At 43.3% G+C, this 261,305-nt stretch overlaps 64 protein-coding genes across 64 annotated transcripts; 29 read left to right on the top strand and 35 right to left on the bottom strand.

Annotated features, from left to right (window-relative positions):
* Window positions 1–22,742: 22,742 nt before the first annotated feature.
* On the bottom strand, window positions 22,743–24,933 carry DSM5745_05041 (uncharacterized protein; the record flags this gene model as incomplete). The annotated part of the gene is made up of 2 exons (XM_026747057.1): window positions 22,743–22,939; window positions 23,004–24,933. The coding sequence occupies 2 exons, from the start codon at window positions 24,931–24,933 to the stop codon at window positions 22,743–22,745; spliced, it is 2,127 nt and encodes a 708-aa protein (XP_026604537.1).
* Window positions 24,934–26,795: 1,862 nt separating this feature from the next.
* On the top strand, window positions 26,796–27,869 carry DSM5745_05040 (arabinan endo-1,5-alpha-L-arabinosidase; the record flags this gene model as incomplete). Its single annotated transcript, XM_026747056.1, has 2 exons — window positions 26,796–27,587; window positions 27,648–27,869. 2 exons carry the CDS (start codon window positions 26,796–26,798, stop codon window positions 27,867–27,869), a joined length of 1,014 nt encoding a protein of 337 aa, XP_026604536.1.
* A 222-nt stretch (window positions 27,870–28,091) lies between these two features.
* Window positions 28,092–29,039, top strand: DSM5745_05039 (2EXR domain-containing protein; the record flags this gene model as incomplete). Its single annotated transcript, XM_026747055.1, has 1 exon — window positions 28,092–29,039. One exon carries the CDS (start codon window positions 28,092–28,094, stop codon window positions 29,037–29,039), a length of 948 nt encoding a protein of 315 aa, XP_026604535.1.
* Window positions 29,040–29,503: 464 nt separating this feature from the next.
* Window positions 29,504–31,450, bottom strand: DSM5745_05038 (uncharacterized protein; the record flags this gene model as incomplete). The annotated part of the gene is made up of 1 exon (XM_026747054.1): window positions 29,504–31,450. One exon carries the CDS (start codon window positions 31,448–31,450, stop codon window positions 29,504–29,506), a length of 1,947 nt encoding a protein of 648 aa, XP_026604534.1.
* A 1,870-nt stretch (window positions 31,451–33,320) lies between these two features.
* Window positions 33,321–33,864, bottom strand: DSM5745_05037 (uncharacterized protein; the record flags this gene model as incomplete). Its single annotated transcript, XM_026747053.1, has 4 exons — window positions 33,321–33,432; window positions 33,486–33,548; window positions 33,611–33,729; window positions 33,796–33,864. 4 exons carry the CDS (start codon window positions 33,862–33,864, stop codon window positions 33,321–33,323), a joined length of 363 nt encoding a protein of 120 aa, XP_026604533.1.
* Window positions 33,865–35,516: 1,652 nt separating this feature from the next.
* Window positions 35,517–37,294, bottom strand: DSM5745_05036 (uncharacterized protein; the record flags this gene model as incomplete). The annotated part of the gene is made up of 2 exons (XM_026747052.1): window positions 35,517–35,741; window positions 35,795–37,294. 2 exons carry the CDS (start codon window positions 37,292–37,294, stop codon window positions 35,517–35,519), a joined length of 1,725 nt encoding a protein of 574 aa, XP_026604532.1.
* A 714-nt stretch (window positions 37,295–38,008) lies between these two features.
* Window positions 38,009–40,900, top strand: DSM5745_05035 (uncharacterized protein; the record flags this gene model as incomplete). Its single annotated transcript, XM_026747051.1, has 2 exons — window positions 38,009–39,904; window positions 39,968–40,900. 2 exons carry the CDS (start codon window positions 38,009–38,011, stop codon window positions 40,898–40,900), a joined length of 2,829 nt encoding a protein of 942 aa, XP_026604531.1.
* Window positions 40,901–42,904: 2,004 nt separating this feature from the next.
* Window positions 42,905–45,875, bottom strand: DSM5745_05034 (beta-mannosidase mndA; the record flags this gene model as incomplete). Its single annotated transcript, XM_026747050.1, has 4 exons — window positions 42,905–45,413; window positions 45,459–45,539; window positions 45,594–45,600; window positions 45,647–45,875. 4 exons carry the CDS (start codon window positions 45,873–45,875, stop codon window positions 42,905–42,907), a joined length of 2,826 nt encoding a protein of 941 aa, XP_026604530.1.
* Window positions 45,876–46,393: 518 nt separating this feature from the next.
* Window positions 46,394–47,404, top strand: DSM5745_05033 (class I SAM-dependent methyltransferase; the record flags this gene model as incomplete). The annotated part of the gene is made up of 2 exons (XM_026747049.1): window positions 46,394–46,577; window positions 46,644–47,404. The coding sequence occupies 2 exons, from the start codon at window positions 46,394–46,396 to the stop codon at window positions 47,402–47,404; spliced, it is 945 nt and encodes a 314-aa protein (XP_026604529.1).
* Window positions 47,405–47,978: 574 nt separating this feature from the next.
* Window positions 47,979–49,400, top strand: DSM5745_05032 (uncharacterized protein; the record flags this gene model as incomplete). Its single annotated transcript, XM_026747048.1, has 2 exons — window positions 47,979–48,374; window positions 48,432–49,400. 2 exons carry the CDS (start codon window positions 47,979–47,981, stop codon window positions 49,398–49,400), a joined length of 1,365 nt encoding a protein of 454 aa, XP_026604528.1.
* Window positions 49,401–50,532: 1,132 nt separating this feature from the next.
* Window positions 50,533–51,502, bottom strand: DSM5745_05031 (nicotinamide/nicotinic acid mononucleotide adenylyltransferase; the record flags this gene model as incomplete). The annotated part of the gene is made up of 3 exons (XM_026747047.1): window positions 50,533–50,811; window positions 50,865–51,138; window positions 51,198–51,502. 3 exons carry the CDS (start codon window positions 51,500–51,502, stop codon window positions 50,533–50,535), a joined length of 858 nt encoding a protein of 285 aa, XP_026604527.1.
* A 2,069-nt stretch (window positions 51,503–53,571) lies between these two features.
* On the top strand, window positions 53,572–59,402 carry DSM5745_05030 (HECT-type E3 ubiquitin transferase UFD4; the record flags this gene model as incomplete). Its single annotated transcript, XM_026747046.1, has 7 exons — window positions 53,572–53,861; window positions 53,921–54,015; window positions 54,096–54,748; window positions 54,807–56,454; window positions 56,510–58,954; window positions 59,004–59,153; window positions 59,206–59,402. The coding sequence occupies 7 exons, from the start codon at window positions 53,572–53,574 to the stop codon at window positions 59,400–59,402; spliced, it is 5,478 nt and encodes a 1,825-aa protein (XP_026604526.1).
* A 466-nt stretch (window positions 59,403–59,868) lies between these two features.
* Window positions 59,869–60,773, bottom strand: DSM5745_05029 (uncharacterized protein; the record flags this gene model as incomplete). The annotated part of the gene is made up of 2 exons (XM_026747045.1): window positions 59,869–59,895; window positions 59,949–60,773. The coding sequence occupies 2 exons, from the start codon at window positions 60,771–60,773 to the stop codon at window positions 59,869–59,871; spliced, it is 852 nt and encodes a 283-aa protein (XP_026604525.1).
* Window positions 60,774–61,797: 1,024 nt separating this feature from the next.
* DSM5745_05028 (uncharacterized protein) lies at window positions 61,798–63,088 on the top strand (the record flags this gene model as incomplete). The annotated part of the gene is made up of 4 exons (XM_026747044.1): window positions 61,798–61,876; window positions 61,948–62,522; window positions 62,640–62,924; window positions 62,984–63,088. 4 exons carry the CDS (start codon window positions 61,798–61,800, stop codon window positions 63,086–63,088), a joined length of 1,044 nt encoding a protein of 347 aa, XP_026604524.1.
* A 428-nt stretch (window positions 63,089–63,516) lies between these two features.
* DSM5745_05027 (cytochrome P450) lies at window positions 63,517–65,558 on the top strand (the record flags this gene model as incomplete). Its single annotated transcript, XM_026747043.1, has 4 exons — window positions 63,517–63,928; window positions 64,055–64,089; window positions 64,146–64,967; window positions 65,016–65,558. The coding sequence occupies 4 exons, from the start codon at window positions 63,517–63,519 to the stop codon at window positions 65,556–65,558; spliced, it is 1,812 nt and encodes a 603-aa protein (XP_026604523.1).
* A 61-nt stretch (window positions 65,559–65,619) lies between these two features.
* Window positions 65,620–67,158, bottom strand: DSM5745_05026 (uncharacterized protein; the record flags this gene model as incomplete). The annotated part of the gene is made up of 1 exon (XM_026747042.1): window positions 65,620–67,158. One exon carries the CDS (start codon window positions 67,156–67,158, stop codon window positions 65,620–65,622), a length of 1,539 nt encoding a protein of 512 aa, XP_026604522.1.
* Window positions 67,159–68,451: 1,293 nt separating this feature from the next.
* mak5 (ATP-dependent RNA helicase MAK5) lies at window positions 68,452–70,896 on the bottom strand (the record flags this gene model as incomplete). Its single annotated transcript, XM_026747041.1, has 3 exons — window positions 68,452–69,306; window positions 69,354–70,595; window positions 70,645–70,896. The coding sequence occupies 3 exons, from the start codon at window positions 70,894–70,896 to the stop codon at window positions 68,452–68,454; spliced, it is 2,349 nt and encodes a 782-aa protein (XP_026604521.1).
* A 230-nt stretch (window positions 70,897–71,126) lies between these two features.
* On the top strand, window positions 71,127–72,392 carry DSM5745_05024 (tRNA methyltransferase TRM7; the record flags this gene model as incomplete). The annotated part of the gene is made up of 1 exon (XM_026747040.1): window positions 71,127–72,392. The coding sequence occupies one exon, from the start codon at window positions 71,127–71,129 to the stop codon at window positions 72,390–72,392; it is 1,266 nt and encodes a 421-aa protein (XP_026604520.1).
* Window positions 72,393–72,804: 412 nt separating this feature from the next.
* On the bottom strand, window positions 72,805–75,939 carry DSM5745_05023 (sulfite reductase subunit alpha; the record flags this gene model as incomplete). Its single annotated transcript, XM_026747039.1, has 1 exon — window positions 72,805–75,939. The coding sequence occupies one exon, from the start codon at window positions 75,937–75,939 to the stop codon at window positions 72,805–72,807; it is 3,135 nt and encodes a 1,044-aa protein (XP_026604519.1).
* Window positions 75,940–76,500: 561 nt separating this feature from the next.
* Window positions 76,501–77,307, top strand: DSM5745_05022 (uncharacterized protein; the record flags this gene model as incomplete). Its single annotated transcript, XM_026747038.1, has 2 exons — window positions 76,501–76,539; window positions 76,645–77,307. The coding sequence occupies 2 exons, from the start codon at window positions 76,501–76,503 to the stop codon at window positions 77,305–77,307; spliced, it is 702 nt and encodes a 233-aa protein (XP_026604518.1).
* A 211-nt stretch (window positions 77,308–77,518) lies between these two features.
* DSM5745_05021 (uncharacterized protein) lies at window positions 77,519–77,995 on the bottom strand (the record flags this gene model as incomplete). The annotated part of the gene is made up of 1 exon (XM_026747037.1): window positions 77,519–77,995. The coding sequence occupies one exon, from the start codon at window positions 77,993–77,995 to the stop codon at window positions 77,519–77,521; it is 477 nt and encodes a 158-aa protein (XP_026604517.1).
* Window positions 77,996–83,481: 5,486 nt separating this feature from the next.
* Window positions 83,482–84,426, bottom strand: pre9 (proteasome core particle subunit alpha 3; the record flags this gene model as incomplete). Its single annotated transcript, XM_026747036.1, has 4 exons — window positions 83,482–83,621; window positions 83,684–84,102; window positions 84,157–84,341; window positions 84,403–84,426. The coding sequence occupies 4 exons, from the start codon at window positions 84,424–84,426 to the stop codon at window positions 83,482–83,484; spliced, it is 768 nt and encodes a 255-aa protein (XP_026604516.1).
* A 301-nt stretch (window positions 84,427–84,727) lies between these two features.
* Window positions 84,728–86,472, top strand: DSM5745_05019 (FF domain protein; the record flags this gene model as incomplete). The annotated part of the gene is made up of 2 exons (XM_026747035.1): window positions 84,728–84,797; window positions 84,848–86,472. 2 exons carry the CDS (start codon window positions 84,728–84,730, stop codon window positions 86,470–86,472), a joined length of 1,695 nt encoding a protein of 564 aa, XP_026604515.1.
* Window positions 86,473–86,878: 406 nt separating this feature from the next.
* DSM5745_05018 (uncharacterized protein) lies at window positions 86,879–87,718 on the bottom strand (the record flags this gene model as incomplete). The annotated part of the gene is made up of 1 exon (XM_026747034.1): window positions 86,879–87,718. The coding sequence occupies one exon, from the start codon at window positions 87,716–87,718 to the stop codon at window positions 86,879–86,881; it is 840 nt and encodes a 279-aa protein (XP_026604514.1).
* A 797-nt stretch (window positions 87,719–88,515) lies between these two features.
* On the bottom strand, window positions 88,516–89,249 carry DSM5745_05017 (ubiquitin-like protein ATG12; the record flags this gene model as incomplete). Its single annotated transcript, XM_026747033.1, has 3 exons — window positions 88,516–88,575; window positions 88,636–88,835; window positions 89,009–89,249. 3 exons carry the CDS (start codon window positions 89,247–89,249, stop codon window positions 88,516–88,518), a joined length of 501 nt encoding a protein of 166 aa, XP_026604513.1.
* Window positions 89,250–92,343: 3,094 nt separating this feature from the next.
* Window positions 92,344–93,024, bottom strand: DSM5745_05016 (LAMTOR1/MEH1 family protein; the record flags this gene model as incomplete). The annotated part of the gene is made up of 3 exons (XM_026747032.1): window positions 92,344–92,629; window positions 92,692–92,843; window positions 92,974–93,024. 3 exons carry the CDS (start codon window positions 93,022–93,024, stop codon window positions 92,344–92,346), a joined length of 489 nt encoding a protein of 162 aa, XP_026604512.1.
* Window positions 93,025–94,777: 1,753 nt separating this feature from the next.
* DSM5745_05015 (uncharacterized protein) lies at window positions 94,778–97,100 on the top strand (the record flags this gene model as incomplete). Its single annotated transcript, XM_026747031.1, has 5 exons — window positions 94,778–95,367; window positions 95,425–95,584; window positions 95,724–96,049; window positions 96,109–96,649; window positions 96,732–97,100. The coding sequence occupies 5 exons, from the start codon at window positions 94,778–94,780 to the stop codon at window positions 97,098–97,100; spliced, it is 1,986 nt and encodes a 661-aa protein (XP_026604511.1).
* A 400-nt stretch (window positions 97,101–97,500) lies between these two features.
* DSM5745_05014 (uncharacterized protein) lies at window positions 97,501–98,281 on the bottom strand (the record flags this gene model as incomplete). The annotated part of the gene is made up of 4 exons (XM_026747030.1): window positions 97,501–97,520; window positions 97,595–97,942; window positions 98,000–98,194; window positions 98,269–98,281. The coding sequence occupies 4 exons, from the start codon at window positions 98,279–98,281 to the stop codon at window positions 97,501–97,503; spliced, it is 576 nt and encodes a 191-aa protein (XP_026604510.1).
* A 7,219-nt stretch (window positions 98,282–105,500) lies between these two features.
* DSM5745_05013 (MFS multidrug efflux transporter) lies at window positions 105,501–107,185 on the top strand (the record flags this gene model as incomplete). Its single annotated transcript, XM_026747029.1, has 2 exons — window positions 105,501–105,681; window positions 105,741–107,185. The coding sequence occupies 2 exons, from the start codon at window positions 105,501–105,503 to the stop codon at window positions 107,183–107,185; spliced, it is 1,626 nt and encodes a 541-aa protein (XP_026604509.1).
* Window positions 107,186–108,342: 1,157 nt separating this feature from the next.
* On the top strand, window positions 108,343–110,244 carry DSM5745_05012 (uncharacterized protein; the record flags this gene model as incomplete). Its single annotated transcript, XM_026747028.1, has 1 exon — window positions 108,343–110,244. One exon carries the CDS (start codon window positions 108,343–108,345, stop codon window positions 110,242–110,244), a length of 1,902 nt encoding a protein of 633 aa, XP_026604508.1.
* A 411-nt stretch (window positions 110,245–110,655) lies between these two features.
* DSM5745_05011 (ubiquitin-like protein HUB1) lies at window positions 110,656–111,294 on the bottom strand (the record flags this gene model as incomplete). Its single annotated transcript, XM_026747027.1, has 1 exon — window positions 110,656–111,294. One exon carries the CDS (start codon window positions 111,292–111,294, stop codon window positions 110,656–110,658), a length of 639 nt encoding a protein of 212 aa, XP_026604507.1.
* Window positions 111,295–111,923: 629 nt separating this feature from the next.
* DSM5745_05010 (LSB5 family protein) lies at window positions 111,924–113,342 on the bottom strand (the record flags this gene model as incomplete). The annotated part of the gene is made up of 4 exons (XM_026747026.1): window positions 111,924–111,936; window positions 111,985–113,001; window positions 113,050–113,201; window positions 113,328–113,342. The coding sequence occupies 4 exons, from the start codon at window positions 113,340–113,342 to the stop codon at window positions 111,924–111,926; spliced, it is 1,197 nt and encodes a 398-aa protein (XP_026604506.1).
* An 821-nt stretch (window positions 113,343–114,163) lies between these two features.
* DSM5745_05009 (3'(2'),5'-bisphosphate nucleotidase) lies at window positions 114,164–115,222 on the top strand (the record flags this gene model as incomplete). The annotated part of the gene is made up of 1 exon (XM_026747025.1): window positions 114,164–115,222. One exon carries the CDS (start codon window positions 114,164–114,166, stop codon window positions 115,220–115,222), a length of 1,059 nt encoding a protein of 352 aa, XP_026604505.1.
* A 170-nt stretch (window positions 115,223–115,392) lies between these two features.
* Window positions 115,393–116,268, bottom strand: DSM5745_05008 (mitochondrial 54S ribosomal protein uL6m; the record flags this gene model as incomplete). The annotated part of the gene is made up of 3 exons (XM_026747024.1): window positions 115,393–115,766; window positions 115,828–115,941; window positions 116,001–116,268. The coding sequence occupies 3 exons, from the start codon at window positions 116,266–116,268 to the stop codon at window positions 115,393–115,395; spliced, it is 756 nt and encodes a 251-aa protein (XP_026604504.1).
* Window positions 116,269–116,747: 479 nt separating this feature from the next.
* On the top strand, window positions 116,748–118,425 carry DSM5745_05007 (putative nuclear membrane fusion protein Kar5; the record flags this gene model as incomplete). The annotated part of the gene is made up of 4 exons (XM_026747023.1): window positions 116,748–116,850; window positions 116,899–117,710; window positions 117,763–117,966; window positions 118,015–118,425. The coding sequence occupies 4 exons, from the start codon at window positions 116,748–116,750 to the stop codon at window positions 118,423–118,425; spliced, it is 1,530 nt and encodes a 509-aa protein (XP_026604503.1).
* A 1,198-nt stretch (window positions 118,426–119,623) lies between these two features.
* faeB-2 (putative feruloyl esterase) lies at window positions 119,624–121,254 on the top strand (the record flags this gene model as incomplete). The annotated part of the gene is made up of 2 exons (XM_026747022.1): window positions 119,624–119,966; window positions 120,014–121,254. The coding sequence occupies 2 exons, from the start codon at window positions 119,624–119,626 to the stop codon at window positions 121,252–121,254; spliced, it is 1,584 nt and encodes a 527-aa protein (XP_026604502.1).
* Window positions 121,255–121,646: 392 nt separating this feature from the next.
* On the top strand, window positions 121,647–122,919 carry DSM5745_05005 (uncharacterized protein; the record flags this gene model as incomplete). The annotated part of the gene is made up of 2 exons (XM_026747021.1): window positions 121,647–122,219; window positions 122,275–122,919. 2 exons carry the CDS (start codon window positions 121,647–121,649, stop codon window positions 122,917–122,919), a joined length of 1,218 nt encoding a protein of 405 aa, XP_026604501.1.
* A 1,357-nt stretch (window positions 122,920–124,276) lies between these two features.
* DSM5745_05004 (uncharacterized protein) lies at window positions 124,277–124,615 on the bottom strand (the record flags this gene model as incomplete). The annotated part of the gene is made up of 1 exon (XM_026747020.1): window positions 124,277–124,615. One exon carries the CDS (start codon window positions 124,613–124,615, stop codon window positions 124,277–124,279), a length of 339 nt encoding a protein of 112 aa, XP_026604500.1.
* A 1,509-nt stretch (window positions 124,616–126,124) lies between these two features.
* Window positions 126,125–126,685, bottom strand: DSM5745_05003 (uncharacterized protein; the record flags this gene model as incomplete). The annotated part of the gene is made up of 3 exons (XM_026747019.1): window positions 126,125–126,208; window positions 126,432–126,446; window positions 126,518–126,685. The coding sequence occupies 3 exons, from the start codon at window positions 126,683–126,685 to the stop codon at window positions 126,125–126,127; spliced, it is 267 nt and encodes an 88-aa protein (XP_026604499.1).
* A 1,164-nt stretch (window positions 126,686–127,849) lies between these two features.
* Window positions 127,850–128,193, top strand: DSM5745_05002 (uncharacterized protein; the record flags this gene model as incomplete). Its single annotated transcript, XM_026747018.1, has 2 exons — window positions 127,850–127,924; window positions 127,981–128,193. The coding sequence occupies 2 exons, from the start codon at window positions 127,850–127,852 to the stop codon at window positions 128,191–128,193; spliced, it is 288 nt and encodes a 95-aa protein (XP_026604498.1).
* Window positions 128,194–128,377: 184 nt separating this feature from the next.
* Window positions 128,378–130,247, bottom strand: gpi16 (GPI-anchor transamidase subunit GPI16; the record flags this gene model as incomplete). Its single annotated transcript, XM_026747017.1, has 3 exons — window positions 128,378–129,399; window positions 129,448–129,842; window positions 129,895–130,247. The coding sequence occupies 3 exons, from the start codon at window positions 130,245–130,247 to the stop codon at window positions 128,378–128,380; spliced, it is 1,770 nt and encodes a 589-aa protein (XP_026604497.1).
* A 535-nt stretch (window positions 130,248–130,782) lies between these two features.
* On the bottom strand, window positions 130,783–132,120 carry DSM5745_05000 (uncharacterized protein; the record flags this gene model as incomplete). The annotated part of the gene is made up of 1 exon (XM_026747016.1): window positions 130,783–132,120. The coding sequence occupies one exon, from the start codon at window positions 132,118–132,120 to the stop codon at window positions 130,783–130,785; it is 1,338 nt and encodes a 445-aa protein (XP_026604496.1).
* Window positions 132,121–132,310: 190 nt separating this feature from the next.
* Window positions 132,311–133,288, top strand: DSM5745_04999 (LUC7 domain-containing protein; the record flags this gene model as incomplete). Its single annotated transcript, XM_026747015.1, has 3 exons — window positions 132,311–132,353; window positions 132,421–132,755; window positions 132,827–133,288. 3 exons carry the CDS (start codon window positions 132,311–132,313, stop codon window positions 133,286–133,288), a joined length of 840 nt encoding a protein of 279 aa, XP_026604495.1.
* Window positions 133,289–133,972: 684 nt separating this feature from the next.
* Window positions 133,973–136,914, bottom strand: DSM5745_04998 (putative PHD finger domain protein; the record flags this gene model as incomplete). The annotated part of the gene is made up of 2 exons (XM_026747014.1): window positions 133,973–135,991; window positions 136,042–136,914. The coding sequence occupies 2 exons, from the start codon at window positions 136,912–136,914 to the stop codon at window positions 133,973–133,975; spliced, it is 2,892 nt and encodes a 963-aa protein (XP_026604494.1).
* A 712-nt stretch (window positions 136,915–137,626) lies between these two features.
* On the bottom strand, window positions 137,627–138,538 carry DSM5745_04997 (3-methyl-2-oxobutanoate hydroxymethyltransferase ECM31; the record flags this gene model as incomplete). Its single annotated transcript, XM_026747013.1, has 2 exons — window positions 137,627–138,250; window positions 138,311–138,538. 2 exons carry the CDS (start codon window positions 138,536–138,538, stop codon window positions 137,627–137,629), a joined length of 852 nt encoding a protein of 283 aa, XP_026604493.1.
* Window positions 138,539–139,195: 657 nt separating this feature from the next.
* On the bottom strand, window positions 139,196–140,386 carry DSM5745_04996 (putative aldo-keto reductase (AKR13); the record flags this gene model as incomplete). The annotated part of the gene is made up of 4 exons (XM_026747012.1): window positions 139,196–139,790; window positions 139,849–139,918; window positions 139,968–140,152; window positions 140,205–140,386. The coding sequence occupies 4 exons, from the start codon at window positions 140,384–140,386 to the stop codon at window positions 139,196–139,198; spliced, it is 1,032 nt and encodes a 343-aa protein (XP_026604492.1).
* Window positions 140,387–141,212: 826 nt separating this feature from the next.
* DSM5745_04995 (uncharacterized protein) lies at window positions 141,213–142,979 on the top strand (the record flags this gene model as incomplete). The annotated part of the gene is made up of 1 exon (XM_026747011.1): window positions 141,213–142,979. The coding sequence occupies one exon, from the start codon at window positions 141,213–141,215 to the stop codon at window positions 142,977–142,979; it is 1,767 nt and encodes a 588-aa protein (XP_026604491.1).
* Window positions 142,980–144,003: 1,024 nt separating this feature from the next.
* On the bottom strand, window positions 144,004–146,058 carry DSM5745_04994 (protein serine/threonine kinase activating protein nimO; the record flags this gene model as incomplete). Its single annotated transcript, XM_026747010.1, has 3 exons — window positions 144,004–144,126; window positions 144,178–145,476; window positions 145,594–146,058. The coding sequence occupies 3 exons, from the start codon at window positions 146,056–146,058 to the stop codon at window positions 144,004–144,006; spliced, it is 1,887 nt and encodes a 628-aa protein (XP_026604490.1).
* Window positions 146,059–146,752: 694 nt separating this feature from the next.
* Window positions 146,753–148,778, bottom strand: DSM5745_04993 (aminopeptidase P family protein; the record flags this gene model as incomplete). Its single annotated transcript, XM_026747009.1, has 11 exons — window positions 146,753–146,782; window positions 146,850–146,976; window positions 147,025–147,143; window positions 147,195–147,416; window positions 147,467–147,500; window positions 147,550–147,593; window positions 147,639–148,031; window positions 148,088–148,215; window positions 148,264–148,296; window positions 148,345–148,509; window positions 148,568–148,778. The coding sequence occupies 11 exons, from the start codon at window positions 148,776–148,778 to the stop codon at window positions 146,753–146,755; spliced, it is 1,506 nt and encodes a 501-aa protein (XP_026604489.1).
* An 11,312-nt stretch (window positions 148,779–160,090) lies between these two features.
* Window positions 160,091–160,924, top strand: DSM5745_04992 (pyridoxamine 5'-phosphate oxidase family protein; the record flags this gene model as incomplete). Its single annotated transcript, XM_026747008.1, has 2 exons — window positions 160,091–160,154; window positions 160,206–160,924. 2 exons carry the CDS (start codon window positions 160,091–160,093, stop codon window positions 160,922–160,924), a joined length of 783 nt encoding a protein of 260 aa, XP_026604488.1.
* Window positions 160,925–161,520: 596 nt separating this feature from the next.
* Window positions 161,521–162,564, top strand: DSM5745_04991 (SIR2 family NAD-dependent protein deacylase; the record flags this gene model as incomplete). The annotated part of the gene is made up of 1 exon (XM_026747007.1): window positions 161,521–162,564. One exon carries the CDS (start codon window positions 161,521–161,523, stop codon window positions 162,562–162,564), a length of 1,044 nt encoding a protein of 347 aa, XP_026604487.1.
* Window positions 162,565–163,188: 624 nt separating this feature from the next.
* DSM5745_04990 (putative short-chain dehydrogenase) lies at window positions 163,189–164,332 on the top strand (the record flags this gene model as incomplete). The annotated part of the gene is made up of 5 exons (XM_026747006.1): window positions 163,189–163,409; window positions 163,462–163,720; window positions 163,776–163,965; window positions 164,025–164,138; window positions 164,190–164,332. 5 exons carry the CDS (start codon window positions 163,189–163,191, stop codon window positions 164,330–164,332), a joined length of 927 nt encoding a protein of 308 aa, XP_026604486.1.
* A 16,836-nt stretch (window positions 164,333–181,168) lies between these two features.
* Window positions 181,169–181,801, bottom strand: DSM5745_04989 (uncharacterized protein; the record flags this gene model as incomplete). The annotated part of the gene is made up of 1 exon (XM_026747005.1): window positions 181,169–181,801. The coding sequence occupies one exon, from the start codon at window positions 181,799–181,801 to the stop codon at window positions 181,169–181,171; it is 633 nt and encodes a 210-aa protein (XP_026604485.1).
* Window positions 181,802–182,889: 1,088 nt separating this feature from the next.
* On the top strand, window positions 182,890–183,327 carry DSM5745_04988 (uncharacterized protein; the record flags this gene model as incomplete). The annotated part of the gene is made up of 1 exon (XM_026747004.1): window positions 182,890–183,327. One exon carries the CDS (start codon window positions 182,890–182,892, stop codon window positions 183,325–183,327), a length of 438 nt encoding a protein of 145 aa, XP_026604484.1.
* Window positions 183,328–183,496: 169 nt separating this feature from the next.
* Window positions 183,497–183,904, top strand: DSM5745_04987 (uncharacterized protein; the record flags this gene model as incomplete). The annotated part of the gene is made up of 1 exon (XM_026747003.1): window positions 183,497–183,904. One exon carries the CDS (start codon window positions 183,497–183,499, stop codon window positions 183,902–183,904), a length of 408 nt encoding a protein of 135 aa, XP_026604483.1.
* A 1,044-nt stretch (window positions 183,905–184,948) lies between these two features.
* On the bottom strand, window positions 184,949–185,308 carry DSM5745_04986 (uncharacterized protein; the record flags this gene model as incomplete). Its single annotated transcript, XM_026747002.1, has 2 exons — window positions 184,949–185,203; window positions 185,270–185,308. The coding sequence occupies 2 exons, from the start codon at window positions 185,306–185,308 to the stop codon at window positions 184,949–184,951; spliced, it is 294 nt and encodes a 97-aa protein (XP_026604482.1).
* Window positions 185,309–186,135: 827 nt separating this feature from the next.
* Window positions 186,136–187,527, bottom strand: DSM5745_04985 (HNH endonuclease signature motif containing protein; the record flags this gene model as incomplete). Its single annotated transcript, XM_026747001.1, has 3 exons — window positions 186,136–186,810; window positions 186,859–187,121; window positions 187,176–187,527. The coding sequence occupies 3 exons, from the start codon at window positions 187,525–187,527 to the stop codon at window positions 186,136–186,138; spliced, it is 1,290 nt and encodes a 429-aa protein (XP_026604481.1).
* A 2,438-nt stretch (window positions 187,528–189,965) lies between these two features.
* DSM5745_04984 (uncharacterized protein) lies at window positions 189,966–190,328 on the top strand (the record flags this gene model as incomplete). Its single annotated transcript, XM_026747000.1, has 2 exons — window positions 189,966–190,004; window positions 190,077–190,328. 2 exons carry the CDS (start codon window positions 189,966–189,968, stop codon window positions 190,326–190,328), a joined length of 291 nt encoding a protein of 96 aa, XP_026604480.1.
* A 1,551-nt stretch (window positions 190,329–191,879) lies between these two features.
* DSM5745_04983 (uncharacterized protein) lies at window positions 191,880–193,976 on the top strand (the record flags this gene model as incomplete). The annotated part of the gene is made up of 6 exons (XM_026746999.1): window positions 191,880–192,204; window positions 192,258–192,684; window positions 192,750–192,905; window positions 192,960–193,133; window positions 193,192–193,314; window positions 193,400–193,976. The coding sequence occupies 6 exons, from the start codon at window positions 191,880–191,882 to the stop codon at window positions 193,974–193,976; spliced, it is 1,782 nt and encodes a 593-aa protein (XP_026604479.1).
* A 4,462-nt stretch (window positions 193,977–198,438) lies between these two features.
* Window positions 198,439–199,583, top strand: DSM5745_04982 (uncharacterized protein; the record flags this gene model as incomplete). Its single annotated transcript, XM_026746998.1, has 4 exons — window positions 198,439–198,446; window positions 198,502–198,790; window positions 198,871–199,290; window positions 199,347–199,583. The coding sequence occupies 4 exons, from the start codon at window positions 198,439–198,441 to the stop codon at window positions 199,581–199,583; spliced, it is 954 nt and encodes a 317-aa protein (XP_026604478.1).
* Window positions 199,584–199,820: 237 nt separating this feature from the next.
* DSM5745_04981 (uncharacterized protein) lies at window positions 199,821–200,132 on the bottom strand (the record flags this gene model as incomplete). Its single annotated transcript, XM_026746997.1, has 1 exon — window positions 199,821–200,132. The coding sequence occupies one exon, from the start codon at window positions 200,130–200,132 to the stop codon at window positions 199,821–199,823; it is 312 nt and encodes a 103-aa protein (XP_026604477.1).
* Window positions 200,133–212,472: 12,340 nt separating this feature from the next.
* DSM5745_04980 (uncharacterized protein) lies at window positions 212,473–213,836 on the bottom strand (the record flags this gene model as incomplete). Its single annotated transcript, XM_026746996.1, has 2 exons — window positions 212,473–212,524; window positions 212,734–213,836. The coding sequence occupies 2 exons, from the start codon at window positions 213,834–213,836 to the stop codon at window positions 212,473–212,475; spliced, it is 1,155 nt and encodes a 384-aa protein (XP_026604476.1).
* Window positions 213,837–227,668: 13,832 nt separating this feature from the next.
* Window positions 227,669–228,223, bottom strand: DSM5745_04979 (uncharacterized protein; the record flags this gene model as incomplete). The annotated part of the gene is made up of 3 exons (XM_026746995.1): window positions 227,669–227,696; window positions 227,744–228,114; window positions 228,203–228,223. The coding sequence occupies 3 exons, from the start codon at window positions 228,221–228,223 to the stop codon at window positions 227,669–227,671; spliced, it is 420 nt and encodes a 139-aa protein (XP_026604475.1).
* Window positions 228,224–235,802: 7,579 nt separating this feature from the next.
* Window positions 235,803–236,319, bottom strand: DSM5745_04978 (uncharacterized protein; the record flags this gene model as incomplete). Its single annotated transcript, XM_026746994.1, has 2 exons — window positions 235,803–235,992; window positions 236,042–236,319. The coding sequence occupies 2 exons, from the start codon at window positions 236,317–236,319 to the stop codon at window positions 235,803–235,805; spliced, it is 468 nt and encodes a 155-aa protein (XP_026604474.1).
* Between the last annotated feature and the right edge of the window lie 24,986 nt (window positions 236,320–261,305).

The raw sequence follows: 261,305 nt of genomic DNA, 5'->3' as shown, positions 1-261,305 counted from the left end.
AGCTTTTTAAAGCAAGGGTAATAATTAAAAGTATTAAGTAAAAATAATACTTATACTATAAAAACCGCTAAAAAAAATAAAAAAAAAATATTAATTATTTTAACTAAGTTTTTTATTTAATTCTTAATTTATTAAGACTTTTTTTTAGTATTTTATTTAACTTTAATTAATTAATTACTATAAAATACCTTATAAACCTAATTAACTTTATTAACCCTGTAGTTATCACGTAATATAACTTATAATATATAAAGGTTAAATTTTTTTAAAAATAAACTAGCTAAAATAAAAGAACCCAAGGGCTATTTATTTAATTTACTATTTTAAATAACTTATTTTATAAGTATTAGAAAAACGCCCAAGGCCAACTATTTAATAAAAAATTAATTACCTAAAAAATCTTTAATTTTAAAAGTATTACTAAGTATAAAGGCTGTATTAATATAAACATAGCCAAGATATAAATTTAAAATATAAACTATTATTTTTATAATAAGTATATTTTTTATAACTAAGATTTTAGTAAGTATAAAAAAGTTTTAATTATTATTAACTTTTTTACTAGCCAGGCTAAAAAGTGCTAAAATACTTACTAGTTTTAAAAAAATTAAAAAACTACACCTAAATAAATCTTTATTTTTAAGTAACTTAAAAATTAGGTTTATTAAAATTTTAAAAAGTATTTTAGTGCTTAAAAATACTATTTTTAATATTAAAATATAGCCTAAAATAGTACTAAAATATAAAGTTATAATAATTACTTTTAAGTTATTATTAACCTACTTAAACACCCTATATTTATAAAGGTTTAAATTATAAACTTTATTAACAGGGCTAAGTTTAAACTTTAAGTTAAATAAACTTATAACTATAATTATTTTATTACTTTTAAAGTAGTAATTAAATACTTTACCTTATATAAGTAAAGCCTTTATATAAAAAAATTTGCTTAAAAAGGCTTTAGTAATTATTTTTTTTATATAATTTTAATTTTAATAAAGAATCTAGCTGCCGCGACCTAAATACTATAAACTTAAGTATTATTAAAATTACTTTAGTTAAGGCCTTAATTAAAAATCTTGTACTAAAAGGTTATAATTAAGACTATTAATTTATTAATTAAAATAATTAAAAAAAAAGTATAAAACCTTTAGTTTACCCCTGTATTTAATACTAACTTAAACCCTAATAATATTAGCTAAAAAAATAGTGTACTTATAATTACCTTTATTTTAATTATAATAATAGTAAGTACCTTTACCCTAATTATTTTAAGCCGCCCTATTTAGGAAATAAAACTAGCTACTAAATTTAAAAGTATTAATAATTAAAATAATAAAGGCTTTTAAATATATTTTTCCTGCTATTATTAACCTTTTTAAAATTTTTTTTAAAAACCTAAAATAAAAGAACCCCAAGCCTTATATAATATTATTTACTTTTTAAGTTATTAAAATTAAGCTATATATTATTAATAAAAATATTTTATAATACTAGGCAAGTATTAACATTAACCTTGCTAGCACTAAGTATTTTTAAGTTTTTATTAATATAAGTATAAAATAATTTTTTATTAATAAAAAGTATTTATATTTATTATAATTATATAAGGTAAAGGGCTTGCTTAATAAACTTAAAGTTATTATAGCTAATAAATAATAAGTAAAAGTATATAAAAGCTTTTAAGTACCACTCGCGCTTAGTAATTAAAAATATATTTATTATTTATAAAAAATAAATATTTTAAAATATAATATTATTTTTAAAAAAACTAGCTTTATAAATACCTTTTAAGGGTAAACTTTAGTATTAATAAAATATATTTTTTTATTACTAATAAAAAACACTTTTTTATTATTAAGCCTATTTAAACTTAACCTAATATTAGTAGTATTTAAACTTTTTTAAAAATTATATTAATAAAGCAAGCTAAGTGCCTATTATAAAAGTAAACCTAGCAGGCCTTTTTTATAATTATTTACCTTAATTTTAATTAAGATAAAGGTATAAAAAAGGGATTTAAGGTATTTAAATTAGCTAAAAAAATTATTTAAAAGTTTATAAATTAATTTAAAAAAAAACTTTTACTAACTCTCCCTTTAAAATAAAATATAATTTATAATATTAATATAGGTAATTTTTTTTTATTAACTAACCCTTTTATTTGCTTTCCTAGAAAAAACTTAAAAAATTAAAAAAGTAACTTACTAAGCTCTTAAAAAAGGGTATTATTTATATTTTTACTAGCCCTTAAAAATTTTTAGTTATTTTTATTTTAAAGCCTGGTGGTAAATAACATATATATATTAATTATTAATTATTAAATTAAAAAACTATTAAAAATAACTATTTATTTCCTTGTATTAAAAACCTTATTAACCTTATAAAACCTACTTAATATTTTTTTAAAATTAACCTTTTTTTAAAATATTAGTAGGTGCGGATAGGCAAAGTATTAGTTTAAAAAATAGCCTTTAATATTATTTTTGAAAAATATAAATTTTTAATAATATTATTTAGGCTAAGCAACGCCCTAGCTATCTTTTAAATATTAATAAACTAAGTTTTTACCTCTTATATAAAAAAAACTTATATTATATACCTTAATAATATTTTTATTTTTTTTAATTTTGTTAAAAAGCACGAGGAACACCTTTGCTAAATTATAATAATTTTTAAAAATAATAAGCTATTTACTAAAGGCTTTAAGTATACTTTTATTATAAAAAAATTAAAGTTTTATAGCTATATTATTAGGCATAAATATACTTAATTTATACTAGTAAAGTTAAATATTATTTAAAATTAGTTAAAACCTTAAAATATTTATAAAGTCTAGTAATTTTTAGGCCTTGCTATATATTACTAAAAATATATTAAAAATTTTACTAAAATTACTATACCACTATATAAACTCCTTAAAAAAAAATATTACTAAGTAAAAAAAAAAGTATTATATAGTATAATAAAATATTTAATATAAACTTATATTTATTATTTTAAAAAAGGTGTTAACTAACACTTTAGTACTTAAAATTATAAAGTTATATAAACCTTTTAAAATTAAGATAAATATCTTAAAGTAGGTAATTAGCATGGTCCTTAGCTAGTAAAATAATTAAAAATATTAATATTTTATTACTTATAATAACCATAAACTTAATAATACTAAAAAAAATTACTTAATATAAAAAAAAAGCTTCTCGCGATTAAAAAGGCATTATATTAATAAAATTACTATCTTAAAAATAATATTATAATTAAAGTTATTATTAATTATAAAAGTTTTAAGTACCTTACTACCACAAGAACTTACTTTAAGTAACTAATATAATAAATAAAAAAGTTTTAAATATATAACCTAAATATTTACTATTACCCAGGTGTAAAAGCTATTATTTTTAATATTTTTAATTAAAAACCTAACTTTATTAAAAATAGCCCTGCTAATGCTTAAAATAACTAAAATAAAAAAATAATAAATACTTAGGTTAAGTATATAATATTAATACTAATAGTTATATTAGCTAAAAATAAAAAAAAATATTAAAAAAACGCGATAATAACCTACCTTAAAAATAATTAATTACTTAATAATAAATTTCTTATAAATTAGGTATAATAAAAAAGTAAGAATTTTTATTAAGGCCCTTAACTAGGCGTAAAACTTAATATTATAAGAAATATTTTTTTATATATTAAATTAAATAGTTAAAAGGCACCATATTTATAAATACCTTTTTAAAAAAACTTTATATATAAAATATATAAGTTTTATAGCCACCTAGGACATCTAGGCCTTTTAAATATAATTAATAATTATATTTAATAGCCTGTAATAAAAAAAATATTTAGTATATAATTTATACTTACCTTACTTACTAGGTTATATAAAGGTCGCGACTAGGGCTAGAATATAAAATATAATTTTATATATTTAAAAAAAATATATAACTTTTTAAGTAATAAAAAATTAATTTTATTAAGGTACTACTAGTAATACTTAATAATAATAAATAAATTATTATAATTATTAATTATATAATAAGCTGGCTAGTTACCAAAGCTATTTTTAATATTAAAAATAAAATAATAATAAGATTTTTATATAAAAAAATTTTTATTTACTATAGGGCTATAATAAAATTAATATTAAATAATAGTTTAAACCTGCTATTTAAGGTTATTACTTATTTTATATAATTATTAAAAATAAAGTATTATATTACTACATTATATTACCCTAAAATAAATAAATATATTAAGTAATTAAATAAAATCCTTAGCTTAATGCTCACAAGAATACTACTTAAAAAGCTAATAAAATTATAAAATTAATACTTAAATTAAGTATTATTTATTATATATATTAAATTATATAGTATTACTAGTATAAGTTTTTTTAAACTTTTATATAATATTTAACCGCGCCTTTTTATAAATAATATATTTATAAAAATTATTATTATAAAAAATTATATTTTTAAGTTATAACATGCTTAAACTATTACTAATAAGTACTTATTAGCTTATACTATTAAGTAATAACATATTTATAATTATAAAGTAAAGTATTACTTATTTTAAAAAAATAATTAGGTCCTAGTTAAAAATAAAAACCTGTAAAAATTTAATACTAAGTGGTTTAAATTTTATAAGGTGCTAAAATTATACCTACTAGGTATATATACTATTATTAAACTAAATAAATATATTATTTATAATTTTATTAATAAATAATACCTTATTTATATAAAAGTTAATAATTTAAAAAAGCTTTAGGCAAGTATATAATTATAAAAAGCCCTTAAAAAGTAAGGCTAAAAAATTATAAAACTAATTAAGATATAGTAAATTATTAATATTATTAAGTCTTTAACCCCCTTTTATTTTAACTTATTAATATAAATAAGGGCGGAATAAAATAAGCATAAAAATAAGGGATTATTTTTAAACTAAGTAGGAAAGGGTGCCGCTATTAATAAGCTTATTATTAAAAATAAAAAGTATGCTAAAAAGGCAAGAGCTTTTAAGGCTAGTAATACTTTAGTAATAAAAATATTATAAATAAAAACTTATAACCCTATTTAGTATATATTTTTAAAATTAAAACTAAATAAAAAATAAACTTTAGGAAAAGACTTACTAATCCTAACTAATAGTTTAGTAAAAAAAACTATTAATAAATATTAAAAATACTAACCTTTATAAAATACTAAAAAAACTAGTATTAAACATAACTTTACTATTATTATTTTAAATTATTATATTTAAAAAAAAAGTATTTTATAAAAAAAAAAGTATAAGAAAAAACCTAGTAAATAACTTGCTAATATTTTATTTATTTTATTTAAAAAAATTAAAAATTAAAATTAACTTATACTTTATTATTATTATAAACTATTTTATTACTAGCCTTAATAATATTTAAATTTTTTAACTTGCTTAGGGTAAACACTACCTGCTATTTTATATTTAAATCTACCTTATTAAACTTAGCTAGCTTTTTATTTATAACCACCTTATTATTAGTATTTATATTTATATTTTTATTTTTATTAAAATTTAAATCTTTATTTATAACCTTATAAAAGTAACTAATTTTTTTTTTAAATTTTAAAAATAAGATTCCCCTTTTTAATTATTTTATTAAATATTACTTGCGGGCCTAAAATACCTAATACTAATAATTAAAAATATTATTAACTAACTTAAAAAAAAAACTTACCTTTAAAAAAAATATTAAAAAAAAACCAAAACTAAAAAAAAAATTTAAATAAATTAAGTTAGTATATATTTTAATATTAATAGCACTAATTTTTATATTAAAAAAAATTTTAAAAAAAATAGCTAAAGGTAAAAGGGCGCTTACTTATATTTATTAAGTTTAAAACTTAAAATTATGCTAAGGGAGACCAAGCTACTTAAACCTTTAATTTAAGGTAAGGTTTAATTAAATTAAGAATTTTATTAATATTTTTAAAATATATTAATAAGCCTAAGGGGCCGGCAGCAGGATAAAAAAAATAAAAAGTTAAAAAAAAGTAGTAATAAAAAAAAGCCCTAATATAAAAGCTTAATTATATTAATAGGTTAAATCTTAACCTAAATTACTAAAATTAACTTTAAAATAAAGTAAGTAAAAGTATATTACTAATTAAAAAGCCCTTAAATTATTAAGGCCTATTATAAATACTTCCAGGTTTTTTTATATAATAATTAAAAAGGGCTATAATAAAAGTTTTTTATTTAAAAAATTATAAGGTAGGATAGCAAACTCCTGCATAAAATTTAGAATTTTATTAAAAAGCTAAAAAAAAAAAGTAAAAAGTAGGTGTTAGCTTAGGAATAGCGTAATATTTTTAAGAAAATTTAAGGCTTATTATAAAATTTTTAATATTATTAATTATATTACTAGAATTTATAGACTTTATTTTTTTATTATTACTAAAATTAGTTTTTAAAATAATAAATTATATAGGCTTCTTGCCCTTGCTTTTAGCTAATAATTAATAATTATACTTAAATATTTTATTAAGGTTTGCCTGCCTTTTTAAAGCCTGCTTTAATAATAATATTACTTGCTTTTTTATTATATAAATTTTATTTATTTTTATTATATAAATTACTATATTAAAGGTTTTATACTTTTTAATAATATTATAAAATATTAGTAATTAAGCGCTATAAAAAAAAAAACTTATATTATTAACTTATTATTTTACTTATTAAATTAAAAAAATATTATAATTTATAAAAAGTACTAGGCTTATTAATATATAAAAATATAATAAGTATATATTTTTTAAAAAAGTGCCTAACCCCTAAGCTTGGGGGCTTAAATATAAATAATAAAAATTATTTTAAAAAATATTTTATAATTATTATAAACTATTTTTTAATTTATAACTATATTTTACTACTATAGGGCTATAATAAATTATTAATATTAATTTTTAATAATATAAACTTTGCGCGCGTTAAGCCTGGTAAATACTTAATTTAAGTTTTTATATATAAAAAAAAAAGCTTTAAATAGCTTTAAAAGCTTATAAGGTTTTATAAATATAATAATATATTAGCCTTTACTATTATTAACTAAGCTAAAAAAAAGCATTTATTAAAAAAGGTTTAAAAAAAATTATTTACTATTTTACTACTAGTATAGCTAGTTTTTATTTTTTTTTAAAAAAAAGAAGTTACTATGGTATCTTGCTTATACTTAAAAAATAATATATTAAATTTTTTAAAAGCTATAATAAGGGATTTTAATAAAAAAAAAGTAAAAAAAAAAGCTAAAATATTTAAAAAATTTATAAAAAGTTTTAAAAAAATAAAAAAAAAATAAGTAAAAAGGTGTTATTTATTAATAAAAAAAATAATATTATAATAAGGGTATTACTAGTAGTAAGTAAGTTATTAATAAAAACTTTTATAATTACTATAATAATAAAACCTTACTTTAAAACATTTTAAATATTTTATTAAAAAGCTTTTTTTTTTAAATAAATAATAAATAGTTATTATTATAAAATCTAAAATAAAAAATACCTAATACTACTAGCTATAAAAGCTAAAATTATTATTTATAAAAAATATATTAAAAGCAAGCGCCCTAAGCAAGAAAAAAAAATATTATTATATATTATAATTTAATATAATAAGGTAAAAACTAAAAAAAAAAAAAGGCTATAGGGTAATTATAAAAAAAAAATATAAAAAAAAATAAAAAAGTTAAAAAAAAAAAGCTTTATATAAGCGTGGGGTTAACCTTACTTTAAAGTTAAATTTTTATTAAAATTTATAATAAACTTTTATTATTAGTTTTTTAAAAGGGCTAGCCTTTTTAAAAAGTTAATAATTTATARTTTTAACCTTTTTTTTAAACTTTTTTTACTTTTTACTTTACCTTATTTTAAAAAAATAAAAAGCAAGCCAGGGCAAGTTATACCTAATAAAGTTTTTAAAAATAAAATATAAATAAGGGCTATTATAGTTAATAATATTAAGTTAAAAATATATTAAGTAATTTTTATTAATAGCAAGTTAAAATTTTTTAGTTTTATACTTAAAAAAATTATTTTATAATTTATAAATTTTTTTTTTATAAAAAATAATAATATTTTTTACACGCTATAGTATATTTTTTTTTATTTATAATATATTAAAAGCTTTAATAAAGGTTTTTAGTTTTTTATATTTTTATTAAAATATATTTAAAAATAGGGGTTAATATTAAAAACATTATTTTATTTAAATAAAAAAAAATATAATTTTATTAATAATATTAATATTTTAGGTTATTTTATTAGCTATAATAATACTAAGGCCTAGGAATATTAATAGCCTTAAAAAATAATACTTAAGCCTTACTATCTTAAATAAAAGCTATATAAAGTGCTTAAAGGCCTTAATAAAAAACCTTTAAAAAATTTTATATTTAATTTCTTTTTTATATATTCTCTTTTAATTGCCCGGCCTTACTGGCCGGGTGATCTCCAGCGCTAGCATTATCACATTATTATTTTTTATATGCCCGCGGAGATTAAAACCAAGATTTTATTTTTAATTAATAAGCTAAATAACTATATTATTAAAGTTTTAAATATACTTTACTAGGTAGTTTTAAAAATATAACTACGTGGATTACCCTTTAGTATATAATTATAAGTTAATATAAAAAATAACTTTTAAAAACAAGTAATAATATATAATAAGGATTTTCTTAATAATTAAATATAATACATGTAGCAGGATATAAAGGGTACGTAAATAATATAAAAATATTAAGTTAATCTAGCTAGTCTTATACACTAAGTATTTTAAATACTAGTATATTTTTTAATATAAAGCTTATAGGGGCATAATTTTTAAAAATTATATAAAATTATTTTTTAAACCTAAATCCTAGTTTTTAAAATAGTAATACCGCCCGCGTGCTAATAAAAATATAACTTATAAAAATATAATTTTTAAAAATTATATAAAATTATTTTTTAAACCTAAATCTTAGTTCTTAAAATAGTAATACCACCCGTGTATTAATAAAAATATAGCTTATAAAAATATAATCCTTAAAAACTATATAAAATTATTTTTTAAATTTAAATCCTAGTTCCTGGAACAGCCTAGTAGTATATAATAATACTTATTAATTATTTATATTAAATTTTACTATACTAAGAGTACCGCAAGATATATAATTTCCTAAATATTATATTTTACCTTTATTATAACTTAAGTATATTAAAATTTATATTTTATACCTACTTAAGTTTTTTAAAATGCTTATACTAATTATTTAAAAAAATAGGCAAAAAATTAATAAAACATATTTTAAAAAGCTTTTTAATAAGACCTTAAAGTTATTATTTAAGACGGACTTTAATAAGGGTGCTAGTAATAATAATAATATATTAGTTTAAAATATTAGCTATATAATTAAAATATTATATTATATTTATTACCTAAATAGGTTAAGTAATTTAATTAAAAAAAGCTTATAAAAAAGCATAAAATATAAAAATAGTAACTACTTAAATTTAATTTATTATATTTATTATAAAAATTCTGGACCGGCGTGGTTTATTTATTTTAAAGTAAAAAAACTTATTATTACCGCCTAAATAAGTTAAGTAGTTTAAATAAAAAAAGCTTATAAAAAAACATAAAATATAAAGGTAGTAGCTACTTAAATTTAATTTATTATATTTATTATAAAGGTCCTGGACCAGCGCGGTCTATTTATTTTATAAATAAAAAAAACTTATAAAAAAGCATAGAATATAAAGGTAGTAACTACTTAAATTTAATCCTAATTTTAAAAAAAATATTAACTAGCGTGGTTTATTTATTTTAAAGTAAAAAAGCTTATTAATTTAATCTTAATTTTAAAAAAAAATATTAACCCTTCTAGGTAAAAAAAATAAAATAGGTAAAAGAAGCCTGGCCCCGGCCCCGGCCTATATTTACTAAAAAAAACTAAAATAATACTTATGGGTTAATATTATAAAGCCTAAGCTAATAATTAAAAGCTTATTAATTTAATCCTAATTTTTAAAAAAAATATTAACCCTTTTAAGTAAAAAAAAATAAAATAAGTAAAAAAAGCCTGGCCCTGGCCCCGGCCTATATTTACTAAAAAAAACTAAAGCAACGCCCGTGGGTTAATATTATAAAGCCTAAGTTAATAATTAAAAATATTATAAAAGAACTAAAGTAATACCTATAAATTAATATTATAAAGCTTATATTAATTATTAAAAATATTATAAAAAAACCTAATAACACCTGTAAGTTAATATTATAAAGCCTAAGCTAATAATTAAAAATATTATAAAAAAATTAAAATAATACTTGTGGGTTAATATTATAAAGCCCATACTAGTTATTAAAAATATTATAAAAAAACCTAGTAATACCTGTGGGTTAATATTATAAAGCCTAAGTTAATAATTAAAAATATTATAAAAAAACTAAAGTAATACCCGTGGGTTAATATTATAAAGCTTATATTAATTATTAAAAATATTATAAAAAAACCTAGCAAGCTAAAAAATAAGCCCTTAAATTATTTTATAAAATAAAAAAAAATTTAAAGTTAAAGGCACTATAATACTATATTTATAAATATATTAAGCTAAAGTAAAAACTTATAAAATTATACTTTTACTTTAAACCTAGTTTATATTTACCTAACTATTTTTTATTAAACCTTTTTAAATTAAACTTTATACTAGGCTATTTTTTTATTACCTTATTTTTATAATATAGTAATCTTATTATAAGTACTTAGCCTAAAAAATTTATTTGTCAAAGGTAGACAATTTAAAAAGGGTTTATAATATCATTGATGATTCTCCGAAGGCTAACTATGTTCTTAATAAAGGAAAAGGGGTTAGGGCGGTGCCCGACGGCAGTATTGGATGCTGTTGGGGTGGCTAACCTTAACAAGTCCCCCTTATAAAAAGGCGGATGCCCTTGTCTGCTAATAAAAGAGAAACAGCTCGGTGGCTTAAGCAAACGCTGTAAAAATAAAAAAAACGCGAGAGCTTTTTAAGTTTAGTTAACCTAGTAATATTAAAGTAATTAAAAAATAAAAAGAGCTCCAAGAGCCATGAAAGTAAAAACAAAAAAAATGTTTTAATTAGGAGGTGGCAATTCACTTGGTAAAAAAGGTAATAAACAAGAAGTAGAGGCTTGGCATTAAGTTTAATCCTGTTTTAACCTTTTTAATATTAAATATAGTGTATTTATAGAAACCTCCAGGACCTAATTCTTTATTTAATAAGCTGTATTAATAGTAGTACGCCTTTAGGCCTTTAGTAAAGCTTGCATTTATGCTTTTAAAAAAACTTGCACGGCCTTATAAATAACAGGGTATTTTTTTTTTAATGCGTTTAATACTACATTATGGCTAATTAATAATAAATTAAGGTTGCTAGCTGGAGTACGGGCCGAGGATAATGGGGTTCCAAGCGATGTTTGCTGGAGCAAGGATAATGGGGTTCCAAGCAATGTTTGCTGGAGCGAGAATAATAAAGTCAGATGGATGGTAAAGGTTCCATCGCCGACGAGATGTTTGTTGGGAGTAGAACTAGTATTTACACTTTCTTGGAGGTGTTGAGTAGGAGCATTTGCCTTTGCTAATATTACAGGGCCAGCAGGGTTTTTAGTTGGCTTTGGTGGCCTACCGGTAGTGGGGTCTAGATTTATAGCAGGAGCGGCCGTAGTTCCTAAGGTTCCAAGGGATACCTAAGGAACTGCCAGTTTATTAGCTGGTTTTTTGCTTGCAGTGGGAGTTAGCTTATTAAATTTAGTAAAAACAGGATTTAGCGCTTTGTTAAGCCTTTACTTTCTTTTTTAAGTTATTAATACTGTTATTATTAGGACAGCAGGAGGGATTAGTGTGTTTTTTTATTATTTTATAAGCTAATTTTACATGGATAATTACAGTCTGCCAAAAATTATAAAGCCTAATTTTAGCTATTATAAATAAAAACTTTAGCTTTGCTACAAGCCTAAACTAAGCATACTAGCTGGCTTGTACGGAGGGCCAATAGCTTTATTTTAAGGGGCAAAAAAATTTAACATGGGCGCTTAAGGGCCAATAACTTTATTTTACGGGGTAAAAAAATTTAACATAGGCACTTGCAGGGCAAAAGGATTTAATAATTTTTAACTACTAGTGAACAACACGTTGGTGGTCTTTTTTTACTTGTTAGTAGACGGAGGGGCGACAGGGTTGTCTTAAGGGGCGACAGGGTTTAATAATTTTTAATTATTAGTAAATAACCAAGGGTTAACAAGCTTGTTTTTATTACTGCCTGCGGCGGCTTTAACTTAGTTACTAGTTAAAAAAGCTTTGGCCTGCACTTTTTTTACAGCAAGGGGAATAGGTTTGCCTAGCACCTTTCCCTTTAAATTAGCTGCCCTGCGCAGCTTTATTTAAGCTATTAATAACCTTTTTTTTTTTTAAAAATGGTTTAAACGGCCTAGCGCTTTTACCTTTTAAGTAGCCTTAGGTAGACTATTAGTGCGCGAGCCACTAGTCTTTAATTAAGCTACTTTATTAGCATTTTTAAAGTTATTTTTATTGGTATCTAGGTTAAAAAAAATATTATTAAATTTATTAAAGTTCTTGTTAAAGTCCTTCTTTTTATTAAAGTTATTTAAATCCTTTATATTAGCATTATTCTTTAACTTTGTTATAGTTAGCTTGGACTAGTTAATTAATTCTAACTTTAAATCCTTATTTATATATAATATTAGGGCGCCTTTAGTAGTTAGTCCTAATTTTTAATACTTTTTTATTTTTTTAGTTTTTATTACCGGGAGGTCCTAGTTTACTATAACTTAAAGTTAATAGGCCCTTATTCTTACTATATTAAGGCCCTTAAGTACTAGTAAAAGGTATGTTTTTAATTATAAATTTATTAAATCTTAGTTTACTATCTAATAAAAGCTATAAGTGGTGGAATTATTAAAAAATAATAAATATAAATAGCTCCCTCCCGCCGCCTAAGTAAACTTATTTTAATTTATTTTTTTTATTACCTATGTTGCTAGGCCTCTCCCTGGGGAAATAATATAAATAAAAATATTTAAAATATAGTAACTTATAGTAATAATTAAGAATAATAATTAAGTTTTATTTATTTTAGTAATCTTAATAAGGTGTAGTCTTGGCCCGGTAACAAAGTTAAATATAAAATTTAAGTTTAATATATTTAGTAAAACTATGTTTTTTAATTTTTATGCTTTAGTAAATACTAGGTTTTTACTATATAAAACTATTTATTTATAATATATAAGGAACTAGTACTCCCTGTATGCGTAAATTTATATAATTAGGCTAATTAGCACTTTTTTTGCTTTAAAATTTTTATTAAAATTAAAATTATATAGGTATTTCTTGTGCCTGAATAATTTATTTATTATATAAATAATAAAAAATACTTTAAGGTTTAAAACACGCGTCCCTTTTAAAAAAAAGCCATAAATTTTAAAATCTTTAACTAGCCTGTTTAGTGTAATTAAAAGCTTTTTCCCTACCTTTAGGTTATTTAAATTTATTTTATTATTTACTGCCCGCGTTCACGGGCGGTCGCGGTTATTGCTATTATTATTATATGTTTAATATGTTGGGAAGTAATTATAATAATTATATTACTTTTAGTAGTATTTTACGCAGCCTTTTCTATTCCTTTCCTATTTCTTATTCTCTTTATTAATAATATTAGCGTAATCCTGTTTCCGGATTACTCTAAGTTCTTTTATCTTTAGTAAGAGTAAGAAGAGAGCTTGCTTAACAAAGGGGACAAGTTATGTTGCTTACTAAAGTAAGGATTAGGAGGCTTTGTTCAGGAGAGACCTAACCTAATAAGAAGAAAAGGGAGCTTAAACGGATGCAAGGATTAATTGGAGGAAAGTAGTTTTAATAGCTAAAATAAGGGGAGTAAAAAGATCTTGCTAGGCCTTGCTTAAATGCCTGGCTTTAAAAATTACTTAAGAAATAGAGATTTACTTGCTAAAACAAGGAGAAAAGTTACTTGCTAGGATAAAAAAATAAGGATAGATTAAATAATAAAATAAAAAAACTTTAATAAGAGGGTTGATTAAAGGAAAACAGTTTTAATAGCTAAAATAAGGGGAGTAAAAAAGATCTTGCTAGATTTTGGTTATACGCCTTGCTTTAAAAAATTTACTTGTTAAAGTAAGGAAAAAAGTTACTTGCTGGAATAAAAAAAAAAAAATAAAAAAAAAAAACTTTGCCTGTTAAAAAAAATAAAAAACTGCAACGTGGGGGTTTAAAAGAAGCTGGTATTTAATATAAAGTAAGGTAAAGGAATAACATAAAAAATTAAGTAAATTAATAATAAAGATAGTTATATGGCACTAAAATAAACATAATAAATTACTTTAAATAAGTTTTATTATATTTTTTTACTAAGTTTTTCGCGCCTTTAAGCTTAAATTTTAATAACTACTAGTTATTTTTTGCTTTATAGCTTATTTAGTAAACTAGGTACTTTATTACTAGTATTTATTTACACCCGGTATATACTATCTTTTTATTAATAATTTTTTTAATTTTATACTAGTTCTTATTAATTAAAAAGCCTTTATTAATTATTGCGCCTGGCTTTGTTAGCTATTAACTAAAGGAGTTTTTTTAAAAAGGTTTAAGCATTTACACTAAGATAATAAGGTGGATTTGCTATTTTTTAGGGAAATCTAACTTATAAGCTAATTAGCCTACTTAGTATATAATATAAAAAGGACCAGCAAACTGCTAGCTAAGTTTTTTTAATATTTACTTATTTACAGGGATATTATATCCCTTGTAAAAATATAGTAGTACCTTATTATTTATGGTAAAGAATATTAGCTAATATTTATAGTTATAATATTTTTTTATTTAAACCGCCGCAAATAATAAAGCTTTATAAATGTCTTATTATATTATAAAAAAGCGGTTGCCAAGTTATTTTAATAGGTTCTATTTTTAATAAAGTGGGCGGCTGTATAGTAATTTATGGGGGCTATAACTAGTAAAGAATTTTTTTAAACTATTTAACACGGCCTGCGTTGGGGGTAGTAAGGATTTTTATGTGGTTTATAACTTAAGATGCAATACTAACTAATAATAAAATATAGTTTTTACCATTTAGATTACCCTTTTAAACTAGCTATTAGTCTGTGAATAATATGCCGTGCTATATAACTATTAAATACTAAGTGCTTTAAAAATTACACGCTAAAGGTTTAAAATAAACTTTAAATCCTAATTTAAAATAATTTTTTTATAAAATACCCTAGTCTCCTAATTATATAAATTAAATAAAAGCTATACCTTAATCTTTAGCTTTTCACTAAGAGCAACCCGGGATTAGGCTAATTTATTTTAAAAACTTATTAACTAGGACTAGAATTTAATTATATTTTTTATTAATTATTAGCAAACTAATTATAAAGTTTATAATTAATATTTTATAAAAAGCATTAGATATAGCAATAGGATTTAGAAATTTATAAGGCTTATAATAAAAAATAAATAATAGCTTACAGGGGCACGCAGTAATATATTTTTATAATTTTATTATCCCTTTATATATAGCTAAACCGCGTAGTTTAAACAGGCAAGTATTTAGACTAGCGTGTTCTTGCTGGTTGTGAATAGTTATAAAAATATTTTTAAGTAATTTTTATAAAATTATTAACTAGAGCTCTTTATTATCCTTCCGCAGGTAAAAAAGCTTCTTAATAATTTTATAAGAAATAAAATAAATAGTATTATTTTTTTTTTTTACCCTAGCTAAAATATTAATAATAGCTACACAGCGCAAGTTATTCTTGTACTCTTGGCGGATTTTGCATATAAAGTCAGGATTAACATGGACCTTTAAGTAACTAAGTTAAATTAAAGCAATATTTAAAAATAAATATTTTATTAGCATGTTTAAGTTAAGATTTTTTATTATTGCCTTCACACCGTCCCTTAGTAGTTTAAAAAGGGCGTTAATAATAAGGTTTATTTTTTTAGGTTAATAATATATAAGTAAATTAAATTACTATAAATACTATAAGGCGTGAACTAGGTAAAGGTTTAAACCTTTAATAGCTTGTAATTAAAAAAATATTTTCCTAGATAGCTTAGCTATTGCAAAGTAATTTAAGTAAATAATTACTAGTAAAAAACGCGGAGTAGCCTTAATTAAGTAACAGGTTTTTTTTGCTACCTAAACTAAGTAAAAGGTTTTAATTTTTATTAGCTAGTAATTACACTCCGCAGACATTAAACCCCTACTAAGAAATAAAATTAGCTTAATAGTTAATTTAGGCGGGGGCTTAAAGGGGTTTATATATTTAAAAAAGTTTTTTATATAATATATTATTACCCCATGTCTGTCCGCTGCGGTGTTTAAATTAATATAAAGTTACTTAAATAGGTTATAATATAAAAAAAATCTAGGACAGGTAAATTTAGCTTAAAGTTTTTAATAAGCCTTAATTTTAAAAAATATTAGTTTAAAAACTAATATTTTTACTACCTATTATTTCCAAGGGTGCCCTATTAACAAAAAACCTTTTAAAAGGCGCACCTTGTGTTTTTATAGGGGCGTAATTATAAAAATATATTAGGAAATATAGTAATATAGGTACCTAGTTATCCTAAAATATATTTTTAATTAGTAAAAAGTATTAAGGAATTACAAACACTATATAGCCGCGATTTTTTTTTTATTTATTATAAGTTTTAAAGCATCTACATACTGCCCGAGTAACTAAACACTTAAATAAGTAAGAAAACTTTTTTTTAGGTCTAAACTAAGGTTTAGGTCTTATAGTTACTAAAATACCTAGCGTAGGTAGCTTATATGCTTGTTTAGTGTTTTTAAAGTAATAATAATATTATTAATATAGTATTTATAAAATTCTCGGAACTCTGCTAGCAAGAGGTCTATTTATTATTAAATAAAAGTAACTAAGTTTATATAACCTATAATAGCTATATTAAAATATTCTTAACCTTGGTGGCTTACCACCGCCAGGTAATATTAATAATTTTAGCATACCAGCCATTAGTAAAAACACGCCTTAGTATTAATAACTAAAATAAATTATTTACCCTTAAGCATGTTTAAGATCTTGGTTTGTTCCGGGACTGGATAAAAATTAGGCTTAAAAATAATATTTAGGTATTTAATATCCACTATAACACGGCCTTTGCGCACTATTTCTCTATTTTTTATTATATTTTTTTAAATAATAAAAATAAGATAGGCGCTTAGGGTGTGTTCTCTTGCCCACTTTATCTTACTATTAGTATAAAGTTTATTAAACATTTTGTTTACTAAGTCTCTATTCTTTTATCCTAGTTAATAAACTTTAGGTTTTAGCATCCAGGACTTTTATTTATTAATTAATAATATACTTATTTACTAGTCTTTTAGAATGGCTGCTATGTTGCCGTTTGGGGAGTTTCCCTAAATATAATAATTTTTTATAAAATAGGAGATCTTTTTTATAATCTTTGGTTTTTTATAAATAAAAATGCCGTTTTATAAAACGGTAGTTTAAAGATTTTTGGATACCTTTAAGAAAGATAAATATAAAGGTGGTTTAGAAGGTAATAATTTAGACAGCAAGTGGTTCCCTAAGAAGTTATGTTGGTGCTAAGCCTGTTTTTAAAGGTTAATAAATCTTGCTGTAAAAAACCAGGTGGCCGGATTTAATCCCGCTAGGTAGGCTTTATTACTGCTAATTTATGCTGTTATTAAAAAGTCCGTGTTTAAAAGGTATTTAAGCCTTGTTTAGTAACTAATAATAATAGGCCAAGAGGAATGGTTTTTAATCTTAACCTATAAAAAAAAGGAGTTAGTTAGCTAAGCAAATAGCGTGTAGCCTAGCTAGTTACTTAGTTTAAAAAGGAAATTTTTATTAGTAAAAAGTGGCTTTTTTATTACCACTAGTAAATAACCTTTATAATAGGGTTATAAAGTTACACAACCAGCAAAGTATACAGGAACTAAATATACTTTATTAGGTTTTACTTAAATTTAAAAAGAAAACTCTAGATTTTAACAAGCATGTACTTGTCCCTTTTAAATTTAAAAATTAATTTTAAAGCCTTTTAGGCCCAGCGTGTTATTGCTAATAAGTAACTTTATTAATAAGTTTTTAATAATATAAGTAGTTATTAGGATTTTACCAAGCACTAACTAGCCGTTAACTTAGCCTGGTAAATAAGTGTTAAAAAATACTATTTTATCCGCCTGGTAAAGAAAACCAATACTAGATACTAATATATGTTTAGCTAATTTTAAAGTTAGGCCTAAATCCTGCACTATTTAATGGCTAATTAAGGTCCTAGCATACCTAGTGTTTAGGCAAACCTTATTTATTTTTAACTTTAAGTTAATATCTAAAAAAATAATTAAATATCTTTATAATTAGCATGGTCTATCCTTTGTACTAGTCTTAATTAATATTTTTAACTTTATTACCAGCAAAACTTTAGTATCCGCAAGTAAAGTAGTTAATTAAGTAGCTTGTCCCTTATAAGTTTTTAGGTAAATAAATAAAGAGTTTTTAGAGTTAAATTCTTTATTATATTTATAACATGTAATTATAATAATATTAGCCAGCATGGCCTAAGCTTCGTTAAAGTCCAAGGAGTCTTCTTTTAAACTGTTAGTTTTTATGTATTTACTAGGATAGTGATCTTTCTTGGTTGGCTTTTTAAAGTAAGCGGCTAATAATAAAGCTTTGGTTGGTTCTCCAAGGTAAGCGGCCAACAAAAAAGGTGTGGATGTTAGATTACTGTAATAAGCAAATAATAAAAATGCCGGCGGAGGCCTAGCATAAAACCCTGTTACAGGCTAAGGTATTCCCGTGTATAGCGCTGGAATATTTAATGTATAAAACACGCCGGTGTTTAAATTAATGTAGCCGGCACTTAGATTAATGTAATAGGTTCCTAATTATATGGGAGTAATTTAAGCAAGAAAAGTCTTATGCTGGTTCCAAGGCTGTTTACCAGGGCCGCGTTGTTAGTGTTGGTTGTTATTTTTCTAATCTTTATTTTTGTTATTTTTAGCGGGATACTTGGATTCCTAAGTGGCTTGGTTAGATACCAGCATACTCCACGGTTTTTACTGGTAAACTAGTGGTTAAGGTATTACCTGCGGTGGTAAAGGAAGTGGTTAAAGCGGTTGGAGCGGTTAGACCTAATAGTTTAGCCATGCCTGGTACGCTTGTATACGCGGTAAGGGTTGTGTTTTTTAGAAATATTAGTTAATTTAACGGGAATTATAACAGGGTCTCTTAGGTTTTAGTGGTTTATTTTTTTACTTATTATCACGGGCTTTAATAATATCTTTTTAAATACTAAATTTAAAGTTAAGGATATCTAGAAAATCTGCTACTATTATGCAACGCGTTAGCTTGTTAATTTTTTAATATAATATACTATTTAGTTTACTTTATGCTAGGGTTAATTAATTAAATATATTACTAATATTAGCCAACCTTGCATTTTTTAAAAATTTTTATGTAAATAAGTAAAAAGTTTTCCTAGCTTAAATATTTATAAAACCATAACTTATTTTTTAAAAACAAGTTATTGCCTTAACCAGCTAAAGTTTAAAATATTTAATAAGCTTAGTAACCTATCCCTACTTTAAAAAAAAATTTTATAGTTCTTACTTATCCGCATGGGATAACTTAGTGGTATACCACTTTAAGGCAGTGCCTTTTAAATAACTATAAATGTTAACTTTAACAACCGCTTCTCCCTTAAGGATTGCCATGTTAAGAATATAGTTTATAAAGATATATATATTTTTATAAAAGGTCTTTAAACCGCGCTTTTTTATTAATAAATTTTTGTTATTAACTTTATTAGGCTAGAAGTAACTAATATTCTTTATTTTTTAATAATATTTTCCTAGTGCAGCTTTAGCGGGTTAAGGCTCTTTCTTTTAAAAAACTAGTCTTAGTTTATTAGCTAGCGGAATAAATCCACCTCCGCCTCTTCCCTGTCCGCGTCCTCTTTCCACGTCTCTGTGGTTCTAGTAAAAAGAATTTAGCGGCTCTGGATCCTGTCTCCGCGGCTCCGGATCCTGTCTCCAATGCTCTTGTAAATATACTTCTAGTTTTTTAGGACAGGGTTCTGGCTATTAGGCCGGGCTAGGAACTTGGTACGCATCCTTAAGATTTTATTTATATGTATTCTTTAATTCTTACGTCCTGTTAGCTTGATTATTTCTCTGGAAATTTTTAAAGTCCTTTCTTAAAGATCTTTTAAAGGCGGCTTGCCTGTTATTAATAATTTTTAAATAGCTATTTAATTCCTATTATAAAATTAATTTAAAGTCCTTATTTGCCTGTCGGGGACCTGGATTAAAAAGTTAGTAATTTACTTATTAAAGGCTAGGATTAAAAGGTTATTAATTTACCTATTGTAAGCCGGGATTAAGAGTTGCCTGTTATAAGCCGGGATTAAAAGGTTATTAAGGTTATTAAAAATATTAAGGCTATTAAGGATCTAAATTTGCGCGGGAATTTATATTATAAATTTAAGAACTAGCGTTAGCATTAATATTAATATTAATTATACTATTTTTTTTTATAATTAGTAAGATAAGGGGGTATTTAAGTTTAGTAGTTAGCTTTAGCTTTATAGGACACCTAGGTTTAGTAATTAACTTTATAACCGCTTGCTTTAAGTAATACTATAAATATTAGCTAGTTAAATAAGTTTATTAGCTGGCTAGGCCGTGTGCTGCTAACATGTTTAGCTGTTGCCTAGTTAATTTAATAAAAAATGTAAATAAATTTATAGGGCCGGTAGCTAAAAGGGTAAATAAGCCAGGCTAAAAAGTAATAACTAAAAAAGTAAATAAACCTGTAAATAACCTAAAGAACAAAAAAATATTAGCAGCAGAGGTAAAAATTAGGTATATAAAATATTTACTAGCACTAAAGTTAGTTAACTAGCTAGTATTACTAGTAAGTAATTGCGTGACTATTAAATTATAATTTTTAATTATAAAGGTTTATTCCTGCCCTGTTAATTCCAGCCCGGAGGTTAGTTTTAAAGTAATAATATTATTAGTATATATTAGCAAGTTTACCCGCGTACAGCCTAAAGGTTGCTTTAGCTTTAATAAGGATGGATTTATAAGCGCGGGGTGTGTAATTTTCTAAGCTTTTTATTTACTAACCTATATATCTCCTATTTTTTAACCAAAAAATAGTAGATTTTTTGTAGCCTAGTAAAGAACCAACCAGTTAATATCCCATGCTAGGGGGTAGGCATATTAAGTAAAAAATAAAATAGCCGTGTGATATACCACAAAGTTAATAAAAAATACTATTTTTTAATTAAACTTTCTTGTAAACTGCTGTCTAACCTGCTAAAAAACCTTTAATTAATATACTAATATTATTAAGGTGTTGTTTTAGTTAGTCTAGGCCCCCTTTATATTATCCAGGATTATTAATTATTATTTAAGAAGTAGAGAAGACGAGTTTACAAGAACCAAAAAAATAAATTATAAAAAAAGAATTAAGAAAGCAAATTTATTAAATTTATTAGTTAATTAAAAAAAGAAAAAGTTTAAAAAAAAAGGAGAAACGCCGTTGGCTAACTACTAAATATAAATAACTTTTAGGAGTTTGGGAGCTCGTTTAACTTAATATAAGATAATTAAATAAATAAGTAAATAATAAAGTAAATTAAATAAGGAATAACAATAAAGAACAAAAAAAAGAAATTTATAAGCTTTTTAAATACTAAAAATTTTTTAATTAGCGTCTGCTAGCCCAACCTTAATTAACGTGCCTAATTAAGTTATTAAGTTTACTTAACTGGTCATGTCCTTGGACATGCTACCATTATTAAAGGTAGATAATTTAAAAAGGGTTTATAATATTATTAATGATTCTCCAAAGGCTAACTATATTCTTGATAAAGGAAAAGGGGTCAGGGCGGTGCCCGACGGCAGTATTGGATGCCGTCAGGGTGGCCGACCTTGACATTATTATTATTATTTACCTTTTATAAGCAGGTGCTTATTTTTAGTTATAATTTATAACTAAAGTTTTATACCTTATACCTGCACCTAGCTTTAGCTTAACTTTACTTATTTACTTTTAATAAATAATAAATATTAAAGCCTAATTATCCCAAGGTTCACTTTAATATTATTTTAGCTAATACTTTTTTATTATTTAATATAAGCCTTTATAATATTAATTATTACCCGGGCGCTTTACTACTTATTTTAAAATATATTATTATTTTAATACTATAAATATAATTTAATACCTATTTAATAAAAACTATTTTAATAGCAATATAAAACTAAAATTAAAATAAAAATATAATATTACTTTAATACTATAAACATAATCTAATACTAATTTAATAAAAAATATATTATTTATAATATAAAATTAATACTTAGGCTAAAATTAATAATATTTTAATATTATAAATATAATTTAACACTAATTTAATAAAAAATATATTATTTATAATATAAAATTAATATTAAACTAAAATAATACTAGGCTTAGTAATAATATTTACCTAAAAGTAATATTAATTTTCTTAATTAATATTCCCCTGCTAAATTAACAGCCTACTAGTAACTATATTACTTATAATAAATAATTACCCAACGCCTTAGCGTTGGATAACTATTACCTAACCGTTGTTTAATAAAATTTTATTATATAACAGTTAAATCGCCGTTGGCCGGGACCCCCCGGAACCGGCATGGAGCCTTGAGTGAAGGCGGAGACCACTGCGTCCAGCCATTGGCTTTAGCCCGCCTGAAGGCCTGCGTTGGGTCTGAAGTAGGGCCGGCGGGTGCGAGCTCCAGGACAGCAGCTGGGCCGAGGGTGAGAATAAAGTCAAGCCAGGCTCCTGGACGATGGGCATCCATTAGCATGTAAGTGGGCGCATGGCTGGGTAGAAAGGATTTACTCACGGAGCATGTGCACCTCCTCCCTCGAAGACTTTGGCTTTGTTTCAGCGGCATCAAACACCCCGTTCTGGCGCGCAAGGTTGGTCTGCTTCCGGAGGAAATCTAGCAAAGCACCCATCGCTATCCAGATATCGACCATGTCGAGCAGCTCTTGCCTCGAAAGGCCGGTGCTTGGGTTCCCCTGCGCAAATCCATCAGGCGGCGAGAAGAGCACCGTGTTGAAATCCGACGGATCTGGTGAAGTCCTGCAGACCTGCGGCAGTGCCACAGAGCCCGTTCGTTGCCCTCGAAGCCATCGGCTTTGGCCCTGAAGATCGCTTTCGCGGTCTTTCCTGTTCCCGAATAGGTGGCAGAACGTCCATACTCGCCAGATGGCTGCATCGACACGTCCAGCCCGAGTGTCGTAAGGGTCACGGAGGTCAATCACAATGTCTCGGCTTAGTAGGGGCTCGCAGAAATCATGGAGCAGAAATTTTATTCTCGCAAGCTGCATAAGATCCCAAGTATAGTGGCGGAGGTATAGATTGGCTGCTAAGGCTCGGCTTTCAGGGTTCCCGGCATCGCATTGGATCTCTTTGATCTGGCGGAGTTCCCATGCGGGAGGTGAATTTTTCTTCAGGGTATTTTTCATAAGCCCTAGTTCATCAGACTTAAATGCCAAGTAAGAAGCTTTGTTCACGAGTGCCAGGGAAAAAAGATCGGGCAGGTCATCAACCTCCTGCATAATGCGGTGGAAGATCGAGATTCTGGAGTGTGATGTCGGGTTAACGCTCCCAGGACACAAAGGTACGCCGTCCAGCTCGTGCAAGCTGCGGACAGGTTGACGTGAATGACAGTGGCCGCCCGACGAAATCCCATTGTGCTCGTGGGTTTGAACCCATGGTGATATGTGACTTGGGCCGTCGACCAGCTGGACCTGGGCGCCTTTGGCGAGGGAATTTGTTTGAGCCGAAGCCACGAGATTGTTGAGATATAAGGACATCCGTTCGTCCATAAGAACCGACAGAACACGCTTCATCCGGTTGACTGGAGTCGGAGGCGCGGTACCTGCCGGACGGGGCTGCCGATCTGGATGCGGGACAGGCCTCGTTGATAACATAGGAGGACTGAGTGTTGGTATTGCAGCACACGGTTGATCTGCCTTCGAGCCCTTACGTCGAAAGATTTTCGAGGGAATGAACCGCTGGAATGTACGGGCCAACAAGCCGACTTGGTCTTGTTCTGGCCTGGGGTTATGGCTTCTTTCCACCTGAGGAATTGGCGACCGCCAGGTCGAGACTGATGCTGCAGTCGTGGTATCTAGCATCAAAGATGTTGCGGCTTTGTTCTTGCTATCTTCCGCGGGGCCACGCAACTGGCCAGATGACCCTTTGACATCTAGCCGGAAGACACAGACGGCGGAACTATTAGATAAATGAGCCGGGCCCCGGCTCATGGGCAATAAGTGGTGTGGCCGCTCAAGCCCAGGCGTTGGAAGGTCCTTTTCCGACAATGGAGAAACTGGAGAAAGGTCCGAGGTCTGCTTTGGCATAGGTGTAGTCACCTTGGGCACTCTTGGCTTCCTCGAGAGGGGCGGCAGCTCGGGAAGGGGTTTATTGACGGGCTGCTTGTTCACGAGCTGAGTGTAGCTCGGGGGCTGGACATGTGGGCGCGTTGGTTCTACGCTCTTCGTCGGACGGAGGGGCCTCGGTGCAAGGTCTTCGTAGTGATAAGAAGGGTATACTTTGCCATATGCTGGGGGTGCCATGATGGATTCTTGCTCGAGCAGCGTCAGACTAGAGGCGATAGATGTTGCTTTGATGGACGGACTATCAATGTCGATGGCGGTGCTGACACTGCTTGGGATCCGAATATGGTTTTTTGTTTCGACCGGCGTTAGTGAGTCGTTTCGCTTGCCGTCCTGCTGGTAGAATCGTTCGTATGGACCAGCCATTATGCAGACATCAAAGTGGGTTGAAGAAGTGATTAAAAGGTCAAGAAAACGAAACAAAAGATGGTATCTAGGTGTAGAATGGAGGGTACGTGATATACACAAGATCTCGTCCTAGATTAATTTAAGCTGTCCGACCCCAACGAGGGTATCACACCCTTTTTTTTTTCTTTCGCCCGTGAACAATCACTTTCCTTGATTGACATTGTCCATATGCCGTTTTGGATATGGCACGGGTACATTCACCTGCATTGCGCCACTCCTGTCACCAGGGCGCATCGCCAACGATGGACCACATTGTCAGCCCCCATTAGCTGCCTAGTAATAGAATAAACAAGCATACAGTTAGTTTGTCTCCCACGCAACCGGGTATCTGCCCGGCTAAGCTTGAGCGTCTCTCAAGTCGACCCCAGGGGATGTTGGCTGAGCTTACCGTTCGCCCAGCACACTGCATTAAGTTCATGCACAATACTGCGCTAAGTAGGGTTACCACGTCGCGCCCTGCCACCCGATCATCGCGCCTGGTGAGACACGAAGCAGAAGTGTTAGTTTTGATTGGCTGGTGGGCTGTAAAAATAACCGTGGGGGCCGTGCGGTCCCCGGCCCGTACCTCTCAGCCCCAGTCTCCACTCTCATACCTCTTGACCCTCGTTGGTAAGAATGCGCGAGGGTTCACTCGGACTCATGTAGGTAAGCAGCTTGCATGAGATTGACTTCCGGACATGTCGGTTGCCCTGTCTCACCGACCACCAACATACCGAGGAGTATGACGCATTACCCCTTTCTGGATACACGAGCAATTTATCACGCAGATCGTCACTGTGTGCTAGAAAGGGGCGAGCTGACCCCGCCAAACGCCCTATGAACGGTCGGTTGGATGCAGGATGCGCAGAGAATAGCCTTCAGCTGTGTCAACTCCTGCCGCTGTAGCCTCAGTCTGTACGCAGCACCCGGCGAGTCATTCCTTGTCTGAATCCAGACGCTCTTCTGGACAATTACTCACGAGGCAATTTGCTTCACACGGGGCTACTCTACCAATACGCGTTCGCTTTCATGTTGGATTTGGAGAGTGGTACCTACAGTGCCATGGCCATCCGTTGGGTTTGAGCCTAGTGCCAATATTCATTCTTATATAACTCTCGCTTCGGTGTCTTGTTTTGGATATGATTGCGACCCAGCTGGGTGTCTTGGAAAGCTATGTTTTAGCAGCATTATGGTCCGCACAATGGCCTGGGTACCTAATGCAGCCTTCGCCATCTCATCCCGCTTATCAGCTCACAGTCGTGATCATCCCTTGACCATGGCGACACCCCTTGCCTTTCCGGTACGATTGAAAGTTGCTCACAGTATTCATAGTGTGGGCCGCTTGTAGGGAAGGCATCTGACACTACTACCTACTAGGCTCCAACCGTACCTACATACTTTCTGAAACACACCAAAGCTCATGAGACTTAGTCTATTTGACAATTGCCGAGCTGCATGCGGACCTGTGCCTGTTTCATGCCGTAGGTACCTGCATATTGAAGTGGAACCCCAAGCTAAACCCCAACACAAAACAGATATGGCGCATATTACTGGGCCAAGATGGAATGAAGGGGTAGGAAAACGGGAAAGCTCGTGCCCAACAATGGTCCTTGTCATTGCTCATGATTCTAACCAGTACAGGCAAGGTTTATCCCAAGGTTGCTGCCTGTTCCCTGCTCGATTCTATGCCTATCCCCATAACGAATATCAGACAGCCTACGCGTTAAGATGTCCAGCAATCCCTATCCTTTCCAGACTATCAGACATCTCACCATCCATCCTTTTCATATCACACCCACTGACCCATCGAATAATCCTTTCCCTCTCTCACCCTGTCCACCATGAAACTACCCTTCTCGTACATCCTCAACCTCCTGCTCACCCTCCTCACCACCAACCCCCACTTCCCGAATCCAAACCCCTGCACCGGCGACTGCTGGACGCACGAGCCGGGCCTCATCAGCCGCCCCAGCGACAACCAATACTTCCGCTTCGCCACGGGCTCGGGAATCCACATCCACAGCGCACCCTCCCTCTCGGGCCCCTGGAAGTCCGTCGGAGAAGCCCTCTCCAACGGCTCCGTAATCGACCATCAAGGACGAAGGAACCTCTGGGCTCCGGACGTGCACTATGACACCTCAACCAATATGTACCATATGTACTATACCGTCTCAACAATTGGGTCACGCGATAGCGTGATAGGCCTTGCCTCCTCGCCTGACATGGCGCCCGAGAGCTGGACGGACCACGGCGCGGTGTTTCGGTCCACGAATAACGATCGCTATAACGCTGTCGATTCGAACTGGGTCCGGATTCACGGCAAGCCATATCTCAATTTCGGGTCTTCTTGGGATGGGCTGTTCCAGGTGCCGTTATCGCTGTCATTGATGAAGGATCTTAAAGAGGGGACGGGAGGACTCGCTACGCACGCTGTTCAGGATGCACTGAGTCATCTGGCGTCCAATGCAACGGGCCACCACCGTATCGAAGCACCGTTTCTATTTCAGCATCGAAGGTGGTATTACCTTCTCCTCTCGTCGGGCCGGGCAGATGCCTCTGAGAAGAATCTGCCGGCACAGGGAGAGGAAAACAGGATTATGGTATGTCGGTCGAAGAATGGAAGGGGCGAGTTTGTAAGTTTCCCATCGTCTTGCTTTGCTCCTTACTGTTCTCTTAGTTGACAATCTCAACAGGTGGATAAAGACGGGAAATCCTGCCGTGAGAGTGGAGGTACGACTTTACTCGCGTCTCACGATGCTATCTTTGGCCCTGGAGGTCAGGGGGTTATTGAGGATAAAGAGTACGGCCTGGTACTCTATTATCATTATGCGGATAGGAGCCTTGGTCTGTCGACTGAGCAGTATCGGTTTGGGTGGAATGTCCTGCGGTGGGAGGACGATTGGCCAGTGGTGTGAAGGACGTCTGCGATCTGCGACCAGGGCATGTCCTGGATGTAACGGCTTTCTGTTTGCGGACGTTTTCGAGAAATCCGTTGTACCCATGTAGTCTTCTTTTCCAGATACCTTGGGGTGGGTACAGTTCCCCCATATCAGCCCGGGCCTATACTACTGGAACTTTAAAGAATAGAAAAGTCTCCAGACAAACTTCAAGCATCCCCCTGAGCGTAATCTTCCCCCATGGAATTTCATCTCTTCCCCAAGCTCCCCGCAGAACTTCGCCTCGAAATCTGGCGCCTCTGCCTACCACACCTGGTCCTCGAGCTTGACAACCCCTTTAGCATCGTGGTTTACATACGTCAACGCTACTTCCCCTGCATCCTCCAAAAGACAACTCAGATCAACGGCCACAAGCCCCTAATTGCCCTCGTCTGCCGCGAGGCCCGAGACGTAGCCTATAAAGCCGGCCACGAGTTCGATCCCACACCCGACAATCCCGTCGCCTGGGCGTCAGGCACCTCACTGTACCAGCGGCTGGATCCAGCGCGCGACACGGTCCATCTGAACTGGGAGCCCGCATACGGGGCGGACTACAACAGCAGCGGCGACCATCCCGTCGAATTCCTGGCGTGGGTTGCCTCCACCACCAAGCTTAATGGCGCCTCGTTCATGTTTGGCCAACTGTCCTCCGTCAACCACCCGCCGTCTCGGGTCCTCGCTCTACGGCCTTCCTGGAGGGTTGTGGTTTACGTGGTAGTCATACACGCGGGCCGCAAGGCAGGCGCGGAATCAGAGCTATTCGGGCTTCTGGGTGATGCGCACATGCAGATCATTGATGTTGCGAGTCGAGACAGGGTCGACGCGTACTTTCGACTTTTCGAGGCATGCAGGGGCAATGATCCATGCCCGCAGGATATTTCAAGGGAATTGGTTAAGGCGGTGCCCGCGCGACTACGGGAGAGGATAGCTAAGGTATTCTGGAAGGAGGGGGCACCTCCAACTCTGCTGGTACCGGCTATCATGTTTCGCTTTTATACGGGGCGGCGCTATCGTACTGGGGCGCGGGAGCTGGAGAGTTGGGATGCGCGAGAGGAGCGGAGGAAAACGAACCCTTCGCCTCCGTCGGACTTGAATCGGGGACGGGGAAGGGGACGGCGGCGGGTGGTTTGTCCGGGTCCTAGTGAATAATCTTCCAAAATCCCCGGAGAATGGCCACTTCCCGGAATTCCGGGGGCTTCACCGGGAATCGGCACTCGTTTGGAATACAAACAGGCATAGCCAGACATACCTATTCATAGACATGTTTGTCAAGTGGCAGGTGCCTTTTCTTAAAAATAAACTTCCGGCCGATCCCGCCCCGCCGACTCCCGCTCCGCCCCTCCGGCCCGACCCAATCATGTCCGACCTCGGAGAGGCTGCCAAGCTTACCTATGGACTAAAGTCAGCTGTTTACCTATACAAGAGCCTACTGGACTACATTTGGGCAGGAGTTGAGGTTGGCGATAAACAACTGAGTTCAAACTTAGCAAGATGTGCCTGCTAGGTACATGCAAAACAATTCGAGGTAGAAGATGACGGTAAACCCATCTACGTGCCTATGCATGCATTGCGCAAAGCGCCGAGGTAGACGTGCCGATGGAGCCCTGTGTCCATTACGAATCATTCCGATGTGGGAAATCAAGTGTCGCCCCATGCCCCACGCGCTCTTCTATCCAGCGCTTAACGTCCACCATCGAAGAACACATGCCTGAAATCTGGAAGTCGCTATGGCCGCACAAGCCCGCCGCTCCGCCGTAAAGGAGACCACAGATCCGTCCCTCCCTGTCAATGATGCCAGACCCCGAATCGCCGTCCAGGGAAAACACCCCTTGGATTCGCCCTCTCGGCCCGACGTTTTCTTTCGTGATTACCCATTCCTCGGTAATCCCGTCGGTTATGGACTCATGCCTGGCCCCGTCTTTGCTGAAGCGCTGCCGGCGTTCCTGGGGCCATTTACAGTACGTTGAGACCCCGTTGCAGATCCCCCCCGTTACCTCCGTTGTCCTTCCGAATTTGCAATACCACTTGTCTTTAAGGAGAGGGCCAATTTCGTCGACCGTGGCGCCTGCCTCACGGGTCACTTGCTGAGGCGCATCATTGTCAGGGGCATCGTAGGGGCGATTTTCGCTTGAAACTCGGGGGAACAGGTTGATGAAGTTGGCTGGGCTGCCAGCGAACACTTCAGGGTCGAGCTCGATGAGAGCCCAGTCGGCGACCTTATTCTCTGCGATTGTGAGCCCGGAAGAGACAAGAGTTCTTCCCAGTTTCATGGGCATTCGATCCACGATCGCCAGTTGCTGGTTCAACTCTGCTACCGCCGTTGTTCGGCCAGCCAGTCTCTCCCTGGCCCCGTCTGAGACTCTAGCGCCGGCCATCTGGCAAGTCGCGATGTTCTGTTCCTCTTTTTTGAGTTCGGTTAGCTGATCCTTCAAGTATCTCTTGAGTGTCCATTTCGTCTTTTCAACGTCTCGTGGGGCGAACCACGAAACGTCCAAGGCCGTCTGGTTGGCGTTGCCCGGTGAGCTTCCGAATCGGGCGGCTGCTTCGATAATATCTTTATCGGCAGTGGTTGGAGGCCGTACGACATGGAAGTTGGTAAGGGCCCCGCGGATCGTGTTGCCCTGGTGTTGGAGGGTCACGAATGGGCCAAGCGTGCCTCCCCCCCTTTCCGGGAGGACGGTTATAGATGTGCCAGGAGCAGGGGTGCCACTTGTGCCCATGGATTCTACCAGGGAAACTCCGTCCGGGATCGTGTCGGGGTTGGCCGTGAAGATATAGCCGGGAATGAATTCTACGTCAATTCCCATGGCGTGTGAGTCATTATGGGGAAGTCGGAGTTTGATTTGGAGAGCCAAATCGTACCAGTCTTGGACACAGAAGGGGCTCACGAATACCACAATTGTAGGGGTGCTCTTGTGCTTTACAAGACCGAGTCTGAACAGCGACAAGAGACACCACTCGTTGCGCACCTGGCGGTCGACCAGCTCGAGGATACGGCGCTTTGCGGTCTCGTATATTGCGACTGCCGGATGATTGCTCGGGATTGCGAATAGCGAAGGCTGGAAGCATTTATCCAGAAACACAATCTCTACCTCGACGTCTCGAATTTCATGTCCGCGAATGAGCTGGTATATGGCGTCCTTGGTCGGGCCCAGTTCTCCCGGTATATGCGGAGCGCCGCTGAAGACCAGACGGAGAACTGTAGTGGCGCGGCTCCCAAGGGGGTAATTAGGCTTGGTTACGTTCTCTACCTGAAAGTGAAAGCTGTGGTGGTCGATGGGAAATCCATCGTCCTGCATGATTTGCAGGATAGGGGCCTTTAGAGCTTCGACTTGCCGCACGGTGGACGGCTCCGCGGGCGTTATCGTCAGAGGATAAGGCCACGGTGGGCGCATCGTGGTCGTTCTGTACCGATCACTATTATTGAGGTAGTCCTCAATACTAAGTTGCCCCTGGACTTCATCGGATGAGCGCTGCTCTCTTCTCCGCTTGCGGGGAGAGTCGGGGGGCGTGGGGAGGGCGTGAGTGGACGGGTGGAGGATCGGGCTCATAGGATCCATGATGACGATGGAGGGTTTGGCGTTGGAGGTATTCGGAGAGGAGATGAAGAGATAGAAGGCTGAAATTGGCGACGGGTGAGTCGCGGAATAATAGTAGTATTCGTACCTAGTTAGATAGGAGCCGATTGTCTGAATGATTCGACTTGGTAGCGGTAGGGTAAGTTCTTGATCTCGGAAAAGACCACGAGGAGTAGGGAGCAGTATGAGTCAAAGGACTGAGAAGGAATCGAGTTGGTATTTAAGCCTGCCATTCGACGGAGGAGACTTCCGCAGGCAAGTGAAAAGCTCTCTCGCGGACTCGAAGTCCCAAAGTTTATCCACGATGACTGTAACACTCTGTTGACAATTGGGAAGGCCTCGAATTACCATTCACAGGCACTGCTCAAGTCACCTGGGCTGGACAGCATTCACCCCGGCCCCGGGGCCCTTGTTGGCTTGCAGCATGCTCCCGTTCGTGCTCATTCACCACGGACCTCTGACCCGGAGGGACACACGAGCTTAGGCAAGGTTAATGATGTACCGAGCTAGGCTTACGTTCCTTAGTTAAAAGCTACTTGAGGCTTTTTGATGAGTTTGGGCTCTTGTTTCGGATCGGGGGTGTTTGACAACTGGGACTGCTGGCAGAGAAGGATGTACTCTGTGACTGCAGGTGGGATTGGGGCGGCAGTTTGGACGACGGTTTTCCTGTGGCAGACCGGAATGACTGGAGGCTGTGAAGACGGCTGTGGAGGTACTCGAGAGGGTGGGAGGTGTTGGAGTATAGTGACAGGCTATATAGTCAATTGGCTTTGCTGGTCTGGTGGTATGCCGACAGATTTCATATCCGTAGCCATTTAACTTCGCATGCTGTGCCTGAAATTGCTATCTGTGAGTTTATTCCGGTGGAGCGTGTGAGATGCATATGTCCATTGGATAGTTAGATTCGATCTTCTTTCAAGCTACTATGGGTGTAAATGTACGCCTATATAGATGAGTCTACTTCGCAAAAGTAGTGGAAGGGGAGTCTGTTAATAAAGGCTAGGCAGGCTAAATTCAACTATATTCCATGCTTACCTATCCTCGGTACTATATTACCATAGTAATCTCCTTGAATTTCTGTCTCTACTGAGCTGTCGTAGGTTAATAACTTAACATCCAGACCCAGCACCCAGTCTCCATGCTTATCTGCAGCAGGCGGCGTAAAGAACTTCTTCCCCAGGGCATTCCCACGGTGATTAAGCTTAAATACAGTAGACTCGCTGTCTTTTCCTTGGATTTGAATCTTGTCAGGTACCATAATACACTTGGCAATATGCGGCCGGTTTCTTTTTAAACTAGGAAAAGTCACTCCTACAGCAAGCATTAATCCAGTTCCAGCAATGTCAAGGCCCGAGCTGGGGCTACCTGCCCCCGATCCTGTCGCGGCTTCCCGAGTTCATGGCCGGGGTCGTTTGTGGAGCCCTTGTACGGAGTATGACCACGCCGTCCACGGCTAGGTAGGAACCCGCTGAAAAGACCCCGGGAGGCTCAACCTCCACTCCCTCAAGATTGACAACGAGAACTACCCTCGGTGGTACATACCCACAAGCCTACGCAGCCAGATTCATAGCTCAGAAGTGCGTTGGGTAGTTCGGGTGCCCGACGTCTCACGCCATAGCACTACGACTTCCAAAAACTATATTTTCTACCCCTGGTACATGTTGACGTGTCCCGGACTTCCGCCATGAGAACCAATCGCCAGGGTGCATTGACCTTGTTAAAAATACCCTTTTCTGCTGTTCGGACATCCACAGCTTCAGATGATATCGACTGCTTCTGCCCAGCCATCCCTGTGCTTTTGCTAAAGCCGTTCTCCGGATTTCTACTGGGCTGCCATCGCTGCAATATACCCTTACTCAATCTCATAGCACCTCGCCGCAAACGCCGCGCCGCCGCCCGCTAGAATCGGGTTGACCTCGGGCTCGTCCTCCGTAACTGGTGTCAGCGCATTGTGGCATAGTTGACTGTTCCGGCCTCTGTTAGGACACCATCGCACCTAGACTCTTTGGTGACTTACGTATACAGATAGCAGTACGTCGGGACGGTAAGTGTCTCCATCAGGAGTTTCACGTATGAAGACCTGCGCAGGTGGTACTCAGCTATGCATATGTCCACCGAATAGGTGGAGAAAGGTATGCTCACCGGAAGGGAAGCGCATAGCAAGGCTGGTCCTTAGGAAGAAGAGACGTATCGACATATGGGATATCGACTATTTCGACGCGGGGCTCGCTGCCGTTCAGGAGCCGGGTTTCTGTGAGTTCCTGACAGTGTGCGATCAGCATTCTTTGTTCTCTGTAGGAATCAAGCAGTGCGCTTCATAAACTCACGAGTTGGACTGAAAAGGCTCCGGGAAGCGATCCAAGCAAAGCCAGCGGCAGAAAAGCGGTAGGTCTCATGGTTAAGCAGTGGGCAGGACGGATGGTCGAGGGAATAGATACAAGTCTCAAGAAGTATGGGTGTTCATGGCTTATATACCTCGTCCAGTGCATTGTCTCGTTGGCTGCGCAAGCGCAGCATACATATTCTTCCGGTTAGAGGGCACGGCGCAGGTGGATATTTGACCGGCATCAAGGTAGTGCTTATTCAACTGCATGTAGTCTCCAAATTTCCATTAATAGTATCGTGCCTGACTCGGTCTTATCAAGCTGATGGACTGTGAGCCAATCGATAATGATTAGGGCAGCCCAGCCAAGCAATGCCACTTCATCAGGCGGATACGATTGTACGTCGGTACCTTGAAATCTAAGCAACTTCCACTCTCGGAAGTCCTCCGGCGATTCCAAGTCAATGATCTCTTTCAGGTCGCAAAGTTTCAAGGATGTCGAACGTTTGATTAGCAACCCTAATTCGCTGGACCTCAACGCCGTGGATGGCGTAGTGGGGCCTTGCCGGGCCGGTCCCTGGCCCCACCCACACACGGCTCAAGGGCTCCACTACGATGACCACGCCTCTCAACCACAAATGAGGTTTGAGCAGCCCTCCCTTGCGCTTCTAAGGATATTCAAATGCGATATACCATTGATACTAACTGTCCTCGTTTCTAGAGCTGTAAAGCCACGATCTGAGAAGCAGTGCAACGCAAATCCGTGGGTCGCGCATAAGATCGGAAAGCCGCAAATAGCCGCAGCCGTCACCGTACATACTACCCACCGGGCAACTGCTACGCTGACGCTGGCTATTCGCTGCACTTGTCCTTGACTTATCGATTGATCGCACCCCTAGGGCGCCCCATCCTCATTCACCAATGGAGGCACCGTTGACTTCTGGAGCCCCGGATTCAACAGATTGCGATCACAGTGACGTAGTCCTTAGAGAGTTAACGACAGACCGGGTTATCCCAAGCACAATGCGGCTCACGAGCTGGCCCGGTATAAATTAGAATTACGTGCTGAGTTCTTCAAGGTGTGAGACCGAGATGTCGCGCAAGGCAAGGCGGATTCCAATCAACGCGCTGTGCGGCACACCACCTCTGCCCAGCGAGACCCTACTGGTCGTACTTTCCTCTATCAGCTTCCTTGTGTGACCCTCATACCTACCGTATATGATCTCCGCCTGTCCACAGCAATTAGAGCTAAATATTCGTCTCCCACATCTTCACATTCCGATCCCGCCGTCGCCAGTAGTCGCTGGAAGGCCATTTAGCACAAGGCTTATTGAAATAGGTTTGTCCGGACACGTCAGCTGTGGTTAATGACTGTTGTATCTGCTGTAGGAGCAAATCCATAGCTGCCGTCGGTAAACTCGGGCAAGTCATTAAGACAGGGGCCAATGAAAACCGGACGGTGCCTCTGACTTTACGCCGAGGTCAATGTTAAGGACGAACTTGCCTACTCCCAGAGTTGTAAGGACAGTCCATTGGTATAGAAGAGATCGGGGGCACGGTTCCGGTTGTCCCATGCACTACTCATTTCAATATATTGTACGTATTATATGGGGGAGGCTCGACGTTCTCTTCTTTCCGAGGGTAGCATTTGACGGGATGGGTGTTTCACCTCTCGAGGTTAAGGATTATGATGGACGTTGGAGATCTTCATCACCATGAAGACCATTAAAAACACTCTTCCACAGTGTCCTTGTTGCAGAATAGGCGGAGGTGCTCTTCAAGGAGGAATATAATCTTTTCTTCCACTTCATCGCGAAACTTATCTTCTCCAAGAGACGTGCAAGCGGCATCCAGGCCGAACACGCATCTCTGCACCGCGGTGACGTAGATTGCCCCCGCAATATCCATCGACTTGATGAGACGCTTTGCAGTCACTAAGTCTGAGATTTCCTGCAGGGTAAATCAGCATACCAGAGAATGATTCTAACGCGGTCAGCACGTACAGGGGGAGCCATGGACCTCTCGTCATTGGTCTTCAACTGCGCAAATGGCATCCAGTGCCATAGCTCAATGAGAACTATTCCTAGCGCGAAAAGACAGGGTGCGGCGGGAATAATGGAGGGTGCACATCTTCTTGGCTCGGTGCGACTCGGGTCATTTGCGCCAAAGATAAGTTGGATAAATGGGTCTGTGACTTTGACGGTTCCGTCGGGTTGCTGTAACAGGAGAATATCCTGCGCGTCCCAAGTATCTGAAAGCCAGTGGCTGGAGTGTAGCTGCATGACCGATGATGCTAGCTTCAATCCCAGCTTCGACCTGAGGCCGTGGCTTGGTGATTTGTGCGCGATAAATGCCCGTGAGAGGGATATTGTGGGTGGCCGTCCTTTGCCCATGTTGACGACATGCGGTTGTTGAATATCGCGCAGGCGATGTTTCCTTTTCGTGCCATTGCTGATAAAACCTAACCAGTCGTTGGACGTTGTTGGCGTGGTAACGAGTATACATAAATCCTGAATCTCTGCGCAACTCTGGCTCGGTTTATTGGTATTGAGAGTGTTCACTGCAAATACCACTTGTTTGGGCGAGCGTACGCTGTGCAGAAGAGAGGAAAATCTCGAACTGGTCTTCTGCTGCGGTATTTTCGGATGACCGGAAGCAGCTAGCACATTCTCAGTGTCATCCCAGTCCTCCAACTCTAACTCTCGCCAGAGACCCGATGGGTCATGCACAGATGCTGGTTGGGTCAAGGAGAAGACGGTATGGAAGGAACTCGACTTTCTGGCTTGTTTGGCGCCCCGAAACTCCAATCTGATGTTGACCTCATGGTTCAGCATGCAGTTGCACGTCGGAGGAGTCGGGAACTTTGATCGAAGGGTATGATAGAGGTCGATGGCATGGTCTCGAATCCGCTTGTAGTGTCTCGTCGATTTATAGCGTGATCGGCGGGTCGGGGCCGTCGGTTGGACTTGGTCGGTGAGCCGTGCGAGGAAAGTGTTGAGCCGACTTGCGGTCTTCAGGTGCTCTGTAATCCTGTCACGGTTAATCACAAAAACAAGCTTCTTCCACTGTCGGTGTCGGGTTTTGCGGTCCAGAAGCTCTGGCGTGGTATCCTGGTCGACTCCGACAGATTCGCTGATCTTGGCGAGGTCTTCGCGCATGTCCTCGACGGTCTCCAGAAAGCGTTGGACTGACTCCAGATCAAGGATGTCTGACCTCAACCAAGAGCCTTCCGTCCAGCGTGGATGTTGAGGGTCTCGCATCATGCGGTCCACCTCGTCGGTGGTGAGATCCGATCGGAGAGTGAGATCCTCCAGGAAGCGCTGGCAAGAGTTGCGGAATGTGACTTGCTCACGGCCTAGGTCGCGGACGATTCGCTTGAGGACATGTTGGTAGTGGAGAAAGTCCTTGGCCACCCCCTTCTCCTCGGCATAGAATTTGAGGGCCTCGACGAGGATGGGGAAGAGGGCAAGAGCGAGCCCAGCGACTTCGAAGCCGGTTGCCATGACGGCGCAGGTGCAGAGAAGAAGTGTGTGTGAAGGAAGGAGGGGCCATGAAGGAAGCAGGCAAGACTGGTGAGACGAGGCTGGGCCCTTGCACATACCCCGCGTCTTGTCTCCCTCCTCCAGCCTCGTCTGCCACAACTCGCTTTCTGCCATCCAGTTCACAGCACAACTTCAATCTACAATGTCCGATGACAAAATTGTCTCAGAACGTGCCAATCAACGTTTTCCACAATCCGGAACGTCAATAAATTCTCTACTCGTTGCATGCACTCGCGGCTTTGCTTCCGCTCTCAAGCCCCAGTTATACAACCATGCAGACTACGGAAACTCCTCCGTTGACCTCCAAGAAGAGCTGGGACGGCTTCAACTGTGGGCTGGAAATCTTGGTGCCCATCGCAGGCCGCGGGACAGACTATCGCTCGATCACCGCTTGAGAGAGGCCCCCGAGTTGCATAAGCTCGTTTGCGAACATCTGTCGGATATACGCGAATCCCTACAGGCCGGTATTCTACCATGGCAATCGAATACCAACTGATCGCTGATTTTGACTAGTGAATACAACTGTAAGCTCTGGAGGGGTCGCCTCTGCGTATCAGGAAACTCAGTCTCCTCTCCCAGACTCGGACGATTCAGATTGGGATGAACTCATATCAGCAATGAGAAGTGCAAGTGGCAGCGTCTCAGCCTTACATGACCATCTGGTTGACATAGACCATGCCGTCACAAGTCTGTATGTATCCTTGGGGTCAATTCGCGGCCACAAAGCTGACGCAAGGCAGTTACAAATTCTCTGTGACGCTCGCAAATCCGGCAAGAAGAGACGTATCAGCAAAGGCGGCCAGCATTACACTAGGCTTCGACGTAAACTACGATATTCGGCATGCGGCGCAGAAGTTTGGGTTATCGGAGGATTGCGATTTGGCACAGCGCTTGGGCAAGGCTAACATGAAACGTCGCCAGATGCTTGCTTACCACAGGCAACACGACAGCAAGATTTCGAAGCATGCGCATGCTTTTTTCGATGAGCACGTCGCCCAGGATACGAATAATATACTGGACGCTACTTTTTACCAACACTCCCCTGCTGTCAATATTGCTGTTAGTGTCCCTGGTGTGAAGAGCACCAAGTCCACTGAGTGGACACAGGACACCACTGTTTCCACAGTTCTTAACCACGACATTCTTGAAACTGCTTCAGATACAGAACGAACAGTCTTCTCGGACACCGGCTCAACCGCCGATCACACAGTTCCTCAGTCCAGAATCCCCTTGCCCCCTTTATCGGACACAGTTGTCGAACAAACTCCATTCATTTGCCCTATATGCTGCCAATGGATCGTGCTGAAGAACCTCACCAGAGACTGGGAACTTCATGTATACAGTGACTTACAACCGTATATATGCATGTTTGGAGATTGCGTCCAGAGCGATCAACTCTATGGCAGCTATAGGGAATGGAGCGAGCATGAGCGCCAATTCCACCGCCTTGAATGGCTGTGCGTGTTTTGTTCTAAGCCATACGATTCTAAAAACGGGTTATCGATGCACATTCAGCGCGAGCACGCGGACGTCATTCCAGAAAGTCAGTTACAGCTTCTTACAGACGTTTCGAAACGGCCATCAAGCAGAGCTCATCAATGTCCCTTGTGTACCAAGCCTCCCATATCTGACCCCGAAACATTCCAGTTTCATCTAGCCCGTCATCTGCAACAGTTGGCTTTGTTCATTTTGACTCCTTACGATACCGACGTCCTGTCCGGCTCTGACAATCAGTCGTTCCAAGACGCATCGGATAGAAGGGAAAGATCCGACAAGGTGGATGAGCAAGATTGGCTGGATGGACTGGATGACATGGATAAGTTGAAGAGGCTCGATGAGACGGATGATATGAGTGAGACGAATGAGACGTATGATATGGATGAGATGAGTGAGATGGATGATATGAATGAGACGAATGAGACGGAAGGGCCTGGTGAGCTGAGTGAATCGGATGACCCAAAGAGCACCGCCAGCACGGCACTCGCACGCTTCAAGGAGGGGCTCCACAAACACAGTGTACAATCATCGGCTGTTCATGCGAAGTTCATCCCTATAGCCCATGTTCACCATCTAGTGAGAAAGCACTTGCTAGCTATCCTTCGTGAGGAGTCGATAGTTCAGGCCGAGAGCACCTCTCGGTTCGGCAGGATAATCGAGAAGGAGGCACCAAAGGTCTTCACGATTTTAGCGCAGGTGAATCGTGAACGGTGGATAATTGAATTTTTGAATGAGGGGATACGGGACAGCAATTTACCCTTCATGCCGGCCTCAACCTCCAGCAGCATGCCTCTAGCCCTTGTCACCAGGCAAGGCGAACCGATCCGAGCATTGGAAACCTGGGACAACAAAACGATCAGAAAGTTGTGTAGGAAGCAGTATTGCGTGCTGAGTCCTGTCTTTAGCAGGGGAAAACACTACAACCTGAACAACTTACACATCCTTCCCTTCATGAAGAAGGAGACCGAGGAAGCTCGAGCGCATCAGGCACGGGCCGCAGGGGGGTATGGAGAAGTGTACCGAGAGTACATCCATCCGAACCATCATACCTTCGAAACCTCTTCGCCGAACAATGTAAGCATCGCCTGAAAGGTCTTTCGAATCTTTTACCAAAGCTAATAAGTGCGTCATCTCCAGGAACTGGTTGTTGCTGTCAAGCCCTTATCCAGGGATCAGGACTTTGAGCTCGAGAGCAAGGTTTATCGCGACTTGGATCCACCTGGCCATCCCAACTTGGTTCAACTCTTGTTCACTTTCCGCATGGAGGACAAGTACTCTTGCGTCTTTCCGTGGGCCGACGGAAGCTTGAGGGATTATTGGGAGCGATATCCAAGTCCAGAGCACAATTCTGACGTTATCATCTGGTCCCTGACACAGATGGCGGGAATTGCGAATGGGCTGGCCGTTTTACATAATGTCATGGATCCAGCGCCAGGGAAGTCTCGCTACGGTCATGGAGACATAAAGGCACAGAATATCCTCTGGTTCCGTGATCCAAAGGTGCTGAAGATATCCGGCTTAGGGCTAGTTAGTGTGCGCGGCAGAGACTCTCCCATCCACCTCAGCACAGTCGTTGAATCGCCCACATACTCACCCCCAGACAAGCAAAGAGGGCATATCGTCGGGGCCAAGTCGGATATTTGGATGCTTGGATGCTTGTACCTCGAGTTTGTCACCTACCTTGTTCTCGGAAACCCAGCTATTCAGTTCTTCTCTGAACAGCGACAAGAACCGGACTCCGAAATCCCCGAGTTATCAAGTGACAGGTTCTATTCGGCGGACTACGAGAGCGTCAAGCCGTCCGTTACCCTTTGGGTCAAGTACCTGAAGCAACAAGCGCGCTGCTCCAGCCTCATACACGACATCTTGGACCTCGTGATGAACGAGATGATTCTCATCCACCCTGGTTCCAGAAGCACGTCGGCGGAGATCTCCGCGACCTTGGACGGCTTACTTCAACGCGCCAAGGAGGACGACAAATACCTTCTGGAGAGGAAAGTTGGCGTTCAAAATGCACCGGTCGGTCTAGCTACTCGTCCAGCAAAGTCACTGCGGTCACGGCACCAATGACTGCCTACGTATAATCATCATCCATCCTCCTTACTTTAATTTACATCCTTGCATTTGTTTCGGAATACCATGAAGCCATTGATATTGTCCACTCAGGCTCCATCATCCAAGACCAACATGAAAAGCTGTGCTTTGTATATACCCTTGCTGAGGCTTAGTACCTAGTCCGCGGCTTGTGTCTTGTTTGCAATAAGGTCTATATAGATATACCCCATTGTCCTGGAACTCATCCACATATTACTCTAGACGATAACTTCCATTTGATATGCCGCCCGTTCACCTGGTCTATCTTTCTACAATCCATGGACCTTGTCCTTACCTACCTCATTCGGACATGCTCAGATCACCGGGATCGGACCCACCCAATCGCCCCACCCAGCGCACATTGGAGTTGGACCCACCCTGGAAGATATAGTGGCCCTCTTGGACAATTTCATCAAGTTTGCAATCTAACTAAGACCCCTTTTGACTGCTTTAGATGGCTAAGTGTATTATTCATATGCTTGACCTTTCTTCGGTATTCTCTACGGTCAAGGCGGCGAAACTGCTGCTGATGCAGGGTTGGAAGCTCCTGATACCATAGTGGGAAGCTATGACGCTACCTAGGAAGAATGCTAGATGGCTAGCTTGTACTGCCTACACAGAGAGAAGATATTATGCTGCTCAATTCAGTATACCTTCTGGCTTCCTGTTCGTCTGCCTCTGGGAATAGGGTTATGCTCATTCAAACTGGCCCACCTGCTTGCGTTCGTGTCTTGACTGGTCCAGACGATCCTTCTGTCGATATACCCCAGCGGAAGTTGAGCGCTCGACGCTATGCATAAGGCCACGCCCAAGACCTACCTGGACTTGCCGGGAATAACGAGGACGTCGATTTGATGCCTCTCTATCATTGTCCACATCCGCCCTACTCCACCACCTAGTATGGTAGTGAGCATATTCTTGCGTGGGGCTATCTGGCTTGTATATGTCTTGTAACGGGAAATGTGGGTGACCATTCGGCTGACGTTGTAGGTAGATAAGGAAACAAGGGTTTCGGCATCGCTTTTCATCTTTGCTGGTGGAGAAAGGTTAGCCTTGTTCTTGTCTTCTTTGCGGTCGTTGCCCGAGAAAGGTCGTCTCTGGACAGCCGTCCAGACGCCCATTAGGCTTTTATTGTTGCTTTACTAGTTGAACAGACTCGGCGGTTTGACTCTCCATGAGCAAAGGTCCCGATCCTAGGTAGGTTTATCTCTCAGCACAAACAAGTACGTAGGTATCGAGCGGTTGCTGGAGGCCGATCGTCGGAAATCCCCAATTCAAAGCCCACGGCGGCGGAGGCGCACGCACAAAGAGCAGGAAATACAACTGCCGGCAATGGGTCTATAGAGCCGAGGCTGCAGAGGAGATCTGTATTATCGAACCGAACGTCGGAGGAGGAGCAATCGGCGATTACGAGGAGGGAAGGCAGGGGCCGAGCTTTGGACCTACCATAGTCGGAGCAAGGATGAAGGACGCTTGGATGCCAATGAGGCCCTGGGTTGGTTTTCCTGCAGGATTGAACGTATTAGCCAGTTATTTGTGAGTGTAACCGGAAATCGAAGGTAAAGCAACAACACAACGGACAACCACAAGAAGACGGAGCCGGCACACTAGGTAAGCTAAAGGGGATGGGAAGAGAAGGGAGATAAAGAGGTTTTTATAGCTGGCTTATGGTCATGGGATAGGGTTATCTGTTCAAGCGGGACAGAAAAGGAAGTGAGACACCCCTGGGCCAGCTGGAGCTGTCCTCCTTTCAGGCGGCAGTGGTTTTCAGGTTTCAGGTGAGTTCTCGGCAGTGGCAACCTGGGTTACGACGTAAGTACAGTAGTATCTAGCATGAAGCCATGCGCCTAGGATGAGTACAGAAAGCATCTTTCATACTGCCTCGTTTTCAACCCTCCTACCGTATCCTACCTCCCTTCAGTTGCTGTAGTCACCAAGTACCTAAGCCCATCAACGACCTCCACCAGTCCGTCCTTCCTGCTACCTACCCTTCTGGTCCCATAAACTCCTCACCGTAACTTCATCCTGCCACGCCCAATCTTCCTCTTCAGGACTATCCTGGACCACAAACCGAACCTCCTTCTTCTGGCCAGGCACAAGCAGGAATGCGTTCTCCGTAAAGTATCCCACCAGTCCGGCGGGATAGTCGAGCCATGTGTACAGAGAAACGCCGGCCTTTGCTTCGACTGTGAAGGTCCCGCTTTGAGCATCGTAAGAGAGTTCGAGCTGCGGATCGACAAGGGCCAGGTCCTTTGGGGACGATGGGGTGAAGTAGTTCTCGTGGGTCAGTGAGGTGGTCTTGTCCGCGTTTGGGAGGTGGGCTTCGCTGGAAAGGGAGAAAGTGAGGATTGAGTTTCTTGGATCGGTCAGGTTGAGGTCGTTGATGTTTGTGCTGTAGATCTTTGTGGTGTTGATCGCGCCGACGGTAAACTCAAGAGTCGTAGGTGTCCCGGCATTGTCCACAATTTCCTTTCCAGAAAGTGTTGACCACGTCAAATCGACAATCCCCGATGCTGACTCCCAGAGATCTGAGGTTACATATATCTCCAGGTCACCGGTAGTATAATTCCAGAACGGAGACACAATGATCGGCTGGTAGATATCTCGCGCAACATAGTGCAGCACCTTCCAGCGTCCATCATACTCAATCCCAGCCCACGTGGGCGCCTGCCAGATATCCTCTAGCTGCCAGTAAAGCGAGCCCAACTGCCGCTCAGGCATTCCGCTCCCTCTCCGATAGAACTGTATTTGGGATTTATAAAAGTCCGCTTGGAATAGTTGCGTCGCGAAGCACCATGCGCTAAAGTTGGCAACAGGATCTGAATACTCCGGAATCGGATAGTAGCGTTCTACACCAAGAGTCATCTCAGCCATCCCTCGCGACGAATTGTGGCTTTGGCCGTAGCCTTCTGATGGATAATGCCGGTTGCGGAGGACAACCGTGGTACTGTTGAAGTGCAGGTCTTCATCCTCAACCACTTGCCGCCATGCTTGTAGGCTGGGCATGCTGTGGAAGCCAAATTCATTGGCGAAACGCCCAACGGGGTACTTGGAGAAGTCAAACGAGACGGCGGTGTTGTAATTGTAGTAGTCTGTATCGCCGTAGTAAGAGCCTTCTTCGGTCTTCTCGTACCGCTGGGTCATGGGGACAGGGGCAGAAAGGTTAACGTTCAGGTACCCTTCCGTAGTGCTGCTGGGCGAGTATGATATCGATCGGCTATTTTCGTAGACCAACGGTAGAATCAGACTGATATACAGCTTTTCGTACTCGGCGAGATACTTGGGGTAGTGGTCGGGGGCGGCATCTCGGGTCATTGGAAGCATCAAACTCTCGATCTCATTTCCTCCGGCCCACAAAGCCAGAGATGGATGGTGGTTCACTCGGCGCACGTTGTATACTACCTCCTCGGCGACGTTGTCCAGAAAGTCTTCATTCACCGGGTACATCGCGTCACTAAACTGAAACTCACTCCACAGCAAAATACCCCTTTCGTCCGCCAGGTCGTAGATGAAGTCAGGCAGATATGCGCCGGACGACCAGATCCGGAGCATGTTCTGATTCCCAGCGACAACGGCGTCGAATAGTCGAGTCACCTTCTCCTTGGTTACTCGGGGCCAGAATGTATCAGGCGGGATAAAATTGGAGCCTTTGGCATAGAACTCCTTTCCGTTGACCTCAAAATGCCAGTTTGCACCGGGGGCAATGCCCTGGGCTAACTGAGTGTCGGTGATATTCCGCTGATTGAGGAAGATGGTTCGGAACCCTGTCCTCTTTGTGACTTGAATAGTCTGTTCCGCTGGGCCATGGACAGTAATCGTAACATTGTATAAGTTTTGAGCCCCAAGGCCAGAGGGCCACCATAGATTTGGGGATATGTCTCTAAGCGTCGCTACGCCGGTTACAGTAGTCCCTGCGATGTTAAGAGTATCGGCATTTTGGCTCGCGAGTATCTCGCCAGATTCGAGGTCCGCGATCTCTATCGACATTTGGCTCTCGGAAGGGAGACTTCCTATAAAGTCTATGCTGGCGTTGACAACCCAGAGTTGGTCTTGGTCGGGCGGAAGATAGTTGATGCCTCCTTGTTTGTAGATATCCAGATCCGTGTTCAAGACATAAACATACTTTTCCAGCTGGACAACGTACGCCGGTTTCCACGGACCAGAAGGGGCAAAGGCAGGACCCCAGTCCCAGCCGAAGTCTGACTGCTGTTTGCGCATAAGCCAGCGATTGGGCAGTTGAGCAGTCAGTTGGACAGGCCATACTGGCGTGCTTTGATCGGCGGCGATTGCGTTTACAGTCTTCGGAGCACTTGCAAAATCTAATCGGATAACTGGGTCTTCGGTACACTCTCTCAGAGACGTGGAAACATCAAAGGAGTATTGGCGGAATTGGTTGTTCGTGGAGGCAATATGCTTTCCGCAGAATGTGACAGTAGCGAACGTGTCAAGCCCCTCAAACACAAGCCAGGTTGATTCGTATTCTTCCAATCTGATGAACGTTAGATCCATTGTTCAGTATGGCAAGGGCACATACAAGTCTGGAATTGGATCACTCGTATATGTCCAGTCTGCTTGGTGCACCCATTGAAGGTCGATCTCGTTCAATCCATAATAACTGGAGGCAATGAGCAACTACCTAGGTATTTCTTTGCTGATTCGGATAACCTACGGGTCGTCTGTTTCGTCAATAGAATTGTTCTTCAACGGATGGAAAGATCTTACCAATTACGCCTGCTTTGAACAGGTCCAGGTGGACATGCGAAGGAAGAGAGGCCGGCACTGTAATGTTGAGAGCAGGGCTAGAGAGAGTCCATTTCACGTCACTCAAATCAATGTGTCGCCCAGAGCCGGTAGCTATATTAGAAGCCAGGAGAGCTTGCGTTGCAACTTCACGGAATCGCGTCATGGGGATCTGCTCCGTAAGCAAGGAATAGATCTGAGACAGCCCCATGTTTGCTGGTCAAGATCATAGGATATATAATGGGCGACGCCGACGGTGTACTGAATGAGGGGATCGGAAGCAAGGCTGGATCAAAAGAGGGGAAACATTGAAGATCAACACTAAAAGGTCGTTCCTTGCGTCACTTATACTGCATCAAAAGAGGAGGTGGACTGGGCGCATTGCATCGAGCGTTGCATTCCCCAGACCCCGGAGCCCAATCATGGCATGTAACGAGTCAAGAGCCAGAATGAACCAGCTGCAATAGTCAATAATCAAGGCAGTACATCTTATCCTGAAATATTATACTTCTACCGAGTACGGAGTAAAGTCCAGGAATAAATAAGATGGTGACGGTGATAGCTGGCGGGAGTCGGGATTGTTGCCTGACAGAACGTTGGTGCCTTAAGGCCGCAAACAATTTCCGCGTCGCCAGCTGGGAACAAGGAACATCCTTGCGGAGACTCAATTTCCACTCCGTCCGACCTTTCTTCCTCCCAGCCATATCTATCCCTTCAAAACACACCATCATGTCATCCAGATCATTATGGCGGAGCTTAAGACTCGCTTCCAAGCGTCAATTCGCCGTCCCCGAGACTCAATACCGCTGCTTTTCCTGCTCCATGCGGACCCAGAACCAGCCCAAGTCCGACAAGGATCGAATGACACACTTTGGCTTTGAAAATGTACCAGAACACGAGAAGGAGTCAAGAGGTATGCCCTACGCGCGCAGCGCTCAAGGTTACTTCGATCTCCGCAACTAACCCGGCTTACTCCCAGTCGGCGCGGTCTTCAGCTCGGTCGCCTCATCGTACGATACCATGAACGATCTTATGTCAATGGGCATCCATCGCCTATGGAAAGACCATTTCGTCCGCTCCCTAAACCCCGGATCCGCTCTTCCTTCGCGCAACGTCGACTCAGCCGAGAAGGGCTGGAATATCCTCGATATTGCCGGCGGCACCGGCGATATCGCATTCCGCATGCTCGACCACGCCACGAACATCAACCACGACCATCACACCCGAGTAAAGATCGCCGATATCAACCCGGACATGCTTGCGGAAGGCAAGAAGCGCAGTATCGAGACACCGTACTATAACACGGATCGGCTATCGTTCATGGTCGGCAACGCGGAGCACATGCCCTCGATCCCGGATAACTCGGTCGACCTGTATACCGTGGTGTTTGGCATCCGAAACTTCACCGACAAGCAGGCGGCTCTTGTGGAAGCGTTCCGTGTGCTGAAACCGGGCGGTGTCTTTGCGTGCATGGAGTTCAGCAAGGTGGACAATGCTTTGTTCAACGCGGTATACAAGCAATGGAGCTTCAGCGCCATACCTTTGATTGGCCAGTTGGTCGCGGGAGACCGAGAGAGCTACCAATACCTGGTTGAGAGTATCGAACAGTTCCCTACTCAAGAGGAGTTCCGTGGGATGATCCAGAAGGCTGGCTTTATGATCCCCGGACGGGGCTTTGAGAATCTTACCGGAGGCATCGCCGCTATCCACAAGGGTATTAAGCCTTTGTCCCGGGTGTAATCGACCCCCGGGTGGGGTCTATACCTTTATGTATACTACTATATAGAAGTGTAATATATGGAGTTGGCTTTCACTGTGTGCATTATCTATCGGGTCAGCTCCTCCGAAGGGTCTAGTAGTACTGTTATCGCCGAGTGGGGGACGAGAAGGATCGACTTAGCATCAGAATCGCCTCCGATGAGGTGATTCCCCATGAATTCAGGCGCCCGCTTAAGTTTTTTCTTCGATGGAGGACACTGCTAACTATCTAGAATAATTATATGGTTGACATATCCTGTGGAGCGACATTTTCAATTATTGAGACCCCAATCGAGTTATCAATCAGCGGAATTTTTTCTTTATCTGGCCGCATCCGATCGCTCTCCACCCACTCGTCCCGGGGCCTTTTGGCATTTGCCCCTCCTCCACTTCTGCCTTCTCCGACGCGGCATTGACTCGAGCCCTTTTCTCAGGTCTCCTCCCCTGGGAGACCAGCCCACGGACCGTCCTTTGACCTTCTCACACCTTGTTCGAGAATGCCATCGTGACAATGGGGCTCCTCAAGCAGCAGTACCGCATCCCGCTCGCCTCCGCCATGCCCGCTTCAGGCGCATCCATTCGGAGTGCCTTCGCAGGGCTTCCCATGACCCCTCCGGAGCCTGCTGACGGCGTCCTGGCCCCTGCCAATCCGATTCCAAAGGACGCCGCGTCTGTGGCTTCCGCCATCCACGTTATCTCCACGGAGCGCGCGGCCCTCGCGCATCTGGAGCGTCTTTATCAGACGGATCAGCTGGCTCAGGAACACCTTTCTCGCGCGGTGGATCAGATCACAAGGACGGTTCGGGATGGAGGGAAGCTGGTTGTTTGCGGGGTGGGCAAGAGTGGGAAGATTGGTAAGAAGCTCGAGGCGACGATGAACAGTTTGGGTATATACAGCACTTTTTTGCATCCGACGGAGGCGTTGCATGGGGATTTGGGGATGATCAGGCCGGTAAGATACTACTCATCCAAACACTTCATTGACAATTGCTAATTGAGAACTGTGCAGAATGACACCCTCCTCCTAATCTCCTTCTCCGGCCGCACCCCAGAACTACTCCTCTTACTTCCTCATATACACCCGACAATCACCATCATCGCACTCACATCCCACCTTCACCCATCTACATGCCCGCTTCTATCCTTCCAGCCTCTGGACAAGGGCATTCTTCTTCCAGCGCCTATTCATGAAGACGAAGAAACCTCTATAGGCGTGTGCGCGCCGACGTCCTCCACAACCGTCGCCCTGGCCCTCGGCGACGCCCTAGCTATAGCTACAGCCCGCAAACTCCATACCGCACCAGGCCGCGGGCCAGCGGAGGTCTTTAAGAGCTATCACCCCGGCGGTGCAATCGGGGGTGCATCTACGGCCTCCACGCCGCTTAGCATGAGCTCGTCCGGCGTCTCATTCACATCGAATCCGTCCGACTTCCTCCCAGGACCAGTTCGCCAGCCCCAGCCTCAGCATCAACACAACAGGATATCTTCTCTCCCAGACACTGAAGTCCCAGATGCAGACCAATCGCAGTCAGAGTCCGACGCAGAGCCAGAAGAGTCAATCCCACCTCCAGACTCAATCGCAAACATGATCACCGTCCCGCTCTCCCAAATCCCAACCCTCTCCCCGTCACCCTCAACGGGTAAACCCCGCCTCCTCGACGTCCTCCTCACAGCAATCCAGCACCCGGACGCAAGGTCATGGGTGTTTGTCTCCCCCGACCTTCTCATGGCCCCACGCCAGCTCCGCTACCTCTCTTCAAACGGCTACGTCGACATGGACATCTCATCACTCAGCAGACCGTTCATCGCGCACCGTGAAGACTGGACGTATATCACAGACGAGCACACCATCGACGAAGCAAAGGAATACTTCCCGTCCGATGACCCGAGCCGCGGGAACGTCGTCGCCGTAGTCAGAGGCCAGGACTTTGATAATGTCCTTGGTGTATTCGAGATTGAGGACCTTTGGGATAGCTGATCTGCTGCCCGCCCGTACCGGTACATACTGCGCTTTCTTTCCCCCTGTTTAATTTCCTGTTGGGGACGGGAGCTCGCTTTGCTTTGTTTCCTGGTTCTTTCTTTCGATTGCTCCCATCTCTTGCATATTATGTTCCCTACATACATGGGCCCTGGCCCCTTTGTCACGATGTACATGACCTTTTTATTTATCTATGCCATGCGGGCCTGTCTATACTCCTTTGCCGCCCTTCGGCTTTCGCCGACCCGTTTTCGTTTTTCGCCACTGTCAATGGGACCTCATTTCTTCGAGCTTCATGTCATTTGCAGAATCCATAGCTGTTTATCTAGATTTCTTTATCTCTTCATCTGGATAAGATAAAATATCATGATAGAAAGACTTTCGTTTTTTTTTGGTATGTTTTCTCTATATCTTATTTAGAGGGGGGTGATTATTCGGTTGGCCTGGATTGATGCAAATAAATATTTTAGACATTTAGATGGGAGACGGGCTTCTGACACCTTTAGCCATCTAACGCCACTGAGACTTACGGAGGACTCCTTATTTGTTATTACACATTTTTCTCTTGGTTGAAAGCTTGTATTCAAAAAAAGAAAAAAAGACCTCTTGTATATACATTCGCTGGGCTGGTCCAGCTGTGGGTCTAACTCTACCGGACTCTATCTGATCGCGATATCGGTACATGAAACATGGGAAGGGTATAACTTCATCGACAAGGAAACGGAAATAGAAAACGCTTTGACATAACTGGGATCTGACTATCCGCTTGATGACTGCTGAGGTGACAGCGGTTGAGGCGGATCTGTTTGTTTGAGATTAAGCGGGGTGTGGGATTGAACATGAGAGGTCATCGGAGCTGAGTTACCAGATCAAGGCTCCTAAGCTTCGCTGTTGCGCATCGATTCGATTTTGCTTCGGCAATGGATGGAATTGAAACGCTTGAATCACACGGTGCAGGTGGTCTTGAGCGGAAAGTTGTGGTGCGACTCGCATGTCGTTATCGAAATCGGCGATTAGGTTCAGAAGAAGCGCATAAGGTGGGCCTCTTCGCCGCTATTTCGATGTCTTCGTAAACCCGCGAATGGTTGTCATTATATCGTCAAGTGGCATAGCTGAAGATAATGAGAGAACACTAATTCGATACTGCCGACTCCTCTTTTGCTTTCCCCTTGTCGGCCGTTGGTTGTGTTGTACCGTCATCCATGTAGAGATTGTTGTCATAGATGTATTCAATGACCGGGTCGGGAATCAGATAGCGTACGCTCATGTCTCGCCTGAGGAACAAGCGAATCTTCGTGCTGCTAACGTCATTTTGAATAAGCTGCTGGATGACGTGGATCTTCTTCTTCCAAGGCTGCAAAGCCGCGAGCGCCTCGTCAATGTCTGTTCCGCTTCGCTCAACGATGAAGGTCTGAGAAGTGAATTAGCCCATGCGTAAATCAAACTGGCTCAAAACACTCCTACCCCGTACTGTCCCAGAATGTGATCGAGATCCTTCTCACTCCAAACTCCAGGTGTAGACATAGTGTGCACCAAATCTGCTCCGGCCAACAGCACAACCTGCACCCGCTTGCGGGAGCCATTTCCAGTATCGATCCCGTTCCGGACAGTGTTAATCTCGTAGTCGAAATGGTCTAGCACAATGGCGGTCGGCTGGTATTCCTTGTGCATCGGCTCCCACGTGTCCACCATCATCCAGTCGGAGGTCTGGTCCACGGCTCTTTGGCACATCGCGACTCTGGAAACGATCCGGATTAGCGGGATATAACAGCAAGCTAGAGCAACTGATATACAAACCTGTGATCAGCACTGGCAAGACCGGCCTTGCGGTAGGCGTCCGACACCGGCGAAAGGTAACCTCCAATGATTTCGAAATCGGTGCTGAGCTTGACGTAATCGGCGGCCATCTCAAACATGCGCAGATGCAGGAATGTAATAGGAGAGAAAGAGCCACAAGCTATGAGCAGTAGCGGCGTCTTTTCCGGGTCGTCCATCACACGCTTCAGGCGATACTCTGGGAAAACGTAGTCCCCCGTTGGCGTCGCTGGGGCGGGAGGCGTTCGGCGGGCATCATTGCCCAGTTCTTGCGTGACATCAGCCATGGTCATGGAGTGGCCAGTGTATGATTGTGTAGTATGTGTAGATAGAGAGCAAGAGCTAGATAAGTCAGTTGAGAAAGAGGGGAGGCATGAAGTTGAGAAAGAGGGATGACAGAGAACAAAAGGCTGGATGCGGGCAGTTGAAAGGTTAGTCAGCCGCCGTGTGGGGGAAGAAAGAGGGGATTTTCACCGGATGACTATCGGCCCTGTTCCTCTTCTGGCCCTCGGAGAAGCATTTACGATCACCTCATTTTCCTGGGCTTAATTATCCGACTAGCAGACTTGAGAAAATTCAACAGATAACCGCTCTTCAGGAATAGGGCTCCAGCCACCTCAACCGAAGGGAATGCACGTGATACTATACTGTTCGCCTGGAGCACTGGCATCGGAGTATACTCCGAGGTTCTGTCCCCATCACGGAATTCCAGCGTTAAATAGCCGGTGAGAACTATACGACCCACCGTGATCTAGAAATTGAACTGTATAATCCGTCGCAAAGTGGTCTACGGAGTACATTGTTGGCTGGGGAGTCTGCTCTCACACTCTCTTCACCAGACATCAACCGCTAAAGAATTTCAAAATGTCCACTTTGGGATTCTGTATGCTACTGACCGACATGGGCTGTCTCACGATTCTCTGGGAAGCTGGACCATGGCCCATAAGGCAGATGCCCCTGATCAGACTCGGTGCCCTGTCTAGCATCAGATATCTCCCCAGGTATTCTGTTGGAAGCTGGGCCATGTCCCATAACACCGAAGGCCATCAATTTCGGAGACGCACTTTGGAGGCGTTCAGCATTGGACAGCGTAGTGTTTTTTCAACGCTTGATATAATCACTCCAGTTGCTTTGCTGTCCGTCGTTCATGGATCTCTGCGCCCATCAAACGCCTTGGTCACTTGGCGATATATAGACCCTGGTCAAAAGCAAGTTAATCAATGGCCTGTTTGAAGAACTGGTTGGCTTCGACGCGGAATGGATGGAAGCAAAATATGAGCCGCGCAAAACCTTGAAGACAGATGAACTTTAGTTGTTAGGAGCAGCGATTATGTGTAGTCTCCAAGCGCCATCTTCGAACAGTCTCTGTATCATATAGGGACCCTGGCCGGCAACAGTCCCTAATGAAGGCGGGTCCAAAAGCGCGCCGCTGGCCACAGTCAATCAATATAGATAAAAAATCAAGACGAAAAACAGAGAGAATGGGTTGAAGAGTGAAAGTGTGTAGTCGTGGCTGCGCGTTAGAGTGGTATAGTTCTCCGGACTTCGGGACCCGTGGACTGTCATCGTCACCACCGCCGGAGCCAACTACGGCATGGTAAGGACTCCCGACTGCTCATCGCTTCATCCATCTCTCCTTCACCTCTGCACTGCCAGAACTACTTGCCCGACGCCTGCATCTTGCACCCGTCTCGTCTACATCTATTGCTTGACTTTCTTTCAACTTTTTGTCTTATTTTTACAGCTCACTGCGAGTACTTCGTTTCCCGCCGACTCGCTCCCAAGGCAAATCAGTCACCCCTCCTGCCCCCTCAAGCGAACGACCGGCACACCCTCACGTTCAAGCGACTGCAGACCCATCACAGAGCAACGGATGGCGGGTTTGATGGGCGCTGAATGACGAGCGTGCCCTTCTGCCCTGCTCTCGGTAGCAATTAACATATGGCCAGGCAAAGGCCCAACATTCACCGCCAGGACCCTCTTGAGGAATCTCGCGCACTGCCTTCGCCTGCTGGTGCCTCCCCTACTGCCGCCAGGTACATACCATATCCTCTCTCATTCCTACCCCGCGTTGGCCTCTTCCCTCCGACGCCCCGTGTTCCGTTCAGTCCCTACACTGGCCCGGTTCCACAATTTCGGTATCCCGCCGACAAGGACCCGGCAGACAACTGTTGGGCGCTCTCGTGGGCGTTTTCAAATCATTGAGCTTTTGAGATACCTGCTCCCCGTGGACCCATTCCCTTCTCCATGCAAGTCGCCTTGACTTGTTTTGAGCATCATCTTCCCGCGATAACACCTTGCCCATTCACTTTTGATTCTCCATCTTCTATCGTGCTCCCCAAGTGCTCAGTTTCTCATGTCCTCCAGAATAACTCGCTCGGCCGCGCGATTAGCCGCAGATTCTCCCCCGTCCGCCGGCTCCGGTCCCTCTTCCCTATCACCCGCCGCTGGTTCGGCCCCATCTCGAAAGCGAAAGGCGCCCGCGCGCCGCGGTCGATCACCGGACTCTTCGGAGCGGCCAAACAACCCTCAGTCGCCTCATCGAAAGTCCAAGCGACAAAAGCGTGCGGCTTCACCGAAAGCGGGTAGCACCCCTACAGTTGCTCGTCGCAGTACACGGAACCCCCCAGCCATGTCGCACCCTGGGTAAGTTGGACTTTTCTGTGCGGAAGTTGCAATGTGTCTAATTTGTTCTCTCTCCACAGTCCATCGTCACATCCCGCGGAGGAGTCCTCGAAAAAGCCAGCCTCGCCACCGCAACAGAGAAGGAAATCTAGTCGGCACGGGAAAGTGTCTCAAGGTAAGACATCGCAGCAGCCGGCGCCTTCCACCTATTGTCGTATCCATAGGTACGTTTGTATACTAACTTACTCTACCTAGAACGTTCCTTAGCTGCTCAATCACCTCCCCCAACCCGACACAAGAAGAAGCGACCCTCCAGAACCCGCCCGGATGTCGTGATGAAGGAAGCGGAGGAGGAATTGGAAGAACACGAGAAGAGCGAGGAACATGAGCCTTCGCCACCAAGTGACAGTAATGACGGCACGAACCCATCGGGTCTCGATGATGAGGACGATGAAGAGGATGATGGGGATCTCTTTCACAACAGTCTGTTTGGCGCGCGAGGATCCCTCGGACTGCAAAACACTCTTCGCGCTCTCAGCGGTATGATGTCGGGCATGTCATCCCGTCTGCGAGATATTCTGCAGAATTTGAGAATGAAGGATGACCCGTCCGTCCAACTTATCGCCCTCCAAGAGCTCTCGGACCTGTTACTTGTATCGAACGAAGACAACCTATCCGGCCAGTTTTCTCCCGATCCTTACGTAAAGGAACTGGTGTCCCTCATGCAGCCCAATGACTTTGGCGAAGAAAACCCTGAAATTATGCTCCTTGCCTGCCGTTGTCTGGCCAATCTTATGGAGGCGTTGCGTGGCTCTGTGGCCAATGTCGTCTACGGCGGCGCTGTCCCAATTTTGTGTCAGAAGCTGCTGGACATCCAGTTTATCGATCTAGCCGAGCAGGCACTCAGTGTAAGTTTTTCTTGGCAACAACTTTCTGGACTATATCCCTGTGCTGACTTGATGGCAGACTTTGGCCAAGATCTCGGTCGATTTCCCGGCGTCTATTGTGCGTGAAGGAGGATTAACGGCATGCTTGACGTACCTCGACTTCTTTCCTACAAGCACCCAGCGTACTGCGGTGACAACGGCCGCCAATTGTTGCCGGAATCTGCCTCACGATTCTTTTCCGGTCGTTCGAGATGTCATGCCCATCCTCCTGAACGTTCTCTCTAGCAACGACCCCAAGGTTGTGGAGCAAGGCTGCCTGTGCGTTTCTCGGATAGTGGAAAGCTACAAACACAAGCCAGAGAAATTGGAGGAGTTGATCAGCCCAGACATGTTGAAGGCCGTACTGCGTCTGCTGCTGCCGGGTACAACAAACCTTATTGGGCCCCACATCCATACTCAATTCCTCCGAGTCTTAGCTATTACGTCGAAAGCCAGCCCACGGTTGTCAGTGGAGTTACTGAAGACGGATGTGGTGGATACGCTCTATCAGATCTTGACTGGCGTCTCACCCCCAGAAAATCTTGAAGACCAAGCCGTTAAGATGGATAGTGTTCTCGTGATGCAGGCTTTGATCCACCGGCCGAAGGAGCAAGTTACCGAAACTCTCAATGTAATTTGCGAGCTGCTACCAGGTGTTCCCGATCGTCTAGGTTCGCAAGGAGATGGTCATCCGGAACCCCCTACAACGTTGAGTTCCAAGACGTCGTCTAAGGGCTCCGCGGAGACACGACGATCTCTGCTGATGGGCTGCAAAACTGAGCTTAGACGGTTCGCCTTGGTCCTGCTGCCCACTCTCACTGATGCATTCTCTAGCACGGTCAATCTGGAAGTGCGTCAAAAGGTTCTCGTTGCGCAGCTCAAAATGTTGCAAAATTTGGATCCCGTCCTCATTGAGGAGGCTCTTCGGTCCGTGCACTATGCCTCATTCCTCGCAGCCATATTATCTCAAAAGGATCACCCATCTCTCGTTTCATCAGCACTTCGCTGCGCGGAACTTCTCTTCCAGCGGCTGGAACATGTCTATCAACATCAGTTCCATCGTGAAGGCGTCATCTCAGAAATCGTCAAGCTTGCGAAGGAGCCACTCTCCTCTGAAAAGAACGCCAAATCTACCCACGACTCCCTCGCTAGTTCGATTATGGATACATCGGAAGACACGCATCAAGAAACGAGCTCTACCTCGGATCCCGCTGGTCACACTGGAGCAGACCCGGATGACGAAGACAGCCAGGACGGCAATGACCGTGACAGCGAAGACGACGATGTTAATGAGTCGGAGGACGATGACGACCAGGATGAGGATAATGGCGATATTTCTGATTCCGAGAGCTCGTCTTCGTCAGGCCAGGGCATTTCTTCGAGCTTGGAGAATGTTATGAACGACTCCGTGGTTCGCGATGCACGAGCGTTTATGGAGCATTACGAAGCTAGTCAGGGAGGGGAAATGCGAGAGAAAGCCATGGAAACTCTTTCGCACTTGCAAGATCTTGCCGGGGAAATTGAAGCCTGCTACTCTGGCCCTGTTGATCCTAACGTGGACGGACTTGATCTTTTCCGCAAACTCGCGGCCTATTTTCAAGGGGATGCATTGGAGAGTATCACCAGTTCGGAGCTTCTGAACTCCGGTGTTATCAACACTCTGTTGACCATATTCGACGACGCTAAGTGTGAGTATAACCCTTTTCCTGGGACCAATCTATGGCGCTAATCTTCACATTATAGCCACCTCCATGCGCGAAGCACGTAGCGCTTTCCTGCAAGCATTTATGGGGTCGACCATATCCGAAAAAGCGCAAAGCCAGGGTACGGCCACAACGCCCTTTGGCGTCTTGATCGGTAAACTTCAGGATCTTCTCAGTCGGACAGAGCACTTTGAGGTGATGACTGTTGGCCACAACTCACTAGAGAACACGCGTAGCAACGCGGCCTACATGCTCGGGAAGCAGCTTCGGCTCAAGTTGGTTGCTGACGATGATTCTGATATCCCCCGTTCCTACCGGAACATCATGGTCTCTATTCATGCTATTGCGACTTTCAAAGCTCTAGATGACTTCCTTCATCCCAGGATCAGCCTATCAGATCGACCAAAGACGTCTCGCAGCCGAGACACAATCCTGTCGCAGATCGCAAATGCAGCGCGCCTGCGGGATCAACTCGCCGAAGGCCGCGGTTCCAATGGTAGCGACTTTGCACGTCCTTCCGGAAGCGATAGGCCCGCCCATCGATCCGCCAATGCAGAGTCGAGGACCACCGCTAAGGAGAATTCAGCTGGTGGGCCGGACGTAGGTTCAAAATCCAAGCGACCTAACGAGGAGCCCGATGACAACGAGCACGAGAATGAACCATTGGAGTGTGCCGATGAACGCCATTTGAGTGAAGACGAGAATGACGATGATGACGAAGGCGAGGACGAGGAGTTGAATGCCATTGTGGACGATCTTGAAGATGAAATGTCAGATGAGAACGTGCAGGACCCGTCAGCTGTGAACATGGAGGTAGCGTCATCGGGCAAGGTGACTGCGCGCAAAGAAGACGGCACTAGGGTGTCCACGCCGTCGCAATCGACCCCTGTGTCCAAGTCGACGTCCGGGCCTCGCCGGTCCTCATTAAACACACCGGGCGGTGGCTCGCTGGCTATGGCTGGCCGTCCATTCTCCTACGCGGCTGTCATGGCCTCTCCCCCGTCTGATTGGCATATCCAATTCAGCATCGATGGCGAACCAGTTTCGAGCGACACGACGATCTATCGCGCCGTTCATCACAATCGTCGGCACCTAGACCCTAATGGGAGGAATGTGTGGTCTGCGGTTCACACAGTCAGCTTTCGAAGGGTATCTGGGCCGCCACCGACAGAGCCCTCTACTCTCACGTCAAGTGCCTCCGGATCCAGCTCACAAGACGATGGCACCGGGATGCCGTCCTCTCTCAATCAAGATCATACAACGGCCTCGATCTTGCGTCTGCTCCGTCTCCTACACGGCATGAATACGACACTGGACGACATTCTTGCGGAAACCAAAGATCTCATTGCCCTGAAACCGGAATCTTTGGCCCAATTCATTAACACTAAGCTCACCGCGAAGCTCAACAGACAGCTAGAGGAGCCACTGATTGTTGCAAGCAGCTGTCTGCCCGACTGGAGCGAAGACCTTGCACGCTCCTTCGCCTTCCTGTTTCCATTTGAAACCCGCCATCTGTTCCTTCAGTCTACCGCCTTTGGCTATTCCCGAGCGATGATGCGGTGGAACAACTCTCAGACTGGGGATGACAGCCGTCATGACCACCGGAGGGACGATCGGCCAATGTTGGGCCGTCTGCAGCGACAAAAAGTGCGGATCTCAAGGAGTCGCATCCTCGAGTCAGCCATGAAGGTTATGGAACTCTACGGTTCGTCTCCCAGCGTGCTCGAGGTTGAATATTTCGAGGAAGTTGGAACGGGGTTGGGACCAACTCTGGAATTTTATTCGACAGTCTCCAAGGAGTTTTCCAAGAAAAAGCTGAAGATGTGGCGAGAAAATGATTGCGCGGATTCCGGAGAATACGCATTTGGCGCCCGTGGGTTGTTCCCTGCGCCAATGAGTGAGCAGCAAGTGTCGTCGGAATTTGGCAAGAAACAACTCCAGTTGTTCAAGACTCTTGGCAAATTCGTCGCCCGGTCCATGCTGGACTCGAGAATCATCGACATCTCATTCAACCCGGCTTTCTTCCGGATCGCCGACACCTCTTCTGCGGTAGCTCCATCGCTCGGCACCGTCAAAGCAGTCGATCACGACCTGGCCAAGTCGCTGCTACTGCTCAAGCGCTTTGCCAATGCCAAGAAGGCTGTCGAGGCGAAGAACCTCCCTAAGGCTAAGAAGACGCAGGCTCTGATGGCAATTGAAGTGGATGGCGTTCAGGTCGAGGACTTGGGGCTGGATTTTACGCTCCCAGGCTATCCTGCTATTGAGCTCATCACAGACGGTTCCAATATTCCGGTGACGGTCAACAATGTTGATCTGTATGTCGACAGAGTAGTGGACATGACCCTGGGCAGCGGCGTTCAAGCCCAGGTAGAAGCCTTCCGGACCGGGTTCTCGCAAGTCTTTCCCCATTCTTCCCTGCAAACATTCACACCGAGCGAGCTGGTGATGTTATTCGGCCGGGCCGAGGAAGATTGGTCAATCGAGAGTAAGTCTCTGCATTCGGTTGTTCAGCCGGTTACTAACGTCGCTATCAGCGTTGATGGACAGCATCAAAGCAGACCATGGCTTCAACATGGATAGCCGCAGTGTGCGAAACCTGCTTCAGACGATGAGTGAATTGGACCCTCAACAACGGCGAGACTTTCTTCAATTTGTTACCGGCAGCCCCAAACTGCCCATTGGCGGTAAGAATTCGTGGGTTTACCCATGGAAGACGATTTACTAACTGCCCCCTAGGCTTCAAGAGTCTCACGCCAATATTTACCGTTGTGTGCCGCCCCAGCGAACCCCCTTACCTCCCTGACGACTACCTTCCCAGTGTCATGACTTGTGTAAACTACCTGAAGCTGCCCGACTACAGCACCTTGGACGTTCTCCGGGAGCGACTGTCTGTTGCCATCAAGGAAGGACAGGGCGCGTTCCACCTTTCTTGATTGAGGTCTCAGTACCTCATTACGCTCGTTTCTCTACATCGGATGGTTACATCGTATCGTTCGACAGGTGGAAGTGTAGCCACGAGGCAGAAAAGCAAACCCGAATTTGAAGACAAATACAACAAGAGGAGGAAAATCCAGTACCCTGGGACGAACCGTGATGAATGTTATAACCAAATTTCTCTTAGCCCTCTGGACGGAGGGGATCATGATAGCATGTGAAATTGTTTACATTGGCGAGTTTCTTGCATTCGGGTGTCATTCCATTCATTCCTAACCGCCTCGCTGTCTGAGATTTGAGCTTGGGGGAGTCCAAAAGGGTTTCCAATAGTATCTAGATAGAAATACTAGTTCTTCAGCTTTACTGGTAAGTGCTATTAAGGTCTAAGGTCTATGTCTATCGATCTATGTCTATGTCTACATTCTATATGCAATCCAAGCATCATGGGTATCAAGCAAGGTAAGCCTAGTTCCGATAAACAGGCACCATCGACTAACATCATTAGCAACCAAGTCAAAAAAAAAAAAAGAAAAAAGCCAACATACCTCTGCAAACTTGGGCTCAATAAACAGCGCCCTCGCCTCCGCCACAAGAACGCCCTCCTCCTCGCCCCCCGTCCTCGCCGCCGGCATCATCCTCATCGTCCCCTCAACCCACGCCTTGCGCCCCTCAACCTTGACCGTCTCCGCCCGCAGCACATACACCCGTCCCGGCAGCGCCGGCTTCCGGAAATCCACGTTCAGATTCGCCGTCATCCCCGTCCCGCTCCGGAAAGACTGCGACACGCAGTGCGCAAAGACCTCGTCGAACATCACGGACAGGAACCCGCCGTGGATGTACCCCGGGTGTCCGCACATGTCCCGGCCTGCGTGGAAGACCGTGATTGCGCGGCTTTGGCGGGGTGCGGAGTCCGTCTCCTCTGAGCGCTGAGCTTGGGGAGGGGCTTGGTGGGAAGGGGTTTGGTGTGAGAGGAACATGTACGGGGCGGACGTGAGCTTTGTTTCGCCGGAGAGGGTTCCCGCTACGAAGTGCGCGGGGCGCAGGTGTGCGGGCATGGTGAGATGGGGGCGGGTTTCTTTGAGGGTTGGGTCGCGGCGGAGGGTTTGGATTAGGGGGTGGGTGGATAGGTCTGTTGTTGCTTGTGTTGGGGTTGCTGGCTTGGAGCTGGGTGTTTGCGGCGCATGCGCATTTTGGAAGGATGGTGGTGGGGGGGTCTTGAGCGCGGAGGGGGCGGCTTCGGTTTGCGCGGTGCGAATTGCGGTGATGATGGCGATGGGGGATGAGGGTCGGAGGGGTGATGCGACAGCTCGTGCTCGTGCTCGTGCTGGTGTTCGCAAGACGCGAGATACGGTTCGTGGGATGGCGGACATGTTGTTGGTTGCGTTGTTGAGGCCGAGGAGCCGTGTACTTGGATTCGAAGGATGGCCGTCCTCCGCTTGGAATTCTCAGTCACAACTTTCGCGATGGTGAAATAGGTGTCAGACTGTCAGTCTGTCACTCTGTCAGATCCTTGTAAAAGCCTGATAAGAAAAAATTCCGACAATCGGGCAGGCATCGGCACCAAGTGGAGCGGTGCCTTGCTCTCGGGTCCAGATCTTGACACGCATGACGACATCGGCGGTCGCGAGGCTAGCCCTAATCAATCATGCTTATTGATTGCTATGGGTCTCGGACCTACATAATTATAGTATTCTGAGTGTTGAAAGTGTTGCATGAAGTGCATGCTACTAACTGCGCTCCAAAGTCGGCTGTTCCGGTCTCTACCATCCCGACAACATCAACTGGGAACCGAAGAAGTGGAGGAACGCCGTTAATCTTGTGCCCAGAGCGATCTATAGCCTGTTCCCAATTCTAACCGGACTACGTACTTTTAATTCCAAGCCTAGGTACAGACCTAGCCGGCACAGGAGGGCTCACTCTCACTCTCCGAGGGCCTGATGATCTCGGCATGCCGAGTGGAGCTGGCCGAAGCCGCAACGAGATGCCGAGTGGCCCGAGTCGACCATTGCCCGTCTGGACTCTGGGGACATGAGATTAATATCCTCTTAGTGACTAGATCAGGGCGACCGTAGACTGAGATCGCCTGTGATAGATCTAACTGGCTAGTGCAGATTTGACTTCCGGACGGCCATTGATGAGATCTTCGATCATCCATGTATAGGACCGGCCATGTGCATCTGCTTTTGGTCCTAGAGCAGTGATGCGTTGCAAAGGAGTTCGACCAGCGCAGTTCTATCTGGAGTCGACCCCAGTCCAAACATGGGCTCATGTGACGCTGTTCATTTGAGTTCTCTGCTCCGCGGTGTTCCTGCCCGTAACACTCGTTCCTCCAGACACGTCATCCCTGCGTCTCGCAGACATCCTTGTCCTGGCCCTTCCTGCCTCTCTCTAGCCATGGCTGCGTTTGTCGCCCCGGAAACGTATCGGCCTCGGAACACCCATATCTTCTCTGGAAAGGGCGATTATCTCGGAGGTACGCTGCCCCTTTTCCTACTCTGGGCACTGGTCGAGATCTAATCTTAAGGCTTCGCTTCGCTTTCCCAGGAGCATACATCAACAGCCCTGCTCAAATCCGCAAGGATGACTTCCACTCGATGTGCGACAGCTTCCTCATGTTCCCTGGCAAGCCCCACGTTCGCTGGAGCCTACACCATCTCAAAGATGATAACGAGGTTGGGGATCTCGTAAGCCGCACCTCAGACGATATCACGCCTGACAGATACATCATCCTTGGCCCCCAGAGTGACGTTGTGGATGTCCAGCTGTCCACGCAGCCGGCAATCCGCCGAGCCCCATCCGCCCAAGTGGTCGAGGTCGACGACACTGGAAAAAGCATGCGGACCAACCAGGCCCATTTCCGCAATGGGGTTCTGAACAGAGATAACGAAACGTGCACGATCACTGGATGGAAGGGGGAGACCACAAACCAAGCTACGCATATCTTCCCCGTGTCGAAGGTGAAACTGTGGGACGACGAAGGATACGCTCGCTGGATCACGGACACAAATAGTCCCAGGACGATTGGGCCGAGTAAGCTCTTCTCGATGCAGAACGGCCTCTTGCTCTGTCTCAACGTCCACATCCTGTTCGACCTTTTTGTGCTGGCTATCAATCCGGACGTAGGTCATGCTATGCCTACCTAAGCTACTCTAGCAGATCCGGCTCTGGCTCTGGCTCTGGCTCTGGCTCTGGCTTCATGTTTTCACTGTGATGCTAACACGGAGGTAAACGTCTAGAGAGGCTATCGGATTGTCTACTTCGAACAAGACGAAAACGGAATTGGGGGTGGCACTCTCAACCCGTCGACTCGCGATTGCAGTGACCCGAACAACCGCGTTAGCGACGAGTGCCTAAGGTGGCACTTCCATCAGGCGGTGCTGACCAATATGCGCGGTGTAGGCGAGAGGCCCTGGGATCTTAATCCTGACGAAGAAGGGGACCTCGGGCTTATGATGGAGAAGGAAAACGCCAGTGAGATCTTGGAGGAGGTGTTTGCCGATCGCCTCGGGGCTTTTATTCAGGTTCGCTGAGCTTGTGTTGGTCTTGAATGGACACGAAGACTGACTGTACATTAATGCAGGCTGACGAGGACGAGGGCGAGGATCACAATCACGATCACGACCACGATGCCGATGACAATGCTGACTACGATGGCTATCACGATGATGATGACGATGCGCAATGATCCCACGAGAAAGCTCTACCCTGCATCCATGCACTACTCATGTCCCTTCCCCAGCTTGTCTCCGCGCCGCACCCCCATACGGTACCCCCGTGTGTCCTTAACCCGAGCCGTCCAATCCAAATGGTGAGCCTTTTTGTCTTTCGTCTCTTTAGTCTGAATCAGTTGTTTGATAAGAGCCTATCTGTATCAGCCGATGCTGCAGTTCTTCGTAGGTAAGTATACCTAGTCCGGAGGTATGATTGGCTCGCTCGTACCGGGTGGAGTATACGAGCGTCCAAATCACATCAACAGCCCTAACCCAGTCTTCAACAACGTGGATATAAATCAGTATCTTCCCTCCAGGTCAATCAGTGACTGCTTCTCTCTCTATGCTCTACTCTACCGATCCAAAATCCCACCCAACCACCCAAATTCCCAACAAAATAAATATGAACTCCCTCCTCAACCCCTCCACCCTCCCCGCAGCCCTAATCACCATCTACATCGCCCAAACAGTCCTCTCCTTCCTGCATAACCTCCATCTCATCCGCAAGACCTGCCCTTCTCTCCCGCGCATTGCCTTCCCCATCTCCGAAGCAAACCTGCTGTACCTCCTGCTCTTCGAGTCCCGCTGGTTCAACTATGTCCGACGCTACTGGTTGCCCACCGGTGTTGCGGACTATATTGCCGACGCGGCGTTCCGGGGACGATGGGATGTCAAGGATAGACTGGCGAGAAAACACGGAGGCGTTTATATCTCGGTTACTCCTGGCCTGGTGAGTTGTCATGTTGGGGATGCGGATGTTGTGAGTCAGGTTGTTAAAGATCGGAAGGGGTTTGTAAAACCCGTGGAGCATTTGAGTATGTTCTCCTCTCTCAGGTGCCTTTTTCTGTGGTTCTGCTTTGCTTGCGAAGGGGAGGGGTGGTCGATGAGTGGTTCATTTAGGTCGCTAGATTGACACTAATAATCTTGACATGATCGGACAGAGGCGTTTGATATGTACGGACCTAGCGTGTTTACCGTGAGTCTATCGCGTCTCCCAATCAATCAGAAGGTGCTTACTGACTGCGAGACCAGTCGGAAGGAAGTCAGTGGGCATACCACCACCGGTACACAGCCGCCGCATTCAACGACAAAAATAACAGCCTGGTTTGGAAGGAGAGTATCACTCAGGCGCGGGAGATGACAGCATGCTGGGAAGAGAAGTACAAGGGTAAAGCCAGATCCGGTCAACAATTTACCGTCACAGATACGCGAGAGGACATTCTCAAGCTCTCCCTGAATATTATATGCGGTGCCGGCTTTGGAGTAAGTCTGCCCTATAAGCCCGCACCGCAGGACGAAAGTGACAACACGAAGAGTTTGTTCAAAGACGCAACTACCCCAGCGGCAGGGTACAGTTATACCTTCCGCGGCGTGATGGAGTATATGAATCGCTCTATGACATCTGTCTTTGTGGCCAACGGGCTCCTGCCGAGGTGGATTCCTCGCTGTTTGGTGCCGTTCTTCAAAAACGATTTCGCTGCGCATGAGAACCTAAAGCAGTATCTGCATGCGTTGGTCGGTGACGCTGAGAAGTCGGATCATGAGATGCATAACTTGTTAGGAAGGCTTGTTGCAGCACGAAGAGAGGATCAGGCGGCAATGGCCAGGGATGGACGCGGCCCTGGCCTCTCTGACACAGAGATTCTTGGAAACACGTATATATTCTCGCTTGCAGGCCACGAGACTACCGCGACCACACTGCGTTTTGCCTTGGCTCTTCTTGCTATCCACCAGGATGTTCAGGATAAGTTGTATGCGGAATTGCGGGAGGTTCTGTGTGACCAACCCACCGGCCCGGCTGGGTGGGAATACTCTGCTGTATTTCCGAGGCTAGTCACTCCGCTGTGTATCATGGTGAGTACAACTCACTTCCAGGGCAAGAGTTTTTGCTGAATAATGCAGTTGGAAACCCTTCGTCTGTATCCCCCGGTTGGAAGTATCCCAAAGCTGACGGCCACGCACGGTGCGGATATCATGTACAAGGGAGAGCGACATCACCTACCCCCCAACGTGCGAGTCAACCTCAACGCGAATGCACTCCACTACTTGGAGGAATACTGGGGCCCACATGCGGGCAGTTTCAATCCTGAACGTTGGGACAAACGCAACACCCACAGTTTCCTCGCGAAAAATGAAGACACCGAAGGCCTTTCTGGGCCAGGATTGGAGTCAGCCGACATTCATAAGCCAGTTCGAGGCTCATTCATTCCCTTTAGCGACGGGCTGAGGGCATGCATCGGAAGGAAGTTCGCTCAGGTGGAGTTCATTGCTACACTCGCTGTCCTCTGCCATGAATATCGAGTGACGTCGGCTAGGATAGGAGGAGAATCCGAAGACGATGCAAGTAGACGGGTGGAGAACGCTTTGCGCGGAAGCTCGACAACGCTCACCCTTGCCCTAGGAGGCAAAATACCGCTAGCCTTCGCGAAGAGAGACAGTGTGTAACTTTGGAGACGATTCGTTGCTTATGTATGTAGTCCGTTGTATATTCGAATTGCCACTCCACTCAAAGATCATGCTGGAAGTCCTCTTGTTTTAGGAGCTCCCCAAATACGGCGCTTTTTAGCATCCGCGCAGTTTGAGGATCGGTCATTTCCGGCCATGCCCATCTCCGGCAAGAAAACAGGTTCAAAGGCGGCATACCGCTACTGACCGGCGATGAAAGATGAATGTAATGAGTAACACACTGCCATGGCGCGTTAGGGCCGCCCGGCCTTGTCCGAAAAGTAACAGCATGGCGAGAAAAATCTCTACTAGCCCCTAGCTGGGGGACACAGTCGAAATCATGAATCCGCGCATGTTCCGGGGGAACGAGGCCCTCTTCCAGTATATCGCCCTCGGGTCTTCCGATGGCTGCCTCTTCCAAGGCCATTATGTGCGAAAAGATGGTATGATACTGCCGAGAATCCAGTAACCATTCTCGCTTTGGGGCTCGGAGGAGTAATTCCAGTCCTTTTCGACGCAGCCGCGGATGGCGACACTTCCAGGCGACGGCATGCAGGGGGTAAATCAGGGGCAGGTCTAGGCTGAGAGACTTGGAGAGCTCGTCTGGGTAATGAGTGGAATCGGAAAGTAATATCTCAGCAATCTGGCAGATATCTTCGTAGTCTTCTACATGGTTGTCCCAATCACATTCGCTCGAGATGCCGTACGCGGCAAGCCCGAGCTCAGCCCCGAACCGCGAGATTTGAATGACAGCTGCTGCGTTGCGCTCCTCTTTGCTCCAAGTCGACTCGCGACGCGCAACTAGATCATCGAAGTTAGTTTTCCAATGGCTGAAGCCCTCACGAAGCCCCTCAGATGCAGCCATGGTGTCAATAAGTGGAACATTTCCAGAGTCAACACCAGCATCCAGGTGCTGGAAAAGCTCTGTAGACGCAGTAACCAAGTCAACAAAAGCAACTCTTGCTTCCTGTAACGTCTCGAATTGCCCTGCGAGGTACGGACCACGACTGTCAATTGCGCTTAGAATTATTCGGTTTCGGGGAAATGAGCCAAACTCCAGGGCATTGAGATTGAACAGGGTCAGAATCGGTGCTAGCTCCGTCTCGATGAAGTAGGCTTCATAGGATTGGTAGTTCCGGCCCCAAAGTTGGTTCCTGGATCGATCACTATCGCGCCACGCTCGTATAATATTGATTCCACTTCCAATATGCTTTGCGGCGGCAGCAGAGTCCCGATGGAGAAATTCGAAGCATGTAAACAGGATGCTAGCCATCACAATGACCGACGTAGCAAGGTTGTCGGTCGATGCCTTGTCGAGTGTGGAACGAAGTGCCCGCCCATACATTTGGACAGCGGTTTGTTTCGCTATCTGTGCTTCTTCTGGGGTAGCGATAGCTTCTGCTTCATGCATCGATCCCAAGGCAGCCAAGGCCAGTCGTATTGATGGTTCCGAGAGACTAAGCTGGAGAACACTTCGCTTCCAGAATGCAACATCGAGGAACCCAGCCAGGCACGACGAGGTAGTGCGGAAAAAGAACTCAAGGGCTCGCGTTTCCGTAGCTGAAACTGCTACGCTGGACAATGCCAGTTCTTGGGGCATTCCTTTAGCTGTTGTGCGCGGTTGTATAGCATACCCGTCGCATTTTCGTCCCGTAGTTAGGCAGCTGAGATGGTTAGCGGGTTCTTGATTTGCCATACGTTATTCATACCGATCGCATGCTGGTTTGCCTTCGTCGCATTTGACTCTTCGTATCCTTGAACAGTGTCAGGGTCGTTGTCTGTTGAATCAAGAGCGCAGCTTTGGCTCACTTGCAGGTGATGCATCCAGTTCGGACTTTTGGTCTACTCGCTCGAGATCTTCGAGTGGTTGCCTCCATCATGAAGCAACGAGTGGTTTAGAAAGAGGAATCCATAGGTAAGACGCAGGTCGACTTGGAGTCGGCTCCTTCTGTCACGTGCTACTAAGTAGGTATACCTACCGCTGCGCATTTTGATTGACCGTGGGTTGAGATTGGTAGATCTATAGACTATACCAACCTGAATCTGATTTTAACTGCCTGGGTGTGTGGAAGAAAGGTAACTTAGAGAGGCTTGATCTGTTCGAGCTCGGAGGGAAGGAGCTCATGGTTGTCCACATATACATACCTCTCGAGGTTTATTATTCAACCTTCATCCAACTCATCCACTTACTTCATTCGACCGGAATAGCAGCTTTCCTTCCGGGCTATTTTTTCACGTTGCGTCAAGAAAGAGAGATATGACTTCCTCCTGCCATCTTCTTCCTCATCAGCTCCGTCCTTACCTATTTCGTACGATATCCAAAAACCTCTTGACAGAATGACGTCCACTCAACGCATGGAAAACAGCCCCAAGACCCTCCAGATACCCGAACTCAACCAGTGCCCAGTCTGCAAGGTCCTTGGATACAGAAGCGAATACGGAAGGAGCAGTTTCCGCGGACGGGCAATGATAAGCGACGACAACGTTGCCCAATGGCTCGAGATGGTTGAGATGTACCAGCGGGAGGAGTGCGCGCAATGCGGGTTTGTGGTCGACTATCTGGGCTCGGGGTCGAGCTTTTGGATTAGAAATGAGCATGAGCATACACGGATTCCGGACGATGGGCAACTTCTCAATGGTCGGAATGACGGCGAGCGGCCACGCAAGAGGCGGAAGGGCGATGCGAAATCAAAATGATCGATACTCGCCTGGAAAATGCGTGGACGGAATTTGGTTGAGGGATTATTCAGATACCGGGTTTTTATCTATCAGAATGCCTGGGTTATGTACTACGCGAGAAGGATTGATTCATTGCTTACGGGTATTCGTTTGGAATAAAATACTGCATTGAGCTAAATGCCGAGTGGTATCATGAAACATGTAGTCGACAATCCTAGAATCCCAGCGCATCGACCTGGCCCAGGAAGGAATCTTTGTTCTCCCCACGCAGCAGCGCCTCAATGTCAACCCTTCCGGTGGTAAGGTAACGCTCGCTCACTCCGAGATTTACCCGCTGAGACAGGAGCTCGTTCAGCTCGGCACGAAGACCCACGAGTTCAGCCTTCGAGGTGCTTGCAACCTGCCTGTCACGCTCTTTTCGTCCACGCCCACGCCCGCGACCCCATCCCTGGCCTTCGTCGAATTCGTCACTGTCGTACTCAACCCCGAGGTCTTCGGCGGCGTTGCGGAGCCAATTATCCTCGGTAGTGACTTTCTCTTTAGCGATGTTTGCGTCTGTGATGCGGGCTGCGAGGGCAACCCGTGGCTTGACCCGCGAGACAACCCGGCGGTCTAATTCCAGGGACTCAAGAGGCAGCTTCTTGCGGTTGGCCATGTTGGCGTGGACCTTGGCGGCTAGGCGAACGACTCCAGTCATCTCCTCAGGAGAGCAGATAATAACACTCCTTCCCGAGGCGCCGGCACGAGCCGTACGACCGGATCGGTGGACATATGTGTCTGCAGTGCGTGGGGCGTGGTAGTGAAGGACGAAGTCGATGCCCTTGATATCAAGACCACGGGCTGCAACATCGGTTGCGACAAGGATTGTGCCTGGATCCGCGGTTGGAGATGAGAAACGCTCGACAGAGCGTAGACGCGCTTTTTGGGCCATTCCCGAGTGGAGGGCTAGGGCAGGAAGTTGGAGTATCTGAAGCAGTTGCGTGATGCGGCGGACGGCAGAAATGGAGTTAGTGAAGACTAGGGTGCGGAGTTTGGGGTGGTAAAGTAACAGTGTGTATAGGAAGAGGTCCTGAGCGACGTTAGCAAGCAGCACGAGATCGCGACTGCGGGACTAACCTTTTCCATAGCACCACACTCAACGATTCCCTCCTTGAGACCCTCAGCCATCTGCGAGACAGGGTTGGCATCAATAAACTTGGGCTTTTCCTCTCTGAAGTTCAACTTCTTCAGAAGATACTCCATCGATTCCTTCGTGTTCATTATATCACCACCGGTCCACTTGCCTTTCCCTGCGAGCTTCTGTTGCAAATCGCGGTGGAAAGTAGCCGAGAAGACAAGAGTCTGCCTCTGCGCGCTGGGGTCGGCATTCTCTTCGGTCGTGCCGTCTTCCTCATCGGGCGGATCTCCCTCTTCAACGCGGTCCAGAGACCCTAGAATATCCTCGACCTCCTTGAAGTGACCTTCGCTCAGAAGTCTATCGGCTTCATCAATAACAAGAAACTTGATGCCTTGCATCCTCCGAATCAAGCCCTGTCCTGTGCGGAGGACTTCCCAAACACGACCAGGAGTTCCAATAACGATGTCAGCTGTTTCCAGATACCTCTGCTGCTTCTGTACGGAGAGACCACCAGTCAGGAGTGCGGTCCGAGCATTGACTCCTGGAGCGTTTGAAATCAGGCCGTAGATATGCTTCTGAAGCTGATGCGCAAGCTCTCGAGTAGGTGACAGGATCAATGCAATCGGGACCTTTTCTCCCTTCTCCTCAGAATCGTTCTTCTTTCCCTTCTGTTGTTCGAGATAATGCTCCAGGATTGGTACTCCAAAGGCCAGCGTCTTTCCGGAACCGGTGGAAGCTTTGCCGACAACATCGTGGCCATCCAGGATCGGGGGTATGCATGACTTCTGGACCGTAGTTGGGGTGCTAAACTTCAACTTCGATAAACTCGTAAGTGTTTCTGGAGCGAGGCCAAGCGGCTCCCATGCAGAAATGTCGGCGCCATCATCATCCGCCTCGTCCTCTAAAGCAGCGAAGGAGAGGCCTGACTTAATGCTGCTGTCCTTTGCCTGCGCCCCATCCTTCTCTTTCTGCTCCTTCAACTTTTTTTTAGGCTCTTTTACCTTGTCCTCCTTCTTTTTAGACTCGTCAGCCTTAGTCTCCTTCTTCTTGTTCTCCTTTTTCTTGGCCTCTTTTCCTTCTTTACCGTTCACCGTCGCCGGTTTAGGCTCCTCTTCTGTTGTGGGGGCGCTGTCCTTGTCCTCGGTTTCCTCGTCGCTGAAGCCGCTCCATTCATCGTTGAACTCGATTTCTTCCGGTGTAGGCTTCTTCAAAATGGACTTTCCCGGCTTCCCTGCGGCGGACTGTTGCCGGTCAGCTAGGAATGCTTGAAAATGCGCCTTCAGACCATACCTTAAATTTGAGCTGTCCGTTACCCTGAGGTCGAACGATGTCCACCCCTTCAATCTCCTCTAGTCCGAAAAAGCCCTCAAAGTCGTCCATCCGGTCAGGCAGCGCTACCTCCTTCCAATCGAGATCGTCAACGCCGACAACCACCTCCGGCTCGGGCTCTTTCTCGGCCGCATTGCTAGGCTTTCCGGTCCTCTTTCGCTTTTTGAAGTGTGAGTCCGGGCCCTTCTGGTCGCGCTGGCGTTTCTGGCCCATGGCTAATGAGAAATCAGGGCGATATTGTAGAAGAAAATGATCAGTCGCAGGATGTTATTCCTCCGAAGAGATCGATTCGGGGAAGAAAAAAAGCGGCAGAATATTCTCACCGCCTTCTACTTTTGCGTTGATCTTATCGGCAGCCCCACGCACCAAAAGAAATCGCAAATCGTCCCCTCCGACTACTCCCCCACCATCACGCATTGACGATCTGAAGTACCACAATCGTCATGGGAAAATCCTCAAAAGACAAGCGCGACGCTTACTACCGCCTTGCCAAAGAGCAGAACTGGCGCGCGCGATCCGCCTTCAAACTCATCCAGATCGACGAGCAATTCGATCTATTCGAGCATGAGAATCCGGAGAAGGTGACCCGCGTCGTCGACCTTTGCGCGGCCCCCGGGAGCTGGAGTCAGGTGCTCAGTCGTGTCTTGATCAAGGGCGAGAGCTTCGGTCGCAGATCCTGGGTTGAGAAGAGGCGCAAGGAACAAGCGCCATTGGCGAAATTGAACGGAGATGCACCGGCGGAGAACGAGGACACCGACGACACAGACTCAACCGCATTGAAGCCACGGAAGAATGTCAAGATCGTCTCTATCGATCTGCAGCCTATGGCACCCCTTCAAGGCATCACAACCCTCCAAGCCGACATCACCCACCCCTCCACCATCCCTCTTCTCCTACGGGCACTAGACCCTGAAGCCTACGACTCCACAACCTCCTCCACGCCTCATGCTGTCCGCCAGCCGCATCCCGTTGACCTTGTCATCTCCGACGGTGCTCCGGACGTGACAGGTCTGCACGATCTTGACATCTACATCCAGTCCCAACTCCTCTACTCCGCACTCAACCTAGCCCTAGGCGTCCTCCGACCAGGCGGAAAGTTCGTCGCGAAGATCTTCCGCGACCGCGACGTGGACCTCCTTTACTCGCAGCTCCGAACAGTCTTCGAGCGAGTAAGCGTTGCAAAGCCCAGGAGTAGTCGTGCCAGTTCTCTCGAAGCCTTCATCGTCTGCGAGGGTTTCATTCCACCCGCTATCCACGATGCCCAGCTTGGTATGGACACTCTGAAGAACCCCCTCTTCGGTGGTGCAGCTGTACCGAAGCCTATATCAGCCGACGGGAACCTCGCCGCAGAGGTACCCGACGAGGAGTCAAGCACAGACAAGCCCGTCGCCACATCAGCAGGCCCTCAAAGCAACGATTTCCAAACTCGTCTCTTACACAAGGACTCAGGCGACTCAACCACACCTGAACCTCTGTTCAACAACCCTCAGAAGTTCGCGCCTGAGAACCGGTGGATACCCTCGTTCATTGCGTGCGGCGACCTCTCGGCTTGGGACTCCGATGCTTCATACACACTACCGCCTGATTATGTGAACTTGGATCCCGTACAACCACCCATGGCCCCACCGTACCGGCGAGCGCTTGAGCTGAGAAAGGAGAGGGGTGGTGCGTATGGCAAGACAAAGTTGGGAGCTATGGGGCGGGCGTGATCATATTCTAGCTGTTTTGGCAATTTATATTCTTATGTTATTTCCTTATTCATATCAACTTTGTTTCGAGGATCATAGAGCTTGCATTAGACGGAGGTGGTTGTGGTATACATGTATATAGAGATAGAGGATACCCGGGTGACTGGCTCAAAAATTGACTTCCAAGTGACACCCCGTGTTTCAATGATTGGATTCCACTATCGTCGTATTCTACAACGATCTTTACAGTATGTATGGAAAAGGCACAGCATCGTAACAATTGATCGTTCATAAACATAATCTAACGTAGCCAAAAAGCCGCAGAAAATGCACGGTATATACGTCTATCAGAGTGTCATGACAAAGATGCGCTGAAGAGGGAAAAGAAAAAGGTATCGACAAGTCATCACATGTACAAGCAATGCAAAACAGCTTAGTAAACCTCAAGAACATATCTCTCCTCATCCTTCAGCTTCTCGATCTCCTTGCGGGTCTCGATCTTCTTGCCGTTGTTCTTCGCATCAATGGCAATAGCCTCCTCAAGAACAGCAGTAACGTCAGGAACAGGCCAGGTAGGACCGCAGAGGTAGAAGGAACCTTCCTCACGCATGTAAGCCTGGACGATCTCGGGGATGGTCTCGCGCATGCGGTCCTGGATGTAGATCTTCTGAGGCTGGTCACGGGAGAAAGCGCAGCCGAGGAGAGTGATGACGCCAGCTTCCTGGTAGGCTTCCCACTCCTCGCCGTAGCAGTACTCCTCGCGCTGGTGGCGGGAGCCCATGTAGAGGAGGACAGCGCCGATCTCCTTGCCCTGGGCTTTCTCGAGGGCGCGGTGCTGGACGAACGCGCGGAAGGGGGCGAGACCTGTTCCCAGACCGGCCATGATGATGGGCTGGGTCGACTTGGGGGGCAGCTTCATGACGCTGGACTTGACGCTGACGGTGACTGGGGTGCCGGGTTGGAGGCGGCTGAGGTAGCGGGTGGAGATACCGAAGCGGTCGCGGCCGCGGGGGTCGGTCCAGTTGACGACGACGATCATCAGGGCGACGATGGAGGGGGTGACCTTCTGGCAGGAGGCGATGGAGTACTCGCGGCGCTTCATGGGGGAGACGATGCGGACGAGGTCGTGGAAGTCGGGGTGGGCGGACGGGTACTCGAGGAGGATGTCAGCGTAGGTGACGGTGTCGACTTCGGCGCGGCGCTTGAATTCGACGGCGCCGTCGGGCCCGCCGAGGGTGAGGAGGTCTGTCTTCTCCTTCTGGTCGGAGGCGAACTCGGCCAGGGCCTCGTAGAAGCGCTTGGGGGGACGACCGAAGATGTCCACGTTCTGCATGAGGGCCTGGTAGACGGTGCGGTTCTCGAGAACGGCGGGGTCCTCGCGGCTGGGGACTTCGACGACGTCGTCGGCGTTGAGGCCGTAGAACTTGATGAACTCAAGAACATCCTCGGGGTCGTTCTCGCAGTGTACACCGAGAGCCTCACCGATGTCGTAGGTGAGACCAGAGTCACCCAGGTCGAACTCGATGTGGAAGATGTTACGGTCGTAGGTGACGGGGGTCAAGCGGCGGTTCTCCTTGACGTGGACAGTGTAGGTCTTGGTAGTCTGGTCAGGGCGAAGGGCAGTCTTGGCACCGTAAGCCTCCTTGAAGGCAAGACCCTTGGCAACAGTCTGCCAGTCCTTGAGGAAAGTGGCAGGCTCGGTCTCGTCCTTGTCGAAGGGCACGAAGCTGTTGGGCTTCAGATCCTTGACAAGCTGAGGTACCTGAGCACCCTCCTCGGGGGTCTTCCAGGCCTCAGGAACCTCAGCCTGGCGGAGAACCTTCTCAAGGTCCTTGACCTTCTCAAAGGACTCGGCATTGCCGGAGAGGGAAGCGAGCTTCTTGACGCTGGACTCCTCAAGGGCGGGAAGAGCGAGGCGCAAGAAAGCAACCTGGAGGGCAAGAGGCTCGAGGGTGGAGTCTTCGAGGACGGATGTGTCGAGGAGGTGGAGAGAAATGCCGCGCTCTGCGACGGCCTGCTTAAAGGCAGCAGGGAGCTTCTTCTCCAGCTCATCCTCCTTGACGCTGGAGACGTTGAGAATAAGCTTAGCGTTGTACTTGACGGAAGCAAGGACGTCAATCTCGCCGAGGAGCTTAATGTCACCGACGTAGGCAGCGTCAGCCAGGTTGACCGCGTAAGGAGCATCCAGGGTCTTGGAGCTCTTGCGAATGTCCACACGAACGGCACCGCCCTGGATCAGGTTGTCGAAGGTCTTGCTGGTGGTGATGTTGCTGGCTGAATCAGCAGCCAACGCTTGTGAAAGAAGGGTAGCGGCGTCGTTAGAGGCGGAAGTGTCGACATCCCAGAAGGTAAATTCTTGCACAGTGGCGGGGTCCAAGAGTTGGAGGGGCTCGACAGTGCTGTCGGCCTGGACAATAGGCTTCTCGGAGACAAGCTGGAAAGAAGCAGCAATGCTGATCAGGTCCCAGCGCTGGGAGCGAGCGTACTTGATGTCGACAACAGAAGGCACCTGCTCGCGGTCTGTGGCGAAAGTGAGAGCCGCAAGGACGTCCTCGTATAGTGTGGAGCGGACACCCTGCTCTTGCACGGCCTGCTCGTTGGCAACCTGCCCGAGAACGCCAACGGTCTTGACGGACTTGGGCAGGACCTTCAGGAACTCCTCCTCGACGAACGGACGGTAAACACGAACGTTTACAACGCCGACGCGGACACCATCCTTGGCCAAAGATCGAGCGACCTGAGCAGTGAGGGAGGCCTCGATGGTACCGAAAGCAACCAAGACGGAGGTGGGCTCAGCATGGCCGTGGTACTCAAAAGCACCATAGTCGGTGCCAAGCTCTCCGTTCAATGCGCGGATGAGCTCAAGCATCTTGCCCTGGTTGTCGAGGTGGCGGCTGCGCTGGTCTTCCAATGTCTTGCGAACGGTCTCGTAGGCGCGGCCAAGACCAGCCTGGTCGAGGACGTCAATGACGCGAGTGTTGTCGCGGCCAACGCGGACACCGTCGTAGATGTGGATGGAGGGCAGAACGGAGGCAAGCAATGTGGTCAAGAGAGCCATGTGCTGCGACTCGTGAACAGAGGCGCTGGAGACTAGACCGAGCCCAAGCTCTTCGGCGAGAGAGAGCGCGGAAACGTAATCGGAAACCAGTCCATCCTCTCCAGAGTAGTCAACCGCGGCGACGTGAGCGGCAACGGGGCTGGCGACAGAGTAGAGCAGAGAAAGCTGCTCCAGGGCAGAGCGCATGTACGGGAGGGTCGCGGAAGAAGCAACAATGCCCTGGGGAACGTGGCGCTTCTTCAAGTCAAAGTCCTGGGAGAAGAGGTATCCGAGAGCGATGTTTCCGGCACCCTGGCGAGTCTCCATAGCCTGGACGGCCGGGGCGTCGCCATTGGCATTGACCTCCTGCTTAGAAGCCCATTCGCGGATAGCAGCGTCCAAATCGAAAGACTCCGGGGAGTAGGAGAAGATCTTGTCGCTGAGGGCGTAAGCAACCTGCTGAATTAGGGTCTGGGCGGTCACATATGTAGGACCGGCGAGGGTCGACAGGGCTGGTGAAGAGGAGCCCATTGTGAGAATTACCTGCTGAGACACCAGATTCGCGTATCTGCTATCTCAAGGAACAGGAACAATGGCAAAAAGAAATAAGAACAGCGGGGAGAAAGAAATAAAAAGGCCTGGAGGAGGCGGATTCAATCACTATACTCCAGGGCCGAGAAAAAAGTGCCAGGAACCATACCCGATCCGGCTAGTGGCAATCACGCAATTTCATTGCGAGATCAAGCGCCACAGATAATCAGGGTCGCCCGTTCAGATAGCCACCCAGCTCGTCCTTGGTCATCAGCTTGGCTAACTAGACATGTGGGTCTAACGGCACGCTAGGCGGCGAACTGAGGCAGAAAATCTCCGCTTTCGGCCGAGCAGTCTTCCCCGCATTACTAATTCATTTCTCCAACTTTTCGCCTCAGGACTCAGGCATTAAAACTCTTCGCAAGGCTTGGCGCCGAGGTCCATCCAGGACAAGTCAAAACGTCATTGACAATCCCCACTACTCCGTATCTAGCGTCGTCTCTTCAGCTTCAAGGACTTTTTTCCTAGGAAACATTCTGGAAGGCGTTCATCTTCACCAAAATGACGAACGTGGCCTTGATTGGATGCACTGGCATGGTGGTATGTCTTCACCTCCATATCTGCATTGCGCACAGCATATAAGGTGCTATCGCGCATCGCAAAGCTTCACCTTGACCATGGTTCATGGAGCTCATACATATGTAGGGGGCGCATATCCTCACCAGCCTAATCGCCAACCCCGCTGTTACGAGGGTTGACACAATCTCACGTCGCACTCCGGCTGCCGCATCTTCCGCGCCGCAGGCAAAGTTGACCACGATTGTGTCGACTGATACCTCAAAGTGGGCAAGCGAGCTTTCGTCCCTCTCGCCAACACCATCCATCTTCATCTCCGCCCTCGGAACCACAAGGGCTGCCGCAGGGAGTTTCGAGAACCAGTATAAGCTGGACCATGACCTGAATTTGGAGATGGCCAAGGCTGCCCGTGATGCCGGTACCAAGGTGTGCGTTCTGGTCTCGTCGAGCGGCGCGGACGTCAAGTCCACATTTGCGTATACCAGGATGAAGGGAGAGATTGAAGAGGGCTTTAAGGCGTTGGGATTCGAGAGGACGGTCATTTTGCGACCTGGTTTGATTGCTGGCTCGAGGGAGGAAAGCAGGCCTGCGGAGGCTGTCGCCCGGTTCTTTGCTGGAGCTCTTGGTAAATTGCACTCGAGCTTGAAAGATGGATGGGCTCAGGAGTCGGATGTTATTGGCAAGGCTGCTGTCAATGCAGGGCTCAAGGCGCTGGAAGGCCAGGTTCCTGCAGGCAGTGAGAAGGTCTGGTATTTGTACGGAAGTGACATTATTCAGCATGGGAAGGAATGAGTCTGTTTTACTGGGATGAGATGTGATTGAGGACTCGGTATTTTTAGCTGCGTTCTTTGTTGACTGCCCTCTTTTTAAGTTCAGCAGTATCTTAATACATAATTATATGTTCATGCAATGCACACCGCAAAGACAAAGAAACCGTGCTTGGCTGCATTCGACCTTTAAACCTTAAAACAATGCCTTTATCTACTCTAATTGAACAGCCCCCTCACTTCCTCTGCCTGTTCTTCCTGGGCGAACCACCCCCACTATGCACACCACCCTCCTTGTCCGCATTCTTGGCAGCACCTCCCTCCATGGGATCCCGCGCACCACCAACATCTTTATCCGCCGGACTAACAGTCAACGGATCGCGTGGATCTCCCCTCTGATTCGTCTCCTTCTGCGACTGGCCAAGCTCGCTTTCCGGGGCCGTGTTTGATGGGTCAAATGCAGCGTCCCGAGTCGCAACCTCGTCGGTCGTGGCTGACTGCGTATCCTCGGTGCGGTGGGGATCTAGCTTGTGGCGGTCATGGAAGTGATCTTCTTCGTCTTGGGGTTGCGCTCGACGCGCGGGCGTGGTGAGGAAAGTCCTGCGGGCCTGGAATTGGACCTGCGCTGGTGAGGTGGAGGAGAGAGTGCGCGGGGTCTGGCGGAGGGGAGTAGCCCGGCTCAATTGGGCAACTCTGGAGATTTCTTTCCACATCTTGGAAGGGTTCGTGATCTAGGATCGGATTTTGTTGGTATTAAAGACGACTGTGTTGTTCATGTACCAGATGTGGTGTTTCTGGACGGTAATTAGACTGGCATTCGGATGTTGGTACGAGTATAACTTACAGTGATGAGTATATACTATACTCTGTGGTTTGATGAGTTGAGTAGAGAGGAGAAAGCAAAATGAATGGACTTCGAGCTTGGGTTTCCAACGTCCTGGACTTTATCCTAGCGGTCATATTGACGTCATATAATTTCTCCATGATACCCCATATCTACACGTGACTGATAAGTTATGCGCGTCCGCCAAGCATGGATGGGCGGCTCCAGTTCGCGACATTATTGCTTGTGCGCTCCTCCGAACATCTGGAAATGGAACGTCACTGCTAACGAACATGGTCTACAAATTTTGACTGTCGGCAGGCGCGGCGAAGGAGAAAAAGCCTTGATCAACGCACTCAAGATAGACGTGTCTGGAAAAACACCACATCCTACTCAGGCAAGCGATCTGAGCCTTGACCAAGGAGTTATCCTCCGTCATGAGACACAGCATTGCAGGAGAAAACGATCAGAAAACAGACTCCATGAGCTCCGGGGCTTGAAATCCGACTTCCCCGTGCCACGTCAACGGGACTATACACAGTCACGGCTTCTGAAATGAATCATGAACGCCACGCTGTGACATCCTTGCAGCCTCTGACCATGCCAAAGCGTATGCCCAATGTGAAAAGGGTCGAGCTCAGACTGAATTTGCAACGCAGCAACAGGGACGAAGGAAAAGTGGCCAACAGACACTTCCAAAGGAGGTGTGGAGGCATCCATTGTACGGGACGATGATCTTGATTGCAACGGCACTTCGAGACCGCAGCAAGTCTAGCCCGGCATCACGCCTAGAAGATCAACTGCGGCAAGGTCCCACTGGAAATATCGACTTGGCCTCAATGACTCAAAGACGGTCAGTCAAGACGCGAATTCACGAACCTTAGCCTAGAAGCCGAAGGGCTATGCAGCTGTCAACATGCAATGCATGGATCCGCCCCCAAATTACTGTAGAACGGTAAGCGGGTCCCTTGTCGAGGGTCTGAGAGCCTACGAATGCGCTTGCAGGGGTGCTGTTATTAGCTGCATAAACCTAGTGGTGTGTCAGCGAATCGACTGGGCGTAGTTTGCTGATAATGTTTAGCATGCGTCTCCGCGAGAACCAATCCAGACGCGTAACAAGGATACACGGAAGAAAGACTCTCACTTTAAAACCGCAAGGACACAATCCGCCGGTTCCATTTGTTACCTGAAACAGGAGTGTATGCGGTATCCGCAGGAGGCACGCTTTGCTCGAAAATCACGGGATCAAAACAACCCGGCGTACTGGAGCACGTATGTGGGTCCGTTTGAGTCCAAATTCAACGTCATCAAAAGCGGATTTTGATAGCTAGGGCCCGGACAAGGAACGGGACAAAGTTCAACAAGACAATATTACTTTTTGCTCTCCATCGAATGCGAAAGGAATAACAAGAGCGATTGGCGTAGATTGTTTCCCATGCTGTTCCGGCAGATCCTTGTTCTTGAAAGTATAATTGCCACTGTCAGGGATAGACGAGACTGTGCCCGACGTAAGACAACTTGGGACGAGGACGAGGCTGTGGCGAAAGCAGACTAGATCGGCTCGTGAACGGACGCGGAGGCTGTCTCCAACATTGCTTCTTCGTTGTGATCGGATAGCACAGAGGAGCAGCCTCTGAGTTGGCAATTGACAAATTACCATGGCTCCGTGTTCCGACTGTTTGGGGAGATGGCCAGCCAAATTGGATGCCCGGAGATCCTTCGCCATCACACCAGGATGACAACAGATGATGGAAATCAGCGGAATCACCGACACTTCCAGAACGCCCGGCCAAGCGGGATGAGAGGTTCGCCAATAAAAGTGCGAGACGGAACGAAGTAGTCTCTTGAGCTCATTTCCATGCAACGTACGTTGACAGCCTGATTCCTCGAAAAAGCCCATCAGCAGAAGACGATATTCGAAGGCAATTGACCAGACGAAGGCCGCCACGTCAGAGTCTGAGAGCTCTAGTGCAGCTGCATGGGTTCGACGAAGGTCTACCGTACCACAGGCTGTATCAACTATGGCCGAAGCGCAAGAGGGCATCCTATCATCTTGGGCGAGCATCGAACTGAACCCTGCACCTGAGCGGGGGTGGATGCGGGATTACTTGTCTGCAGATGAAAGAGATCAGCTGAATGAATCGGCCCTCCATGGAATCTGTGCTCATCTTACCAATCCAAGGAATGGCGAACTCCAAGGCTGATAGCTAGGGATGCAATGGACACCAATCGCCGGATGCTAGTGACGCATAGTTTGCCACGAAGGGCAGAAACTTGTCGGGCAACCATGTCCTGACGGGAGTACGCGGAGATGAGACAACCATTGGCACGGCATGGATTGGATCAATACACATCACTTAGCTGACGAGAGACGGACGGAAATTGGAACCCAAAGCACGAAAAGAAAGTGTCGAGGACCGTGGGAAACAGTTTTCATTACCCACTCGAATCAGAGTAGGGCGTGATGCATGGACAGGCCAGGGCCATAGATTGTTTCCGGTCAAGGTGTCTGCATCAAGGCCTGCAACAAGGGCAACCCTATCCAGAACTAATTGGTTGTGGATGCAGATGCAGACAAACTAGCAGGGTATTGAGGTACCTGAAAGGTTGGGCCGGCATAGAAGGCTGATCACGGTCATGCCGAAAGCAATAAACAACTTGGGAGATGGGTTATTGTTTTTTGGGAATTGACATTGTTTTGGCGAAGTCCGCTTCCTCTTGATTGGATACCTGCATGTCGCTTTTGATATTCATTTTCTAGTCCCGTTCGGTTTGATTTCTGGTCTCCAATTGAATGCAAGGTTAACTTTGAACCGGGGGGCAAAGAATGCTCCAGTGTAAGACAGCTTGACAGCTGGCAGAAGATGTCAGCCTAATCATGCAGGAGCTTTGATCCAGCAAGTGTGAAGGATGTCTAATTCTCGAAAAGCGGTTTCATGCGGAACGGAGATGCATGGACGAAACGGGGATGATCGATGGAAACTCCATGGCCACTGTTCCAAACAATCGTCCCGGAACGAGAAAGATTGACTCGAGCTGAGGGATTTTCTGATGTCCAGGCTAGCTGAGAAGAAAACAGGCTGCCACGACAGCAGGGACCATGCATTCGTGAAGCATCCGCTGATTACGACCGACCCGGAAAGGAACGTTGTGGATATTCGTGTCTCCACTAAGCTGCCAGGAGAAACGTTCAGCGGACGTGATGAGAATGTGATGAGAGGACATGCCGTAGACGATAAGTCGTCGCATGCTGAGGGGCTTCGATCGACGGTGAGTGGTGGTAGAACGAAGAAGCAGTGAGTCGTGACATAGGAGCTTCTCACGAGACATAAATAGGGCCGTCCGTTCCCAGAGATTGATGAGATGGATCATTCAACGTTTCAGACAACACTTCCCCAGACGAAATAACAAGCCAGAATTGCCTGCTTCTTCATATAAGTTGTTTCAACTTTGAACCCTCCACAATCTTCAATAGTCATTGTGCAAGCCTAGCCTATCAAATTCCCTTGGGCGGTAGGCAAATCAACGTCAGCCAATCACAATCCAAAAAAAGCTGAAACAACAAACTATACCAATCAGTGAGTTCAGCTCGTAGGCTAGAAAGACCATGGCTGACAGAACGGGTAGAAATGTGTTTCTACAACCAGAAGAAATTCTCCTGCGGAGACTGGAACTGGACCAACTTCATCACCCAGTGCAATTACGAATACCGCACTGGTGAGACATGCGGAATGAAGCTCGTGTACGAAGCCCAGCATGAGATGGTCAACTGCCGCATTTGCGAGAAGATCATTACCAAGACCCGTCGACGAGACGCTGAGATAGACCGGTTGAAGCGGTGGGAAAGGGAGGGGGGCACTCTCGTGGCGTCAATGGAAAAGTCGCGAGAACTAATCCAGAAACTGAACGCTGAGATCAAAGAACTGCAAGCGCAGCGAAAGTTAAAGCAAATGAATTGCTGATGTTTGGATTCCCTGTCTCATCAGTGGCTGATGGTCTCCTCCCAGTTTTCGTGTCTAATGTCGATGATTCTTGTCCTTTCATTCCGTTGATTCCCTCGCTTGCGGTGCTCTTTTTCCTGGCCTCTCAATTGTTTAATGGCGCTCCTGTTTGTTAATCTTGTCTCATACCATGTGCTACCTTATTTTGAAGCTCATCAGCCACACGATCACATCGGGCTGGTTTCAGCCTGCCAAACACATCAGATGCTGGTTGGAGAAAAAGTCCGGACTGCCATTGTTGTTGAGATCGTATAATCCAATGAATTCTTCTATTTTTGGTGATTCGGCATGAATTTGCGACATCTTGCGAGAAGGTGGAACTCCTAAGCGCCTGTATTCCTGATAGAGCAGCCGGGCTCGGCAAGGATAGAGCGGCGTCCCGAGGTCAAGGGGCGAGAGACGTAGGAGATCTGCTGAAGAGCAGCAACTGTTCTTAGGAATGTTCTTGCTGGCCTCTGTTGAAGAGCGTATGACGTTCCTTTCCTTGATTCAACTCACGAGTCGGGAGGTTGTTGTTGTCTTGCCCATCAACCCCGCATGCGAAACATAGAACCCCGTCACATGATAGCCGTATTTAGTAAGCAGCTTGGCGCGGGCGTACAGTCTTAGGGCCTCAGCTGCACGTCACGCCATTAGTATAATGATCTAAGATTGTTGATGGTTTACTTGCAGCCTGAAGAAACGCTAATGATTGTGCAAGGACAAAAAGACGAAGGGTAGCTCCTCCGTAGAAAAGGCAGCTCATACCCACCATCTGGTGCTCAACATCAAGACGGACTGGCGGCGCTTATCGTTGAGATGGATTGAGAATTCAGATAGGGCATTCTTGTACTCAGTGGTTGGTTGTTCATCTTCAGTTCAAAGATCAAGAAGGAGCGCTGATGCGCGATGAGTGAGGAGTCTGCCCTCGAGAAGAAACAATGAAAGGGACAGCGGATACTCGGTCAGATATATATTCGCCGATGCCCGACCATGTCCTAGTCGTTCAGCAATTCAAGCCTTCGAGCTTACCATAATCTACGTAACAGACCACAAGCTACGTGGACCATTAAACTGGTGAGATTGCTGTTTAATCGCTTAATACGACAAAAAACCAGAGCAAACATGCGAATCATATTGTTTGGCGCTCATTTTCGACGTCGCTGCTTGCCACGTCACCGGTGGGCGACGCTGCTTATGCTTCAGATGCAGTTGTAGCAGACGACTTATACAATCTGAATGGCTTTGTTTCCTGACAGATGCTAAGAGGTCAAGGATGTACGTGTCTAGAGTATGTAGACCATATGCTCTCGGCGACATTTGTTTGGATGTGGTAACGTTAATGAAACAGCTGGCATTATCTAGGTCAGGCAGAAGCGGAGACGGGTGTCTCTATCTATTTTATGTCGCCAGCTTCGGGCTCGTCGTCGACCTTGGCTAGCCCATGCTCTTTCAGCAGGGCATTGATCTCGTCTGCATGCCACAGGTGGTGGTAGATCTTTCCTTCCTTCGTTTTGCCGACAGTTGCGAACTCGACTGGCAGGGGTGAGAAGCGTAATTAGTAAGGTAGACCATGGCAAAAGACCGAAAGTACTCACTCTTCTCGCTGCTCAGCTTCGTCGAATCCATCGTCTTGCTCAGGACCTTGACGGCCATGGCACATGCCTCCTTCAAGTCGCAGTCCTCCTTATAATCCTGCTTCAGAAGACTCTGGGCGCTCGCGTTGTTCGCTCCAACACTGGTCGCTTTCCATCCACCGTAGTTACCACTTGGGTTGCTTTGGTATAGCTGGAACTCTCGGAGAGGGTCATAGCCCGCGTAGATGAACGAAACACCGAAAGGACGGAGACCACCGTGTTGGGTATAACCTTGCTTCAGATCGCAAAGTCTGCGGACGAGCTGTTCGCAGGGGATTTCCTCGCCGTAGGTAATGAGATAGCGCTGAGCTGCTTGTCGGGCGTAGTTGATGAGGATGTTCGCATCGGCGGTCATACCAGCGACGGCACAGATCATGTTACTGCGAGACGTGTCAGTCCAATTATGCATTCTTCAACCCGGAGACGGTGCATACTCGTTCAATGTGTAAAGCTTCTCCGCAGATGTGTCTTGCTCGAGCAGCTTGCTCGTCACCTTCTTCTCTGCGGCGAGGACAATGCCATCCTTGGCGAGGATTCCCAGAGCTGTACCCGCATGTGAGATGGCTTCAAGTGCATACTCGACCTGGTAGAGTCGGCCTTCTGGCGAGAAAATGGTGGTCTGGAACAAGCATCTTTGTGTCAGTGGGAGCTGTCAGCCGGGGTGTTCGGAGGTAGCGTACCCTGGAATCGTAGCGTCGTGACATTTTGGATCAAATGCAAAAGCGATCAAACAAACTGCGTTATGGTACGATTCGATTCGCAAGCGGATTCGACTAATAGAAGGAGATGGGGTGGTGGAGGCAGGGAGATGAATGAGTGCTGTGACGGAAGAGCTAGGACAGTTGGGGTGAGCTCTCAGTGTCTTCCAGGCAACTCTCTCGCGCGTCCACTCCGCCAAGCTCGGACCACGCCCAAACGGAAAGCTTCATCTCTCGCCGCCAAATGATCTGAGCAAACCATGAACCAGTCGCTTCCTTAATATCTTCGTATTTCGGTTAATACATAATGCTTAGGTCCACGTACACCCCTCCTCCTCCATTACCACCTGGATGGACTGAGCACAAGGCTCCTTCCGGTTTGTTCATACGATGATCGCATGGAATTGGCTCTTCTGACGAATGCTAGGTCACACATATTATTACAACTCGCAGACGAAACAATCCACATATACTAGACCGCATCCCATTGCGGCTGAACCTTCTTTACCGACACCAGTGCCGAATCCCGCTGCCAATGCCCCGTTTCTCACGCCCGACACGCTCCCACCATTTTCCTCCACACCGTATTCGCCTCAGGGCTACGGGCCCTCCTCATTCGGCGCTCCAGGCTACAATCAGCCCCGGGGCGGATTTAGCGGAGGGAAATCTTATCATCATCGCCGACCGCGTGGGCCTGAGGACCGGCCGAGATCGAAACATGCCCTACCAGGATGTGAACCATGGGTGCTAGTGAAAACCAAACTGGGAAGGAGATTTGTCTATAATACGGAAACGAACGAGAGCTTCTGGAACATCCCGACCGAGGTACTGAAGGGCGTTGTTGAATTTGACCGTCTTGAGCGAGAGGCTAAGGAACGGCGCGAACGTGGAGAGCCGGAGCCCGAGAAAGCGACGGTAGCCGCCGGAGATGATACTCAACGCGAACCGGAGAGCGCCGCTGCTGCCGAGGGCGCGGGTCATGAAAGCGATGAGTACGAGGAAGTCGAGGTCACGGACACCGAAGGAGAGGATGAGGATCATCCATTCAAACGGCAAAGAACTGGCAGCTCAGAAAATCAACAACCCGTCGAATTTACAGAGGAGGATATAGAATACCAGCTTGCGGCAATGGGCGAAGAATACGGCCTCGACCCCGGTGAATATGGAGAGCCAGGAGAGGAGGGTTGGGAAGAGGGCGCTGAAGGACTGCCGCTCACAGATGAGGACGCTGCTGCACTATTCCGTGACCTTCTTGACGACTATAACATAAACCCGTTCACAACATGGGAGAAGATCATTGAAGAGGGCCGCATAATAGAGGATACGCGCTACACCGTCCTCCCAAACATGAAGTCACGCCGCGAAGCATTCTCATCCTGGAGTCGAGATCGGATCCAAGAAATAAAAGAACGCAAAGAAAAGCAAGAAAAGAAAGACCCCCGCATTAAGTACCTCGCCTTCCTTCAAGACTACGCAACCCCAAAGCTCTACTGGCCCGAGTTCAAACGAAAATACAGAAAGGAGCCAGAAATGAGAGACACCCAGCTCTCTGATAAAGACCGAGAAAAGTCCTACCGCGATCTTGTCTCGCGAATGAAACTGCCCGAGAGTACTCGGAAGTCAGACCTCTCTACGCTGCTTAAATCAGTGCCATTGCATGAGTTGAACCGCTCGTCTAATCTCGAAGCCTTACCACCTGCTATCATCACAGACCTCAGATACATCGCGCTGTCACCTAAGGTGCGCGACCCGCTGATAGAAGCTTTCATTTCTACTTTGCCCGCGGCACCGGAGGAAGATATTTCTCCCGAGCAGAGGGAAGAGCTAGAGAAGAAGAGGGTGGAACGAGAGAAGCGCGAGAGGGCCCTGGCAGAGCGGCAGAAACAAGTTCAGGAAGATGAGCAGAGGCGGAAACGTGAGCTTGCCCGCGGTAGGCACCTCTTAGAGGAGGGCGAGGCGGAGATCCAAGAGGCTATGAGGGTTGGGAAGAGTGGGCTTCGAAGTCATCTAGAGCCACAATCTGCAGAGCGGGAGCCTGTAGATGGGGAGTAGTTGTATATATGTTTGATCGGATAGCCGAGCCATACATCGTACACCATGATTTATGATATATGCCAAATAAGCTTGTGTCTTAATTGTTGTTCTCTTCCTGCTAGAGTACATGATCGATTTTGGTTGTCATAACTAGAATACAGTCTTAGGTCATTAATCAAGAATTTTCATGCGCTGAAATGCAGATTGGCCTAGCCCCGTCCGTTTAATGAAGCAGATGCACGTAAGAGATGGATTGCCAATTTGCCCGTTACGGTCGATTAACTGACTCATAACGGGTGCTGAAGCATAGAGTATGAGTATGAGTATGGGGTATCAATGAATAAGAAGCGCCCAGGCTTGACCTTCCCAGTAAGAAAAGACGCCATCCGGTCCCTGTGTTTGGTTGCAACCATTATTATTAGCATTACCTAAACCTCCAATTATCCCAGTCGTCGTCAGCGTCATCATCGTCCTCCTCGTCGTCTTCTTTATCCTCGTCCGTTTTATCAGGCGCCGAGGTATCCGCTGCATTCGGGACTGGCTCTGTGGCAGTCGCAGCCTCGTCCATCTCTGCGCTCGCCGTCCGCTTCAGCCTCAGCTGCTCTCGCATCTGCTTTAACCGCTTAACCCGTTCCTCTAGTTGTTCCATCTCATCGAACTCTTCCTCGAGAAACCGCGCTGCATCCTCCCGTTCTCCCTCAGCCTCCGCTTCGCGATTCCGCCTGAGAGTCTCCTTCTCTCTTTCTTGCAGCGCGGCAAGCTCTTCCGTGGTAATCGGCGCAGCTGATATCGTCGCAGCCGCCGCAACAGCAGCAGGCCGCTGTGGGACACGCGTTGGCGCCGCGACTTCACGCTCAAACGCGGCCCATTCGTCCTCGTCAATATTCTGCGGCTGAGGTTCCGCAACGGCCTGAGATTGCGTTATAGAAGGGGCTTCTGATGGCTGTGCGGTTGTCTCTTGCGAGATATTGGGTAAAGTTGGCGTCGCAGTGTCTGACTCTGTCCTCATGACATCTGGGTCCTGCGGCAGTGGCTCGACGTCATAAGCATCATCGTCTTCCGCGACCTGCGCGCTTGGAGGGCGAATTTGCGCATGTGCTAGGAGTCGGTCGGGATCTGTTTGTTTTACTCGTTTGCGCGTTGCGGAGTCCGCCGGGTCGACTTTTCTTTTCTTCGTGACGCGGTTGGGCGTGTTGCTGCCTGTCTGGGGCGTACCCCTTCGGGAAGCAAGCTCGTTTCGGAGCAGCGAGCGGACGTCTGCCATGGTGTTGGGCGAGGAGATATTAGGGCGAGATTGGTCTATTGAGGGATGCGACTGTTCAAGTTGATATATTCCGGGGGAGTTGGTCAGTTCGCAAGGTTGATTGCGGGGATCGGGATTCTGGAGAAGCTGAAGGTGCCAGGCGAAAAAATAACGCGACGGGGCTGGCTGGCTGGCGTCGCCGCAGCGCCAAGCCATTGCTCCGAGCCTCGTCACGTAAGCTGTTCTTCGGCGTCATACTATCACGTTCACGTCCCACTCCCACGCATGATCTATACGGAGTACGGTCACAGGTATCATGTATGATGACTTCATAAACCTCGTTACCGAGATAATTCTGGGTTGAGCATGAGGACTGTGGTGTTACGAGGACTAGTTCTCCTAGGACATGTTTCACTTGGGCACCTAAACTAATGCCTATTTCTCTCACATAGACAACAGGAAATACCCTCATAAACCCGCAATTCAAGCTAAGATAGGTGTGCGATTGGGCGGTTATACACTTCACGCCCAGTAGAATCTCGGTTCACCTTGACGGGGTTTATGTAAAGGAGGGCGTTTGAGAACACCACCCCGACGTGTCCCTGTGGGTGCATGCCCTCTGCGAGTCTAGACTTTACAGCCTTTGGGCTCAAGGTAGTTAGCTTTCCGGAGCTAATAATTGTCCGGCGTTCCCTGTGCGCCGACAGCTCGTGTCCGAGGTAATGGCTAGGTCGTGAGGCTAGATATAGATGACGCAGATGAAAGGAATTTCAGCCGATGGGGATTCCCAGTCATAATCGAATCCATGCCACAGAGCTTCAACCGAAGGCGGGCGTCATAGAGTAAGCGACAATCAGTTGATCATCAGTCTTGAAGCACTGCAGCCCGGTCTATCAGACATACAGACTCATATCAAAGAAGACAGGCTAGGTTCTTACCCTCCATAACCCCCCTACACCTTCGTCGAGGCCAGGGGCGAAAACACTGTTCACGTAGCAAATGACCGAGTCCGCGTCCTTGCAATTAAGCTTTTTTCTGAGAAAGTTGACGACGGTCTCGAATTTCTGCGAGGCACTAATCTTGAACACCCGATTCTTGAGAATGGGGGCAGAAGCCAGGGGTTGAAATCGGACGGTGACTGTAAAGGGTCAATACTTTGTTGTATGAAGCTGAAAGACACGCCAGGGCTAGCAGCAAACTCGCCTATAATGAAGAGCAAAAATGCAAAAGGGAGGGAAGAGGGAGTCAACAATGTACAAAGAAATACAGTGCTGAGGAAGAGTAATTCTTCGAGAACTCTACTCTACATACCTTTGCCTGTATCAATAGCTTCGGCATCCGCTAGAGCTTGGTGGGCATCCCGTGGTAGGCTGGTTAGGACTACCGATGCAGACATGGTCAGTGGCAAGTCTGCCCCATGCTCGTCATCCGGAATGGGTGCATTTTGACTATTGAGAGCTTGCTCTGTAGTTTCCCTTCGGCTTGATGGCCTTTGCAGGTTCGGGTTTGGAGAGCTGGTGTTCGAGGGGATCCGGGAAGCAGGGGAGTTCATTTTGTGACAAACAAACTAAAATAACCAAGCACTACTGTATGTTGGCCGAGACTCAAGAGTCAGATCTCCTTAGAGTTCGGAGTATGCTGGCGATGCAGTGATGGATGCAGTCTGTTTGTAGGGAAGCAGTTGGATGCCCGCAGGCGATGCCTAATGACGGCCTGAGGCAGCAACATCAAATCAGGCGTTGTCCCAATTTTGTGGATGGCCAAAAGCCAACTCTCATAAGGTTGCATTCTCGTGCCCTAACGGGCCTACAGACGCTCATCTGTCAGACAGAGTAACCCCATGTTTGACAGCAGAAAAATGTTCTTCCATAGCCCACCCATCAGTATGGCTCTCGAATCATGGGCTAGAACTGCACGAAAACCACGGCAGATGACATCATTTTGAGATGGCGTCCAGAGATGAAGAACATTGAAGAATCCATCTTGAAGCCGCTGACGATCAGTAATCCACTTTGAACCTTCATGCACCGCCGGAAATGGTTAAACAAATCGCTCATGCCCCAAGTTTTTGGTAGCCTGTCTAATAACCCCGCAAACAGATGATGATCCTTCGAATTTGAGTGATACCGTTCGTACAGAGTACAGTCGGCAAAGCAAACGGAGTAGAGAGCGATACTACGGAGAAGATAACGACTGTTCGGTACCAGAAAGCTCCAATTGAGCCATACATCCTAGCGAAGCATGGATATACTAAGACATCATAAGACCATGTGGGAAACTGAAACTGATCACGGAATGCCTAGGCACCTGACCGCAGGGCTACGTAGCGAGTGACTCGGGGAGTCGGGCCTGGATTTGGGCGCTGTCGGGGGCGTTACCGGCTGAACCATACGGGAGCACCCTGCGAGTATCCCTCCTCTTCTTCCTTCTCTTTCACCCTCCCCTCCCCCACCTCTTCCTCCTTTTGTTCTCCCTCAGTTCCCAGTCGACCGTATAGCCAACACCTTTCTCTCGTATATTCCCAGCGACGACATCGCCGCATCCTCCGCCTACGAAGCATACCTGCGTTTTCGCGCTATCGGCCCGGTTGCCACTCACACTGCTCTTACTTCCCCGCCCGCGATTTGGAGACCTTCCGGTTTAGAGACCAATTACACAACCCATCTTTGGGCATTTAGCTGTTTCAGCGTTCGACTTCAAATTGCGTTTGATATATTTCTCGCGACAAAGCAGCCGCGCGAGAACATTCAACATGAGTTCCCCCAAGCGTAGAATCGAGACAGATGTGAGTACCCCTCGCGAGGATCGACCGATGAGTTGGCACCCAACTAACTCTCAACCCTTCCAGGTTATGAAGTACGATCATCCTCGCTATATCGAACCTTTGCCCTCGCCCCGTGACTAACCGGTCGGCAGGATGTATGAATCCTTCCCATACCTGGCGCCTCATCGACCTCGGCAAGGCCATTGAGTCTAGATAGGAACTATGGACGGAGCTGAAAGAACGACTGAGAACTGATGGACTACATCTAGGTTGATGAGTGACTATGAGGTTACATTGGTCAATGATAACAGTGGGTTGTCGGTTCTGCGCCTTCTACTTCAGTGCTAACCTGGTATAGTGTATGGTTTACCATCGTTGCGCATATTCTTCGCCGAGGGCGCCGAGAGACTAATGGATTGTGATATTACAGGCAGGAGTTCTACGTCCGGTTCAAGGGACCCGAAGAGAGTTCGTCTGCCCTTGCCCAGCAACAACAATTCTGCACCTCTGACACAGTCATCTCCTAGCACCGTTCGCCGGCGGGCATTGGAAGATCCACGTTGAATTGCCAGACCAATACCCTTATAAGAGTCCCAGTATTGGATTCGTGAATCGAATCTTCCATCCCAACATCGATGAGCTGTTAGTCAAGCCAGGTCCGCTGTTCCATATCAGGCACTAATATTATTCAGATCCGGATCTGTCTGTCTCGATGTTATCAATCAGACTTGGTCGCCCATGTACGACATGATCAACATCTTCGAAGTCTTCCTTCCACAGCTCCTACGCTACCCTAACCCGTCAGACCCGCTGAATGGAGAAGCCGCTGCAATGCTCATGAGGGAGCCAAAGAGCTATGAGGTCAAAGTGAAAGGTCGGTTCCTTCCTGCCGCTGAATTCGTCGTACGGTAATACTCACTGCCCTCGTAGAATACGTGGCGAAATACGCCAGCAAAGACGCCGTGGACGACGCCGGTGAGGATACAGAGTCCGAAGACGAACTGAGCTCCGCCGGCAGTTATGAGTCAGACGGAGAGGAACCCGCCGGGAGGTTGGATGATGTTTGAAGCGTTCCAGCATTATTTCGGCATGCTTTACCTCGCATTATTCCCACGGTCGGTCCTATATACTACTTCATCTTGTCATCACGGTCTTATGGGTTTCGCTGGGTTTGTTCATAGTGGCGTTGTTGCGGGGGAGTTTTGGGAAGCCGGAGTCGAATGGGCATACATTTCGCCAATACAGGCGCAGTTGGTGAGTCGGAGGTCATGACATCGTGGGGCTCCCTCGACCACCGCCTTATATCATTTGCTCTCGGGGATCTTGTCTTTCGTGGCTTTCTGAATATCTTAACTCTCCAATCATAACATCAATTGGTATATAATGGAATTTTTGTTACTCACCCTCGCCTAGTTTGCTTCCTACTCTGTCTGGGAAACCTTGAGTCCGTGCTGGAGATTAGTCCTCAAGCAGCCATCGGAATTAAAATAAGTGCGTTAATGCATGCCTACTTCTATGATGATTATGGACAAAGTCAACGTAGCAACCCCAGCAAGCAAACCGAACTCATCACATCAAAAGACGCCAATAAAAAAGCGGAACATGGGGTATTCAGAACCAAACCGGATGACGTCTAACAGAACAGAAAGAGATGTGGTAAAGAGAGGAATAGACAAGAAATTAAGTACGTCGGTCTCGGCCGGCGATACCAGGGCCAATTCAAGAAGACAAGAAGGGAAAGAAAGGAAAGAAAAGAAGGAGCGTACTCCGAACGTCTATCGGAGTTGATGGTTTGTCCAAGTGGATTCGATGCAGTCGTCAACTCGTTCGTCGTGTCTCGCCGGGTCCCAATAGATGGTGGAGTTCATGAATCGAGTCCGACTCAAGGGACCTTCAAGACACCGAAGACATCCTTATCACCGGCTTCATTGGCGCTAGACCCAGGTCGCGACCCTTTGCCCTTGCGCGGGTTGATCACCACCTCACCCCAGTGTTTCGGGATAGCGCCGCGTTTCGGCGATGCGGCGCCCGGTGCGTCGGGATCGACTGTCGTGACTATGACAGAGGGATCGCGGGCTTTCGATGAGGACGAGGAGACGGAGTTGTGGAGGGTTGCTTGTGGTTGCAGATGCGGTTGTGGTTGGAGGGACCAGATGTCGATTACGGAGCTAGATTGGAAGATGGTCAGTTCCTACGGCGCATTTACAACGAGGAAGGGCAGGAGGCGCACTCTGAAGTCCGCTGGCAGATGGCTTCAAGGGCCTCGCGCTCTCGCCTGACGTAGCCGGGATCGGGCTGGTTGGCTTGTTGGCCGTTGTGGAGTGCGCCGTAGCCATAGCCTGGCTGGTAAATGTCGTCTTCGAGAAGCCGGGAAGATTCAGGCTGGGAGGAGAAGAGAATCTGTTAGCGCTTGAATCGTATAACTTGAGCGTGCGACTAGACCAGACCACACCACACCACTGCGCGGATGAGGCCGGTTGCGGAGCAAGGCATGGGGTCCGGGATAACTCACGTCGGTGTTGTCTCGACGACCACCCCCAAGACAGGAAGAGCAGACACCCATTTATAGCAGCGTAGAGTGTGTTAATCGTGGGGTAAAATGCACACGAGACATCCAAACGTGGAATGAATGGGTGTTCGATGGGTTGGTGGAAAAAGGTATGGTATGTTCGTTGTTCGTCCGGGATTGAAAGATAGGTAAGGACTGATTGAAATGTTGATATAGGCACACGATAAAAGCCCAGCCTATGAAGCGCAGATGGAGGACTGGAGGGTGGGTTATTTGAGGGATGAATTATTGAGTCTGAAGCCCAGCCACAGACAGGACTGGCGGACAGAGTCGGAGATAGGCGTGGCCCGTGCGGAGGAAGTGACATCGGGGCCATCCAGCTACTTAACTCCGTACAACCATCCAACCTTGATTCTTGACGCTACATCAACGGGTCCGGGGAGAACGTCCTAATCTTCCTTGAAGATGGCACATACGGAGTATGTCAATGGAGCCCAGATCCCTATCCGTGCCATCTCAGCGTTCCCCGCGAGACGCAGATCCTCGTTGACCATCAGGGATTGGTTCATCTGTGATTAAGATCCATCTTCGTGACCTCTATAGGGTTTAGCCAAGACACTGACAGGGATTCGCGCCTCAGCGACATCTGCAATCTCAAGTTGTCGTCATTGACCCGGATCGTGGCCTTGATGTCCGTAGAAGTGTCAATTGCTGTGCGCCTCTGAGCCATGGTCTCAATTGCCGTGCGGCAGAAGCAACCACAGGGGCAAGTTTCACCAACAACTTCCGCGGCTGCAAAGCTGGCCTACTTCTATGAAAGTGGCTGTTTCTACGACCGAGGCCAAGGGCTCATGCTGCTGCGGCGTTATTTGACGGACTGCGACTAAACGGAATCCCTGCGCAGACAGGTCGAGCCTACTGCTCGCAATCACTACCCAATGCCCGTACAAATATGGCGTCACAATCCGATTGCTCCGAGGCTGTGAACTCGAATCTCATAGATAGGTGGCCATCGCGCAGGCTCTCCAGATAGGGCTGTTGGGGGTGTTGTATTGATCCCGAGGTCTGGTGACCATGGCCAGTTCACAGCAGTGAGCAAAACACTGGTCGCACATACAGGGAAGCAGCGGTAGCCCAGCAAGGAGCAGGCGTACTGGAGTTCAGTCTATCCGCCTGGTGGACAGCCAACGATGATATTTCCGGGCTTGGACGAGCTGTAGAAGCGCGGCAAGCATGGGGCTCCCCGATTTAAGCCCTGGTCATAGAAGGTAGTGACTATAGGCAAAGCCGGGATGCATAATTCAACCAGCGGCAACAAATTCTAATGACCGTCCTGGAAAGGGTGTGGGAAAGAATTTCACAGGCAATGGCACATCTTACTATCACAGGAGTCTTTGGGATTGTCAATTCTTAGGTATGTGCTGTTACCACAGGCTCCAATGCAGACAGGGTCGGCTTTCAAGGTTCTCTTGATCTTGGTGCTTCTGTGGTCAATGTACCAGGTAGGCCACTATGATGTTCATAGGATATGTGATGCGCACACCTGTCCCAGACCATATATCCCATGACGTATTTCAACTGAGCTAGAATTCATCTCCTGTACCTGGTTCCCGAGGTATGATTAAAGCATGCCACACTAGGATGGTGTTTGACGAGGCGTGGTGGTACAACGGGGAGGCATCACCCCGCACTGAACTACGCAACCCAAACCTTGGAAAGCCCCGAGTACCTGTGCTGCTTCTCTATCAACACCTGACACACTTTGTTCTACAAGTTTCTCATATCATCGAGAATTAGCGCTTCGGTCATGGCCTCTGCCACACCCACCCGTGCCGGACGTCTCGAGGGTAAAGTTGCTATTGTCACGGGAGCTGGATCCGGCTTCGGTCAGGGCATCGCAAAAAAGTTCGTCGAGGAGGGTGCAAAGGTCATCGTCGCCGATATCTCAGAATATAATGGCCAGGCAGTCGCAGCAGAGTTGGGCAGCAAGTTCATCTACGCGGATGTGACTCGACGCGAGAGTTGGGAGGCACTGCTCCAAGAAACACTTGACGCGTATGGCAAACTCGATATCGTGGTCAATAACGCTGGGGCAACATACCGTAACAAGCCTACTGCCGAGGTCACTGACGCCGATTTCGACCTGTGCATGAACGTCAATGTTCGGTCGATATACCTATCCACCAATGTCCTTGTGCCGTACTTCTTGGAGAGCGACCTTCCTGGATGTTTCATCCAGATTTCCTCAACTGCTGCGCTTCGTCCTCGGCCGAACCTGACTTGGTATAATGCGTCCAAGGCTGCAGTTTGCATTGCTACCAAGACCATGGCCGTTGAATATGGGCCGAAGAAAATTAGGTTCAACTGTGTTTGTCCAGTTGTGGGAAGCACTGGCATGTGAGCATTGTACCCACATTGTGTCTCCAATTTATTCAATCTGATAATGCCGTCTAGGACGCATCTCTTTCTCGGGAAGCCGGACACCGAGGAGAATAGGGCTGCGTTTGTGTCGACTATACCCTTAGGTCGCCCTTCCACGCCGACAGATGTGGCCAATACCTGTAGCTTCCTCGCTAGCGACGAGGCGGAGTTTATCACGGGAGTCGAGCTAGAGGTATGTATGCACTAGCAACCTGCTATGTTGCGCTGCTGATATCATTGTAGGTTGATGGCGGCCGCTGTGTCTGAGCCTTTTTAGTGAGGATTAAACCCGGGGATCTTTCTACCTCGTTATTCTCTAGCTATCAGTGTAGTTATTCGCAGTTAATGTGACGTACGAGGTACGCCTTCACTCTTATGATCAAAATAAATGCTCTGGGGGTTTCTGCTGGCATACTCCGTGGTACAAAGCTCCGGGACGTGGCCGCAACTGGACATTGTGCGTGGAGATTATCAGTGAAACTGGACCTAACGGCTTCGGATTTTCAACCCTCATCTTCTCCGCACAGCAATCTTCATACCCACTCAACGACAACCTATCCCACCGTCGCATCGCCCGGGAACTCAAACAACCAGGTATATCTACTCGAAGTATACTCACAAACCCAATGGCAATGTTCGACCTCCCCGACGCAAAACGGTACGCTCACAACAACCCGAGCCCAAGCCAGTCCTAGCTAGCGACTAACAACATCGCAGCGTCCGCCGAGACGACCTCCTAAACCGCACCTCCTCATCACCCTCCCCATCACCACCCCCGGAATCCATCATCCCCGACGCCCAGAAACGCCTCAGCGCCCTCCTAAACTTCGACCTGAGCGTCCCCTCAGCCCCGGAACCCGAGACCTCAGAACAAAAAAACAACGAAGACGAGGAGCAAGAATTCGAGTTCCGACTTTTCTCGTCCGCGCCGAAATCCGCACCGAAGCCATCTGGCGCTGATGGCGGGGATGGAAAGGGAGCAGAAGCAGGTGGTTCAACGACGGGACCCAGTGCACATGCACAGAAGCTACGGATCCGATTACGGTCTCCGACGCCCACGGCTGCAGGGTCTGGAGAGGGACGCTTCGTGAAGGCGTTCCGTGGGTGGAGCTACTATTTTTCTACGCCGGGGCTGTTGTCTGGGAAGGGGGCTGAGGGTGAGGGTGAGGAGGATGCGGGTGTAGCGCAGAAGCGCAGACAATTTGAGGATGTCGCTGTGAGTGGGGAGGATATGGTTAAGATGGCCGGGGTGCCTTGGGTGAGTTGTCTGCCTTGCCCTTTCTATTGTTTGGGCTCTTGATCGGTCTCAGATGGAGCGCAATGCTAACTAGTCATATTAGCCTGGCTGCCATCTCCCTTGGCGGGTAATCCATCTGAAACGCGAGCATACGAAGCTCCCGAAGGAGGAGAAGGGTGCCGCTAAGGCGACGGATGCAGTCACGTATGTTGCGGGTGAATCGGAGAGAGAGCCGTTGTCTCGCAAGAAGCCGGGCAAGAAGCGACGGATTCAATTGCGGAAGAAAGCTGCTGTCGCGGAGAGGGCAAAAGAGACTGAGGCTGAGAAGCGGAACCGTAAGAACAGGGAGAAGAAGATCAAGCGGAGGCAGAAGGCGAGAGAAGCCAAGGCTGCGGCTGGGGCTTCTGGAGGTGGTGATGGTGATGGTACTGCGGGGGCCGGCGGAGATGTCTCGGGGAGCGAGAGTGATTAGAGGGCTATCGAATTGCTTGAGTGTAGGTTATGAAATAATGATACCCCATTTTCCGTGGATTTAAGCAGGCAATTTTCATTATTCTGTCATTTTCACGGTGCAATGACATGATAAGAGATATGTACAAACATGTACACCAGCCAGCATATTCAATCCCGGCAGGAAGGAGATCATGAAACAAAAGACAACGAAGACTTGCATTTGCAAAAGAACAACAGCGCAGGGTATTTTACCAAATCAGATTAAGATAAATTGAACCATAAGATCGAAACTCGACACATTCGCGCTGGGGTATGAGGTGAGAACAATATATCAGACAGAAATCAAGTGGAACTGCAACTACGAGTGCAGCCCGCCAAAAGCTCAGGTAGATGTAAGAGTATATCAGAGCGCAACACGTTTAGTTGAGCGGCAAGACATCTATTTAGTTTCAGCTTTAGCGAAATCAGTAACCGCGTGATTGTGAGCCAACGGAGGGTAAACAAGCCACTTACTCTTTGCGGGCTCAGCAGCAGGGGCCGCAGGGGTAGCGGTGGGTTCGGCGGGTTTAGCGGGCTCCGCGGAGGCAAGCTCAGCTGCCGCAGCAGGCTTCTCGGCCGGAGTCTCGAATGGCGTCTCTGGGACCGTCGAGTCGGGGGCTATGGAGGGCTCGGACTTGGTGTTTTCAACGGGCGCAGTGGGTGCCGGAGCGCCAGCAGCAGCGGCAGCGGCGGCGGGACTCTCAGTCTTGGTTTCGGCAGGAGTCTCTTCGGGCTTCTTCTCGGGAGCGGCCGTCGCAGCTTCAGCTGGGGTAGCTGGGGTAGCGGCGGTCTCTGCGGGCTTGTCGGCTGCGGGCGCTTCGTCTGTTTCTTGTCAGAATGGCGGTCTCGAACTCAGTAGGGCGAGCGCGAACAACATACCAGGCTTAGGCGCCGCAGCGGGAGCTGGCTCTGCTGGCTTGGCTTCAGTTGCAGGAGCAGGAGCGCCTGGGGCCGCAGCCGGAGCCGCAGTGGGCTTATCTTCAGGCTTGTCTGTCGCTGGAGGCGCCTGATTCTTCTTCTTCCTCCGGAAGATGGCCTTGAAGCCTCTCTTCAGCTGGTCGAGCGCATCGGGGGCTATGGATTGCAACGAGAGCTGGGTCAGCTACCAGCCAGCGCAACAGTGGGACGAGTATCAAAGGGTTACTCACGAACACCAGGCATTTTGATCGGGGGATATATGTGGTTATGAGAGGTTGATGGGAAGGGTGTCAAGAGGGCAAGAGAGTTGCTGAGCAAGCAAGAATCACAGAACAAAGACACGGGAGACGGACTTTGGAAGGGGCAGCTCGCAGCGCCTGGACCGTTTTAAACTGGCGCCAGCAGTTCCACGTGACAGAGCACGGTCCTTGATCTGCTGCGCCCTTAATTTACCGATGATTGTCTCCTTTTCTTCTTCTGCCGCGCGCTGTTTCTCCACGCTGGGCGCCTATCTCTGCCGCACGTCATTGGGTCGTTTCAGTCATCTAGCGCTGTAAGACGCAGGCTAGACTACTTTTGAGTCTCTGTATGACTATATTTGAAGCTGGCCAGCTTCCTCTGGCGTTCCACGCGTTAGTGCTGCTCTCATTTCTGGTTGATGGCTATCTTGGCCTGTTTACCCATCTCCAGTCGTGGCTGTGCTCATCTCCAATACCCAGGCGGTCAACGGCTCGAGACAACGTCATTCGAGAAATAGATTCTTTGGATGTTCAGTGACCATGTCATGAAGCGGATTCCATGTCATGTTTCATAGAATCGAAGACTAGGATTCCCTTGCCTGTCATTGGGTTCACTTGCAGAGAATCCGGCTCAGGCCTCATACTCCTGAGACTTGAGTTTGACTAACAACGGCTGCTGGCCTAAGCTTATCCATGTGGACGCTGTGGGGTCACTGATTCGTATCAATGCCCCGATAGGATATTAGACTCGAATCATAGAGGCTAGAGTCGAATGTCAGGAGTCGTCTATCTTCCATATGCCAGTGGCAGTTGCTGCACCTTAGCTGGCAAGGACTCCAAAGCCTCCAGCGATGCCAGCACAACTTCTTACGTCTGACGCTTTGAACAACAATTGCTCAAAAATCCCAAATTACTGGCTTGCTTTTGCTTTTGAATCTAGGTACTGGGCAAGTTTCGGACTCTGGGACGAACAAGGCTCGATATCCCTGTTCTTGGGTCGCGATTCGCTAGTGACCGGGTCAGACACCCACGCAACTTACGCAAGAGCCTCGAAAATATATCGCATTGGGGGGGGGGGGGGGGGGGGGGGGGGGGGGGGTGCTAGGCTGCTAGCGGGATTGCTTTTCTACGTCACAATTGCCGTGCAACTCTCAGGCGATGAGGGCATGCTCCGACCAAGATCGCAATCCCGGAATCCATGGCGTGCGCACAATGTGATCCCGACCTAAGGCCCAATGAGCCTCAGATCTGGAATATACTTTGATAATCACGAGAAGGTAAGCTTATAAATGCTTTGATTGATTATGATATTAGGGTGTTGAAGGAGGAAAAGTTTCGGAGTTACGGATGCCTCAGGCAGAAATTGGTCATGTGAGATTGGGATGAGAATTAAGGGGTAAACAAAACATGAGATTTCTTAGGATTTAAGATAAATAAGGATATAAAAGTCTAATAGCTAGATATAAAAAAATTTAAGCTATATTTATCCCTTTTTTTTTTATATTTTATTTTCTAATTAAGTTATAAGATCTAGCCAAAGTTGGAGGTTAATTCTTTTTTTATTTTTAAAAATTAATTAAAGTTATTTAATTAAGTTTACCATAAAAATTTAAAAAATTTTTACCTTTTATTTAACACACCCCTTAATACTTAAAAAAATAAAAGCACTAATACTAGGTGTTAAAAATAGCTTTAATTTTAATAAAACCAAGTTAATAAATAAATATTTTATAACGCGGTTTACTAAGAAATTTAATAAGGTTATTTACTAGTTAATTTTTTATTTTTATTTAGTTAACTTTAATTTTTTTATTTTAATACTTCTCGCGAAGCTAGTAATAGTAAATATTAATATATTAAAGTTATATAATAAATATAAGGTTATTTAAGTTAAGTAATTATATAATTTAGGTATTATTATAAAAAAGGTGTAATTTAACCTTTAAATTAAACTTTATAATATTAAAAAGTTTTTTTTATTATATAAGGTTTTTTACTCCCTTAGTAACAGCAAGTAATTTAGCTTTAATAATAAAAATAATAACTATTTTTTACTTGCAAGTATTTTAGTTAATTAAACCTTTAAATAACTTTATAAGCTATTTATTAAAGCTGCGTTAGTTAAAATTATTACTAAAAAAAGTATTAAATATTATGGTAATAATTTTTTTAATATTAGCTAAGTATTTAATTTTTAGGTTTTTTATAATAATAAAATACTAAATAATATATTTAACCACCTTAATATAAGTTTTAATAAGCTATATTATATATTAAGTAAGTTTACTAGCTACTTTAAAGGCATTAAAGCGCGTTATTATAGTAAAATAAAAAAATAAGCTAATAAGTTATTAGTATAAAAAAATATCTTACTTTATAAATATATAATTTAAAAGCACAGGTATTAATTTTTTAATAAGTAAAAATATTTTTAATATTTTACTTAATGCCGTGAGGTTATATTTAACCTATAAATTATTAATATAAAAATCTTAAAGTAACTAGATTTTTTAATTATAATAATTATAAATAATTTTAATATTTAAAAACTATTTTACTTTACCAAGATTTTATAATTTATATATATACTTTATATATTTAATAAAGTTAGCGGCCTTTTTTTTGGCTTTAGCTAATTTTTTACTTATAATAAGTATATTATTAATAAAAAAAATAACTATAAAATACTTTATAATAAAAAGGCAAGGCTTTTTTAGCACTAGCTTAAAGCTATATTTAAAAAATATTAAAAATATTTTTTTTTATTAAATACGTGGTAATTATTTAAGACCATATAAAAGTTAATTTAATTTAAATACTTTGCTTTTAACACGCCAGGGGCCAGGTGGTATTTTAATATATATTTTTTTATTTATAAAGCTTTAAATAAAGGCGTTAATAATATTTAATTAAATAATATTAAGGTTAAAATAAGCAACAAGCACCATTATAAGTTAAAATAATTAGGTAATAAAAGTTATTACTATAATATTAGTATAGTTACTAGGTTAAAAATCTTTTTTAGCGTAAAAACGCGCTTTAAATTTATTTAAATAACTAGTAGTGTTAAATTTATATTTAAATACTTATATAAGTAGTATAATAATCTTGCCTTTTAATATAAAAATAATTTTAAAAGTATGGAGTTTTTTAAAAGTACTAAATTTAACTTTAGCAGCCTTTATAAACTAGTTCTTGTATAAATACTTTATAAGTTTTGCCTAGTTTTTTAGTTTTTTTTAAAGCTAATTTTAATAAATAACTTTGCCTAGTACCTCTTGTAATAGTCCAGGAGGCTTAAAAATTATTAAGTAAAAAAAAATATAATATTTAGTAAAGTTTTTTACTAGCTAATAAAAAAGTTTAATATAAAAAACTTTAAAAAAAGACTTTTATTTTAAGTAATTTTTATTTATAAAATTTTTTAAATTTTACTTTTAGTGCAGGCGGTTATATTAGGCCTTTTTATTTAATTTAACTTATATAATTAAAAGTTTGGGATTAGGATCCCACTCCCCTTTTTTTATATTAATTTTATATAGTTTTAGGTTAGATTTTTTAAAAAAAAGTAATATTAATATTTTTTTTTTATTATTATTTTTATTTATATTATTTTCTAGTTATAGGAGCCCTTTAGCGCTATTATTTTTAAAGTTAAGAATCTTTTTATTTTCCTTGCTTTTTACTACTTAATTAGGTATTATTAAAATAGTTTTATAGTTATTATAGGTCCAGGAGCTTTTATTAACTATAATACCTATTAAGCTTAGGCTAGTAATAAAAATAAGTAAAATTATAAGGTTTTTATTATTATATAATATTAAATTACTAGGTAAGTTAAAAATAGCTTTATTTTAAGTATTAATTTTAATATAAGGTTTATTATTTTTAACCTTTTTATTTTTACCTATTTTTATGTTATTGGGTTTGGGAGTAGGCTTATTTTAATTATTAAATTTAAAAAAATTATTTTTAAAACTAATAAAAAACAGTATATTAACTAGTTTTTTTTTTTTTTTTATTAATATATACTAGAAGTGCGTATTTTAAACCAGTTATATAAATTAAATTATTTTTATTATAGGTTCTTGCCTTGTTAAATACTATATTTTTTACTTAAATAACTAAATATTATATAGCTTTAGCGCGAGGGTTCTAGATTTTTTAAATATTATAGGCTTTTTTATATTTATAAAAATATTTAATAGCCGCTCTTGGCTTTATTTTATAAAAATTAGGGATTTTTAATTATTAGTAGGCAAGTAATTTAAACTTAAAAATATTAGCTATATTTACTAGGTAAGTATTATTTATTAATATTTAAAACTTTTAAAGCGGTACAAACTATTTATTTTTTTTATTTTTTATAGGCATGTAATTTAATATATAAATAAACACTTTTATAACTTTAAATACAAGATTTTAGGGCATATTAATAGCTAATAAAAATACTTTAGCTTTTTATAAAATAATTCCTTTTAATTATTTACTTGCGCTGTTTTATTTAGGTATATTAAAAATAATAATTTTAAAAACTAAATTCTATTATTTTTTAATAAATTTAAAGTTATTTAAAAGCTGCAATATCTTATTATTTATATAAAAAATTAAATATAAAGGCTATATTACCTAAAAATATAGGTATTAAGTAATTAAATAACACGCTGGTAATTATTTTTTTTAGCATGTAATACTATTTACCTTATTTAGGTGGTGTTATTTAGGAAATAAAAGGCATATTTTATATTATTTTAAAATACTTTAAAAGTAAGAATATTAAAATAAATCCTTTTAAAGGGTTGGGTTGCTTTAATTAATTTAATTTATAATATTTACTTAGGAAATTATAATAGTTTACATGGTATATAAAGTGGTTTTTTTTTTTACTTTTTATTAAAAAGCTAAGATATTAAATTAATTTATATACTAGTTATAAATATTAGGAGTTTAAATATTATATTAATATTAAGGTAGCCTATATATTTATATTAAATTTTTAGGCTTTTTAATAATATTTTTAAAGTTATAAAATATTAAATTTTTATTTTTATTATAATATAAGAGGCCTTAATCTCTTTATTATTATTAATATTAAATTTCTTATAATAAAGTATATATAATCTATAATATTATTTAAGTACGCAAAAGTTTATTTTTTTTAAGTTTTTAAGAGTTTTTTTATAGCTGCTAAAATATAGATTTACTAACATGGCTTTATTAAGGGATATAATAGTAATATAAAAGCTAAAAACATAGGCGTAATTTTTAAGCTTTAAAAGCCTTTTTAAGCTATTTAATTCCTTGTAAAAAACGCGGAGTATACTAAACTTTTTAATTTTATTAATAATATTATTAATAAAAATAATGTTATTTTTAAAGGTATTATAAATGTTAATTATTTTAATAAGGTTATTAGTAACATGTATAAAAAATCTAAAGTTAGTAATAATACTTTTATATAGGCCATATTATAAGCTATTAAATAATAAATAAGTAATTATTATTATAACTTTCTCCGGATCTTTAAAGTTATTTTTTTTAACCTTAATTTTAAATATTATAATATTAAATCTAGATTTTTTAAAGGTACTTAGTACTTTTTTTTTTAATAATTAAATCCTGTATATTTTTTTTTACTTTTTACAAAGTTTTTTCTTAAGGCTCCTAATTTTTTGGAGCTTTTTTAGCATTAAAATACTAGTAAAAAGTAATAAAATATAGGTAGCTATATACCAGGCATGTTAGCTTTAATTTATTATTTTTATTTTTATTATTTTTTTTAAATTTCTTGTTATTTTTAGTGTTTTTATTTTTTTTATTTACTAAGTTATTTTCTTCAAGCGTGGTAAAGGTGCTATTTATTAATTATTATTTAAATTTATTATATATAATATAAACGGCCTAAAGCATATAAAATATTTTAAACTTTTTAATAGTGTTAATAAAGTTCTTTTTTTTTTTAAAAAAAATGGCCATGTAAAGCCTTTAACTAAACTTTTTATTAATAATTATAGTGGCGTATATAAAGTTTTAAAGTATATTAATATTTTAATTACTAATAAAAATATTAAACTTTTTAGTTTTAATAAATATACCAACCCAGCAGTTATACTAATTATTAATTTACTTTTTAATAAAAAGGCCTTAGTAAATAGCTACCTTTTTTTATTTTACCTTAATTTTTATTTAGCGGGTAATATTAAATTATATATAATATTTTATAAAAAGTTAAAATATTACATGTAAATATTCTTAGCTATATAGTAGTTATTAATAAAAGCTAAATATAATTAAGGTTATATAAGCTATTATTATACTAAGCGGAGCTTTATATTTTTTTTTTTAAGTAAAATATTTTTTATAGTAATATAAAATCTACCTTATTTATTAGGTATTAAATAACTTATTTAAAATTTACCTTTTTTAAAAATATTAAAATAAAAATTTTTAAAAATAGGCCTTGGGCCAACAGGAATAGGTAATAAGTTTTTATTATTAATTAAGGGATTAATATAATCCTATATTATAAGGCTTATAACTATTAATTTAATAATTTAATACTATGGGCGCCATGTATTAGGGCTATTTAAAATTATAGTATTAAATTAGGTATTTATAAGTAAAAATTAAAGGTTTTTTATAGCGTATTATATAGTAAATAAAAAAAACTTTAAAAGTTTAAATTTAGGTAATAAATAGCTTTAAAAATAACTATATAAATAATATTTAAAAAAGTAAAGTATAAGCCGGGCTTATAACTTTTAAAGTTATAAATATTTTAGGTAAAAATTAGTTATATAAAATTAAAATAAAAATTAAGGGGTAAATAAAATATAAGATTTTTTAAAATTTAAAATAAATAAAAATATAAAAATTTAATAACTAGATATAAAAAAATTTAAGCTATATTTATTCCTTTTTTTTTTATATTTTATTTCCTAATTAGGTTGTAAGATCCGGCCAAAGTTAAAGGTTAATTCTTTTCCTATCTTCGGAAATTAGTTGGAGTTATCCGACTGAGTTTACCGCGGAGATCCAAGGGATCTCCACCTCTCGTCCGACAAAAAGAGACTCCGCAATCGGCATAGTTGAGTACCTACCCCGAGCTGGCTGATTAATCAGCGGAGAATCTCCGCAGTTGCCCTCGCATCCCCTCACGTCCCTTGTCCGCACTCGCCATCAACGACTCGGTACAGCGACCACCACTCTCACATTAGCCCAGAATGCACACGAGCCAAGCGTCGCCGCCAATCCGGGCGGAAACAGCCGGGGGCGATCCCGTATCTGAGCAGACTCCTCTTCTGGCTGGTCAGCCCCAACCGCCGGCCGATGAGGAGCCAAGTACCAAGCGATTGCTTGTGGTTATGTGCGGCATCTGGGTAGGAGTCTTCCTGGCAGCGCTTGGTATGGCTTTAACTCCCTCAAGTCATGTATTCTATCGAAGGCTAATTATGGAACTACAGACATCACCATTGTTGCTACCCTGACGGGACCGATATCTTCGTCCTTTAACTCCCTGTCTTTGTTCTCCTGGCTAGCAACAGCTTATTTGGTCTCCAATGCAGCCTGTCAGCCGCTCTCTGGTCGTTTAACCGACATATTTGGTCGGAAAGCAGGGTTGATCTTTTCCAATTTGGTGTTCGCTGCTGGTAATCTCATCTGTGGCCTTGCGCAACAACAATGGACCATAATCTTAGGACGGGTGGTTGCCGGTATCGGCGGTGGTGGTCTAACAGCTATTTCAACGTTTGTGGGATCGGATCTGATTCCTCTAAGGAAGCGAGGAGTCTGGCAGGGTATCGGTAATATCTGCTTCGGCGTCGGGAGCGGGTTAGGCGGCGTCTTTGGTGGTTGGATCAATGACACGCTGGGTTGGCGGTGGGCGTTCCTGATTCAGATACCATTCATTTTGGCGTCTGCGCTCTTGGCGGCTTTAACCGTTAAGATTCCTCCGAAGGACACACAGAAGGGCAAGCTCAAGCGCGTTGATTTCCTTGGGGCGATAACGCTAGTTACCGCGCTCGTTTTGCTTCTTCTAGGCCTCAACACGGGAGGTAACCAACTACCATGGACCCACCCTCTTGTCCTCACAAGCCTCCCACTCTCTGCTGTTGTCCTGGGCATATTCATCTATATCGAAGCGAATGTTGCGGCCGTGCCCGTGATTCCAGTCCGCCTCCTTATCGACCGCACAGTATTGTCGGCATGTCTCACGAACTGGTTTACTACGATGAATGTGTACGCACTTCTGTTCTACGTACCCGTACTATTCCAGGTTCAAGGTCTTTCCACCACGGCCTCGGGAGCGAGGTTGATACCTCAAGCTATCGGCACATCCATTGGATCACTGGGCTCCGGTGCGCTGATGCGCCACAGTGGCCGCTACAAAGTTTACAGCCACGTCACTATGTTGCTTCTGGTGGTTTCATCGGCCTTGGTCTGTACCCTGAAGCCTGATACGCCGACGGTCCTTCCCCTGCTTTACTTTTTGCTAGGGGGAATCGCTTATGGAAGCATGCTCACCATCACTCTGATCGCCCTGATCTCTGCGGTCGACCATGAACACCATGCCGTCATTACCTCAGCGTCATACGCGTTCCGTAGCACTGGCAGCTCGATCGGTATCACCATTGGCTCTTCCGTCTTCCAGAACATCCTCCGAAATGGACTCTGGTCACGCTTTGGAGACCGCGAAAATGCACAAGAGGTAATCTCACGCCTTCTTAACAGCCTTCAAGAGATCTGGAAGGTGCCCGCAGATTGGATACCTGGCGTTCTCGATGCGTACATGAACTCATTGCGCGCTACATTCATCACCTTGCTTGGGCTTGCTGTCCTCGGGGCTTTGGTCAGCCTGGGCATGCGAGAACATATCTTGCATTCGAATATAGCGCGAAGGGATGAGTAGAAGTTCGATTCGCCCGAGCTACTCGCATGCTGCCAAGTCTCGACTATCTATGCCCCTGTTGTCGTGACTATTAACATTCTCTTTGAGTTGGATCAAAAGAATCTACGGCCGTCGATGTGACAGCAGTCAATCTTCAAGCAACATTGGACGTTTGTATACAATCTTGTGGATGACATAGAACAGATGCCCAATATCTATATAAACCATAGAAGTTGAGAGGCTACTTTCAAGATAACTTGTACATAGAAAAATCCAGTTTCATACGCTCCTCCCAAGCAGGTTTTTCCGGAAACTTGGAATAGTTGACAGGACCCTGAACCTCAAGCCAGCCCTTCATCCTTCACTATAAAGTTGAGTAACCGTGACGTGCCCTGAGTGTCAGCTCTGATTGGCGGGCTTATACTTGCCCATCACTCTAGGATTAGCGCCTCTAAGAGCCGGCCCGCCATCCGGCCACTGAGAACAATGGAAATCGGGGCATTGTCGCCTCAGCCTTCAGGCCGCCACGATTTGTCGAACGATCTCGCCGACTCGCCGCTGGTAACCGTGACCTCAGCGCCTCCTGGCCTTGCATTTACAGGAAAGTTTTACCAAACATATCTGCAGCACCTACGACACATGGCATAGCCTTTTGACCATTCCTTCGCCTCGATCTTATCCAGATTTACAGCCTTATTTCGAGGACAGCCGGAGTGGCATCCGGCCGCCATCCAGAGAGGATCCAGAACAAAAGACAATTCACCGATCCAACTCACCGCTCCTCAGCTCCCCTGGTCTGACCACCAGATCGTTGACACGAGCTGCATCGCATCGCTAGCGATCTGCGCCACGGTTACTTGGATAGGTTGCATGGTGTTCTGTGGTTAGCTGATGACCTGCTCGGGCCACAATCTGGACCACTCCGCGCACTTGACGTCTTTTGCTTTTTCCTCTCCCCCCTTTGCTGCTGTATATTTTAGACTTTGCAATCGCACTGGCTGCGGATTGTTTTCTCTAACTTTCTTATTTCTCCGCAACGAGATCTCGTCCACGTGCTGGAGCCCCGTGGCCAAATTCCAATATTTAGGATTGGACATTTTGGCGAAGACTACTACTAGATCTCGGCAACTTTTAGCTCTCATCCTCTTTCCCGTCCGAACGATATCATAACGTCGTCGATGGCCGTGGGATTCGTACCGAGTACTATTCCCCCAGCCGGGATCAGCAATATTGGGTCGAAGAGCATGCAAGTTTGTGAAATGGACATTGATGAAGAACCGGGGGAAAGGTCGATGGATACTTCAGCACAATCCGTATCGGAGTCGTCGAAACATGAGAATGCTTCATTTTCAGCCCGGCGAAAACGATTATTGATTTCAACGGACAGCGAATTTGTCGACAATATTCCTCCATCCCTGATACAGCATCCCGGCATTGAGGTCAGATTCATCACCGACGAGCCATTCGCCCTCCTCTCCGGCACGAACAAGGTTCCCCATTATATGGACACAGTGGATAGTAAGACATTCGAGAAGGAAATTGGCGCCCGGCGATGGCTGAAGGCAAAAGCCGCGGAGCTCTGCGAGTGGGCGGATTTGTTGCTCGTCGCCCCGGTCGATGCGGGAACATTGGGATCCATGCTGTCGGGCCTCACCACTACTCTGACGCTGGCGTTGTTGCGGGGCTGGATGTCTACGAAACCCGTCCTTCTCATTCCGGGGATGACTGTGTCAGAGTGGGAACACCCGTTGACTGAGAGGCAGCTACAGGAAGTCCGGCGGTTTTGGGCATGGGTTGACATTGTATCACCTATTTTGTGGAAATATAATGCGCCAGAAGAGCTCACTCAGCTACCATGGACCGGATTGAAAGAACTACATGAAATGATTGAGAAAAACCTTACAATTTCATTATCACGGGATACTACAGATCCTGCCCAACCTACCGAATCCGCTGTATTGCAAGTCGATGCCAGCTTAGAAAAGACCACAGCTGCGAAAGTCGCATCTATCCAGCCCGAAACACTGTCCAAGCCTACTACGGTGGAGAAGAAAGGGCCGCCGTCATTGCCCTTAGAATTATGGTTCAATATATTCGAAGACCAGCTCAACGATTGGGAGATTGCCAAAGCAGTTGGCATCCCAACGAAACTCGCCGTCCCCAAAGAATGGCAAAGCCATCTCTTGAAGATGTCAGCACCCGCGTCTTTGGAGTACACGATCCTTCGCGGCTCCTTCGCCGCAATCAAGAAGCGAATCGACAGCCTGCCACGCTGGAAACCCCTATCGGACCTAGCATGCCACCTCATCTTCAAGTTCTCCCGAACCGACATCCTCTCCCACCTCGTCGAGAATCATCTTGACCTCCTCTGGACAACCTCCCGCCTCACCAACATCCCCTACCGCGCCTCAGCAATCTACGGCAACCCCAAGATCCTGACATGGTGGCGAGACGCCCCCGCCCTCCCCAACAAAGAATACATCGCAGACGCAATGGACGGAGCGTCCCGCGCCGGCTTCGTCGACGTCCTAGAATGGTGGCGCACCTCGGGTCTAGAACTCCGGTATACCGAGCGAGCCCTCGAGTCCGCCAGCGCTGAAGGCCGCGTCAATGTCCTCGCCTGGTGGAAAACCGCCGCAGCAACAGCCCCTCGTTCCCGACCGATCCCGCTTAAAGTTGGAAAATCTGTTCTCCTCGCCGCCCAGTCTGGCCGGACAGCTTCGCTCGCCTGGTGGGACGCATCAGGGATTCCGTATACACACGCCGAATCCGTTGCGCGCATCGCCAGCACACACGGACACGTCCACGTTCTCGATGCGTGGTACAAGTTGAAAGGGGCCAAGATGATCTTCGACTGCCAGGTTCTCGTTGGGCCGACTAAGAACGGTCATGATAATGTTCTTGAGTGGTGGCGGCGCAGTGGTCTCCGCGTTGAGTTTAAGACGTGCGATATTGAGGAGGCTCTTGAGGACGCGGACCCGGTCTCTGGTGCCGAGGAGCGGGTGAGGAAATGGTGGGCTCGTAATGGGCTCAACCTGGGTGTTGGGACGAGTGAGTGGATGAAGACGAAGGTGCTATAGAGCGGCCTGGTCTTCCATGGATATTGTTCGATTATGATTGCTATGATGGCTGTGTTTATAATACCCACCTTTGTCGGCGTTGATACATTACTTTCTACCGTCCATCATTGTTTGCACATATGGAGTCGAGGGTACTATTTTGGGTCTATGAGAGCATATTGGATCAGTTTGTATATTCGCATCATAGCATTTCCATCGTAAATTTTACTGATTGACTAGAAAATTGGTATCAGCATAATGTTTCCGCCTCTCTGTGGGCAACTCCAGATCACTCGCTGGTGCATAGCGACCATACCCATATCCCTCTCCGTGTCGAGAGCCTCCCCGAAATCAACTCCCTGACTGAAATCATAGGCAAGAGATCCGCCCAATAAATGCCCATGCACCTCAACCGCCTCTAAATAAAGGACTTTAATCACCAGTCCCAACCTCAAGATCCAACTGCACCCCATTCCCAATACTATAATCGCCAAGCGTAATAAAGTCCTTAAACGGCCGTTCACCCTGACGCTTCAGCAGAATCTCATGCGGCTCGCGTCCAATATGCGCAGCCACAAGCGCTTTGAAGTTGCCGACTGTGTCGGAGGGCAAGCAGGGGATCGCAGCTTTTGTACCGAGTCGGTCGTTGACGTGCACGATTATCATTGCTTCGCCGGCGCCGACGGGCGCTGCGGAAGTGGACTTGGGCTTCTTTTCCTTCTTCTCTCTGGGCGCACGGTCTCCGTCTCGGTCGCGGTCCCGGTCGCGCGGTCGGTCTTCGTCGCGGCGGCGGTCTCGGTCACGATAACTGTCTCGATCTCGATCTCGGTCTCGGTCGCGGTCTCGGTAGTCGCTTCTGTACCGGTCGCCGCGGTCACGGTCACGGTCTCGATCATATGGGCGTCTGGGAGAGCGATTCCGGTATCCGCGATCTAAGCGTGCATCGCCTTCTTGGCTGTCATTGTTCGTGCGCTTGTCCTTCCAGCGAAAGCCGCCGTGGGCTTTTGGGCGGCGAGGCGGAGAGCGCGAGCGTGAGCGGCGGCGCTCTTCGCGGGGTGGGGAGTCGGGCATCGTGTGCCGTGCCGTAATTTCCAATTTAGAGTGTAATCGAGGCAATATGAATGTTGAAGTGGTCGCTATACGGCAGTTCGGACGGTCATCGTGATGCAAATGGGTGGTTGATTGTGATGGGTGTTGCGGAGATGAAGAGTCTTGGGGATGATGCTAAGATCTAAGTGGATTTTACCTACCTAACCTTAGCTAGGTAGAGCTACTTTCCGAATACGGTTTAGCTTAGCAATTTACATTGAAGCTGAACAACTATAAAGTTACCGAGTATATTTCCCTCACATTCTGCGGCGTAAATTCTATGACTTGAGATTATATGGCATCGCTTAATAGCGTACCATGTTGTAAATCTGACAGTGGAGTGGCTGACCGGGCGGGAAACTCTGAATGTGGAATCATAGATCCGTTGGATTCATTGTATCATTATAGAAACTGGTGTATAGTGACTGGCATAGTCGTGTATAGCTCATCATATCATCTTGCTGAGAAGTGCGCTATCGACCGGCGATACACTGTATATTTGAGACAGCTCCTCGGACATCTTCCCTGTCTCATGCTAAACCGTGATAAAAAAAAAAGCAAAGGTATCAATCATGGCGACGAAAATGTAGGCGGCGGGCGTGAGATAAGATCTACACTTCCTTCCTGGACAAATGTTAGACGCGGCGGTACAGGTAAAGGACCCCTACTTACACAGTTCGGCCGAACTTGTCCACAGCGGGAGTCGAAATTGCATTGCGATCCCCGAAGGGGTTGTTCTCATCATCATCATCAGGTTCGAACTCCGACTCACTCTCCGTATCATATGCCGGCGTGTGCCTGGAGGATGAAGGTACTGAGATGCTCAATGGCCGTGTAGGTCGAGGCGGTTTGGGAGGGTTGATGGCCAACCCGGCAAAGGATTCGTTGACTTCGCGATCAGGAGTCCAGCCGCTTTCCAGAACGTCCTGGTCACTATCACTGTCGTAGTCCACGCTCTTGTCCAGAACCTCAAATGCCATGAGTGCAGAAACCAGCTCCTCGTTAGAGTGTATTAGACTGCCCAGATATTCCTCGCTCTCTACGTGCTGGATGTACCGGAGTATTTGACGGCGCAATTGTTTGCATGTCTCGAATCTGTTGAGGACCTCCGCGTCTTCACTCACTCGCTGTGTTTCTCGGTTGACCCGTTTAAGAGCATTAAGAAGGTTCGTGCTAGCAACGGAGGAGGAAGCAAGCGTCTGAAGCATCTCCGGCTTCTCCTTCTCAAAGTTGAACGACCGGTTGTATAGCTTCTTGTCCTTCTTATCCTTCTTCAACGATTTGCTGGATGAGTGTTTGTGCTTGGGGCTGCTGAGAACCGTTGCAGGCCCATTGCCGGCGGAGACTGATACACTATGTCCCAGTTGGGGCTCGGCGGCCTTCTCGGCCTCCCGTAGAACCTTTGCCTTCGCTTGAGTTGCCGGCTGCTTGCGTTTAGGAAGCTGCTTATACAGACTGGCGACCCGTTCCATGCCAGGGGTGCCCTTGTATGAAACCGCCCATTGTCCGAACAGCTGCTTGCATTTCTCCTTGACTAGAGGATCGGAAACTGGATCGGTAGCGGCGATTCGTAAACGTTCAAGCAATGGTTCGTCTGCGAATTCGCGGTGGAAGCGGTCGCCGGCATTCTGGATCAAGAAGTCGAGAATCGTGAGCGCCCGTAACTGGCGGTGGAGGTTTCCGTACTTCCTGTGCAGATGTTAGGACTAGTGGGGGCGCAGTGATGGGAGAACGGACAGTTTCTTGCGCAGAGCACGAGCAGCCTCGCTAGGACCGCTGGCTTGTATGCGGATGGCCTCGATTAAATCAACGATACCACTCCAGTCTTCAACCTCATACTGTTCGCTGGTAAGGACCTCGATTTGTACGGTGACGGCCGAATATGGCTTCTAGAGGAGGGTCAGCAACTCAGAGTCTGGAGCGTACATTGATTCAAGATTCAAGCACGGCAGCGCCGCCGTCGTGCAAGTTCGGTGCAACTGGTATGCTCCTGATTCGGACACCCAGACACTCACCGTTGAGTGAAACATGATGGTATCTCTCCGCTAGGTGGATTAATTCCGATGTTGTTCAAGGGTTTCGTTCGTAGCAAGGCAGCAGCATAGTATGCTGATCGCAGATCCAGATAAAAACGATGCCCAGCAGTGCGGGTAGGGCAGTCTGAGTTGAAATGTTTGCAGTTCTTTTCTCGGTCAATCGAAGCCCCTAAAGTATCACGACAGGTAACGTTCACGGGGGAGTTCCACTGCGGATCTGGAGTATGCCCCGATGCCCGACCACGGCGACCAGCCCGGAAAGGACAGCCAGCTAAGTTTGTCCTACGACTTGCGACAAGTTGCCAAGTCAAAGAAACAAAGCGTTCAAACGCTCCTTTATCCGCCGGTTGACCAATATAGAGGCCGAAGGGTACGGTAGTGTAACAACAAGCTGGAGCAAGAATCCGGCTGCCTCCCACGTCATGGCTCGTGACCGATGCCGGTGTGCTGCCCCTCGCTAGTGCGGGGCTATACTGTTCCAGCTTGCAACACTCAGAGCCCCTCTGGCCCAGCTTCAACGCCGCTTATAGTGATCCAAGTGTGTTTATCAGGCGAAATTCCTGCTATAACCCTGCGCTGTCATTCATCCAAAGCTCTGGTGCATTCTGCGTACTTCAATGCGGTTTTGGCCTTCAAAGCAAGCAGATCCTTCCTCCACTGGCCGGCCCCGTCTCTCGACCATCGCGGGCGTCGTACTCTGCTCCACTATTGCATTGGGAGTGAGCGTTCTTCTAAAATCTCGACCCAGTTTCTCTTATAACTCCCTCTTCCCCCGTAAATTTACTTTCTCACAGCCTTATTCACATTTCGCAAACATGTCCTACGAACGCGAACGCTACATCGCCGAGCTGGCCGTCCAGCGCGCAACTATCCTCACGCAGAAGGTGTTCAACGAGAAGGCCAAAGGCACCGTGTCGAAGGATGACAAGTCGCCTGTCACCATTGGCGATTTCGGAGCTCAGGCCTTGATCATTCAAGCCATCCGCAAGAACTTCCCCAACGATGAAATTGTTGCCGAGGAGGAAGCCAGTACTCTCCGCGAGGACAAGGCTTTGAGCGCCGAGATCTGGAGATTGGTCAAGGATATCAAGCTGGAGGATGCTGAGGCCAACGAGCTCCTCGGTGGCACTCTCCCAAGCGAGGAGGCCATGCTCGACACCATTGATGAGGGAAAGAGCGCTGGTGGTCCCAAGGGTCGTATTTGGGCTCTGGACCCTATTGACGGCACCAAGGGCTTCCTTCGAGGTGGTCAGTACGCTGTCTGCCTTGGCCTGCTAGAGGACGGCGATGTCAAGGTGGGAGCCATCGGTTGCCCCAACCTCCCCGTCGACGACGCGGCTACTATCTCTTCTTCCATTGGCGCCGACCAGAACAGCGGTGCTGGCAACGGTGTGCTTTTCTCGGCCATCAAGGGTGCCGGTTCGATTGGCAGACCTTTGGCGACTGGCGCTCTTGCCGAGAGCAAGTCGATCTCTATGCGCCCAGTTCCTGATATCTCCCAGGCTGTTTTCTGCGAGGGAGTGGAGGCTGGACACTCCGCTCAGGGTGACAACGCTGCCGTCGCTCAACTACTAGGAATCACCAACCCCAGCGTTCGCCTAGATTCCCAGGCCAAATACTGCTCCATTGCGCGGGGTGCGGGTGACATCTACCTCCGACTGCCTGTCAAGAAGGACTACCAGGAGAAGATCTGGGACCACGCTGCTGGTGATCTCATTGTCCGTGAGGCCGGCGGTCAAGTTACCGATATTTACGGACAGACGCTAGATTTCAGCAAGGGCAGGACCTTGGCTGCCAACAAGGGCGTTGTCGCCGCTCCCAAGGCCATCCAGGACGAAGTGATCAGTGCTGTCAAGAAGGTGTTGAAGCTCTGAAGGATACCCTACTGGCGGAAATATTAGGATAATTTGAAGTGCCCTGCGAAATGCATATGATAGAAACCTCTAAAAGTACATAGGAATACCAACCCTCGCCGACACAAAGAAAGGCGCTCGGATATAAATATACAGAAACATAACCAACATATCCCAATATGCAGATGCGTTTACCGAATCTTCTTCGCCTTCAGCTTGATTGTCTCTCCGTTGACGAAGATACCCTTGCCCTTGTAAGGTTCCGGCTTGCGCCATTCCCGGATCTCCGCTGCAAATTGCGCGACCACCTGCTTGTCTGTGCCCTGCAGAAGAATACGCGTGGGCTGAGGCGTGCTGGCCTGGACGCCTTCGGGGATTCCAAGCTCAATCGGGTGTGAATATCCGGCCTTGAGTGAGACGAACTGCTGACCGGGGTACTCGGGCTCTGCGGTAGTCGCTGTAGGCTCAATGCTAGCTCTGTATCCGACACCAACCAGACTCAGGATGCAAATGTGACCTTCTGACACTCCGAGGATGTAATTCTGCAGGTGGGCGCGTGTAGTTCCTATGCGGGCGGACCGTTAGACAAACAATTGATCCCTCGCAGAGGGGGAGGGAGAACGCACCCCACATAGCACGTTGGTGAGGAATAGCGGGATCCGCAACCGATAGTGATGCTTTCCGGAGGTTCTCATCGTGCGAGATATTGACGAAAGAAGGAACATTCAGCGTTAATTGACCTGCCAGAACAACCGCGTTAGACCTGCCTTCGCAAAAAAGGAAACGAGACATAACCCACCCAATGGCCCTTTAACTTCTACCGCGATCTTCGGTTGATCCTTACCGGCCCCCCGGCCTTGAACCTGAGGGAGATCGATGAACTTCAGGGAGACCTCCGGGGGTACTGAGACCGCGGCGCCGCCGACTCGGGACTGAACTCGTGGTGTGGTCGAAAAGCATTGTGTCGGTTGGAAGCGGGACAAGGGCGCAGGGGAAACGGGGCTTCGCTTTGGCAGAGAGCTGCGCGCGAGCTGCCTGAAGCAGGTCTGTGGTAGGAAACTCGTCATGATGGTGGATGCTGTGTGTTTTGCTGTTGGAGGGCACTTTTTTTCCGATGCCCGGCGGACGTTGTCTGATCCGAAAATGGTTAGCTTTGTTAGACACACGTGACTGGCTCTTCTATACCCATACTCGGTGTGATCGAAGCCAGCCATTGCTGGAGCAAGTAACGTCCAAAGATCTTGATAATATGTTTGTGGGGGACGGGCTGAAGACTGTGGCTCTATCCATCTAGCATGAGTCCATCGCGGCTCGATTAATACATTTCTATTCAGATTGCCATCTTTCTCTCCGCTATATTTCTTGCTCATCTCTCTTCCACCACCACCCACTGAACTCTTTCTTCTTCCCTTCTCTTCCCCATCTCACTGATCATTCTACCCATCGCTATTACCTATTATATGATACTTCCCTTGTCTCTGTCATATACCCATACCGTTCCAATCTTTCACCATACTCATTTCCTAAGCTTAGACTCGAAACCAAGATGAAGGCTCAAGTGGTTTCCCTCTTTAGACTCTCTCCTTATGTTGTCCTTCTATATACCATTGCCTTTCCAGTTGCGGAATGTGCGGGTATTGCATCGGGAAGTGAGTTTATCAAAGATCCAACACTCAATGCCTTGCTGATTAGCCTAGTGGTCCCAATCCAGGTTCACAAGCCAAGTGAGGGCATCGACCTCGCCTCCTTTCTTCAATCCAGAACCCAGAAGCATGATGAGATATTTACTGAAGCCCTTCAGTTGCTTGAGAATCTCAATTGCTCCTCATCATGCAACAAGCTTGCAGCCACGAAGCTAGTTTCGTCCTGTACGTCCATAGGTCGACGCCCCGAGGGCCCGGGCAATCCCGATGCGTACTTGGCGCTTGAGACCGTTCGATCTCTGTACGCAGCGAGGCTGGCAATATGTGAGATTAGCGGAGCAGGAAGATCTGTCCCGGCACCCTGCAGTTCGATTAATGGCCCGCCGCCACCTAGGAGAGGGTTCTGGGGTCGCCCCACGCAGAACATCATTGCAACAGATGACTACGATCAGATACAAAAGGCAGATTTGGAGCCGTGTCTCAGGGACCTCGAATCACGACCCCAGTGGTGGACGTCATACAGCAATAGTAAACAGAACGCGGTAGTCATATGCCAAGCGTCGAGGACTGAAATTGACAAGGAAGACATCCTGGAAACATATCACTCCATACTTCAGAGCTCTGTCAAGTTGAGCAATGGCCTTCATGAAGCACTGAGGATGGCTGCTGAGGAGTCCGCCAAGAGCAGGGCTTTCGCTGAAGCAATTGAACTCCTAAGAGAAGAAGCCTTGCGGGATATTGAGAAGTCGACATCGTCGCTGATGGAGAAGGTAACTTATAACCTTGAGACTGGTCTCAGCCTGTTTTCCGAGAGCATCTCCTCTGCCCTGGAACGAATTCAGCTTAAGTATTCAGGCCTCGAAAATGTAAGTCTAAGTTCCTTACCTTATCGCTGGCATCGGTTTAACGAGTGAATAGGAGATTGAGAACTCTCAGAACTCGGCCAAGTCCTTACAGCACATGCTCCAATATATGCACGAAGAATCGCTTTTGAGAAGCGAGCAAATTGCCATGGCCCAGCAGCAGAATGCCAAAAAACACAATGAGCTTGCGATATCTCTTCAGTCTAAGCTGAATATAACCCAGGACGATTTTGCCAAGCTAGAAGCAAGCGTCTCCGAGGTTCGTGCATAGCCTGCCTTGGTGATTATACTATTCTAATTTGGAAAGCGTCTTCGAGGTATAGACTTGTCGCTCGAGGACTTCCAACTGCGAGCTGACAATTTGGACCAAGTCCAACAGCGCCAGTACGAGATTATGATAGCCCAGACGCAAGCACAACAGGAGCTTCAAGACAACATGCGGATCTCCAACGGAATCCTGGACCAGACAATGTCCAGGGCAGCAAACCTGCAAGCGACCTTTGATGGAATTGACAGCGCCGTCAAAGCAACCATAGAATACGTTCCGGACTTCCTTATAAAACTCTTGACATGGCTGAGATGGGCCAGTCCTTACATTCTCTGGCTCCTTCTCGGTATAGCAATGACCTCAACACTACTAATATTGTTTTTCCTGATCTCGATTTCCCTGCGCTATCTATCACCGAGGCGAGCGTACCCCAGCCTCCGCATGGTCTGAAAGTAGACCAATCTGTTACCACGCCTTGTCATGCACTTAATGAGATACCTCGAAGGTTTGATTTTACGCAAAAGTTTGACTTTTATTACTATTGCATACAATACCCCAGCATGCCTTCCATCCAGCCCGCCGAGCGCGCTTGCCATCTTTTACCGATTGATCTTCTTGCATTATGTGCTTTGTTTCTGCTGGCAGCAACTATTTATCCTTGAACAAACCTGTGGATTGCTTTCCATATTCGGCTGACATATGTCAACTACCTCATCTATTTTCCGGGCGAATGGCGTGAATATGAGCCACACAGAATCTGATTTAATCGTCTAATGCACTCTTCCGTTTTTCTCATATCCGGTTCCAATAGGATCAACAGTGTGTCAACTGTCAACATTAGCGTCATCGGACGCGGTCCGTCCGCGACGCCAAAGGCTTCTACGGGAATGAGAATCGGCAGAGGAATTCTGGTCGGGGCCTGGGCCTCGGCGTGCCCTCTTGCTCCTTCATCTGCTTTCCGGCACCTTGGAACCTGCGGCTAACTGTTTCTAGGAGTGTCCATATGACAGTTTTCCGACCCCCAACATGTTTCATCAGGCTTATCCGGCAGCACAAACGCGTTACAATTGCCGACCCCCGATTCAAGCCCGGCAGCTGCAGAGTCAGGCATTCTCCGTGTGTTCTCCGCCGATGGATTAGTGCGGAGTACATATGCGGAGAACCAAGGTGACGATCCCCAGCTCTACCCCAATCCCCATACTATAGCCTCGCGCTAACTCCGCTTTAGGTACGCCGTTTAGCCATCAAACACGGCTCAGGTCGTAAGCAGACTGCCGATCGCTGACAATGCCTAGGTACCAAGCTCAATGGACCGGATATCCCGTGCTATCTCCTGTACCAATTATTGTATCGGCTATGCGATTCATCCCTTGCCGCATGCGTCTGGCTGTGCGCTGATCCACTCTATGATGGTACATCTTCGGATAATTGCTTCGAAGTCACTGGCGTGGAATTGAGCGGGGTCAAAAGACGCATAATAATTCATGAATCATGATATCAGTGTGCCTGGGGTGGACGTGGTCGTTCCCGAGGGGAAACCATGGTATAAGAGCTCCGATCGTTCCTCCTTTGGAACCAACTCCTCTGGTCCGGCTCTTCCCATAACTACGAACCTTGTGACGAGACTTCATACATAGTTTCTATCAGGATGGCTCCTCTCCGCCACTTGCTACCCGCTTTGACACTGGGCTCGGTGGCTCATTCTGCGGTACTTGCGCAGGACCAATTCCAGAAGAGATGTGAGAGCTTCGCAGACGAGATCGATACCCCGAATGTCAAGGTGAACATTGTCAGCTATGTCTCGGGCAGCACGAACCTGACGTTGGATAATGTTGCGACTTGCGATCAATCCGTCGCCGTTTCGTCGGATGTATGCCGAGTAGCGATGGCTGTTACGACGTCCAATGCGAGCGAGATTACACTCGAGGCTTGGTTTCCGCGGGATTATGCTGGTCGCTTCATCAGCACTGGCAATGGAGGACTTGGTGGCTGTAGGTTGGCCTGTTTTGAAGGTTCCTTGGTTAACTGACTTCTGTAGGCATCCAATACTCCGACCTCTCCTATACCTCCGGTCTGGGGTTCGCAACCGTTGGTGCGAACAACGGTCACAACGGAACATCAGGAGAACCATTTTACAAGGCGCCTGAGGTGCTGGAGGACTTTGTTTACCGATCTGTCCACACGGGGATTGTTGTCGGAAAGCAGCTCACGGATCTCTTCTACGACGAGGGCTATGACAAGTCTTACTACCTTGGCTGCTCAACAGGAGGACGACAAGGGTTTAAGCTTGCGCAGGATTTTCCCGGCGAGCTCGACGGCATCGTCGCAGGTGCGCCGGCAATCAACTTCGTGGGCTTGCTGTCCTGGAGTGCGCACTTCTACCCTATAACCGGGCCTGTTGGGTCAGCTACATATCTGTCGCTAGACGAGTGGGACTTGGTCCACGAAGAAGTTCTCCGACAGTGCGACGGCCTGGACGGAGCGGAAGACGGAATCATTGAGGACACTGACCTCTGCCATCCGAACGCTACAACCCTTCTTTGCAGTCCAGGCGAGGCGTCAGATTCCTGCCTCACAGCGGCCCAGGTCAACACAGTCCACGAAATCTACGCACCGCTTCTCAGCTCAAATGGCACCCTCATCTACCCACGCATGCAACCCGGTGGCGAACAATACGCCGCGCCGGCCATGTACAACGGCCAGCCGTTCCCGTACAGCAAAGACTGGTGGCGCTACGTCGTCTACAGCGATCCCAATTGGAACGCGACCAAGTGGACCGTCAAAGACGCCGAGGCCGCCCTGCGCCAGAATCCGTACAACATCCAGACCTGGAACGCAGATCTCTCGCCGCTCCGCGACGCAGGAAGCAAGCTGCTCACGTACCACGGGCTGCAAGACCAGCTGATCAGCTCGGACGACTCAAAGCTCTACTACCACCGTCTTCTGGAAACCATGGGCGCCACATCAAGCCAACTCGATGAGTTCTACCGGTTCTTCCAGATCAGCGGGATGGCGCACTGCCAGAGCGGCGACGGGGCGTACGGCATTGGAAACCGGGCGGTCTCAGATTACAGCACTGATCCCGAGGACAATGTGCTTATGGCGATGGTCAGATGGGTGGAGGAGGGTGTTCCTCCGGAGACGATCCGGGGTGCGAAGTTCTCTGATGGTGTTGGGTCGGAGATCGAGTACTACCGCAAGCACTGCCGGTACCCTCGCAGGAATGTGTACAAGGGGCCGGGTAACTATACCGATGAGAATGCGTGGGAGTGCATTTAGACAGTATATAGAGCATGTGCATAGCTGCATATACCTGTCAAATAACGAAGATATCTCAGTCACTTACAGTATCACCGGTGGCAGCAGTGTATCAAGAGTAGGAGCTGTGACGAGGGAAGATCGCTCCTATCACCGACTATCTCAAGCCAAACCTGGATATCTCCCATGTACGGAGTAAACCGAAATCGACTGTCAGTGATAGCGACGTGGAAGGAACAAGGAACGCTGCCCTCCCAGCCACCGACAGACCGCCCTCATTGGTTCCGTCCCTCGCCCCGCGCCGCGAACGCGCGGAGTTGACGCAGACACCCGCGACAGGACTCGGCGAATAATTTATATACTATACACTATATACAAGGCTAAACGAAGGCGAAGAAGACCAAGCAAAGAACATGGCCGACATCCCCGGACTCGACGAATTCGCCCAGACGCGCGGCGCCGACGACCTCTTCGACGATGAGATCATCCCTGTCCCCGCGGAGGAGCAACAACCCATCATCGAGCCCGAGCCTCAACCTCAGCCCCAGGTTCAGGCCCAGCCGGAGCCTCAGAGCCAAGTGACAGTGAGCGAGAAGGAAACTGGCGACTGCGACCGTGAAGCAAGCTCAACACCGGCTCACAGCGACTATGCGCCGCGATCGCGAGGCGTAGAGCGACGAGGGAGAGGACGAGGGAGGGGTGGGCGCGGCCGAGGTGGGCGCGAGTCCAGCAGTCGTGATACTGGACTGGGCTCTGGATCGAGACGACCGAATTGGGCGCTGAATGACCCTGGCGATGCGAGCGTTGAAAGCGAGGCCCAGCCTCCGGCTCGTGAAAGCAAGACGGAGGAGAAGACGGCTGAGGCATCTGGGGCAGCTGAAAAGGTAGAGGAGCCTGCCGGGGCTCAAGAGGATGCCAGCGCGCCTGAAGCGCCCCGGGTACCAGCTGTCCGTGGGGATAGGAGTGCGACTGGGGGCGTTAAGAAGGTATGCTACTTTACCCGCAAATCCAAGAGACAAGAGCATTGTTAACATCGTCTAGCCAAAACTCACAGAAGAAGAGCTATCCCGACGCATCGCCGCTGCGCGCGAGAAATCCGCCAAGGTCGCCGCCGCGCATGCCCGCGCAGAAGCAGACCAGGCATCGTTCATGGAGCGCGAAAAGGTAGCCGAGAAGAAACGGCGCGAGGAGCGCGCAAACCGCCGGGTCATGGATAACGAGCGAGAGCGCAATAGGTTGCGGAAGATGGAGGCCATGAACGGACGGGAATGGGACGCCGATAAGCCGGAGGAGCAGAGCGGGCGCGGGGGGCGAGGACAGTACAGGCGGGGCATGCACGGTGGCGTTTCTGGGTATACCAGGCGTGGCGCTGAAGAGTATCAGTCTCAGGCTAGTGAGGAGGCGGAGGATGGCTCTCAATCGCATGGGTCTGAACACGGATACCGCGGTCGTGGGCGTGGAAGGGGCCGTGGGGGTCGCGGACGGGGTGGTCATCGTGGGGAGAGACCTGATGCGCCCTTACACGAAAAGGCTGCGCCGCCTACTCCGGTCATCAATAACGAGGAGGAGTTTCCGTCTCTGCCTGGCGGAGAAAAGAAGCAGCCGGGGGAGACCCCGAATCTGCTGTCGCCTATCTCGGGTGGAGGCGGGACATGGGCAGACCAAGTTGAAGGAGACGAGAAGTGAGACTGCTTGCACTGCTATACATATATACTTCTGCTCTTGCCTTCTCAGGTCCAGAACTGGATACCCATCTTTACGGTTACGATTGACGCGATGCTGCGACACTTAATGGTTCCCTGCTTCTGATTCCCAAAGATATACACTATCCATAATCGCTCAACCCAATTGAATAACACCAATCATTCAGAAACCACCTGCACCCCAGCCTCCCTAACCAACCTCCGTTCCCTCCTCTCCCTATACCCCGCCTCCCACCGTCCAACCCTAACCCCCCTCCTAAGAGCCCTGGCCTGCTTCCCACTAATCCACCCCTCCAGCACAAGATACTCGCCCAACACCACCACCCACCGAAAACCCCGATTCTTCAGCAGCGCCTTGAGCACGAGATCAAACTTCCGCAAGTACCCCGTCTCAATCAGACACACCTCGTGCCGCGAGTACAGCTCCGGCCCCAGGAACGATGCGTCGTACAGCGGCGCAACTTCCTCGATCACCTCGTACCCGCTGTCTTGTGTGGCGAAGATGTGGTAGAGGTGCCAGGGGGCGTTGGGGTCTTCGAGGGTGGTGAGCGGCGTTAGGGCTATTGTCCAGTGGTGCGGGGGTTTGTGGGCGCGCTTGTGGACGGTCCAGGTGTAGATTTGCAGGAGGAATTGGTTGTGCGGGCGTAAGAGGGGTGGGTATAGTGTTGTTAGGCTGGAGAGGCTTTGGGTGAGGGTTGGTGGTGGCATCTTAGGGGTTGGTTGGTGGTGGTAGATGCTTGGTTGTATGTAGGTAGGTAGTATAGGTGAGGTATGGTTGTTGGGAGAGATTAGAAGGGACTTGGTCTTGATGCACCTCAGCGTATGTCTTGAGGGAATATTCAAGGAAATTGAAGAGTAACAGGAGGTAAAGCAATCTATCTAGACTATCTATATGATTTGTACCATTGCAATGAGTGTAAATATAGAGTCTTTGACTCGTCTGAAACAAGTGAATGAGTTAGGGCAAGACAAAGACCAGGACAAAGACAGGATCTGGATTACTCCACCACAGCTAAACGAGCTTGTCATTCTTAGAATAGATAACAAAGACAACCGAGAGAGAGCAAGCAGGTAAGATAGGGTGTTGAACCCATTCCATTCCCCTGCACAACACCAAGACTGATCCCACTGACAACCCAAAGCCAGCCCATCCATCCATCCACCCCCTCACAAGATCCCATGTCCCTCCCATATCCAGCACAACGATCCTAAAGAACCCATCAGCTCGAATCCCGTGAGCTCGCACAACACGAACACAAACCACCCGTGCACACAGCTCTCCAAAGACTCCAATGCCATGAGCCAGAGCCAGAGCCAGAGCCAGAGCCATAGCCATAACTCTAGCGGCCGACATCGCACCAAAGCCGGATATACGAGTCCCCCGCACAGCGGTCGACCGGCGCCGCATCAGCGCAGTCCTGAGTGATAGCACCCTGGCGAGCCATATCCGACACCGACTCGCCCCGGTTGTTGTCCACGTATAACTGCCCGTCGACCTGCTCCTCAAACTCAAGCTCGTAGCTGCTGTAGCCGCAGTTCTGGCCCTCGCCTGCTTCGCCGCCGTACCAGCGGCAGGTCCATGTGCTGCTCCCGCTGTAACTCGGCCGGGTGCAGTCGCGGCTGACGGCCAGGGCGAGGGGGATGAGGGAGAGGAGGGGGAGGGTTGTGGTGAGATGCATGGTGGGTGAGGGTGAGGTTAGATTGAGAAAGATAGAGGAAGACTTGGGTGAGGTATGGAGGCAAGGCGCGGTCGGGAATCTATATGGAGTAGACTTGCTGTGGCAGCAGATGTGCTGAAGGTGCAGGTGCATCTCTCAAGCCCAGCATCAGCATCCATTATTGCATGCAGTCCCGGCTTACGCGAGGGCTATTGCTCAAAAACAGGTCGGTCTCATGCATGTACGCAGATCTCGATGAGAAAATGCTGACCTGGTGGCCGGTACCCTCACAGGCCTGTAGGCTGTGGCAATTTTCCTCCAAGTTGCTTCTTCCTGTGCCTCCGGCTGACCCGTGCACCAAGCGAGCCTGCATCCATGCACCATCTGATCAGCTGCGAGCGCCTAAATGCAGATGCATGGAGGGTACGGAGTATTGGTAGCGCCGAGGGGCCTGGTTAGCAGCCGAAAACAGGGCACGGCACGGGCACGTAAGGATGTGTGTGGCGCGGAGATTCTCGGGCGGCCGTCAATAATTGCTTCATGCATGTCAGCACCAGGGTCCCTAGCCAGCAGCAGCTGGGCGTGTTCATCACCCGAGCATGTCCACCCGCCGGGTCTCAGAATTGCAGGCCCTGCGGCGGGAGAAGGTTAGCTAGTGCCCAGGCAGGGAACAAGAATTGCTGCTGGTTAGGGCTAGCATGCCCAGGAGCCCTACCTAGTTGATGCCAGCCACCTTCACCCAATTGAATCCTTTCCCGCCGACTTTATAGCTCTCAGGAGTCGATTGCGCATATGGCTATTGCGTACTGGTGTCTGGGCTGTAAAATGGATAGTAGTGGTTATCATACACAGCCTCCATGATGCTGAGCGGCGGACGCCATTCGCCCCTATCCATCGTGCATTCGTGGAGGCTGATGGCTCTAGATAATAAGAAGACGCTGTTACACAATTAGGCAGTAATTTGATAGCTAGGTGGGTGCTGTAATGGCAACGCTTGTATCTAGATTGCTGGGGAGGGTGCCTTTGCCTTTGTTGCCCGAGTCGCCCGGCGCAGACGGTTGGCGTTGGAGATATATACTCTGTACTCTGTAGCTGGTCACTAAGCCGGAGAGAAGGTAGATAGATGACAGTGATGTTCATCTGAAGGGTCTACGGAGTAGTCATATCAAATGCCTTTTTTGACTTAGCAGTCGATCTCTGGTACCTACCAAGTCCCCACCCCTCTCGCCCTGACTGACACAAGCGCAATCATCAATGAAGATACCATAGCCTCGTATATTACTTAGCTAATCGCACTAGTCAATTAAGTGCAACCATTTGTCGCCTCTCAACGTCAAAGATGCAACTCGCACTAGCATAGATATGGTAGAACCAACACCCCTGATTGCACCGCATGCTCGCAAAGACAATGGGCGGCGCCTCACGCCCAGCATTGGCGAGCCTAATGCTACCCTACCTACAGATCACCATAGAGATAATCCTGCGCGCAAATACCCTCCCAAGCCCACGGCCAGGTCGCGCAATACGAGACTAGGGCGCCAGGGCAGCACCGGTTGCAGCCCTCGGCCCTACAGCAGTAGGCTCCGCGCGGAATACAGCCCGCTTCTGAGGGCGCTAGAGTACGTGTTAGCGGTGACGCAGTATGACAGGGACGAGCGTCGGCTTCAGATACGTACGCTCTGCACTGGCATTTAGCATCGCGGTCTCGGGAGGAGGTTTGTCCTTGTCTGGGTCCCGGAGGCGCAGGCAACAGGTCCAGCAGTCGCCCTGCAGGGGAAAGAGAGTTAGCCGGGCTTTGCCGGTGGTGTTCAACAGGCTGGGGGTGGACGTAACATACCAGTTTCTGTGCATCCTATTGACAAAGACCCGCATGTTAGTATATATCTTGAATGGAGAAAAGACGCAATGGGAGCTTCGGCATACCATGCCCTTAGGACAGGCGGGCTTGTCGTTGAAGCACGAGCGAAGACAGCCACCGTCCTTGGGCGGCGGCTTGTCGTCTCCGCCGTCCCTGGCCAGGACAGAGTACTCGTGCGAGGCCAGGGCAAACGGAACACAAGCTGCCAGGGCGAGAAACCAGTTGGGTCGCATCGTGAAGGTAAGGGAGACAGGTTTAAAGGCTCTGAAGAGATAAGGAGCCTTGGGAAGGTGGCAGCGGAAGAGCATGGTACTTATAGCCGCGACCCTGCCTGGCTGACCTAGCTAGTTAAGCTTTTTCAGATGGTGGTTCCACCTTCGTAGGGATGATGCTGAGGATATCTCCGTGGTCAATGACGCTCGGATAATAGTCTTACCTAGCCAGGTGCCGCACCGCTGGGACACTCTGCAGCCATCTTAGGTGGTGCGAATAACAGCCATTCTCTCAGAGCTTCTTGTCCGTGGCTCGAGGAAGCTCGTTAGCTGGTTCAAGGTTTGCTCAAACTCTTCTACCGAAGCGCGGAGCGATTGACAAACTAGTCTGCCAGCAGGCGCAACAGGAAAACGGCCGGGCTGCAACCCCGCCAGCTCTAAAATGCTCGTGGAGGAAAAACGATATCTCCGCGGTCAATAGTCATGATGTTCAAGGTGATCACCTTAGGCTAAGACATGTGGGCTGACTGCTGGCCGTTTCGCAGAGCTTGTGGCGAGACCCGTGTATTATTAAACTGAGCATGGCCAACCTCTCCTCACCCCTCAGCCTGCACGAATGAGAGGCCTGTAGCTGGAACAATTATCCGAGGACTTGTACTGGCATCCATTCCTTGGATGCCTGGTAGTCAGGGGTCAACACCAGGCCATTGGTACCTAGAGTCATACTTTAGTGCCACTCATCAAATTGCATAGGCTCTTACCCCGGAGTATGGGGTTCATTCTACCAGGAGAGGATCTGCACTTACATATAAGACGAACTGACTCGCTAGAAAGCCCTAGTGTGGTATGGGGTATGAGGCACGGTAATGTATGGATGCATGGCCAGCACGGCACACTGCTGTGCTCCGTTTTAGTGGTATGTGTCTGCCTTGATTGTTATGATCAAAGCGTGTAATGGATCTGTTTCATGATTGATTGTTGCCGAGGGAAAGGAAGTGGTGCCTGACTCCATTATGGATGACATCATCGCATCGACATCATCGGTCCGCCTCATCTATAAAGGGCTGCCTTTGCGCTGTACACAACCACACCTCAAACTTAACACATACAGCCTTTCTCAAGTCTACAAAGCACCCCCACTCCCACACCCACTCCCTCTCAATCAAAACAGCACACAAGACCAAAATGTCCACCGAATCCAAAACCACAAACCGCCCCGAAGCCACCCAGGGCGGAAACGAGGGCATTGGACACGCCTACGTACGTCTCCCACTTCCTCAAGCAACACACCCCTAACTCTTTTCTTTCGATGGTAGATCGACGCCCCCGCGGACACAATCTACGGCTTCCACAGCCTGGAGCAGCAGAAGGACGCCGCGAGCGACAAGTACAAGACCCGCGCGATGGCCTCGGCGGGAGAGGAGCCGCTGGAGGGCGATAAGGAGGACACGAGCTTTATGAACCGCAAGCCTGGGGGTGGGGAGACACTGCCGGGTTGGAATGCGGCGAAGGAGATGGTTACTGGGTGAGTGGATCTTCCTGGGTGTCTATTACGTTGGTGGGTGATGAACTGACGGGTGTTCGCGGGTGTAGCAAGCCGGCTGAGCACTAGATGAGATACCCGAGAGTTTGAATCAAGAGCTCAATGAACCTAAGGATGTTTAATATGTCCAATGAATAATGAATATATGTTTATATTACACGAAATTCGTACTACTCCACCTTGGCGCTCTTCCCACGTATCCGATCGCGGAGGGCGACTATCTTCCCGCCCAAGCGGCCCTTGAGTGTTTGGGCTTGAAGCGCAGCTGCTTCTTCGGTAGTGACGAAGCGGCGGACGAGCAGGTTGAAGATGCTTCCGAAAGCGAGCGCAATCACCGTGCTGGTCAGGATGATGACGTTGTACGGCATGCTAAAGTCGGGAGTCGGAAGCTGAAGAAGAAGGCTGGTTGTGCGGATGTAGATTGGTTTTGCCGCAGCAATCTTGATGACCGCGGGGGCGACGTTGAAGCCTCGATTGGCATCGGGCGGGTACTCGGTATACCGCAGGATGGCTTTCTCAAAGTCGTAGGTGAGCGTCACGGTTGACGCTGGGGGAACAGAGAGGGCAAGCTCTAGTTGGGTACCGCGCTCGCGGTCAATCCCAGGGCGGTAGTAGGTTTCTTTGATGAACTCGGACGCGGGGACCTGTTGGCGAACCCCATCACGGCCGGTGATAGTAGCCTGGAGTGTATGAATGTAAGGCCGTAGGAACCAGGGGAGAGTTTCAAAGTAGATAAAATCAACAGTCTTCTCCGTCGAGGGGTTGTTGAAGATAATGCGCATTCCACCCCGCTCCTGCCCGTGGCCAACGATGGTCCGCTCTGCATGTAGGACAGGCTCTTCGAGTGGGACATCGTTGTCGGTGGCAGCGCTGACTTGTTCTGGCACATCCAGGTCGAACGACTCCGATGACGGTAATGTGTAGCAGCGAGTGAACTGATCAGATACGCTCGCCTCTACGGAGTCTGGCGACGGACGCACCTCCTGTAAAGGCGAAGTGCGTAGGCAGACGGTCTCTCCTTGGCCGTCTGCCAGAGGACATGAACCACTAATGGTGCGTCCGAAGAGTTCGGAAATGCTCCAGCTTTTCCCGGCGGTCTTCTCTAGCGGATAGCAAGTGTCCCTCGCATGGTACGGCTTGGAGGTATCACAGTCGAGCTTGTCATTGGGAACAGGTCGGGGAATAGGGTTGCCTGTAAGCTCTTAGTCGGACTGCTGCAGAGATAAGGTGAAGTACTAACCCCTTGGACGTTTCGACCGCTCAATATCCATTACAATGTCCACAGTCTGATCGACTTGCACCAGACATTCCCCCTCAGACGGACAGACCGGACGCACATCAATCGCCATGCTCTGCCAAGCAGCATCAAACAGCTTATGTCCATCGAGCAAGCTGGCCACTCCAGCCTTGCCCTTACATGGCAGGAGCTTCAGGAATGGCGTCAAATTCTCTGTGCAAACAACCTCCCCGGGGAGAGTCCCGTGCAACAAATGCAGATTTCCGGATGCGATATGATCCCCTGTCGGTTCGAACGAGGCAACGGGCCGCGTTGTTCTCGTCGAGTCGATGAAGTTCAAAGACGCACAGAAAAGTCCCGAGAGAGACTGCGTCAAGGTAATCCACTTCGAGAAAGCTCTAGAGACAAATGTCAGCACCAGCGCGACACGATATATTTCTAACCACATACGTCTCGTCATCGGTCGCCTCAATCCAAGCCCAAAGCTCAACACCGGTGCCGCCCTCCTTTGCCCCGTCCCAAGGACGCGAGCCCCAGCTTTCGGAGTCCCATCGCCCAGTTGTGAATCGCAAGTGGAGTTCGCGGGTATTAGCGTGCTGAAGAATCTGACCAAGCGCGCGGGGGAAGTATCGGAAATGTTGTTGCTCGAATGAGGTTTGTGTCGTGTTGCTTTTGAAGTTGAAGGAGGCGAGCAACGATGAAGGCGGAAGCGGTTGGAGGAGGAGGTTCTCGTGGTAGTTCGACGCCGCGGAGCCAGCAGACAACGCGGCGAGAATGAGCGCAACGATGAAGAAGATGATCATCACGTCATGCTTGTCGTGCAACGAGTGTTCGGAGCCCGACTGTCTCGGTTTCAGGGGCTAGATGCCATGGGCACTGGCGGAGAGTTGGAGAGGACACCGCAGGGTCTGGAGGTTCCCCGGAAGGCGGAGCCAAGATAGACTAGCGAGCTAAGCCCGACCGGGATTAGCGTCTATACATATGAGGAAAACAATCGAGGTCAAGTCTTCCAGTATCGCAAAGGATATACTCCTCTGGTTTGTCTATTGACTAAGGTTCATCTTCTGTGAACTGGAATTTTGTAGGTACAGTCACGGTATAGTATAAGGTTGTGTACAATAGTCATTCAATCTAGAGCTAACATTAAATATAACTATGTTTTCCGGCTATAGCCTATGTTTATACTATAATCATTGGTTTGTATGATATGGACAGGAATTACCGCCCAAATATCCGTACAGGTATACTTTGCCCTTACAGGCGAGAGGATGATAGAGAGAACCTACCCTCCGAGGAGCCATAAAATGCAGAGCCCTGCATTATTGTCGGTCGAACTATCTACTCCTCCTCCCCCTCCTCCTCCCCCTCCTCCTCCCTCTCCTCCTCCTCCCTCTCCTCCTCCTCCCTCCCCTCCTCCTCCTCTGAGTCCCTTAAGTACTCCGCCCTCATCCAGTCGGCAGAAGGCCTCCCAACCATTAATGCCAAGCTTGTGTGCATATCCACCCTAGCCATTAAGAAGTCGTCAGTGTCAGTATCAGGTACTCCGTTTGGTGCAGTTACTCCGTTTGGTGAGGGAAGCGAGGACAGTCCAGCACCACTCATGCGCCACGTGTCCCAGAGGGCTATTCCCAGGCGTCGCCACGGTTTCATGTCCGCCATGGTATATGATGGGCGGCGTAATGACGAGTCAACCCTGGCGATAAGACGGAGTTCCCCCAGGTGCTCTTGTTCCGTTGAAGTGTACTCGTTTATAAGACGCCATATAATCGTATCCGCATCTTTACCCGGCTCCGGCGGCGGTATCCATATTGACGAGGGCTTGGTGGTACTTCGACCATGTCCAGTCGGAGAAGGCAGGTCAAGCAGCGGGATAAAGGGTATTGGTGTGTTTCGGGGAAACGTCCAGGCAGCAAGGGAGGACTCTTGCCCCTCTGAATCTTGTGATAAAAAATCCCGCTCCGAATACGGGTATTGTGTTAACACTTCCGGCTTATCCTGCAAGGAATAGTGACCGTATACTGCCTCGAGCCCTAAGTCTGACAGTAAAGCGGCCACTGTCCACATACGCTCTGCGAGCCGTTCGTCTATGAAATTCCAGACGAGGTAAGCATCCAGGTTCTCCACTGACGTCTCGTCCCAGCCCCAACGCCCTTTCGCAGCTTTTCGAAGCTCGGAGTAGTGCTGAAGGCGCCATAGAGCCCAGTATACGCGGTACTCTTCCATCCAAGTAAAGGATGTATTAACCAACTGTGCGCGTTCGGAAGCCAGTTCCCCAAGCGCAGGATGTTTGCCGACGGCGGTGACGAAGTTCTCTTGACTAAGGGATAGACAAGCACAAGCCAGGCGCTGTATCCGTGCAGCTAGCTTGATTATACAGAGCGCTTCCGCATAGCTGCCGATGGGCATACTGCGGCATGCATATTGGTAGTGACGGAGATCTGTGCAGCGAATCAAACCAGCGTCAATAAAAGCAGTATGATAGCATATCCTCTGTATCTCTGGTGTCCCTGTGATTGAATTTGCTCGTAGCAGGTCGTGAGCGAGCTTTGGGCGGGCATGCAAGACCGCGCTGACGCGTGGGGACGCGGAGACGATACTCTCTACATCGGGGAAGTCAGCAAGGTAAAAGATAATCTGATGGATAAGCTCCGGTGGCAGTCGTCCAAAGAGATCCATGGTGAAAGACGGTTGTTGCCCTTGAAGAGCGGAAGCGCGTACCTACCCCAACTAACTCCTTCGAGACCCAAACAGGCCTAGCGCCATTGAACCGCGCTAGCACCAATCTCCGTTTCCGCCGCCGTTCAACCTTCCAGCCTCATCGTCCCCAGCACAGTCCTCAATCGCAGCCTCAGCTCTGCATAGCAACATGGCGGCCGAACAGAGAAAGCTGCTGGAGCAGCTTATGGGAGGTAAGAGCACCCCACTTCCTCCCTCGCAATACCGAGCTAAGCTAACAAACTTCTCTTCTCATCGCAGCCGACCAGCTCATAGGCATCCCCGGCGCACCCTCACGCAATGCCCAGCTCTCCATCACAGACCCCAAAGTCTGCCGCTCGTATCTCGTCGGTACCTGTCCGCACGATCTCTTCACAAACACAAAGCAGGATCTCGGCCCCTGCCCGAAGGTGCACAGTGAAGGACTGAAGACGGAATACGAGACCGCGTCTGCGGCGGAAAAGGCGAAATGGGGGTTCGACTACGACTACATGCGCGATATGCAGAAGTACATTGATGACTGTGACCGGCGGATTGAGTCTGCTCAGCGCCGGTTGGAAAAGACGCCGGATGAGATTCGGCAGACGAATAATCTGGTACGCACGCGCTTACCTTTTTCCTACCAAAAATTTTACAACGGGAATACTAACGCATGGCTTTGAAATAGCTCAAACAAATATCCGATCTCACAAAAACCATCAACACCGGCCTCCTCGAAGTCTCCGTCCTCGGCGAAACCGGCTCGGTCGCGCAAGCCCTGAACGAACTGCACAAGATCCGCACCGCAAAGCACCAGAAGGAAACATGCGAACGCGATCTCAAGAACCTCCAAGACACATCTGGCCCATCTGGTCACCAGAAGCTGCAAGTTTGCGACGTCTGCGGCGCGTACCTGAGTCGTCTCGATAACGACCGCCGCTTGGCCGACCATTTCTTCGGAAAGATGCACATGGGATACTCGGATATGCGCAAGGGATGGAAGAAGCTGAACGAAGAGCTCAAGGGCCGACCTCCACCTGTTAGGCACCATGACGAGGACGACGGGGGCTGGGGTGGCCGGTCTGGTGGTGGGAGAGGGCCCAGATATGGTGGTGGCGGCGGATATAAGAAGAGGGGCGGACGGTGGTGATTGTTTCGTGTGATTTGTCTTACCTTGGCTTTTGCCATCGCTTTATATTGATCTAGTTTGCATAGCGCAGGCGTTCTGTTTCTACTGTGCCTAGGATTTAGGGATGAAAGTATGAAGATTTGTGGTAATAGAACCTATGCGATTTTACTATCCACACGTTACCTATACCTAGTATTGTGTCTCGCGCACTACAAGGTACCCCGGTAGCTATAGACTACTGTGCGCCAGCCTGAATTTTGAACGGATGCACCAAAGATAAGTTCCATAAGCTATACCAGCTAGATAATAGTAGAGTGTAGACAGACCATCCCATATATTCAACCAAAAGAACAAAGCTTGATTCATTTTTGGTGCGGTAGAATCCTTCCCTCCCACGGAATTGCCCATTAAGTCATGAAATGAAGAAAACAAAGAACAAGAGCAAGAACAACTGGAAAAAAACACCGAGCCGTAAATGATTCCGAGCGGATAGAAATGATACCTAGCTCACAAACTAAAGTTCAGACGAAAAGGAGGAAGAGAGTAGAATGGAAAAAGGAAAGGGAAAAGGAAAAAGGAAAAGCAGACGGGAGGCGAGTTGAGCTGAGATCTGCGGAAGCGACATCACAAGACAAGACAAGACAAGACAAGACAAGACAAAACAGCGAGCGTAGTGTACAGCATACCACACCCCTGCTATTCTCACTACTGCGTCTGCGCTGGTTGCTGTTGTTGCTGCGGCGGCGGCGGCGGCGGATGGCCATTGTCATTCCCATTCGGCTTTGTCGTGTCTCTCAACAGCTCGTCCATTAACGCTCTAATATCGGCGGCGGCCTGGGGTTGTCGGACGAGGATGGCGCGGACGATGTTGAGCTGTGTCGCCGTGATAGCGGGCACTCTTTGGAGGAGCTCCTGGACGACGGGGGTATTTGCCTGGCCTCCCAGAACTTGGATCGCGGCCGCAAGACCGGTGGGTTCTGCTGGGAGCTGAGGATGTGATGAGGGGTTGTACTGCGGGAGTTGTGGCGGAGGTTGTTGGACTTGGGGTTGCGGGTGGGGTTGTTGGGCGTAAGGTGCCGGTGCTGGTGCTGGTGCTGGAGGATGGTGTGCACCGGAGAATGCGGGTGTAGGTGTGGCAGGGTATTGAGAGGGATGTCGAGGGCCGGGAGTTGCGAATGGTTGGATAGGTGTGCCGGAGGTGACTGTCAAGGGGCTTGCTGATGCGACGGGCTCCATGCTCCCTTGTTGGGATTGAGGCTGCACGGAGGGCGGGTTCGACTCGCCGGTCTTGACAGCGAAGACGACGAGGAAAACACGGTCTGGAGTCGGATCCTCAAGTGTGATGTTGTCCAGCAGCTCGATGAACTCAGGCTTCTTCGCTGACCCGGCCTCAATGGGGATGACGTAGGTGTCCTTAACTACTTCCATTGGGTGCTTGCCGACCACGCCATATTTTTGACGATCCATGAAATAGTTGAAGAGCTTGTCGAAATTGGACTTTTCCTTAGGGGATTCCGGGCTGCTGATGCAGATGACCGTGACATCTGTAGACGAGCTGAACCGCAGACCACAAAGGTAGGTGTCGGCAGGTTCGATCTTGATTCTCCCGTCGATGACCAACGAGGACGGGATGAGCTCACTCCAGGGGATTTTTTTGCTGAGGTCTGCTCCTCCGACATGTTTGGCGGAGCACGAGAACTCGGTTGAGATGGGGCTCATGATGATCTTGCCATGCCAGATTGCGCCCTCGTCGTGGTGTTCTTTCGGCGAGTATGGTGGTGACTCTGGTTCGTCGTCGTCTTTCAGTAGTTGATCGATCTCTGCATCGGCCTGGACCTTGCCAGTAGGTATCGGCTGGCGAATGTGTGTTTCCACCTCCGGAAAGACCTGTTCCTGACCGGTACCAGGGGAGTGGCTTCGAGTTGTGAAATGCTCGTCGTGCGGTGTCGGTTCCGTTGGCGTGGCGTCTTTGTTGGCCTTCTGGCCATCCGTCTCTGGCTGTTTGGTAGTTGGACTGATAGGACTCTGCGCAGGACTTGCGTCAGTCTCGGTGACACGGCGAGGGATGGCTGAGAAGACGGGCTCGGTCGAAACATTGGTTTGGTCGTCTTCGACTAGTTCCTCGCCCTTATGGGTCCGCCTAATCCGTGGCCCTTGTTCTTGGATGATAATATGTTGTCTCTCGGCCTCCCTCTTGAGCTCTGCATCTTTCTGTTGCAGTTCCTCACTCGCCATGTCTTGGGAGCTCATTCTAGAGAGCTCATCGGGAGATAAACTACCTACGAGCAGACGATCCCGTAGAGAAGGGTTCTTCTTTACGTTGAACAATATCGCCCGCAGTTGTATCTTATAAGCTTCTGATGTAGCCTCTCCGCCCCCTCCCATAAGATTCTGATATAAAGCCTCCTCGACCGCGATGCCGAGCTGCTGACCAACGTCTTCCCCCGTCTTACCTTCAGGCATTTTGAAGGTCTCTCCCGCCAGCGCATCGGAGATCTGATCCACAAAGACCTTCGTGAGCGCACTCGCAGCATTCCTCCTAGCCGGGTTGACGATTTGGTCAAGAGTCTTGGGTTCTTCTGGCTTGGGAGCCTCTGCAGCAACTGGTGTAGGCTGTTTCGCGGTCGCTTGAGCAGGTGGTCCCTTGCTCTCTGGGGTCTTCTTAGATGGAGGCGTTACACTCTTAGCCGGGGGTGAGATCTTTGGCTGTTTTGCCTTGGGGCCCTGTAGTAAGGTTAGCGGGGATCCATACAAGCCATGGGACATATACGCACCGAGTCCGGCGTTGACGCCTCTTGTTCACTGAGCTTCCGCTTCTGTGCGCTTGCTGGAGGCTTGTCCGGAATATGGCTGTTCTTCTCAGGTGGTGGGTGGGGAATCACGGCTGCAGGCCCAGGCGGAGGTGGTTCAACAGCAGAAACAGGGGTAGCGGACACCCTAGGAACCGGCGTACGAGCTGGTGTGCCTTTCTCCTCCTTTGGCTCTTTGGGTTCTTTATGCTCTTTCGGCTCTTTCAACTCTTTCTGCTCTTTGGGCGCCTTAGGCTCGCTGGGCCTGCCTCTCTTCCCTCTCTTGCCCTTCTTGCGCCGTGACTGTTTAAGCTCCTCTGCCTCCCTGCGTCGCCGTTCCGCAACTTCTTCCCATGGCTTCTCGCCGTTCTCTATCTTCGCCAGGAGCACCGGGTGGTCTTCGGGCTTGCACTGCTCGCAGAAGTACTGGTCGGGCGCCTCGCCCGGCGGGAACGTCAAGCCCATACAGTCATTGTGTTGCCACGCGGAACACTGATCACAGCAGATCATGTCACGCTCAATGTCTTCCTCCTCCTCATACTCGCCGCAAATACATCGGATGATCTCTTCCTCCTCCTCAGGCGCGGGGGTAGGTTCGACGGAGGGCTTTGAGGGTTTGTCTTTCGGCTGCGCTTTCGCTTTCGTCTTCTTGTGTGGCGTCTCGTCGATCAGATCGAGGTTCTTGTGTTGGCCCTTGGTCGAGCGACCGGAGCGACGCGGTTCATCTGGCGCTGGGGTTAGCTCACACTCCACTGAGGGGTCGCTGGAGTTCAGCGCCAGTCGCCGAGTCAGGGACGCGACATCCGGCGCAGGAACAGCCAGCGCATTGAATTGAATTGTACTGAGCTTACCAGCCATGGCGATAACGTATAGCGATTGAAGGGTTCAAATTTCTACGGCGCGATGTAGGTAAACGGGGTGCGGGCGTCTCGTGAGACAGTTGCGCGCGCCACGCAGATCTTGGTTCTACGACACAAGGCAATGAAGCACTTAAGATCTGGCGATGTCAGACACAACTATAGCTCATACTCGATGTCAGCACCAGTTCGCGACGGGAGCTTGTTTATTTGTTGGGATGAGCGATGCGTGAGGAGGTGTTGGAGGAGAATCGGCACGCGAGGATTGGCATGCGTGGTTAGGCTGTCCGTCACATGACTTGTCATGTGATGCATCTGTACATCGGATTAATCAGCAGCTGCACCATCTGACTGCACGACCTTGTCCTCAGGACACGGGACCTTTATGGGATGACTTCTATGAAAGCATGTCGTTGGCTTTCTCCTAGTCATGCAATACGCTGTGGAAGCAAACAAATCTCTGTTTGAGCCTATCCAATGCCGGAAGCTGATGAGGAGAGCTACTCTATGAGCACGAGCTCAGCAACTTGTGGAGTAAATCAACTTCATATGTACCAGAACTCCAGAATGTTTGTGCAAGGGTCATCATTCCGTGATTCAGCAAAAATTGTACTCAAAATTGGAAGAGGTATCATGGTTGAAAATGTCACTAAACAAGCGTTTACAGTACCCAGACACAGCACACCGTGGCGAAGATAACGCAAACAATGAAATCACTTCTTCTCGGGCATCTCATCAACGGCCTTCCGGAACTCAACTAGTTCCTCTTCCGGCATGGGATATGTGTGCTGCTCTGCGGGGTATGCCCGGCTCTTCACCTCCTCACGATATTGCTGGATGGCGCGCAGTGCCTCGTCCCAGACATTGGCATACTGCTTGACGAACTTGGGTAAGAAACGACCAGGCGGGAAATTCCCGGCCATGTCGACCTGAACGAGGACCTGCCCAGAGCAACCGTTGCCAGCGCCAATACCGATGGTAGGGACACTCAATTTCTCTGTGACAATCTTCGCGATCTCCGCAGGTACTGCCTCGATGACGATCATAAAGGCACCTGCTTCTTGTACGGCTAGCGCATCCTTGAGCAACTTTAGTGCGCCCGCAGTTGATTTCCCTTGGACACGAAATCCACCAAGGGCGTTTTGGCGCTGGGGCGTGAGACCGATGTGCCCTACGACCGGAATTCCAGCAGTTGTTATGCGCTTGATAGCGGGAGCCATCTCCTCCCCTCCTTCGAGCTTGATTCCCTGCACTCGCCCCTCTTTGATGATTCGAATAGCGGATTGAAGAGCTTGTTCAGGTGACACCTCGTACGAGCCCATGGGCAGATCAGAAACCTGGGACGGTAATGTTAGGACCGTGGGTCAGGTATCCGGTCTTGTAAGTGTCTGACGAACCGTGAAAGCGCTCTGAGCTGCCCGGGCAACGCTGCGACAGTGCAGCAACATATCGTCCAGCGTCACCTCGCTGGTGTCCTGCATGCCCAGGGTGACCATTGCCAAGCTGTCACCGACGAGAATCATGTCCATGCCGGCGGCCTCGGCGACGTGCGCACTCGGAAAATCGTATGCAGTCAGCATGGTGATCGGTTCGCCCTTCTTGTAGAGGTTTCGTAGGGTCTGCATTGTGACTTTCTTTCTCGGGTTGGCTGGGGCCGCCCCTAGCGGCGAGTGTGAGCTATAGCGGACGGCGCATGGTGACGGGAAGCGAGCTGTGAGGTTGGCGCTAGAGACGGGAAGTATGGAGGAGGTTTGAACAGGCAAAGATGTAAGTCGGCGCAAGGACAGTACCCGTTTTGTCGCATTTCTTAGAGAGGCCATTCTCAGGCGAAATAATCAGAAAAAAGGTTGACAGATGAAGCAGCCGGTCCAGCCGAGGAGCTCCAGTATAGTAGTGGCGTCACTGGTCAATGTACAAAATGCCGATTGTCTGTAGGGAGGGCTATACACAAGAGCTTGAGAAGTCAGTTTACAATGAGCCGAGCGTGGCAAGGTCTGATTTCATGCCAACCCGGCAGAGGCGTCTATATAAGCAACCCGCGTGCTGGTATTTGCCGCGTAGACGAGAGCATCCGAAGAAAATCGAGTGGGGAAACGTGCTTGATGGCAATTCTGCCGCTCCTTCTCCGTACAAGCTTTGCCATTGGCCAGTGCTATCTACCGCCTCGCAGGGACTCCGCCGGAATGGGGATTGTTGCGATCCGAGCTGCTTTGGCCGAGGCTCTTCCATTCTTCTTCCTTTCCCCACTCCACGCCCTACAGTGACAATGCATATCACTCAATCTAGACACCCTCCTCCTTCGTATCGACGAATACGGAAGCTGCATACCGGTCCGGCACTATACCCCCAGCTATCTTGACCGAGTTCGCCCAGGCTTTGATCTCCATATCCTCCTTGTCTGTGAGCGAGATGTCGAGCGCTTTCCAATTCTCCTCCAGGTACTTTACCCGTTTCGTACCAGGAATGGGGACGATGTCATCTCCCTGCTTCAGGAGCCATGCGAGGGCCAACTGGGATACGCTGCAGCCTCTTTTCTCGGCAAGCTCCTGAAACTGCAATACAGCTCGGACGTTCTGCTCCCGGTTCTCTGGCAGGAAACGAGGCATCACTTTCACCCGCATGTCCCGTTCATCACCCACCTCATCACCTCGGCTGAACGTGGATGTGAGCAAGCCTCGTCCTAGAGGTGTGGCAGCTACCAGCGCGACTCCTAGCTCGCGACAGGTGGCTAGGAGGTCTGTACCGGCAGGGCCCTCGACATGGCGACAGACCACCGAATATTCGGGCTGGACAGCGGTGACCGGCGCAACCTTATATGCACGACGGAGCGTGGTAGACGAAACCATTGATAGCCCGATGTGCTTGATTTTGCCCTCCCTTTGGTCCCCTTCGTTAGTCGTCCAGGTTTGACGTACCGTCGCATGGAATGACCTACTGCTTCAACTCTAGCAAAGCTCGCATGGTCTCTTCGATCGGAATTTCCGGATTGGCATTGTGCAGGTAGTCTAATCGAGAATTAGTATCCCAGCGATGGTTTGCCCATTGGTCGCTTACACAGATCAATCGAGTCGACACCGAGACGCTTGAGGCTCTCCTCACAAGCCTTCTTACAATATGAGGCAGAGCTATCCGTCTTCAATCCGCCCACAAAGCCGAATTTTGTTGCGAGGAAGATCTGATCACGCTTCCCGGTGCGTTGAAACCATTTCCCCAGGAGCTTCTCGTTGTCGCCGTAGAGACTTCAAGAAAGGTCAGCCGATAATGCCACTCCGAACTTGGTGATGTCCTTACTCCGATGTGTCCCAGAATGTTGCTCCCAGCTCCAGGGCACGGTCGAGGATAGCAAACTGCTGTTCATCGCTAGGGCTCGTACCATAAGTTTGCCACGACATCTCCATCAGGCCAAAGCCCATGGCTGGTACTCGCGGACCATCTTTGCCTAAAGTGCGGAGGGGAATCTGTTTCGTCGACATTTCTGTAGTGTGAACAAGTTCGTCTTCAATAACCTTTGCGAGTATCCTTGCCAGGATCTGTGGCTGCGATGATGTTGACTGCTGGGTGCTGGGCTGTCCTTTATACCCAGCATCTGGACATCGTGCAAGTGTTAAGTCCGACACCAACCATCCTCGTTGACCACTATCACGTAGTGTGAACAATGCCATACCTCCGATGACTACGATGTATCATCATATCATGGTGCTTTGTCTATACAGTAGCCCTGACTCTGAGGCTTAGCGCACCCGGCGATACCCACCGCAGTTAGCCCTCTTTGTCTGGAAGCGCTATTCCAGTGCTAGACAACCAATCATTACCGCAAGTTTGCGAGCGCGCCAAAGAGCCTCGAGTTTCCCCTGTCGCTCGTAACTCCGCTCCGGCCTCCATCTCCGGAGCTCCATCTCGCTGCTGATATGGAAAGGATCAGTTCTCGAATCAGCGTTGAAACCATCCGACTGCGCCAATCTGGCGTCTGACCCTCTGCAAACACCGAAAGTGGCGCACTTGAACGATTGTTCCCAGAACCCAATTGAACGAAACCAAATCCGACCACCCGACTAAAGTACCTTACTTGAATACGTATCGCGAACAGGACAGCTCCTTGTGTTACCGAACGTGCTGTCCATTGAGCTTACAGGAGTCCGATTTCCACCAATGAAGATGGCAAGTTCGGAGCCTATACCTCGAAGAACTACTCGCAAGGTGACAAGGAGAGTCAAGTCAGGATGTCGGACCTGCAAGTAAGCCGTCCCACCCGAGTCCTAGCGCTTCATTCCGACCGTGGCTCTGATTCTCAAAACAAGGATGCGCAAAGTCAAATGCGACGAATCGTTCCCGGTCTGCAACCGATGTGTCTCTACGGGCCGTATCTGTGATGGCTATGGCGTCTGGGGAGGCGGCGGCAACCAGTACGGGGGCCGCCAGTCCTCTGATAGTCCACCAGACATGCTAGACGCACCTCCTCCACTTGTCTGCATTTCACCCGTTATTGCTAGTATGGACGACAAAGCCTCCTTCGACTGGTTTCGCGCTAAGACAATCGTCAAGTTGCCGGGATCTTATCTCTCCGATTTCTGGACTAAGATCCTTCTGCAGGCCAGCCACAAGGAACAAGCTGTCTGGCATGCTATCCTTGCCCTAAGCACCACGCATAGAGTAGGCCTTGTCGAAACCGGTTCCGATCCCGATGAAACGACTAGATCGAGTCTAGAGCAGACTTCCCTGCGCCACTTAATCAGAGCCGTCCGCTACTTGCATCCACATTTCTCTGCCACAGACAAGGCGTCCCCCCGCGTGGTGCTTATCGTCTGTCTTGTCTTCGTTGTGCATGATCTTCTTCGTGGACACTTTGTGTCTGCGCAGGTCCATCTCCGCAATGGGCTCAGCATTCTGGCACAGCGACAGATTGCCACTCAGGGCAAGAAGCTTCGATATAGCGAGCCTATCGACGATACAATTGGCGAAGCCTTCTTCCGTCTTCATAGCCAAGTAGAGCTCCTCCAGCATCAGCATTGCCCTCGCCCCTGTCCCCTCCCAGAACCCCTACAACCGCTGCATCATCCCGGTCAAGAACACTACGGTCTCATACCCTCTCGCTTCCCCTCATTCACATCCGCCTGGCGCGGCCTAGACCAATGTCTGAACGAGATCTTCCGCCTCTCCGCACACGCCCGAGCCCTAGACTTACATGATGAGGACCCTGCCGCCTCAAAGGCCCTAATTACCCATCAACAACGCATTACACACGCCCTCCAAACCTGGCTATCAGCATACAACGCCGCCCTCCCAACCCTCCAATCCTCGCCATCCCCCGCAATAGCCAAAGCAAAAGCCACCGTCCACCGCCTCATCCTCGCCTATCACACCATGCTCACAATCATGGCCGCAACAACCCCATCAACATCCGAAACAACCTTCGACACCCACACCCCCGCCTTCAAAACAATCATCTTCCTCCTCTCACGCATGTGGAAGCTCTACGCCGCGGACCCCTCGCACCCCGCAATGTCAAATCCAGCCGCAGCATCTGCCTTCCACAGCATACGTAACGGAACCGGAAGCCCCAAAAAGCAGTGGATTGGAACGTGCGATATGGGCCACACGATCGTCGACATCGGCTGGATGATCCCGCTCTTCTATACGGCGACGAGATGCCGTGAGAGACGGGTTCGACGGACGGCGATTCAGCTCTTGGAATCTACGAATCACCGCGAGGGGATCTGGGACGCGAAGATCACGGCTTGTATTGCGAGGAGGGTGATGGAGATTGAGGAGGGGGATTTCTACGATGGGTGCGGCGGGTCTAGTGATCTCGATAACGGTGTTAGCATTCCCGATGAGGATGGTCAGGGTCAACGTGATAGAGCCTCGTCGTCTTCGGCATTCACGAGCGAAGCGAAATCGGAACCGGGTCCAGACCAGGTTTTGCCGGAGTCGAGCCGGATACGGGATCTTGAGGTCCGGATGGAGGGGGATCCGCTGGAACGGGTTCTCTTGTTCGGGAGCTGGGAGGGGATGAATGGGAGGGTGAGTCTTGGGGAGTATGATGTTCTCGAGCAGCGGTGGCTATGACATGGGGTGTTCTTCGTTCTTCGTTCTTCGACCCAGCGCTTCGTTCTCAGATCCATCGCGGTGGCTACTAGGTTACAGCCGTACACACGGTCCATCGCAAAGAGACAGTAGATAGAATAATCTTAAATTCTTTTCAAACGGCTATCTGATCGTACTCCAACAAGCTTGCGAGCTAAGTACATGCAACCCCAGCGGACTCCTCACCAACCCTGGAAGTCGACCGCCCGACTCTGACGTGAGTCCACCACGCTCTAGATAATGAAGCGAATAAACTAGGCAAGGTAAATACTAGACCTAGGAAAAATAGTCACTTGAGAAAGGCAGAGACCCTGTATGAGACCTCAATGCGAAGAATAAGGGGTGGTCCTCTGCAGTGTAAACAACACCCACCCTGCACCGATCCAAGTAGTCGGCTTGATGCAACCCCGAAAAAACATCCACCCATGATTTGAAACGAAAAGAGGAAAGAAAATGGTAGGGATGCGAAAAAGTATGCGGATATAAATCGGCCAATGTAGGATACCAATGGAGAAATGTGAAGCGGAGTGAAGGCGGTTGGACAAAACACAACTGCCGTGCGATGCACCTGTAGAGCTTCGGAAGTTCCGTGTCACCTCCCCTCCGCCATTGTCCAACCGGTTCGTGAGTCGGGATTGGCGGGTATGCCGGCGAGTCAACACGCGCTTCAGGCCATTGACCGCGCGGACGGCAATGAAAATCAAGAACAAAAATCCAAGAACACCGGTGCTATGAGACTGTTCCGTAGAACGTAGAGTATGGTGAAATCAACCGCAGTAGACGTAAAGACAAATCAAAGGACAAAGATGCAAAGCAGCGATGCAGGCCATCAATGCAAAATCTATCAAGGCTCATGTTGCTCTCATCGATCATACGAGTGCTAACGTGTAGGATACAAGACCGCGGTGGACGCATCCGAGGTTGGAAGCAGGTATGTCGTGATAGGCTGACGTTCAGATGCACTGTATACATGATCGCTATCGTGAAAATCGGAGAGTCGGGTATACTAGTTAGAATCGAAATCGTACTCTTCCTTGAGGGGTCGTTCAAGCTGAAACAATAATGAGTCCAGCTCGGCCCAGTTTGCACTGTTCGCCGCGAACTTGCGGTGTTTTCTCGTCATTACATGCTGTCTCTTGGTTAGCTCCGTTCCTGCGAAGAATAGGGGCTCGCGACGTACCTCATCGAAGTCGTCAAACTTATCCCTGCAGTTCTCGCAGTAACCTGGCTTTGGATCCCTCCGTCTTTCTTTCTTCCTCTGCTCGCCGCTCCTACGAAGGATGATTCGAGACTTCTGCAAGTCAGTTCCTTCTGACTGTGTTCCCTCTTCCATGTTCACGAGCGGCTTGCTGCCGTTGGCCTTGTCTGTCTTGACGGCAGTGGCCGTGTCCAGGGTCCGGTAGGGCTGTGCGAGGTTGGTCGAGTAACCCACGTGACTCTTCTCGAGCACCTTGCGCTTTAATTCGTGGACTTCTTTGCTCAGACCAGCTTTGGCACCGGGCGCAGCAGCCGTCGAGGACACCATCTGGGAACGAATGGCAGATGTGATGTTTGAAGGCTGTACGCCTGAAGCGGCTGGTTCACGGCCATGGTAGAAGGGCCCTTTGCGGTTGAGTTGAGGCGGAACAAAGCTCTCCGAGCTCTTCTTAGGAGACATTGGTAGCTCTTGAGGAGCATCCGGAGACTCTTCCTTGATACATGGCGGGGCAGGCTCGTCTTCCTCGGCGGGACTCGTTTCTTTTTTGAGTGGCACGTTTTCCTTTTCGTTTCGAGATTCCACTGCAGCGTGTCTCGGTTGCGGTACCGCAGGCTTAATAAATTCCTTCTTCTCTTTCTCCTGGCGAGCCCGTCGCTCAATGTCGCGCTTGGATGGGACATCCTCGATGAACGGGCATTTTCCGAGTGGGGCACTTCTGAATTGCGGCCAAATACCGTCTTGCCTCTTGGCGACCTTGGGAAATTCTCGAACCATAACGGGCCGTGTCTTTTCATCCATATCGTGCACGTATATAAATGGGCCCTTGAATAGTACCAGATCTTTGAGCACGGATAGGTGGCTGCGGTCAGTCGGGCCATTGAGCTCGTTCTGAAGGACTTGTGAAAGATCGTCCTTCCCTCTAGATTTTGTCTGGGTTCCGGCGGCATTGTTCCGTGCAGAATAACCACCACCATTAGCAAGATCGGTGTCGTTGATGGTGGCTATCATTCGCTGCAACTTCTCCACAGCCCAGATCTTCATACCCATTTCCCGGGCTCGATGAAGGACATCTTGGCTCTGCTCCCGCTTGGGGCACACTGCTAAATGCAAGTGCATCTCCAGTTCCGCGGGATTGACCGTTTGCAACATAGCGCCATCTGCCGTCGGCTCGTTCGGTGTATCATGGGTGCTCTCTGTAGGTGCTCGTCTGTCCACTTCGGGAGGGATGGGTCGGGAGGTAACAACGTGGGTCACTAGACGCGAGAAAAACTTTTCTTCTCGCTGTACATATTGTCAGCACGCATTCAATAGCATCCAGAAGCACGGGGCCGTCATTGTAAAACAAATTCGGCCAAGACCAGGCTGGGGGAATTTGAAACGGAGGAGTTGGAAACATACCGCTCCCAGAGCAATGACCTGCCGCGAGCACTTGCCGCGAACATCAATTGGGACAGCATCAAAGTAAAAGACGAAGTGAGGAAAGGCCTTCCGGTAGTGCCTCTGCCACTGTCTGATCGAAATATTTTCCGCAGACGGTTTCTCCTGCTTCGTAGCCTTCTGAGGCTGCCGCTCCTTGTCCCTAGCAGCCACCAACTTCTTCTCAAACGCACTCGGCTGAGCATTGTTCGTCTTGCGGGTGAACAGTTTCGAATCGGTTCCTTGGAGGGTGGAAAACTTGGTCGGGCCCGTGACTTGGTTCTCTGCTCCCGACACGTCCACGACTTGTTTCTTCGGAGGGGGCTGGCCGTAAGGGATGTCCACCTGGGCATTGGTCGTCCGGGGGCGTTTGGCAGGCACGAGGCCTACCCTGTGAGGGGAATTGGTGGCATTCGGCACGTTTGCGAGTGGACGGCGGGTCGACATGTTCAGGGAGGTTTCGCGCGTTGGGGGTACGAATACTGCTGCCATAAGGTAACAATACACGCGGGCACCTCAATAGGGGAGGAGCTGGCGTCGAAGTGCTCGTCAACGAGGGGAGACAGAGCACGCGACAAGGCGACACGTCTTGAAGGGCTGGGGAACGGTCGCTCAGAGAAGGGCCATTGTAGACGCGGCGAGAAGAAAACCTAGAGTTAGAGAGAGTCGGTGACCGATGCAGGCAGAGCCCTGAGCAGCAGGCAAGCAACGGACTGCTGTAACCAGGGTGCAGGAGGGAGAGGTGGGTTGACAGAGGAGTGACGATGAATGATTGCAGGATTGAGGAGGAGGCCAGGCGGAAGTGCACTAAGCGTGTCAGGCAAAGGCTGGTGGAGCCCGTTCGTTTGTTTTGCTGCGGGATCAGTGCGCCGGACAACCACCGCGTCCATTCCTTCAACACGCGATGTCCCCTCGAAAAACTTGCTAGATTCGTGTTGGAGGTGGTATGATGTTTGTGAATGATTTGACATTGGTTTTGGTCTTGTCTTTTTTCTATTGGGGTCATTGTTTCTACATTGCCAATGTTCCAACTGAAACAACGTTACGAGCTCAACCCAAAAAGTAAACATACAACGCTCGCTGTCCTATCGTACAAGTATGCAATGGGTATCTATCTAATACTTTCTGGTCGTGTTCTACTCTAGTCGCGGAGTGCCTCAATATCGTCTACCTATAGATTTCACCATGTTAGCGTCTTACCCAGCACCTCAAAAGCCAACCGCCGCCGGGAATCTTACCTCCTTAACTGCCTCTGTTGTTAATACAATAGGATTGTCGTCGCCAACGCAAACACTATCTTCGATGCGGATCCCGATGTTTCGGAAGTGGGCCGGCCACCGGTCGTCGTCCGGAACGTAGATACCACTGCAATTGATTAACATTAAGACCACAGCCCAGCTGCCGAATACTCACGGCTCGATAGTTATGCACTGTCCGGCCTTGAGGTCATAACCTCTAGAGTAACCGGCACAATCATGGACATCCAATCCAATGTAGTGTCCCAGGTGGTGTGGGAACAAGGTCCTCAGGGCCTGATTGCGGTCAGCGACAAGGAACAATTACCCCAGGCAAGGCGGACATACATCTCCAGAGAGGTCAAAACCAAGCTGCTGCAACTGGTCTTTAAGTCCATTCTCGGCGATCCCATGTAAGCGGTCAAGCGAAAGACCTGCGCTCTCCCTGCAAAGGGAGACGCAGCTGCGATGCACGTTCAAGACCGCGTTGTACAGATCGCGTTGCGCATCCGAGAACTTGCCATTTATTGGCCACGTCCGGGTAATGTCGGAGATATAAGTGCCCATTTCCTGCAGTAATTAGCCATTATCAAGATTTCAGTTTCATCGAGAGTACATACACCGCCTCCATCAACGAGGACCATCTCTCCATCCCTTTCATCCGGTCAGTACATTTGGCAATAGCCCCGCTCATGGAACTTACTTGAGTACATCATCGTTCTTTGTGTAGTGGATACTGAGAGCATTCTAAGGTTGTTAGCGAATTCTCTTTCTTCCCCAGGGAAGACGTACCGATCCACCGGCAACAACGGGAACAAAAGCACTCCCATCGCAGCCGTTGATTTTGAAGTTGTATTCCAGAAAGGACGTCAAGTCCTTCTCTCCGGTAAATGTGTGCCTCATAGCCTCGGTAAATGCCCGTCCGGATGCCTGGCCAACTCGCCGCAACTGGACAACTTCTTCCTCACTCTTGAAAGCCCTCATCTCGTTCAGGATAGGGCGCAGCGGTTTGACCTTGTTGTGATCGACCAGCTTCTTGAGTTTGTCTGAGGTCCCGGTAGGACCGTATAGGAAGCGGTGCAAGGATGATCGTCCGGGGTTGAAGGCGGGGATATCGGTGTAGATCTCTGTCGCGTCGGCGAGAACCTTGGGAAGAATGTCGCTGATACGTTCAATATCGCCTGACTATACAGCATGGTTAGTGGATGGGCTACAAGTTTGCGACTGCCGGTTCATCTCACCTCGTCTGAATTGAAGACATCCATCGCGGCCTGAGTGCCTGAGCGGGCACCATCCCATAATTCGGCCTTCGGATCCTTCTCCCGGCAATAAAGGTGGAATAGATGGTTGTTACCTGAGCCATCGTTCACTAAGCGCGATCAGCCTTGAGTCCGCACATCCGATCTGGAGTATTTACCAATGATGGCCAGCGCATTCGGCTCGTTGAAGCCTAAGCTCATTAGCCAATTGTCCTATTCCCGCTGGCAGTATTGCTAACCGGTGAGGTAGAAGAAGTTGGAGTCCTGGCGATAGACATTGAAGATTCCCGAAGCTCGGTAGGTCACCTCCGCGGCCGACAAGACGGCGACTGCATGTTTGGGAAGCTTGTTTGCGAGCCGCGAGCGACGATGTGCGTATTCGAGGGCAGTAATTCCGGGCGTTACTATCCAATGACATTAGCACACCATGGCGAGCATTATCGGCCGAGTCAAGACACATACGCTCTCCAGGGTCCAGCAAGTGCGGATGGGTCTCGTGCAGCGGTTGTCCAAACTTAAGCTCCGCGGCCGAGATGGAAGCATATCCGCGCTGGACGGATTGGCCGAGTTGTGTCTGAACCCTCGGTTGGCCTAACCTAGAAAGAGTTCCTACCGAAGTTGGGCGACGAAGATAGCGAGGCCATTGGCGCACAAGCGATCTGCATGCCGCCATGTTGTATGTGATGCTAAAGCTTCAGATTGTTATCCGGCGAGATGTCAAAACGGTTATCGCAGGCCTCGGCTCGCTGACCGCCTCCTAAAAGAGCTTAGTCTGCGTCGGCGCCGTCAACCAATCGTCGCCGGCTTGTTGCAATCATCCTCCCACGATCGTGCACAAGGACTATGGATAAGCCTCTCGTAGGGATGTTATAATGTTGATATTTGGAAGGAAATGTTGGTCTGTCCAAAATATTAAGGTTTTAAATATTAGTTTGGTTAGACATACACGTGACTTATAGTGGGTTTACTTTAGTTAATTAAAGGTTATAAATTAGCGCCAAGCTTAGTTTATAGCTAATAAGATTTAGAAAGCCTTTAGTGTAAGACCAACAAGTCTCGAAGATCTCTACTAATAATAAAGATATTAATAAGGAATCTAACTAATAAGAATAGAGTATTTTAAATCCTATTAAATAATATTAAAAAAGTTACTTAAAAATTTAAAAAAAAGGCTGGCCTTAAGGCTATTTTTATAAACCTTTAAGCTATACTTAAGCTATTTTTAATTAAAAAGTAAATATAAATTTAAATACTTTATGCATGGGTTTTTATTTTAGCCTATACTTAAGGCCTACCCTAGCCTTACTTAATTAATAGCTAAAACCTTAAATATTAATAACCTAGTTAAGTTATATAACTTAATATAGTAGTAAAATATATTAAGCCTTGGCAGCCTAAAATTAAAGCTTAGGTTACTTAAGGTACTAACTTTAAATTAATAGTAAATTAACTTTAGTAATATTAAATAAAAAAATATTAACTTTAATAATTTTTTTTTTTAATTAAAGGGTTGTCCGCGACCTACCACTAAATTAAAAAAAAATAATAATAAAATACTATTATTATTATTAATATTAATAYTAAATATAGCTTTATTATTACTATTCTTAACTTTATTAAAGTATTATTTAATATATTAAATTTAATATTTTATTCTTATTATTTATAGCACTTTAAATAAAATATAATATTTATTTATAACTAAAAAAAAAGGTAGTACTTTAATAATACCTAATATAAAAGTATAAATTATAATATAATTTATAATTTTATAAATTCCTAAACTTATTAAATTTTTTATTAAATAAAAAATTGCCCTTTTTTTATTATAATTAAAAAAAAAGCTTTTTTAGGCACTGCCCTGGCTTTTTAGCAAGTAAAAAAAAAGTGCTTTATTATAATTATAGTAATTTAAAATACCCTTACCTTTACCCCTTATATTTTTAATATAGTATAATTATAAAACCCCTTTAATATAATATTTTTATTAACTTTAAAAGCTCTTGGTATTTTTAATCTTTTTTTTATTTTTATTTCCCTTTAAATTTAAAAACTTTAATTTTAATTAATTCTTGGGCGGTAATAATAATAATAATAATTAATATAATTTATATTTAATAAATACCTTTAAAATATATAATAAGGTTATAGGTAATAATTTAATAAGTTTTTTTTATTTTAATAATTACTAACCAGCGGCGCTCCGCCAGCACTTTATTAAATATATTAACTTTTAATTTATAATAACTACTTTATTATTTAACTATAGCTCCCGTGCCCCCTAGCTTATTTTTTTTACTTTACCTAGTATTATATTAGCCTTTACCCTTATTAATATTTTTACTATAAGTTTTATACTACTACCCTTTTAAGCTTTTTTTTTAGCCTTTAGCCTTCTTTTTTTTATAAGTACACCCTATTTTTAACTAATTTATTAGTAAAATAGCTTTAATATAAATATTAATTAATAAAAAATAGGTTTACTTATAGTATATAAAGTATGTTTAAGCATGTAAAAATAATAAGTTAATTAATAATTTTAATAACTATATTTATCCAGCCCCTGGGCGTAATTATTTTTATTATATTTATAATAAGGGTACTTGTCTCCCCCTATTATTTTATATAAAAAAAAATATTACCTTTTTATAATAAATAAACCCTGGTAATTATAATAAATATATTTATTATTAAAACGCGTTTAGTTATTAGGTTAAACTAATAATAAAGGCTTATAATAAAAAAATAAGCCTTAAAATTTAAGTAATAAAGGTATTAACTTTAATTATTTAAAAGCTTATTTAATTTTTTTAGCTTGTTACTAAACAGCCCCTAGCCTATTTTAATAATAGCTAAAATAGCTATTAGTCCGCTAATATTTTTTTTTAAAAAATAAACCTATTACACCTTTTTTTTTAAAAAAATACTAAGTATAAAAAAAAATGCTTAAAAAAGCCCCTGCTTTTACTTTTAATACTAAATAATAATTTTTTATTACAGCCTTTACCACGTAGCTAGTTATTATTATTTTTTTTTAAAAAAAATAAAAAAATTTTTTTTTAATACTTTAACTTTAACATAAATATAGTTTTTTATTTTAAATTATAATTTAAAATAAGTTTTAATACTAAGCTAGCGGCATTTTAGCTATAGTTTATTAAATCTTAAAACCTTATAAAAAAATAAAAAAGGTAATTACTTTACTTATAGCCTTAGGTATAATTTTAAAACCTTATAAAATAAAAAATCTTGCACCCCTTTTTAAAGCTATAAATAATTAATAATAATTAAATAATAGTTTAATAATTTTTTAATAATACTAGTGGTTTATTAAACCTTAAAACCTAGTAAAAAAAAAGGTATTTAACTTAGTAAGGTTATTACCTTTTTTTTTAAACTAGTAGTAAACTAGTATTATTATAGCTAGTTTTTTATAATTTACTAGGGCTTTTTATACATGCTTAAAATTAAAAAGTAATTTTTATAAATTTTTATAACTAGGCCAGCCCTTTTACTTAATAAAAAATTTATTATATTTATAAATATATTATTTTTTAAAAATAGCTTTAACTTTTTATTCTTTTTTTTTATTAACTAACTTTATAATTAGTAATTACTTTTTTTAGGCTTATCTTACTATATAAATAGCTTTAAAAAAATATAAAATACTAAATAAATTTTTAACTAATTATATATACTAATAAGCTAGAGCTAATATACTTGCTTTTTAATAATAAATTTAATTTTAAAGGGTTTATTATACTTTAGGTTAAGTTTTTTACTTAAATATATTAATTTAATATTTTTTAAAAACACTAAAATATTATCTTTAACCTTAAATTTTACTAAATAATATTTTTAATTATAATAAAGCACCTGCTTTTTTTATACCTTATTTATATAATTTTATAAGTTTTTATAAAGCTATTTTAAATAGCGTAAGCACTTTTTAATAAAAAAATAAAATATTAATTTCCCTAGGTTTTTAAACCTAAAAATTACTAGTTTTTATTCACGGCTTACTATAAGTAAAGTAAAGTTAGTTAAGTTATTTTTTAAGTTATTATAAGTAAAGCATGCCAGCAGCAAGTATAATACCTAATTACTTTACTAGTAATTATAATATATATATAAATATATTTTAAGCATTTGGTTTTAGCGCTTAATTTAACTATTTAATTAAAAATAGTATACTATACTAAGTTATTACTTAATATATAGCATTTAATAAAAGGCTATTTAATACTTTAAAATAAAAAATAAATTTTAATTTATTATTATGCTTTAGGGCAACCCTGTATTATATATAATTTTTTTAATAAATAGGTTAGCTAACTTTTCCGCAGTAATTTTATTAGTAATAAAAAAATATTTTACTTTTTTATTAAACTAATTTATAATTATTAAAATTATATTATAAACACGCCCCTTATACTTTAATAAAAGTAGGCTAATAATAAAGTTTATAAAAATATTTTTTTATAGTATATTTAGTATTAAAAAAAATATTAAACTTTTTTAAAATAGCTACCTTAAAACCTTAAACCTTTAATATAAAAAATATTTTTTAATATACGCACGTGTATTTTTATTAAGCTTTTTTTACTAAAATTTATAGGTAAGTAATTTAATAATTTTTTTATAGCTAAAGTAGCCTATATAAAAATTATTATAATATTATTTTATAATTTTATATTATAACACGGGCACGGGAGGTATATAAATAATACCTTTATAAAAAAAAGTTCTTTTTTTTATATTATTTAGTAATAAAAAAGGCCTGCCCTAAATTAATAAAAATTACTTTTTTAAGTTATTATTATAATTAGCTTATAAAAGCATTTTTTTATTAAGCTATAATTAATTATTACTAAAGGGTATTTATAACTAGTTTAATAGTTTTTTTCTTACTTATTACCTTTATAATAAATATTTTAAGGCTTAAAAGTTTTAGGTACTTACAAGCTTAACCACGTGAAGAAATAGCTAAATTTTTTAATATTATTTTAATAATAATCTATTAAAAAAATAAATTTAACTTTTTTTATAAAGTAGGAAGTATTCTAACTTAATACTTTTTATTTTTTATTATATAATTTAATTATTATAATAGTATATTTACTAAATTATACTTATCTAGCTTATACTTAATTTTAAAGTTATAAGTTATAAGTAATTCTGCCTATTATACCTGCCTTTAATTTAAAATCTTTATTATAAAAAAATAGTATAAGTTATTATAATTATATTATATATATAAGGTATAAAAAGCCCTTAAGGTAGTAATATTACTTTTTAAAGTACTTAATTATTATAAGTAATTTTTAATTATAAACCTTATAATAAAGCTTTAATTTATATAATTAATAAAAATAAAAGGCTATAGGGCGCTACTAGTCCTATTTTTTTTTATTAAATAATTTTTTTTACTTTAGCTATATAATAATCCTAGTAATAATAAACCCTAATATATTAATAATAATAAAAATCTTTTTTTTAAAATTAAAGTATTATAATACTAGCGGCCTGGTAAAGTTTAATTTAATTTTTTTAAACATGTTTTTTATATTAATAAAAAATAAAAAAGGCCTGCTTTTATATTTTTTTACTATTTTTACTAAAAACTAGGTTATTAAACGCGTTACTTTAGCATAACTAAAAATAAAATATTAAAAATAATTTATAAAGCTTAAAAAAACTTATAACTTATAAAATAATATTAGTTCTAGCTAATTAGTAATAATCCGGCTATAATTTAAATTAATAAATATTTTTTTTATTTAATAACAAAGCCTAAAAACTTTACCTTTTTTTTATAAAAACTATATTTTAATAATTTTATATATAAATTATGCCTTTTTAATTAATTAAGGACTTTCTAAACTTAATACACATGTTTTTTTTTATTTTAAAAAAAAATAAAAATATTATTAAGGTAAATAATATAAAATTTATTAAAAATCCCGCTTATAATTATATTTATATAAGATTAAAACATAGCTAGCGCATTTATTAAGCTAAAGGGCATAATTATATACTTATAATAATTATAACAGGTTTAAAATATTATTTTTTATTTATTTTCCTTTTTAATTTATATTTTATAATACGTGTCACGTAAATTTAGCTTAATAAAATATTATATATTTACTAGCTAATTTATTAGCTTATTAATACGCGGTAGTAAATAATAATTTTTATTAATTATTATATTTAAACCGCGGTAGTTAACATAAAAATATAAAAATTTATTAGGTTTTTAAATAAAAAGTACTAGCGCTTTAGCACTACTTTAAAATAGCTTAATTTATTTTTTTTAAGTATTTTATTAAAATACTTTTTTAATATTTATAATTTATACTAAAAAAAATTATAAATAGGACCTTATAAAGGCTTTTTACCTTTTTTTAATAAAATTTTATGCTTTACTTTACTAGTTAAAAGTTAAGTAACTTTTTATTTAAAAAAAACTTTACTTTAATAAATATACTAGGGTGGCAGGACCACCTTTACTTTTTTTTAGTTTTTTTTTAATTAATAAAGTACTATAAGTACTAGTTTTAGATATATAATTTTTATAAACTTTTATAGTATTTTAATTTTAATAAAAGGTATATAATTTTACTAGGTTTATTTTATTATAATAAGGTAAAGGTTTAGATTTAATTTAATTATTTAGGGATATTTTAGGACCGCTTAATAATTCTTATAAATAAGATTAATAATATAATATACTAAATTAAATATTTTTATAACTTTTTTTAAATTATAAACCTAAATACAGGCTTGCAAGCGCCTGTAATAAAAAGTAAAAATATTATTAATATATTAAACTAGCTATATTATATAGTTAGTATTTATTTTAATACCTTGCTTTTATAAATATTAAACTAAAATAAAATTAGTATTAGCCCTAGTATTAAATAATACCTTAAATTATTAATTTACCCTATTTTTTTATATTTTAAAATCCGCAAGAATAAAAAAAGTAGTTTCCTTTTTTAAATTATATAACTTTAATAACTTAGAATTAAGGAATTACTATTTATTTTTTATTAGTTTTTTTTTAAGCTTTTTCTTATTTAAACAAGCCTTTAACAAGTGGCTTAATTTACTATAATTAAAATAAAAACCCTTTTTTTTATAACACTTTTTTTTTTAAAAAAAATAAGTTACTACTTTTTTTCTTGCCTTTTTTTTTTCTCTTTTTTAAAAAAGCTACTTTATTACTATTTTAGTTCCATCCTAAGTTATTCTTATTTTTTTTATTTTTAAAGTTAAAACTAGCTTTAAACTTTTTTTTTTCTTAGCCTTTAAGGCCTTATTACACTTATTAATAAATTTTATATAAATTATTACTATATTTACTTTAATTATTATTTTTAAGGGTTTTTTTAACTTTTTTAAGTATAAGTAAATATTTTTATTATAGGTTTTAGTAAGTACTTATGCCTTAAACTTTAAATTATTAAAATATAGGCCTAACTTTATAAAATAAAGTCCCTAAAAAGTGGTATTTTAAATACTTTATTATTTAATTAAAAAATACTAGGTAGCATGGTAACCCTAGTTTATAACTAGGTTAACCTATATATATATAAATTTTTTAAAATTTGCCTAGGTTTACTTATTATTTTAAAATTTAATTTAACCTTTTTAATAATTACAGGCATTTCTTAAAGTATTTTAAATAATAAATATAATTTTTTTATTATTTATTTAAAACCTTTTAGGGGTGTTATAAAAGTAATTTTCTAAATTTTTAAATTAAATTTTAAGGTTTATTATATTTTTTTTTAACTTTTTAACTTTTTTAAACTTAATCTTAGGCTTTTAAAAAGCCTTTTTTTTTAGTAAAGCTTATAATTTTTAATAGCCTTTTAGTACCTTTTTTATATATATCCAGAACTTTTAAACCCCTTAAAATTAGCTTTATTAATATTAGGTTTTAAAGGCGGAGTGGTTTTAGAATAATAACTTAAGTTATTTAAGCTTAATTTTAAACTAAAATTAAAAAAATTACTAAAATTAATTTTTTTTTAAAACTTACTAAAAATATTAACAAAAAGATTAACACGGGGATTAATAAAAAAATTAATATAAAAATTAATAATTTAATACTATTTTAGCTTTGGGTTGCAGGGGTAACTTTTTTTTATTTTTTTTTAAAAAAATATCCTAATTTTAACACGCGATATTAATTATATTAAAATTAAAAAATAAATAAGCTAGGAGTTATAGTCCTAGGCCACTTTTCTTTTAAAATATTTTTAGTTATAATAAATTTTAAATTAATAAGTTTTAGTAATAATATAAAATAACAAGGTAAAGGGTATATTTTACCCTATACTTTATTAAGCTAGTAAACTAAATTATTTAAGTTAGATTTTTTTTTTAATTATTTTTAATAGTAATAAAATCCTTAAGCATAAATAAAAAAGGGAACACTTTTTTAGCTATTTAAGTTTAAGTTTTAAAAACCTTAATTAAAACGCCTGCGGACTACCTTTACTTACCCTTTAAAAATTTAGTTTAAAATATTATTATTAAAAAAGTTTAAAAAGTAATAAGTGCAAGCAACTTTAATTATAAAACTAATAAGTTTTAAAAATCTTTACTAATAATAAAAATATTAATAAAAAATTTAATTAATAAAAATAAAGTATTTTAAACCCTGTTAAATAATATTAAAAAAGTTACTTAAAAATTTAAAAAAAAAGGCTAGCTTTAAGGCTATTTTTATAAACCTTTAAGCTACGCTTAAGCTATTTTTAATTAAAAAGTAAATATAAGTTTAAATACTTTATATATAAATTTTTACTTTAGCTTATACTTAAGGCCTACCCTAGCCTTGCCTAACTAGTAGCTAAAACCTTAAATATTAATAACTTAGTTAAATTATATAACCTAATATAATAATAAAATATACCAAGCCTTGGTAGCCTAAGGCCAAAGCTTAGGTTACCTAAGGCGCTAACTCTAGACTAATAGTAAATTAGCTCTGGTAATATTAAATAGAAAAATGTTGGCCCTGACATTTAGCTATAAAAAATATAATAAGATTAGCTACTAGTACACTATTATAATAAATATATATATTATAAATAAATATTAATTTTTTTATTTTTTAAGTAAATAAAGCCACCATATCTTAAATTTAGAATAATATTTAGGTTAAAAATGCTTATAAGCTATTTTACACTAAAAATAGTAAAGTATTATTTTAATTCCTATTTCTTTTAATTTTTTACTAATTTTTAAAAAAGGCGGGTTTAATATAGGCAGTATAGTAAAAAACATAATTTTTAAATAACTTAATAATATAAACACTTTTTTAACAAGTGTTTAAAGCGCCCTTAATATTCTTAAAATAATTAGTTAACTTTTAATTAAAATAGTGCTATATAATAAAAAGATTAAGAATTTTTTTATATAGCTATTTATACTAGTAGCCTTTTTTTTATATATAAAACTTTTAAACTTTAAAGTTTACTTAAAAGGTATAATATTACCCCTTTTACACGCTAGGCCTTATTAAACAAATTACTTAATAAGTATTATAATTAGTATAAGGTAAATATAAATTAATAGCTAAAGGATATTAAGTTTCTTAATATTACTATTAATAAAATTATTAATTAATTTTTAAAGCATGTTATAAGCTTGTTATTTAACACCTTAACATGTAGCTTTTTTTATACCCTTAAAAAATTAAAGTTAAAGCCTTTAGTATAAAAAAAATTATAAAATAAATTTATTAAACTTTTAAGAATTATCTTATAAATAAAAAAAAAATATAATTTTAATATAAATATTAACTACTAGTGCTTTAATTTTATTTTTATTAATACTTATAATATTATAAAAATAGTTTGGAATATACTACAGGCTAAGGTTAAGTATTTTTATATTTTTTTATTAGCTATAATTTTTATAGCCTTTAGCTACTTATAAAGAATCTTTTTTTCTTTAATAAAATTAAAAAGGTTTTTAAAAACGCTATATTAATTATTTTTTACTTTAAAAATGCTTTAAAGTAATTAGCCTAGATTTATTATTACTAAAAAAAAAAAAGGCAAGGTAAAAACTCTTATTACCTTAGTAATTACTTGCTAGGAAACTTAGTTTAATACTTTAAAATTTATATAAAGATTTAGTATTACTTTTTACTAGTAAACTTTAATTTTTAAAGTTATAAAGGCTTTAAAATTTAATAATAAAAAAATAGCTACTATAAGTAGTATTACTATAATTATTAACTTTTTTAAGTTTTAAATAAATTTAAAAAATTTTTTTTATTTTTTGGAGCTAATTTACTAACTATAAATTAAATTTAAAAATTAAAAGGCTAATATTATAACTATAAGTACTTTATTTTTTTAATTATATAATTACTAACTTTTTAAATTATAAAATATTAGCTATAAATCCGCTTAATCCTTTTTAAAAGCATTAAAAAAATATTATATAAAGCTAATTTTTAAAAGTATCTTGCAAAGGCTCTATACACTAGCTTTAAAAAATATTTTAATAAGTAGGTAATACCTTTTTATTAGGCTACTTACTATCTTAACCCCTGTAATATTTTTGCTTTATTAAATAAGCTAATAGCTAATATAATTAAAAAGATATTTTTTATATTTATTACTAAAAAAGCTTATAATAAGTTTATTTTATATTAAGTAAAAAAGGCGTAGTTTTTTCTTATAAATTTTTAAAAAACTAAGGACCCTTTAGTATTTTAGGCATAGTTTATAAGTTTTTTTAACTAAATATTTTTTAAAAAGCCTTTTAAATAGCTTTAAAACTAATTATTTTAACCTTTTAGTATAATACTACTTTATTTTTTTCCTACCTTGCTATTTAACTTGTTTATATAACTATTAATTTAGTTTTTATTAAGCAAGCCTTTTCCGCCATAAATAATACTAAAAATAAGTAAAAATCTTATTTTTAGGTTAAAAAAATAAACAAGCTAGTATATTTTTATATAAACACAAGAGCTTTAAATTTTATACCTATACCTTTACTTATAAATAACTATATAAGCCATAATACCAAGTATAAATTTACTTAGCTAATAAAAAAAAAAATAGCTTGCAACTGGCTATTTTATAAAAATTTTTAAATTAAAAGGCTACTAAGTAATAAAAATATAATTATTTTTAAAAAAAAGGTTATTACCAAGCGCAAGAAAAAAACACTATTTATAGTACCTTAAGTGGTTAAAAGACCCCGGCCTTTAGCTACTAATACTATGTGTAAGGCTAATAGCTTTAACTAACTACTAAAGCGCTTTAAAAGCGTTATAGTAATTACTTTAAAAGCGCTGTAGTAATTACTTTAAAAGCGCTGTAAAAAGTGCTTTAAAAGCGCTATAAAAAGTGCTTTAAAAGCGCTGTAAAAAGCGCTTTAAAAGCGCACCTAAAAGTTCTTAATTTTATATTAAATTTATATATAAACCAAAACTTTAAAAGGCGCTTTTAAAGGCGCTTTAAAAGCATTTTAAAAAGCGCTTTTAAAGCGCTTTAATAGCACACCTAAAAATTATTAATTTTATATATAAATTAAAAAGTTTTCATAATTTACATATGCGCCTTTTATATTAAAACTAGTTTTTATATACAGCCCACCTACTATACCCTATATAAAAGGTAAGCGCCGATCAAACATTTACAACCTTAAAATATTTATTATGTTAACATTTAAGGCGGCGAATATCAACATGACATTTGTCATCTTACATCCCTAGCCTCTCGGATGGATTTTCGCCCGTCTGTATACTCGAGTCACTCGCTGTAGATGGCCTATAGGATCTTTCTTCAGTTCCGAAGATGTGAGATAGCGCATCTAGTATCGTATGGGGCTCATATCAATCAAATGGGTGACTCACCTCGAGGCCTGATCCATTGATTCTGGTGATATAACTGTCTCGATCTCCAAGCTCACAAGTCAGGACCATACAAATAACAATTTATCTTGACGATGGGCAAGACACTCGTTTACCCCAAGCAGGTCTCAAACACAGTCAACCGCCTGAAGGACAGAGGTATGGCCGACATATCATGAGCACTCTCCGTCTGATCCTGACACTCCATAGCGACGTACGATCTCGGCGCAATCCACTCCATCATAAACTCCAGCCATGTACTCCATGTCTCGTTCAACCCAGCGCCCTCTGACCCCTTTCCCGCCATTCTGCCCATGATAGGACAGATGGGGTCTTTCGACTATCCGTCCGCCAGCATCGACGAGCCTTTGGACTGCTACCTTCACGGTTATGTCAGTTCGCGCATCATGAACCTGGCACGTGCCTCCGAGGGCGAAGGTCTACCCATCTGTGTGGCCGCCAGCAAAATGGACGGACTGATCTTGTCGCTTACTCCACACAACCACAGTTACAACTACCGCTCTGCCATTCTCCACGGCTATGCTAAGCTTGTGACGGATGAGGCTGAGAAGCTGTGGGCGATGGAACTCATCACCAATTCTGTGCTGCCTGATCGCTGGAGGAATTCTCGTATTCCACCCGACAGGGTTGAGATGTCCTCGACTGTCATTCTCAAAGTCAGAGTCGTCGACGGATCCGGTAAGATTCGTGATGGTGGTGTTCACGATGATCAGAAGGACGCCGACAACGCGGAGGTTACAGAGCGTGTCTGGACCGGCGTCGTCCCCGTATACGAGACATTTGGAGAACCCATACCAAGTCCCACGAACAAGGTGAAAGAAGTACCGGAGTATGTCGGCTCGTATGTTGCGAAAATGAACGATCAGAACCGCGAGTATGCGACGTCGGCCGTGGAGGAAGAGCATTAAAAATCTACCACAGCAATTTTCTTGAACTTACTTTTGGGGCACTGAATAGTTTGACGATAATACTATTTCAACTTTCAACCTTGCGCTTTCTAATCAGTTGGTTCCGTATGGTGGTGAACGTTTCAGAAATATATAATTCCGGAAGGTGACAATGGGTACAGCTCTGAGCCCCCACGGGCGTCATCCTTATTAAAAAGGATTGTACATAGGATCACGGAACTAGTACTAGTTTATTGACAAGTATAAACTCCATGAAACAGACTTTAGGTTCTTCTGTCCACTTAATATACTTCGAGGTGTGGGTGCTTTCGATCTAGACCAACTCCGCAGTTGCCGCAGTAACCCCGGTCCGTAACCCCGCGTCAGAGCCTCTTACCTTTCTTTATCTTCCACTGCCATTGGCACCATCCCAAACCTGCTCCTAGCTGCCTGCTTACCTCAAAAAAGATTCCCAGACATATTCTCACGACCTACAATCACCCATCTCCCCACCAAAGCCAGGACGTCCTCAACAGCAACTATACTCACACAACCCCGCACTACCCCACCATCTCACCCCTCAAAGACCAAAGGCTGAAACCCCAAGGTCCTCCAAAATGGTCTCAAACGACATAAAATCCTTCCAAGAGTACCTAAAGGGAAGCAAGCGAATAATGGCGCTCCTGGGCGCTGGCCTCTCCGCATCCTCAGGCCTCCCCACATTCCGCGGCGCCGGCGGGCTCTGGCGCTCCTACGACGCAACGGAGCTCGCGACACCGGAAGCCTTCGAGGCGAACCCGGACCTGGTCTGGCAGTTCTACAGCTACAGACGGCATATGGCGCTGAAGGCGGAGCCGAATAAGGCGCATTATGCGCTTGCGGAGCTGGCGAGGCGGAATAAGGAGTTTGTTACGTTGAGTCAGAATGTTGATGGTTTGTCTATCTATGTTACGGGAACTTGGTTATGCTTGGAAGGTGAAGGGGTTGGTTGGGATTTTGCTAACGGGCTTTTTATTGAACTAGGGCTATCTCAACGAGCGGACCATCCACCCGAACAACTCCATCTTCTACACGGGAATCTGTACACGGTGAAATGTACGTCCTTCTACTGCAAGTATACGCGGGAAAACGACTTCACGGATCCAATTGTCCCCGCGCTCGCGATCCCAAAGAACTTCCCTGAACCACGCCCATCAACCCACAACAAAACCGGCGAGGAAGCGTCAAAGTCATTATCAAACGCCATGGAGCAACAACTAGAACAAGAAGGGAAGGAATTAGACATCTCCGACGCCCGCATCCCACTCCACCCCATAAACCACGAGGATCTGCCTCACTGCCCAGAATGCAAAGAGGGTCTCCTACGGCCAGGCGTCGTCTGGTTCGGCGAGCCGCTGCCGACCGACACACTGGATTACGTGGATGCTTGGATGGACCAGGGGAAGATCGACCTGATGCTGGTCATTGGGACGAGCTCCAGGGTCTTTCCTGCTGCTGCGTATGCTGAGAAGGCCAGGGGCAAGGGGGCGAGGTTGGCGGTGGTGAATATGGACCCGAATGATATGGGCAAGGGCAAGTTTACGTCGAAGGATTGGTTCTTCCAGGGTGATGCGGGGGTTATTGTACCGGAGATATTGAGGAGCGTTATTGGTGATATTTGACCTTATGTTTAGTGTAGAGGTTTGGGTGTTTGGACCGAAAAATAGCAATCTTTGGAATGGCGCCTATTGCTCGCGTCGGAGAAGGAAACACTCTCCAGGCCCACCCTTTACCGATAGTCAGTTCACTAACACAGTGCGAGCCATACTGACTGTAAGTATGATCACAATAGCGCATTTCTTGCGCAGACAGCAGGGCGGATGGGAGTGGCACAACCAGCCCTGGAGGATACGGATGCATAACGCACTGAGGTCTGCACTTCGAAACAACTTATGAGCATCAAGTACCAGAATGAACTATGACCAGCCTGAGTTTAGATAGTTCTTGACTCTTATTTTGCTCCCATACGGAGTACGCACCGTCGGAACTCGGAGATAGGGCGCGGCGAAAGCTGACACTCAGCGTTAGCGGCGCTCATGCACCGGCGGCCGAAGAGGCTGATGTCATATAAAGTCACGACATAAATAATGGCCAAGACCCGGACTTCTTACTACGTGACGGTAGGGGCAAAGACTCTTTTGGCTTCATCTGAACCCCACAGCGTTCTGAACCAACAGAGCGACTACGGCATTGGACGAGGAAGATCCTTAACCCAGGCACGGAAGCAACCTTGAACCAGGGACGAAATGACCCCCGCATATACCGAGAAAACAACAGCCTCCGAGCTGGTGGAGCTCCTCGCCGCCGAGATCAAAGGCAAGGTGATCCTGACCACCGGCCCATCACCAGCAAGCATCGGCGCAAGATTCGTCGAGACAATCGCGCGTGCTCAGCCAGCCCTAATTATCCTTGCCAGCCGGAACACGGCCAAGCTGCAGAAGACCGCGGATGCGATTGCACGAATCCAGTCAGACGTAGCTGTTCGACTTCTACAGCTGGACTTGGGCTCCCTCGGGCAGGGCCGCGGAGGAGTTGAAGAGCTGGGACGATGTCCCGCGAATCGATGTCCTCGTTAACAATGCAGGAATCATGGGCACGAAGTTCGCGCTCAGCCCCGATGGCTTCGAGAGTCAGTTTGCGACGAACCATCTGGGGCACTTCCTGTTCACGAATCTGATCATCGATAAGCTTTTGGTGTCGGAAGCGCCGCGCGTCGTTAGCGTGAGTAGTGATGGGCACCGGTTGAGTCCGATTCGTTGGGCGGATTATCACTTCCAGGTAAGCACCCTCTTCGACCGAGCTATAGAAAATTCGGGCGTTGACGGATTGTTAGAACGGAGAAACCTATAACAGGTGGACTGCATACGGACAGTCCAAGACAGCTAACATGCTGATGGCGCTCTCGTTGGCGGAGAAGCTGAGATCCAAGGGGCTTTTGGCGTACAGCTTGCACCCTGGCGTCATCATCACGACATCTCTTTCAGGTAGTCTTGACAACATGGATGAGGACTTCGCTGCGTTGAGTACGTATTGCATCCTGCCTTACTTCGCGAGTCCGTATACTGACTTGACGACATTAAAGGCGAGCTTGACCGGACGCTCGGAAACGCAGAGGGCTGGCGGGACTTTAAGATGAAGACGGATCAGCAGGGAGCAGCGACGACGGTCTATGCTGCGTTCGACCCTGGCCTTAAAGGTAGGAAGATGCGCATGAGAGCTGGAACGATGTGCTAACGAGCTCTGGTAGAGAACAACGGGGCGTATTTGCAGGACTGCCGTATTGCGGACCCGTGGACGGACACGGTCAAGCCATGGGGCACGAGCAAGGTGGAGGCTGAGAGGTTGTGGAAGCTGAGCGAGAAGTTAGTTGAGCAGGAGTTCAATTATTAGATTGATTGAGTTTATTCACTAGAACATTTAGTTTGGTTCGAGAAAACGGTGGCTTTGGCGGTGTTCATAGACAGTAGAATGATTTGGTTTTGAACGCGTTTGGCGCGGAGAAGAATAGGTACGACAAAGTTCACAGGTAGTTTATGAGGCCCTTTGTATACCGTACTAACTAGTAAAGCAATTAATTAAATACTATAAAAGAAAATAAAAAAAAAGTAAGTTATTTATTAAAAGCTAGAGCTACCTAGGGGTTTATATAAATATTTTAAGCCTTTAAAAACTTATTAATAGCCTAATTTTTTTATTAAAATAATAAAATATTAAGTATCTTACTTTTTTATACTAACGCGGTATATAAAGGTGTTAATAAATAAAAACTTTATTAAACTTTATTTTTAGCTAAGACACCCCCTTAATACTTATTAAATATTAAAAATAAGGCTAGAGATATTTACTAAACCAAGTATTTTAATAAATTTATAGTATTATTATTTAATAAGTGGCTTAATAAGGTTATTTATAATTATTTAATTAGTAGGAGTTTATTTAATGTGGCGGCACTACAAACCACATCCTAGAGTACAGGTTCTGCCCTGTACTACTACCCCAGGCACGTGATTATAGTTACTTTAGCCACTCCACGGCTTAGCCAAGAATTTAAAACTTTTTATATTTATATATAATATATATTTACTATTATAAATAGTAGCATGTTATAATATAACAAGGTCTTAATTTTTTTTTAATAAAGTTAGGAAATTACTTTAACTAGCTATTAAAAAGTATTTTTAGTAATTAATATTATTTATTATTATTAAGTAATTATTTTTAATAAAAAGTATTTACCACTACAGACTCCTAAATTATAACTAAAAAACTATAAATACTTTTTTTTTACTTTTTACTATTTTTTATATATCTTATAAACGCTGTTTTTTATATATCTTATAAATTTTCTTGTATTTCCTGTTTTTATTTTTTATAACTAACTAAGGGTTAGCTTTTTTTATAAAGTAATTATATTATATTATAACACGCGCTTATTAAAAATAATATATAATTATATAGTTTATTTTATAGTTATAAAGGTAATAAAGTAAGGTAATTTAAAAAATAAAACTTAAAATTTTAAGACTACCTATAATATTAAAGCTTAAAAATAAAAATAAAAGTATTATTATATATATAACTAAGCTAGTTAAGTTTGCTGCTTAGCTAAAAAGATTTATTAAAATAAAATATAAATAAGCTAAAAACATAGTAGCGCCTATATATAAAAAAATTAATTTTTTAATAAGTTTTATAGCCTTACTAAAATAAGTTATAAAAAATAATACTTAAAAATAATAAGCCCCGCCTTTATTTTTTTTATTAAACTAGGTAATTAAAAATACTAAAATATTTAATATAGCTATAAAATTCTTTATAAAAAAATTTAAATAAGTTTTATATAACCCCTGCTTTATTTTACTAATAAAAAATAAAAAAGCTATTTTACCCGCTCCTAACCTATAATTTACTTTAATTTTAATTACTTAAAAAGTAATAATAGCGCTAGTAATTATTAAATAAGTAATTACTAAATTAAATATATTATTAATTTTTAAATTATTATATATATTACTACTACCTTTACTAGCTCTACCTAGTTTAAAATAATATTATATTTTATTAAAAGGCCCTATACCTTTATTAATATAAAGTTATTTTTTATTTATTTTTTTACCCTTTTTAAGTACAAGCTTACTGGCGGAATAATAAGTAAAACTAAAAAAGTTAAATAAAGTATTATATTATTTAAAATAATTAAATTATAACTCTAACTAACCCGTTAACCTACCTTATAAATAAAAAAAACCAGGATTTTTAAAACTATAAGCTAAATAATAAACTAAAACCCTGCTTTTTAAAATACTAAATATTATTTATTTTTAATTAATTAAGTAACTAAAACCTCTAGAACTAAAAACTAAATAATAAACTAAAAGTTTACTTTTTAAAACACTAAATAACATTTTTTTTTATTTTTAACTAGTTAATTTATATATAAGATTTAAATTAAACTTTATCCTACCTATATAATTTTAATACCCCCCTTTTTAATTTAGGCCTTTAATAAATCCACCTGCAGTACCTACACCTGCAGGGCCTTTTACTTATATAAAGTAAATAAAAGTAAACTAACCGCCAAGATATTTAAAAAACTATATTATAAGAAAGTAAAAGGCGTAAATAAAAAAAAATAAAAGGCTGGTAAAACTAGGTAAATAGCCTAAAAATAGTTAATAACTAGTTATAAAAAATATAGTGTTTATAAATATATAAACTTTTACTTTATAAAAGTTAATTAATAATATAATTAATTATATGTTAAAAGTGGTTTTACCCTGTTTTATTAAAAAATAAAAAATTAAATAATAATATAAGTAAAAACTAAAAAAAATAAAAAAGTTTATTATAAAAAATAAGCTAGGTTAAATTATTTATAGCAGGAAGAGTAAGAGGCACAAGAGTAATATATTTAAAAAAAATACTAAAAAAAATTAAGAGGCAACCTAGATAATAATAGTAATTTATTACTAAATAATAATAATTAGTATAATAATAATAACAAGCATAACAGGAATTTTAATAAATATAAAAGTAAATAATATTACTTAAAAAATAAAAACAGGCAACCCTAGGATCCTAGATAAAGGGCTGCTAATATAAGATTTTTTTTAAATATACTTACTAAATATAGCTTTAAAAATATAGTAAATAAAAATAAATTTATATATTATTAATTAATATACTTATTTATAAAATATTTTTAGGTAATAATAAAAACAAGGTTTATATAATAGCTAGCATATAATATTAAAACATGTTTTAAAAAAAAAGCTTTAGGTTAGTATAATAGTAAACTAACTAATATAATATATTATAGTTTAGTTTATTTATAAAATATATTAAATTAATACATAGCCTTAAAAACTAGGTTTAAAATATTATTTAGCTAAGCTTGCAAGAGGCTTAATATAATATACTATACTTTAAATAATATATATAACCACGTGTTAGTAATATAGTATATTAATATAATATTATTACTTTTAAAATAATGTAAGAAGGGTATTACAAACTTTTTAATAGTTTTATAAGCTTAAAAAGGTCTAAATATTTTACTAAAAGTAATAATAAATAAACTATAAAAAAGATTTATAATAAAGTAATTTATAAAAATCCTAAAATAAAAGTAAACTAATTAATTTAATTAATTTTTAAAATATTTAATTACTAGTACTCCTCCTAAAGAACTAGTATAATTTAAAATAACCTTATTACTTTAAAACTTTAATTTAATTTATAACCCTTTTAAATAGTTTAAATAATACCTTACTAAGCATTAGTATAGCTAATCCTAAAAATATTTATTATATTACTTATAGTATAACTATCCCTAGGCACCTTAAATAACCTAATCCTCCTTATTTTTAAATACTTCCGCATAGTACTTTAACTAGTAATAAAACTTATAAAACACGTAAGATTATAATAATATATAAAAAGGTTTATAATTAATACCCTAGTAAAAAAGGTAAAAATAATATATATATATTAAGCCATAACCGCCCGTGAATAAATAATAATAAAGGCTATAAAACTAGTAAAAATATAAGTAACCTTAATAAGGTAAAAAATAATAATATTAAAAAGTATATTATAAAAAAGTTAAGGTTATAAAAAAGTTCCTAAATTAATATACTTATAATTATAATTAAAATTAGGCTTATGCGGAAGGTAAATTCCTAAGTTATAATTAAAATAGCTAAGTATATTATATAAAACAGGATTTTAGTCCGCACTATGTAAATAAAAAAAATATTTAATTAATATAGTTAACTATTAGTATTATTTTATAATATTAACTTTAAAAAACATGCTACACAAGCACTTGCTTAAGTATAAAGTAAAGGCTAAAAATACTTTATAAAAAAAAGGATATGCCCTACTAGTAATTTACTTTATAATATTTTTAGTAATAAAAATAGATTTAGGCATGTATTTTTACTTATAAAAATACTTTATTATACGCGTATATATTAGTAAATAAATTATAATAGTTTATTTAGATTTAAAATGCATGCTAATAATTATAAATAAAAAGTTTTTAAAAAAGTACATGCCTAAAATAAAGATTTAGAAGTATGCTTTAATACTTATTAAGGGTATAAAAAATAAATTTTTAAGTATTAAGTTTATAGTACTAGTGGTTAGGTTTCCCGTAATTTATAAAAGTAAAAAAAATTATATTAAAATTAATATAAAGGCTTATTTAATAAATAGCCTTGTAATAAATATACTTTTAAGTTTAAATATATTAAAAAAATATAAATTTTTGCTAAATTTTAATAAATATAAAGCTAGGATTACAGCATGTTTTAATATAATATTATAGTTAATAATAATATTAAAGCTAAATAAAATAAAGGCGCTAAAAATAGTTTTTATAAATAAAAAGATTATAATACTACTTAATTTACGCTAGGTAATTAATATACGCAAGTATATTAATTTACTAAAAAATAAGAATATTATTTTTAAACTAGTTTAGCAAGGTAAGTTATATTTATTTATACAAGCCTTTTAAAATATATATAATAAAATATAGGTAATAAATTAAAATACATGGCTAGTTATTATTTTATATCACACGTGTTTAAAAAATTTATATAAAATAAAGGATCCTAAGGCGTACTACGCGTTTATAGCTAATATTAAAAATAATAAAAAATAAATAAAAATAGCAAACCTAGCCATAATACGCCCATTAAACCAGGAATTATTAACTTTTAAATTAAAAAATAAGAATATAACAAAGTTAAAAAATAATATTATTATTTATAAAAAAAATAGGTAATATACTAGCTAAAGGCGGTTATAATAATATACCCCTTGGTATAAATAAATATAAATATAATTAATATACCAAAAAGTTACTAAATAAAAATTTACTTAAAACCTAGCTAGGAAAATAATATAAAATATTTTTTAAAAAAATATCCCCTATTAAAGCTAAATAAAAAAAAGGTAAATAAAGTTTTTAATAAGTTACATGTATAAGGTTAATTAGCTTAGGTAAATATATATACTTTATTAAGTTATTTAGTTTTTATTACTAAAAGGGTAGTTAATAAAGCAGATTTAAACTAAGATTAAAAAGTAAAGTTAGCCATAAATATACTAGGTTTATATATACCTTTAAAAAATAATATTAAACAGCGGGTTGTGATTAATTTTAGGAAAATAAATAAAAGGGTAATTTTAAATATTTATTTAATTTTAATATAAATTAATATTATTACTATTATAGTAGGCTATGGTTATATTAGTATAATTAATAAAAAGTTTATATTTTACTAGTGGCTTATATATTTAAATAACTACTAGTATACTAGTATGGTAAGCCACCAGGAATAAAAGATTTTTAAAATATATATAATAAAATTCTTAAACTTAATAGCGCATGTATAATAAAATATTAAAAATTTATTTTATATTTTATAAGCTTTTTTAAGGGTGTATATAAATAATTTTATAATATTTTTAAAAACCCTTAGACTATATTTTATATATTTATATAAGTTTTTCGCGTGTTATATAAAACTATAAATTATATTAAATTTAAAAAAAACTTTCTTAGGCTTTTTAACTATATAATTACTAGGCTAAAAAGTTTTATTACTTAGCCTAACTATAATAAAAAACAAGTTAAAAGCTATATTAAAACTAAAGTTCCTAAAAACGCTTGTAAACCTTAATATATATATTAAATTTACTAGTTAATTTTTTTAATATATTTTAAATTATATAGTAAAAGTGTAGCTATTATAAGATTATAAAATATTATTAATAAAAAAAGAATTATAAAAGGGCATGGCCCGGATAAATTTTACCTAAAAAACTATAATTAATAAACTAAATACTAAAAAAATAAAAGTATTTAAAGTTTTATAATTATATTTTAAAGGCTATATTATACTAGCATACTATAATTTAAATAAGATTATATTTTTAAACATGGACACCTTTAAGCAGCAAGAATTTAAAATAATACTATTTTATATAAAATATAATAATTTAAATAAGTCTTTACTTATATAAAATATAGCATGTTTACTAGTGCTTAAAATTATATAACTAATTTTATTTTTAAGCTAGTTACTTTTAAGCATAAAAAAATAATATTACTTAATAAAATTAAAGGTAACTAGTGTTATATAGGCGCTTTATACAGTCTAGTATATTATAAATTTTAGTAAAAAAGTAGTAATTTATATAAACCATGTATTAGTAATAAATATTTTAAGAAGTATTTTATTAAGTATAACTAGTAGTAACTAGTTAAACCTAAAATTAATTAAAGCTGCTTAATATTTTAAATAAATTACAGGCCTAAAAGTATATTACAAGCCTAGTAAAATATATATTATATTAAATATTTTATTTTACTTACTATTTTATATAAAAAATAAGGTAAAAAACTTATTAAAAAAATCTTTACCTAGCACGTGTTATAGGTAAAACTATTAAATAAGTTTAAAAAAAAGGCTAGGAATAATTACGCGGGAAACCTGTAATAATTTAAGGTAATAAAAAATTTAAAAATAAATAAAAGTTTAAAGTGCCCTGTAAAGCTTTTATTTAAAATATTAAAAGGTATTTTATATATAAAATTAAAAAATAAGCTAGTAATTTTTAATACTTTATATAGTAAGGTTTTATAAATTACATATAATTTAAATAAATATTTAGGCGTAAATAAAACATTAAAACTACTAGGGGGTATTATAATAAACCACATAAGTTATTAAGTTAAATAATATATTAAGCATTATTTAAACTATCTTATAAAAAAATTAAAAGGTATAAATTATATAAAGCACTGTAACCCATCCTAGCAATACTTAAGCTATTTAAAATAATATTAATTAATTTAATTTTAGTGTTGTTAAATAATAGCTAGTTTAATATAATTATATTTATTATAAATTATTTTTTATGCTATATAACAGCTATCCTAGGTTATAATAACTAGTTTATAAAATAATAGGCTAATATATTATTAAAATACCTATAATTAAAAAATTAGGGACTACCATCACGCATTATTTTAAATTATAATATTAAGTTTTTTTTAAAAATATATAGTTAAAAATCTTTATATATTTTAGTATAAAAGGTTTATTTACCACGGCCTGGTATTTTTAAGGTAATAAAGCTATTAAAATTAATAATTAAATAATTAAAGCCTACTTATAATATACTATTATAAGCCTTAAGTTTAATATTAAGTAACTAAATATATTACCTTATTTTTAGGCTATTTATAATAGTACTAGGCACGTGACTATAAATAAAACTTTTTAGTATTTTATATATAGCATAAACCTACACCTTTTAATAAATATTAACTTATAAATAAAAGGGGTTAAATAATCTTTTATAACTTATAAAATAGTAATAAATATTATAAAACTAATATAAATATTAATAAAAAAAATAGTATAATAAATACTATATTTTTATATTTTTTTATAATTAATAACTTAGTATACCTTTGCCTTTACAAAAAATATTTAGTTAAAAATATACTAAATAAAAAGTTATTAAATTAATATAGCAGTTTTTTTAAGGTATTAAAGCATGTTAAACTACTTACTTATTAATTAAATTTTTTAATTAAGTGGCTACTACACCCCGTGGTCTTGGTAATATACTTAAAAAAGGTTTTAGTTAGTAAAAACCTATTTTAATATAAAAAAGGGTTAAACAACCTGGCAAGCGGTATTACCCTAAATATAATAAAAAATTAACTTAAAAAATTAGGGAAATAATAACGCGGCCATCCGCGTAAATTAAAAAAAAATAAATAATATAAATATAAATTAAAAATAATAATTATAAAAAAAAAGTAAAGCGCGAAGGTATTAAATACCTAGTGAAGTATATTAAATAATTAGATTATTATAATTATTAATACTATAAATCCTAGCTATAAAACGCTATAAATTTAATAAAAAAGTTTAAAAAAGAGTATGCAGTAAATATCGCGGAAAAAAGGTAAAATATTAAAGAAAGATTTTTTTATTTTAAAAGTGTATATATTATCTTGAGCTTTTATTTTAAGTCTTATAAATTTTTTTTATATGGTATTTAGGTAGCTAGCATTAGTATTATTTTACTTATAATAAGTTTTTTTTTATTATTTACCTTTTTATTTTACCTATAATTATCCTCCTTTTTTGCATTCCTTTCTTTTAATATTTTTTTTTATATTTAAAGCATGTTTTGCTGTTTTCTTTTTATTATATATTAAAAAAGTAGTTTTTTTTATGTCTTTCTTTTTACTCGCGGCTTTTTTAAAGAGTTAACCTTATTTTACTTAAAAAATATAACCTTTTATTACTAACTTTTACCCCGCACTTTTACCTTATCTAGATAATTAAAAATTTAAGCTAGATAAGTAATTAAGCCTTATAAATATATAAAAGGCATAGCTTTTTTTCTTTCCTAAAATTATATATAAATATAGATTTTAAGTTAGGTTAAAAAAAAACTACCTTAAGTAAAATACCCTAAAAAAAAGCCTAAGGTAATATAATATAAAAAACTAGCCCTTTTTTTATTAATTATTATATTACCTTTTATTTATAAAGTAACACTAGGTAAAGCTAATATTAAAAGACTAGAATATATAAAACTAGATTTAATATCTTTATTTAAATATATACCCTATTTTTTAATAATATAGTAGGTTAGTTATATACTAGGTTTTATTAAAACTCTTACTATTTTTAGTAAAAATAACTAAGTTAATTATATTATTAACACGTACATGGTAGTAATAATAATATTAAAAAACTTTAAAATTAATAGCTACTAGCTCTTAAATAAAGCAGGGCTAGGTATAATTAAAAAAATTATTATATTAAATACTTAAAAAAAAGCTTTAAAAAATAGCGCTAAAGCTTATAAAAATAAACCTAAACATGTTATAAATTATATATTAAAAAATAGTTAAGTAAATTGCTAAGTGGCAAGTAAAATAATATATAAAAAAATAAACCTACTTATTAGGCTATAAAAAAAAGTAAAAGTTAATATTATATTACTAAAAATCTTTTTTAAAATATTAACATGTGTTAATATAAATAAGTTATATATTATTTAGCTTTAAGGCACGTGGGATAAAAAAGCAGTTATTATAAAGTTAATAAAATATTTAATTTTTAAAAACTAATTTACTAGTATTTTTTATTATGGCCCGGAGCAGGTATTTTATAAGTATAATATATTAAAGGGTAAAGCTAACTAGGCCTAATATAATATTAAAATTTATATTACTAATTACTAGCAAATAATTATAAAAATAAAAGGTATTATCCAGCGGCACATATAAAAAATTTACCATAAAATAAATTATACCTTACTAACCCTAATAAATACTATAGGAACTACACAAAACCTTTTTAATATACAAGGCTTTAAAAGCTTTAGTTTTACACTTTTTTTTAGTCCTAGACTTTTTAGTCCTAATCCTAGCGCCAGCTCCCCATAATAAAATATATCTTAAAATAATACTTAGTTTAAGTATTTAAATACTTTAGCAGTATTATAATAACTAGGTAACTAATTAGCTATTTTTAATATACACCTAGTATTTTTTATAGTGGCATGTTATTAAATAATAAGAAACCTAGTAAATTTTTTAATAATTTACTTAATAAGCTTGGCTATAACCCAAAAGCTTTATATTATTAATATTTATAGTATAATTAGCTTACCAACCCCTAAGGACCTTAAAAAGAAAAAAATAAAATTAAACTATTACTTAATTACCTTACATAGTTTATATAAGAAACACTACCTAAACTTTATATAAAAGAATATTAAGGCTAGCTATTTTTAGGGATAAGCTTTTAAAGTAATTATTAAATATATTAAAAACATGCCTAAATACTTATTTAAAATAATATTTATAATTTATATAGTAAAGCTTTTTACAGCCCTAAAAATATTTTATATTAATTATTTAAAAAATATGCAAAGCAAGGTATTTAATCTAGCATTTTATAATATAAAAGTATAAATTATATATAAGTACTTTATTACTTACCTTAAATATAAAAAAAAAATAAGCTAGTCTACAGCTAGACTTTTTATAAGTTTATACTTTAAAATAATACCCCTTTTTTACTTTATTTTATATTTTCTGGATTAGTACTACGCTTTTTAACATGGTTTTACTTTCTTTTTTTATATTTATTAAGCTTAACTTAGGCTCTGTTTTTTATAAGTTTACACTTTAAAATAATACCCCTTTTTTACTTTGTTTTACATCCTTTAAATTAGCACTATACTTTTTAACACGTGTTTACTTTCTTTTTTTATATTTATTAAGCTTAACTCTAGTTATTACCTATACCTGTTTTTAAGTGGCTGCGCGGCTGTGTTTTATTAAGCTTTGCTTTATTTACTTAATTTTTTCTTATTACTTAATATTATAAGTTATCTTTTATTTATTAAGCCTAGCTTTAACTTAAATTTTTTTTTAATATTTTAATTTAGCCTTTTTTATATACTACGCTTTTTTAACAGGGGGGATATATAGCAGCATTATAAACCATATCCCAGAGTATAGGTTTTACCTTATATTACTGCCCCAGGCACGTGATTATAGCTACTTTAGCCACTCCGTGGCTTAGCCAAGAATTCAAGACTTTTTATATTTACATATAGTACATATTTGCTACCACATTTAATCTTAAGGTTTTTATATTAAACTTTTTATTAAAGTTCTAAATCATAAATATTAACATGCTAAAGTTTTAATTATTACTAAATATTAAAACTAGTAAAAATATTAATAGTTTATTTATTATTATATTAAATTAAGAGATAGTATTAAAAATTATATTATATTAAATTAAAAACCTAGTATTACTAGTAAGTTACTTTAAAGGCCTTAAATAAAGCTAGTAGTTTTATTTTAATTATTAAAGTTATAATTAAGTATTACTTTATAACTTTTTATTTAATTAAATTATTATATAGCTTGTAAATATAGCCTATGCTAAAAAAGTAATTAAATTAATTAATAAAGGGTATATTAAAATAGGCCTTATAAAAATTATATACCTTTAAAATAAGCTTATTTTTAAGACTATTTAAACCGGAGTATTTAAGGGCTATAAAGCATGTATTATAAAAATAAAAAATAAGTTAATTTATTATATATTAATAATAATTTACTGGATTAACTAGGTATTTTAATAGTTAATTAATAATATAAAAAATATTTAAATAAGTAAGCATGCTTGCATATTTAATTAAGCTAACTTTAAATCTTATTTTTTTAATTTATTAAGGTATAGCAGTACCAGAGTTTAAATAAAGCTTATTAAAAAAAAAGTATTTTTAAAAATTAAACTATTATATTTAGGTAAAATTAATTTATAATTACTTTAATATAAAAGTTTTAATATAACCAAACCTTGCGCTTTTCCCTATTTTAAATAATTTAAATTTTTAAAAATTATTTTACTTTATTAAAATACTAAAGCTTATACTTTACTACTAGTTTTTTTTAAAAGTAGCTATAATAGCTTAGCCTTTTTTAATAAAAAGGTTAGTAATAATAATATTATTTATATAAATAAAAAAAATTATAAACTTACTAATATAAAGGCACTTTTTTTAAAAACTATAATAAATTTAAATTTTTATAGTATTATAGCTAAATTAAGCTATTAAAAGTATAAAAACTTTTAAAGTTTATAAATAACTTTAAGGGCCTTTAGTAACTTACCCCGCTATTTATAATTATTTAAAAAGTAAAAATATACTACTTTTTTAAGGGTAGTATTAAAAAACATGTTAATAATATTTTTTTAATTAAAATTAAGGTTAAAAGTAGCTATAAATATTATAAAAGCTTTAAAGGCCCTTGTTAAGGTAGTTACTACTTAATTTTTTTAAAGAATTTTAGTTTTAAATTTTTATATATATAAATTTAGGCTTTAGCCTTAATAAAATAGTTATTAATATTAAATTTATAAGTAAAAACTTATAGTAAAGGGATTAGCTTATTTATTTTTACTTTTTATTTATTTATTATTTTTTATGCTTTTATTTTATAAAGTATTCTTAATTTAAAGTTTAAAGCTTTTAAAAACTTATTATAAAGTAAATAGTCTTTAAGATTGCTCCAGCGCTTAAAAAAAAGGTAAATTATTTTAATAAAGGTGTTTTTTTACAAGGTTTTAATAAAAAATAAAAAAGGTAAATTAAATATAATTAAGGTTATTTAAATTATTTAAGGGTGCTTTATTTAAGTCTAAATTATATATATAATTATTAATATTATATTATTTAAGCCTGCGCCTGGTTATTCTAAAAAAAAAGCTAAAGTTACTAAAATTCCACCCTTTAAGCGCGCTAAGCTTAAAGGCTAAAAAAAAGCTAGGTATGCTTATTTATTTTCCCTAAGTAACTACTTACTAGCTAAATTAATTAAGAAATATTAAAATACTTAAAAAACTAAAATTTATTACTAGGGATTTTTTAAATAGGCTTTTAAAGCTATTTATAAGGCCAAGTTTTATATAAGCCTTTTATAATAATAAGGTTTAAAAGTTACCGTAAAAGTTAATAAGTATAAAAACCCGCTTGGCTAATTAAGGGCCTTTTTTTTACTAATAATATTTTTAATTTTACTAGCAGTATTTTAAGCCTTATTTTTTATTTTATACTTACTACTATTATTAATACCTTTTTTTTTAAAATCTTTACCACCCGTGGCCTATTTATGTTTAAAATACCCTTATTTTTTTTTTATTTAAAAAATTTATTAAAATTAAGGTTAAAATTAATCTTTTTGGTTTCGCGGTTTTAAAAGGGGATATTAAAAACTTAGGCTAAAGGCTTTAGTAACTTAATTTTAATATTAATAATAAAAAAGGGATTTTTTAAATTATATAATTTAAACTTATTAAAAATAATATTTTTATAGGTATATATAAGCTATTTTTTAAAAAGCTAAATTTACTAAATATTTAAGGTAATATAGCCTAGTAAGTACCCTAATAAAGCCTTTAGTTTTATTTTATAAAAACTTTTTATTTAGGATTATCTTACCCAGGCAAAATAACCTAATATTTTAATACTAAAAATATAGGGTTTTTTACTAGTAAGTGCTTTTTATAATATTTTTTAATTTAGTGGCTTAATAAAAATTTAATTATTAATATAAGTTATAACCTTTATAACCCAGGGCCATATATTAAAAGGGATTTTTTTATAAAAAGCTATTATTTTTACTTTTTTAATTAATATACTACTAAAGCACTTAGCCATACTATTTAAAAAAAAAATATAAAAAGTAAACTAGTTTTAAAGTATACCTTAAAATATAATAAAGTTAGGAATATTATTACTAAGTATAAGCTTATAATTATTAAAAAAGATTTTAAAAGTAATACTAAACTAGGTTTAAATAAGCTTAATATATTATTTAATAATATTTTTATACCTACTTTTCTCCTAGTAAATATAAGCCTAGTAAAACTTAGTATTTTTATTATAAAAATAAGTTACTTACTTTTTTTTTATTTATTACTTTTTTTATAAAAATTAGGTTAAAGTAAATTTAATTAAATAGTATAGTAGCAGGATTTTTAGGCCTTTTAAATATTTATTAAAAGGCTTATTTATATCTACAAGTATTATATTACTAAGGTAGTTAAAAACTAGTAATTTAAACTTTTTTTATTATAATAAGTAAATATTAAAGTACCTTATTACTAATATAGCCTAGGTGCTAATAAAAAGCTTTAAAAATTTTTTTAACATAAATTTTTTAAATTAAGGTTTTAATTTTTTATTAAGTTAAAGTATTAGCCTTTTCTTGCTTTAAGTTTTTTTTAAACTTAATTATTTAAAGGCTAGATAAGTAATTTTTAAGATAAAATACTAGTTTATTATTTTTAATAATTAAAGTATTAAAATCCTAAAAATATTTAGCCTTTTTAAAAGGCCTAGCTACTAAAATATTAATATAAAAGCTAGGTATAAAGGCTACTTTACTAAAAATAAAAAATATTATTTTATTATTTAAAGCCTTAGGACAAAGAAGTACTAATTTTATGTTTTAAATAATAATAATTATATTTTTTACTTAAATATTACCTTTTTTTAATTAATTAAAAAAGGTAAAATAATTAAAATTATTATAAATATAAATAAAGGCACTAGTATTAAAATAAAGGTATTTTAAAGTATTAAATTATTTTAAATACTTATAATAAGTATATAGCTATAATATTTTTTTTATTATAGTTTAAGTAACTAAAAAAGCTTTTTAAGCTTTTTTTTTTAATTTTTTTTTAATTTTTTTTAATTTTTAAGAATTTATTTATTTTTAGCCTTTACCTTTTAAAGTTTTTTACTATATTTATTATTTTTATTAAAAGTTTTACTAACCTTTTTATTTATATTTTTTTTAGGTTTATACCATGGCTTTTTATATAATTATATAAAGTATTAATATTACTTTATTACTTAAAAATAGCTATATAAATAAAAAGGCTTATTATTAATTAATACTATTTTAAAAAAAAAATTTAATTTTTTATTAAAAGTTATAAAGGCCACTACTTTAATAAAGTTTTTAAAAAAGCTATTAGTTATAAAAAAATATTATTAATATTTAAATATAAACTAAAAATAAGAAATTAAATTAGCACCTTTTTAGTTTAATTAATTAATATTTTATTTTATATAAAAGTTTAAATACTTACTAATTATCCGCAGGAAGGTTATATTAGCTATTTTATTTTTTAATTTAAGTTAATTAAGGTATTTAATCTTTTAGTAAGTATTTTTTATAGTTTTAAAGTTAATTATTAATTTTACCTTATTAAATTAAAGTATTTAAGGCTATAAAATAATTACTAAATACCTTTAGTTTAATTTTAAAATTAATTAAAATAAATTATTACTTTAATTTAGCTAGAACCTTTATAATAAGTTTATTTTTAATAAATTATTAAATAAAAATAGTAATAGTTTTTTAAATAATTTTATTTATTTTTTAAACTTTAATATAATAATACTTAGTATTAAGCTAGTATTTATTATATATTTTAAATACCTTTTTAATTATATTTTTAAAAGGCAACTTAGGAAAAAAAAAGATTTTTTTTTTTTTAAAAATATTTAGGTTAAGAAACTTTTAAACTTTTATTATTTAAGTAAAGTAAAAAATCTAGCTATATTAAGCTAGCTAGTTATTTTTAAACTTAAAAATAATTTTTATACTTATAATATTATTAATAAAGCTTATAATAATTTTTAAATTAAGTATAAAAGTTAAAAATTAATTAATATTTATTTTAATTTAATAAAAAAGGTAATTAATTATAAAGGGCTTGGTATAGCTTTAAAACATGTATTTAAAAGTATAAATAGCTTTAAAATATTTAAAAAAGGTAAAAATTTAATAAGCTAAACTATTAAGTTAATATTTAGGCTTATAATTATAAGGCCCTTTATATACTATATTAATTAATAAAGTAATTAATTAAATATTAAAAAAAAAATAAAAAAAATAAGTTATTTATTAAAAGCTAAAGCTACCTAAGGGTTTATATAAATATTTTAAGCCTTTAAAAACTTATTAGTGGCCTAATTCCTTTATTAAAATAGTAAGGTATTAAGCGCCTTATTTTTCTATACTAACGCGGCATGTAAAGGCGTTAACAAATAAGAACTCCACCAAACTCCACCTTTGGCTGACATAGTTTTTGTGATTGGAGACCGCGGAATGATAGTCCAAGACGCTCAGGCTCTACAATGTAAGAGAAAGCATTGGACTGATGATGATGGAGGAGAAAATAGGAAGTTGACAGAGGATGCGGAGAAGAGTCGACGCCCGTGGGGATGCCTCCGCCCCCGCACGTGCCTGAGCCACTGGAGCCCAGCGGCCTTGCCCATCCCCAATTCGCGCGTCAACAAACCTTCCGTCACACATCAATCCACGACAGCATGCCAGACGACACCTCCCACTTCCGCTCAATCCCCTGGGTATCCCACCTCCTCACCGACCCAACCTTCACAACGCACCCAACGCCCTCCCGCATCTTCAAACCCAGCACCGAAGACGCCCTCTTCTCAACGACCCTCAACACCGCCCGCACAATCCCCGCCTGCCTCCTCCAATACCGGCGCCCAGAACCCCACAGCCAGCCCATCTCCCCAAGCGCAATCCCAACCTCCGAAATCCGCATCTTCTGCACCCTCGGCTCAGATCTAAATGGGTACCCCGGTATCCTGCACGGCGGGATCGTCGCGACGCTGCTGGACGAGTGCATGGGGCTTACGCTGAGTCTGCGGCTTGGCGGGGGCCAGCCGGGGATGGAGGGGCCGGTGACGGCGTATCTGAATACGAGGTTCGTGGGGCCGGTGGTGACGCCGGGGACGGTGGTTGTTTCGGCGCGGATTGTGGAGAGTAAAGAGAGGAAGTGGAGGATTATGGGGGATATAAGGGATGGAGAGGGGAAGGTGCTGGCGGAGGCGGAGTGTCTTTATATTTTGCCTAGGGGGGCTGCGGGAAGTAGGCTTTGATTGCTGGCGTAGGCTGGAGATAAGTGGTATCAACTTGAAGGCTGCGATCGAAAGCATTGAGTCTACGTGACACTGGAAGAGTTTGGAGTTGGAGCTCAGCGCACTGAGTGCACACCGAAGGTTGACTATCAAACCAACCCAAACGTTAAAGCCCCTTCTATATTCCCATCACATCCCCTGGTCAAGACCAAAAACCTCATCCCGTTTATCAGCCATCCTCCTCGAAAGCGGCCACCGATACAGCGGAATCGCCTGCAATTCCCTCTTCCCATCAACGGACCGCCCAAAATACCATTTCTCCAGATCAATGAGGAAGTCCCGCACGTCAAGACTGTAGTATCTGTCTTCAACATGCGTGCATTTCATCCCGTCGTACAGCTTTTGAGCAGGCAGGCCCCAGGGGTACAGCCGGAGACCCGGCTCAGCATGTCCCATGAGTTCAAAGATCAGACCGCGATTACCGCGTGGCAACTCCATACCTCGTTCGTAGTATGCCTTGATTCCGTCGAGACTCGCTAGCTGGTAGACCTCATGGTACGTGTCGCTAATCCATGCGCCGTTCCTGGCCCAGCAGCCGTGGCGCTCGATGCACCAGTGGTGGAATTGCTCCGCACCTGCAGGCGGTGGAGGGGGGATTGTGAAAGGCTGCGCTCCAGCTCCAGCTTGTGCTTGTGCTTGTTGCTGTATGACGTCCCAGGCCTCGCTCCGGTTGTTGTGGTCGTCGAAGGATATTAGCAGCTGCTCGGGCTCGAATTCCGGCTCAGTGCTGTCGGTTTCTTCCGCTTTTACTTGGGGATTCATGTCTTCGGCTCTTGCTCTCTTCTAGTTCCAGTGCTCTTCTTGGCTGGTTGCAGTTCTGGTCCCAGACGTGATTTGGACAAGAGGCTGGATAATTGCCGTTCAATCAGGATTCAATCAGGATAGACCGCGCGATGGATTTTCCAACGAAGCCCAAATGTGCTTGATGGCGACCCTTTCCGCCGCAGTAAAGCACTCTATTGGAGGATATTTAGTCCTAGTACAAAAGGAGTCTGGATTATCTACCGTACTGTGATATTGGCGGTCTCTGAGATGGACTCTGTGTGAGATAGCAACTCTCTTTGGATACGTCCGGCTTTTCCAAGCCACTTAGTTGTGATCTGGCTATCGAGTTGGTCCGGCAGCACCTTTCAAAAGGATGGAAGAGATGACTTGAAAAATGGTAGACGCCGACACGCTTCCTCTTGGGAGATTTGGTCTTTCTCTTCTGGCCGTTTGTTGGCTCGATATGAGGCGAATTGTGCTGCTTTATGCTAGATACACGGCCTGAGAGTCGAAAACCAAGGGCTATTACGGTGGTAATTAAATGAGCAGTGAGTGGCGCGTAAAATGAGAGGGAGAGAAGGGGTTCAGGAGAGGGGATTGTTTGGGAGCAAGTCGTTTGTGTTGCTCCCCGGGCTCCTAGGTAGTTCTCATCTGCCCACGACCTTCCTCAACCTTCCTCAACCGCATGTCGCAGGCAATGCATTGTGCGGCTTGGCGAGGCTACGAGCTCAATAGGAAACAACCGTCGCCCAAGGCTTACAAACTTTCAAAGTTTTCTTTTGAATTCGGCTGATAATTCATGCTGCCTGTTCTTTGGACGCAAGGTGACTCAGTGTTGGCAACCATGGCTAACGCGCTCTCAACCGCAAAAAGATAACATATCTCCTTGAGTTATAAACTTCGCATCTGCCACTATCTTGCAAGTTGAGACCACAGTACGCTCTTCTGTTATCATCTTCTCGGACTAGGCCATGGTCAGTTCCTCCAGTTTCTCAAAGCTCTTTCACCTGCTGACCTTGAGTCCAACACCACCATAGGCGATATCGGATCTCGATAGCCTTCCAGGCGATGTCCTAATTCTCATAATGTGCGATTTGCCGGACCTTTCTTCACTGAAATCCAGTGTTCGCGCCTCGCCAGCTTCCCGCCGAGCCTACCGAGCAGCACGATATGTGATCCTACAGAATATCCTCCACAATTATTACGGCGGACTAGTGATCCTGTCAGATGCGATTGCTGCTGTTCGATCAAGAGGCCTTTCCATGGAAGACGATGAAACCAAAGAAGCAGCTATTGATCTCTTGGATAGTCGTCGACAGTTCCAATTCGTCAGACCGAGAGATGTGGATGAGATCATCGAGTTACTTCGCTTGCACGAGCTCGCGAACTGGTTCATCGAGGGCTTGAAGAAGACGATGGGTTGCGCGATAGGGATGCCAGAACGCGAGTGGTCGCCGTTTTTACCCATACAGGTGTCGGGAGAGGAAAGGAGGCGCTTCTACAGAGGATTCTATCGCCTGTAAATATGGAGTAATATCTACGGAGACACGCACGTTCCCGATAGTCAGGATCTCGGTGGCTTTAAACCCTTCCTACAGATGACAGACGCTGTTTCTGACCATGCCCCCGTGGGAGATGGATGAGATAGCCAGCGTCTGGTAGGTACTTAGGAACAGAGTTGAGCCCCTTGTTATGCGGGCCAATTTGAAAATCGACCAAAATTACCATATCGACAGTGAAGGCATCTCGTATGTCGCTATGCAGGGCCCTCGTTTCGTTTACAACTTCTTATACTACTCAGAATACGACCGGAACTACTTCATCGACGACAGCCTAGATCGCGGGAACATCCCAGGCTGCGTGTTTACCATTCCATATCCGTTTCCCCAATTCATGAATAACCCCCAACTTGCAAACAAGCATCCTTTCCGGCACCCCGCAGGCCAATATGAGCTCGATCTTGAGAGGTTTGAACAGCAAGTCGAAACGCTACCCATGGAGAAACGTCCTAGTGGCTGCTGGAAAATGAGCTATCAACATTTTTACAAAGATGATGTTGATGATGGACGAAATTACCTATACACCGCATTTACCAGGTGATTCAGAATATTGTTTTGTGGTGCCGGGTATGCGCTGTGGGACAGCGGAAAATGGGAGGCGTGGACCGGGTACATGGAAGACTATTTTGGGATGAGTGGTCAAAGAAATGGCATGTTTAAGTATGTGTTCTGAGCGAACCGAGCCTAGGTAGAAGACGACTGGGCATCTCGTCTTCTATCCACCTGTGGACATGAACTCCGGAGAATGGGTGCCACTGCGAGGTCCGCGTTCAACCTAAACAGAGGTTAAAACAATCAGCATGCAGTAAATAGTCGAGATTCACTTGGTGTCTCAACATGGCTAGATAGCTGCCCAAGATCTATACTATACTCACTACCAACCGAGTCTCACGAGGCCAACTCCACCGTCCTTCTTGAAACCCGACCTGCAAGCCAAACCTCCCGTCCGTTTCCAGCGTTGCTTGACTCAGGACTATCAATACCCATGGTAGTAACCACCTGGCTAGAACAATAGATAAACCACGAGGGCCTTCCATGACCAAGTAGGTGGTAACTTTGACTGGGTCACGAAGGGAAACACCGTCAATAATGTAACCAGTTCAGATCCTCCCATCCGCATTATCCTAGGTGTAGAGAAAATAGACCGAGCATACCGTGCGAAAGAGTTTCCGGTCCATGGACGGGAATGCTTTACCTCTGCAGTCCTCTTTATCTACTAAGGTAAGCATCATCCCCATAGGATATACATTTCAAGCTCTGGGAAGAACCGTATGATTCGGGAGTTCTACGAGAAGCGCCACCATAAATGACTGAGCGAAACAGTGTATGAGAGTAATGGCTCCATGCAAAGCAAACAATTTTTTTTTTTTTTTTTTTTTTTCATTTCGTTGGTTACATACAGAACGGCCTTGGACATGAACGAAAGTATAAAGCCAACAAAACAACACCCCAAAACGTCAAGTCAGGATCCATCCCGTCCGCCCAGCCTACAACCAAGTCAGCACCTCAACGAAAGAAAAAAAATCGGACTCGCGACATACAATCCACAGCAGACGGCGCCTCTGCCCAGCCAACCAAGCCCTGTCTAAACACGAGGCGGGTTCTTGCCCATCACAAGCGGGCTGTGCAAGTGCTCAATAATGATCTCGCCGGCATGGGCCTTGGGCATATCAAGGAAGGAGTTGTAGATGTTTGGGAACCCGTTAAAGTCAAAGATGAACCAGCGGTTGTTGACATTCTTGATAAGGGACTTCTCAATATTCTTAATCCAGCGCTCGAGGGCCTCCTCGCTGGATGCGCTAATGCGGTAGCGGTTCTCGCCGTTGTCGAGGCCGCCGTTCTACCGTATTGGATAACTAGTGCTTAGCAACTTTGTGGAGACAGTGGGGATGGAATGGGGGCTTACGGTTAGGCCGACCGCGTAGGCAGTGATGAAGGCGGACATGTTTGGGTGGGTGGTGGGGAGTGTGGTATGGAGGAGTTGATCGTTGGAGAGGTGGATGGTTGATGGATGATGGATGGGAATCTGCGAGAATGAAATGCAGAGGGAAGAGAAGAAGATGGAGGAGGGAGAAGGGAAGAGGGAAGAGGGAAGAGGGAAGATATAACTCGAAGCTGACTGCTTGAGAGGGCGGGAGTGCACAAAGGGCTATCGTTCCTGGCAATGCTGTGAGTCTCGAACTCTAGGGCTTCCATTCCATCCGTGTGTTTCTTTGTTCTCGAGCACACAGTACTCCATCCCTTCCCATGGCTACATACCATGTGGTCAGCCTTTTTCTTCTCATCGATTCGTGGCGCTTGTACAAAGATTTTAGGATAGTTTGAGACCTTCGGAACCTTCGGGACTTTCTACTACCAGATGATGACAGGAAGGAGCAAGTTTGTTCGGTTCTATAATGCACCAGCGAGCAATGCTGCAATATGGATTAACCTTCTGAAATATGTTTATTGTGGAAGACGGCCGTGGTCCTACAATCTTCCTGCTCAATTTCAAGGGTGAGGTGGCTCGCCGAGACAACGGTCGGCAGAGTTAGGTAGGGTACCAGGAAGCAGAAGGCTAAGGACCGCGCCAATCGCCAAGAGCTCATGAAAGAGCCCATGAAAGGAATCGATTCCGTGGTGACCACGCGAATGCCTCTACTCAATCAGGCGAGTTGCTACAGGGACAATCTACCAAGTCATTTCCAATCCAAAGTGCTCATTCACTTCCTTCCTCATCCATGGATGTACCCGTGCCCATCATGGACGTGATTTGGAACCCTCCATCCCTACTTACGATGTGTAATCTTCCTCGGTATAGTTCCACCCTTCTTCATCTTCCTCCCAGAGAGATCCTACGTGTTCAACCATGGGATCGTCGTGATCCTGGTCGTCATCATCATACTCCTTAGCTGCGCCAGCCAAGGCACAGAGCCGGTCCAATGTCCACCGCATACTCAACAGTTTCATTGACGGGAGAGGCCACCTTTGGGGGTCAGGAGTTCTCAGAAGTAACCGATCGCCCGACTCGATGTCCTCGTCGGTCTCGATGTTCCGGAACTTGGCCTTGATGGTGCTAGGACGAGCTTTTGGAGGTACTTCGCCGATCCGCACAAAGATTCTCCTGTCCATCTGCATCGGTAACCAATGGAATTCGACTTCGAGGGCATGGCCGTCTTCTTTTGGCCCTATTGGCTTCAAGCCGAATCTCGCCTTGTCCCAGAGGGTCTTTACATGCGGCGCAAGGCATAGTAGATTAGGTGGGATTTCTGTACGCATGTTCCCGAGGACTTCGTTCTCCCACTGATCGATTTGAGCTGGCGACCAGAAAATGCGAAGGGGGTTCCAGAAGCTGTCCCACTCCCGTTTGCCAATGGCGTTACCCAGCGAGTGAGGGTAGATGTGCGCAACCTGATTGTCAAGGTCCCATTTCGTGATAACACATTTGTCTTGATCCCTTTCCCTACACTGTGATATTGTTAGGATGTTGAAATCATGTGGCTGCATTGGACTCACGGCATTCGCGACTGGATTGCTATGACTGTACGCCTTGGGCTTGGGGCGGGAGAGTGTGGAGGGTGCAGGTGCCGTCAATGGGGTCGATGGGGTCGGCGAGGTCAACGGGGTTAGTACGCTAGTAGGAGTTGATGGGATCGCCAGAGGAACATTGTCGGCACTTCTAGCAAGGCGGGGGATTTCGGTTGGGCTGCTTGATCTTTGGGACCCGTCAGAGAACTTGCGTTTTCGCGTATCCTGACCCTGGACTTCCTTGGTCAGCCCTACGAAAATATGGGTTAGCTTTGCAACATAGTGTCGAGGGTGCATAGACTGACAAATACGCAGAGATTTCATCAGTCTCGCATCTGGCTGGACGTGTACTTCGGCCTCGTAAAATTGCTGACCCCTGATATATTTGGCAAACCATCTCTCAAGGTACTCGTACTCCGCAAGCCAGAAACATGCGTTTTTTCCAGGGTCAACGAACATGGGGGTGAGTTTCCCTGTCTCTTCTGGGTCCTCGAGGGCTTTCTTTATCTCCTGAATGAGCTTACGGCGTTTTTCATCGTCGAATTCAGGAAACGGATCGGGAGCGCGGCCGGCGGAAGAAGTGGCAGTCGGAGAGACGAGAGCCGGAGAGGATGTAGCAGCAGCAGGGGAAGAGGGAGAGGAAGCAGCGGGTTCCATTGCGACTATACTACCAACAGAGGCGGCCACTTGGCTCACCTCTTTATGGTAGATAGGACACGTAGGAGCAACACACAGACAAGACGACTCGGCACAACTCTTGCTGGAGCAGGAGAACAGGACAAACAGGGAAGGCCACTTGGCTCAACCCTTTCTCGTCGAGAGCAAAACAGGAGAACAGTACAAACAGGGACCCTTTTCTCTTCGAGAGTAAAAGCAATTCACCGAAAAGCGGGGCGATGGTAGCGGAGAGCCTGAGATGCGGGAAGTGTCTGACAGAAGGCGGGATGACTCAAGCCAAGTGACAGTGCTCGGAACCAATTTCCGACGGTCGTTGTCCTTCCAGGAAGAACAAATGCACCCATGGGAAGGGAAGGAGTGCTGCATCCTTCTGAAGGACAATGCATGGGATACACTGGGGATGCTCTGCAACTTGGTCTGGATGCAGGCCCCACAAGTCAATGAGAATAAATCAGTGACAATATCCAATGCAACCATGGGAAGGCAAGGAGTGCTGTACCGCTCTCAAGAACAAAGAGCCAGATGCATGTGATGGAAGCCTTGGAGATTGAACGGATTTGCTGGAAAGGGCGGCCCTTTGTGCCCACCCACCAACTTTGGGTTATATCTTCTAATGACATAGAGAGCGTTGTAGGTGAAGCCTGAGTCTCCTATTGGGTGGCTACCGGAGGCGCTATATATAAGGTCTGCGAGTCACGTGCAGCTAGTCCCAAACGGGTAAGCGTGGATGCCTGAATGCCTAAGGCACCAAGGCAGGGAGCGTCCAACACACCCCTTGACTAGCAAACGTGGTAAACTGCTAATATATATAAAAAATTAAACCCGGTGGTCTTTCCTAATTAGGAAATATATAAAGCTCACAGGCGGAGAAAAAAAAAACTATTTATTAACCTTTTATTAGTTAATTTAATAAATTATACCCCTGTTGGCCTGGCAGCGTGGAAAAAAGAAAGTATAAAATATTTAAGGCCTGTTATTAGCTAGTTTTATAAGGTATACACCCCTTAAAAAGCTGCTATTGGCTTACTAGACAAGCTATACACCCCTTATAAAAATTATGGCGCGGGAAATAGCTCGGCGCGGGAAATAGCTTGGCGCGGGGAATAAGAGTATAAAGGCGTTAGAAAGCTTGTTATTAGCTAGCTATAAAATTATACACCCCTTGTTATTTTAGTATCCTAGTAGGTTAAATTTAATATAGGGAATAGCTTGACGCAGGGAATAGCTTAGCGCGGGGAACAGGAGTATAAAGGCGTTAAAGGCTTGTTATTAGCTAATTATATAAGGTATACACCCCTTATAAAGCTATTATTAGCTAGCTAAATAAGCTATACCCCTTAATATTTTAGTACCCCGGAGGTTTATATGCGGGAAGTAGCTTAGCGCGCGGAGAAAGGGTATAAGGTTTAAATTTAGCGTGAGGAGCGGCCCGGTGGCCAATAAAAAAATAGTATTATTAAAATTTGGCTAATTAAGGCCGGAGAAGTTAAAACAAAGTATAAAAAAAAAGTATAAAATAAGGCTGCAGTACTATACCCCGCGTGAAGCAACCTTAAAACACGCGCTATATATAAAGGGAACACCCCGGCCGGCCTGTATTAAAATTAACTACCCCCGGGTTTACTTAGATACCCTTAGGTTACCCTTTGCCCGGGCCTATAAAAAAAATTTAATTAGCTTATAAATAAAGCCCCTGGTCTATACCTAATAACAGCTAGCCTATAATAAGTATTAAAATAATAGCATGCGGGGGGGATTACTACCTGGCTGGTTTATATTAGGATTAACTACCCCTAAATTTACCCTTTATCCAGGCCCCTGGAAAAAATCTAATTAGCTTAGAGAAAGCCCTTGGTCTGCACCCGATAATAGCTAGCCTATAACAAGTATTAAAATGGTAGCATGCAAGCGTGGTAAATATAGATAATAAGGGGTGTGATTAGCTAGCTGCAGGTAGCCAAACTGTTAGTACTAAACGGTTGGTATTATAAAAAGATAGTAAAGAGGAATGATTAGCCGTAGGCCAGGGGTATTAAAAAAGGCGTGAAAATTTTGCATGTTAAAAACCTGGGGTATTTTAGCGCTTTGGGAGGCTTTCACTCCGGCTAATAAAAAAAAAAATAAGACGTATAGTTACTAAAGCGCTGGGACAGAGTAGCGGCTTATAACCTAATAACATAGAGAGCGTTGTAGGTAAAGCCTGAGTCTTCTATTGGGTGGCTACCGGAGGCGCTATATATAAGGTCTGCAAGTCACGTGCAGCTAGTCCCAAACGGGTAAGCGTGGATGCCTGGATGCCTAAGGCACCAAGGCAGGGAGCGTCCAACATCTTCCCTCTTCACCCCCTTGTTGTTCCTCACACACCACCATTCCATCAACTGTTTACTTTCTTGCAACCTCTGCCATCCCATCAAACCATGCCCGGACGCATCACTGCCTACGCTGTCGGCATCACCGTAAGACTGCATCCCCGCCCCCCGCATCTGTCTACATGTACCTACAAGAAGCTAATCATTATTGCAATGTAGGAAGACGGCCGTGACAACGGCGATAATCACTACCGGATCACTGCTTCTAGCGAGGAGGCTCTTGAGAGTTGGACTGCGGTTAACAAGAGCTTCTTGGTTAAGAATGTTGATAACCGCTGGTTTGTTTACAAGTTCAAGGCGTTCCCGAACCTCTTCAACTCCTGGATGGAGCTTCCAGACAAGTATACCGGGGAGGTTATCGTTGAGCACTTGCACAACCCTCTTCTTTGTCTCAAGAAGCCCCGCGCTTAGGCTGGGATGAGCGTGTGGTCGCGTTTGCTTGGTACTGGCCCGTCCCTTTTATCCTTATCCATTCTGACTGAATTGTAGATGACGCTCGGCCGACATCCGATGGTTGACATCTTCTTAACCCCTCATACTCTCGTTGATTTTAGAGGCTGTCCTATATACAATGCCGTTGGGCACAACCAGTATATGGATACGTTATATATCACCATGCAAATGAAGCTTAACATTTGTGTTGCCTTTCCCAGTAGTATATGACTCTCTATTGCATTGTACCAACCACGACGTCTCGATCCCCTTGCTCTCCGCCAGTGAATGGGACGACTGTCCCTCTTCATTCACTGAACATCCTCGAGTCTCTACACACCGCTCCCAGTCTACCTTGACTTTCAACAGCCTCCTTTCTCGACTCCTTCACCATCTTACTCCGGATCCTTCCTCACGTTCTCTGAATCCGTACTCCCCCAGCTTCTGCATCATCTTCTCACGATTTCTCGTCATATTCTCCAAGTCCACTTTCCAGCGACTGCTCCAACTCCCCACTTTCTCTTCCACAGTCTCTCTATCTCCCCCTAGACATCTCGTCACGGCCCAGCATGCTTATCCAATTCACGTTTGTCAACATCCGCGCGAGGTACCGAAGGCGCCCGACAGAGAGAAGCATCAGCGGGTACGTGGTCAAAGCGACCCAGGAAACGCTCGACGAGTGGTATGCCACCGCTCGCACCATCACGGACAGGATCCAAAAGGCCAAGGCTGGGGAGAACCTCTTTCTGTACGATAGCCTGCACTTCCAGCTAGGACTGATGGATCAAATGTATTCGGAGTTTGAGAAGTTTCGAGGCATGATGGTTTTCCAACCCGGCGGCAATCCTCTTCCTCAACGTTGACCGCGAGCCCCGGCGACGACTACGTTGTGCGATGGCCATGGCCAGGGTGCACTGGCCTGATATCCGTTTGGTGCATTGCCGACATTACTCCAGTGAGTGTTCTCTCCCGGTCATTTGCTTTTCCATCTTTCCTGACGACAACTGGGGTCCATATTCCGTATCTTCGTTGAGGTTCGGTGCATCAAGTGGTGTTATGAGCTGGGTTGCCCAGGTTTCTGCTATTCGCATTTTAGCCTGGCGATGGATGGTTGTTGGCGCTTTGATGATTGTACGGTCGCTGGAATCAATGCAACAGCGGATGGCATCATGTTCACGGCGTTTATTGTATGACGGTTGTTCCTTCTTGGTTGTCTTCTACTTTTTTTTCTTCTTTTTTCTCTTTTTTTCTGTTCTCTTTTCCTCTCTCTTTCAATGGTGTATTCACATTTTTCGGTCTGGCGGCAAGACTGTCCGGATCTCGAGGCGTTGGATTTCCATATTTTCAGGCAGCAGAAGTCTCGCTCAAAATCCATCTCCTCCCTCCATCTCCAACGTGTCACTCACTGTCCATGGTATCTGGTCTTGATCTTCCCTTCTCTCGAACCTTCGTGGTCCCGTCATCAGACATCAGGATCTGCCTCCCGTCGAGCGAGCAGGCGGCACAAACACAGAAAACAAAAGACGTTTGATGACCTCGACTACTCCCAAAACAGCTGCGGAGACTTTCTGGGGCGTTGATAGGCCTGGTTCCGGCCAAGGCCCAGCCCTGAACGCCCCGGTGGGCGCGTATAGTGCCCGGGCACCAACCAAGCGCCATGCCAAGTCAACTGGCGGTGCCCGGGAGATGAGGAGGGGATACTTAACAGACGCAATGTCCCTCTCTTCCATCACATCGTTCTACATTTCTGACACCGTCGCAGCCTCCTGTCTGCGATATGCCAAGACGAGCACAGCAACGATGATTCACAACAAGATTACCCTGGCCGCCCTCCTCGTCGGGACCTTGCTAACAGGTATGTTGGCCCCATCATCATGACTACTATATATGCTAAAATATAAGCTGCAGGCACCCGCGCCCGGGAATGTCTCACGAACGAGACCGTCCCCCTCTACGGCTTTTCGCACTCGCTCACCCTAACGGCCCCCGACCAACTGACCCCACTAGGCGACTGCGAGACCATCGTCGGCGACATCAGAATCCACCCAGATTTTGCCGGCTCGCTGGTCCTCAACACCGTGACCAACTTCACAGGCAGAATCCTGGGTAATCTCGATGCAGACAATCATGGGCTGGAAGCAATCGAGATGCGCAACCTGCTGTCCATAACGGATATCAGGCTCTACAGAATCTGGGGAGTGCGAAGCATCCAGATGCCGCGGCTGGAAAGCGTTGCATGGCAGTTGGACTTGATCCAGGGAGCTGAAAATGCCGTGATGGACTTTGGCGCGTTGAAGACGGTGAATATGATTGATATCGCGGGGACTTGGACGAAGTATGAACCCTGACTTTTTGACTGCGGACATAAGTATTGAGCATGCCTGACCGATACCGCTCCAGTGTCTCCTTCCCAGCGCTCGAAACCGTCGGATCTACCCTCCATATCTATACCGATCCGTCTAGAGAGATTGTGAACGACCGGCTTGACGCGGTGGATATAGACCTTCCCGTTCTCGAGAGCGTGCGAGATCTCAGGGTTATAGGCCATATTCAAAGGTTTGTCGCTTGCCCCCCACTACAGAATAAGTTTCTTTGCCAACAACAAACCAGCCTGTCAACTCCTAAGCTCGAGGCCCTAGGGGAACCAGAGGAAGTAGCATACCCCAAAGAAGTAAATACCGGAGGACTGCAGGTTGTAGCAAACCATACCGATATGTCCGGGGTACTTCTGCCGTCGCTTCGAGAACTGCATGGGCGGTTTGCGCTGGACGGTCATATGTCAATGTACGTTCAGTCACCATTCTGAGATGATGTTTACCTTACTAACAGCAATGCATCATAGCATTGACTTGTATGGACTAGAGCAGACCGATGCCACAATTACCGTGAATGCCGCGTCACCGGTGGAGATCTACTCTGCGCTCGAGGAGGCCGGAGAGATCGACATCAGAGGTGATCTTGCAGTGTAAGGACCGCAGCCTATCTCTGCTATTGAGAGACATCTTTTATGATAAAGAGCAAAAACTAACGCATCAACTCGCCTTGCACAGAATCAACTTCACAAACCTCACCCGCGCCTCCAAACTCGATATCATCCCCGACTCTGACTCCAAGCTCCACTGCCCCGCGAGCCTCATCCACGCCTACAGAAACATCAACTACCCCGACGAGCCGTTATTCTGCAACGCCGAGAGTCTCGCGCTCGCGGGTAAGACGTCATATACCTACAACGAGACATCTGCAACATCATCAACCCCAACGCCATCCTATACCCCCACGCCAACCCCATATTTCTCCCCAACGCCCACTCCCAGCTCAGGTGCAGGCGGAGGGAAGCTGGGTGCCGGCGGCGAAGCAGGAATCGCAGTGGCAGCCGTTGCAGCCGGAGCCGTTCTAATTGGCAGTTTTGCAGTGCGGCGGTATAACAAGAAGCGGGATACGGGGGATGATGCCACTGCTGAGATTGGTACAGGGGAATCGGGACCTCGTGCGGCGCCGAAGGTCCATCGGGGTCATGCCGCTCATGGACCTGTATCTGCGGCTGCACCTCCGGTTGCGACTGGGGAAAGAGCTGAAGTCTTGCCGCGGCACTCGGCGGATGTGGCGCCCCCTCCGTACTCGAGGTGACCTGCTAGGAACCTTGAATACAGATATGAAGGATTGCGATCTGAAGTGGCATAGGGAGTTCTCTGGGCATATATCGAGGAGGTAGCATAGATATGGAGAGAATGCGACTCAATAATGTTGAAGTGGAGTTATATTCTAATAGCAAGTGCAGACAGTTGGCCGGTGAGATGGTCTAGTTGGCAACACCCGGCGACGCGCAATCAAAGAGAAGCTATTGTTTTTTAAGCTCTGCGCTCCCGCGTTCGAACCAGTCTTGCATCCTTTTGCCGTTCCCACCACTTGTCTCCTTCTTTTGCAATAGATAGTCCATGCAGTCTACTCCTGGCTCTTGAGTCTTTCGTATTGTATGACATACAGCAACCCATGTATGAGTGTGGATCCCCTGCATGCCGGTGGGGCTGTGGCGCCCGGCCCGGCCCATCTCCCCGAGTATATCCAATAGTATGGTATCATACGCTGGTATAACGTAAGCAACCGCATCAGCTCATTCTGGCGGACGCCTATTGTTCCTGATGATGCATCTCTCTTATGCATACCATAGAGACCTGGCCGCTTGTCTATCTCGCCGCAACGACGAAACGCCGGATCCTTAGAGTTGGGTGCTCGACAATCCCGGACCAGGTTAGAGCGAAAAGTGAGATCAATCAGATCAGCTGCGCGACATTGCGTAGACTAGTTGGCATACTACTGATGTGGAACCTGTTAGATGAGGGATGGAAGGGTATGCTCCGCCGGTGCTTTACTGTCCAAGGTCGCGAACAACTGAAAAGAAGACCGGACAGACGGTCTTTGGACCTAGATGCGGAGGAGAACGTGGGGGTCTTCGAAGCTCGGGGACCTGCCTAAGAACCAGTGGAATACTCGCACTTCCCCAGGGCTGCAAATGCGACTTCCCGGAAAGAAACCGTATAGCATATTAGCTCGGAGGGGTGGACGTCAAATGGAGAATCTATCTTCTTCTTCGCACCGAGAATGCCCAGCGATGACGGCACCAGGCGCATATCAATATCTTTGTGAAGGCACGGCCCTTTGTTTTCATGACTGGTTTTTATTCTCGACTTTAACGGCTTAAGTCCCAACTGCACAGCGTCTTTTCTCCTGGTTTACTCGAACAAAAACAAATAATAAGACGACCGGCAGTATGCATCAAAGAAGCGGCGTTGGCTTCCGCCATGTCGAGTGAGGATATTACAGCGAAGCTCCAAAGTCCTTTTGCAAAAGCAATAAGCTGAGCCTGAACCAGACCACCGGCGCAGTTGATATGGCAGCGCTCGTGATGAGACCTCGCGTACCTTTCTTTCGCTCGGTAGCGACACGGTGTGTGGCGAGCGATCATAGTATTATTACAGTTTGCAAAGGCTCAGCCTCGAGGGCCAACTTGATTCCTCGAGGGATTTGTAAAGCTTCGTCCTAGTTGACTAGTAGTGGACCTAGCCCTAACACCAATTGACCTTGAATTTAACGTAGACTGTTATTCATATACTCACACGCTGCATAGGCTGCTATAAATAGCAGGCAGATAAGGGTGTCACGAGCGATGACCAGGGTGAATAACTACTTATCTCAGGCTGCCTTAGACATTACTGTACTATTCTAGTTGGAACAATCTACAATAGACTGCTACCTACCTACTATAATCATTGAAACCAATAATTATGAAAACTTACCAGCATCAATCCACATAAGCTATGGCATTCTCATTAACCAAACTACAGATTCTGTTGCCCAACTTCGGATGCACCTTGAGATGCGTCTGGAGTTATCCAGCTTTAAAAGCCCACGCCTAAACACCCGACTGTACTTGCAAGCCGCAAGAGGACAGAACAACGGCCTTTGGATCGAAGAGAATGAGGTGAAGGTAGACACCGCGACTTGCTTGAGCTTGTGTGTCTTGGGGAACGTGCGCTTGCAAAGGGTGCATTGTAAAGGATCGGGAGTAGGGCCAGGGAGCACGCGATGCAGTGGCGGGGGACTGGCCGGAGCCGGAGACCCATGATATTCCTCGGCGGGCACAGTGATGTCATGATCTTGGAGCTGAGATATTGGAGACGATGAAAGACTTGTACTTTGAAGGCACGGTTCAGGTACAGGTGAACACGCCGGAAGTAAAACGTGCCCAGAGGTGGACTCTGAAAAGCTGGGGAGAGGGCCAGGATTCCTGTTATCCAACCAAACAGGATCAACGACCGGTGAAATTCCTCGAGTAGATGTCGGTTGGGCCCAGGTTGGTTGGGTTGTGGGTTCAGGCCGAGGAGAGCGAGTGGGGATAGGGCTTTGAGAGCCCGAGGGTAGAAGCCTACGTTGATAATGAAAGAGTGGACCAGGTGGCCTCTCTGGTGAGAGACACTGCTGTGGCAAGGGAAAGGGAGGAACTGAATTTAAAGATAGAAGCCTGTTAAGTACTTAAAAGATCGAAATCAATGGCCGGTGCCATCGAATGAATGGAGAAGGATTGAGTTAGGGCTTGGCTCGGCACAAATGGCCCCGGCGTGCGTTGAATTTCTGCTTCGGGTTGCGTGCATTATACATTGTAGAGGTATGCATCAGGCATGATTGATAAGCTTGTCACACTGCAGTGGTAGGTCTCGAAGTGCATTTTTACGTCTTTTTACTGGTGGTTTGGTCGTAATCCCGCAGCAAAGCAACATGGTAGTCCTCAATTCATCAATGCCTGCCAGTGTCAGCAGGTCTGAGCTCTCGCACAGGAAGACATCTATAGAAATGAGGTTTCTCGCCGTCAATACCTTGTGTTGTGCGTACGCAAATCCAGACATCATTACTCCTAGCTATCTGCAGCCCAACCCATCATGTCAAGCCCAGCCCCAAAAGTCATCGATTCCGCGGCAGCCCTAACCGAGATTCTCGAAGCCCTCCCAACGTACCCAACGACCCGCCCTCCCTTTACATCGAGATGGATGGCATAACCCTCTCCCGCCACGGCTCCATCTCCATCATTCAGATTCTCGTCTTACCCCGGAACGAGATCTACCCAATTGACATCCACACCCTCGCCCAGACAACCTTGCCTCCACGACCCCATCCTCCACCGGAATAAGTCTAAAGTCAGTCCTGGAATCCCCCTTCATCCAAAAGCCTTCCTCGACGTCCGCAACGACTCCGACGCCCTATACAGCCAGTTCGCCGTCTATCTGGCTTCCAAGACATCCAGCTCCTCGAGCTCGCAACGCGGACATCCCCCCGCCGTCCATCAACGGCCTCACCAAAGCCATTGAGCGGGATGCCGGGCTGACAATGGCCGAGGCCATCGAGTGAGGGACGTCAAGGAGAAAGGCCGTAGGCTGAGAGGCCTCTCTCTGAGGAAGTTATACGGTACTGTGCTCAGGACGTGCGCATCCTGTCGAAGCTGTGGCAGACGTATAGTGCTAAGCTGGGGCCGGCGGGAAAGGAGAGGTTAATATTTGCTTTCAGCTGGATACACGGGTGTTGGGCGGCACATGGCGTTGGCGCGGGCTTGATCTGGATGGGCGTAGGGTTGTGGGTGTGGGTGTTTGTTACTTGCTGTTATACTCGACCACAATGTCTCCCATGAGCAGCCTATGTTCTTGGACTACCATATTTTTTAGTTTGTTCTATATCCGTGTAGGTACGTATGATCCGGCCCATTCAGCGGGCTTGCTGTAACCAAATGAGCTCTTATGGCTTTACAAGTTCGCGGTTAGAAGTCCGTCATCGGGCGTCTGCAAGGTACTTTCGACAAGGCTGCTATACGGTAGGACGCCATAAGTCCGGCTGCTAGATCCTTGGCTGACATCCTTGCAGGGCCAAGAGGGCCAATGCCCACGATATCAGATCGTCATGGCGGCAGTGGAGCGACTTTCCTAATGGGGAAAATCACCCAGCACGGACACAGAAAGGTAAAAAAATCATAATCTAAGTTGCTATCAACGGTAGAGTGCTAAGCAGAAGCACTGCATTATTTTAATGAACTCATCTAAAAGGTCCATTAGCTGTTCTGGCGGCAATGTCGAAGAGGAACTGCGCCCGCCGGGTCTGCTGCTGGCGGCTGCACGTTTTGGGTTTAAGGCGGCGCCGTTACTCGACCAGGAAGGTGAGCCAACTGGCCCTGTGAAGCTTTAAAGCGACCATCGCATCGCCTTCGAGGAGCTCATGTCGTTTTCTTCGAAATATCACTGCTTCTGTATGCTGCCATCTCCCGTGTACCTGGTCCTGCCACTTTGAAATTGCTGTGAAGAACTACTCTGCAATGGCAATGCTGCTCGGTAAAGAAATTGCAAGCTGCACTCTCTGGTAGGGCATCATTACCACCTACCAGTGTCAGGTCTGCCTAACGGAGAGATACAGCCTGGACCGCTCATGTATATTCCTCTCCTCTCGCCGTCCCGAGCACAATGAGCCTCCCACTTGCATCACCGGACGAGTGTGCCTGTCTCTTTCACGTGCGGCCTCGTTTGAAGGTATCATGGTTCGGGTCATCGGGACAATGAAGACGTCGGTGATTGAAATCTCATTGGAAAACATTATTACTGACCAACTCTTGCGTTAGGCCACGGTTCGGACTGTTCTTAACAGACTTCCGAGAACAGGTCACCTTTGAACGCAGCCAGACACTTGCGTCTTCGAAAGCACGGAAAGCCTTTACAATACCAAAGGGCGACTACGAGTTTCTGTTCGACATTCCAGTGTTAGATGCCCGTTACGATACTCACTTACCGGCCCGAAGCACGAGTACCATGCCTATCGAGTGGAGGTCACGGTTGAGCGCTGGATGTGGCCAGACTTGGTTATATCTCGGCCGCTTAGGGTGCACAAATATCCCCACCCGCAGGTCAATGGTGAGCTGAGTCCGCTGAAGGTAAACATGTTGACCCCTTTCTCTTCTATCTGGTGCTGCAAGGGACTGACGGTTCGGCAGGCCGTAACAAACATCTTCAACCAAGACACCGGATACTACTTTTCAATCCCAGACGCTCTTGTTCCTTATGGCTCTACTTTTCCAGTGGAATGCTGGTTCACTGCAGAAGAAACTGCGGTATCCGCTGTCACAGCGAGCGTGCTAGAAAAACACGACCTCTGCTTTCCTGCAACGGCTGCAGAAGCTGCGCGGTTCGACACAAACTTTATAACGTCGAATATAACTCACGTTGTTTACAAGGAGCGGCATGAGTGTACGCGGCCGAGAAAGCCAGGTCTGCAGCAGATCAGCGTACCAGTTTCCCTACTGGTAGAGGAAGGCGCCTGCACGCAGAGCTTTTCATCGAAAAACATCATAATCACGCACGTGCTTGTTATCGAAGCAGAATGCACGAAGGAAGATGAGGAGATGGTCAACATGGTAAGCCGCATGTTCTTCTATTTTAGTGACGACGGGGCTCACGTGGACTTGCCTAGATCACGGAGAATATTCCACTTCATATCTATATGAAGCCTGACGATGACCGAGACAATGTTCCTTACGATCTCCGAGCGCCCACAGACTCTGAAAAGGGAGATAGCTTTCCTCCAACGTATGGAGTGCATCAACTCGATCGGTTACTTACAGTGGTGGGCGATGTGCGAGAAGATGAGATAGAGCCAAGTAGGGACAACCCTCCACCAAACGTTTTAGATACAGTGAGAAAGAATTAAGTCATGTAAGCTGATAAGCTGACAAAGCTTGTTTTACGATGGTTCAATCTGCGACGTAAGCTACAATGCCCAGAGTCGTTGAAGAGCCTATTGAGACAAACTCGGACTAGGCAAAGCGTTGATTTGCAGAACAGGTGGCTCGCGGACGTCTCCAGCTTGTACATGATAGACTAATACACGCACAAGCCGCACGGAGCCGCTAATATATGATTGAGTATCTATGTACAGTGCAATCACTCAAGAATCAGGAAACCGCAGATAATCCTCCAGCCCCCGGCTATACTCAGCCTGAAGGGCACCGGAGAAGTACCGCGAGACCCGAGACTGCCCTGGCTCATGCCCACCTCCTCGTATAAAATCCTGCTGCCCGGGTGTACTCCCATCGACCTCTCTCAATTCCACCCCATCAGTCTGGCCCTCTTTGTCGGGGAACCCTCTGCACATGCTTCCGGGCTTTCGCTGAAGCGGGGGCTTGCTGGTGGGATAGCTGGTTTCGACAGGGCTCTGGTCGCTGTAATCGTAGTTGTAGCGGTCTTGTGGGAAATCCATGGTGTTTTAGGCCGAGTTGGATTGAATGGGTGTTAAGTGTGAACTGTGTGAGGATTTTGAGGACACCTGAGGCGTGATGGAATGGGAAGTCGTGTATAAGTTCTACGGGTTGTCTCTGGGCTGGCTTCTATATGGAGGCGAGCGAAGAGGTCATAGATATGTATTCGTGGCAACGGCGGCGTCCATGGCTGGCTCTGGTGGGTATCCGCTCGGATGCTCCCATGCAACCTTATGCAACTGTGGCGCGAGCATGAGCTTATGAGGGGAAACTATGTTTATGTGGAGGGAGGGATTGCAATTGGAGTAGGATTATAGCAGTAGCATTAAAAAAACAGAATAGATAATCTGAATGAAGTATTGGCCCTAGCCTTGCACAGAGAGCATTGGTCCATGTACATCCATTAAAACTACCTAGGTACATGAAATCATGGATCTATCATCGCGGCACCGGACTCGACACACCACTCGGCACCTCCCAGACATCCGAGTCGTCGTCCATCGCCGAATATCTTCTGTTTTCCTTGCCATCTACCGCCGCGTATAGTCCGGACATGGTGATGCCTTCGGAGTTGAGACTCGGCCTGTGCGTCTGCGTGTGCGGTGGCGGGTCTGCTCCGGGTGATGTGGACGTTTCGCCTGCGGCTGGGACTTGGATTTGAGGCTCGGGATTGGCATCTTGATTGTGCAGTTGGTTGCTGGCTGTAATGAAGCCTAGTTGTTCTTGTTGAGGCATGGCTCTGGTGGTGGGGGGGGCTTGTCACGGGGGAATCTGGAGGTCAACTTGAATGGGTTCTCGGCGACCTAGTGATTTTGTAGAGGTTGGTTGTACTTGTGAGAGAATGGGATATTGTTCCTATGCGAGATGTCGGGCGCATGGGATGAAGTTGGTGGCGGCTGATGCAGTCATGATGTCAGCACTCAGCCCTAACTCGGAGATCAATCCACCCGGAGACGATAACGACATGTACTGTTTACAATATGGAGAATGCATGATTTACCTTTTCAGACATTACTATTGAAGAGATGTGAAACACGGTTTGAGTGAAACATGATCTGTCATTTCCTTGCCGTCATACCTAGCACATGTAGCTATTTACCTACAGAACTTTGTTAAACTATGGTAGACAGGGTCTCTCTAACCCCAACGCCCCTGCCCCTCGACAGCTAATCACTAACTAAACACTTTCTTTCCTCCCCCTAGAGCTCGAATTCTTGCCCTCAGTCGATGACACCCACGACCGCCCCGGCCAATGCGCTCCTGCACTTTTAGCGATTGTAATAACCAGTTAGACAAACCATGATCTCCCTTCCCAATTTTGCACCTTTACAACTCTTAGCAATCTAGGGGTACCTTTAAATAAGGGCTCTAGATACTTTAAAAGTCTTATAAATATATATTTTTACTATCCTAATTTTATTTTTAACCTTTTTTTTTATTTTTTTACCGCTCCCCGCGGTGTAATAGCTAAAATTAAGGCATGTATTTTTAATTAGCTTATAAATATTAACTTAGCTAATTTTATATAGTTATAAAACCCCTTATCCCCTTTTAATTTTTATATTATAAAAAAATAAAAAAAGGCCCCTAGCAAGCTTATTTTTTTTTATTATTAAAAATAATAATATATTAACTTTTTAGCCTAGCCTAGTTATAAAGGCCCTTTATAATTAATTTAATAAGTAAAAATATTAAGTATATATTAAATATAAAGTTTTTATAGGCTTTATAATTATTATTAATAATTTTATAATTAAATAAAAAACCTAGGACTAGCAAGCCTTTACCTATAATATTTATAATAAATTTATATATTTTATTTTTTTAAAAGGTTATATTAATATTAATAGTACTAATTATATTTTTATATATATATATAATTAGCTTATTATTATAATAACGTTTAGCAAGACTATTACCTAGGGAAAAATAGGTTTAACCCCTTAAAAATTCTAAGGGTTTAACCTACCTTTTTTAAAATAAGTTTTTTTTATTTTAATTAACACTATTTTAAGCAAGGTGCCCTTTTTAAGCACCTTAATAGCTTAATTAATATATAATAACTTTATTATAACCTTAATAATATAAAATAATTATAAAATATTAATTACCCTTCCTAGTAATAAGCTAATAGCATGCCTAAAAATATATATTATTTAATAAGCCTTTATTAAGTATATGCTAAAATTAACTATAACCATGGCTATTTTTAAAATTAATATTATTTATATAAAGTAGGCTATTATTTTTAATAACCTTTTTATTAAAGGTTTTTTAATAATTAATTAAGTAATTAATATAATTTACTATACCCTAGGCGCTATTAATATATATATTTTTTAAAAATAATATAACTATATAATATAAAAAGTGCCTAGTATTATTATAGTATATAATAATAATAAAATAAGTATTATTAAGCTAATCCAGGATAAAGTTATAACCTAAATTAAATTAAAATTAATTAAGCTGGACTTTTTTAAAATATAGGCCTAATTTTAATACTAAATATATTACTTAGGTAGTATTTTTTTTAAAATAACCTAAAACCTTTATTTTATTTAACTAAAGTAAGTACTATTAGCTTATTAAAAAATACTAGCTAGTTTCTTAATATAACCCTAGTTATTAAAAATATTATTACCTAGCGTGTTATAATTATGTAATATATTATATATAGTATAATATAATAATTATAAATTACCTAGGTTTTATTAGCCTAAACTATAAAAATTTTATATACTATGTAAACTACCTAGGCCCTTAATTAATAAAATATAATAATTACCTAGTAGCCCCTAGGCGTAAAAATAAAACCTTAATTTATTTATTTAAAAAAAAACTTAATAATATATACTGCTATAATACCTAGTAATATTAAAATATATATACTTAAGCTAATATAAATACCTAGCTTTAGGCTAAAATTAAGTAGTTTTTACTTTTAAAAATTTTTAAAAGTATATTATAAAGAAGCCTAAAGTAAATAAGCAGGGCTTTATAATAATTATTAATTATTATATTTTAAGGTTTAATATTTTTATTAAAAATTAAAACCTTAAATAATTTTTTATTAAATTAATTTAACCTGCCCTAGCTAACACGGGCACGCCTTTTTACCTTAAATAATAAAAATTAATATTAAATCCCCCTTAAGCTTTAATAATAAAGTACTAAAAAAATTATAATAACTATTATTATAATAGTGCCTAGTAATAATAAAACCTTACTATTTACTAGGTAAATATAAGTAAATTTATACCTAGTTATATTATAATTTTATAACTAGCTTATAAAAAAAACTATAATATTACCTATATTTAAGAGCCCTGGACCACTATAAGTATAAAAACCTAAAATTATTTAGTATATAAGTATTATATATTAGTAAATACTTAAAATAACTATAAAAACTAGCTAAAAAAGCGCCTTAAAGTACTTATTTATATTTATAAAAAAAGTATTATATACTAAATAATACTGCCTAGTATAAAGCTAGGATATATTATAACTTATAATAAATAATATTAAGGTTTTAAATATATATTAAAAACTAATTATTTATAAAATAATTAATTATTTAATTATATTAATCCCTATTTTAAACTATATAATTAACAGGGATCTTAATATTACTTATAATACCTTTAAGCTTAAAGTAAATAACCTATACTATAGTAGTAAAATTATTAAGTAAGCTAATAATAATAATATTAATTATATTAATAAATTAAGCATGGTTATATATAAAGCTAGTTATATTTTTAACCTAATTTTTTTAAATATTTTTTTTACTTACATGCTAGTAATACCCAAGTTACATAATAACTTTAATTATTAAACTTTAATTATTATAGTACCAGGGCGTGAAAAAAAAATATTAAAAAAATATTATTATAATATATTAAATTATAAACTTAAGTGCCTGGCCAGGCTTATAAAAAATAAAATAATATTTTTTTTAACCTAAGGAACTTAAAAATATAAAAATATTAAATTAATATATTAAGTTTTTGAATAATACTATTATAAAAGTTATATAAGTAATTAATAAATATTTAACCTAGGGAGTTATAGCACCCCCTAGTAATTAATTAAATATATAAAAAACTATTAAGCCTAGGTAGTAAACCCTACCTTAAAATAAAAAAAGTAGTTTTTAGTTATAATTTATAAAACCAAGCACGTGTATTAAACTAAAATAACTAATAATATTTAAAATAATTAAAAATTATATTAAATAATAATATAATATAAGCTAAAGCCTAGGCTTAAGGCTTTCCTATTATTAATAAATAATAAAATAATTAAAAATATATAAAAAAGGTTAATATTTTATAAAAGGTAGTACTAAAGTATTTTGATATGAATAATAATTTAAATTTTAATTTTTTAGTATTAAAGCACTAGTAGTAAAATAAGTATTTTTATTAATTAAAAAATTTTTTATTAAAAAAGGTTAAAAAAATATTATTAATATAAGCAGCACCTTTCCCGGAGTAAACTAAGTAATTATTTATATTTTAAAAACTTATTAAAAGTATGTTAGGCAGGCTATTTATAAGCTATATAACTAATACTTATAGCTAAGGCACTTTTTTATTATAAAAGCTTATAAAAATAATAATATTTTTAAAAAATAATAAAAAAATAAGTCCTTGCCCTGGTCCTAGCGCCCTATAATATTATTTTTAGTATTAAAAAAACTTAAATAAATTATAATATATTATATTATTTTTATTATATTAGTATAAAGGGTACTAAGCCTATAATAATATAATACTTTACCTAAGTACTTAGCTATAAACTTAATAGCCTTTTTTTATTTATAATATAAAAATAACACTTTTATAAAACTAAGAGGTTATTATAATTACTATAAATATTTTAAGTATTTTTAATATTATTTTATTATAATACCTATTTTAGTAAATAATAAAGTAAGGCTAGCCTTATATGCTTTTAGCCTTAATTATAAGTTTTTTAATAAATAAAGTATAAAAGTATGCTTAAAATTTATTATAATAATAATATACCTAATATATTATAATATATTATAAGGCTTACCCCTATTTTTAGTATTATTTTTATTATATATAATAAAATTATTACTAGCAAACCTAATCCTGCGCTTTAATTATATAAATAATTTTTATTTTAGCCACGCGAGTAACTTCCTAAGTATTAATTATAAATTTTTAGTAAAAAATATTTAAAGTATACTAGCTTAGGGGGAATAAAATAAAGTAACCTTTATATTTAAAAAATTAAAAATATTATATATTACTTAAAAATAGCATGGTAAATTACCCTTGCTAGTAATTAATAACTAGTTAATAATTACTTTTATTATTATAGCACTAGGCTAAAAGTAACTAGTATTATATTAATTAAAGGTTTTTTTTATAAAATACTTTTTTTAATACTATTATATTATTAAATAGGTAGCTAAAGCCTATATAATTATATAATATATTTATAATTTTATATATATAATATATAAGCTACTTATAAACTTTTTTTATAAGATAATTATTACTTATATTATTTTTAATTTTTTATATAGTAAAAGGCATGGTATAATAAAAAAACTAAGCCTAAAAGGTATATATAAAACCTAAAAATTAGTACTTAACTAGGCTAGTATATTAAAATAATTAAAAAAACCCTAGCTTTAACCACTTATAGTATACTCCTAGTTTTTTAAATAATATTTATATTAACCTTTTTTAAAAATACTAGGCTTTTTTTATAATAATAATATTAAAAAAATATAACTATATTTTACCCTAAAACTAAGACTAGTTAATAACTAAAATTTATTAATAAAATATATAATATTATTAAAAATCTTATAAGGCTAGGGTGCTAGCTTATAATAAAAATTTAAAATAAAAGTATAAATAATAAGGGCTCTCCTCCCGGAGACTTTTAAACTAGTTTTAATATATTTTTATTACTTTTAGGAATATTTAAAAAATCCTATTGAAGATAAGGCTAAAAAACTAGCCATAAAAAAGTTTAGATAGTAATAGTAAATACTACCCTTAGTAAAAGTAATAATTTTTAGTAATAGCTTATAATAAATATACTAAAAAATACATCACGTAGGCTATAGCTATATAATTTATTATAAATAATACCTTTAAATATAAAAATTATTAATAATTAATACTTAATCCTATGTATATAATACTAAAGCTATTAGTATACTTTAAAAATTAAAAATAATAATTAAAAAACTTTTTAAAGCGCCTTATTACTAGCTTTATATTAATAATATTTTAATAATTTAGTGCGCGCGCGGGCAGCCTTTATTATTTTTAAATTAAATATTTTAAGTATTATATTAACTTATAAACTAATATATAATATACTTATAATAATCCCTTAAATATATAAGTATTAAAAAAACAAGCTAACTAATAAGCTTATTAATAAAGTAATTTTTATAAAGGCCTAATTTTTAAAGCCTAACTTTTTAAAAGTATAGCTCATAATAAGTAAAATATATAATTTATATAAGTAAATATACCATGCTACCCAAGCTAAATAATAAAAAAGTACTTTTATAAAACTATTTATATAATATAAATAATAGCTTATTATAAAATTAAAGCTTTATTAAGTTAAACTATAGCTAAAGCTAGTATTAAAAAACTAGTTTTATATTATTAGCTAGTGCTTAAATTTTTGCATAATAATTTTAAATAATATTATAAATACTTTTAATATAAAAATACTAGGCTTATTTACTTTTATAAAATAAGTAAAAGCCCTAAATACCTAGTTTTTTATTATTACTTTAGGGGGTGTTTTTTATAATAATTCTAGTATTTTATAGTGCTATAAGTAACTAAGAATAAGGCCTTAAAATACTTTTATAAATTAAAATTTAAAAGCTTTATATTATTATTTAAAATTATAAACTTTTATATATTTATTTACTTTTACTAGGGCTTCCCGCGCCCTAGTATTATAAAAATTATTTAATTTAATATTAAATAACCCTTTTTTATTTTATTATATTTTTTTTTATTTTTAATATTTTTTTAATATAACTAGCTCTAGCTAACATGTTTTTTTTATAATAAAATAAGTTTTTATAACCTACTATAACTAAAACCCTAGGCGCGTGATAAATAATACCTACTAATAATTATATATAAAAATAATAAGTAAAAAATAAATACCTAGCCCACAAGCTTTAGCAAAAGTTACTTTTTAAAATAAAAAGCCTTTTATATATAAATTATTTAAATAAGTTACTTACCTAATAATGGCACGCCCCTATACCCTAAGGAAGATTTAAAATAATAGGCGTATGCCTACTAATTCCCGGGGCGTTGAATATCACTACTACTACTACTACCTTCCCAATATTAAAACTTCTTATCTAGCTTAGGAGCCATTATCACCTCTACTCGGAATGAGACCGAGCCCAGAGACTTTCTGATGGCAAGACGAATGACTTGGTGCAAGAACGAGAAGACGAGCCCGCTTAACATCACAATTCAAACCACGTCTTTGCAACCTTGGAAGGCGTGACTCGCGGAGTGCTATTAGGCACAGCGAGGCGAATATGGATGTTGGATGGACATGCGGATGGCATTGAAAGATAACTAAGGTTACTGATCCGCAAGGCCACACAGAGAAGCCCTGCCGGTGCAGTGTCTCGATGAGGAAGCGGTGGTCGGGTTTGCTTTTGCTCAATAAGTCGCTGACCGGCCTTGGACGACGAGGGGCGCCGTCTTCTTGTTTTCAACGCGGCTGGCGAGAGGGGCATTGTTTTCGGTTTGGTGTTTGGGCTGGAATGGCATCAGTTCTGCGAAAGTCCATAGACTCCGCATTGATGAGACTTATGATTAATCTGGGGCAGGGCCATGAAGCTTCCCAGTATCAGATCGTTGTCGCCAAGTCCCGAGGTCTTCAACGGCATCAAAGAGATCTATCACGTTGTCTTATAATGGACGTGTTCCGCATTGGATGATACATTGGTCTAGCAATCCTAATCTCTCCTTGGTGATACCGTCCCAATAGGCAGTGTCAGCGTGTTGGAACAGGTGAATATGCTAACACACGCTAGCACAGCCATGCGTAGAGACGCTCGTTGCTATCTGTATGCCTCGCTACACCACCAGTCTCGCTGAACGCAACTTCTAGTACGCTATTGCAGTCCAGAATCCATGGTACTCATTCTCTAGAAGGACACCGGTTATAAGCGAATGGTCGTAGAGGCTGTAATAAAGGGAGTATACCGGGGCCGATTCGTGAAGGCGCTTGTGTTCCAGCTGACGCTTGGTTGGTTTGTACTTTGCGGGCGTGGAGGTATGGAAAGGAAACGCTGCTTATTTTGGCCTTCTCTGCCGTCGTCCACTTTATTCCCATCTTGATAGCTGGGTTCAGATTCCGGTGTTGTGCTTGTAGAGTTTCGGGGGCAGTTGCCCGTTGTAGGAACTCCTAGGCTGATTGGAAGGTTCCTCTGGGGTCCCGAGGCCGCAGTCTCTACATGCTGTTAACTTAACCATCCTGGTAGCTGAGTTTCAAAGCAGCAAAAGGGTTCAGAGTCCATTTCATTTCCAGCTAATCGTCGGATGGCAATTGCAGCCCTGAGAGCTTGAAGAATGTGCGGAGTACTAAAGCTCTGGTTCTACTAGCCTTTCAGACTTGAGATCTGATAACAAGTCGAGGTGCGGTCCTTTTCTGCGGTTGGCGACAAGCATCCAATGTCCTTAAGGGGCCCCCGTTTCTTGAGATTCCAGTGAAAAGAACACAAAACATTGGGAACTTGGCTGCAATGGCGGAGGTTGCATCGCAGTTTCACCAGCATCTAATGGGGTCCTTGCTGCGGCAATTCAATAAATGCGTGGTAGATACGCCACGTACGACAAAATCAAGGAAGTTAATAGCATTCCAGTTCCAGGGTACTCCAAGAGCTATTAATCGCTCCAAATGTTAAACCCATCCAAGTCCAAAGGTGAACGGCGAAGGGACAATCCTAGTTCAATGGTTCTGGAACCAAGGCCCGGGGGTTCAAAAATAAAGATAAGCCCCGCCGGTTATAACGCTACTTTGGTACAATATTGTGAGGCACTAAGCTCAAGTTGCTTGTACCTTGATAACTTTCCGTTATTAAAGCGTTTTGAATGCAACTATGTCCGGAGTTACACCATTGTGTGGCCTACAGGAGGTTCGGCAAGATACTGACCCCCCATGGCCTGTCAAATGAGATCAGTCATATGCTCAATGACTTACTGAGAATGAAGGTAGTTTTGTCCGCGCAGGGTCGATCCTTTTACCTGCGGTTGATCCATACTTCGCAACCACCAAGAGAACTGACGCAAGTGAGGCCCAGTGAGGCTCAGGTGCGGTACTGTGTCGGACCTTCCTGGGTAGGAGTAGACAGCGTATACCTAGGGTAACTGATGGGCTGCGTGATGCAATAGGTTGAATTCCAGCCGGACAGTTACTGGCTGAAGGTTGTCAGTCGGACTGAATCACACCCCATGACGGTGTCCCAAGGCCCACAACTCTCGCCCCGATCTGGGTCTCAGCCACATGAGCCTTTGAGATACCATACGATATCCATATCGAGTCTCTGCTAACGCACCCCTATGCCTTGTTTCGGAGACAACTAAAGGAATCCAGGATGTGGCCCTATAGTGAACCTCACGGGGAGCTCTCTCCATTGCTGTATCGCGTATCATACCTAGGCCATGTGTTCAGGGTAGTCATCGTCCATGACACTCGTCACATAAAGTGGGTTCCAGGAACAAATTTACCCTCAAAGGAGATATCTGAGCCGTGGATGGGCTTGTTGATCTTCGGGGCTCCCTGGAGACTTGCGCTTGCGGGTATCTTTGTCGACCACTGCTCAATCTTCTGTGCGCCTCTGGATTAAGGGTATTATTAGATGGCCTTGCATGCATTACTTGGCAAAGGTGACGCCACCCCTGCCTCTCTGCATTTGTATACAGACTAGGGTAAGGGGACTTTCCCTCTGGTCTTTTACATGGAGCAGCTAGAGCCCAATTCGTCAAAGCTCGGTTCCCGGGTCCATAGACCGGGATCGGTATGGGGACATGAGATTTATCATGTCGATAAGGCTACCAAGGCCACCAAGGCCGAAACAGCATCCGCATGGATGCTCCTGCCGTTGGAACGCATGTACATAAAGAGCTGAGCGTGCTTTTACAGGGACGCCGAGGACAATATAGAGCCTGTTACACAACGGGGTGCATGTTCCACAATATATGAGTCATGGATACTCTCTGCAAGTGGCTCACCGGACTTCGAAGTGGATACGTGTGGTAAGATACCTAACAGGCATTGGAAATGATAAAGGCAGTGGCAAAGCAGCCGCGGGCTCACCATGGCACCCAGTCAAAGATTATTTTACTGAGCCTAAACATTGCATTCCCCTAAAACGCACAGAACAACAAGGTTCTAGGTAGCTGCTTGTGGCTACCTAGGATCCTGTAAATAATTCCACAAACAATAGGCATACTAGTAATACCCGTCCCCGAGAGCCGAAATACGTAGCGCCTCTGAACTAAGTAGGGGAATATTTTCAATTCAGCCCTGTTGGATTAATAGCACTCATTAAAGTAGTATAAAAGGGTTAAGAAACAAACTCGTGGGCAGGATGTTTTGTTATTCTGAGAAGCAAGACTTCTAGTTCTTGGTGAATGTTATATATGTTAGAAAAGGGATAAGCCCAATCTCTTATTTCCAAGCTTTGGGGTAATAAGGGCCCCCCTTCCACATGCTTTTACTTCAGGAATGCTCAGCAATCTAGCAATTTAACTGAGATTTCATTAAGTTTGGTGTGAGAAGTTTGTCTGAACCATCATTCGAAGAGCTGGTTGCAAGCATGGAGGGATAGCACAACAGGCGAAAAGGGCACAATGGATAAGTGGATGAATACACGAAGTATCATGTGCTGGTACCACACCCAAGATAGATGAGTGGAATGCAACGTCCCATTTGCGAAAACAAGAAGGTAAACCCCAAGAGCCTTCGGCCTGGTCGAGGCTATCCGTTTGTACCACCTGATATTCAGTGACGAGGAGAATTGAAGGACCTCTAGTAGTTTCTGGCAAAATATAAGCTCCGCTTCGTCCATTGTGGCCCAAGGTGCTGGGTAGGGAGGTACTGGTGGTGAGGGTTGATGCGTTATCAATTGTCCGAATTGATATAGGAGAGTGCTATCGCACCAGCTTCTACAATAACATCGCAGAGATTATCAGACGTTACATATGAAATCAGCGAAGGCAAAGTGAAAAGCAAATGTCAGCAAGAGCACAGCAGACCGTCAAGGAAAAACCAGTTCCTTGGTATATGCAAGGGATGGCCAAATAGGCCGGGATCCACCCATGGAAATCTACCATGATTGAGCACTATGAAGCAAGATGCAGATAAGGCCGGGGACTGTGTCGACGCGGGATCGAACCTCTGCCTCATTCTGTTCGGATCATCGACGAGAAAGGTTGTAGTCAACGAGCCAGGGGACTTCCCAGACACAATTCGCCGAAACTCTTCAAGAGCAAGACGCCGCGTGGATACTGCTTGGTTGGGTGGTCCATACGATGGAAAATACACACTACAGCTTCGTGGTGATATCGTTGCATTTTACAGGCCCTTGGGACGAAACCGTAAGATCAGCGCAAATGTGGTTACTTATATCTGCCGACTCTTCCAGGTCAGTTCCGGGACTCTGACCCAGCTGCTGGTGAAGCGCTAATTGCAATATCCCGGTATATGCCGGTGGTGAGGGTTTGTGATTTCTCACCCGCGCATTTTTGGTTCCTCCGCTGCAGTCAGCCAGTACCTAGTGGGAGACAAAATTTTCGGGTTGGACTGTTTAATGGCCCAACATCTCGAACAAGGAAACTTATATAAGAAGAATTCACACAAGCTGCCACAAGACGCCGTTATTACCAGGGTTGGGGATAGGAATGTTTGAAGCAGGTATGAACGCAGTGTTGTTTATTAACTGCATGGCCAGTCCCAGGTATTGTACCACGCTCCATGTAGACCTCGCTTACTGCAGACTATATGCGACAGGTAATGGCTTGGAGTCACTAATACGTTATGCTCAGGTACGCCCAGACACTGTATTGCGGTTATTGCCATGTCTACTTGTTTCGTATGGCAGCCTCCTGCTTGCTTCCATGTAGGTTGGTTAGAAACATGCACGAACAGTGAGTTGGGCAGTTCAGAGGCTGTCCATATAAGCCTTGTGCAATATGAGATATTAACTGCTTATTAAACGTAATAAATATGGCATTTATATCAAACCAGAAACCTCTAAGGATGTAATCATTATCTAGTGGATCTTCTCTACTCATTGTATTGGAATGCTCTGACTCTGGTACTATTATGCTTGCTGAAACTTCATGGAATGAGTTATAATATTGTCTGTGATATATAAATTGATCCAGTGTTCTAATCGCAGAGGTGATATACAACCCAGGCAGAGATGTCTTACCACCGTGGATCCACATACCAATGTCAAATAAACAAAACACAATAAACAAACAAGTAAAAGGAAATGTTAGCAAGCAGGTGGGATAGTTAGTATGCCCCAGATGAAGCACTTACCTCAACCCCAAAAGCCCCGCTAACCGCGCGCGCTCCGACCTCGCAATCTTCAACTGCACCTGCAGCGCCCTAACCTGATACTCCATCTTATTCCACTCCTGCTCATACCTCGCCGACTTCTCCTCACACCTCACCGCCATCTCCTCACACCTCGCCGCCTCCCGCTCAGCCTTCAGCGCCCTCGCGCGCGCATACGCCGCCGTATTCTGAGCACCGCGGGTCCGCAAGCGCTCCTGGTGGTAGCAGTCGCGGCAAGCGCTGAGCTGCTGCCGCACGGCCTCGAGCTCCTTCTGCCTGTTTTGCTCTGCGAGGTTCTGCACCCCCACGGCCTCCATCAGCTTGCGCACCCGCTCCTTCTGAGCCTTGTCCTGCTTCGCGATCGTCTTTTTCATTTCTGTGATCATTGCTCGCGAGGCGGTGAGCTCTTCGCGCGCTGCGGAGAGTTGCTGCGCTAGATGCGGGGTGCTGCCGCAAGCCCTTGGGGGCTGAGGGGCCGGGGCCGGGGCGCTAGGGCGCTTGTACGGCTGGTAGTCTATGCTTAGGGGCTGAGGGATGGGACGGGGGTTAGCACGAGGGTTAGGACGAGGGTTTGCCACGGAGACCACGGGCGGTAGACGGCGTGGTTGACGAGTAGAAGCCTGGGGCTTGTTAGCAGTATCCTTGTCATCAATGAACACAACGTGGTCACTCGGAGACGATGGCTCAGGCTTGATATCGACATCCATATCCCCGTCATCAATGAACACAACGGGGTTGGTTGCAGATGCTGGCTTGATCTTCACTATGCCATCCGTATCCTCGTCATCACTAAGCGCGATGGGGTTCATCATGCTTCCTAAGAAGGCCTTGTCTTTCGCAGTCATGCTTGCCAAGTCCATGAGCTCATCTGCCAGACTTTGGAACGCATCCCAGTCAATTGGCTCGGCAAGGACATGATCGATGTTCAATCCGTCGAGGCCCGCCGCTGGGGCTGCGCCGCCTGAGACGAAAAGATCTGACATTGTCACGGTTTGCGGGAGCTCTCGGACGTAGTGGTTTGCAAGGCAGGTTTTGGTAGGGGGTGCCCTGCACTGCAGGCACTCGAGGTTAGCGGTTTGAGACATGGTTGTCATGGTTGTGGTGGAAAAAGAAATTTTGGTGGTTGGGGTGGTGGTTTGGTGTTGAGAATCGAGTCTTGCTCGAAAGGTGTTATGGATAGCTGTGGAACTGTCCGATGTGCGCTGGTACTGGAATGAAATTCTGTTCAAGGTCGACGTACCGAGTCTATTTATGTCTTTTCGCTCCCTCGTCGGCTTTGTTAGATCAATACATTGATTCTGATCTTGGCTCCTATGTCCTTGTTTCTTTGATTACCATTATTCGATCATTTGTCTTTCGTTATTCTTCCTTGATGATTATTCCTTGATGATTAGTCTTTGATAACGATTCTTTGATCTCCATGTCGAGTAATGATTGTCGAGGTCAAAGAACCGCCGCTTTGTTCTACCCAAGTTCGCGTCTCATTATATGAGGTTCTTGACCATGGGAGCAGATGTGCTTGCTCTATGCCTTGAAAGACAACCCGCAATTCAACACCCACTGAGCGCTGCCCAAATGGTCAGTCACGTGCATTCCCTCTTTGTAGGCATGTACGGTCTGCATTGTCGTCAGTTGAATGAGAAACAGGTTCCAATCTGCTGGAAGTCGCTTCTTAGAACACGGCTTCATTTGTGGCACAGGTGTTTTCGTAATCATCAACCAGACAAGTTCATGTGGCCAAGAGAAGGCTGAATGGGTATCAAAGAGTGTTAGTTAAGAATAGCCTTGTCATGGAACGAACAGGGCTATGGGGAGAAAGAAGAAAGTCATAGACGGACAATCTATGGCTATTATGGAGGCAGGACTTGTTGCCTCTCATCCATGGATCTATTGCTAGTAAGGGTGCAGATGGACTGATTGTTCTATAATGCTGTTCACCACAGGTTTGCGTCTGCAGGTCCAGGGATATTCATGATGTCCCCTCACATGCATTGACAACGATATTCCTTGTTCTCCACTATCCCACCAGCCGGTCACAGCCTGTGGTTCTATCATATATGGTATCATTTGCGAACGGGCATTAACTTGTCTTGCAAGCACCGCCCTGCTTTGGACTCTGGTCGTTCAATATATCCCGTGTATGGCTGATATGGCCAGGGAGCTGAAGATGGCGGTACACCTCGGAGGCAAGTAGAGAGCGCGGATCTGCCTAAGAATAATATTTGCATTTTTCCAAATGGTACTCCAGTAAACACAGCCGCTATGAACATTCTTTTTATGTTCATTAACTAATCTTGGATACTTACATTTAAGTATACCGGTACTACGTGCTTCATAGAATTGCAAGCGTGCTTGCCTAGGTGTAGCAATAGCATCTAACTAGATGGCCAGCCATCGTATGTAGTGCCATGTATGAGACAGCTGGAGTACTAGGTACGGGCAATGTTTGTGGGACGCCAATATATGGTAGGTTTATGTCCCTTTTGAAAATGGCCCCATGTGTTCTCCTCTGTTGTTACCACTTTTAATCCTGGTATTTATGTGCGAATCCCGGCTTTTTTTTCCCCAGTTATTCAGAGCAATTCATGGAAATAAACATCAGGCATGCTTTGCTTGTTTGTACTACCGAAGGACCCATACAAGACATGCAATGAACAAGGTGGTTCGTAGATTCTTTTGGCCTCTTCTGCATCCTCTTCGGTAATAAGGCCAGTTTTGACGCCAGCAAAGATAGCCTTCCTCACAAGACACATTCAATGCTATACCCACGGTGCGCGGTTACGATTCTCAGTGGCGGTGATCAAATCCAGTTGTTTGCACCACGTAATTCTCATTGTACTTAGGGTGGGTTCGCGCCATTAGGATTTTGGATGCTCTCTAATACGAAACTCACATTGTCCACTCTTAAAAAAAGACTCCAAAGCCGCCATCTGCCCAAGCAACAGCCCGATTAACTTGTCTCTTTTGCCCACACAGCCTGGCCAGCAGGATTTCCAAAATTACAGATGCCAACGCACCGGTTTCCTGTGGAGCTAAATGTCAGCAGCGGTCAAGATTCCTTTCGTAAACAGCGAACTTCCAAAAAGCCAACAGGGGAGGTCTGGGCTTGTGGAAGCCGGGGCAATAAAACCACGACGCCCAGATCTGGAAACATGGCCCACTGGACACTCTCGGGCGAGTTCTTGAGATTTCTGTTTGCATTGAAACCCGTATGTTCCCTTGCACTAACGGCCCTGTTGGACGCGACGTATCTAGGTGAAGAGGGTAAAGAGGAGGGTAAAGAGGGTGACGGCAGAGAAGCAACCTCAACCACTATTGCTAGGAAGGTACTTCGACCTCGTTGATCATTTGCCAGGCGTTATCCGGAGTGTGCAGGAGTAATGGATTTGTCAAGAATAAAGTCTTTCTGTAAGAAACTTGGCCGAATCTTCGCGGTCCGCTCCTTTTGGATTAACTGGAAGGATTCCGTGTTCTCATACCGTTAGGTAGGCGTTTCTTAGTATAGTATGGTAGCCTTATTAATTTTGGGGGTGTGTGGCACCACAGGCTATACCTATTCTAGGTGCAGCCACGCCATAACTTTCTTAAATTATAGAGTTGTCAGGAACTATATATTTGTTGATATTAGAGAATAAAAAACTAAGTAAGCTCGTACCTTGTGCCGCCACTGTACCTTGTGCTGCCGCTGTGTCTTTCTTCGTGAAAAAGTTGGTTAATTTGGGGTGACCCAACGGGGCATCTTCCACGTCCAACCGAGAAGAAAAGGTAAATATAGGCTGGTTTTGGCCTAGAGAAAATAAACCTTGTTGGATTCTCTGCTGAGCACTAAGGGGTTGATTTTGTGTCTATTGTCCCTGGTTTTGGATAGACCAGATTCCACAACTTGGTGCCTTGTGGTGGAACGACCTATTTTTACCAATACTAAGCACATGAGCCCAGTAATAGCCGAGGTAATAGAAACAAAATGTGATGTTTCTAGTTCATGTAGACGAGCAAGGAATTTCCCAAGATATCTTCCATCGCTAGACGTTACCATGTTGCTCTAGCAGGGATAGCGCATATTCGTCAAGGGCACAATCCCAACCCCAATGTCGTGGTAATCCCTGTCGTAGGTGTGAAAGCCAGATAAGCCATTACTCTATCCATATTTGGATGCCCATGGGCATGCTGGGGGTTTGTGGAGTACCCCAGGTATGAATCAAAGATCCAATTCAGAATTGAATTCCACCGGACTACACCGAATTTAAAAATGCGCCATGTTATCCGTCGCTGTTGGCAAGAATATGCGTAGCACTTTGCAGGCTCGTGAAGAAGAAATGTGTAACGGGAACAGTCCGGTATTGTTCAACAATGCATGTACAAAAGTACCGTTGGCTAATATGTGAAATTGTCCCCTGCCTTGAAGCCATCACTCAGCACGTGTACCCCAAGATATCTTCCAAACCATACTGCCATCAAACATGCCGGCTAGAACTACTGGGACTTGGGCTAGTCAATATATAATAACACAATTAACAAAACCAGCTTATGTCGTCCATCTTGTTTAAAGTTGATCTGAACTGAAACACCTGCCCTAGGCTCTCACGGCATCCTGGCAATCCCATTTCAAACCGTTGCTACGAACGCAATTTCGAATTCTCCAGTTATCTGGTCAATCTTGCGTTTTAAAAGAATACATTGATGGGCTCGTCGATGGCCGTAGCTTGCATGCCCATCTCCCGGGCTGCCAAGAAACACACAAGAGCAATTCTAAGTTATTACCTCGTCTGCTGTATACTAATTCGGTTGCTGGTTTTGGGTTGAGGGCGAGTACGCAATTGATGGAACCGGCAAACGGTTTCAATCTCCATCGTTCTACCCTCATCTAGTTCCCAAAACCCGTGCCTCGGCCCCCTATAATAGCGAGTGCCAGATGTTCTATATAGCGGACGAGTGCAATTCGATTCTCTTCCGGTGAGGCGTCCTCGGAAGTATCACGTTGCATTCCAGCAGTGGGATCGTGTGCATCGGTTTCGTAGTAGACGTGGATACCTAGAATGAACAAAGATCTCATTCCCCGTGGCGGTGAACTCCACGTCGGTACCGAGAAGCAACTCGTCGTTGTCGGATGTAGACGGGAACAACAGCGGGATGTTGATACCAGCATTAGCGAGTATTTGGTGACGGCACCTAATAAACGCCTTGGAGTGAGTGTGCAGTTTGCGGAAACGCTTCCCATTTTTAAGGTAATTGTTCAGCTTTAAGCCCAGACTGCCAATTCGCTCGTATAAAGTGTTTGTTCTGACAGGTATGGGAAGGAGATCGCGCTCTGCATTTCTAAACTATGATGGTGTTTTTGCAAGGGTCTTTTCTCCTTAGCCACCTCAGCGACGGCCAACGCCCTTCAGATATAAACCTAGGAACTGCTCAACCACATGGCTTGCTTCTAAACCTTTGGCAGAAGCAGTGTGTGGGATAGGGCTGTCTGGAAGGCTTAGGTCTGTTCACCCATGCATGCATGCTTGTAATCAACAGCAGGGGCATTGGCTAAGAGACAGGTCATTTCTGGAAAGGTCTCCAAGGTTGTTGTATTCTCCCACCGGGCGAACAATATTCACAGGCAACAGGTAGCACAACCTGTTGCTAGGTAGATTCTTTATTCATCACACAAATGCCCAGAAACCCGAGTTCACATGCAGGTTCTTCATCACATGGCCAACCTTGCTAATATCTTAGTACGTCCTTGAGCGCAAATTTCATCATAAGCTGACTTTGGATATTTATCTTTATCTAAGCCCACTATCTAAGAGTTTGAGTCAGTGTCAATATACTTGAATCTCCGTCGCCGTTGCTTCAGGGCATTTTGTATCCTCGCTGGTTTTCCGAACCATAACAGCCTGACTGATTTTCTAGGACACCTCGCAATCTTATAGTCAAGAGCTCTACAGTATCGCTAGACTAGATAATCATATAGACTCTGCACTGTAATTAACTTGTGATAAACAATAACAACACAGGCTAAAAAGGATCTAATGAATAAAAGCCCTTATGCCAATCTTGTTCAGCACCCATGTGCGTAGATTACAAGTATCTTGATCAAACCGTCACGACTGTGCAAGTAGTGATAGGCTTTTCCAGATCCTGGATCAGAATTCAAACCAGAACCAGAATTAGAACCAGGTATGGATCACATTGCGACCACGGGTGTCTTCCCATGATGCAAGACTGCCTGCCTAGTTTGATTTCGTCACAATCAGCAGGTCTAGAACAAGATCAATTGTACTGTTGATTAGCTAAGTCGACCATGGCAGTGTCCATGAACCCCACAACCGCAAGGACGAGCTTTAGTTGAATGCGATGCTTCAGGATGGCGGCCCAGCGCGTCCTGCTTGATGGCTAGGTACTATCTGACTCGCCCAGCTGTGGAACAACCACAGTTTTATAACTGTAAGGGCGCCCTAGCACCCAGGTGTTATTTACTAATAATAATAAAGCTTGGCAAAGTATCTTTAACCAATAAAAATAAAGCATTTAAAACCTTAATAAATTTAACTAAAAGAATTACTTAAAAAACTATATATACCATGGCTTTTAGTATTTTTATATAAACCTTGCTTAAAGGCCTTAGGCCTTTAAGTAATTTTTTAAATTATTTTTAATTAAAAAATAAGTATTATTTAAATATTTTTATATCTATGCCTTTTATAGCTATTTTTTAACTATTAAGGTAATTTAGTATAAAATACACCTTTAATGTCGTCAAAGGACGCTTTTATGAAGGATGTATGATATTATTAATGCTATCTAAAGGTAGGCTAGGCTAAGTGTAATATTATAGTATAAGGGCGGTAGCTCGTGGTAGTAATGCTAGGCGTGCCATGTAGGTTATTTTAATAGTCCCCCCTTAAAAAATGCTCTTGTTTAAACTAAAGCATAAAATAAAGAAAAAGGTGGCTAAGCCAGTAATTAAAGTAAAAAAAAAGTAATAACTATTTTTTAAGCTTAGTTTAGTTTTAACCTTTTTAATATTAAATATAATATATTTATTGTTGGAGGTAGCTAGCCGGGAGTCAGAGGATGAGTCATCTAGGTTAGGTAACCCCGTGCCGCTGCCTACTATAACTAGTAGCCGCGTTATTTTTAGTTTCTTAGTACTTACTCAATACTATCAGAGTTCTTCGCTCATCATTTATTAAAACTTTTAAAACCTAATTATTTATTTAGTAGGTTATATTAACACTAGTAGTATATTTTTAGGCTTTTAATAAAGCTTATATTATTTTATAAATATTAAAATATTTATATTTTAATATATTTCATACTATATTATTACTAATTAATAAAAAATAAAGGTCCTGCGTGCTGGCAGGAGCTTTTACTTAAAAATAAAATAGTAAAGTATTAGCTAAGTTTATAAAAATATTTTAAGTAGCATAAACTAAGGTTAATAAGGTTTTTAATATTATTAAAGTAATAGTTAGCTTTAAAAACTATATTTTAAATAATATTAAGATTAAAGTCCAAGTAAGAGTGTTTTTAAGTAATATTATAATTTAATTAAGTAAAGGCATGTAAATAACCGTGGTTTTATTATTAGTTAAGCAGGCCTTTTTAAATAATATTTATAAAAATAATAAAGCAGTAGTTAACTAAAAAGTGGTAATTAGCTAAAAATAAAGTAAAAAAGTATTTTTAAATATTATTAGCTTGTAAGGTCCTGCGGGAGTAGTTTTAATATTAATTAAGTTTATAGGGGTGGTTTTAAAAAGTAATATAATAAAAGTTAGCTTGCTAAATAAAATAAAAGTTAGCTTGTTAAATAAAGTAGCCACAAGTTAAGTAAAAATAATATTTCTTTTTAAAGGGCTAGCGGGGTTTATAATTAGCTTTAATAATTACATACTAGTTTAGCTAAGTAATATCTTACTAAGTGCTATTAATTTTATAGTAGTTAAAGGGGCGGGGTTTATAGTTAGCATATTAAATTTAGTAATAAAATTTAAAGCTTTATGAAGCCTTTGCTTTTATTATTTAATTACTAATATTATTATTATTAAAATAGCAAGGTAAATGAGTATATTTTTTTATTAATGTATACACTAATTTTATGCCATAGGTAATATGAAATTACTAAAAATTATATAACTAGGTTTTAGTTACTATAAATGGAAATTATTACTTATATTTTATTTTTATAATTCTAAGCTAAACATGCTGTAGCCAGCCTTTTTTAAAATAAAAAGGTAATAAAATTTAATAACTTTTAACTGCTAGTGGATAACAAAGGGGTAATAAGCTTATTAAATAATAAAAAGGTAATAGGCTTGTTTTATGCTAGCTTAGTTTATAATTTATTAATTACTTTATTTCTAAGTTTTTTCTTGGGAGTAAAAAAAAGGCTTTATATTTTTAGGCTTAGCGCTTTTTTTTAATTTAGGATTTTACTAATTAACTACCCTGCGTAATTTTTTTTATGCTAGCAAAAACCTTTTTCCCCTTTAAAACTAGTTAAAATAACCTAGTGTTTTTGCTTTTTAAGTTTAAAAGTTATTAAGCTAATTATTTTTTATTTTATATGTATTCTTAGCCTTGGGCTGCGCCAAGTTATTTACTTTAATATTAAAGGTATTTATATTATTATAAAAGATATTTATGCTATTAATATTAAAGATATTTTTATTAAAGTTCTTTTTATTAAAATTATTATTAAAGTTCTCTGCGTTGGCGTTATTTTTTTTATTAAATATTATAGTTAGCTTGGACTTATTAATTAACTTTAATTTAGTATTATTATTAGTAAGCTTTATTAGGGTGCTTTTAGCAGTTAATCCTAGTTTTTAATATTTTTTTTATTTTTTTAATCTTTATGGCTGGGAGATCCTAGTCCGTGATTACCTAAAGTTAGTAGGCCTTTATTTATATTATATTATGGCCTTTAAAAATTAGCAAAAAGTGTGTTTTTAATAGTAAATTTAATAAGTCTTGGCCCGTTATTTACCGGAAACTATAAGTAGCCAAGTTATTTAAAAGTAATAAATATAAATAGCTACCTTTTACTACCTAAGTAAACTTGTCACGGTCCGTCCTTCTTGTTACCCATGTTGCTGGGCCTCTGCCTGGGGGCACGATACGTACAGAGATGTCCGGTAGGCATACTGTGTGGGAGTTGGGACGGCCGTATGATGTACCACGAAGTTAATAAAGGATACAGTTCCCTAGTTAAATTCTTTTGTGAACTACTGTCCCACTTGCTAAAAGATTTTTAATTAATAGGCTAACGTTACTAAGAAGTTATCCTAATTTATTTAGGTTCCCTTTATGTTAGCTTAAATTTTTAATTTATTAGCAAAAAAATAAATCTTAGGTTATTATATTAAAGAAAGGGTCAAGAAAATAAGTTTATGTAAAGGCTTTTATTAAGAACTAAGAAACAAGTTATAAAGAGAGAATTAAGAAAGCAAGTTTATTAAATTTATTGGTTGGTTAGAAGGAGGAAAGGGGTTAAAAAAGAAAAAAAAAGGCTGTTAGCCAACTATTAAATATAAATAACTTTTAAGAGTTTAGGAGTTTAATTGGTTGTTCAGCTTGATAAAAAAATAACTAAACAAATAAGTGAATAATAAAGTGAATATGGTTGGAGAAAAGAAAAAGTTAAAAAAAATAGGTACTGTAGGCTTTCCCAGACGCTAAGAATTACTTAGTTAGTGTTATATAGCCCAACCTAATTAGAGTTCCTAATTAAGTTGTTAAGTTTAATTAACTAGCACGTTATAAACATGCTACTTTTATTATTAAAGAACGCTTTTATAAAGGATTTATAATATTATTAATGCTATTCAAAGGTAGGCTAGGCTAAGTGTAATATTATAGCGTGAGGGCGGTAGCTCGTGGTAGTAATGCCAGGCGTGCCGTGCAGGTTGTTCTGACATTTAATTTACTTTTTAAATAATACTTAAATCTTAAGGTCCCTAAGCTAAGGTCCCTGGTTATATATAAATAACTAAGTATTTAAGCTATTATTAAATTAAGTTGTATAATAATTTATAATAATAAGGTTTGTTAAGCTAAATAGGTGCCTTAGGTATTTAACTTAGGTAATATTAATACTTTATAATAACATAACCTAGGTGCCTTAAGTATTATATAATAGTATAACCTAAATTAATATTAGCCTTAATAATTTCTCCCCTTTTAAAAAAAAAAATTATTTATAATCCAGCGCTAAGCTATCTTAGGTAAATAATAAATTAATAATTTATAATACTAACTTATTATTATATTATAATATAATAACGCTTTTTATTATTATTATTTTTATTATTTATTATCTCTGGTTTAAGACCTTAAATAATATTTAATACTTTATTTAAAATACTTTACTACCTATCCGCATCTAGAATAGCACCTAACTTTAAAATAGCTTTTTTATTAGTTTACTTTTAGTTTAATTTTTTTAAAACTTTTAATTTTAAATTATTTTTATTATATAACTAGCTTATATAATTTTAGTTTAGTTCCTGCTTGCCCCCTGCCTTGTTTCTTTATTTTTTATAATAGCTAAATAAAACTATTCTTTTTCCGGCGCTGCCTTGCGTTTAGTAAACATAAAAAAAGCAAGGTTGGCCGCTCTCTTAGCCAGAGAGCAAGAGAACAAGGTTTGTTCCGAACCTTAAGGGGTTGCTCTGGTCAAAAACGTTCTCGCCATAAAGCTCCTGGTATCCCTTGTTAAAATTAACCAAGGACTTCCTGTTGGCTTCACGGAGCTTGTCCACGAGCAAGAGGATAGCCCGGTGTAAGTTATTTATTAAGCGGACGTCCAAAGGCACTTTGTTAAAAGCTTTGCCCACGTCTTCGGCGCGCTTGTTAAACTTTTTCTGCATTGCCATACAGTCTTTCAAGCTCAGGCCGGCGGGCAATTATGGCTGAACGATCGTCTTCATGATCCGGTTGTTACCAACCGTCTTTCCCCGTTGGACCCTGAGTACCTCAGTGTCGCCGTCCCTGTTGGTCGCCACTGGGTAAACGGTTCGAACGGTTTGTGTCTGTCCTTTGCGCAGCAGACACGCACCGGCCTGTCATTCCATGTTTCTGTTCCATCGTGGTTTGACTTGAATCTTGCAGCTGTGCATGTTGCAGACTGGGTATTAAATGGAGACCGTGAGCTAAAATTTGTTGCCCACGCGCAGCCAGAGAACATGCGCACGGCGACACCAGACGGATGCCATCAGGTCTCGAGAAAATCAGAGCAGGGACTTATGGGAAAATTAAAAAACACCGGCAGCAATGGTCCGTGTGTCCGCACCGATGATGGGCAAAGGATCGGCATTGCAAGGATTGCCTAATAGGTACTATTCTTAACTTCCCTAGGGGTCCGAGCTAGTTTAGGATAAGATAGGGGTACAGTAATGCAGCAACGTCTTTGTGAGATGCAATACTTCTTACTGAAAGGGCGCTGTTCGACTGGGAAGGTGCGACCTCAAGATTGTTAGGGAAGGAGGCTGCATTTGTGGTTGTAGTGGTGCCGGGGATGCAGGAGCAGTCGCGAACAAGAAATCACTGTAGGTGTTTTGTGTTCCGGGGAGCTTTGAAACCTCCAGGATGGTAAATAAGTCAGGGCTTCTCCGCAGAGGACAGTTTGTCCCCTATGGACAGGAAACCTGTACCCTCCGGGAATGTACAGCCGCATGGTAGGGCCGCAGGGAACCCGCTTTGCTTTAATGTCTCCGTTAAAGTCAAAGTCAAATGGAAGCCGATAATGCCTACCTACGTAGCAGCGCCGTCTAGGTGGTGGACAACCATAAAGACACCAAGGTCAGGGAGTGCGGGAGGGAAAGAACCACCAGGGTTTTGGTGAATGCCCTGGCTAAGCATGCATTTCACGGTGCATACTCGAGCTCCGTGTATCATACGTGTAAGGAGGAGGCCTTCTGCTTGATTTCATGTATGTGCAACTGCCCCGTCCTTCATTATCTTAAGAATTAGGAAATAACTTGCAGGCTTCTTCAACGCTTCGTGGCAGGGATACTTGTTGTTAAGGCGTCCTCGCAGCGTCTTTTTTTTATATTGTGCGTGGTTTCGAGTCCGGTAAATAATCCATGCTGTAAGAACAGCGCGCTTGCGGATCTATGCTAGGTCAATTTAGCCTTAATAGACGTGACCTCGCGTGGTGGCATCGAGAATTTTAATTGTTGCTCATAGTCCCCTTCCAATGACCCGCTCGGAAACCAGGATTGGAAGTGTACGGCACCCCGGACCATTGTGTCCTTCGTCTCGCGCCATCCAAGGACTTGTCATATCCTGTCACTTGACTGGCAGTACGAACGGCATTGGCAGTTTCGAGGACGCCATTTGCTGGCGAATATTGACTTGCTTCCGCCCGTTTTCCAAGGCTTAGCCTCACGCAACGAGGATCCGCGGGAACCATGCATTCCATTCCAAGCAGCTAGGCTGAACACAGCTGTGGTAAGCTCATTGGCATCAGGAACTTTCTCGGTAGTTCTGTGTTTGCTGGTAGAAGCAGCAGGTGAACCAAGTGACCAAGAAGAAAATGCGTCGTGCATTGTAGTCGGTTGCTATCACAACAACCCTTAACACATGGGTGTAGATAGATATCATACCTAAGCAAGCTTATCATGTCACGGCAAACAAACTAAGGGGACAAATAAGTTTGAGCACTCTTTTTCACAGTGCCCTTGTTTGCGTTGCACATTTCGTTTCTTGACCTCTGCAGCGGGTATAGGCTCTTTGTGTTTAGTTTCCAGAAACAGCTGGGCGGGATATATGTCGTCAGACACCTCTTCAATACTGCCCCGAACGATAAATTGCTAGTTATTGCTTCTGGGAACACTGCAGTCTGAAGCCTCCATGCTCCCAGATAGGCCAGGACCCCTCAAGAAGGACTGTTTGCCCTCTATAGACCGGAAACCAAGATTCTCTATGGACGTACACCTGCATAGCATGGCCACATGGCACTCGTTTGGCCTTAATATCACTATATAAATTAAAGTTAACCAGAAGTCAGCGGTGTCCAGCCGCGCTGTTTATGCTATGTACCACCATAAACACTCCAAGTTCACTAAGCTTCGTGTTCTTTGGGGCAGTATTAAAAAGGCGTCTGGCGATACTATAATATTAGTCTTATCAAGGCGGCGTGCCATAGGAACAGAGAAAGAGCAGAGACAGGACTTTCAAACCATGCAAGCTTTCAGGCCCTCGAGCTTAAAGTATTTGACCCGCGGTAGCAATCATTGCTTCGAGCACAAGTATGTCAATTCGTCAATTGAGTTCTTTTATAAATGCCTCGTGTTTTTCTTCTCCTGGCCCAACATAGGAATTTCCTATGCCTAACATCGAGCCATTTTTCGCTGTCCGCCTGGAACAAGGACGTGTGTGTGTTGATCATTGTATGCGGTAGCCTTCGTCGAAATCGACAAGAACCTTTCCGTTAGCTTGACGAAGCTCATCAACAAGTAAAAGGATCGCCCGGCGCAGGTCGTCCATCAACCGGACTTCCGTGGTCACCTTATTAAAGGCTTTGTTAACATTTTTAGCGCGCTTTAAGAACTTCTTTTACATCGCGAAGTATTTTTTTAAGCTCCGGCTAGCCAGCAGGTACTATAAAATGTTTATATTATTATACATGCACACGGGAAGGGGATTATACTTCTTGCCTAGTGCTTAATAGCAAGCGCAAGCTAGGCTAGGACCCTAAAAAATATAATTATAATTAGGGCCATGCAAGTTCCCGCGGGGGAACACCACCAGTTCGCCTTGGTTATTAAGAATCCAGTTGTTATTCGAGTCCTTTATTTTTCCGCCGCCTTGACAGTTTTGGGTTGCAACAACATGGAAATAGATATATCGCCTAAGACTTCCAATAACAAAGGGGCAGCGTGTTGATCGGATACCATGTTTAATCGCTGTCAGTCTAGCGTCCTGAGCTCAGTCAATGTCAGTCTCCATGTCTTAATATTACCACCCGAGCATAGAAGCCAAGTGGCACTTTCTTCATCGCTGATTGCAGTCGACCGATTGTACTCCTTGGGCTTCGGGGAGGAGGAGGGTGGGCCTTCCAGGGGTTGCCCCAACCTAGGGGCTAGGCGCACGTCCTCTGGATACTATATGCATCCAGTTCCCCTGCCTTCTTTGAGCGAATCCCATTCTTTCCCAGGTCTGGTGGCCCGTTTGGTCTCCACGGGCATGACAAGATGTGACATCCAAACAAATTAGCCGGGGCTATTTTCATTAGAGGACTTGTTAATAGTAAGGTCTGGTAATCCGCCGGAAGCTCTTACTATAGCTTAATAGCAGAGCTGTGCACAACAAAGACTGCAGAAAAAGTAACAATCCCCATGGTGCCAACTCGGTCTTCTGGCGCTAGGGCCGTGACTCTTTCATACTCTCCGCGGAATGTGAAAGAAGGATGACAATGGTCAAGATGATCACTATTTTAAAACGAAAGCCATTGTTCTTGATCTTCCACACCCTATTACCGGGTGCCATGGCGTTTCCCAGCTGATTCTGACCGGCTTCCCAAAGCACTCCCAGGTCTGCGTCCAACGCACTCGGGGAGATTATAGCAGCCAATTCAAGGGCATTGCATGTCACGGCAGTCCCCTGATTAGGTAGCTGCAATAGAGCGTCGGGTCCAACATTCGTCTTTCCCAGTTTATGGTAAACCTCCAGACTAAATTGCTGCATGAATCGACTAGCGTGGAACAGCCGTACATTCAAGTTTTACAGAGCGACGGTGCTTAGCAGGAACTGCTTGGGGATTCTTACATAGACGCGTGGTCCGTGTAGACGATGTGCTCATCGAGCATTCTTAAAGTTACTGTTCTTGTATTGTATAACGGGGATCCAACAATAAGAAGTACCTGATAAAAGGCTCGGCTTAGTCTCTAATTATCAGATGCCTGATCTTCTTAATAGTCCATTTCTAAGGATTATACTTCCATTGGGTTTGGCTGGCCAATGTATGCAAGCGCTGTTAGGACTCGATGCAACTACACACCAGGAAAGATCAATTGCTTGATATCTGCTAGCCAGTCTTTCACCCGTGACGGGTTGCGTTTCAATTCCCACTTCCTTTCTGAACCCACGCATCATTGTGTGGATTTGGTCTTTGACACGAACCACATCTTCCTGTAGTTCGCGGACTCCACTAAACCCGTGAGCCCATTCGCGCTTGACATCTTCCACCGGCCTGCGCTTCTGTAGTACTTGGAGGTATTGATGCCAGTCCGCTGCATCTTCGCCATTGAGGCACTCCGCGGTAGCTGGGCGAGTTACCATACCACCTGCCTGGGAAGTATGGGGCAGAAGCGCCCGCGATTTGGCGTCGAAGGTGCTGGGTAGCTCTTTCTGCCCAGACTCTCGCACAAGCTAGGAAGGTGCCATGCCACAGTTAGTCTCCCCAGATAACTACATAATAACTTGGGCCATGATTCCGTAAGCCTTATATTGAAATCACCCCCGCATGTGCAGCCACCATTTCGTGTCCACTTTATTATAGACATTTAGCACCGCAGCGATCTTACTAAGAGTACGCCCAAGTAGGACTTGCTGCCATCCATAAGACGACACAACAAAACAGGGCCTGGCGCACTAGCAGTAGTCGAGCAGAGACGTCCCTAAACTGTTATGGTTCCCCTTGCGGTAATTTTGTTTGATTGCAGGTGAATAAGCCCTCCAGAGGAATTGGGAGCAGCAATGGGTGCATATCGGGATAATTTAAACCTAATAAGTACGAGGAGACCTAGGGAACCTGACTGCATCTTTAAATTGATCCAACATAACCCGAGGTTCTCGTCGTCGTCATGATCGCGGTAGGTACCTAACCATGCTTGGGCGCAGCCGCCTCCCCAGCCTCCCTGCCCGCGTACGCCCTTGAGCAGATGTAATCTATCTGTGCATGGACTAGGCGGCTCGACAGTTCCGAGAGCATTGCCCGACGACCTAGATATGCTTGGTAGTTTACTTACTTAGGATGGTATCTTTATTCGCAGTTAAGCCTTTCCAAGCCTCCTCCGAGACCATGGTTGAGAAATTGTTGCGCGAGGCCCCCGGCTATTTCTTTGCTGCTTTGCGAAGCAAGCGTTACATTCCAACGACATGGCAGGCTTCTCTAACTGCAAATAATGCAGATCTCTCAATGGCACATTGAAATAAAACTTGGGGAGATGGAGCACCATCTCTCCGTTGATTTAGGGTGGGTGCAGGGCCTGAGGGGTCGGGAACGTTGGCTGAATATATTCCGAGCTCTTTGGTTTCTGGATTTTGTAAGTTTAGAGGAGAAAAGAAAAGTTTTTCTCAAGGTTATGGTGTTACCATCTTCATGTCTGAGCTCGAAGCCCACTTAGACCTCGGACAATAAAGCAGCAGTCTCGTGACAGGCCATAATAGAGGTAAGGTAACATGGTCATATTCACCAGTGTCTGTCTAAAAGCAAATACGAAGAAAAGCATGTCTTATTAGTTAAATCTGCGTGTTCTTACAAAGAGCGGTGTTACAGTTAGCCGTGAGTAATTGATACCAAGAAAGAGAATCATCGACGTTGATACCCGTCTTCTTCTTACGCGGGAGGAGGCCACAAACAAGCCAGTTATTAGACCACGATGCAGATGTTTTCAGTAATAAAGACGCTTTCCCCCACTAATGGTGTCCGCTCCATGTTGATTTCCACAAGACATAGCATGCCGCGTGAGAGCTACATGCCCCTGGCAAATTGTCAAGCAGCAGCCGGGCAATGAAAGAGAGCCAAGCGAGGTACCAGGTGATAGATGCAGGAGCCCTTGAAAGGTGAATAAATACGCTGATTGTCTGCCTGGCTGAAGCAGCCTACCTCCCTCGGGTCTGTCTTCTTCTCCTGTGATTCTAAAGGCGCTATTATATTGATAGGCTTGAATGAACGTTGGCAGTTTCCTGAGCGAGTGAGAACATCAGACTGCCTGGTTGTGCCAGTATCCCGGCGGATATGCGTCTTTAAGTGGCTGTTTCCTTCCCGAGGTCCTTTCGCGGCCGAAATCTCCATATATGAAGAGCTTTGACTAATAAAACTGATTCCCCGAACCGTTGTAACACACCAAACCCGACGATGCTCAAGCAAGTTTTCAGCCGAGGATGACACTCAATTGGTGTATTAGGAAGCTTAATCCGGTCCTCGGCCTGAAGCTTAAATTAGGGCTCGGACTGAGGCTCGGACTGAGGCTCGGTGTGTTCTTAACACTGTGCAACCACCTACTTCCAGTTGAATAGCTAATATGTCTATGTCTGCCATGGAATATAAGTAGAAGCGGTCTTGGTATAAGGATAGTTACTATCCAGCAGCTGGAATAGCACATTGTGGCTGGTAGTATGGAAACCCTGGTTAGCACAAGCACTCAAGGTTGCCAGAGAGAATACAAAAGTTACCAAAGGACAAGGAACATTGAATAATTCAAACCTTTCAGCATTTGGAAGACCTTTGCCATCGCACAACCACATCATGTGGCGGTATAATTGCCCTAGGAAGTGAATCGCGCGACGCAGTGGCGGCATGCATGTAACTGCGTATACTCTCCATGTATGGTTGGACCTGGGCCCCTTCTGCAAAGCCACGTCTCATGGTGGTCCCTTTGTTCTCCCGTGTCAAATTCATTGTTGCCATAATAGCATGTCTGCCTTGGTAAAACCTTGCTGGTCTGCTAAGATAAGGAAGATATCAATGCCCCTTGTACTTTCAAAATCAGGATTCTTGGGAACATTCGGGTATATTTCGATTGTGTTTGTGTTCAACTGAATGCCCCGGTATTGAGGGCTGTAAGCCGCTGGAAGACCTTTGCTCCTGTATTTTTGTTGTGGTCGGGCGAGTCGAGAATCTTCTAATTAACCAAGACCAACCCATCCTCAAAGCTCTCACACGACTTTGAAGAGGTTACTAAGATCATCGCTCTCCAACTGTAGCGCCCAATGCATGTAGTTACCGTAACAAGGTTAAAATAAGGCAACATGGATTCTCGGGGCCATTCTGAAGTCACTAAGCTATAATATATTATGGAGCATATTCAGCCAGCCACAAAGCCAATCAATAAATAAAACTTCCAGGGCCATGGCAAGAGGCTGGATAAAGCAAGTCCAAGATATCCTCCTAATCGCGTTCCACTGCAAGGAGTCACGCGGATAGATCTTTCTGCAATTCAAGTTCGGCGAGCATGCTGTTTGAGCAATGCCATTCTGTCTGTCTTAAATCCCAATTGGCTTGTGTGGACTTTTCTTCCTGGCAAGCGGCATAGCTTCAATAGAAACAATATCATAAATTCAAGGACTCGACGTCATCATTTGCCTCCTCAAGTTTTCGCATCAACGCATCCCTGATTTTTCGACGCGTCCCCTATTAACTGACAGCATATATGCTGATTGGGTGCCCTGGTGGGACCTCGTGGCTGGATCTGCATCGTGACGCAACTAAGGATTAACTATTTACAAAAATCCACGTCGAACAGCGAGGTACAAAGGGGTTTCCAACTTTCCAGAGGACATGAGGTGGTGCGGATGGTTCGAGATCAAGCGGCGGAGGTGTCTCCTCTACAACACTTTCAGGCCATATAGGGGACGAAGTCGGCAAATCATAAGATAACGGCATTTCGGAAGGGCTGCTGCTTTTTAGAGGATTGTATAAAGTAGTGGAAAAGTATCCTGAATAGATCCCCGGATTGGACCAAGGTTGTTGACTGTTACAAACTCGTTGAGGAATGTATGACCGACGAGAAGAGCTTTGGGGTTCACCAATGCATTCTCCCGTTGCCGCGACGCATGTCGCAACTGGAAGTCGCGGACGTTTTGGAAAACGGATGCTTGTAGTACCGGGTAGTTGTGTTGAGCCTGGCTCATACCCGATCCCATCCATACAAACACATGGATGTGTTTGTATGCCATTGAACTCTAAGTAATACTTTGTCGGTCTTCCTCTTGCATTTACCCATCTCGCATAAACTGAGCGAGGGCCTCCATGTCACGACAACTATTAAACAAGGGTGTCGCGGTGCGGAGGAGGGTAAAATCCGGTTCTAACCACCGCAGTGTTGCATGTGAGCTTGAGGTTGCATTTTGGACGATGTAAGCTTTGTTTATAACAACTAAATTAAACTTTCCCTTAAGGCTTTCGGGATAGTCATACGGCTGTGCTAACGAGAGGTTTTCAAAATTCAGCGTACCTGCTAAGACAGCATTGCATTTCGTGGGGCCGTGGCGTGTTTCAAGTGTTTGAAAACTAGTTATAATCACGGTTCGTTGGTTGAGCTCAGTGGGCTTTAGTTCCTCACAGTTCTTAGAGAGGACACCAATTGTTGTAACATAACCACCGGGTCGTGCAGGCCTGAGCCTTCAACGATTGACTTTTTTACGCCCAAACACCTGCCAGTGCCAATTTGCCTTTGCTATTGTACACGAACCAAGAAAGCCTTCAATCCAAGTTGTTTGGAACCTCCGCCGTTTCCCTGACTAACCTCCTCCTCGCAGGACCCTGAGCAGCTGGTCTTGTACGAGGACCTAGAGGTTAACCCGCAGGAACCATTGCGGTTAACATTTCCCGTAACCCAATCTGCGTAATCACCTTTGAAAAGCGTCGGCGTAGTGCTTCGGATAATAAATCAATATCAGCCCGAGTAGCATGGGGTAACTGTCTTCAAAATTCCATTGCTGGCCCATGCAGTACATCATCCTAGTCAGGGTGTTACCAAAGGGCAGGGCAGCTTGTCCTGGTACCATCTTGCTCTTTCACAAGGCGCTGTGAACGGAAAAGGGTTCAGCTTGCTTCAGGCCTACGGAACCGGAATGATTCGTTAGACAAGGCATTTTCAACCGCCACCTACACATCGTCAATGAGTTTTGCCCTCTCGCCGCAAAAAGCAAAAAGCAATTCCGACACGGGGAATCGAACCCCGAGCTGGTGTGTGAGAGACACCGATGTTAACCATTACACCATATCGGATGGTTGTTGAAGTGGGCTCAAAAATTGGGCGTCATGGACGGAGCCGTGCAGAATTTTGTGGTGGAGTCAGGGCTACGAGGTCACGTGGTCCGTAGTGCCCACCCACCCCTTTTGCAGCGGTTTACGAGTTTAGGAGACACCTGGGCGGCTGGTGCCATTGGGTAAGCCAAAGAGATGAATCATGATCTAGTAGGTGTGGCCTCAGAGGCTGGTATAACCAAGGTATGTATAAGTGAGCAATAATCACGAGCGGAACAAGCCATCCATGGGGCAGTACCCCCTCTCTTTGCGACTATAGCGTAGCTACTTGTTATAACAGTAGGTGCCGCCCACATTGGGTGGAAGATCTGGAGACACCAACATATGCTTCACGCATCTCCTCGACAAGCAGCAGAATAGCCCGGCGCAGATTGTCCATGGAACGAACCTCGGTGGGCACCTTGTTGAACGCCTTTCCAACATCCTCGGCACGCTTGTTGAAACTCTTTTGCACGTGCACCAGGAAGTAAGAGCAAGAAGAGCATGCAGTATAACAAAACGCGTGTGATTCTTGAGCTTCTCTGGGGACTGGTTGCCGGTCCGGGCGAACTGGCCTTGGACTCTCTGTCTGGACAATGTCCTTTTCTAACAGATCAAGGCTGCGCTGGAGATGGACCCTTGGCTTCGCCGCAAGGACGGAGCTTCGTCACACCCGACCAATCTTCCGATGCCGTCCATGAACGCGGAGTGCGTGTAAAGGACTGGCCGGTGTTCTACTAGTGTGGGACGGATGCAATTCTGTTCGAAGATAGTTTCGAACCAGCGGACGGGGCAGAGGAGCAGATTGAGGCTATGGCGCCGTAATTCTATCCTGTCCACGAACCTTAAGCGCAGGGGCAGGGGCCTTGGCCGGCGTCTTCTTTTTCTTCCCAGTATTCTTTCTGGGGGCGCGGCGGGCTTGTCTTTCAAAGGAAAGACATTGGATGTCCAATGGGCATCCAAACCGTTGTCGAAGAGGGCCGGGGGCTGACCGGCAGCGAGCCGGAAACTCTAAACAAGCTTTTAAATGGCCGTAGCCAGTATTATCATGGCGCGGACCTCTGCACTTAACTTTTTATTATATGCCTTTATAACCAGCTCGACCTAATACGTGAACGCATCCTAGTGCCAAATACACTTGTTAAGGTTGTTAGGGTCCATACGTTGCAAAAACGCAACGTTTACTTTTATACAGGAAGGCAAAAAAATGCAGCCGCCTTTGTTTGTCACGCAGTGATAGCAGTTACGGCCAACTGCTGGACGGACGCACTGGTTGTGGTTAGGCTATTGGACAGTATTCACTCGTTCTGTTGCTTTCGCTTCAGTGCCGCGTATTGAAGATGGCAGCCGACTATTTGTGCAGCGTCATGATTTCTGGACCTCGGGAATCAGTTCCCGTTGCGCCATTTTCGTACAGGAATGCTCAGGGGATGAGCTAATAGTCCGCATACTCCGAACCCTTGTCCATACCCATCGGCCGTAGGGGGATTCGCAGCACCAACCAGGCGACTTACTCCTGTGTTGGGGTAGTAAACAGAGCCAGCCAGCTCATGCAAGATCGAGGACTTCCCAGGCATGGTGACGATGGTTTGAAACCGCGCAATGCGCTCGCTTCCTATAAAGTAAAGTGAGTCGTAGTATTGGGGATTAGGAACACACAGAACTGATGCCGGGGGACTTCTGGTTTAGCATGAAATAGTTCCTTGTGCGGCTGATGCGATTACAACGAGCCCGGTAGCGTCAGATTTGTACCTACGTTTTAGTTATGAGGCTTCGGATTGCGTAGATGGGTTTTTCTCTTGGTTTATGCATGACAACCAACTTATACCTTACAGCATGTGCTGCTGTCTCCATCTACAAGGGTGTACTGTTCAATAAAGCAACCTGCGAGCAGACGGGCAATGGAGGCATCCTCGATGGCATCTTTTCTCTCTCCGATAAGAAACACCTGCAAGATCGCAAGAAACATGTTCTTGGAGTCTATGAATGCAAGTCTTGCACTTCACCTGGGCACCTTCATGAGTCCTATGTCTCTTGACTAGCAAGAGGAGTAGGCGAGGAAGTACGGAGTGAACCAACCCGGAAGGTAACGGAAGTGCATTGGGAATCCCGCACTCGAAATATATATATCAGGACGCAACTTGATGCGTCACGGGCTAACGGATTGTAAGCCAAAGTAATGGATCTTACAGCGTAAGTGGCCTTGAGAAATAGATAAGCCTACTCAAGTTTATTATATACCAGGGAACCCGATTTTCCAGCACTGACAACTTTACATAACTTAAGCAGCACATGTGCGACAGGATTTGCCCAGGGAGCTTGGTGAAAGTTTGTTGCCGCTTATAAGTACAAAAAGTGAGCGAGGAATTAACAAATCCCCTTGTAGCATAGTTGGTTTAATGCGCTTGACTGTAATAGCAACTTTGCCATCAAGAGATCGGAGGTTCGAATCCACCCAAGGGGATCTTTTTTTGCACCTTTTTTTCTTATGTGGGACTATGGGCCACCCGAGGGGAACCCTAAAAAGTGCCAGCACCCGCTCAGATAAACTACACTGACAACATTAATATCTCTTGGTCCAATAGCCTCTCCAAAACATGTCCATATGTGGAGAGACTCTCTCTAGCCTTCTTCTATCGCGCCTTTTCCTACCCATGGAGAAGCTCTGGTCGAAGACCGCTGATCCCGAGAAACGTTTAACCGTTGCAACGTCGTCATAGGTCTTTTCTCATCGAGTTCATGCCGCAACCCCTGGTACCAAGTAACGAGATGGCTCGGATCCAACGCATCCCCGACCGTTGGTATTCATGAAGAGATTCGACAACCAATGGCATCTCGCTGCTCTTAAGCTCAAAGGCTTCATAGACTTCATCCGCAGATATCCTGCCACGGCACCTCATCCGCCACTTGAGGCGTTGATTAGCCTTTGTTTGAGTTACACCTAGGCTGGGTCGACCCGTCAAAATGGTTGGGCTCGCTCTATACCCTACTCTGTCAAACGCTGGCTGAAGTGGGACGAAAAGGGATGGAAATCTTAGCCTGTTCTCCTTGTCGAGGCACATGAAGCGCCACTCGGCCGAGTTAGTTACAATGCTCGCTGCCTATCCAGGGCGCTAAGCTCCTCAATCGCTGCATTGTCCCTCATGGCCTGTGTTCTTGAGGCCTCCCGCTCCTTCCAATGGTTCACAATCAATTTCCCGATTGAGCTCCGATCACAGCCCATGTCTTCCACGCTGTCCGGTTTGCCAGAGTCGAGGTCATCCTGGAAGTTATGACTGCCTGCAAATCGTTCAGCTCGTCATTCCTGATAAGATGCTAGGAGACGTCTCTGAGATAGCTGCAAGCTGTTCCTGGGTCCGTCTAGTTACCGCCACTTGTTCTCGCAGATCCGCCTTCAGTTCTTCTTTCTCGGTATTCACGGTGTTCGCCATCTCCTCCCATTGGTCCCTCTGGTTGCGGTAGTCGTCTCGTTCGAGTGTAAGGCGTTCGACATCACGGATCAAATGCTGGGCCTGTAGTTGGAGTACTTCACAGGTGTGCTCAGCTTCCCTCTGGAAGCCCAGTCTCCTTGCGGCCTTTAGCTTGGCGCCTGGACATACCATTCTAGGTTCCAACTTGAGCCGGTCCGCTGATCAGTTTTCATGCGTCTCTAGAACTAATTAGATAGTACTTCTTACGATTTGTGGCTGGACTTATCCCTGGCCTTTTTAGTCCCTGGCACCCTGAGATGGCCTCCCACGTCCTTGCCATCTTGGTGATTCAGCCGAAAAGGCAAATGCTGTTGTGCTGTTGATGCAGTGCCCCCGGAGAGCATCAATAGAGCAAAAGACAGGAAGAACCCGTCGAGCAGTGTGATGAGGGTCGAGACGTGGCCATGGAGGAAGAGACCTGTAGCAGTGATAAAGCTGAGATGCGGCTGTAGGAGTAATAAACTATAATCACCCGTTCAGCAGCATAATACATGTTTGCCCGTGACGCCGGTCCTGCCTGGTTCGGCGCCCTTTCCCGAAGCTCTAGCCTGTTGGCGCTGCTTTCTCTGTACTCACAGTCTCCCGGTCCGAGCTCCGCGGCTTCTTCCAATTCTCAATTGAATTCCAGGATCTCAAACAGTGAGTGCTTTACTTAAGAGCTGTAGATGGTTCAGATTAAAAGCCAGAAAGCAAAATACAATGTTATTGGCGAGTCCGTGGGTCTTCCAATCATGGAGATGCGCCCTATCCTTAGCTATCCACAATTCCGCATCGAAGGCAAAGTCAACCAGGAAGGAGTGGATCTCGTACCTAGATACAATAGGTAATCAAACCTCGCCCATCAAGGCCATCTTGGTCATAAGCCGAGGTAACTATGATTGTGTTTATATAGGAGTTAAAGGCTCTAAGCTTGAGTAGTTGTGCCACTGGCCTTGACTTTTTTAATTGTCAAGTATGTTGTCTCCTTGCAGTCCCGGCACTACTCCTGCTAACACTGGCCGCTTGCCCTATACACACCAGGTCCGCTCTGTTATTGTTATTATCGCGGATGCACCGTTACTGGTAACAGACATTTCTTAGGGATTGTTCTACTTACATCGTGACCCTTCCACACACAAACGGCACTTGTCTTCTGCGTTGGGAAGGCCCGGAAGCATACCTAGGTAGGTGGCACTATTATCCTGCATTATCGGAAAGCAACCCCTTTTATTCTCATTCTTTTTATCGGTAAGATATTCTTTAGCTGCAATGGCCAATGCCACTGCCTTCCTGCCCTTTCCACGTCTGCAAGGAGATGCCCAGCTGAATTTCTTTTAGGCCACGGCCAGCTTGTTACTTTCTATGCTATGTATTTTGTGTTATTTCCCTTTACATACACCATACTTTATTGGATTTCGCGGACAGCATAAAACCCCTGCGGTAACTCGCGCTTAACATCCTCCATGGACTTTTAGTCCCGCAGCGATTGGATTTTCCTGGAATTATTATATAGCTTTGAATAAAGGCGTGTGACTCGTGATACTGTGGCTCTCTGAAGTAGAACTCATGTAGGTAGGCAATTCGGGCGCGCGCCGGAAAAGACAGAGCTGACAGATGCCCATGGGCACTAGAGCATGGGATATTAGCTTGTCAAACTTGGAAATGACGACCTCGTGCGTGTGTTTCCGTGGCATTCTGGCGACGAGTCGATTCAAGGATGCGCTGCACATGCAAGTGCTCAAAATCAACGCCGTGTGCAGTAATTGCCTTGAGGGCCTGGCGATTGGGGTGGTTGTGGGTTGACTTTTACCCAAATTGATGCTTCCCAAGGGTTGCTTGAATGTTGACGACGACGTAACGAAAAGGGGTGCCGAGGGTGAGTATATCGCCGATATCCCACGCTGGTATAGTAGCACCAGGGGCCACTTCTAATTCACCTTTAGCAACTTGGTAATCGCCTCCCGGGTGGACCTGTTTCTTCTTGTGGTGACCTCTGTCCACCTTCCAACAAAAGAGGCCATTGCCACTGAAATCACTCAACTTCTTGACCTTTACGGCAAAAGGCGTATCCGTTCAAGGTTTTCCCCCGCGGTAATTCTCGGCGAGAAAACCCTTCTTTCAGAGTTTCTTCAAGTCACGGTCTCGCCGCTCCGCGGTTTCAGGTAATTATAGTAAATGACAAGCCAGAGGTAGTGATTCAGCACTTTTGTTTTCTGGTTATTGTATATACTTAATTGGAGAGTTTTTAAAGGTCTTCTAGCTCAATTATTGGCTTCTTTTAACCAGCCCAACGTACGTCGACGTCCGTTTGGCGAATCTCTCGGCCGACGCTTCTTTGCTTACTTTGTGTACTTGAATCTCGAGGCGAGTACACAAATCCGCCGCAAACACGTGTGGTGTTGATTGCTGTTACGAAAACAAGCTCCGAGCCCGGGCAGCTGCTCGCATGTGTGATGAACCTTGACCAGGTATCAGACTGTAGCTTTTTCCGTGTGTGACAGGATATTGGGGCCGTAGTTCAGGTTTTGGGATGGCTCAGCGCTTCCTACCTATTGCTAGATGCAGGTGCAGATATTCGGCTACCGAATTTGTCTTGCCAGTCGATACGTTATAGCATGGGATGGAAGAGCTGTCTAACATCAGACTTCACAATTAATGTAACGGATGAGAAAAGCATCTGCCCAGGTGTGCTTCCAATGTTCATGTTGCTTGCCATGTGTAAAATAGTTATTTTGTTAGTTTTATAGAAGAGATATAGTCTAGGGCTCCTGCTGCAGGCTTAGATCACCCTTGGGCGACTACCCTGCCAGACATCGTGGCCTCCTTCCCGCGTTTGACCTTATAAGTTTTCTGAATGTCTATAACATTTTCCGCGGACTTTAGGCCTTTTGTATCTTTACCAAATCTTGACTTGCTTTGATATCTACATGGAGTCATCCCCATGCAAGCAGGAGATGCTTCCTATTGTCTTTGCATTTGTGCTGTTCCTGCTCACTGGGTAGCGCTCCTTCGCTTCCAAGTTGTAGCCAATCTCGTGTGAGACACTTCTTGTCTACTCCCTGATATACTCGCCCGCGTCATCTGTGGTGGCTGGTTGATTAGTGCGTGTTCAGGCATAACAAATCTTGTTGCAATCTGGGACAAGTTTGTGTGATTAAATGCGTTGGCATTGAGTTGGATTGGCTCCAGGGATGTATACTTGAATCGAAATGTTAATGCTTGCTACCCGCGCAGTCCCCTTCGTAGTCTTCGCCTGTCTTCGTGCTCTTGCATCTCCAGCCCTCCCAATAGCAGCGGGATATGCGAAGCCAACATATCAAGCACAGAATGCCCGCCGTTAGCTTGGAGAGTCTACCTTCAGCTGTTTCCCGAGCAGGGGATTGCCCGTTCACAGCAAGGACGCATCTGCGAGAAGCACGCGCCGTGTTTGAGTTCATGTAGAGATATCTTTGGTTAGGGGGTCGTGCTTTAAATCTTGAGGGTTTCTATTAGCGTGAGCAAAGCACAGGCCACAGTATATGCCTATACTTGGGGAGTAATGACTGTGGCCAGGGCACTGGGGTGTTGCCCAGCTTCTGCTGGAGACGCGACTTGGAAGCCCAGCCGTTCCATCCTTCTCTGGTTGCGTTTATTGGACTTGAAAATGTGTTTTGTGGTCAGTTCTATTGCGCTTCATTCCAATTGTACCACATTTAGGCGTGAATAACAAGCCTTGGGCTGAATATCACTAGATTGCATCCATAACATGCACATAGAATGTTGGTGGTCTCCGGTGGCCATAAGCCAATCACCTCAGCTCTCCTTCCTATGGTAGTTCATCGTGGGTATTATATCATAATGGCTGTGGCTTGTAAGCATTCTATTAAAGAATGTTTAGAGAATGGAAACCATATTAGCATGCTCAGACTCTTAACAATCACTTTCATTGCCATGTCCATCACATCCCGCCTTGGGTTAACTGTTGGAGATTATTGTGTACCCCATCTAAGCACTGTTTACTAGACCATACCTGGCATTGAAGCAATACTGATTATGACGTTAGTCAGGGTTTGGGTCTGGTGCGGTTATAATAGCGGGAGTTGTTGGTGCACGAGGGTCAAGATGGGCGGACTTCGCAGTCTGCCGTAAAGCAAAGAATAGTCAAACTTCGCGCTCTAATTGTAGATATCGCAATACAGGAGCCTTTATGGCAACTTGAGCATGGTGTTTACGCTGGCTTCATATAGTCTTTTGGGTCTGTGACGCTCCTGCAAATAAACGTACTGGGCGCTGGGAACACCGTGACGAGTTGTTCCAGCCCTGGAGGCTTGTTGTAATTGTCTGCCGAATGTTGACTGTTCCTATCACATAACTTGGTCTCCAGCACCCAGTGCGAGGTTTAAGGGGGGTCTGTGATGGCCACCGTCCTGCCGACCCAGTCGTTCAAAGAGAGTCGCTCCGTCATATGGGAGTCTGATACACGACTCAGTAGGACAATGGGCTCGAGTTGGACGGGCATAAAGTCAATGCCGAATTTGCCCAGGATGCGAGAGGCAAACACAGTCTCTCGTCGCGGGTACCGTAAACGTGTTAACTGTTGAAGGCGGATTGACATTCGGCGGAATCCCTGGTTGTACGGGTGCGCTCAGCGCACGGCGAATCTCTCCTAGAACGTGCATGGACCAGCCCTTTGCATCGAGCTGGGCTATCTCCTGCTATGTTACATGTTCTAGCGAAAACATCCTTGCTTTGGCTGTCGAAAATCTCGCAGTATTCCTTGGTGGAAGCATCCCTTGTAAGGTTAGGGACCACCACCCATACTTGCTCTATTATCTTGGGCATCGCCATCCTGCCCTTCGCAACCTCAGTGGTCTCTGCCGCGTCGTCAATACCGTCCTGCAGACTCTTTATAAACACCTCTATTTAACATGGTAATCAGCCCAGTCGCACGGGCTAGGTGTCCCTGTCGGGACTGGATGGACAGTGTGCTTCTGTAAGCGTTCATAGGCTTGTTATGCTGGGCAAACAAAAACATGGCCCGTTTGCTCCATATGCCCCGAAGTGAGTGTGTTCCAGGCGCCGTTTGTCCGCATGCTCGCTTTTTACATGCCCACTTTCCATTCAGCGTTTACTTCCTCGTGAGGCCGGCATTTTGCAATTGGCGGAATCACATTCTATGACTTGACGTGTACCATCAGGGTTGCCATACAGCTTCTCCGTGTACCACGCTAGGTTGCGCGTTTGTCGCTGCTAAATTATGTAGTAGGCCCTTGAGGTGCCTGGTCAGACACCCTTGACAGTCCTGAACAGTGAATAGTTTCATTGTCGAGTAATAAACCCCTGGATACATGGTGCCTATGCTCTGTGAAACTTTGATTCCTGACAACGAGGAGACCATGAGACGTAAACTGGGAGGTAATTTACTGATCTCGCGGAAGGACCTGATGTAGTCCTTCACAAAGGGTTCGGCCATCGTCAGCCAGACCTGGTGACGGTCCTGGGGAATCATAAAATAACTAGGCAAGATGGCCAAATGCGCCTATATTGTTTCCCGAAAAAATAAGGCGAGAACACCGAGATATGGTAGCCACGACTGCCTGAATGTTGGTGACAGCATTCAAACACATGGGCTGGCGGGTTCATTTAATCCTGCTTCGTGGGCAAGGCCGAGTTGTTTGCAGATCAGCCTTTTTTGCTTTAGAATAGATAGTTGGTTTTTGGTTATGGTGTTGGTCAGTGATGGTTTTAGAAACAATAATGTGTCCAGATTTAGCATTATGAGCGTCTCCAGGACGGCGACATCTATCTGGCTTTTGTCTGGTTTAATTCTGCACTATGGCTAAGCTCCGGAAAGTTCTAATATATGATTAGTATAACGTGTAGAATAGTGAGGATGAGTTCCTCAGAAGATATGCTCACCTGATCTCTCAAAATATGTACCCATAGCGGTCCCGTGTAGGGCTACCCTAGTATAAACGGGTGCTAAGCAAAAAAAGTTGTAGCAAGCCTTCATCAGAGTATACCTACCTAGTTAGCTTTGTCTTCGAATTCATAAGATATAAGACTAAACATAATGCGTGCGCTGGGCGAGTCTTCCGGTGGGCGTGTGGCGCGTAATACACTACGATGTCCCCCGAAGCACCACGAAATTAAAAGAGTTGGGGAATTGCAGAAGGTTTCAGTGGGGAAGGAACGCAATACCCACCCATCAATCCAAAGGAAGACGGGATGGTGGGAAGATGGTGGGAATTCCACAGGGGCGGAATTTCTGCGCAGGCTACCTTGCCGGCAGGATCGGACTTGCTCGCCTTTCTCTACTGATTCGATCCGGAAGATCTTTGTATTAGTTAGAGTTATCCATAATACCGGTCTGGATTGCATTTACACAGCACGAGAGCCTTTAGTTGCAAAGACTCAGTTCACACAAGAAGTGGGTAGCAGAATAACATACTACTAACCATGGGTTCTGTTGGCCATGCCACACACAGTTCGCACAAGAAGTATGGAAAAGATGGCCAAATATCATGCAGTTGGAAAACAAGGGAGAAGTCCTTTTCCCTCCTGGAAATAATTTGCACCGACTCCCTGGCCAACTGCATATTCATCGAAGTTGATAACTATGACACCCGCTTGAAAGTTGGCAGCGGATTAGTTCTTCTCTCCTCAGCCAACAGTGTCTTCATAGAATTCCTATTATCACCGTGTGGTGATTTAGCCTTTAGTCTCTTTTAGGCCCTTCTAACTCAACCCATGACTTGTGTGTTTGATTCCAAGACTCCCGAGTCTCTTGCCTGCAGGCGTACCTAGGGCTAGACGAAATCTTTAGTCCAAGCCCGTTGCATCCAGTCGGAATCATGAAATTGCCAAACCGCTTTGGCCAGCAAGTACGATAGCAGGAGGCGTGGCTGCGCCCAGGCTTACAGTACATGTGGTCAGTATGTGGTTTTAACACGCCTGCTGGATATTTATATCTACTATACAAGCAACTTGGTAGCCTTACGAGTTGAATCAATCTTTCAGAATATACAGATCATTGTCGCTACCCGTGAGACGATACTTGCCCACCAGCGGTGATCTTGGCAAGATTAGCGGCTAGTCTGGGCTTGAAGACAGAGACCCCGGGGCCATGGATGGCTTGTCTGAAGTGGACTAACTGTCAGACACAAGCAAACAACATGTTGCTAATTGCCTGCACAGTATTTCCGGTCCATCGAATATCTCGCAATGTAAGTAAACCATGTACCCAATGCACGTTGTGCAATGTATGCATTGGCAAACAACATTCCCCAATTCAACCAACAAACCTATAATCCTAGACAGAAACCCTCACCCTTGACTAACACAAACAAAAACGCGCCGGACAGCAAACATCCATCACCCATGAGCTTCCTCTCAGACTCCGAGAGACCATGACAGGCTTGAGCACAACACTTGGCCATGGCTTCTCCTGGTGGGGGTTGAGGTTCATTTAATCAATTATGGCCCCTTTCTGACCAAGCAGCGTGCGGGTGGGGATCCATCCGTTATCGGCTTGATTTCTGGGCCCCCTTCATAGCCCTGATTTTGAGAGTGGTTCTAACGCTTCGAGAAACTCGTGCAGTCCAAACTCATTCATTTCCGAAATAAACCGCTCACGCGCCAAGGAGTAGTGATGAATGATACGGAGAGACCGGTACTGTTCCTTGGCCTCCCCTAAGACTGGTAGTGCTGTTCAGGCGTTAGAGCTTGCCTGTAATTCCTCTGCTTTCGCATGAACTCCGTTATTAAGCCCTTAAGCGGTAGATGGTAAAAGAGTGCTTATTTAATGCCTGCTTAGGGCACATGTCTGCATCCACACCCTTAAACCCATGGCTACTACCATAATGTTCTTTCAGGTAACGTTTGGGCCTGGATTGGGGCTACCGACTTTTCTAGTAAGTAAAGTAACTTCTGCCCCTATGGGACGGAAATACATATGTGATGATTCTTTGTTGACATGTATTCTCGCAAGGGTCCTTGGTAAGTCCAATGGAGAGCCTTGAAAACATGCCCCGGTTCTGGAGTTGTAAAGAGCCATCATGCCCACAGCCTGAGTTAGTGCAACTTGGATTTTTGAAGCGGTATATTTGCACCCGTACTATGTAGAACGTCGGTATTAGGGTGCGCTGTGTATTCTTTGCTCCATTCTGTCTCGTGCAGCGGTGGGGCCAGCACAGCATGCCGGTGTGCTGCTGATATTTTAAATGGCTGGGGATAGTGGTTAGGGGCTCTGGGTGTGAGGAGTCTCGGAAAGCTTCCAAATTCACACCTGCTTGTAGTTTCCCAACGGCCTTTCAGGGACATCCACCGTGGATCAGGAAGTAGGTGATAAAAGTCTCCAGCCACAGTGATATTCAGGCCACCAAAGTACTTCTTACTGTTTTTGTAAATCTCCTAGCAGCGCGTGTTGATCCAATGAAACATTACATGTTTCCTGTGGCGGTTTTGTATATCATTACCCTAGACAAACCCAAGCTTTGTTTAAAAAATCATCGTTCCGCTGTTCAGACCATTTAAGCCATTTTATTAAGTTAGGGTTACAGGGCCGTCTGCCGTCATCTTCAGCGAGTAAAAGCTCACTCTCATGGAGTCAGGACTTGTCTATAGGAGATTCACCTTCAACAGGCCCAGAGCCGGTCTAGTTCAGCGCCCTTAAAAGGATCCAAGGTCTTCATGCTACTTTCACAATGTGCCACAGAAACCACTGGATGTAGCTGCCATTCAGCTGGAAATCCCGTTTTCACGCTAGACATTTTTCAGGCTCACAGTGCATCGACGCTGCAAGTGCGTCTGAAACATTGTATAGCCATTTCGTGGTCTTGTCAGGATGGTTAGTGACCCAGCAATTAGCATTTTCTTTGTACCAAGCTAGATTTCAGTATTTGTTTTGTTGGTAGAGCTGAATTGAGCAGATCAACATTGCTTGAAGACAGATTGGCTGCCTCTTTTAGATCGTTTAGTTATATATCTCCAACAATGCAGGTTTATCAGTGTGACTTTGCCTCTTGCAGAGGTGTCTAAAACCATCATAACCACTCCAGGGCTGTCTCTAATAATCGGACCAACCATGCACTGCATTCGGATCTGGGCCTGCTGAGGTTGCCATTTCCAATGACCTTGAGCATAATAATAAGTGACGGAATTCTCGCTGTATCATTATTTTCTTATCTGGGTCCGGGCCTGGTCAAAGCGCCTAATTTCCCGAGTCAAAATCTTGATTTAGACACCGAAGAATTGTAAGACAAGCAAAGTAGACGTAGCTAAGTATCTTATGTAATGCGCTATTGAGCAAGGTGCCAACAATGCGAGCGTTCTCCAGGACATAGCCCACAACGTTTTTTTATTTATCATGGAGTTCCCCTTTCTTATTGGGTCCTTATATACCTTCAGTTTCGTTCTTGTGCACAGCAACTCGCAGTCTCTGGCTGCAGGCTGTACCTTGCTATCCTGGTGTTTATTGGCGTACACAACGGCAAGACAATGCATATTGTATTCGTCCGGAATCTCGGACTCTGTGCCTTTAAACTAACACGGATGCAGAGAGGCCCAGAGGCCGGCACTATGCTTCCTGAGGTACGCATGCTGTTGGGCCATTGGCACGAAGCGGATTAAAGTATATGGGTATATAGACCAATGCACTTCCTGTATTGCTTGTTTCCTTCCAGCCTCAAGATATCTAGGATCGCAAGGACCAAACTGGACATGTTAAAGTGCACTGGCGCGATCAGAAAGTTAGGGTGTGGTGAAGTGGGAGATCATCAGGAATCGGCATGGAGATACCTCGAATGAGGTCTATTGCCCGCTTGACCATGACAGGGGTGATTTCCAAGTAATGGTCTTTGAACGTCAGATTCAGTGCTTTGTTTTGTTGAGACTCTCTCTTCCCGTCCAATTCCTAGTACTAGTAGGTTGTAGTAGCTGCTGATGGTGGTATTGCTACAGCTAATCATTGTATTTTAGTCTGGGGTTGGTTTGCACAGGCTGTGGCAGTAGCTGGGGATTAGGAGGAGGGTTATGGCGTGAAGGTTGTTAAAGTGGCCGGTCAAGTAGATGATGGCTCGTGGGTAGACCCCAGGAAGTTTGACTGTAGCGTGGTCCCCTTGTGAACAGATCCATTAATCTGTCAAAAGGCAAGAGGAGCTACGCATGGAGAATCATGAGATCAAGGGAAAGTGTGATGCCATGCAAAACTCCTCTTATAGCTAGCTCCAAGTGACAAGTGCAAAGCCGGAGGTTGTTAATTGTTAATGCCATGGTCAACAATGTTCATCAATCCATTGCCCCATTTGGCTCAGGATCATTCGAGTCTGACCTTGTGGCCCCGGACAGGCATCTAGTGTACTTGGAATAGAAACAATATAAAAGCGCCAGCACTGGTGTGGGCTGTGCGTAAGCCTGCATAAATTCTCCTCTTTATCGGCTGCCCTTGTGCATCAGTTCTCCCCTTAAATGCAGATAACAAAACGGCTCAAACATGACCAGGACCCAATCCCTGATTGAACCTGATAAGCCTTTTGGAATTAGAGAATCGTGTAGCAAGCTTAGATTGGGTTCTGTCTGGCCAGGACTTGCGCGCCGTCCAGGCTGACGCCAACCGGTGTCTCTTGCATCTGCGTCTCGTATCGCATGGAACCTCTTCTGAGCTGATAAGGAGTAACGTTTTTTTAATACCAGCATTTCAAGTTAAGTGATTTAGGCGTGCTCAAAACTGTGCGGCAGCTGCGCATTCCTGAACTTTATGCGGTGGCCTTTCCCTCGTGTTGTGTGATCAAGTACCTCCTTACCCCGGACCTGTTGCCCTATGGACCTGATAAGTCCGCATGGCCCAGATAACCAAAGTCTTGACCACTTAGTTGAAGTTATCGGCCGTGTTGCGAAGAGGAAGCAAGTTGATGTTTGTCCTAGTGACTGTTGGCTTTATCCTAGTAGAAACACGGATATTAGCAAAGCTATCAAAGCATTGGCTTATTAGTAGTTCCTTTTCACATCCTGCTAGCAGGGCCATGTAAGGTTTAGGTCCTTATACCTAGAAGGTTGGTGATAAGTTAGCAGATAGCCAGAGTTCCTCTACCAGGGTATATGTTGGCTCTATGTTCCATTGGCCATGGAAGAAAGGTCTCTGGTAGGACGTCAATGTAACCATGGGGATGACCTTAAGAAGAGGAAGGTATGCCGGCACACATGCAACTTCCTCGCCCGTACCCAGCGGTACTGTAGAGCACCATTGTTTACTTTCCCTGTACCAGTTCTATACAGCCAGGCATTAAGTACAGAACATGGAAGAACCTGAGAGCCCCGAGCCCATAAAAAGAACCGAGGCATACCGGAAAGGAACCGGAGGATTTCACTTAAAAGACACGGGGGCAATCTCAAAGACCACTCGTCGACCAATACTTGGAGTACTCGAGCTTTCTCAGTGGAAGGGCACGCGCAACTCAACCCTAGGACTGGCGCTTATAGCAATGGACTAGGTGCTGACTTGAAGGCCAATAAACCGCATCCGAATTCCCATGGGACTCAATGGTATCCCGGGAGCGCTGCATGTGTATCATATTCGGCACAACATAGCAAGCACAGACACTAGAGTTCTCGACGATCTAGCTGCTTCTCAGAAAAGCTCAGAAATCGCTTCCTAGGCTATGTGTTAAGGTCGTAAAGCATCTGGGAGGCGTACTGGCCGGCAATTTGCTGTATGTGGTAATGGGTTGGAAGGGATGGGCCCATGATCCTCTCCCCAGTCGGGGCATGGAATCCAAGGTGTTCCTGACTCCCCAATGCTCTTCAAGGGTGTTAAGGCGGACGTGAAAGGGTAAGTGGCCAGAGCAAATGCGGCATCCTGGGGCTCACTTCGGCACAACTCGCGAAGCTTCAGATAATGCTTGACAGCAAGCTTGACCTCCTCAAAGAAACGAAACTTGGCAATGCCCCATTGAACAAAGCCAGCATTGCCTGTAGAGAGCCGGAGATAAAAACAGGAAACTCTGGCCTTGTTTTCCTAGTTAATTAAATTAGGAGACACTAGTTTAAGAGTAGGAAGAAACTAATAATATGCCATGGCTTTAGTATAGTAATAAATTACTACTTTTTCCAAGTTCTTCTTAGCTTTAAATAATAAGAAAAACCTTTTTTTTTAATAAGCTTTCTTAATATTTTGTGTCACATTGCGCGCACGGTTGGCTGGCTGGCCCTAATTTAGCCATCTTTGGTAAAATCTGCCGGATAGCGGGCCCCTTGATATATACCAGGCAGGAAGCCTCTTGGCAGTACCCCTGGAACTTCAGGTCGATGGACCAGTGGTCGCTATCGATTTATTGAAGCTGCATGCTGTGGACGTCGCCCTAATTTACCTAGAGCGTAGGTATGCTAGAAGATGGTGCTGTGCTGTTATGTTTTCTCCGATACTAATAACATGGCTTGCAATGCATTATCGCGGCTCGTGGATTTGCAGGGTTATGTAGCCAGTTGATCTTCTTCTCTGCTCCAGACTATTTCGCACTTAATATACCTTAACAAGGTCAAAATAGAACAGAGCCAGACCAGTCCGGATTATGGTCCTGTGATGGTTCTATCAGAATCAGAGACATTGTTAAAACCATCAACTTCCCCACTACTAGGCTTATCGCCGGAGCTAATAAATTCCTCAATAGTACCTTCTCGACCTAGGCGGTTCTCTTTTCTAAACTGGTAACTAAAAGGGAATTATCCAGGTGATATGAAAAAGGCACTAAGGTGTTCAGCTATGCGCTTGATCATCTCGTCCTCGAAGAATCCTTGTCAGACCGCTCCGCTTCTCTTGAACTGGACTCCGACAAGTTCCCCAGAAACAGAATCCAAAATACCCACCTCTGAGATACCGAATCCACGGACCCCGTGAATTAAAGAGTTGGGAAGTATGTAGAGATTCCCATACTCTATCTTTTGTTAACCTAAGAGTGTGAAGTGGAATGTTACTAAGGATTGCGCTTTAGGTGCCATATTTTGATTCTCTGAGGCCATGGGGAGAGTGAATGAACCCCTGGAGCGCAACTGCATATTAGATTTTACCAACTTTACATCGTCATGTGTTTGAGTCAGGACCAACTCCACGTACAGATCCAATAGCGAGGGCGACTGTTTGTAAGTGAGGACCCTCCTGCAGCCCGGATCTCCCTGGACAGTTGGTTCGATTGCCTTTAGTATGTTGAGAGCGCACACCTGGCCTTGCTGGAATCGTAACGTCTGTTGATCCGAGAGCAGTTTCCTGTAGATCCGGTCGTGGTTGTCAAGCAAGGTCTTCCACCGCCGCTGGTCAATTAATCCAATCAGTCGATGTAACTCTCGCCTTACCACACAGCCACCACACATCGGATTCTCGACAGTGTGACCGCGCTGCGCCCTGGCGTAACATTGACCCTGGAATATGTTGGACAGACCACAGAGTCAATCAGCAGTGGCATTCCAAGATTGGTAGGCGACTGGAACTTGTTGAAACATTCTCTAGGCCCAAATCCTTTCCCAGCCGTGCTCGTCCGAATCCTCCAGGGCTTAGTCTTCCTTTGCGTACTTGATGGCGGTATAGTCCATCATGTAGCGTTCAGGGACCGCGTTTATTATCCCTCAATCAACCAGGACGCGGACGGGTAGGAGTTGTCAGAACAATTTCGTCACCCAAGCATATTCTTTTCGTCGTAATATGATTCCAGAGCTTCGTAGCTCTTTTGGTGTCGTCTTATTGTAAGAGGACCTATGTGCAGGGCCAAATATACCAGGCAGCGTGGCTGCCGTTCTTCCCGTTCTCCTTGTTATGCTTGGTCACTTCAACCAAGAGCAAATAAAGCTAGTGTTTCTGTCCCGATGCAGACGCTACAAACTGAGTGCTGAAATCGCCAATCAAGCAGCATCCACGAAGTAGCACTCGCCGACTAACATGCTTTAAGCGTCGGGCCCCCCCAGCAGGTAAGCCAGAACTACCAAATAGGGAGCTGAGGGGAACAGCGGAGAGAGTGAGGCCTTAATTGTAACTAGCCTATGAACCCTATTCAGACCTCCAAGCTATGTTTAAACTAATTCTTTCTAGACGGTTTCAATAAGATGTAGGAAATTGGCCCAAGGAAAGTGTGCAGAATTCGCATGATGTTATCCATGACATGTTTCCATATAGTTCTTAATGCGAATTGGCTATGGGCATTTAAATTATTGGTACCATTATGCAAGAGTCCTGGAGTGCGCGGGATACCGAAAACCATTATTGTGTGGTGATTCTCTCTGATTTTGGTGACGCTTTGGTCTGCAAGCCAGATAACTGATTGAATTACGCTGCGGCCAAGGTATTCGACGTAGGAACGTTTGCTGCATTCGCTTGGGTGTTCGACGTTTGGCTATCCGACGTTTGACCAGCGCGCATATTCGGCGTAACGTGCTGGGCAATATTCGACGAAGTAGAGCTTGCATCCACTCTTCAATACCCCCTGCCCGTTCCCCGCCTCACGACTCCCCTCGATGACGAGGGGTGGTTTGGAGACAATGGTCTCTCTAGGCCGCGTCGGCAAGCGACCTTTGTATATGTTGACAAAGGAAATAGAGTGCGGATGAGTTGGCGTTTTCGATGGGCCCATTTGACTACCGTGAAATCCTTGTAGCCCTTCTCGTTCCTGGACTAGGTTTCAACAGCACTTCTCTGCTGCTCGCCCTTACTGTTTGCTTTATTTAATTTGTTTTGCTGGAAGATCATCAACAACTGCCCGGCTTCGGTCAATGCCGAGGGGTTATTGGAGGCCACTGGTCCCGAGTCTTCTTTACAGGCATGAAATATTTGGGTTTGTTAAAACAGATCATGTTCCCAAGAGACCCGGTGCCCATATCGCCCATAATCTCTTTCTTCCATTTTTCAACCTTGTCAGGTGTCCAGAATAGCCCAATATAGCCCTGAAGCTCCTTTGGTCTGCTTTTAGCAAATTGTCCAGCTGAGGCGTATCCACCCTCAATGGCCTCATGTGCTCTGGTAAGGACACCGGACATCCACCATAGCGCTCGTTCGCCTAGCAATAGTGAGCAATGCGTCTATACTGATCATTAATGATAGGGGATTGAGCTTACCATACCTTTTTGACCAATTTCAGGCCCGCTGTCGGTCCTCGTTGTCTACGCCCGCCACTGTCACCATCGAGGATGAATACCTAGGTCGGACACATGGCCGCCGAGCTTGCCTAGGGGCGGTACTTCATCCTGCCTAGGTAAAAGATGCCAGGCGTCAGGGCAGTCTTCTTGACTTATCCATCTCTTCAGTTCAACGCTCTCCACCCTGGTGCCTCAGTTCTTAACTTGAATAATGGTTCGATGACGTGTCCGGAAAGAGGTCTATGCCCACTGAGTCACGCAGCTTTTGGACCTTACTACGGTCCTTGCTATGAGTTGCAGTTTGGGCTGCAACTTCGCCTGATGCAATGGGTTCCCTGTTCCAAGTCCTTGTTACTGAGTGCCCACTTTTCGAGCCGCGTCTCCGCGCGTATCCAGGCATCAGGTGTCACTGGCATTGAGAACTGGAGTCGCCGAGATCGGACTAAAGTGAGAGCTTGACATGGACCTAACAGATCCGTCGATTATTCCCGTTGCTAGATGCGATATAGGTGAACTAGCACTGTATGGTAGTTAACTTACAAGCAGACTTTGTTAACTAATTTTCCAGACAGGGCTCAGGCGACGTGGAGCAACTGACAGTCACCAAGGAAGAAGTGGCACGAAAGTCAAACGTCTGTAAGGTAGGCCCTCTCAGGAGTTACACCAAACAGCTTATTGTCTTCTTTACTCTTAATGTAGTCCAGTGATAGCTTTGAGATGTTGGTTATTGCTCCGAGTTGGAATTTGGTCAACAAACCCGCCTCCATTGCATCGCTGTTGATGTTCGTCTAGCAGCCGCCGGGGCCACGGCAAGATTCTATTTCTGGTAGCCATGCCGCGGATGCAGAGGATGGCCTTGTCTTCATGTAAGCGCCCATGGGGTGGGAGGCCTGGATTTCAACATGTTGCCACCTGTAGATCCAGCACCTCATTTTAACAGACGCGATTCCGCAGCGAATCCGTAGCTCCCCAGTTCAGCAAGCCGCCCGAGGATAAGCGTGCATCTAAATGTCAGTTGGAGGAAAGACCAGATCGTATCTTTTGAGTGGATTTTCCCGGACTTCTTGTCAATGGCTATACCATCCCGCCGTTGGCTGGTTCGGGAATATGGTGGAGTTAGCGTAGTTTTATTATAACCACATAATTTATAATAACATTATAATAATATAATAAGTAATTATAATATTATAATGTTTTTTAAAATTTATTTATATAATTAATATAAAAAAACACTAGTAAAATATAATTACTTACTAAAAATATATTATATATTACTTTAAATTAAAAATTTATTATATATTAAATTTTTAATAATATATTAGCTAAGTGCAAGCTATATTTTTATACTTTTTATTTATTTTTAATAAAAATCTAGAAATATATAACTAAATATGCTTTTTAAAAGAGTAGTAATAAATTATAATAAATATATAATAAGATTTTTAATATATACTTTCTTAGTTATAAATTTAGCTTATAAATATAAATTTTTATTATTACTTTATATTATTAAGCTTAAGGCCGGTTCGCCGGCTGCATTTATTTTATATAAAAAATAAAAAATAAAAAAAAGTATTAGCTCTGCGTGCAAACAGGATAAGCTTAATTATTAAATATATAAAACTACCTAACTCCCTAGCCCGTTCTAGCGGTAATAAACCCACGGGTACAAGTACCCGTGGGGATAAGTTTTATTATCACAGGAAGGGGCATTTTAGGGTAGTTTAAATTGCATGTATGCGTTCCTACAAACAACTTTTAGTTTATAAACAGACCAGGTGAACTGCCAGTGTATTTGCGGCAAAGTCAGAGAGTACCCATAGTATGTTACTTCCGTTCACATGTAGAAAGCTCTAGAAACAATTTTTTGATTTTATCCTTTATTACTTCCTTGATCTTCACACAATCATCGTGCTGACTGGATATAACCTCAAGTAAATACTTATCCTTAACCGGGAAGAGGCATTTAACAACACAGCCACGATTTGATCTGGAAATTTTGGTAGCACCATTCCGCCTTTTTGTTTCTTTCGCCATTGTTGGCGTCGATGAGTTGGGAATCCATCTCGCTAGCTTGTCTTGGAAGATAGGGCGTTCAACCTTGGAACCAAGAAAGGTAAACTCTGTTCGAGGGATGTAGATATGATTGTTCCTCTATATAAAGGACCTCCCAGAAATGTAGAGGGGACTGCGAGGATGGACAATACAACTCTTGGAAGAGAGAAACCATTGGAAGGGGGATGCGCTCCTGCCTAACCAACATGATCCCTATGAACGGTTTCTAAAGGTTCAGACCAATCTGCAGTTCATCGCAACGTTGGAGCACCACGTCTTAGTGTTCCTCATGGATTTCTAGGCTTTCTGAGTGCACCTTTATTGTCATCCACGTATGTCTTGTACAGCGTGGCATACTTCCGGAATAGCAGATCCATCATTTGTTAAACGTAGGCGACTAATTTGACAAAGCCCATGGGGCATACTAGGAGCTGATCCTGGCCTTTGTGAAATATGAAGTTCACCTTCCTCCCGGGGAATCTCCACGCCTTCGTCATCGGTCCAAGGATAAAACGAGTGGTAGAAGCTGACAATTGACTGGAGGTCGTAAGAATCGCCGACCATCATTATTTGCACCTAAGGGACACAACAAATTAGCCATCAAATACAAGAGGGAAGAGACAGAATACTCACTGGTTCGCAAGTCTTTCTACGCCTATAGCATAACTTGCAGAGAACAGAGGCGGCCGCGTTGAATTCGCACACGAATTACCAGGTAGCGCCAGCTTGCAGGGTGAACACGCCATTGGTAGAAGAACAAAGTAAGGTCCAAGATCGTAATAGACTGCTGGTGGCATTCTCGTAGGCGGGCCTGGAGCGCTGTGATCGTGCCATTTTTGCCACCTTTCTTGTTATGCTTGGTCATATTAAATAAGACCAGGAGCACTCGGATCGCTGGAACGAGGCAGGTTTCTCAATTGGCGTGTATTGTCAGGTTATTCACAGGCCACTAAGCAGAGATCCAGTTCTCTAGTCAAGGCCGCAATCAAACTTGTCTGCCCACGCCTTGTACTCGTCACAAAGAATGCCACAGTGCTTGGTAAACCCGTCCACGAGAAGGAAAAAGCAGTAGAAAAGAACAGCACTAGAGGTAGGCACAACTTTATGTACCCGGAAGCGCAATCCCATGGCAACATTTGTACATGTCATGAATGAGAGCATGTTCTCAATCGTATTCTTAAGCAACGCCGTTTGACCAGCGGTAACATCCAAAATGACAATGGAACGGACGGGAACCCTGAATGTTGGGACGTAGCCCTAGGTGTCGCGGATATCCAGTAAAGTGAGTTGGTTATCCAGGATCTCTTGTTCGTTGCGGCGAATAACCTCATCTTAGTCAAGCTCAGAGGACTGATAATTGAATAGATTGTTATCTACGATATCCTGGGCCCAAGTGAGCCAGAAGACGGGTATGGTACTTTCAAGCACAGCGTTCCCCATGGATATCTAGACAATGCCCCTTGCCCAATCCATTGAGTGATACCTATCAGATCGTTTTTGTTGATTAGCCGTTGTTGCGCGAAGGGGATCCAAGCTTGAACTGTACAGAATAGTACGTTTAGGACATATGAGAATAGGGACAGTGGGGTGTAAGTCAATTAAAGCCTCGTGGGTCCATGCTGTTGTCCTATGGGCCCTGCGCCGAAGCGCGACACCCTGCTCCTCAACAAAGGCAGACGTCGGCCAGCTCGGTCAGGGTCTGGAAGGCTGGCGTCTCACTGATATCAGTGTGTTTTATTTGCCTTGGTAGCTGGAAGATCGTCTCACATGGCCATTCACAGATGATTGGCCCACCCGCTCTAAGGTCTGTTTCGTTGAATCCGTCTTGGCCAGAAACTGGTGTGGTATCGTTGGGTCTACCAAGCTGTCTCAGCAGCGTGGTGCTTGAATCCTTGTTGGCGCGCTGAACAGCGGAATGGCATGGATGCCTTATGAAGCGCAGGGCAGGCCGCTACGGCCCCCGGCTCCTACCAGGGTCACCATTAACAAGATCACCCGCTAGAACGAGCACTCTACCCTTTTGGCCCCATGATTCCGGGCAATCCAGTCCTTGCAAGACAAGCCCTTTTTGTTGTCACACAGAGAGTACACCAGGCTGCCCACAAACGGCGCGTGCAAAAGCGCAAAAGAGCCCGCTCGAGTTCCTCTTCAAAGGCAGCAGAGAAAGGCCAAAATACGCATGCCCTGATCTTGGCTTTTTCCTTTTTTTGAATGAACTGTATGCACTTTGTTTTTCAAAGATGCGGCCCCGAACCTTCCCAAGAATCCAAGTGTGCCGGTAAGCTATCTTAGGTAGGCAGCGGCGAGTTGCGGCTCGAACGCCCAGAGCTGGAGGAAGACTATGCGTGAAGTATTATTATCTAACAGTAGTAGCAAAGCGTGGGAGATCATAATAACCTACATTCAAGGATGCTGCTCGAAGCCACGCGGCTAATAGCCAGCAGAAGAGCCAAACTGGTCACTGGTAGGACCACACCATCGGCAACTTTCTTGCCATTGCTTTTCCAACACCCAATAAGACACCGAGCACGTCAATGCATTTCCTTGTATCGAGCACTAACTGCGATGTAGCCATGTCTGAATGCACAAAGTTGAGCTTCACTTCACTACCGCTCTGGGCCACCGAAATGAAGTTTCTCAAGGGAAGCCTGCTGGGATAATGTATACACCCATTCTATTGATGTCAATAGAGCGGTAAAGTCCAAAACCGTCGCTGTAACACTGGCAGGGGAACAAACCCAGCAAGCATGCTGCCTTGAGCGGCCCCCGGTCCCATTTAGGGCTCCCTGGGCGAGCCCTAAGTCATGGTAGTTGATGGACATGCCCCATTTACAACGACCATGCCGTGGAGTTGGATGGGAGCATACGCTCTTTATTTACATTCAGGGGTTCCCCGCAGCGCGTTCGTTTTCCATGTGTATGATAGGGTAGCCAACGACGTCTACACAGAACGATGCCCGATTGTATAAAGGCATCCTAAACAGCCATAGCCTCATTGGCCACGCCATTATCTTTAAAGATAGTCAGGATTTCTAGAGAGACAAAACAACCATTGTCGCAGACCATAAGAATTGATATCAGTCCTGTTCGCTGGACCCGTAGTCTGGCGCAGGACTAGGAAGAAGTCTTCAAAACTATTATCATCATGCGAACTCCTAGAGCCTTTTTGAAGTAAGTGCACCTATACAACCACCAGCTTCCCAAGGACAAGTCATCACGGCCTATATAGCATGCATGGGCCTTGAGGGCTGGAGTTGCAGGCACAACCCAATTGCCAATGTGCAGGAAATTCCAAGCGGGCGCTGATTATGTCGGGCCCGGGTGACTTCTCGTGTAGCCGTACGTAGTGCTAAGTTAAAGCTAGAAGAATCCATAACAAGGCATTAAAGGGGGCCATCACGGAGCATCTGTTACCTAACTCATATCTGGCTTTTGGGTTTGTAACCGCTAACTAAATAAAAGAAAAACCCCCAGGGAGAGCAAGAGTTGGGACTATAAGGCTGGACGGCCTGGGACCTTAGATCTTCTCGTCGCAGGTTGAGCCCTCTCCAGCTTAAGCCGCTGGATGTCAATTTGGGGTTCCAGTTTTCATCCCCTTCTGCAATCAAGTATGTATATATGCAGGTTGATATGGTAAGGCTTCTCCATAATAGCATCAAAAGGTGCATCATACTTAGACTTGAGTGATTAGCTGGAAGATAATATCTTGCTAACAAAGCATGTCAAACTGCTTTTTAAAAACTTAAATGCTTTCTTAGATAAGAAGATACCATTGCTAGTAAATGTGATTGGTTCCCCAGGGAATACCCTGAATCTCCTGTCCTCCAAAGGCCAAATGCAGATGATTACCATGTTATTAAGTGGCTGTATCTTAACACAATATTTACATGGGTTGTACAGCCCAGGTTCCTGGACAATACACGGAAATCCTGTAACTTATGCAAGCAATCCTGGGTTGAGGATAGCATGCCATGGAAGGATGCTGCACCCATATCTATCTCCGCCAGAGAATAGGCTCCAGCTTCTACCAAGCTGCTGGAATCATCAGATAAGGCCGGGGATGAAGCAGAAGTGCCACCGAAGTACGGCTGTCATCATTGTCGCCGCTGCGGATGCTCGACCTTGTCATTGTACAGACCATCCTAGGGAAGCCAAGGCCAATCTTTTTCATCTATGCGTAACAAAAGCGAAGTTGGGCCGGTGCAGCCCGGGCAACCGCCAGGACGCCCTTGTACTTGTCCACGGGCAGTTACTGCCCGTGAATGATAAGCTAGACTATCTGCGCTGAGGCAGACAGCGAAGGGATGTGCCGTGGGATCTTGTAATGCCATGTCTCCAGCCAAAGGTGCAGGGTATGATATAGGTGGGAGCGCAACAGACAGCTGTTGCTAGATTCTCTGCTGTGGGCGCCTTGCGGAGGAATGTCTGACATGCACAGTCCACTGCCGGGTATCCGCCAGAAGCTCGACAGACTTTCCCCCATAACAGGACAGAAATCCTTTTGCAGGTCGTGGGCAAACATTGAACTGCTCCTCAGTTGCCTGGAACAGCATCGATGTGTTCTCGGCCCTGAGCATTGTGGAACCAGCCCTGTATGCTGAAGGATGAGACAGATAAGAGGAAAGCACGGTCTCGCGGGAAGAACAAGAGTCAGAGGATATGGTCGCGGATGCTGTTATCAGGCACCTGCAGCAGCTTGGCAATATTACTGGCCGGCAGGATGTCTGCATGCTGCCGCAGTATGACCTTTATCCACATTAAGAAGGTTTTAGATAGATATGACCAGATTTCAAGGTTTATTATTAGTATAGCGTGCTTTGGAAGATGTGTCCCCATACCCTATCCAACTAGGTCAACCTCATCTCGGCCACGGTGGACCAATAAAAGCGATCCTCACCGTATCGGGTTCTAATGTACCTACCGTCCCACAATGTTTAGCTAATTAGCCTGTCTTATCACATACGGAGCCTAGGACATGTCCACGCCCGGTGGGTATAGGCTTCCGGGTTTAGGGTTTAAATTCCGCAGGATCTTATTACCAGTCCTGGCTGGGGGAAGTTCAATCCATGCGGGCAGAGGGGGGTTCCCGCGGATGTCGCTTAGACAGCAAACTAATGGTAGGCTTGAAAATAACTATATGTTAGGTATTAAGATAAAAATAACTATTAGGTAACTATTTTATTAGGTAAATATTTATTAGTAATAACATGTTTTATAATAATTAATATAAATTTTAAATATAATAATAATTCTTATCGCGTGATAGTGTTTACTTAATATATAATAAAAATTTATATTTTATTTATATTAATTATAGCTATAGTATTAACTAACCATTTTTTATTTATTACTTTATTATATTAATATTATAAATACTAGTAGTATTTAATACTATTATATTATTATTATATTATTATTATAATTACTAAACTTAATTTAATAGCCCCTAACACTGTACTTTATAATATATTTGAATATATTATAAAATAGCAAGATTATTTAGTATAAAATATATTTATTTAGGTCCTTTGGCCACTAGGTGCCTGTAAAATTACTAAAATTATTTATTATATTATTACTATAGTTCTCCCAGGGCTTTATTCCTAATATAATTATTTTAAAATATTTTTAAAAGTAAATTATAAATTAAATTAACTATTAAATATAATTATTAAAGCTACCTAATTATATATTATTATATTATTTCATTATAAAAACCCGGGCATCCTTATTTATTATAAAATATAAAACTTTATAAGTATAAAAATATACATACAAGGCAGCTAGCTAAATAAATAAAAAGTATATTATTTTATAATATGCAAATTCTATAAAAATATAAAAAATATAAAGTTATTATTCAGTAGCAAAAGTCCGTATTAAAATAAAGCTTTATAATAAAGGTTTATAAACTTTATAGCTAGTTTAAAGTAGCAGGTGCTTTTTTATCTAGGGCCTGGAAGTGTAAGACCGACAAGTCTTGAAGATCTTTACTAATAATAAAGATATTAATAAGGAAATTTAACTAATAAAAATAAAGTATTTTAAACCCTATTAAATAATACTAAAAAATTACTTAAAAATTTAAAAAAAGGCTAGCCTTAAAGCTATTTTTATAAACCTTTAAGTTATACTTAAGTTATTTTTAATTAAAAAATAAATATAGATTTAAATACTTTATACACGGGTTTTTACTTTAGCTTATACTTAGGGTTTACCCTAGCCTTATTTAATTAATAGCTAAAACCTTAAATATAAATAACCTAGTTAAATTATATAGCTTAATATAATAATAAGGTATATTAAGCCCTTAACAGCCTAAGGCTAAAGCTTAGGTTACCTAAAATATTAACTTTAAATTAATAATAAATTAGCTCTAGTAATATTAAGTAAAAAAATATTAGCCTTAATAATTTTTTTTTTAATTAAAGGATTATCCACAACCCGCTGTTAAACTAAAAAAAGATAATAATAAAACACTATTATTATTATTAATATTAATACTAAATATAGCTTTATTATTACTATTTTTAACTTTATTAAAATATTATTTAATATATTAAATTTAGTATTTTATTTTTATTATTTATAGCGCTTTAAATAAAATATAATATTTATTTATAATTAAAAGGAAAAAGGCGGTATTTTAATAATACCTAGTATAAAAGTATAAATTATAGCATAGTTTATAATTTTATAAATTCCTAAACTTATTAAATTTTTTATTAAATAAAAAATTACTTTTTTTTATTATAATTAAAAAAAAAGTCCTTTCGGGCGCTGCCCTAGCTTTTTAATAAGTAAAAAAAAGCGCCTTATTATAATTATAATAATTTAAAATATTTTTATCTTTGCCCCTTATACTTTTATTATAATATAATTATAAAACCCCTTTAATATAATATTTTTATTAACTTTAAAGGCTCTTAGTATTCTTAATTTTTTTTATACTTATTTTTTTTTATGTTTAATAACTTTAATTTTAATTAGTTCTTGGGCGGTAATAATAATAATAATAATTAGTATAATTTATATTTAATAAGCACCTTTAAAATATATAATAAGATTATAAGTAATAATTTAATAATTTTTTTTTACTTTAATAATTATTAACTAGTGGCGCTTTGCTGGTGTTTTATTAAATATATTAACTTTTAATTTTATAATAACTACTTTATTATTTAATTATAGCCTTTACCTTTACTAGCTTGCCTTTTTTTACTTTACCTGGCACTATACTAACTATTATTATTATTAATACCCTTATTATAGGTTTTATATTATTACTTTTTTAGGCTTTTTCTCCCCTGGCCTTTAGCCTTTTATTTTTTATAAGTATATTTTATTTTTAACTAATTTACTGGTAAAATAGCTCTAGTATAAATATTAGCTAATAAAAAATAGGTTTACTTATAATATATAAAATATATTTAAATATATAAAAATAATAAGTTAATTAATAGCCTTAATTACTATATTTATTTAGCTATTAGGCGTAACTACTTTTATTATATTTATAATAAGGGCACTTATCTCCCCTTACTATTTTATATAAAAAAATATTATTTTTTTTTATAATAAATAAACCCTGCTAACTATAATAAATATATTTATTACTAAAATATATTTATATATTAGGTAAAGTTAATAATAAAGGCTTATAATAAGAAAATAAGCACTAAGGTTTAGGTAATAAAAGTATTAACTTTAGTTATTTAAAAATTTATATAATTATTTTAACTTGCTGCTAAATAGCCCCTGGCTTATTTTAATAATAGCTAAAATAGCTACTAGTTTTTTAATATTTTTTTTTTTAAAAAACAAGCCCGTTACGCCTTTTTTTTTAAAAAAAATACTAGGTATAAAAAAAAAAATTTATAAAGGCCCCTGCTTTTACTTTTAATATTAAATAATAATTTTTTATTATAGCCTTTACCGCGTAGCTAGTTATAAAAAAAATAAAATTTTTTTTTTATTTTAATACTTTAGCT

Source organism: Aspergillus mulundensis, assembly GCF_003369625.1.
Source record: "Aspergillus mulundensis strain DSM 5745 chromosome Unknown scaffold_4, whole genome shotgun sequence".
Classification (NCBI taxonomy): Eukaryota; Fungi; Ascomycota; class Eurotiomycetes; order Eurotiales; family Aspergillaceae; genus Aspergillus; species Aspergillus mulundensis.
This window is presented reverse-complemented; position numbering and strand designations above follow the sequence as displayed.